Source organism: Amia ocellicauda, chromosome 11, assembly GCF_036373705.1.
Source record: "Amia ocellicauda isolate fAmiCal2 chromosome 11, fAmiCal2.hap1, whole genome shotgun sequence".
NCBI classification, from domain to species: Eukaryota; Metazoa; Chordata; class Actinopteri; order Amiiformes; family Amiidae; genus Amia; species Amia ocellicauda.
The window spans coordinates 32,850,495-33,131,765 of record NC_089860.1 but is presented as its reverse complement, the minus strand read 5'-3'; the positions used below and the strand labels follow the sequence as shown (position 1 = coordinate 33,131,765).

General features: G+C 42.6%; 2 protein-coding genes and 1 long non-coding RNA gene across 3 annotated transcripts; 1 reads left to right on the top strand and 2 right to left on the bottom strand.

The window, feature by feature from the left end:
* Nucleotides 1-6,914: 6,914 nt before the first annotated feature.
* Nucleotides 6,915-18,316, bottom strand: ifnlr1 (interferon lambda receptor 1). The gene is made up of 7 exons (XM_066717535.1): nt 18,005-18,316; nt 16,661-16,787; nt 13,455-13,615; nt 12,554-12,708; nt 12,120-12,258; nt 10,228-10,358; nt 6,915-8,408 (listed from the first exon to the last, which is right to left on the bottom strand). The coding sequence occupies exons 1-7, from the start codon at nt 18,045-18,047 to the stop codon at nt 7,566-7,568; spliced, it is 1,599 nt and encodes a 532-aa protein (XP_066573632.1). The 5' UTR covers nt 18,048-18,316; the 3' UTR covers nt 6,915-7,565.
* A 44,957-nt stretch (nt 18,317-63,273) lies between these two features.
* On the top strand, nt 63,274-91,813 carry LOC136763487 (uncharacterized). Its single transcript, XR_010820987.1, has 4 exons — nt 63,274-63,725; nt 83,521-83,591; nt 84,305-84,417; nt 90,615-91,813. It is a non-coding gene; the product is annotated as an uncharacterized LOC136763487 (long non-coding RNA).
* Nucleotides 91,814-97,601: 5,788 nt separating this feature from the next.
* On the bottom strand, nt 97,602-262,512 carry LOC136763484 (mannosyl-oligosaccharide 1,2-alpha-mannosidase IA). The gene is made up of 12 exons (XM_066717530.1): nt 260,983-262,512; nt 197,247-197,343; nt 174,196-174,311; nt 152,979-153,059; nt 120,413-120,507; nt 112,311-112,434; nt 111,107-111,200; nt 109,886-110,001; nt 106,781-107,000; nt 103,887-104,059; nt 101,315-101,430; nt 97,602-99,323 (listed from the first exon to the last, which is right to left on the bottom strand). The coding sequence occupies exons 1-12, from the start codon at nt 261,562-261,564 to the stop codon at nt 99,176-99,178; spliced, it is 1,962 nt and encodes a 653-aa protein (XP_066573627.1). The 5' UTR covers nt 261,565-262,512; the 3' UTR covers nt 97,602-99,175.
* Nucleotides 262,513-281,271: the final 18,759 nt, after the last annotated feature.

Genomic DNA, 281,271 nt, shown 5'->3' with positions numbered 1-281,271 from the left:
AGTATGACTGAAATGACTCTACCTGTTGTGTAGGTAGTTAGAAGCCATCAGCCTCCAGTGCAGTTCATACCATATCTTGTGCAGACAGTTAAATAAATGAAGAAATATTACAATACATGGCACAATCTGTTGACAAAATAATTATAATTCTTCTTACACATTCTCCCCACTTTAGGATCTCGTGTGACTGATTTTTAAGCAGACAAACTATTTACTTATATCGAATATCTGCCGTGCAACTACTGTGTGTGTATATATAAAGAAAAAAATACAGAGAACAGAGACAAATGTATAAAATATAGGACTAGGCCTCGTGTTTCTTTGTCCCCTTTGGTCGTAATGGCTCCTCAGTGTTTCAGATGAGACAATGCAGAAGCGCTGTCCGTTGTGTTTTAGAAGCAGCAGCTGTGAGGAGTTTATTTATAAATGTTTACGGCACCCACCTGCCAGGCGACGACAGGGCCGGCGGCGCTCCGGGGCGTCTCGTATATCAACTGACGCTATGAATAAAGACTCGAGGAATGGCCGGGCCGTGCCTCTCTGCGGGAGGCCGTGCGTGTTCCCTTGCGCCCCTCCCAACGGCATGACACTAATCAGAGCTGATGTGCCTCTCCTAGGTCTGTGACACTTTTGTTGTTGTTCTTGTTGTACACTGAATCTCTCCTGCCTTCCTTGGCGTCCCTTGCATTGAGATGTGGGAGTGACTGATTTCTAACACATTTGTATTGCTTCCTTTGATGAGCACCGTCCTGTGACTTGGAGGCATGATCGTCTTCACACTGAGGACGGGAGGTCGAGAAGCTAGTTCAGCGCTCTGCTGTATCCGGCTTTATTAACACCAACGCAGCAGATGGCATTATTTTCTAAATAAGAATAACCAGCCAGGAAGGGAATTGTTCGCTCGTGTCAGACTGCCCCATTAAGAGTGCCACCATGTGCTTTTACTGACTGTGGGAGATAATTAGTCACCGGTGGAACAAAACATCTAACAATCACTTTCCTTCTCAAAATAACTGCACTATACACACATTTGTACAAGTAAATTGACTGTTAGAGGGGACTGGGACGAAACATTCTGGTTCTTGCCTGGACCCCCGAGTCTCACTCTGAGACACCCATAAGCACGTGCAGGTATTTGTGTAGTTGATGAAGCCCCACCCTTTGTTGACAATATCAATTTACTTTGTTCTGGGCCTCTTTTATAGTAGACGGCCGACTCCTTCAAGTCTTGCCCCCATCTGTGGAGAGAGGGAGAGACGGCACAAAGGACCGAGCAGTCCGTGCTTAGGAGCAAAACACCCTCCAGAGTTTACGACGCCATAGCCTTCGTGTGCCACAGAGGTCCTGACAGACTGGACCCTTGACAAGGGGAGAAACGCCTCATCTGAGATGGAGTATCTTGGAAACGTCCATCGATTATGTTCCTGAGAGTGTCTAGACAGGCAGGGAAACAGCACTCTGTCAGCCACAGCGCTGAAGCGTCAATATGAGAGATGAACGGTGTTGTCCAAACTGGGTAAAAAAGTACGAAAAGAAACCGGGCACTGTAGATGTGAAATGAATACTTGGATACATGGATACAACAATGTGAAGTAACACCTAGCACAAACCACAACGAACTTCAATGTGATTTACTGCACATATGGCACAGACGTGTGTATGTACTGTATGTATGTGTGTGTGTGTGTCTGACATGTACGACAATAACGCCACAGTTGTACGTATGGTTTACAGCGCCCTCAGATATATCCCTTTAACTGTCAAAGGCGGACACGTAATTGTTTTATGTGTACTAGCAGCCAGCATTGCGTTTTCAGAAGGAGAATTATTGCTCTACAATTGTGTGGCAGCCATAATCTCTCACATCAAAGAAACAAGACTGAGCAATTAGGACTCGGTATCAGAAGACAGCTTCGTTAAAAGAACAGTGTAAATAAATTTTAATGGAAAGATGTAGGATTTCAATCCTCCCCTGAAAAGGAAAAATAAATGATATAATTGGGTCTCCATCTGTGAGGGGAAAATATATTGTGCAAGACAAATCAACAGAAGAGACGGGAAAATGAACAACATCTGAATCCAGCGCTTGTGTATTTAAGGGACTTGTTGTTATTGCAGACGGATAAGGGGAGAGAATGTCTATCCATCAATCTATCAAACTTTATTTACTTTACACTTTACTTTACTTTATGTCACCGAGCACGTTCACGGATTTTAAACATGGTGGGTGAAATGTATTCAAGGCAGTATTTACAAATCATGCGGAATAACAACGTATTGAGCATCTAAGCAACAGTTGAGCTTCGAGAAGAAGAAGAGAAAGACAACAGATCGGACATCGCTTGGAGTATCTGAGACTTGTGTTATTCTGTATAATGAATGCACACATATTCCCTTATTTCTCCTCCACACTTTGTCCTCAGATTGGCGTTTTAAATAAGATTTGGTTACTGTCCAGCTCTCTTTCCCCAGTGTTTTTACAAATGTCCACGGGCTGCAGCCTCGCTTGATTAAAATTCAACACGCGGCCGTTTGCGCTTCATAAACAAGCTTTCCTCTCTTCGCCGTGAATTACTGGCTCTCCTCATCCATATATCTCCTGCAAAACCCCCCGAAGGAGCATTATACGCCTCATATTTCCAACGGGGCGCAGATCTGTTTATCCTGCAACTCGTCAGTGTGTGTCAAAGGGGATTTCCTGACTGAGGTGTGTTTTATACGCCTCTTTACAAGCCGAGATGCGGTTTTATCGGCCTGGTGTTGTGGATCTCTGCCGCATGACTGATGTGTGTGGAGTCTAACCTTCGGAGACGGAGAGCGGGCCCTTTCTCCAGGCGTTATTCAGATAAATTAAAAGGGTTTTCATGTACCGGTTTCCTGCTCCCCCTTGGCTTAGAACAATATGGGAAAGTGAGTTTGAAAATGTTTAAAAAATATTCTGGGGAATTGTAGATTTTGAAATAGATAGTGAAAGCTTAAAATGCGGCCCACAGGTGAACGATAATGTGTCTGGCAGCGTTTCTGTGTCATTTGATCCTTGAGGGAGATTAGGGCTCTTAAAGGGGTAATTACTTGTTTATTTACTGATACAGGCATGACATCCTCTCGTTATTTTTCAGTCTGAAGATTTGTGCTAATTGATGTGCAGAAAAACAACATACCGCTCAGTGTGAACGGTCCATCTCTGATTGTGAAACGCAGTGTTTAGCAAAACATGTGTTATTATGCATCAACAAGGGGATCTGTGTGTGTCTTCGGAGGGTCTTAAAGAAGAAACTGACCTGAGGAGTTGCACAGAATAGACAGATAATTACCAACATCTCACGAGGAATCAATGTGCCTCACTGATCCACTGGGGCTGCAAGAATTTCTCTTATCTTTGTTTATCTTCATTTTCCGCAAAACCCGATTATTGAAGAGCAAGACGGGGGCCCACAAGGAGAACTGGGTCCCCAAGAAGAAGCAGACATCAATCTCTCTCTATCGATCTACCAATCTCAGTCTCTCGATCCCTCTCTCTATCTTTCCCAGTGAGGCATTTGCACTTTTCTCTGAGGGTGGGTCATATAATTCACAGAGCTGGAGATGAAGGGGGAATGAATAGGGCCATACGTATTCCAGTGCATTTACATAAGAACATAAGACAGTTTCCAATCGAGAGGAGGCCATTCGACCCATCATGCTCTTTTCCAAATTGTCTCTTCAGACACATCGCTGGGGAGTTTGTTCAGATTGTGACGCCTCTCTGTGTGAAGAAGTGTCTCCTGTCTTGAATGCCTTGAAGCCCAATTTCCATTTGTGTCCCCGGGTGCGTGTGTCCCTGCTGATCTGGAAAAGCTCCTCTGGTTTGATGTGGTCGATGCCTTTCATGATTTTGAAGACTGGGATCAAGTCCCCACGTAGTCTCCTCTGTTCCAGGGTGAAAAGGTTCAGTTCCTCAGTCTCTCAGTAGGACATTCCCTTCAGACCTGGAATAAGTCTGGTTGCTCTCCTCTGAACTGCCTCTAGAGCAGCGATATCTTTCTTGAAGTGTGGAGCCCAGAACTGCACACAGTATCCAGATGAGCTCTAACTAGTGCATTGTACAGTATGAACATCACTGCCCTTGTTCTCAATTCTACACTTTTGACAATATACCCTAACATTGTGTTTGCCTTTTTTATTGCTTCCCCACATTGTTTGGATGGGGAAAGTGAGGAGTCCACGTAGACTCCTTTCTCATGCGTTACTTCTTCCATTTTTACTGTGTTGTCTTTCTGTTTTCCTGGTGAACTTTCTGTCAGATATAAACAGGGGTATCTCGCTTCTCAGCAGCAGCCAGGGCGTGTCTGTGATGACCAATGTACAGATCATACATTTCAGATGTGTTTCCAGGAATATGCCACAATCAACATTCCTTACACGTGTTTTGTTGCTGTTTAATGACTCAACAGGGCTGGATCTGAAACTCGGTAGGAATGAAGTATGACAAAGGTTTCATGGGCACAGTTTCCTGAGTGCTTGGATGTTTGTTTGTGTCTCTGATACGGCCGGGCTCCGCAGTTGGGCTTTCAGTCCTTTCATCTCAATGGGTTCCCTTAGCTGCTTTATAATACTACAAAACAAGAGGCTAGTCACCGAAATCATGCCAACTATTTGTTGTCCGTTTGATCAGCCGACAAATGAACTGGTTCTGACAGTTTGTTGTTCTCATTCTTGGTCCATTTATTGTGGGAATCGTGGGCTACTTGTTCTTGGCGTCACTGCCGCCCTCTCGGACCACATTGTAAACAAGTGGCACTTTTGTCTCTTGTGGAGTTAATTAACTCTAAGAATGTATTATTAACATTATAAAGTGCAGTACATACAATGTAGTGCAGAATACATTAATCAGACATCCACATACAAATGAACTAACGAGTGTGGACATCGTCGAGTTCTGTATGTGCTCAGGAAAATTATAAAAGGGCTAAAAATACACAAGTAATCAGGAGGATGAGGCGGCGTCATTTAATAAGAAAGTGCAGAGGAGCCAGAGAACTGAGCTGCCCAGGAGATTAAAGGTGTTACAGGTGCAGTCTGAACAGGCGTGTCTTGAGCAGAGGCTGGAAGTGAGTCCATCCTGACCTCGGTGGGAAGATCGTTCCACCACTTAGGGGCGAGGGACGAAAAGGAGTGAGTCTCCTGGCTCTGGAGGACCGGAGGGTCTGGAGAGAGTGCAAGCAGAGATGACAGTGTGGAAGTAGATAGATGCCGTCTGGTAGAGACAAGGGTAGGCAAGAACCAAGTATGTTGTAGTGAGATACCTTATTTTGTGTAGTTTATTCATGATTATTATTTATTTCTTAGCAGATGCAATTTACACAAGTTGGTATGAGATACACAGTAAACAATATATGAGGTCTTACATCCTAGATTGTAAAAGCTGATGAGTGCAGACAAGGTGTTAGGTCACAGTCAAGGCCAAGGGAAGGGAGCATAGGGGAAATCAAAATAAACAATACGAGTAGAGTCTGAAAAGATGTGTCTTGAGTAATCGCCAGAAGGAGGTCAGGGACTCTGCTGTTTTGACTTCAATGGGAAGGTCGTTCCACCACTTAGGGGCAAGGGATTAGAAGGGTTGATTCATGGGGGTTGATATCTCTATTTGTTCCTTCACAGTCAGAAATACTTAAGAGCATTAGAAGTTTTGGAACGCATCCCACTTGGAATTAGGACAATTCTTTAAAAATTCATAATAAAGAAACAGAATACAAGCTGCAAATGTGGTCTGAACCACTGAACAAAGGGACAACCACTTAACTTTCAAATGAGCTCCTAATGTGGGACCCAGCGAAGAAGCGTCTTTACTGAACTGCTGGGTATTAAAACAATCTGAGAAAGAGGATCTTACCCAAAGAGGGCAGGACTATGTCCTTACCGTGGAATCTGTGAACGGCACTTGTCTGACAGCTGCCTATAGGGTGCTGTACACTGTCACTCGAGCAGCCCACGGACGATAAAGAAACTGATTGGGTTTAATTAAAGTTATCTGATTTAGGCTTTCTTTTACAGGAAACCACATGTTCAGTTTCAGGGCATTTATACCGGGATGTCTCTCCAGTCACTCCTGTCCTTGATCTGAAGTCTAGGCTTCTCACTGTGAGCCCAAGAACTTTTTACAATCACTAAAACAAACCTAAATAAAGACCAAACTCAAGAGCCACAGCACAGAACGGAAGCTCGGTGTTCACTTAGCAACCTGCTATTTCTCAGGTGCGTGTACTTTGCCACTTTTATCTGCGCCATAATCCCCACCCTCTTGTTCCTCAGCTATAAACCACTTTCCAAGATAAATCTCTGAAGGGTGGCACCTGCTTACTCATGCTTCCAGCACAGACGAGTTTCTGAAGGGTTTCTCCAATTCAACTATTATAAAAACAATGATTATGCATGTATTTGCCTTTGTCCAAGAACATTCACATTCAGCAAGGTACTACAGACAGAAATACTAACATAGTATATAAAAATATAGAATACAGTATTACATTCAATGTGTAATAAAGAGAAAGTCAGTACAGTTCAAGATACAGCAGTTTAGCATGACTGAATCGCAATTCTGTACTTTTTAAAAGGTAATTGTGATTTTATGTAGGGTTATGTAAGATCCATGTGATGTGACATACTATCTTAGTTTCGCTGCTCTGTATAAACAAATGTATTTCAAATAAAGGTAACATGATATAAACTATCCAGATCCCTGTATTAGCTTACAATGGAGCCAGCCGTCTGTGGTAGCTGAGGTAGATCAAATTTCTATTTAAACTATGGAAGTATCGTCTGTTGGCCAGGGGAAGTCCCATCTAATACTTTTCTGGAGCACTTCCTGGTGATGCATTTTGAGTCTTTGATACAATAGTTGCTCCAACGTGAATGAACTAGTGCGAGATTGCAGATATAAGTCACTTTTTTAATAGTGTCAATTGTTTTTTTGGTACATATATCATACTCTTGTCACTATATATATTTCTCTGCATTTAATATTATACATTCATGGTGTGTATAGACTTCAGCACTTCTTGAGTTTATATTTTATGTTCCTTCATCTTGGCACACACACTGACAGGTATGTAAACAGCCACTCTCTCTCACTTACAGCATACAATATCACTTCTTATTGAACAGTGCAGCCAGCGCACGGCAATCACAAAACAATTCAAGCTTATGTACAAAAATGTGTTGTATCACAAACATCATTTTTACTTCATATTGGCACGCACAGTGTTCTGCCATTTTTACAATGACCATCCTCCAAAGACAGTGTCATTAACACCGTGGTGTAAATACCAGCTCTCTGCACACCGAGTCCTGCATGACACGGCACCTTTTGTGCTTGGTGTTTTATCCCCGCCTTTTCGTTCTCTCTCAGGACTGCCCACGTTGTGCCATGGCAGTGTGCTGCTGCTGTTGCATTTTTCACAGCTCTCATAAGCCCTATTTGGAAATGCAGCCAGGGAATTACAGAGGTTTGGCATACTCTCTCTATGTTGCAACTTCAGCATACGTGTAAAAAAGGCTTAGGCTGGAACGCCAAAGCAGAACTAGAATCATTCAATGATTTCTGGAATTTGTAGGCCCCAGTCCTTCAGGAAGCCAGAGTTATCTGCTTGCAGTCTTTCCAGTGAGGTGAGCAGCTGGTTGGGCCTGTAACTCCCGCTGGGAACAAACACAACGTCCTGCGTCGGTGACCCTGTGCTTGGAATTTGGAAACAAGGTCGGTAACCAGATGGTCTCTGGAAATAAACGGGGGGACAAGGGAACTGGCTGGGCAGGTATTTTGTCCTGGGCTGCTCTCCAGTGTCTGACTTCGCCTCGCCCTCAATTGTGATGTCCAACAGCAGAGGTGTTTCCTCCCCACAGTCCGGGCTGTCTGGCTGGGGCTGAAGGAAAGGAAGTAGGCTGTGGATTTCCAGTTGGCTGTCTATCTGAATCATCTGGAGGCTGAGCTGAACCGCGCAGCCGTCAGCGGGAGGTGGAGGCTCGTGCCGGGGGTCGTAGGTAAACGGCTGTCCCACCACGTCGGCCCTCGTCTCCTCGTCTGTGTCGTTGCAGCGTTTCTGCTCTGGCCCCCCAGGAGGATCGATGCACCGCAGCACGTCCAGCCGGTAGCCTCTCTCCTCGGTGTCAGCGTTTGTCGGCAAGTCCAACACCAGGCCGTAAACGGTGCTGGAGGTGCAGGTGCTGTCGGGGGCTGTTGACGCCGGGTGGGCCTGACAAGTGTACGGTGTCGATGAGTCGGGCAGGGTGGAACCGGAGCGGGCATGAGGTTTCATTTCCACATTGGAGATGGTGAAGAGACAGGGCTTGGTTTGATGGACTTCCAGTTTGTGGACACAGACGCACTCCTGGGGGGATTTCTGGGAGCTGATTGGTGCTGCTGAACGGATGTTCTGTGGGAAACGAAGGCAGACAGATGTGAAACACAAAAACTGCAAAGTATTTCTGGACCAAAATGAAGAGACATTGTACGACCATGTTGCACCTAAAGACTTACTATATTACAATTACAAACTGCTTTTCTTGAGAATAGTTTTAGTGTATTTTGATTAGCGTACCTTACATTCGAGAGCGTGACGTATTACAAATGTTCCTATAAAAAAAACAACAACTAAAAGTGGGAGATAAGCGGTACAGTTCACACAGCTGTTTGTCTGCAAAGCAGCGTGTTATCAACGCCGGCACTTAAAGCAAAGTGAATTAAATATGCGAAAGACAATTCCTGAAAAGATTCTGTAACACCAGCCGGGTAATTATCCTTTTAAATCACAGTAATTTAATTTAAATGCACTCAAAACACAGACAATGCCTTTGCAGTGCTGTTAAAAGAAGAACTCATAACAAAGAGAGAGAGAGCGCTCCTGTATTTTAGATCCGTCTCCGAAATTAGAAAACATACTTCCCAGCGGTTGGGGACGATGAGTAAAAGACTGAATCGGGGTGGAGGGGTTGAAAAACAGATGGGGGGTTTGTCCGTAGCTGTACTCCTTTTTAAGAAAGAATAAACGTGTTCTCATATTCCAGGATTTAAACCGCCCCTGGGATTGCCAAAACGACTGCCCCGCTGTGATCTGGGGGCAGCCCCTGTGGGTAAATCTCAGCCCTGCTCCTGACGTGGGCCAGCCCTGGTTCTGTGAGGCGCAGCGGTAGCTCGTAGGACCCGTCCCTCCATCATTTCTTTCTTTTGTTTACAACTTAAATACCTCTTCCTCAGCACAGTGTGAACAAAGCCTGTCAGGTCGAGGGGCATATTGGATTTTAAAATAACAGGATGAGAAAGAAAAGGAACACTTGTGAAGCAGACACGGACTGTCGTTCTTACTCAACGTGACCTTAAAAGGACACAAATAAACCTGAAGAATGTTTACGCTTTATTGAAAACTGGGAAATGATATTATGTGGCTGTTTTTTTTTTTTTGCATCTTCAAGACCTCCTGCTCTGAATTAGCCCACAGGTCCTTTCTCTTGCCTCCACTCCTGATCTCGCCTCGACATTTACCCAGGTGGGCTGCAGTGCAAGGCCAGAGATGCATATTCATTAACCTCCCGCGCTGCCCAGTTTATCTCAGAACCACGTCTGACACCACATCGCCTTGATTTATTCTCCTCTCCTTCTGCTTTGATGAGCTAAAGGTCTCTGAACCTGCAGGCGGCTACAGACAAAAGCTCATCGCTGTGGGGGGGGCTCAACACAAACGGTGTGGAAGAGCCAAACATGTCACCCAAGGCTGAGGTCGTTACAATTTTCATACACTGTTCCCACGCAGTTATGTCCCTCGGGCTGGGGGTGGAGGATGTTACATGTCAGTAATCATCCTCTTAGTATTTTATTTGGAAACGAGAGGTGGGGGGGGATTTACATGAATGACAAAGAGCACAAACACAGAACGCATGGATCAATACCAAAATAAGCAAAACCCTTACACAAGTGATGTAGGCATATTGATGGGGATCATGCATTTCTCTTAAACAACTATGGAGGCTTTTTCACCACCAGCACCAAGTAATTGATGGATAGCATCCCCATGATTTTGCATGATTTAACAACAATTGGGAAGCTGGTATTTCTGCATCGCTTCTTATACTCATATGCCTAGCCTTGACGTTGAATTGGTACCAAGCTCATTGGAGAGTCACTGGAAGTTTTGGTACAGGTGTGGAGTCCTGTACCTGTTTTTCTGCAATTCATGAGAGTGACTCATCCAGTCTTACCAAGGAATTTGGCAACAGCGTCTTCCTCTTGGTGTAGCACGAGTAAAAGATGAAAAGAAAAGTGATAATCATAGAGATGCAGATGGCAGCCGCGACCAGAATGATGATGTCATCAACAGGCGCAGGCGACTCTGTGTCGAGAGAGAGAGAGAGAGAGAGAGAATACAGTTTAGTCCTGCCTCTTCACTCCAGCTGCGTGGAAGCAGGAGTCAAGTAGTGGATGTGAGAGAGGATTAAAATGACACACACTGCTCTCAGATGAGTTTAAGGACTTTTCTGTTCTCTGTTTGATGAAAGCCGCTTCCAACTGTGTCATGTAAACATGGCTTTTAGGTAAACGCTTCCAAATATCCAGATTGTTTTCGCCAAAGACACTTTTTTTTGAGAAGCCATTCAGTGCCGACATAAATTGTCAATTCTGCTTAGTGCGCTACAGCGTCTGCGCCCTACTTTTACCAAAACATAATAGATCTGTCTTTGCAGCAGAGTGGCATCTTGCCAAGTCAATACCATAAACAGTCCTTTCAGAAAATCCGCTTTTTCCCATTCAGTTTTTCAGATCTTGTATTGAAAGCTACAGCACGTCACCCTCATTGCAATCAGTTCAGCACAGACGAGGCTACAGCTATTTTCTGAAATGTTGTACCTTAGGTTAAATAATCCCCCGAAACAACATTTAATCAGTCTTAATCACTAACCATATTTATCTCAGCAACCAGGGATGATTTTGCGATGGCTACGAGCCATCGGAACTGAGGTGTGTGTTTAAGAAACCCAGAATAGTGCAAGAGGCTGACATAAAGGAAGATCAATTTCAAATAAACACTCCAAGGGAGACAACGCCGTGAATTCCCCCGCAAGACGAATGAGCTTGATGTCAGGAATGTTTTCAGCATTCCACACTTTATAGATTGTGAACTTCTGTTTAAGGATTTCCCTTTGCGACAGATAAGGAAACATTGTTCTTACAAGATCGCATCAAACTCCAGTCTAGGATTCAGTTTGAATTCAAATATGTAAAGATTTTATGCTCAAGGCTGAATTCCATACAACATATTCTTTTCAAAGTTCCTAGATATATCTCTAGGTGGGCTCCACTCATGTTGTCTTTGGAGAAATACTGAGGAGTTGTTTTGGGAGAGTGTAATACCCCCATCATTTCAGATCAAGGCTCTCTTTTCCAATTTCCATAACGTTAAATTTAATTAAAAACACGAACCAGGTGTGTTTTGTGAAGCGTTTTCAAATGTCAAAGGTTTACATATTGGATTTTAGGTATATCTTATATATTGTGATGCCGCGGATGCCCCTCTCTGGACCCCAGATTAATGGGGGGAAACACCTGACCTGCCACTTCCCCCACCTCGATAAAAACAGGAAGAGACCTGCTTGCTGACGTGGGTTGCAGAGGCCAGGGGCTGGAGTGACAGTGTGAAAGAGAGGAACGAAGGAGAGAGACCCTGCCTATATAACGAGCCCAGCATCGCGCTCATCCCCACACGGTGCCACAATATATACATTGGGAAGGATATTGATGATTGTTCATTACAAACGTGCAACGCTTTTGTGTTTACGGAAGCCTTCATTCTGAATGGGCAGGCGTCTCAGCACGATTGTGTACTTCAAGCTGATTCAAGCATATCCCTTACTTCCATTAAACTGGCCTTGCTTACAAGCCGATGGCCTTTGTGTAAAATGCTTTGGTCAATTAACAATGGTTTATTATATTTTTTGTTTTAGTTCTTTAGCTGCTGCTTGTTTCTGCTTTTATGCTCTGGGAGGAACACTAGTCCACACTCTTAACCTACGCTCTCAGAGGTTTCACTGCTTGCTGCACAGTGATGCACATGAACCACAAATCGATAACTTGCCCCGTGTTATACGTTTCTTACCTTTCTGGGTCTTGATGCAGAATGCGGAAGGGTCGCTTGTGTGTTGGTAGCTTTCCCGCATGTACACCACTGATCCGCAGTACTTCATGTCAGGCTTGAGTGAAACAATCTCAATCGATTTAAAGTTGTCCTTCAGTCTCTGGAAAACAAAAGACACAATCACAGTTTTACATTCAGAAAAGTTATTTCAGTCCGTGACATCACACATCCCCTATCAGCTGTCAAACTTCTGCATTCGGGACAATGTAGATGTTGTCTATAATATCTAATTGCATTTATATATAACTTAAGACTACCACTCCTCCACCTCCCTGTAATGTCAAATTGGATTCCCAGCCCTGGAAATACATTGCACAGTAATCAAACTCATAAAACACATGAGCTAAATATCTCCCTCTGTCTCCGTCTTTAAGTCACTGAAGAGAATAACTTACTGGCACTTTGGTGTCGTTGATTTTGACTTCATATTTAAGGTTTCCGTAAATGTCTTCCAGGGAGGTCTTATTGTCTGGGCCAGTTGGGGTAATCACGGTGATATTTATTGAGTTGACCGTGGCAGACACTTGCAGGGCCGGTGCTCCCAGGACAGCTAGCAGGGGGGAAGAGATTTGGGGTTAAAAACATCACTTTCAAGATGGGGAAAGACAGCAGCTCTCAGTATGAGGAGAAGACACACACGTTTATTTACAGTATTTTATTTCCTGTGCCATCTAATCTGTATAAGGATACTGATGTATAAGAGTAGTTGACTTCCTGTCAGGATGTGGACAGACTGGTGCTGTGCGCTGCCAATATAATAATGCCCTTTAACATATTAGCTGGAATCAGGTATAACCCTAGAAAGCAACCTATTAAAGACGCCCTTCAATTTCAACCTCCGCAGCTTTACCAGTACACAATCGGGAAAAACGAGAAAGACTTTTCTGAGAGTCTCGGTTGCACAGATGCTTTCCGTTTTATGCTTGGCATTTCTCTGCATGGCTGTGGTAAATAGGCATGGACGAGACGTGGCATTTGATGTAATCTCTGTTGTGTTGTAAGCCTTGACATTAAGCACAATAGTGAGCTAGTTTGTGTGTTGGAGCAATGAGACAAAATGTTGTTGACGTCAAACTGTTCTCCTAACACATCCGTGGATTTTACAGTTACTGTTCGTAAACCTTGAATGGTGTGGAAAAACTTTGGAATATCAGTACTAAGTGATCCAGTTGACCTCCATTACAATTTATTTTGAAATGTATGCATTCCCGTGTCGATATATGTGCAACAGAAGAAACAGACACAGAAAGAAGTAGATCTGATGGAGATATTGTTTTCCAAAAGGGCTTCACTTACTCTCTAGGAACGGATTGAACCTCGAGGACGTATTCAGCTCCTTTCCCCCAGCAGTCACTTTGGCATAGTAGTATTCGTTGTCATTCATTTCCTTCGTGAGGTCACAAAACAAGACGGTGATGTTCTGGCATTCTGTATGGTCATGCATAGGAGATCCATATCTACAAAGACAAGCAGGGGAAATCCTAATTTGTATCAGTGGGGGAAACAAAATCTGGGGAGCAACATAAATGAATGACTGAAACAGGGAAGGGAAGGTGTAGCATTTGATTATGTAGCCATTGAGCACCCAGTCTTAAAACCAAAATACACAAATATAGGAACAACTTTTGGAGGTTAAACATCCCAGTCGGAGGGAAGAGAGCTAAATTAAATTACTAAGCTAAGTTACTAAGATACTAAATAGGTTTGTGCCATTGTCTCCCCCGCGTCCTCGCTGTTTAACGCAGGTATTAAACTATGGCGGCTGGCAGGACTCTATATCTGACTATTATTATGATTTATACTCACAATTGACATTTACCAAGGAGAGTAACAATAAGCAATTAGAAAACTGGCATTTGAGTTCAATTAAACCTTCTGGACAATAAACTAAGCCAGAAAGCGATGGCCTGTCGATTGCTTAGCCACACTGATTTAGAGAACCTAATGCCCCCATTATCCTTCACCAATTAAGAGTGGCGCTTTAGCAAAATAAAATAAGTGGATACAGACATGTAGGACAGCTGAGCATAGGTTTTGTTTTGCTCTGAAGCTAAATAATCTAGATATTTTCTCTTCTAATGTTTGCCAGGGTGAAGGTGTGTCTTACTTTGGCATTGATGCTGTGAAATGAAAGAAAACAGCTCAGGGCTGATCTCTCCTACAAAAGCATTTACACCTTTCATTTGCAGTCTTTGTACTGGCTAATTAATTTAGTTTGGTATGTGTGGTTGTGTGTGTGTGTATTAATCTGTACTTACTTAGCAATGACATATCTTTTAAGTTTTTTCAACTCGCAACCTATACCGATTGCAGGGAATGTGTGTCAGTTCAGGCAGGGGATGCCAATAATTATGTCTGTTAGACAAAAGTTAGACATTTTGGCACCTCACCTGACTGGCATTCGGTCTGCTAAATTCCTGAACACCCACTGCCTACAGTTAATCAGTTTTCAGTAAACCTAAAAATGATCCTATTGATGAACAAGAACAGTTTATGAAGTAATTCACTCGATGTATTTGGGGAAAAATAGTATTTAAAATTGAAAGTTTCGTGCATCAGTGATGTTACTCAATTCATACACTAATAAAGATAAGGAAAATGTATTGTTTCGGTTTCCAGTCATTTATGATCAACTGCCATTGTTGGGCATGACATAATAGTCTCTGGGAGGCTATTATTGCTGTAAATGTCCAACTTCTATTGTCATAGGAAGCAACTACATTTCAAGATACCTTTCTGTTTAATTGACAGGTTCAATGCTTACGAAATTAATTAAAAACTGACGCACCGCTTACCTGTTAACCTTCCACACCTGTAAAGCGTGATCACTTTATAGCCGGAGACTCAATCTCGAGTGTGTGACTTATTTTCTCACAGAACTGCCTTCACAACGCCGTGTGAGTTACAAGCTGACACAGGCGAGGCAGATGGTCATAAAGATACCGACCGGAGAGACTCGATTCTAACCGTTAACATGCAGGCCTTCTCTTTCAGACAGGCACATTTGTCGGGGAGAGAGCGCTAACGCGATTAGGAAGACGGGCCAGCAGCTGTTCAGTATTAGCACCGCGCTATAATATGACACCCTTTGCAGAAATGTTTTTGCCTTGAACCAGATATCCTGGAGAGGGTGTGTAGTGGGAAGAGTCTGGAGAACTCAATCATAGGAATTGGGGCTTGAGATTCTTTTGAACAGTAAGCATCATAGTGAGCAGTTTTGCTACTTTCTTTTATAGGTTTATGTGTTTGGAATCCAATTTGAAGGTAATCAAATGACGTTTTAAAGTGCACGTGTTAATATGTCATCCTGGCATTACTGTTAGATTATCAATTATTTTTTATTCTTTCTTTAAACTTTTTGATGACCACGAAGGCACTATATGCAATCCTATTCTATGCTTCTGGGAGGTCCGAATACTTTTGCTATCTTCAAGTCTGCACTCTGCCCTTGGATCTCCTCAGATAAGACTCTCTACACCTGAACAAAGGTCATGTGATCAGGCAGTTTGCAACAATAAAATGACGATTATGCCTTGCCAAAAGAACAATGTGTGCAACATGAAAAGGGAAGTCTTGTTATATAAGGCACAGTTCCTTACGCAATCCACAATCGTGACATACCCGTTCAGATTCACATGCCCGCGTCTCTTTTTGATACAATACCAGCTTCTGGATATTTAAACCTACTGTGGTACCATGGGGTCTCTGTGACCCCACCCCAAATAGTACTGTCAACATACATTTTTTCATGGTTCCAGAGCAGGGTTAAAGGCTGAGAGTCAGTAATGAATGGCGAGCACGACGTAAGCCATAGCTCACACTACAAGGGTAATGATGGATGACAGGGCAGTCATTTCTCACTGCATACCCAGTGATTTCTCTTGTGAAGAGAGTGGTTGTGTTGGGGATGTGTGGCATCTTGCCTGTGGCTCTTCGCAGGGAGGAATGGGGGGGTGAAGTTAGACGAATGGCATCAGAAAAAAACGGTTCTGCAGGAGAGTTCTGTCGGGAAACGCACGGCCGTTCCCGATGCGAACAATATCTAAAGACTCACTTCTTGGCCAAGCTGACGGGTGATTAATCTGATTTGACGGCGCAGCTTGCATCCATCTGACTCAAGATCAAGCCCTGATCAACAGGAACATGAGATCAAATGCATCAAAGCCGCCGGCTCCCTGCACCTCACAACGGGCGACGACAAACGGTTTTGTTCTAGGGAACGTGGCGGATAAAAGACATGATCAAACGCCTGGCTAGGAAGCCCTGACAGGCTGTCATTTATTAGCACTGTTCATTAACCGTCCGAATATAAAATAAAACAATTATATCTTTAAATGTATGTATTTGTGGCTCATGAGTGAAAAACACAGTCCTCGATATAAAGCACTGCGCCAGTGAAACCGTGCTTCCACTGAAATGGGACAGAAAGTAACAATCTGGACCCTGTTGTATTCTGTATACTCCATTCTTGTGAATTTGGACCATGTCGCTCGTGGACTTACACATTGTACTGCACACTGTATAAGACTTTCCCTGCGCCGTCCGCTCTGTCCCAGTGAAGAACGCTCCTGAGGTTTTTGGATTTGAAGTACACGAGTTTCCCAGGGGAGCCCTCAGTTGAAGGAAGACCTGCAGAGAGGAGACGCAAAAGCACTGGGAGTTACACACTCTGCGTTCTTGTCCTGTTCGCTACACGTGTCACGGCAGATATAACCTAGCTCCAGCTTGTTGGTCAACAGAGGTTTTGTGTCTATACGTTAATCTCCGGTGTCGCTGAGAGACAAGTGGGAAAGAGACACACTTGCTAGTCCAAGAATTTGCCTGGGAGATTTGTGACCGTGGAAATCTCTTGAGTTTGGGGACCATCACTTGTGAATATATGTCTCTGAGCAGTATTTTAAATATATCCATTAAAAAGCTCTTATTAATAAACCCAAATAGTCTCCTCTCATTCATTTTAATGTTAAAATAATCTCCCTCTTTACAGCCAGAGGAAATTTATTATATAGGCCTATACACTGTAAACTCTACACTATAAACTGTACACTGTATACTATACACACTATATACACTATGCACCGACTAGGAAACAAACAGGAAACACTTTTTGGAAAAAATTTTAAGTATGTGTATATACATATGTGTGTGTCTGTATATACAGAACATAATACAGATATTTTCTAAGGTCACGGAGTATCTCTGTACGCTGCTGAAAGGAATGTAAAACAGTTAATTATTTATATAAAGATTACTTAACATGACACCACCATGAATAAGGGTTGTTTCTGACAAACCATCAAACAGTGTCTGTCTGTGAAATAAATGTTTAAATTAATCTGTCTCTGGGGACATAAGCAATAACCAAGACTAAGACTGTTCTGACATCATCAGGGCTCTTAAAACTGTATTGCCATCGAAAAAAGGTAAAGCCTTGTATTTTTTCAGATTCCTAATCAGACTTATTTATATGCTTTCAGATTCCTAGTAAGACTTATTAATCTGCTTAATGGGAAACCCTCATTGTAAACATTTCCTATAGCTTACGAATATAGACAGAAACATAGATGAATCTGAGCAAAAGAGATTTGTCATGTGCTAGAAATGTATATAATCATTCTCCATATAACAGCCAAACATACTGACTCTAATGTTGTCCCTCCAATTTATATGCATTAAAAACAGACTAAATATATATAATAATAATAATTAAAAAACAGATTAAGACCACTCTAACACTCAAGGGCTCACTTCATATTTAGTGCTTCAATGAACCCTCAACATCAAGAGCAGCACTGTATATACAATTATTCCCCCGATCAGAAGAAAGTAGAAAACGCACAACTTACCAAGCAAACACAGAACCAGAGCAACCCCCTTTAAATGCCACATAGCCACGAGCCAGGTACGGTCCAGAGGGCCCACGGAGGAGACTGGGAAAAGACTGGCACTGCAGTGGAAAGCCCTCAAGCCACAGAAAACAATCAAACACAATAATACAAAAAAGAAAAAGATGTATTCCTGTCAGAAGAATTACGATTGTATCGCTCCGAGCGTTCCCTCCTGACTTTCCCTGTAAAAGATTTCATTTGCGCAGCTCAGCCCTGCACACCTGGGACATGTCTTGGCCGTACTGAATGCATTGTGGCAGCTATTGTGGCTGAACTTTGGCACACTTACCGTTTAATGGCAAGTTCCTGTTTTCCTGTCGCACCTGTGTCCGCCCAGCTGATGGCTTGAGTTTCCCTGTGAGGCGAGTCGCCAGACAGGTACAATCAGATTCCTGTGATTTCCAGTCACTCGAAGGAGGATTCTTGAGAATCTCGGAGATTAAAACGAAACGGTTAAAAAAGAAAGAGAGAGGGGATTGTCAGGGCTACAATTGAACATGCCAATTATAGAGAACTAGCAAATGTCCCTAAAATGATTGGTACTGCATTAGTGTGGGTGTATAAGAGTGATTTTTCTGTTCCATTCTATCATTTTAGTAACTGTCACAATTAAAAATGTAACCTTCCTCACAATCATGGCTGCTGTAAATACCCCAAAGGTGACTTTTCAACACCTATGGGACAGCAGGAAAGACTACAGAAAAGCTTCACAGATAGCTGAGCAATGCTATGGATATGATTAGTATAGACTTTGCCTTTATCCATGTATGTATGTATGTAGCAGACACCCAGGGTGAAAAGACAACAAATGCAAAATTCAACGTACAGTCTGGGTCCCAGTTAATGTGAAGTAAAACAATTACAAACTAAAGTGCAGTCACTTCCCTAATACGTACAGTGGCTAGATTGGGCATCATTATCAATATAACATTTAGCTTTCAGTATAATCATTTATTAATCATTAACAGTGACCTTATCATCAATCCAATAAAGATTAATAGAATGTGTAACAAGCTTTTATTTGATGTATTAATTGCAGTTCAACAGTGTAAATACTGACCCTTTTAAATGTTAGCCTTTCTATTTTCAGGCTCCTTTACATAAGGACATAAAGTGTCCAATGGAGAGGAGGCCATTTGCCCCATCGTGCTCGTTGGTGTCCATTAATAACTAAGTGATCAAAGATCCTATCCAGTCTGTTTTTGAATGTTCCCAAATTGTCTCTTCAGCCACATCGCTGGGGAGTTTGTTCAGATTGTGACGCCTCTCTGTGTGAAGAAGTGTCTCCTGTTTTCTGTCTTGAATGCCTTGAAGCCCAATTTCCATTTGTGTCCCGGGTGCGTGTGTCCCTGCTGATCTGGAAAAGCTGCTCTGGTTTGATGTGCTCGATGCCTTTCATGATTTTGAAGACTTGGATCAAGTCCCCAATGTAGTCTCCTCTGTTCCAGGGTGAAAAGGTTCAGTTCCTCAGTCTCTCAGTAGGACATTCCCTTCAGACCTGGAATAAGTCTGGTTGCTCTCCTCTGAACTGCCTCTAGAGCAGCGATATCTTTCTTGAGCAATATCTTTTACAATCTTTTACGTCTCACTGTGTCCCAGTGAACTCGGTGTCACACGGCTGCTGGACTAGTTCTGACCTGAGCGGCTGTGGGGAAGACCGATGCCGGGCTACTGTAGATGTGGTCTTTCCTGCTCTCTGGTGAGTGTTGGAGCACAGAAGAGCTCTCCTCTAGAGCAGCCATGATTGTGAGGAAGGACACACTTTGAGCTTTTAAAAGATACTAAAATGTTGGAATGGGACAGTACTTACTGTGCACAGAACATTGGCAATCACCGTGTTAATGTCTGAACTAGTTTCTCCAGATCTTCCCATGCCTAGTAAAGCTATTATCTGGACCTCAAGAGGTGTCCCTTTAAACATGTCTCTGCCCGGCCCTGGAACAGAACTGAGCCTCAGTTTGTGGATTAAACATGTCGGAACCGTGTCCAGGCGAGATTCTAAAGAGGGTTCTGTGTAAGTGTTCTATTTTAGTAAAACAAGTACAAACTAAAGTGAAAGTGCAGTCACTTCCCTGATGCATACAGTGGCTAGATTGGGCATCATTATCAATAATAACATTTAGCTTTCAGTATAATCATTTATTAATCATTAACAGTGACCTTATAATCAATCAAATAAAGATTAATAGAATGTGTAACAAGCTTTCATTTGATGTATTAATTGCAGTGCAACAGTGTAAATACTGACCCTTTTAAATGTTTTAAATGTTAATGTCAGATAGTACTTTAAATTTGATTTCTTTATATTTTATTTACTTTATGGCTGCCCGAGTCCAGGGCCACTCAACTTGTATAGCGAACACTGATGGACCCAAGGAACTTTGTACCAGAGAATCGGCCTTGTTAATAACTTATCTTCCATTCCTTCATTTTCAATCTACACTGTTTTCAGCACATTTGCAATTACTGACGGATTGTAATCAGGGCTTTTCATAGACCAATAAATGGAGGATCTAAATGTTCCCTTATATCATGTTTATTTACTCCACCCTCATCTCCCATCACACCGAAACCTCCCACCGATCAAGCTTCCTTCTCTTCATTCTCACCTCTCTCAAATGCTGATGTTTCTGCTCTCCTCCTACGTCACAAACCTACAACGTGTGCCCTGGACCCTCTCCCTTCTCGCCTCTTCCAAGTGACCACTCCTGATCTTCTCCCCTTCATCTCCTCCCTCCTCAACTCCTCACTCCTCTCTGGCTGTTTCCCCTCTGCATTTAGACAAGCTGCTGTCATCCCACTGCTCAAGAACACTCACTCCTTGATCCTCTGCAATCCGGCTTCCGCACAGCTCACTCCACTGAGACGGCTCTCCTGGCTGTCACTGACTCCCTCAGCTGTGCTCAGGCGGTCTCCCTCTCCTCAGTCCTCATCCTCCTTGACCTCTCCGCAGCATTTGACACCGTTGATCACTCCATCCTCCTCTCCTGCCTCGCTGACCTTGGAATCTCTTTGGGACTGCTCTCACCTGGTTCTCCTCCTACCTCAGTGACCGGTCCCACCAAGTGACATGGCGAGGCTCCTCATCCACCCCCCAACCTCTCCTCACAGGCGTTCCCCAAGGCTCCGTCCTGGGCCCCCTCGCTCGCTCCCTGGGACCCCTCATCGCATCCCATTGTTTCTCCTACCACTTCTACGGTGATGATGCCCAGATCTTCCTGTCTTTTCCCTCTTCTGACCCTCTCATATCCTCTCGCATCTCTTCCTGCTTGTCCGCTATTTCCGCCTGGATGCACTCGCACCACCTCAAACTCAACCTCTCCAAATCAGATCTCCTGTTTTTCCCCCACTCTTCCTCACCTTCTGCTGACCTCCCCATCTCGATCCCCTTGGAATCCACCACACTCTCTCCTTCTTCTTCCGCTAAAAATCTAGGAGTGACCCTCGATCCTGCGCTCTCCTACACCCAGCACATCACCACACTGACGCGCACCTGCAGATTCTTCCTGAGCAACATACACCGAATCTGTCCCTTCCTCACCGACTACTCGACTCAGCTGCTCGTCCAGTCACTGGTCCTCTCCCGCCTGGACTACTGCAACTCCCTCCTGGCCGGCCAGCCTGCATCCACTACCCGCCACTCCAGCTCATCCAGAACTCTGCGGCTCGTCTGATATTCTCTCTGCCCTGATTTGCACACGCTACTCCACTGCTCCGCTCCCTCCACTGGCTCCCGATACCGGCACGCATTCAGTTCAAGACACTGACCCTCACCTACCGCTGTCTCGACCACACTGCACCAAGATACCTTCAGACCCTCGTCTCTCCATACATCCCCTCCAGATCACTGCGCTCCTCCAGTGCCAGAAGACTAACTCTGCCTCCTCTCCACTCTCCTTCCTCCAGAGCCGCTCCTTCTCATCCCTGGCCCCTAAATGGTGGAACGACCTGCCCACCAAAGTCAAAACAGCAGAGTCCTTGACCTCATTCCGGCGCTTACTCAAGACTCATCTTTTCCGACAGTACTTGTAATATTAGTCCTTTTATCCCTGCTAAATAGCACTTCACAGTTTTATTATGCTCCTCGTGCTTTTGATTGTTTTCCTCCTTGCTCCCTTTCCCGTTGCCCTTGACTGTGACCCTACATCTTGACAGCACTTAGCTTTCACCTTCCAGGATGTAGGAAGTCAATTACTGTACTTGCATGTGTAAATTGTAAATTGGAATTTGTAAATTGTATTTTGTATTACTATGTTTTAGTTAACTTGAATTTGTAATGATTGATGCCTTGTACTTAACTGTATTTTTGCACTTTGTTTTGCACTTATGTTGTAAGTCGCCCTGGATAAGGGCGTCTGCCAAGAAATAAAAATAATAATAATAATAATAATTTAGTGTATGTTGTTCTTGACATGTATCCTTCTTTTGCAAATGGTTCTCTCATTAAAGCAACAATGTTTTCTGTGTATCGAGGGGTGCTGTCAGTTGAGGGAGAGAAACAAAGACGACTACATCACTGAAGCAGGCGAATTGCCATAGTGCAATATGTGTCCCTGTTTGATGTGTGAATATGCTGATTTGTGAAGGTATTGTAATGGACCACTACACAACTGTCCTATGAAAAGAGACAGTTTGAACTCTTGCAAGTGAAACTGCATCTACACAACTGTGCTCCAACATGTTTGCTTATTTTTTTTTAAAGCAGAACCTCTTCTTGTGCCAGGGTCAGTTTAAAGTTACACAAATGATCTTCAGCATCAATCCCTTAGAGGCGCTTGTCTGGCTTTTTTCCACTGCCTTTTATTGACTTATTTGAATACCTTTGACCTGTTTTTTGGCATTGTGTAGGAGCCAAGAACTATATTTGACAATGCGAGAAGGGTGTGAGTGTCATTGTGTAACCGAAGATGGCAAAGGGCTGAAAGCCGGAGCAGGGCGGGGGGGTGGTTGAATGACACCAGGGGTCCAAACATAGAACCCAGCTGGGGATGTGAATCACGACTCTCTGCCCCTGGGGTGAAATAGTTTTACACCCTCTTGGTGTTTTGCCAACCGGGCTTAAAATAACAAGCACTGTTCTTCCAGAGTGTCTTACTTTGGTTTATTTCACCAAGGGCAGGATTTGTCTGAGGCTCCAGTGAGTGAATCGTCTGCGTAGGAGTCCTGAGCTCTGAGCTGCGCAGGCTCGACCGCGAGGAACATCTTTATGCACAGGAAGGCAACACTTCAAGTATTTGTGCTTACAGTGACTTTTATCCCACTCCAATTATAAATCAAATGCTGTTCTTTTTACTTCCCTACATTTCCCACAGACCCCATTATTATAATTGGAGGGAGGAATCACATAGACCTGCATGGAATTAACATGTGTCATCATTTTGGCCAGTCAGGCTGTAGCAGAAACAGTTTGCCCGTATACGCGGCAAGAATCCACTCCCTCTCGCATTCATTAAGCTCTTTCATCCCATCTTTCTTCCTCTTCCACAAAGATGGACACGAACCCTTGGTCACACTTGATACTGTGTGTTGAGCAAAACAAGTTTTAAAGGCAGGCAGGTTCTTCATTTTCTATTGGTCCCAGAAGGACTTAGTTTTTGATCGTTCTGATAATCAAATGCATTCGTCAACGAAAGCTGTTTTTGAGCATTCAGAGGCTGTTTTGGGGGTTTTGATTACTGCTGATTTGGTTCATGTCTCTGACCTTAGCGGTTTGTTGTGCCGTTAGCACAGCAGAAAACGGGACGAGACTTGCTGTTTGCAGTAGAAGGCTGATTCCTTATTATTTTCTATCATTGATTTTCAGAAATTATCAGAGTGATCAGTTTTCAAAGAATGTACAGATTTCGGGTCTGCAAGAGGTTTGTTCAACGTTTTGTCTCAGTGAAAATCTCTGCTAAAACACTGTTACCTAGTTCTGCAGCATCAATGATCAAGTTCGCTTATTAGCTAGTAAGTAAAAACCAGCAAATGGGATTCGGCAACTGTAGATTGGTCTAGACAGACTTATTTAAACCTGCGAAGTGTGTAATAAACATCAGTCGGGACATGATGTCATTGTAAAAAAATGGGATCTGGAAAAGCAGGTCTCAAAATAATTAATTGAGGCTAATGAACAGGTAGATTTTGACTTAATGTGAGAAATGAGATTCCATTGGCAGTTCCAAATCTCTCTGCATGCAGGCAGGACCCAGCAAACCGTAACAAACACAAGCTTCAAAAGACATTTCTGATCACTGAGAGGACCGACGTTTAGAGCCGAAGAACACGTTTACTGGAACTCTGCACTCTCCCTCTCTTCTCCATCCCTCCGCTGCCCATCTGTTTGCATCTTGACTGAGAAACAATGGAGGCCTTTTACTTTGCGTCAACAGCTTCTTCCCTCAGAAAATTATCTTATTGAGGTAATAATAGGAGTTTCTGCTATAGAGATTGGCTGGAAATCACACACACACAAAGATGCATGTATAGATCATATTGTAGTTTTTCATAGCTTTTTTTATTGGCAATATCTTTCCCCCTGCGTTCCAGATGACAGTTCACATCCAGCCTGAGAGCGATGGACTCTTTCACAAGGATTGGCAGCGTTGGGGGGTGAGTCTCCAGCCCCTTCCTGTTCCCACAGAACCCCCTTCCACAGGGCTCCAGGGTAAACGGCCGACTGCCTGAGGCTCCAGGTCTGCGACTCTCAAAACTCCCTCAAGTGGTCATAGAAGAAGTTAAGGTAGAAGTTAGGGACATATTTGGAGACGAGGTTAATGAATTATGTTAAATTAGGTTACATCCAGCTGCTTATGAATCAGTGATACAAGCGTGGCCTCTAACCCCGCTGGATAGGGGCTCTCAGGACCAGGACACCCTGCACTACAGCCTCCGAGGATCCACCTGCACCTGCCTGCAGGTCTGAAAAAGCAACAGAGGGAATTCGTGTTGAAGGAGGAGAAGGAAAGGCTAGAGGCTGTGTGACACCATTATACTGGACTCGATACAGTTACTAAAACATATAACCATGTTCGCACATGCATATATATTTCATACAATCAGCTGATTCATGTATTCTGGGGAGTTTTTCATGTCCAGCTCGTTCTATGAATCAGAGTTCAGAGACCGAGAAATCGTCCGTGACGTCACGGGTGTGAACTCTGGAGCTGCCAAGAGTCAATGAGAAATCACAAAAGTCACGGCAGTCATTAGAAACTAACATTTCCTGCACGTCTGATCACCCTGTTTTTCCACAGAACCATCGGTTTGTAGTCATAAAAAGTTTAATTCACCACCCAGAACTGTCGTGATTATTTTACATGGCTATTTTACTCGAGGGACTGCCATGTTGGAGTGCGGCGTGCGAAGTCCACACGCGTGTTCTCCACAGGGGAATCTGGGCCCTCTGTTCCGATCCAGCCGCTGGCAGAAGCGAGAAGACTGAAGAAGAGTAACTACAGTTTTTGAAGCTATGGCTTCAAGAGAAAGCTGGTGTTCAGTCAAATCCATTACTGTTCTTCAGTCGTGTAGTTGCATTGTAGTTGCTTCTGTTATCTGAATAAATTCAATGTTCACAAAAGTTTAGCAAAAGGTTATTCACTAACGTTAAGAAGTAACGTTCTAATAACGAATAGAGAACTTTCCATATTAACCATCTCGTGTTACTTGGTAACGATTCGGTAAGTTACAAGTAACATTCAGATAACATTAAATTGTTTGTTGGGATGCAACACATTACAGCGCATGTGATGCGTGATTACTATTACGTGTTATGTTGTTATGTGATTATATATATATATATACACACATACTCACCTAAAGGATTATTAGGAACACCATACTAATACTGTGTTTGACCCCCTTTCGCCTTCAGAACTGCCTTAATTCTACGTGGCATTGATTCAACAAGGTGCTGAAAGCATTCTTTAGAAATGTTGGCCCATATTGATAGGATAACATCTTGCAGTTGATGGAGATTTGTGGGATGCACATCCAGGGCACGAAGCTCCCGTTCCACCACATCCCAAAGATGCTCTATTGGGTTGAGATCTGGTGACTGGGGGCCAGTTTAGTACAGTGAACTCATTGTCATGTTCAAGGAACCAATTTGAAATGATTCGACCTTTGTGACATGGTGCATTATCCTGCTGGAAGTAGCCATCAGAGGATGGGTACATGGTGGTCATAAAGGGATGGACATGGTCAGAAACAATGCTCAGGTAGGCCGTGGCATTTAAACGATGCCCAATTGGCACTAAGGGGCCTAAAGTGTGCCAAGAAAACATCCCCCACACCATTACACCACCACCAGCAGCCTGCACACTGGTAACAAGGCATGATGGATCCATGTTCTCATTCTGTTTACGCCAAATTCTGACTCTACCATCTGAATGTCTCAACAGAAATCGAGACTCATCAGACCAGGCAACATTTTTCCAGTCTTCAACTGTCCCATTTTGGTGAGCTTGTGCAAATTGTAGCCTCTTTTTCCTATTTGTAGTGGAGATGAGTGGTACCCGGTGGGGTCTTCTGCTGTTGTAGTCCATCCGCCTCAAGGTTGTACGTGTTGTGGCTTCACAAATGCTTTACTGCATACCTCGGTTGTAACGAGTGGTTATTTCAGTCAAAGTTGCTCTTCTATCAGCTTGAATCAGTCGGCCCATTCTCCTCTGACCTCTAGCATCAACAAGGCATTTTCGCCCACAGGACTGCCGCATACTGGATGTTTTTCCCTTTTCACACCATTCTTTGTAAACCCTAGAAATGGTTGTGTGTGAAAATCCCGTGTATATATATATACACTCACCTAAAGGATTATTAGGAACACCTGTTCAATTTCTCATTAATGCAATTATCTAACCAACCAATCACATGGCAGTTGCTTCAATGCATTTAGGGGTGTGGTCCTGGTCAAGACAATCTCCTGAACTCCAAACTGAATGTCTGAATGGGAAAGAAAGGTCATTTAAGCAATTTGAGCGTGGCATGGTTGTTGGTGCCAGACGGGCCGGTCTGAGTATTTCACAATCTGCTCAGTTACTGGGATTTTCACGCACAACCATTTCTAGGGTTTACAAAGAATGGTGTGAAAAGGGAAAAACATCCAGTATGCGGCAGTCCTGTGGGCGAAAATGCCTTGTTGATGCTAGAGGTCAGAGGAGAATGGGCCGACTGATTCAAGCTGATAGAAGAGCAACTTTGACTGAAATAACCACTCATTACAACCAAGGTATGCAGCAAAGCATTTGTGAAGCCACAACACGTACAACCTTGAGGCGGATGGGCTACAACAGCAGAAGACCCCACCGGGTACCACTCATCTCCACTACAAATAGGAAAAAGAGGCTACAATTTGCACAAGCTCACCAAAATTGGACAGTTGAAGACTGGAAAAATGTTGCTTGGTCTGATGAGTCTCGATTTCTGTTGAGACATTCAGATGGTAGAGTCAGAATTTGGCATAAACAGAATGAGAACATGGATCCATCATGCCTTGTTACCACTGTGCAGGATGGTGGTGGTGGTGTAATGGTGTGGGGGATGTTTTCTTGGCACACTTTAGGCCCCTTAGTGCCAACTGAGCATCGTTTAAATGCCACGGCCTACCTGAGCATTGTTTCTGACCATGTCCATCCCTTTATGGCCACCATGTACCCATCCTCTGATGGCTACTTCCAGCAGGATAATGCACCATGTCACAAAGGTCGAATCATTTCAAATTGGTTTCTTGAACATGACAATGAGTTCACTGTACTAAACTGGCCCCCACAGTCACCAGATCTCAACCCAATAGAGCATCTTTGGGATGTGGTGGAACGGGAGCTTCGTGCCCTGGATGTGCATCCCACAAATCTCCATCAACTGCAAGATGCTATCCTATCAATATGGGCCAACATTTCTAAAGAATGCTTTCAGCACCTTGTTGAATCAATGCCACGTAGAATTAAGGCAGTTCTGAAGGCGAAAGGGGGTCAAACACAGTATTAGTATGGTGTTCCTAATAATCCTTTAGGTGAGTGTATATATATATATATATATATATATATATATATATATATATATATATATATATATATATATACACACATATACACAGTATGATTTTCTGTCACATAACAACAATAACACAAGTAATAGTAATCACGCAACACATGCGCTGTAAAAAGGTACAAATTCAGGTAGATTTAGCACAGCCGGGTTTATAGTGGCGCATTAACATCTGCTAGACAGACGTTTCTCCTCTGACTGTCGCGTCTCGAATCTACTACCGGTACAGCACGTTAATACAAAATAGTTATAATAATAATAATAATAATAATAATAATAATAATAATAATACTGTTGTACCACTACACCATCTTAATAAGAAGAAAATCTTTTTTTTGCATGTTTGCTTTCCAGTTTATTAAAATGCAAACAAACTTTATTATGTTTTAATTTTGTACAAATTATATCGGTCTAAATTAGCGGGGGTGGGCAGCTCGAGTTCAGCCCGGCGACGGGAGCGGGGCGCAGCGTGTGCGCCTGCGCATTAAAGTGTCTCTTGGCTGTGTTGGTTACTGTGGCTGCGTCCCAAATCGCACTTGTTCCCTCATTTCCTTCCCTTGCGGGGCGGCGGTGCTCCGGTGTCCATCTTAAGCGCTGTCCCAAACCCTCAGGGGCGAGTGAAGGAGCCGAATCGAGCAGTTTGTGCTTCGATGCTCCCTTTGACGAAGTGTACAAAAGAGCGCACTGATGCGGAAGTGTTTAGCGCTGAAGTCCCAGAAGTCTTTGCGTTAAAGGCGGACACACGTCACCTGGGAAAATAGAGCAGCGGCGGGTGAATACATGTCATGTTAGCGAGACAGTTGTAGAAATTGTTAAATTATGTATCAAGGAAATAATACATAGATAAAATAAAATAATTATATAATAATGATTTAAATATACAATTAGAAAGTTAAACCAAAAAATGTTTTGGAAACCTTTAATGAATTGCTGAATTAGTATCCTATAATACTAGGAGGTGATATTAACGAACAGTGTATTTCAAAATTATTATTATTACTACTATTTTAATTAAATACAAAAACAAGAAAAGACTGCGTAGGTACTTTTGCAGACAGGCAAAGGCGCTGATGCTGGCGCTGCAGTGAGTCCCATTGAGCGCTTCTACCTGCACCCTCCGCACTGCAGCGCACTCTGTGACGTCAGCACTACGTCACGCGAAGTGTACACTTTTTCGATGGGTGCAGGAGCGAGGGGGCGTCCAAATGACCAAAAATACTGCCGTAAAGAGTGGGATTTGCGACACAAATGACATAAACAATAGCGCATCATTTGAAACGATAGACATTTTTCTATCGTCCCACAATATATATCGTCATATCGCACAGTCCTACGATGCGCCCAAGCACACAAGCACACAAACCCTCACTTCACACACAAGCAGCTCATCCATTCATCGCACACAGCGATTTTTTCGTACAGTCCTGACTAATTAATAATAATAATAATAATAATAATAATAATAATAATAATATGTGAGAATATAAGAAAGCATGCAATAATGTTTTAAAAATAAAGTAAATATAATCCAAGTATAATGTATGGCATTATTTCGCCATGTAAGCATTCGTTTAATATATACTATATATACTATATTATAGCAGTTTCCTTGCACTATTGCAAAACATCCTCGTTGTTTTGCTGGGAAATGAAGTTTGCTCATGAGTTTTCGTGTTTCAAAATGCGCATGCGCAGCATTGCAAGAGACGGAACTGGTGGGGGTGGGATTGTGTGGCCGAACTGTTGTGTCCAGCTAGCGACGGCACTCCCAAACGGCTCTTTAATACAAATATGTTTTTATTTTTTCAAGTCAAACAGTTTGCGATAGTTTGACTATGATTGGTGTTAAAACAATTCTAATTAAATTATTAAATGAAATCATACTCTACCTTAACCACCATGTATTTAAAAATGCATTGGTTTATTATGGAAAATAATGCTATTAAACATTATATTTAAAGTATAACTTTTTAATGTATATAAACAAAGTGCATATAAATCTAACCATTCAAAACGAATACAATCTGAACAGCATAATAGAATATTGCACCATATCAAAGAAAATTAAATAACAATTTGCAAAACTGCAGCATCCCACAAACTGAAATAAATGTAAAAAAGAGGGATGCTATTACACATGTGCATTTAAAGTATAACTTTTTTAATGTATATAAACAAAGTGCATATAAATGTAACAATTCAAAACGAATACAATCTGAACAACATAATAGCCTCCCTCTCGCATCTTTTCATTGGCTGACACTGCATGTTTGATTGACAGGAACGACAGGCGAGGCTGTTAGTCTGAGCAGACAGAACAGATGTGCGCGCTTGAGCATTTAGGCCTATATTATGATTATTATTATTATTATTATTATTTCGTTCTTTGAATTAGTTAATTATATTAATTTAAATCTTGATTATTCCTATATCTTAATTTTTGTATAGTTTTCTGAATAGATTTGGCTCTTCTGATATGTGAGCCGGCTCCCAACGTTCGCCTACAAGAGCCTCTCTTAGAGCCACTCGTTCGTGAACGACCCATCACTACACCGACTGAGATGACATCCCTCTCAGTCATCCGTCTCAGGCCTCTGCCGATCACTTGCCTCTTTCTGAAAGAAGGTACCCGTCTCCTTCCCAGAAGGCTACGGCTTTAAATGTAGAGAAGAGCCGGTATCGACAAGCATTTTGCAAGAGCTAGTAACAAATTGTGAAAAGGTTGTCTTTCACCAAGTTTAATACTATTTTCCCATGATTAGTTGTTACTGGTGAAGAGAAGAAATAAATCAGACTGCTTGATTTGTTGAGCCTGTAGCGTTACAAGTTCTACAAATGGCAGTATGTGTTCCTGGACAGTCTGGACTGGACTGAAGACAAGGACAACAAACAGGAATGAAGGCAAATAACCCAGGATGATCGTGTTTTTCAGGTAAAACAAACAGAGACACGCATTTTCAGTTCAAATAGTACAGTATTCATGTATAGATAAGAACATAAGAACATAAGAGTGTCCAATCGAGAGGAGGCCATTCGCCCCATCGTGCTCGTAATAACTAAGTGATCAAGGATCCTATCCAGTCTGTTTTTGAATGTTCCCAAATGGTCTCTTCAGCCACATCGCTGGGGAGTTTGTTCAGATTGTGACGCCTCTCTGTGTGAAGAAGTGTCTCCCGTTTTCTGTCTTGAATGCCTTGAAGCCCAATTTCCATTTGGGAGAGAGTCCAATTGGGCTGACTTGTATTTTCTATTCAGACACCATCAGAAGTTCCTCTTGACATGACATCGGCATCACCCTCAAGACAAGATGAGCCCATCAGAGGAGCGATTGTCTTTAAAATTGCCCTGCTTAGTGGGTCTCTGAAGCAAATTGACAAGCCCTTCAAATCTGTCCAATTGAAGCGAAAGAACAGCAAAGCAATCGATTATAACCACACCGGGCTTATTCTCTAGTGATCCTTCAAAGGATGAGTTTGAAACGAGGTGGGGAGCTCAATTAAACCACTGGGAGACTCTGCTAATGATTGGTTAACTCGTAAATAATCAGCATATCAAGTGGTTTAGCCGTGTTGTTCAAGGTTGAGTTTTGCACAGCGGGCAGCTAATGTGATTGCAGATTTATTTATTTTCCTGCTTTCTCTCTCTCTCTCTCTTTCTTCTTCACTATTCTAAAAATATGCTCTCTCAATAAAAGCCAGCCGACCCAGAGAGCGACAGACTGACACACAGCGAGAGTCAATTACTATCATTTTCCCTACGAGGATTAATAGATTGTGTTCCAAAGTTTTTTGGTGGCAGTAGGCGGGGGGGAGAAAGTAGTGTAAGTGGCAGCACAAAACGGCATTATTTATACCGTCTGCATCGCAAGGTTTATTTGTAACCTGGCTGAAAGGAAAGGTGAGCTTTTTTGGCTATTTTGTGTTGAGCGAAATGTTTTGTGCGTCTTTGTTCATCGTTGACGCCATTGGGCTAATTCTAAATTTCAATTTTTTGCGAATTGGCTCAAAACAGATTGATTCTTATCTCCATTGGAAAATATGAAACCCAGCGTGCTTCCACAGACGCACAATAAGTGATTACATTCTCTCTTTCTTTTTCTTTTTCAAATTTTGTTTTAGTTATTGGCGTCTCACTCCGCTGTATGACAAACTAATTTGTCTCTCATTAATTAAGTAGTTTGTCTTCCATCTCCCGTCTGCCTTTGAAATGCAAATCAGCTAGCCAAACGTAGATGATTAAGAGAAATGAAACATTAAATAAAATAAATGGAGGAGTAAAATGTCAAGCAGCCCCCCCCCCCCAGCCTCATACAGAAGCCAGATGGTGCGCCGTAAAGGGAAAAGTTGGAGTAAAATTAATTACTGTAATAAGACAAAAGGCAGAGCTGCGCCATACTTCACTCACACCACCCTACTGTCTCAAGGAATTTGGGACATTCTTCATTGGAAGGGAGAGCATCCATTCTCTTAAAACCAGCTGACATTTTTGCTAATGTGTGGAATCCATCACAATGGATTAGACTTTTGGGGAAAAAAATAAGAATGGAGATTAGAGTCCCTCCTAGGGTGAGAACACGCTGTTACTCAAACACGGGTGTTTCGGATCTCGTCTCCTTGAACTTACAGACGATTAGATCTCTTTTTGTCTTAGTTCCCTCTTTTATTCACATGTAGACAGATGTGTCTGTATGTGTTGCTCCTGCCTTTTCTCAATCTAAGGAGCACAAAGAGTTGTGTGTTGGATACAGACAGGGCCGCCATCAGGATTTATGGACAGGGGGACAACATTTTCCAAATTGGGCCCCCTCATCCATGGAGGGTTGGGGAGGGGGTGTGACAGACTTTGACTATGCGGAGTGCTTGTATGCCGTCCGTGGTGCTCATTTCCAACCTGGATATGAAAATCCAATATTCTAATAAAGAACATTGTCATACTCTTAATGATTTTTATTTTATTTATTTATATTTGGCAAAAAAAAAACAGCAACCCCTACTTCCCGCAGCACTGAGTGGACCTGCTCTGCATGGTGGGGATGCTCATCTCTCCCTCAGTTTCTGATAGAGGGTGATGTCATAGGAAGAGTCTGATTATTTTCTTGCTGACTTTAGGCCTAACAGTTCACTAATTGCAAGCTTTAGTAATACCAGCAGGTTGCAATATAATTGCCTTATAAGTAGGGATGGGTATCGTTAGGATTTTATCAATACTATTACTCTTATTAATACTCCTTATCGGTTCATTTTTTTTATCAATTACTAAATAATTTCTTTTAAAAATATATATTATTTTTTAAAAGAATGTTGTTTCTAGAGCAGCAACAGTAATGTTTACAACAGCAAAGTCACAATATAAAATCTCACTGGCAACAAATCTAAAATGTCAATAAAATAATTTTATCCAATGGCTGTGAAGAAAGCAGGGAAGGCTGCCATCACGGGGTTGTGTTTGATGTCAATCAAGTGCAGATGGACCTGTCATATCAAATTTTACACTACTTCTCAGCACCGGGAACGTGTCCCACATTGTCCCACACAAACATACTCTTTGTCCCACATTTGGTTTGTTGGGATCTGGTCACCCTAGTGTGTGTGGAGCTCAGCCCCGACAGAGCAGAGTGGCTGCGCAATTATAAATTACACCAAAACGTTAAAAAGAACCGTAATGTCGGACCTTATCAATACTACAATCTTTAATACTTTAGCACCGGGGCCCATTTAATACCAGGTTTTAGTACTTTTAAGGGCAGTGAAGCAGTGTTTTATTCTTATCTAGTTAAGTGAACATGCTTACATTACTTAAGGTTAAGCTAGCTAGCTTAAGTATTATTTCCTAGTCTACCTAGCTCCTCACTTTTGCCACATTCAGCTTCGCCTGTCATACCTGGTGCTTCATGCTTGGCAAGAAATTTGGCCATTGCCTCTCTGCTTCTTTCGTTTACTTTTCTTCTCTGTCCCCTGGCTTTTCTTTTCTGAGCCCCTGATGTTTGCCTTTGCTGAGGCATTTTGACTCGCTGGTCAGTCCCGCTTCACAGGAGCTGCTCGATGCACAGCGTGTTCCGCACATCTGACTGGACAAGTGCTGCGACCGCACCATTTTCACAATAACAGCGGGGGTGGGGTATCACATGACAAGTTGAAATGTGTTTTAATAATAACAATACATTTATTTATCATGTAAATACACATACAATCTATTTTCAGTGATATAAGTCAATAAGTAAATTGTTGTACTTCATCCCATTTAAGGGTCAACCACAGACTTTTGCATGGGCCCCCTGGGCCTTGGAGCAAACTTGAACTACTGAGACTTTCTGAGCAGAGGCTCAAGGAATTGGCTTCAAAAGACTCTTAAACCACAGAGCATAAAATATATATACAGCTATGAGTATATCCCTTTATTCTGCCATCCCCGTCTTTCTTTATTTTTGCCTTTTGCTTTCATCTGTTGTGTAGAGACTTGTAAACGGACTGTCATGGAGATAGGCTTCCAGGGCTTTCTGGAGACCAGGGTGATGTGTCTTGGCTGTAGGCTGGGTCTTGCAGTTGCGTATCCGTGCCATTTTCAAACCACCTGATCACTTGATCTTCCCCACCCGGTTATGCAGCCAATTTTGCTATTCGACTCTGTTGGAAAGCATTTAAGATTGAAAGAGAGACTGTGGTGTTGGAGGTATTCAAGGGGACTCCACATTAAAGGCATGGAGGACCTCAAAGATAGAAGCAATATCTAGAAGAAAGAGGCAGAGACCAAGGGATCAGAAGGCCATAGCAGATTGGCTTCTTTATGTCCCTGAGAAGATTGAAACTCTAGGGCAGAGGTGTGAAACCTGCTAGCTGAGTTCAACACCACGATATACATACACACTGCCTGTAGAAAATCTACACCCCCTTTCAAAATGTTCACCTTTTCTTGCCTTATATTACACATCCTGCCCCACAACTTCCATGTGAAACAAATATTCTAGAAATTTGTAGAAGAATTAATTAAAAATAAAAACTGAAATAGCTTGGTTGGATAAGTGTCCACCCCCCACCTTTTAAAAGCCATCTTAAATTAGGTCAGGTGTAGCAGTCTGATTAAAGTAAGATGGCACCTTTTGGTCTAAATGCAAAGCGATATGTTCGGTGTGTAGATAGGTGGAAAAAAATCCCCATTTAAATGCATTACACTCTGAGGCACTGACACAACAAAAAAATATAATAATAATAATATGCGTTGAAACCTGATCAAACCTGCCGACACAATTGTTTCAAACCACACAGCACGCAGCAGGTACGCGACTCTGATAATTACTGACACCGAGAATGGATGGATTTAGGATCGAGGCTGGATTTATACGCATCTTCAGGGCTTTTAAAGCATATTTCAATTGGAGGGCATTGATAAAGTTAAGAGGAGCCAAATCCAACCAAGTGGGACATTAGACGGGGAGCTCGGTCTGAGTGATTTTCAGAAACACTTTAATGACAACATTACTGGTTTGATGAAATGTGTTAATTTAAGTGACTGCTGTCCATAAGCCTCTGCAGACAGCTAGCACTGAAATGTATGCCGTGCTTACATTATTGTCATGTAGATGTGCCGACTGTAATCTAAATGTTAATTGAAAACGGTGACAACGGCAACCTCATCCACCCACGAAGGGTCGCAGAATTCTGTGGGGGAGGTTGTCATCACATATAAGCATTACAGTACTATGGTTACCACACAGATGCAGAGAGGAATAAATGGTGGGACGGAATATAAATGTTAAAGAACATGCATAGAATACATAATTCCATATTACAATAAAACATGCTTACATCATATGGACATAAGAAAAATTAAAAATGAGAGGAGGCCATTCACCCCATCGTGCTCGTTTGGTGTCCATTAATAACTAAGTGATCAAGGATCCTATCCAGTGTTTTTGAATGTTCACAAATTGTCTCTTCAGCCACATCGCTGGGGAGTTTGTTCAGATTGTGACGCCTCTCTGTGTGAAGAAGTGTCTCCTGCTTTCTGTCTTGAATGCCTTGAAGCCCAATTTTCATTTGTGTCCCCGGTGCGTGTGTCCCTGCTGATCTGGAAAAGCTCCTTTATGAGATTAGTGAGCTCAACTCAAAGGTTGTTGCCCTATTCTTTTGTCATTCAGAAAAGCTTGTATGCTTTATTTCCTGTTTACAAGGGGTGACTTCTGCAGGAGACAGGGCCCTCGTAAACAAGTTGTGTGACATGTTTGTGGACGTGTCAGACACCTTCATCCTTCCAAAGGCACAATCTCCCAGGTCTTCACTGCGGTCTTTCTCGTGGAAGTCGAGCTAATTGATGGATCTGCAGGGGAATCTGAAGAATGGAGCTCCCAACCAGCCTGTCAGTAAGGCATTACAAACTCCCAATGATCCGCCTAATTACCTCAGGGGGTTATTCACTTTAAGGCCCCTAGCTCAGCAGGGTATTAAAGCTGGCTCAAACGGCTTATTGACGGGCGCTAATTCAAAGCAGGGATGTATGTTTAGATGCACTAATTAATTCAACATGTAGCCCAGCTCTTGTGAGGAGAGGTCTTTCCCCAGGGGGTCAGGTGGTCTGCGAGAGTGCTGTGCCGCCGTCTCCGTTGGTTTCTATTCCCGCTGTTTCTCCTGGTGGCTAAATGGAACCAATTATTGTCTGAATCGGAACAGACCGGGCATGTTTTCCAGGTCTGTGCCAGTCGCCGGGCCTCCCTGTCGCTGCTAAATCTAGTTCACAGAGCGGAGTGAGTCGTGGGTTCCTCCAGCTGAGCACCAGGCGCACTCAAAAAAGCGTGATTATAATCTCAGAGCAGTCAGACACCCTGGTCGACAACAAGAGAGAGAGAATGCTTCTGATTGTCCAACTTCCTGTAGACGTTGATGATTTTTGTGGCATTTAAAATACATTTCTCCCAGAATCCCTTGCTCTCTAATGAAACTTCACTGCCTCGCATTCACAGGTCTAAAGGGAGCTCAAGTGCCACTCACATTACCAAGGGGCAGAGTACAGGCACATAACTAATTAGATTATTATCTCTAATAATATAACCTCCAACAAAGGCGTAAGCTGCCGGAGAATTAAGACCAACGGCAGGCCGGTCAGCTTTGATAAGGCCAAAAACACGTTTCCGTTCGTCTTGTGATCTGTATGCCAGAGCCACGCCTGCTAACATGTTGCAAGCCTCGACAACACAGCTTGATCACACCAAATTAACACGTTTGTCATTCAGCCGTGGAGCAGAGACTTCATGAGCGGAGATGCAATGCAACCCAGGCATTAATCTGCGGCCAAATAGGTGTGGGATTGGATTCTCTCAGACGGGCTATTGATAATAAAAAAATACATGGAATTCAGTTTTAAGAGACTACAGTTTAGTAAATCAGTTGATCGATAAATAAATGTCTAACAGAATGGGTCCCAAAACATTTATCGGAACAATACTTTAGAATGGATTTTCAGACTCCCTTATGGTCAATTTGCAAAATATGAAGAATAAATAAATAACAAAATGATCTTCTGTGTTTGACTAGTCTGTGGTGGATCAGTATGGTTTCCTCCTTCAGCAGGCTCAGAAAACATACAAACAACCCCATGCCAATGCAATCGAAACACGGATTACGGTGCCATTTTACACATGCACATATGACATTTGTATGTATGTAGTTCGCCCAGCTCTACTATTTATCATTCTTGTTTTGTGTTCTCCGTCAGCGCTGTACCTTCCTGTCCCCGGCATGTTTTCCACAATTGCGAACGCAGGGACACCAGCTGCTGTTTACCTCATTAGACAGACATCCGCGGCAGAAGCTTCGCCTCCACAGTGGGTCGATTAGTGCGGTGTTTTAGCGGGCGGGTGAGTAAAATCATCCTTTTTATAATGTTACGGTTTTAAATGATTGTTTTATGGTGGGTGCACGTCGAGTTGAATACAAAATCAGCTTGTTCTTCGACGTGAGAGTCTGATAGTTGGCACTAGATTAGGGCGAGATAGACGAGGTCTTGGGTAGTGTCGAGCAAACTTTCCTGACTGAATTACGAGTTTACTCTGGAGACTTCACGGCCAGATCCGCTATATCTGACTGGATTGAGCTGGACACAGAACAAGCCTGGATGCTGTAGTTTCGCTCCCTGTTGTGTTGTACTGCCCTGTGTCATTCCAGACCTTTGTGTCTCACTGGGACACACAAACTGTCTTTTTCCACAACTGCGCAGCTCTCTGATTTAGCCCCTCGGGTGAACAGGTGCAAATCAAATCAAATCACCCCTGAGCTGCGTCGTGGTCAGTTCTTTTTTGTGTCTTATTTATATATATTTTTTACAATAACGATAAAAAAACTACTTACATCAAACCTCCTTATAAGGTTACAAAAATCAGGAGACTTTTCAGCCCATCTTTGTTGGTAGCATAAGACTCTAATCAGAATTTCTTGAAGGATCCCATGGAAGCAGTTTGTCGCAGACCCCCACAACTCTCGGTGTAAAGACGTGTCTCCTCTGTCCTGAATAGTCCTAAACAAAATATACTTCACCTGGGTCCTTGTATCATAATTGATTGTGCCGATCTCTCTTGATGGACTATAATACCATTCCACGTTTTGAAGACATTAACGAAATCCCGATTGTAGTCGTCTCAGTCACAGGCCATAGAGATTCAGTTCTGTTTCTAGTCTAGTGGCCGAGGGGGATCTGCACAAAAGAAAATCCTGGGTGCACAAATCATCGGCTCGGTGGAAGTCTGGCAGTTAACAAGCGCCTGAAAGAGCCTCGACGTTCGAGTTAATCCACATGTGATGGTTAATTTCACCGGGAGACGGGGACGATCTGACACTGTTTTAGAAAAATGCTCCAGTGCCTGTAGAGGAAATAAAAAAGGCGCGTGGCTCACAAGGTCCTCTAATAAACCGGGTTTAGAGATCGTAATGAAAGGAGACAAATAACAGCTAATGGAAGTCATCCCCATGGAAGCTGCATAAATTGTCAGTGTGTGCGTTTAATTAGGGCCTCATTTACACTAATACTTCCCCAGTTAAAATGAAATATCCTCCTTTAAAATATTGTATCTTGTCACTTCTTTCCACCGATATCATATGTATGCGTCGGGGCTGATGAATTATGTATAGGTGAGGTTATGAGGAAGGCTGGCGACTGCAGCCCACAAAGGCTCCATTAAGCCGAGCGAAATTAACACGAGCTTGGCGACTGGCTGATTTAACAGGAAAATGTGTAGAATGAATGGGATCTGGATAACTCTGTGTCCCAGCAGGGAAACAGGTTCCCGAATCATTACAAATACATGCCAAAGGCTGGGGTTACATATAATGCTCTTTTGTTGACAGCTTGATTTAATTTTACTTCCGAATTGTGCATCTATATGTAGATCTAACATGTAATAAGTAATAAATATGTATATGTATGTATATGGAATACAGGCAATACAACTTCGACTCTTACTCGACTTGTGAGACTAACAAAGGCAGACAGAAGCAACTGTTGGTTTTGTATAAAAACATGTTGCTCTCAAACTTCTTCAAATGCAACAATGTCATGTTTCTGCTGATATTTGGCTGCTTAGTTTTAAATCAAAATACCACACTAACATTTCAGTGGGGTGAAGGTCAGGCAACTGGGGAGAGACACATATCGATTTAAAAAGCCTTTCGTTCTCTCGTTCGTTCTTCTGATTTACGTGTCGTCTGGCGGTACTTTGAGAGTCACTATCATGCTGTAGCAAACCACAAAACACAACAAAACTCAGTCGGCTTAATCTTAGGATTCATAGTAGGTTGTGGGATGAATTAGCGATGGATGTTTAGCGACTTAATAATTAAGCAGAACTAAGCACTGTTTTTTGGCGTTGTGGGGGAACTAAAGGAGCCAATTCACCTCATGCTCTTTAAAAAGGATCCTAGTCCCTTGCCTGGCACTACTTCATTATAAAATCGCCTTCAAGCAGTGACATTATCCAAACCCCAAATGCCTAGTCCCTTACTTTAAAATTTAATAAAGAACGAAACGAGTTTGCTGTATAAATTCTGCGAGGCCAGAGTGAGTTCTTTAGCCTTATTGGAGCGGACAAGTGCATATCACCATCTCATTTGTCGTAATGGCTGCCGGGGGAGCGCGCTGTCTCTGCTATACATCACCTCCATAAATCCTGGTGGCTGTGCCGACACATCCCCACTTGGACACTCCAGTATTGAAGGTTAGGGGCCTAGAGGGAGTTGCCTCATTAATGTACCTGAGACGTGTCAATGTGGCCCCTACCGATCGTTGAGGGTGGAAAATTAAATGCCACCGTGCACCAGACCTCTGTGACACTAAAGAAATGGCCTCACATGAACTACAGAGCTGGTGTGTTGATAGTAAATGCGGAGAAGGCAATTTCACACAATGGCAGCATGTCATTACATTCCTTCACACGTGGGGGAGGATGTTCAACTTCCTGTTTCCTCTCTTAACCCTACAAGGCTGGTCTCTCTCTTAGCTTAGAGACCAGATCCTCTGGGACGAATAATCCCATTTACATTTCACTTAAATGGGTGTATCATGAAATGGTGAAGTCTTCGGCCCTAGAACCCGACCCCGACCGTCACACCTAATTCTAACCCTACTTTATGTACCTGAGTGCTGATCTGGCTGCACTTCATGTCCAATACAAACTCTCTAAAGACGTGCATTGGGAAACTCCACTCCCCGTTGCACTGCCATTGTAAGAGCCTTGCAGGTTGTGTAGAAAAAGCGGTCTCTGTGTTTCTGGACCGGCAGAATTGTACAGTGCATTCGAATACAAAAGGCCGCCTCTTGTACAGGTTAAGGTAGAGGAAGAGGAACCCGGGTCGCCAAATAACAATAGTATCATAAGATGTGGTTGCAAACACAAATCTGAGGATAACAAAACCAAACAAGACACCCGTGATTTTTTTCTTTGCAGTTTGTATGTTATTTAGGAATGAAACGATCAGAACTGGTATATTTTGATTACACGGTATATTGTTCCCAATTCTGTAAAAAATAGTGGAACTGTACTTGTGTTGTTTATGTGGAACTCAAATTTCAGAACTGGACCAATTAAGTGTGAGTGCATTCTGTGACAACTTCAGATTAGGACACTCGGCAGTATTCACATCGTGCTGCTTCTCTCCTGGAAGGGTTAAGGCCTGATGTTGACCTGATCTGACGTACGTTTTAAATTCAAAGAGAACCTTGCAAAGCGTTAAAGCCAAAGAGACCCGGGAGAGGAAAGTTTCCAAGGTGGCGTAATCATGGCTGGGATCACTGTCATCTCATGCCGTCACTGAATTAGCCTAATAATACAGTTTCTCATAATGAAAAAGCCACCTGGGCCCATCACCGCCGATCTGATGACAGCGGTGACTTCTCCCACTCAGGATACAGAGACGGGTAAAAACCACTTACTCTAATGAGCTGCCATAACCGTTCTCTCTCACACAGTTCACACGAGGACCCGGGAGCTGCGATCGCTGGGTCTGACCTCCGATCTGCTGTTCAGGTACAGATTCAAAGCTCTGCAGGTAAAGTTTCATGGCCTTTTCAGATCCAGGTCAAGGATTTGGAAGATGTATTCGTCCTTTTTCATCACAGAACCAAAATAATCCCACGAAAAGGTGGCCCTTTCAATCCCATACTGTTTCGATACTGACACCCTCCTCCTGCCGCCGGGGACAAAGTGATCGACTTTTCAGTTTAAACACAAATTATCTGAACAGCAGTACTTGTTTTAAAGGCCTTTTTATTTTTAAACACTTTCAGCCTCACAGAGGGACTGCAGCTTGTCCACAAGTGTACCATCTGTCAGAATATGACCGACAACTGTATTCACTGGATGAACCTAATTGAACTAATTGAATTGGGGATTTAATTCAAGAGGAGCTTTTCCAGATCAGCAGGGACACACGCACCCGGGGACACAAATGGAAATTGGGCTTCAAGGCATTCAAGACAGAAAACAGGAGACACTTCTTCACACAGAGAGGCGTCACAATCTGAACAAACTCCCCAGCGATGTGGCCGAAGAGACAATTTGGGAACATTCAAAAACAGACTGGATAGGATCCTTGATCACTTAGTTATTAATGGACACCAAACGAGCACGATGGGGTGAATGGCCTCCTCTCGACTGTAAACTTTATGTTCTTAACCTCAAGCATCACTGTGTCTGAACTCAAAACTGATCACATGACCAGTATAGTCACTGGAAATGGGTAAAATATGTAAAACTCCTTCTTATGGTTTATTTAATTACCTGTCAGACAAGTCAGGCTAGTTTTGTTTTTACTTGAATTTGTATTTTGGAATAAGCAGGTGGAGGACGTTGACAAAATATGACAAAACGAAACAAGACACCCAGCTCATGTGTGCGACCGAGTGATTGCTCTGTCTTTAAAAAGTGGTTTGAACTATAATATTTTCTTCCCCTTTTCCACCGAAGAGACATCCATCTCTGCTCAATCCTCGGCCGCTGTAGTGCGGTGACTGGGAACACGGCGCCTATTAAACCTCATGTTAAATCCCCCCCCCGTGTGCGACAGTGTGGCGCGCCAGCATCTGCCGCGGCTTCCAGAGGGGAGATCCATCACCGAGGCACCTACTGTTTTGCTCCGTACCCTTTTAAAATGTTTTGACCGCCCTCGTTTCATCATACCGCAGAGCGCGTGTTTGTTTTATGCAGATGAGCCGTTCACAGAGCAGAGCTTGGCAGGGAAAACGGGGTTTGTTCGTCTTAGTGCCTAACTGAGGAAACTTGAATACACACCTTGAAGACGAGAACATGCTTAGCTTGAGCATCTCATCATCTGTCCTTTCTCCTTCCTTCGAAGGATCTGGACAGTCTGATCTTGACATTCCCAGACTGCTCCCCTACGTTTTGTTGACCTCCCTCGATCTCTGAGAAGATGCCGAGCAGTTAGATGTAATGATTCAGTTTTAGCCCCGCTGTTGGCCATCCCCCAGGGGCCCCGGTTCACAACAGTGCTATGTTTCAGTGTTTTCACAATGAACAGGGGACCGTGTTGAAATGCCAGGAAGCGGGGGTGATTCAATGCCTACAACATAGATGCTGACATGATCGCTGTGTCTCCGTGGCCTACAGTGACAAAATATCATCGAGCTCTGGGGCTGTGGGACAATCATTGAACAATACATCTAACAAAAATATCTCAAGATTTAATAATAATGAAACAAATATTCAAGGCTTTTAGCGGGAAATGGTGTTTTCATTCTTGGTTCTGAATGGTGTGAAAATATTTTGGATAATGAGTTTGTTTTGAGCTGAACTCGGCACTGTTTGTTCCCCAGTCTTATTAAGTTCCAGTGATCTGAATTTGATCTCTTTCATTTGATTTGATTTCATTAAGACCCTCCTTAATCCTGGTGTATTTCCGAGCAGCACTTTGGGACGTGCTTAGGGACTGCCTCTTGTTGTTAAAATCCGGTTCGTTATCGTCAATAATCACCAGCTATCATAAGGGAAATCATGTATTTCTTCATCAGGTGAAACTAATATTGATGGACACCGAGGTGACATATTTACATTGGCACTGACGGTCAATATTGATGATGATATTCTCCAGATGGCCTGTGTCAACACAATGCAATCCCTTTATTTCAACCAGGTGTCACCTGTCGTTCATTAAAGGGCAGCAGTTGTTAATATCCATCAACACACCTGCGCAAAAACAGGCACCTTGAAGATTGGGTCTCTTTGACATCACACTAAGAAGTTCTTTCATTCAGGTTTATTTTGCTGCCTTCTGTGAGAGAAACACCTAATCATTTATATGAATCACCTCAAACAAAACCTGTATCTTTGGTCTGCGTGATCTGGCAAATGCCTTCGATAAACACTGAAACACATTTTCCTATCTGAGTATATGATCTCAATGAAAGCCTCATTTCCCTAGAAATCATTGCTAATCACCTTGGTATTGGAAGACTAACCCTTTAATTGCTCACATTTTATTTAAATTATGCCCTGAGGTGTACATATACAGGTGCACTGCACTTACAACACATTGAAAACTAAATGTGTTGTAACCATTATAATAACGAAAATGGCTGCCGGCGTCATTACTTAGAATGTAATAGAACCAGGAAGTATCCAAACAACCTGAGTTTATGATATGGTCTGCATGCTGTTATTTTCGATCGATTCATCATGTATTAGTGTAACACCATCAATAACAAAGGAAAGCTATACAGGTATAAATCATGTTATATAGACTATATAATATATCTGTATTATATTATACTCTTGAAATAGGATACGAGGATCGATGTTAGATTCCAGGTTATTAAACTGAGAAACTTCTTGGTAACCACAGCAAGGCAGCCACTGATCAGGTCAAAGTTCAGTCTCCCATCAGCCTGAACACACACACTTAATTCAATGTATGTTTTAGTTTATTATCAGTAATTTATGTGTCTGAAGCTGTTATCTGAGGCCATTCATCAAGGAGACACTTTAAATTGTCCCAAAGTGCCTCAGTTATACAGAAGGGTAAATACAGTCCAGTGTATGGTAGATACAGCAGGTGAGAGGAGGCTGAATGGAGGCAAATTCTTGTGGCCGATTGTCTGTAGTGAGCAGTGCTGGTGATACTGTTCACATACGAGAGGAAAGGTTTTCCCTCATCAGGAAAAATGAAGTGACCGGAAATTGAAAGCCATAAAAATTAAAGCCGAGGCCTTCGATGTTTGCTCACGATCGCCGCTGATGGGAAGCGACAGACTGCTGATAGTCGTGCAGGTGTTGTTATTCCACTGTTGATACTGAGAACAGCTACAGTCTCCGCATGATCGATTTTCATTTTCTGTAAACGGTGGCGGCGGGGGGTAATGGATTGTTTTGAAAGTTTAGAAAGTTGTGGGATTTGGCTCTAATAGTTTTGTGTTCATTAAGCACAGTGCCAGCACATCAATAACCCTGAACAAACTAAATTAATAAGCTAAAACTATAAGCGCAATAGCTTGATGCTGTATATGTCTGGGGAAAATGTTACGTTGCCGTTTTGTCAACACCGCTGGTACAGGCTGTCCGTTTGTGTTGTATTTGAATAAAGGGAAGTCCTATTTCACATTAGTTCCTCAAATATGTGCTGAAATCGCTTGCAGAAATTCTACATAACAATGCTGTTTATTAAAGTGTAAGATTTCAAAGTCAGCAACTGATATAACGTGGCCTTTCAGTACGAGCCATTGTGTTCCCATTAACTGACAGTTGGCCGCAGTTGGCCGGGGTGAGGGACGTGCAGACACTCCACAGGTCGCTGAGGCTGCTTGAGGCCTCGGCAGGTAATGTATTCCTTTATAAAACCTAATTTTGGGCATAGGTAGTGCATGTGCTTGAACCATGTGTGTGTGCAACCCAACAGCAAGACCTTCACACACTCGTTTGCAAACGCAGATGGACGCCTCGCTTTCCCGTCCTGAGAATTCAGAGCTAATGCTCTCACATAGAGTCCCCAACCTGTCAGTTCACTCACACCAACATCATTCTTCTGCCTCACTGTCCTGTGTGCTTCGCAATGCTACCTTTCCAGTTACAGATGTGTTTGTGCCTGCTCTCTTTTTATACTTTTAATACACTTGCCAATTGCTAATCCACCAGGCTTACTGCTAAGACCCTTGTACTGTTAAAGAAAAGATAAAAACTGTATGCTCAGACTTCTGTAAGAAGAACTGTAGGAATAATGTGCTTTTTACACAGTGCCAAATAGCAGAGCCACGGCAATGTAGGGAGGGTTAATACAAAACTCCCTGATAACCCAACAGGATAACGCATTAGCAAAGCTGAGGAAAACCAAGTTTTTTACTGCCCTTCTAGCTGCAGAGTGTGACTGTCCGTAGACTGCATTTTGTGGAATACCCCGCATTCAAAAGGCCAAACCAAAATAGCACAAAGGTGCAGCTCAGCAGAACTGAAATCACAACAGACAAAGAGAACCGCATGCTTGATTGCACTTCTATTCGGGGTGGTTCTGCTCTGTGCTGGAATGTCAATAACTTATTTTTATTGTTTTTGGAGTCCGAACAAGTGTGCTGCTGCCTTCTGTTTGTCACTCTGAACTCTAGACCAGATTAAATCATGATAGTCGACTACAACGCGCTCCCACTCTTTGTGTGTGCGAGAACAAACACCATAGACATGCCACTCGCCCTGTTCACGCTGGGATTATTTCAATCGCTTGTTTACACACACAGCACCTTCACAGAGAAGCCCTAGATGGCCCAGCAATGCAAGAGCAATTACCCGGCAGTTCATCGCGTCTCATTCCTGCAATGATTCTGGCTACGGGGCCTGTTGTGTGTTTGCAAGGCATGACAAGAACATGCCTGTGCTGCAGTCAAACCACGTTCCCCGTCCACTTATCTGTCCCTGACAAACTAAATTCTCCAGTTCTACTCCTTTAAACAAAGGTATCCGATGTGAAATGAACAGAGGAAGTCTTTGGACAAAAGAAACCAGTTGATTGATAGGTTTCAAATTAAAAACAAGCCATGCAGCCACGCACGCACGCACGCACACACACACACACACACATGGAAGACAAATTGAAAATTGTCAGCTTTCAAACTGTGACTATCAAATATTTAATGTCCCCTTTTAAAGACCCCAGGGCCTCTAAAGCCAGTGCACTCAACATAATGATGCAAAAGTGAAATATTCCCAGTTATATATGCACGTTTGTCCGAGTCGGAAAAGTCTCCTATGAAACCACAGCCGTTGCCTTGAAGGGCTTTTCATTACAAGTATAAACAACATAAATCTCAGCCAGCGCACATATTTCTGAACAACGTGTGCTATTGTGTATTGTCTTTTACTCTGCATTGTCATATGGTCAATATAACTTTACAACTGTGCAGTATTATTGTGCCTTTGTGCTGCAGATGTGCGAACAGTGGCACTGGCACACCAGTGATCAATAATAACAATGATCATAATGTATGAAATGATTTACTCAGCTGAACATCAGCTGAAATTAAGTGCACCAATACTTTCTGTTATTACTGTGTGCGTGTTTGTAGATAAACACATATATTTATAATCATATGACAGGCTCTTGCATGGGTGAAGAAAGTCTAAATCATGAAAATGGAATTCAGTGGCTTCCAAGTTGATCCTTTAACTGCACACAGATCACACACACAAAGAGCCACAAAGCGATTCGCATTGTCCCGAGGAGACGGTGGCGTCAGATCCATTGCTGTTCCTGCTGCTTCTCTCTTCTGTGCGCAATCTGTCATCAGTCAGACTGGCGCGTTTATGAAGCGCACAGACAGCGATGTGACAAATTGGAGAAGCGGCAGCAGACGACGTTGGCAGGTTTGTAAAGTCACGAAAGCGAGGCGCGGCGCACGGCCTGCCCAGCACGCCTGCCAGAAGCGGGATGGAAGTGCTGTTCTAAAGTTAGGTGGTATCAAGTGAACTGTAGATTAAACGGGATATGTGAACACAAAAACAAGCCACGGCCATCTGCTCTGCACAAATGTAATTTGAAGGGGCTTAAAGAAAGCTGATGAATGTGTGCATTTGTCAAGGGAAAGCTGTGCCCAGAAACAAACTGACAGCCTCCTGGTTCGGCGAAGATGTTTGTTTTTTGAAATGTAGGAATGAAAATCATCGAAGTCTCGGCTGTACCAGGAGAAGATTAATTTTAAAGCCCATATTCATATAACTGTAATGCTGTTTCATTTGCCATCCCACTCTAAAATAACAAACACAATAAAGAAAAAAATAAGGCACTTAATGTTCACTTTAATTAGTGCTCTTAAAGTTTGATCTGCCACTTCCCACATCTTTGTCTTTTTCTTCCTCATCGGGAGAAACAGCTGTTAACTAAAAGGTTTATAAACATGACCCTTCAGATCCAAGATATAGCTCAGTGGTTGTGCTGCACAAAAGCAACTTTTAATAGAAACTGTGTTCTGATGATTTATATATTTATGGCAGAATCCCAAGGGTATGTGTATCTGAATTTTGATACCTCACTTACTAATGAAAAATGCTCTCTTCTGACAGGTGAATGTATCAGAGCCCTAATTTGATCAGAGATGCCAAGCTCTTTATTTATTTATTTGTTGGTTTGTTTACGGTGAGGTATGTGCACAGTATCTATGCAAGGAAAGTACTTTATTTCTCAAATGAAGTTTAAATGACTTGGCTTCCTTTAAAAATCATTTTTTCTTATTCTCTGGGTGCGTATTACTTGTTCAGAGTGAGGAGGATTAAATTGAATTTTTAACTAAGTTGCAAAGTTGACAACAGTCTCATAGTTAATGTTGTTTTGTGTCTGTTTTCTTATAAAAGTTAACAAACGCAGTGTCAGTACCCTTTTGATTGAATCCCTGGCGTTATTCGACTTAGAATTGTGAATTGCGGGGAATAGAAAGCTGTTTGAGGTGAAGATGTTTATGTAGTGAAGGATTGTGTGAGACATTAGTGATGCTTGGGATCAAGTCTGAAGAGTTTGTTTTCCAACCATCAAAAAAGTAGACCCACATACAGTTCTATTAATCTTTTATTTCTGCCTTTAATACATAAATAAATACATTTTTAGCCAGATTTTGTAATGATACTGACAGAGCTGTCCCCAAAATCTCTGTAGTCTTATATAATAGTTAATTTGGGGACTTTAGATTAACTGGATTAAAACATGAATGCTAAAACTGAAGTCTTTTAATGGTAAGACAAGTATATTAATATAGGTTGATTGCATAAGTATTCAGACCCTTCAAGTCGATATTTGTTGGAAGAAACTTGGCATTTAGACCAAAAAGATCCAATTTGGTCTCATCTGACCACAACATCTTTTGCCACATTTTTGCAAGGTGCTTTGAGATGCTTATTCTTATTTATGGCTTCTTTATTGCCACACTGCCATACAGGTCAGTTTTGTGAAGGGTTCTGGATATTGTTGACTGATGCACATGTTCTCCACCATTGAACTTTGTAGATCGTTCAAAGTTGGCCTCACAGTGGCATCCCTCGCCAGTTTCCTCCTTGCCCGGCTGTTCAGTTTGGAGGGACAGTCTGATCTGGGCACTGTCTGGGTGGTTCAATGCAACTTCCTTTTCTTGATGATTGAGCAGCCTGAGCTCACAGAGACTGATTTGTTTTGTTCTCTTCTCCTGACCGGTGCTTTTCAATGGCTCTGTCCCTGACTTGCTCCTTGGTCTTCATGGTCGAGTCTTTGCTTGAAATCCACCACCTGACCAATGAACCTCACAGAGACGGTGTTTTTATTCTGAAATCATGAACCACCATTATTGCACACAGAGAGAAGCCATGCAACTAATTGTGTGGCTCGTTAAGGTCATTGTGTGCATCTCAATGAATTTAGGTTATTCTGAATTCTGAATTAGGAATTCTGAAAACTTCTGCAATCATGATTTTTTTTATTTCATATTAACTCTCTATTTACTTTCTTCTTTTTGCTTTGAATGTGTGGAGTTGCTTGTGTATACAGTATAACACATTCATTCCTACTTCAAAGTGTCATGACTGCAAGCTTTGAAACAACCAGCTGAAAACTGTGAGAGGGTCTGAATTCTTTTTCATGGCACTATACATAAACATGTGAACTCTGCAGTGTTGAATTAACTCTAAAAAAGTGTTTATATAATCCACACTCACCATAGTAAAATTAACACTTTCAACCGAGTTGGCATTGTTACACTGCCTCAGAGTTCAAAGTTCTGCTCTCAGGGAGTTAAATAAGCAACTCTTATAAGTGTTTATTTTATTTAACACTGCACTACTCTCACCAGTGTTAGCTCTGTTAGTCCATTAAATTGTTAAACCCCTGTTTCCTCTGCTTTTATCAATCAAATGATAACTAGCAATACAATAAGATTTGCTTCTATACACTCTGGATGATCAGAAAAGTGTGCATGTGTATAATTGATACTGTGTATTAAAATCTAGCAGTCCTTTGTTAGAGAGAGAAAGAGAGAGAGCGAGAGAGAGAGAGAGAGAGAATATATATTTTGATTTATAATTTACTTTTCAGTAAATAAACACCCAGACCCAATCAAATATGCAAACTGGTCAGGCATATTCATATAATGCTTACAAGCACCACCACAAACCGACTGTTTGTCTGGTTTGGGGTTGACTCAAAGACATGAGTTCTGAGTAAGGGTAGAAAAATCTGACAACACAAATATAAATACATTGGTGGGTACATACTTAAATACTCCCTCTATCAGGAGGAGCAAGAAAAGATCAAGGTCCTTTCCAGGGTCCGCATCATGGAGGACGACGAGAAGTGCAGCCGCTTCTTCTTCAAGAAAACGAAGGAGAGGTGGCCTGCAATGTCCTCCATGATCGACTCCTTGGGGCAGGAGGTGGAGGGCAGAGAGGCTGTTGAGACAGTGGTGCGGGACTTCTACAGGGAGTTGTACGATCAGAAGGTGGTGGATCAAAATCTGATCCATCACTTTCTGTCCCTGTTGGAGTCCCGCAACAAGGGGGACGAGGAGGCGGAGGAGGATCCAGAGATCACCACCACTGAGCTCTCCCAGGTGATAAAGAGTCTTAACTCTGGAAGGACACCGGGTCCCGATGGGATCCCTGCTGAATTCTATAAGATCTTTTGGGAGGTGCTTAAGGAAGATCTGGCTCAGGTCTTGGGGTCGATGTACAGAGAGAGTAGACTGGCCCCTTCTATGAAGAGGAGTATCCTCTCTCTTCTTCATAAGAAGGGAGATCCAAAGGATCTGAGGAACTGGCAGCCGGTCAGCCTCCTGTGCACCGACTACAAGATACTGGCCAAAACACTGACGCTCCAGCTGCAGCGGCCACTCCCTCAAGTCGTGGGTCCCGACCTGGTCTGCGGTGCCCGGGGGAGATTGGCGGCCGACAACGCCATGCTGCTCAGGGATGTCGTGGCCTACTCGAACGAGAGAGGGCTTCCCCTGGTCCTAATCAGTCTGGACCAGGAGAAAGCCTTCGACAGAGTGGGCCACGAATACCTGCAGCTCGTCATGGAGAGGATGGGTCTCGCTCTTGGCCTGAGGAAGTGGGTGAAGATCATCTACAGCTGCCTAAGCAGCAGGGTCCTTGTGAACCGCCACCTGACCGAACCATTTCCGGTCAGGTCGGGGGTCCGACAGGGTTGTCCCCTGTCGGTCCTGCTGTACATCCTCTGTCTGGAGCTGTTCATGCAGGCGATCCGCCGGGACGTCCGGGTGACAGGTTTCCATCTCCCGGGTTCCGGCGGAGAGCAACTGAAAGCCCTGGCCTATATGGATGATGTGGCTGTGGTTTGCACGGACGCGCCGTCCGTGGCCAGGGTTGAGGAACTGCTGGACAGCTTCTGCAGGGCGACGGGGGCCGCTGTCAATAAGGCCAAGAGCGAGGTCTACCTCTCCAGGGCATGGCCTGTCGGCCGGGGCCCGCCGACTGTGTTCCCTGTGAAGCCGTCCATCAAGGTTCTGGGGATCACGATCGACGGGACCAACACGGGCACCCGGAGCTGGGAGGAAGCCTTATCCAAGGTCCAAAAGAAGATTCACGGCTGGAGCACAAGGACCTTGACGATGGCTGGTAAGGTGCTGGTCGTAAAGGCCATCCTCTTCCCGATACTTCTCTAAGTAGGAATGATCTTCCCCCCAGACAAGGTCATCGCAAAACTAGTGACCAGAATTATATTTCGGTTTGTCTGGGGGAGCAAAATGGAGAGGCTGAAAAGAGTGCAGATGGTGAAGGGTACCCTGGATGGAGGCAGGGGGGTTCTGGACGTTGTGCGGCTTATAAAGGCGCAGGGGCTGGCATATGTGGTCAAGAACATCCATTCGGCCTCTGCGCCATGGATAACACCAGGCCGCACTCGTGGGATCCCCCGCCGTTCTACAGGGTGCTCCGAGCCTTTGTACTCGAAGTAGGCCTCCATAAAGTCGTGCTGGCCTCCTGGGATTATAAGACCATCTGTAGCCAGATGAGATCTACCCAGGAGACCAGCCGGATAGAATATTTCCCTCCCGAAACCTGCCGGTTTATCTGGGCTAACACTACGCACGTTTGCCTGACAAACACGCAGAAAGATGTCTCCTGGATGGCTGTGAGTCGGTGTCTCCCCACCCGAGTGTTCATGCACAGAAGGGGCCTAGCCCCTTATGACATCTGCCCCTATAAGGGTAGCCTGGGGAAGGAGATGGAGGCTCATATCTTTAGAGATTGCCCCTCCGCCTGCAGGGTCTGGCTCCTGTTTTCTCCGTTCCTCCACAGGTTTGCTGTTCCTGTGTGGGCGACCGCCCAGCAGATCCTTTATGGTCCAGCCAGGGGACTTACCCTGAGGTGCTGGTGGCCTGTCGTCTGTGCAGTGAAACAGGCCCTGTGGGAGGGACAGAACATCTGTTTATTCAACAAGCAGGAGCTGGACCCAATCATCATCGCGCGGAGGGGCATGGTACTAGTCAGGGACTACGTCAATCTGGAGGTCCATCAGAGGGGCAAGGAGGAAGCCTTCAAGAACTGGCAAATACAAGATCTGGGGGAGCTCAGGATCCCATGATGGGACCCACCTCCAGGGACGGCCATCTCCCCCTGCTGGAGCCCGAGTCCAAGATCTTTTAACTACTATTAATGAAAAGATTGTTTTTAAAAATGATTTAAAGAATGAATTTTAATTGTTTTTAAAGAATTAGTTGATTTTAAATGTACTTGTTTTGTTTGGGTATTTGGTTGGTTTTGTTCTGTTTTTTTCTTTTGTCAAATACATTGGCCATTTGGTTATAATTTTAAATGCATCAGATTGTTTTGTTTTTGTTTTTATTTTATGGTTTTATTTGTTTTATGATTTATCTGATGCATTTTCAGTTAATTTCAATGTATTTGACCATATTGTTTAGTTGTTTAATGGATTTATTTGGCAGTATTGCCCTAATCACAAGTTTATTTGCTTTATTGCACATGTTTATTTGAGTTCATGTATTTTGTTGAAGTTAATCACTGTTAGATTTTTAAAAAAAAAAGTGATTTTAAGAATTGATTAAAAAAAAAAATGTTTTAATCATAAGTATTAAAATTTCGAATGTTTTTATTGTACCCTCTAACAATAATTAATGTACAATAATTAACATTTATACAATTATTAAGAAAAAAATAAAACCATAAAAACAACAATTATTCAGGAAACTACCACAATGCATTGTGTGTATGGTAAATTCTTTGGTTTTACACCAGTACAGTGTAAAATCAACACTCTTTCATTTGACACCCAGTATTAACACTGACTCTCAAGATGGTTTAACTCTTAAAGTGTCAACTGAATCTTTTTAGTGTTGAAACAACACTGATTTTAACACTATATTATTAACACTGGGATTTCAACACTATAGAGTTTGCTGTGTGTATTGCAGTTCCTTTGATTTGTAACATGTCGTCCTCTCACTGTCTTTGTGTTGCTCTTCTGTGCTGTGGTTGCAGTGTGAGAGAGCGACAGTTTGATGTTGGGAGAGTTGAGCACAATCGAAATATGACTTGTATGGAAATCTGTCTGTCAAATAGTGACCTATGCAATTACTGAACTTAATCTAGGAGATTAACCAGAGACAAGAGTGAATTGCCTCCTTACACTTAAGCGATGATAAAACGATCCACAGAGCCCTGACATATTAAAATGAGCCTAAATCTTCAGAATTAAATATATAGTTGTGTTTATGCCTTTGTGACTTATGATAATATCACACGGCCTGCGATGGGGGCGATTTTAATAAAAACTGACATTAGCAAATAATGCGTCCAGCCCAAACGACAGCTGCTGTCCCTCGGGTGCCATCGCTACTGCAGTACAGTCTTTACACAGCGATGCCCAGATGGACTGGACTCGCACAGCCGCCCCGGCGTCGCATGGTTCTCCGTGGGTCATCCCTTCCAGGACGAGAGGACCTGCATGTTTTGCTGTGCAGGTGTGGCGGTGCTTGATCTGTAGACTGAAGTTTGGGAGGGGAGAGAGGGAGAGAGGGAGGCAATGGACACTTACAAACCTATCGGCAGGAAATGGCTGACCTGCAGCTGTAAGATGTCCTTATGATTATTATTTGGCAGCGTTATTCAGGTCTCATGCATCGATGGGTCGTTCGATTCGCACTGAATAACGAATGAAGTATTTTAGGGCTCTTGAGGAAAGTGTTGGCTACAATACATGTCCATAAAGCTCTCTTTACACGATATCTATTGTTTGCGGCATTTACTGTCTCTGAATTCTCTCCCTTGTAAAGTAAATGTTTTTATTTATTTATGTATTTATTGTATCCAAACTGACAACGCTTATGAATTTGGCAAGGATTTCCCTTCCCTTCAGAAACCAAGACTTAATTCAAAAGCTCAGTGCTAAAGTGACCTATTGTAGGAGGGTATATCAGGCACATACATGCATACATGCAGTGGTAGTTGAAGCTAGTCTGTTTATCCAGTATAGATTATAATCAATGTATAATCTGTACTGTACTGAAAACAAATATAGAAAAACTAGTAACTAATCTATACCGGCCCATAGTTCTTATCACAGCAGCTGTGGTAGAAACAAGGGGGGGGATCTCGTAAACACGGATGGAGATGCATTAAAATCATTCAGACCCCAGTTTTCAAAGTATCAAATTCATATGGTAAGTCACGATTGTGTTGATTGCTCGGCACGATAAATGGCAGTGAATCCACCGGAGACTGGATTGGGACCGATTCTGGCTCTGTGAGCTGGGCTGGCTGTGTGGTCCTTCAAGCTTTTCATACTAATTGCTACCCATGAGGAAAAGCCTCAGAGCCAGGGGAGGGGACTGGGCTCGGCATCTCTCTCCAAGGGACATGTTTAATTCCTGGTCGATGAGAGAGACGAAAATCACCCAAGAAGCCAAGTCAAGCGGGGTTCAAGATAATCCTCGGCCACTGGAGAGAGCCAGTCCATCCCAAACGGGGTGCGCAGGCATCCACCGGGCCTGTCACACGGGCAGCGGTGATCCAGGAAGCCCTGCAGAGATCTACCTGGATGAAGGACAAGCCTCCCCCCCACCACCTGGAACGATTCATTACGTCACACAGCAACTACACAAAGGGATGGTTCGACCAGGAAGAGGCAAGACTGTGTGTTTGCCGGTTGTGTTCATCCCTCCCGTTCTGTTTCGTGGATTAACAGACATCCATTTCACGATGATGATGAGGATGGGTAAGGTTATATATTCAGTAGGCTGACACCTTCATCCAAGGCAACTTGCATGGGTTACAAGAGTGTCTAAATCCACAGCTGCTATCTCCCAAGTGTATATTGTGCAGATATCTGTCTCACCACTGTGTCGGCTGATATTAAACATATTTGGAGAGTGTAAGTATATTAGTGTAATATACCGGAGATAATGGTCTTATCTTGTTTGAATTTAAGGAGCGTGGAATTGCTCTCAATATATCCCTGAGTCCTGACAAAACATTATAAATAGATTCCCGATTTTGATTTGTATTTTTCGTAACATGCATTTAGGGGTACGGCAGGATTTAATTAGGTTTTTTTTCATCGCCGGCTCATCCTTCTGAAGTAATCCAATACAGCTACAGTCTTGGAAAATGCCAGCATAAATATTTAATAATTGTCATTGGCACTTGTTTACCTTTTTTTTTTTTTTTTTTTTTGTGTTGGCGCTCATTTGCAATTCTCTATAGCTCCGGTTTGGCTGACTTGCATAAATCAATTTAAAAGTCATTTAAGTACTTTTTATACACCCATCAGAATGTAGGCCTAATCCAATTTCACAGCTTGGTAATACAGGCTCTGAATTGTTTGTTGGACTTTGATCAATGGGCACACAGCTGGAGGGGATATAAACCTCTCTTATTGCGGTTGTGTGTCTGGAGAGATAGTGTGAGGCTCGGGGTGGCAGCTGACAACACAATCCAGTTAAAGTTTTAGCATCGTGTTGACCATTGTCCTAGGAGTTTAAGCATATAGCCAATTAGAAAGATATACAGCCAGTGCTTTTTATACATAAAGCAGTTTAAAGCAAGACTTAATAAGAAGACCACCGTTTTGTATTCAGACAGCTAAAAGCTACAGAGCTGGGACCTGTCAACACAAATTCCGCGCTAATATGATTTCCAACTAAATTATTTATGCTGTTGTTTTGAAGTTCCCCATTTGGTTTTCAGAAGCAACAAACTACTGTTTTTTGTGTTTGTTTATGTTTTCCGAAAGCCAAAAAACACAGAGGGATATGCACCCGCCCCCCCTTCCCCTCATCCCTCTCCACAGACTGAGACGATCGGGATATTAATATTAATTAAAAAATCCTCTAAAGACTAACCTTTAGGATTGTGTTTTCATTTGCCATTTCGTTGAGTGCACTTTGCTGCTTTCCTTTCTTGTCTCCACAGTAACATTAGCCAGGTAATGTGCCTCGATGAATCATCACGAGGGGTCAATTCACACGGAGTTATGAATAAAGTATTTTAGGGCTCTTGAGGAAAGTGTCGGCTACAGTGTGTGTCCATAAAGCACTCTTTGCATGATCATATCTTCTGGGTATATTATGTGCAGCATTTACTGTCGCCGAATTCTCTCCCTAGTAAAAAGAAATGTATTTTTTTCACTCTCTCCTTTTTCCACTCTGACAACTCATGAACTTTAGTTAGATGAAGATCTTCTTCCCTTCGTAAACCAAGACCCGAGCTGCCATTTTTTTCCTCTCTTCAAATTCCCTCTTAAGTGAAGAAAGTGGCGCTGGGATTACATAAGGCCATATCGTTTCTCAGGGGGCTTTATTAAGGCTGACAAGAATGATTACTTTTTTATAACTTATCCTCTAAAGTAATTATATTTAAGATTTCCTCCTTTTTTTCCCCTTTCCTAGAGATAAAAAAACGAAGCATTGAATTTTGGGCTTTCAATGGACAGCGGAAAGCCTATTAAACTTCAAATTGCCCTCTCTTGTCAGCCTCTCGCAGCATAAAAGCTTGAAATAATTTCATAATACACGTGTGTGGAGTGACTAGGTGTTCACCGGTGATTGATTTAACAGGACTTATTAACTTGCTGCTTCTAAAACAAATAGATTCCAGGTGGAGGAGACGGTTCGGAGCATCGTCAGAGGGGAGATTTGTTAAGCTTTGCCCGCAGCAGCTGTCTTGAAGTGTCTCACACCGTACCTGAAAGGTCGGGGGAGGAAATTTGATATTTCCAGTCGTCTTATAGCGGTCTGCTTCCCACTGAACTCGCTCCACAGGCCTATTGGTATGTCACAGCTCACCACGGCCTGCTCGACCACAAGCTACCTCGAAACTCCCCATCCCCATCCAAACATTGTGGGGAAGCAATAAAAAAGCAAACAAAACACTAGGGTATCTTGCAGTGCAGAATTGAGAACAAGGGCAGTGATGTTCAGACTGTACAATGCACTAGTTAGAGCTCATCTGGATACTGTGGACAGTTCTGGGCTCCACACTTCAAGAAAGATATCGCTGCTCTAGAGGCAGTTCAGAGGAGAGCAACCAGACTTATTCCAGGTCTGAAGGGAAAGTCCTACTGAGAGACTGAGGACCTGAACCTTTTCACCCTGGAACAGAGGAGACTACGTGGGGATTTGATCCAAGTCTTCAAAATCATGAAAGGCATCGAACACATCAAACCAGAGGAGCTTTTCCAGATCAGCAGGGACACACGCACCCGGGGACACAAATGGAAATTGGGCTTCAAGGCATTCAAGACAGAAAACAGGAGACACTTCTTCACACAGAGAGGCGTCACAATCTGAACAAACTCCCCAGCGATGTGGCTGAAGAGACAATTTGGGAACATTCAAAAACAGACTGGATAGGATCCTTGATCCTTGAATGGCCTCCTCTCGATTGTCAACTGTCTTATGTTCGTATTAAACTGATTTTTCTTTCTCCAAACTGCATGAGCAAACTTTTCTTCCTCGAGGTAGGTTGCTTTGGCATTACCATAGTACAAATTGTAACCCACCTGGAAGAGTGTGGATTTTGTACTACTTCTGTCATGATGTATAGTTTTACATGAATACTCGGTGTACTTTACTCTACTAGTGTTTGTGTATTGTGCCCTGTATGGTAACCAGACTTTAGGACATTGAGATATTGATTACCCTGAAGGGCACTATATAAAATAAGTCTTATGCCAATGAGTGACAGATACACTTTCCTGAAGCAAACGTATAGAATCCATCTTCAAACGATATTGCCGTCATATTGCACATCTGTTCATTGAATGTTTTAAGCCTTGGATACATCCTTCGAAGACAGTCTAATAATTGTGTATGTGTGACTCGTAAAAGCAATACACACATAAAAAGCACTGATACAGAAACATTTGCCAGTTGTAGAATGGGATGAAGGACACAGCAACATGTGTTTCTGTATAGCCAAGTCTAGAGATAAAGTTTATGACAACTTACTTCTGTAGTTTCTCTGTTTAGATTTAGTAAACATCCCAGTTTTACATCTATTTTGCATATATCTCACATTATTTCATTCGCAAGTAGAAGGTTTTTAATTTGGGGTTAGTTTCTCCTGCCTATAAAAGTTGTGTTACATTGACAGGCCTGATTCCAAATGTTTCATAACTAGCTTATCTGTTTACAAACCTGTTTTCGTATCTATGAACTCAACTCTTGCCAACAGTGCATTGGATTTCTCAGTGCTGAGTGTGTCCATCATGTAAAATAATACTTTCCTGAGTAGTCCCAGAAAATGTGTTTTCGAAAAATGACATAACATGTACCTGCATGAGGCTGAGCTACTAGATCAGCCTGTATTTGCACCTTCTTCATTTTATGCCTGGTGTTTTGTCACACCTGTATTTTTTTCTACTGCAAGGTGGCTAATTCTAAAACGAAGCAATTTAGGTGGAAATAAGTTAATTCACCTCAATCTACCCTGAACGCTCTCCACGAGAATGAAAAGGAGAAACAATCTCTTGCGCGAATTTGCACACAGAAGCGGAACAGAAAGATGAGTTCACCTATCTCGTCTATTAATTCTCAACATGCCGTATTGATAAGCTTTCATGTCGGTAAAGATATTCCCACCGAACAGCAACTCCAATTCAATCTATCTGTTAAACTAGCAAGGAAGAAATGCTTTACAGACATTGTGATTACGGGATGCGCGTAACTGCCGTGGAGCGTCGCCAGCAGATATTGGATTTGTGTGCATTTACATCGGTGGTTTTGCATGCAAAGTGCTCTGAGAGGCCGTGGCGGTCCAACAGTGGCTGTAAATGTGATTTCGGGAGCTGGGGTAAAATTAGGACAGTGTATGTGATGAGATGCATGACCACTGTAAATACAGCTGGTTTAAATTGCCCCTCCGCATCTACGGTTGTGTTTGAGCAATTTCAAAGAGGAGAACATTGTGTAACGGCCTCTGGTACTATTTGAACATGGTCAGTTGCAGAAAAAAGTGCCTTCTCCTGTTTCTTTTTTAGTTGTTTTATGTTTGTCTTCAGTTTTTAAACCTATGTTTCATGGAATATTTTCATTTTGGCATAGGCCTGTTTGGTGGTTTTACATGCCATGGGCTCTTATAGATAGATTAAAAATGAACAGCAATGCTGTAGTTATCTGTTTTCAAAGGGAACATTGCTTTCAACTCTTGATGTGTATGATCTTCAAATTTCAAAATAAACTACAGGCTTGCATTTGAACGTACAGCGGGAAGTGTGGGTACATTCATGGACCTGTTTTATTATTTTTAATTTCTAGTTTGTGTATACATTTCACCCAAGATTCATGTGGTCAAGTCTTGTCTGCTGTCCACGCTATGTATTCCTCTTCCTTTGCCTGTGCAGGTCTGCAAGCGAGGAAAATAACTGAAGGGATAATGCGTGACATTTAACGTGGACGAACACAGCGGACTACTCACAGGCAGCAAGATCGTACATTAAACATCAAATGGGTGGCAGTTTTTTGATTAAGCAGCCAGCAAAGAAGGTTTTCAGACGGTGATTTGTCATTTTCTTTTCTGAGTCATTTTGCCGAAGTGATAAGAAAACTTGGGTTTACCGAATATATAAAATGTAGGATTTTAATGGAGGTAATGTTCAAATGACACAATGCACTAGTGAGATCTCCCTTCAAATAGCGTGTGCCACCAAACACCAAACATGCCTGGTCTCAACGTATTGTCTTACACAAACAGATTAAAGGAAATTAAATTCTTAATCTTGAACAGAGACGATTACAATAGGGATCTGATAGGGGGAACAGAACACACTACTTCTATACTGTATATTTGAAACTGCGCCAAGAAAATACTGGAGACTTGCCCTCACACCGACAGTGACATGGTGTTTTGAGACTAAATAGGTCTATTTCATTTTTTCTTAAACCATTTTAAGGGCATGAGGAGAAACACATTTTTCAGTTGGCAAATTGTGCATCATGCAGTGAAACTCGGCCTATCAATCTTTGCTGTGGTAGTGCATTGCCCCCAGCTAGGGCTGCAACTCCAGCTCAGACCCCAACTGCTTTGGAGACTTGAACTGTATAGCCATACTCTGTGTGTCAAAGGGAAATTCGTCATTAGAGGGTTTTGTACTCAAGGTCCTTATGTGTGGAACATGTGTGCCTATCCAGCCAGCAGATATCAGCGAGTTTCCTACACTTGAACAGATCGGCTGCAGAGTCGGAAGCTCTTGACAACATGTAGCAAGAGGACCAGTCTGAATCTGAGCCAGTGACCTCGGCGCTGTGTTACTTATAACATATAGAAAAGGAATCACTGGCCAAATACAAACTATTCATCTTTTTTTATAATTGCATGGAGATACACTTGAAGAAAACGTTACATCTGTAGAGAATCTGCTGAAACGTTCTCGGCAATTAAACTCAGGCCCCAGTGAGGTTCTGAACCGTCGGATCAAAGACGGATGCTGCTTGTCTCCTCATGTGTTTTCTCGAGAAGGCTGGCAGGAGAGTGGTTTTTATCTATATTTAAAATGAAGAAGTGCATCAATAAAATAGAAAGACTTCTTCTGAATGTCCCTCCCGCACTTTAGAAGCATTAAATGGAGCAAATTGCTTTGACATGACCCCTCGCACTGGACTCCTGAGAATCGAACTCGCTGCCGCCACTGTGCGCAGTCAGGTTGATAACTGGAGGTCGAAAAACCTTGATTGTGTGTGTAAGGGTTTGCCCGTTGAGTTGTGTGACCGGACTGCCTCGCTGGGCAATGACAACCATCGTACCCAGACGCTCGGTCAGACCACACAGACACTGTAAGAGAATTGCCAAGGGGCAACTTCCCTCGAAAACCGCTTGCTGGCTGGGAAAGAAACATCTGGATAACTGTTGTGCTGGCTTATTCCCAGACACGTGTAGCTTCACCAGAACGAGATAAACGGCACACGAACGGAGCAAACAATGCAAGAGAACAGACCGGACAGCCGCTGATGTGAATCAGAGCTGGAACAGTGATCCTTCGGGGGTGGAAGGAGCCACAACAGAAAAAAAAAAACGATTTGCTCAGTCATTAGCGTCTGCTGGGCGAACGATCATCATGCACTCCTCATGTGAGAGAGCTGCCTTCGATTTGGACACAGACTAATAATAATAATTAGGCATAATTAGGCATAAAGTCGAAGCCTTGATCTTTATAGGTGCTTAAAGAGAAATGGGAGGGATTATGAGACGCAACTGCAGACTCACTGACAACAGGATTTGCAAAGGATGGAGCTGGAGGACGTTGGGTAATTTGAGTAACATCCATTCGGAGAGAAGAGGCTACAAAAAAAACAAGCCCCCTCCAAAATGCAACTGCTTTTCTTTATGCACCTGTTTTTCAAGTATGTTTGTGTGTTGATATAGCCCTAATAAAACAGATCCTCCTCCCACGATGCTCTACTAGTAATACGGACTTTCACAACCTCCATCAAATGGCAATATGCAGAGAAAGAGACAGATGTCCTCCGCCATTATTCTCCCCTCATATGCAACCCTTCACACTGGAAAATGCATTTTAGAGGTTTTATGAAGTGGGAAAGGTGAGCCCTGGGTGGCTGGCCGTGTTCGGTGTACGGACCAAATTATTTCTACGACAAATCCACTTTCACAGTGACTCCCCTAATGACTTTCTAATAGTTTGAGAAGCCAGAGATGGTCCTCTGTGGACCTGGTAGTTTCATCCTAAGCTGGATTCTTTCTTTTCATTTTTTTTTACCAGTTCTCTGTTGCTGGGATCTCGGCAGAAGAGACGGCTGCTAATATTTCATAGAGCGCGAGATATATAGCTCCGAGGGGGCTCCGTTTCAGTTAAAATAAACAGATGGAGCGCCGCATGAAGAATTCTAATGTGGGCTAATTAATGCAAGAGGAATTTTGCAAAAACAGCCAGCGCTCGGGCCGTATGGCGCGGCGGCTCGCTGTCACTGCGGGCTGACGTTCTGCAGATCCACTAGAGGGAGTTAACGTTAACCTGCACGGCAACAAATCGACGATAATTACACCGAGGCTTGCCAGGGCGAGGACTGGGGGGAGACTGAGAACAGAAGTACCGATTCACTGGGTGCTTGCAAAGACTGCCAGGTTATTTTATAATGTACAGCTCAGGTTTATTGCAGCGAGACTTATTTGGTGTTATTTGTTGTGTTTATTGAAGGCTAGCGTGGCAGTCATTCCCCGAGGGACCTGCACATTAAGTGGAACAAAAACACATAAACATTACAGTCTGAGAGAGAGGAAGTGTGGCTCATTATTTTACTCTGCACATTTAGCTTTCTTGTTAATCATCTGCAGACGCACACAAGGTAATTGTTCGTGTGTTGTTTCTTTCTTTGCAGTTCTGTTATATTAAGAAGAGCAAACACAGTGGAATGGCGCAGATTTCCCGCCAGCGTTTACCTGCCTCTGGTTTGAGTTTCCTCCCGTCATCGGTCTTTGCTCTATCATGCGTGTCACACAAGCCCAAGCTGCCAGGCACTGTCTTGTTTGTGTCGGCTCCATTCTTATGCTTCGTGTTGTGTCACCTCCGTATCATCTTCATGCCACGGCAGGCCATTTTGCTGTGGCAGGTCTCTGTAATATTTCTCTCCACTGAATGTACAGGGGGGCAAATTAATTAGACAGCTGATGGATGGGCTTTTGTGTCAGATCTAAATTCAGACCTGAAGTCATGCGTACAATCATGCGAGCCAAACTGCCTTCGATTCACACGTCTGCTCGGTTCAAAGCCAGTATGAGCTCAGAGAGACCTGCCGAGTCCCAGCGCATGAACAGACTTCAGCTCAGATGAGCGGGCGTCTTGGATTGACCCCATCCAGCGTGCGGGAGGCTGACGAGCCCAGGCATGTTTTCCAGATGATTCCCACTCAAGTCACTCAGAGACCACAGCTTTACGCGAGACAATCCACAGGCTTCTGGCTGCCTTACTGCTGGACAGCTGTTTTTATCCCAATCTTCCGAGTAACCGCTATGACCTCGAGTCAAAGAAGACACTGAACATTGACTGAAAAGCTTAGGCTAGAGAGCGGGGTCAAGGGTGACTCCTAGATGTTTAGCAGAAGAAGAAGGGGAGAGTAGATGCCAGTGGAATTGAAATGGAGAGATCAGTAGAGGGAGAAGAGGAGGACGGAAAGAAGATGACATCCAGAGTCCAGGAAGAGAGAGCAGAGAGACAGGAAGAGTTAAGCGAGTCAGTGACCGGTAGGAGAGCAATTTCAGAGTGAAGTGGATTGTATCTGTGCACAGCTTAGCAAAAATAAGTCAATATCAGTATAATTATATCTAACCATCTATTCATTTATCCATCTATCTATAATTCCTTTCATTGCTCCTCATTTAATCCCACTGAAGACATCGATTGACTACAAATGATGTGTCAAGACAATAACAATTAAAAAATGCCTTTTGCTTCTTGCATAGTCCCTAAAGTATAGGTGCTGGAAACAGTGAGGATATTTCTAGCAAGCCGTGGCATTTGCTTATTAATAAAACACTTTGACATGGGGTTAAGAGGTGCTGGTGTGGGAATAACTTTCACATATGCTTTGCTGACACCTGCTGGCTAATTAAGAACACAAATAAGAGCAGTACACAACTGAGGTGGACCTAAACAATGCCTACCTCTCAAATATCTTCCAGTTAGTTGTGTGTGTTTTTACAGCTGTTGGGGATTAGGTCCACAATGAGCTTTAATGCAAATATCACAGGAATTCCATACGGACTGAAATATGGATCGAAATTGACGGTGTAATAATCGTTACTAATTTCGGCTGCTGCTCATTCAAAGACATAAGATGGAGGCTTTTATCATTTAAAAACTCGGGTAGAAACACCAGCTTTACACCATTGAAAAGGTAGAGATGTTGGAAGCTAGGTTTACCTGCACGCACATTAAGTCTCATTTTAATCTTAAGTCTCGTACTAACACAAGCTGAGGTGCTTCAAGACCCGAGTCCTTTAAAGACTCGCACTACCTGGGCCTTGAAGAACTAAGCCATGTTAATCACAGTCCATTAACGAGGACCTTGTGTAATCGCTACGTAATGAGCCAGTTAACTACAGACCAGGCAGTCGCTTATCTCTGCTGTCTGAAAGGTTATGGAAATCTTTCAGTTCAGTGGGAAGCGTCCCTACGTGGCAGCCACTTTCTTTGAAGGTGCAACTGCAGCCGGGGATGGCAGTGAAGAATATGACGTGATGTACTAGGATTATCTATGTGCAACACAAACGGGGTGAGTGGCAGCAAAGAAAACACATGAACAAATGACAGAGAACCACGGGCGGATAGCAGGGATGTCAATTAACAAAGATGCTTGGAAAAGTGAGAGTTTTATCTTTTCAACCCTCATGATGTATTTATTGTGGCCCTGTGACTTACAAAATGTTCTGAGAATATATAAAAACAGTTCGCAAAGTGTGAAACATCAATTGGCCCAGAACTGCTAGACTTTCCGGGCTTTGAGGATGTGTCTCGGGTGGGTTATATGAGTAAAGGAAGCAGCATGGATCAAATGAACTGCAGCAGCAACTGTCTGCAGCAGCAGACATGATTTACACCGGTCAATTCACGCTGTAAAAGGGGTTCGAGAGTCGGCGTTTCAGGCTCAGTGGATTGCAGATTGAGGATTGGAGGGTTCGATGTCTCTGTGAAACCTGGGCTCATCTATAATTTCAGGCACCCAGTAGAGTTTGAAGCCTTTCAGAAAAGGAGACACAAGTGAGGAGAGAGAGAGAGAAAAGAGACGCCAATCAACCACAAACAAACATACATAAAACAAACATATATAGTATTTCTTTACTAGATTCTGTCAAGTCCAGTGTGCTTATATGGTAACCAATGGCAGTTATGGAGTAGTCATTAATTATAAGCTCTCATGTGATCTGACATGATTACATTAAAACCCTAATTAGTTTTTCTAACTCATACAAGACTGTTGGTTAAGAGTGCTTTGATTCTCTCTCTCTCTCTGTCTGTCTCTCTCACATTACTTCTAATTTTCTCTCTCTTCCTCTGTCTAGCTGGCTTTCTGTCACAAGTAGCTTGTGGGGGAAAATAGCTTTAATTGCATTGAAAAGAAATACGTAAAATAAGCCTTTTATATAAATTGCAATACATAGGTCTGACAAATGTGCTGAAACGAGAATAGACAGGTGAGGTGTCGCTACAGGGATTTTAAAAGTAATTGCTCGTTAATTTGAATGCTATTTGCTTGGTTTAAATATTAATATCTTTTCTGGGAAGACTTGTTGGATTTGTGTTGACCTTGCTCTGCCCAACTTAAATGTTTCTTTTATTTATTGATGTTATTTATGTATTTGAATCCTTTCGGGGATTGCAGCATTTTTGATATCTATATCTCATGGGCCGTGTCAGGAAATAAACAAGCGCTAGCCTGATGATTCGCCAATCATTGAGAAATGTTATTCTGGCTCTAATTATGGTTTACAGACGGGTTACATTGGTTTAAATGAGATCAGAGCTCAGATCTAGTCAACACTCGGACCCGCCTGCTAGTTGCACATTCCTAACTTTACACAAAGTTTCAGATTATGTAAATGAAAAAAGCATGTGACAAAATGAAAAATGACTATTAAATTACACATTTTTTAGGTTCCTGTTAGTTCCTGGGTTGAAGTTCTGATTTAATCTGGTCTACCTGGTTCTGGCTGCCTGGGAAACAATGTTCAAATTGTGCGATGCCCTGGCTGGCCCACATTAACAATACTGTGTGCAGATTGGGTTGCACTGTACTTAAGGGAATGGAAAAAGTCCACTTCAAGGACGACTTCAACATAATGAGAGAAGGACCTGAGGTCACGTGTGAACGATAAGATGCATTTGAGGCTGGAGACAGGAAGGAGTTGTTTACACTGAGCTTTATGGGGGTGTGGCACACACTGCTCAGTCACGTAGTTAAAATCAAGTGTATGAATTTCCCCAAGGAATGGCTGGATGAAATTTTGGGGTCGATCATCAACCATAACTCAAACAGGTTATCCAACAGACTATCCAACTCTCCCTTACAGATTAAAAGTAAATCACTGCAAAATTACTACAGAAAACAATCTTAAAACTGCATCGAAGGACACAAATCTGTGCCAATAAATAACTACTATGAAATTAATCTCTCCAGTAGTCCCATAAAAACGTGTCCCTTGGACTTGCGGTACTGAGTAATGCGGAGGGGAAACTGCTCTCCTAGATAATTATTAAAAACATATTACAGCTACCTAATACACAGTATTTTGTGTTGGCAGGCACAAAGGATTCCCAAGTAGGGTACAAATTAATTTTGGCTCTGTAATTAGTTTTGATTCATGCCTAGTGGCTCTTCTCAAAGCCTGGCTCTAATTACAAAGTAAATAATGTTTAATTCCTGTTTACGAATGGATTCTTCAGATATGTGTTGCTGAGGGAAAAAAAAAAAAACAGACTTCAAACTTATTTCAGATGTTACTTCTGAACTGAAGTAAATGCTGTCTTGGGGGGATGCAAAAACTGCCAAAGTTTGGCCAATTAAAAGCAAAATCCATTAGTGAAGGTGGGGAATACAGAAGCAATTCTGGAATCCAGTTTGGTACAGAAAGCCGCCATTGTTAAGGGGACTGAGGTTCACTTATCTGTCTTGAGTTTTATTTGTGTTTGAGTGATCTAAAGAGTGCAGAGGTATGCAGGCAAGGAAAGCATTTTATAATTGCAGTGAGAAGCTAGACATGTATTTCCAGACGAATGACACAGTTAGATTGACAGTAAGAGCTGTTTAGGAAAATCTAAATCTAATTGCATTAAACAAACACTAAAGGAAGATCTATAACTTCTATTTATGGCCAAATCTTTCCCAACTTAGTCAGTAGCATCAGTTTAATTGTTAGTGGAACATGACTCTTTGGAAAATAGTGGTGAGCCGTGTTTCTGAATGTGTCCTAGTGATTGTTTATTGCATATAATGCAAATAGAGGAAAATGCATTCACATCACATGAGGTTATATCAAGTTTAGTTGATCTATTATGACAAAAATGTCTATACATTATAAATTCCCTCATGGCTGTGTTTTACAACAGTTTTTTGTTTTCTACAAACAGCAGAGGAGGGCCTTATGTGTCATATGAAGATATAATGTCGAAATAGAAACTCCAGCACCAGACAGACCAGACACACTTAGAAAGAAACAAGATCAGAATAGCGGGGTTATTAGTTTTGGAATTGCTGAGAACAAAGAAGCTTTTGAGAACAAAGAAAACTGAAAAGGATAGAAATCTCCCAAGGAAACCATGTTATTCCGATTCGAATATCAAGCTGTCAGGTTGTGAGAAGTCAGACGCCATGGCAAGTGGGAATCATTTTCTTTTTGCTATAAAAGAAAAGTGAAATACTTTTGTTAAGAAGCAACTACAAAATCTATATTTTTTAAATATATTTAACCCCCCTGCAGTACACTGGGAGATTGTGTGAAAAGTTAAAGTCTGACAAACTTTAAAGACAGAAGATGTTTATGTGCAAATTCCCCATGATTGACGAGTCTGGGAATAACATGATTGAGGTTTGACATAATCAGTGTTTGGACACGGGGTAAAGGATCTCTCTGTGTGTATATACTGCTGTTGTTAAAGTAGCTGTTTTTAGCTAGTCGCTGTGAGATATAGCCTTAGGAAACAAACACTTTACTTTTTGACTGTATTGTTTGTTTTTAGGACACAGATTTGTATACTTGTTGTGGTGGAGGGGTTGTATTTGAAATGATAAACACAGTCCCAAAGTCTCGCGGTCGGCACAGAATGCGATTTGACACAACGGGCAGCAGGCCAATCCAATATCACAGTGATCGCACATTCAAGGCCCGATTCAATAAAACCGCCTTCGCTTGGAGGTAATGCTTAAGGTCTAGGTAGAAAGGAAAGGCTTTCTCGTGCAAAGAAACAGGGCCGTGGCACACAAGCCCTCTGATCACCTTGGCATTTGAAGTAAAGAAATGTTAGAGAAGTTCACCATTATCCCCCCCATCTGCCTAAGAGTCTCATCCCCGGCCCCCGGTGAACAGAGAGCGCCGCACCGGGAGAGATCAGACAGCGACACCGACAGCCCGGTGACAGCGGTGAACGCCTTTTCATCATTGTAACAGCATGTGGCGCTCAGCAGGTGTCTGACAGTCCCCGAGTGTCGAGAGTGCGATTAAGCAGAAGCGCAGGCAGAGGGGGAAGCATGCCACGTAGGATGAGGAGAAAAAGTTTGGCATTGCAGAAGTTGCCAGCCTTATGCCTTCATGACCAAACTCTTGTGTGCGGGTGAAATGAAGGACTGTAAATCAAAGCCTGGAAATATCACTTGTGCTTTATGGTGGATTTTACCCACTCACCCTTGCCCTGTCCGTTGTTTGCTCTTCAGCCAGCTAAACAAAGAGTTTGACACCCATAACACTGCTTACACACTGTATAAGATGTCCAAGTATCGCCTGTCAAACACAGTGAGATGCCATGTAGATCAAGCTTGGAACTACTGTTTGCAACTCTATTTTTTTAAACTTGAGCCCTTGCAAATATACAATGGCAACCGATTATTTATTTATTGTATTTGTCATGTGCTTCTCCATTTGTGGTGTAAATGGTCCGACGCTCACAAAACAACAACAGCCATAATGACACCAACTCTCTAAAAAGTGTATTCACACAGTGAGGGATGCACATTGTCTTTTACTGTTTTTGTCCTTGTTTCTTCTGACCCAAACTTTAGAACTACCTACACAAGAAACAGACTTTAACAATGTTCATGCATCCGTTCCTCTTTGTGCCTGCTGTTTTGTCACCGCTGTATTATTATTTATTCCTAAGCAGATGCCTTCATCCAGAGCAATTTACAGTTTACACAAGAAACATTTTAAAGCATTACAAAAGTGCAGTAATACAATCAGTCCAGTAAGCACACATCCCAGTACAATGAGCTAACAACTGCAGACATAATACAGTTGAGTCTGAGGTGTGTGCTAAAAGGAGAGGAAGGCGTAGAAGTCACAAAACTTCTGTCAAGGCTACTCATTTTAACGCAGCTTTGTGTTTCAAAGGCAGTGCAGGCATGTTGAACCCATAACCATGTGAATAGTTCAGTCGCCCGATGGTAAATTTAATACCCAAGGGGAAGCATCTTTCACGTTGGCTGGCCGCTTCTATAAATTATTTTCTGCAGCTGTGATTTACACGGGCTGTCCTTCTGCCTATTTTAAAGCAGGGCTGTTGACTCATCTGTTTGGGAACAGTCCGATCGCTGGGATTGATTACCGATCCATCTCCATCCGTCGGCCTCCACACGACAGACTCCTTGGCAGACATGAACTAAAACTCATAATTAAAACTGAATAAGACCTAATGAATACATTATGATTTCGTCAATGTGGGTGGCATGTCGTCTGCAGATGGATGGGTCTGTATTGTCAAAGTATATATATTTTTTAAGATACATAGAGGGGAAAATTCATTATCACAAGCCCATCCAAGTCCATTTTCTGTTTGTTTTAGTTTTTTGTCGAATTTATTTTCAAATTGGAGATAATCGCTTGAACTCTCCGGCAATGTCACGGCCGTCCAGGAACACATTGCAAGATAATCTCAGCCTCTGTGTTTCAGCACCGCATCCCATTACTGCTCTTGTAGTTATTTTCTCCCTATTTCACCCACAGAATTCGGGCTGTTCCTAATAACTGTGAGAGCTGCTTAAGGACCGGGCGATTCCTCCGGCAGCCGGTGTAATTATTGTTAACACTAGCAAATGCCCTTGAGATTTTATGGCACCAAAAAAAGAAAAAAAAGAGCCAGGGGGAATGAGTATATTATTCCAAATCACTGCGTGAGCAAGGAAACTGTCTCACCCATCCTTTTATTAAAAATGAATAATGCAGCAAAGGCAACTGTCTGTCATTATTTACTTTCCTGGTAGGGATTTAGGTCTGTTATACAGTTTAGAGAAGTGCAGATCATACTGATTTATTATTAAGAAGAAGAAGAAGAAAAATAAGAATTTGTGGGGGAACCTGATTGACTTTCTGTGCCAGCTTCTTTACATCCTCTGCTCAACCGACCGTTATCTTAATTAGCAGCTAATTACCTTTAATTATCAGCTTACCAGCTTTAAGTGAAAATATCCAGTATGGATGTCGAGACAAATTTCACTTCTCCAGTGGTCAAGTCCGAACTGCTGATGTTGTGCTTTTTCCACGGTGGCTGATAAATTCCCAGGACTGCAGATGTGCTCCTCAAATCCCACCTTTTTGAACAGCTTTTAAAAGAGCAAATGTATTCTTTGACATGGAAATCTGATCTCGATCCAGGCAGCTGCAGGCCAAAGCCACCTGGGACACCAGCTGATGCCTTCAAAACTAGAAAGAGGGTGTATCCTTCATCGTGTGTAAGACCCTGCCTTGAGTATTGCCCCAGCTGTGCCAATGTGAAGCCTGGCATCGTATGATATCAGGACTTGACCACAGCTGGGGGTATTTAGAAACCCCTTGGTGCAGGTTCGAAGGAAGGCCCAGCTGGTGTAAGAGTGTAGTAGCTGTAAGCGTGTAAGTAGTGTAGTAACTGTTGGCTCCCTCTGGATAAGAACATCTCAAACCAGTACTGCACCACCGTCACCCTAACAAGTTGAGCTTACTTAAAAAGAAAAAGAAACTCTTTGCCTCAAAACAATTGAGTAATGGTACTCAGCATTTTTTCTTTAAACCATCAGTAATGGTAGCTGCTTTGGCTTTCCACATCTGCTACTGGGAAGTGAATGTTAAAAGGAAAACGTAGCTTCTGTCTCTGTGGCTTTCAACCTGAGGCCAAAGTAAACACAGTCTGCTTTCTTTCTGATAAAGATGTGTGTTCAGGAGGCAAGGCCAGAGAAGCAGGTAGAGGAAAGATCCGTGGAATTTGATTTGAGAAGAGAGAGCTACGTGCCATTAATCGCGTCTCGAAGGTTGGAAAAGCCAAATAAAGCCTTTAATCTGCCACGACCCACCACAGACAACGCTCGGCTCATTTTGTTGTTTTCTTTTTGTTTCCAGAAGCTCGGTGGGAGGACAGGGGGAACACAACTCTTCTGTTTCCACTTGATCCCCCTGTCATTCCCCAAATCTGACTACCAGCCCGACAAGCACCAGACGCTCCTCAGATTAACCCGCTCTCTTTCAAGCGCCTGTAACAATCTAGGAAGTGTTAAAGGGTGGCGATTAAGCACGCATGCTAATTAGAATTCACGAGTAGACCGTTGCATGTTAATTGGGAAGATTGCAAACTATTTGGGGACAAAAAAACAAATAATTAAGTGTGTAGCTGTACTCTGTGTCCTTTTCTGCAAACCTCCTTTCTTCTTCACAGATTCAGTTTGTTTTATGTCTGCCTGTTGTTGAGATATATTGTTATATATTAACGTTTGCTGATTTGTTGTGGGGTTTGTAATTAAGCTGAACCTTTGCACAGACCCACTGAATTGAAACTTCATTAATATGAGGGAACTCGATACATGATGCTGAAGGGAGGGGAAGGAAGTGTTAATTTCTCTGGAAAGCAAGGGGTGACACTACACCTACAAAACCAATCATAAGTAAGACATGCACTTATTAATGAACAGGAAGCTGTAGGAGTTATAAATGAGGAAACCAGAATTCTCCATTTCTCTTAAGAAAATACGACAGTGTCCAATCGAGAGGAGGCCATTCACCCCATCGTGCTCCTTTGGTGTCCATTAATAACTAAGTCCTAACTAATCCTATCCAGTCTGTTTTTGAATGTTCCCAAATTGTCTCTTCAGCCACATCGCTGGGGAGTTTGTTCAGATTGTGACGCCTCTCTGTGTGAAGAAGTGTCTCCTGTTTTCCGTCTTGAATGCCTTGAAGCCCAATTTCCATTTGTGTCCCGGGTGCGTGTGTCCCTGCTGATCTGGAAAAGCTCCTCTGGTTTGATGTGGTCGATGCCCTTCATGATATTGAAGACTTGGATCAAGTCCCCACGTAGTCTCCTCTGTTCCAGGGTGAAAAGGTTCAGGTCCTCAGTCTCTCAGTAGGACTTTCCCTTCAGACCTGGAATAAGTCTGGTTGCTCTCCTCTGAACTGCCTCTAGAGCAGCGATATCTTTCTTGAAGTGTGGAGCCCAGAACTGTCCACAGTATCCAGATGAGCTCTAACTAGTGCATTGTACATCAGAACATCACTGCCCTTGTGCTCAATTCTACACTTTTGACAATATACCCTAACATGCTGTTTGCCTTTTTATTCCATCCCACATTGTTAGGATGGAGAAAGAGAGGAAACCATGTAGACTCCATCTAAGCAAACAAAACACACCGCTTTAATTGAAATTAAAAGCTTCCAGTTATCAGCAGTTCAGAGCTGCCAGCGTGAAAGTGAGCAACACGTCAAAGAACGCAATCTAGAGCATAAAGTCTTGACATGGAGATGTTTCTTGACAACAGTGCAACAAATTACCCTAAAGCGCAGGAGCTCCCTATCACTGCTGCGAACACATCATCACAATAGGCAAAACATGGCGTACGGTTCAGTGAGATGATTAAGTGACTCAGTGGTCTGCTCAAAGCTCCGCCGCTGCCATTGTGGTGGTAAACAGAGTTCAGCGCACCATGAGGCCGGTACGTCTGCACCGTATAATGTTTTTATTCTCAGGCCTGCACGTGTTGTTCAGTTTCCATCAGATCAGAGACCCCGTTATGGGAACGAGTAAACATGCAATTAATGCTTTTAACGAGGATGCAGAAGGCACAGGTACCTCCAATAAAAGAGAAGCCAGATGTCATCTGGGCTCATTATTGAGTGAACTCTATCCAGTCATTATTTCTAAGCATAGGGATGTAAATTAATAGATCTGTTAAATGAGTTGCCAACAAAATCTACCTATTATCTTCCAGGAAATCCAGTGTCTGAGTCTTTCTGAGGCTCCACAATACAGCGCAGTCATGTCTTGTAGTCTTGTAGGCGTTCTTGGCCGTCGTATGGCGCTTTACGAATCCATAGACAAAGCATTGTGAAGTAGTAAACGATTGGCTTCAACTCATTCCAAGCTTTTGACCTATAGCGTGTTTAAATATGTGTGTATCTATAAATATGTAGACATACACACTTCACCAGCACGCATCCAGCTTTCTCCTGCTAACCTATTTAAATGTAAATTGATATTGTGCTCTTTATCTGTATTGTTCGCAGTATTAGGCATAAAGAACAAGGTCAGGGGGTTTGTATTGTAAATTAAATTTGAATTCCAATGCCTGTCGTTAGCAATCCACCCTCCTGCTCTTAATAGATGGGAAGATAGAGCGCAGTGAACAGTTGTGTAGTGCGGTTGTGTCGCAGGATTGAAACTGACATCGGAAAGAATGGCGGCTCTGTTTGGCTTTTCCCAGCCCTTTACCAATAATTTTTAGCAGGATTAAAAGTGGATATAGGCATCTTCCAATTGAATTAATAACAGACATAGGCCGTGTGCAGAAACATTCATGAAAAGGTGGATCAGAATATTCTAAACGCAATCATTAGCGAATTATTTCAAACAAAACTGTTTTGTTATGGCAACTTGATTTCTCCCATTTAATAGCAGACTTGGTAATGAGAGAGAAATACCACCAGCATCTCAGACCTCTGAACACAAGCCCCCCCCGCCCCGTCCCCTTGCTCCCTCTTAGAAGATTAGTCTCATTTGCCTAATTTAAATTGATGCGGAGATTTCAATCAACTGTGCTCAGGTTGAAAGAGCAGAGCCTTCAATCAGATCCAGCCATTTGATCACTGTAATTACCTTCTGTCTTGACATGTGAGCTTTCTTTGCTTTATTTCATTATTTTTTTAATTGCCCGTATAACCAGTACATGTGCGTATAGCGCCCTGTTTAGTATGGGAGACTTAACACTGGAGTAATTAAGCCAGCAATGTCAAACTCGCTTGCACTCTCTGAACATCACTGGTTTGTTTTTTCTTTCTCAAGGAAGACTTGTTTTGGTGTCTTAATTTTCCCCAATCGTGTCTGTTGGGACCAGTGGAAGCTGCCCTATCTCTACGTTATTATTTTACGTATATTTCCCCTGTTTATCTTCCCCCTGCTTCCTCATTTTTAATACCTCAATATACAGAGAAAGAAAAGGACTGCGTTTCAGAAAACAGGAGCCGAATGTCATCCACTCTGTGTCAAGGGTTTCATAAAGGGTGTCTGCATACCTGAGGCCAGGATAATAAAATACAACAAGAACCACTTGAGTGAGATCTATGGAGAAACGAGGTGTACCTGCGAATGTCCTTGAGCGAGAATTTGGCAGATAAGCAAACCGGCTAGGGGACGCACGATCCTGTGGGTATACAGGGATCTGTGTGACACTTTGCGAGTCAGCTCCAGTGAACTCCCGGGCGTTTTTCAGATTTTAATGAGTTATTCTCTCCTCATACCCTGTATATCGCTCTGAATGAGCTCTTTCCCTCACACAGCCAGAAGAACTTGAGTATAATATGTTGCACTAGAGTAAAAACACGTCGACCTTCTTGATGTATGCTTAAACAACTAAAAAGTCTGTTCCCTGTGTTTGTTCTTGATAAGTATTTGTGCGTTTTTGAAGAGAACCACTCATAGCTACTGGTTTCAACCCTTTAGAGGCCCCATCCAGGCACATCATGTTGAATTAAAAGAGACGTGAGGGGTGACATCATCAGTGCAACAGCAGTGTAATTTGGTGGAGGTCAGTGAGAGTTTGCAGGTAGACTCTCAGTGGGGGGGTGCTGATCCTTACAGCTGGAGAGGTGTGTTTGAAAGCTGCTCTGCTTTGAGATGAGTGGAGAGAGACAGATGGCTTTCTGCAGCCCAGACAGCGAGCCAGAGAGAGATTGCCGTTTTTTAAACCCGGGGGAAAGCACGCCCGAAAGCTCATCTCTCGCCGTCGAAGGCAAACTAAAACCCACACTGAGAGAAATCGATGTCTGTGTCCCCGAGTAGCAGGGCCTTCCCTGCAGCGAGGCGAAGACACGGATCACGGCAAAGGCAGGTTCAGTGAGTTCAATTTGTCAGGCGGTCGGGGGGAAGCGTGATCTCAGTGACGATCGCTGGGACTGTTTTTCCTTTTCCTAATTGTTCATTAGTCTCCTGCTTTGTGAGAGATGTTTCCCTCATGTTTGGCAGCCAAGCTCTCACGGGGAACTCTTGCCAAGACGCAAGAGATGGTTGTGCTCGGTTACATTTAACCAAAAACTGAAAGAGAAAGCCCCTAAAAAATGAAATGTATTTTAACATATATAATATTGTTTTTAAATGTGTACAGCACATACGTTAGTGTGAAAGGCGCTATACTTCTTCTTCTTCACCTTATTATTTATTGGTTCTGTTGTAGATCTACATGCATTCTATTCAAGTGTCTCTCATTTCCTATAAAAGCTGATTTGTTGCCCTGTACTAAACAAGTTATTATATTCTGTGTTTAAATAGTCTACGATATGTAACAATGGGAACTAACCTGTTATAGTTCCTATTTTGACTGAGACAAGTTGCAAACGTGACACATTTCGTTAGTGTCTCAGTTGGATGTTTGGCCTTGGTCCCGTGACCCCACCGAGACATTCCTCACAACCATATATACTCCAAATAAATAATGAATCAATGCATCTTCCACGATAGAGCCACAGAAGAAAGCTTTTGTGTTGAATGCCTGTCTTTCCCCTCCCATCCGTCAGTGTCAATCCTCCACTGGTAGTTAAACGGTACACTGTCTCGATGAGCGCCGTGAATGACGGGCGCAGTATCGCGGACAACCGGTGAAAGATCTTCAAGGTCTACTAAATATACACCAATTAACCTTCTGTCTATCTCCGAGATCTGATGAAGTTGTTCAGTAAGCGTTCTGTCACCGTTGACGCTGGACAATTGATTGAGTCAGGGCTGCCGAAAGTGCGCCGCAGACCGAGGAGGCCGTCAGTCATTCGGGAAACCTTTCGATTCCCTGATCTCAAGAGGCCCATTTTTAATAACATAAATAACCAAACTCCGTGCTTATAGATCCAAAATGACGCTTGTTTTCTGCTTGTAAACACAATCACACTCAACGTCTTACAAAACTGGTTATTCATGTTGGTGTTTATGATATAGAATAGAAAACAGTGAGAGGAAATCTTTCTTTAACCAGTTATAAGACTTCAGAGATGGATGTTGCAGATTACAGGAATGAACTAGCAATTTGTAATAATGTAATTCCTATGAATAACAATGAAACAACCATTTTGGATCTATGCTCTGTTATTTATGTATACAATACAATTAAAATGATATATTAGGTCTGAAATGCATTATACGTAGTGATTTTATACTAATTTCTAACGCCAGTCCTTAGATGGGCTTTATAACAAATTTCTGTGCAATATTTACAATAAACTGCTGTTCACAATCAATCATATTAATTAGAACATAGAACATCAATTGGTTCTAAATCTATAATTGTGGTAAATAAAAGGTAACACAAGATTTTAAATTGAAATATTATGCATAACTACTAATGGGTTTGTTTCCTGATTTGAAAATATATCCCAAATAGCTACACAGGCCTTATATATAAATTAATGTAAAGCCACTGGGGATTTATTAACTCTGGGTATGAATTTGTCTTCAATTTGAAAGGTGGCCATCTTGGCAGAATTAAGGTTAAACAAGCAAGATCATAGTGTGTCTCCGTTGCTTTCCTTGGGGGCTGTAACGTCAGGATGCCTATTCAACGTTTTAATTAGGTGATTTATTAAAAATGTCACTTACCTGAACCAGTTTCATCATTCTTAACAGTCTGAAGTTATGGTAAAATAAAGAGAGCTTTAAAACCCACTGGGCCGTGGCTGTTGATAAAGAACACATTGCAGAAATATCATCTAGGTATAGATTTATGATAAATACATCCACATCAAATATAATCAAGAAAATATCACAGCTCTCTCTGGTGGAAGATGTTGGTCATAACCTTTCAGCTCTGAACTCACGTAAGTAATATAGTTATTCATGGTGGAGTGTGTGAAGGTATTGATTACTTGGGAATACGTTTCTTACTTGACTGATCTTGACATGAAGGTGCAGGCTATCTAGTCCTAGTTTCTGACTTCAAAAGACACTAAACCGAGACTCACCAGAAGTTAGGGAGGCTTGATCATCAAAGCGGGAGTTTGATCTTCAACCCTCTCCAACACCTTCCCGATTTCGACACTGCAGAGCTGGATCGGTGGCTGATTTGAAAGATTCCCCGGTGGATCTGATACTGACCTACGATGCTCTTTCACCCCGGGGGTGTTTTTATCCTGAGGTCTCATAATATGGATTTTCTGATTGACTCGAGTGATATTGCCTTGAGTGAACCGGAGAGAAGACGCATGACTATTTCTGTTCACTAAATAAATTCCCCATTAAATATGATGCATTTAGCTCCTGAGCCAATGGAAATAAAAAGATGGTTCCTTATAAATTTGTATTGGCCATCTGATTGACAAGGTACAGTGAGGGAAAAAAGTATTTGATCCCCTGCTGATTTTGTACGTTTGCCCACTGACAAACAAATTATCAGTTTATAATTTTAATGCTAGGTGTATTTTAACAGTGAGAGACAGAATAACAACAAAACAATCCAGAAAAACGCATTTCAAAAAAGTTATAAATTGATTTGCATGTTAATGAGGGAAATAAGTATTTGATCCCCTATCAATAAGCAAGATTTCTGGCTCCCAGGTGCCTTTTATACAGGTAACGAGCTGAGACTCTCTTAAAGGGAGTGCTCCTAATCTCAGCTCGTTACCTGTATAAAAGACACCTGTCCACAGAAGCAATCAATCAATCAGATTCCAAACTCTCCACCATGGCCAAGACCAAAGAGCTGCCCAAGGATGTCAGGGACAAGATTGTAGACCTATACAAGGCTGGAATGGGCTACAAAACCATCGCCAAGCAGCTTGGTGAGAAGGTGACAAATGTTGGTGCGATTATTCGCAAATGGAAGAAACACAAAATAACTGTCAGTCTCCCTCGGTCTGGGGCTCCATGCAAGATCTCACCTCGTGGAGTTTCAATGATCATGAGAATCCTGATGAGGAATCAGCCCAGAACTACACGGGAGGATCTTGTTAATGATCTCAAGGCAGCTGGGACCATAGTCACCAAGAAAACAATTGGTAACACACTACGCCGTGAAGGACTGAAATCCTGCAGCACCCGCAAGGTCCCCCTGCTCAAGAAAGCACATGTACAGGCCCGTCTGAAGTTTGCCAATGAACATCTGAATGATTCAGAGGAGAACTGGGTGAAAGTGTTGTGGTCAGATGAGACCAAAATTGAGCTCTTTGGCATCAACTCAACTCGCCGTGTTTGGAGGAGGAGGAATGACCCCAAGAACACCATCCCCACCGTCAAACATGGAGGTGGAAACATTATGCTTTGGAGGGTGTTTTTCTGCTAAGGGGACAGGACAACTGCACCACGTCAAAGGGACGATGGACGGGGCCATGTACCGTCAAATCTTGGGTGAGAACCTCCTTCCCTCAGCCAGGGCATTGAAAATGGGTCATGGATGGGTATTCCAGCATGACAATGACCCAAAACACACAGCCAAGGCAACAAAGGAGTGGCTCAAGAAGAAGCACATTAAGGTCCTGGAGTGGCCTAGCCAGTCTCCAGACCTTAATCCCATAGAAAATCTGTGGAGGGAGCTGAAGGTTCGAGTTGCCAAACGTCAGCCTCGAAACCTTAATGACTTGGAGAGGATCTGCAAAGAGGAGTGGGACAAAATCCCTCCTGAGATGTGTGCAAACCTGGTGGCCAACTACAAGAAACGTCTGACCTCTGTGATTGCCAACAAGGGTTTTGCCACCAAGTACTAAGTCGAAGGGGTCAAATACTTATTTCCCTCATTAACATGCAAATCAATTTATAACTTTTTTTAAATGCGTTTTTCTGGATTTTTGTTGTTGTTATTCTGTCTCTCACTGTTAAAATACACCTACCATTAAAATTATAGACTGATCATTTCTTTGTCAGTGGGCAAACGTACAAAATCAGCAGGGGATCAAATACTTTTTTCCCTCACTGTAGCCAGACAGTGACATCGCTTGGAACCACAGCCAACAAAGCGGACAGACTCTTAATGCTCTACAACATCTGTTGGCCCCCAACCAAATCTTAGCACTACCAAAAAGGGCCAGTTCAAGGTGGGTAAGATGTTTGTAAAAGTCACTTCTCTGTTGGGCAGGCAGATACTTCCACAGGCACTCAGTCAGTCAGGGGCTCTGCAGGTGGTCCGAAGAACACAACTGCTCTGTCTCACTCAACGTCCTTGAGCTGAACACTAGAGCAAATGCTCAGAGGTGTCAACAATGCAGAGATCAATGTTTTAATGCCGACACAAAGCCGAATTCTACATTCAAAACATAAAAGTTGTGTTTGTAATGTTATCACTACTGTATTTCCTTCTATTTTAGTATAAACATTTTTCTAGTTTGGTTGTAACTTTAGATTTTCCAGTTAAGGGGAATACTGGTTTAACGTTTTCAGGTTTGAAGTGACGAGCAGCATCATAAAATTGAAAGTAATTTTATTAACACTGATTGGTACTACAATAGAAATTAGTAGTAGTAGTAAAAGCAGAAGATTAATATACTTATGTGACAAAATATTAGGGTGGCATGGTGGTTTAGATTTAATGCTGCTCCCTCACAGTTCCTGGAACCCAGGTTTCGATCCTGGCTTTGGACACCTGTCTGTAGAGTTTGCTTGTTCTGTTACCCTGTGGGGTTTTGCTGGGTGCTCTGGTTTCATCCCACTTTGCTCTTTTCCAAAAATAATAAATTCAGGCAAAAACTGCATTTTCGAAATGCAAAATGGTAATTATTTATCAATGATAAATTATGAATAATTATGAATTTACAATAAATACATTGTCAGTGCTAATTTGTATACGATTGAGCCACCAGAGCGAATGAAAGTGCAATTTTTTCTCCATTTTAACTTCACATAAATTATCATATATACTGGCCATTGTGTGGCTACATCCAGCACATTTTGCGTAAAATATCTTGAATTGTAGTTCTGTTATAAATATCTAAATATTACAAGTTGGCATGCAAGAATAAGCTCTGTTATACTGCTGGTAATTAAATCATGACAGTTCCACAGATATTGCAATGTTTCTTTTACAACAAATTAAGAAAGATTTAAACAACCAAACCTGTAACAGCTGCAATGTTTACTAGATTGCGTTTATAGGCTATGTTGTAATACTTTAGGTGTTTTCGGACCACGGCGGCACTCGAACCCAGAGCCCCCACCCCGCACTGCAGCCACTTTACTGCATCAGAGGTCAGTGCTGCCTTAGCGAGGCTTTAGAATGGTTACAATATTATTTTATTTACTATTTAAATAAAAAAGCGATGCTGAACCGCCTGAAAATGGCGATCCCCCAAAATTGACGACGCAGTAGAGAACTGACCACCACTGAAACTCACCCCATGGGAAGCGACAGCAGGACTCAGTCTGGATTTTCATGGAGAGGCCTAGGGCCACAGGGACTACAGGGCCTCTAACTGGGAGCCCTTATGATTGGAAAGCTACGCTGAGCCCTCTGAGCCACCACGGGTCCTAGTTTTTGTATTTTCAGCTACGCATTGTTTTACCCAGCAGCCTGCACTTCTTGTGCACTTGGCTTTGAGCAACAGAGAAGGCAGGTGACTCTGAGTGGAGAGACGGTCACGGCAGTCGCCATGTTTCCAGCCTGTTTCCCCTCAGCCCCACGCACAGTCAGTCTCGGGCTCCCCGCGGCGGGACGCAAAGGTGTTTTAAACAAAAGACAGACTGTTCATGTTTAAAAGTATAAAAGTTGGATAGCTATTCCACGGTTGTCTCTATGTCTACTGGATGCGAGTGTTTACTAATGTTTCCTACTGAAAAGTTATCTGTTAAACTTCCATCGTATCTAAACGTAAATTCGTGCCAAGTACTTGGCCGTTCTTTTTTAATCCATCTGACAATCAGATTCTTCTACATAAATGTGTTGTGTGTTTAGTTGAGTTTTATGCAGATTACTTTTAATTTATACAATTTAGGGCAAAGTCCATACGAATGGTCAGTTTGCTGTTAGTGTTGCTAGATACTATTTAATACATTTTTGGAAAAATGATAGACAGTGTTGTAAACCAGCTTTAATACTTTGTTAATATATGCATTTATTTTACTGTCGGGCCAACATGAACACCATGTGCCCTGGCAGTGTGGACCCAGGCAGCAGTGCTGGCTGACATGACTCTTCCACCCTTCACAATAATGAAGTCTCAAGTGGCTTTCAGATCCTGTAATCTTATAACTCTTTTTATGAAGCGTTATTAAAGATTTATATTAAAGCAGGAGAGTCTGTGAGATACTGAACACATTGACAACATCACTGCGGTAGTGCCCTTGTAGGGGGCCATTGGGAATCTTGTCACTGTAGCCATTTCCTGTCCAGCCCTCAAGACATGTTACTTTAAAAGTATATAGAAGATGCTTTACGACACACATCTAATTGCTTTCCCTGTATAATACAAAGTCATCGATTCAGCTGCCTGAACATTACAGACACACATGAATTCAAGTGCACAGTGTCTTTGTCATATATTGGCATTGTTGTGTTTGTATTTCAGTGAAGATACCATTCTTTTTAGGCACTGCCTTTCAGGAAATTGTTGATGCTTGTAACATCCACATCCAGAATTTGACTTAGTTAATTAAAGTATCTGTTAAGATACCAGTACTACCATTTGTAAATAAGGTATTCAAGCCTCTTTTGTCCCAGCTCTGAACATCTAGGTATGTTGCATGCGTGTATGTACATGCAGGCATCTTGTGGACAAGTCACATGTACAGTATGTAGAAAGTGTTGCAAGTGCATCGTGTGGTAACTGCTGATGTGTCGCAGTCATGTTGTACTATGGACCAGTCATGCATTGCAATGTAGATCTTCTGTCTGATTAAAAAATATGTCAATCTTTGATGCTGGCAAAGGTTCATGAATAAAAGTAGATTCAGCTATTACAAATACATTCTGCTGGTCCTGGTTAGTCTGAGAAGTTTATTTACCAAACTGTGGAGACAAGGCAACTCAAATTAAAATTGGTGACTGCATACATTTAGAAAGAAGAAAAGCAGTCCCCAATGCTCGAGTGATGTAAGGACTTGCTGAACTATGGAGTGTGAGGTGGGTCTGGTCTCGTCCACACCATTGATCACTTGCACTCATAGTTAATATGTCTGGCTACACTAATTATATTGTCATTATTGCACATATTGATGTATGTGAGGGCTAGTCTTGGACTGAATGTTACATTTATGAATAGATTAAATTATAATCTAGATAAAACAGAACCTTTGGATTTGATTAAACCCCATTTATTTATTTGTATATTAACGTGAAAAATGATTAATTATACATCAGTATATTATGTTTTGAATGCCACTTTCTTTGTATATACATTTAATTTGAACTATCCTATTATTAAACTACTACTATCCATACTCGTACTATCCTTAATTAAAGTGCAGAGCCCACTGTCCTCCTTTTTGGTCTCTGTAATTTCTCAGTTTCAGATATTTCTCTGTTCTGCCGCTCATATCATTTCTGATATTAACTCTAACTCTGCCTAATAACCGTATTTACAGCTGTCCATTTGTGCACAAGTGAAAGAATGTCAGATTGTTACGTTTGTAACTTAGATCAGTTCCACTAAGCCCGGGTAGCGGAGGCAGCCATCTGACCCTCAGCAGCATTAGACGCCTCACAGCTGGGGAAGGAGACATGTCCTCATGGGCTGCAGGCTGCCTGGAGCCCTGTGGTGAGGGGGGACATGTTAGACTTCACTGCCCACTACACAAGACTCAACACACCAAATAAATCGCCGCACAAGCCACATATACAATAGTTTATTGAGCAGGCATGGAAAACAGAGATAATAGGACTACAATGTTCCCTTTCTTGTTTTTGTCTTTGTCTTCTAGGCTGGCATGAAGATTTGACCAAGAATGAAGACCCTGGACTTTGTGTGGGAAAGCGTGACAATGTCCCGATGGTAATTTTCTGCAGTTTCTTGTGTTTTACATCACTCACTCACTCTCTCTCTCTCTCGATAACCTTGATTTTTCTGAATTGGCGTAGAGATGGATGGAACCCTTTTGTAAAGTAGACAACGCAGAATGTTTTAGTTGACTGTGTTAAATCTCCCATTAGCAAAACATTTTTCATCAGACCGTTTATTTTGACGTTTAAATTGAAGCAAAACCTCAAACCTGAAAAGCCTTTTAAAGTGACTGACTCAAGGCTTTCTGAGTACATTTTCAAGGTTAATAAGATCGTTAACATGAAAATTGTAAATGTCTGGAGAAAACCAATAGGCATTTCACTAATCACTGCCTGACTGCAAACAAAAACAAAGAACAATTTATGTTCACCTCCACGTTCCTTTTTTAAAGGAGTGTTTTCTCCATCTGATTCACTTGCTCTCCGGTGCCTTTTGAGCGTGTGTTTGATGTGTGGCATTTGTGTAGAGTTAGGGTTGGGATAGCAATATACTGAGATGTCATTTGTGTCACCAAATCACCAAATATACACTATATATAAGTATAAAGTAATAGTATATACACTACACTAATATGTATAGTGTGCTATTACTACTGCTACTACAAATTTTAGTATAATAATATTACTACATACATATTTTAATACATTACTCATAATCCTACTACTATAATTTCTATTTCTGTTTCTATTATATAATCGGAGCAGTGGTCAGGCTCTGGACTTGTCAGCAGAGGGCCGTGGGTTCAATCCCAGGTGTTGGACGCTGCTGTTGTATCCTTGAACAAGGGACTGTATCTGCATCGCTCCAGTATAAATGGGTAAAACTCCATTTTAAGGCACCCTGGATATGTGTGTCAACTAAGAAGTGTAACTATATACACACACACAGTACGAGTGATGTATTATACATTATAGTAGGCCATTTCTCTTATTATGTCTAGTAGTCATGTACATAATTTAACACCTACATAATATAATTATATCTAAAATGTTCATATGCATTTTTAGATTACTGTAACAACTTATATATGAACTATTTTGTGTGTATATGTATATTATACAGTATTAACTGTCTATATATTATACAGTATTACGATAAATATATACACAATCCACAAAAGGCAGATCTGTGCTCCTGCCATCTCCGCTGCCTCGAGGGGGAGCACTGTGTGCTGAGCACAACCCACGAGCTTCCCAGCGCTCGGCCAGACAATACAGCCGCGACCCTCTCCTCCCCTCCAGTGCGCTTCTGTTCCTGGAGGCCCAAGGCCAATGTCCTTGCTCGCTCGCCAACATATTGATTTGACATACAATGGTATATACTTCAATGCAGAGATGAATGTTTTATCATCAGACAGCACTTTTATCCAAAGGGTCTCACATTCATAAAGTTGAGTTGAAACAAGTCTAGAATACAATACAACATCACGCATGCAACACAACACACATGTGAACAATGAGCACCTATGAGCAAGACAGGCTGGGCTGTGGTTTGGTGAGAAGTGACAGGATCAAGTGTTCAGGCTGGAAGAACAGATGTAAAACATATAGAAGACAGCGGAAGTTAAGACAATTACGTTGCCCTGCTGTAGCCAGTGTACTTGTATACTGTTTATTATTTGCACTCTAATAAATTGCTTTTCAATGGAGTTGTCCCAGTACCTTTCAATTTCAGGGTTTGATTCTCACGGACATCATGACTTTATAGACTGACGATACTGCAGTCAATGCTGCGAGAGTGAAAACGTGTTATTCACTGACATAACTCATGCTCTGACACTGGGACTAAGTTAATATACAACATGCAAGTATTTAAAGCAATCCTAAATGTTATTACATCATGTAGAAAAGAGAACTGGTTAATAATATGACAAAGTCCGGCATTTCTTAGGGAATTGTTTAAATTACAAACATACTGTATACAACTGAAGTCACTAACATTTCTGTAATGTTTCTACAAAATTGTATACCTCTAATAACATTAAATATATGTATACACATCCAGTTCTGAGAACTATCTTTAGAAACACACACGTTTAGTATTGGGCAGAAATAAGGAATATCTACCAAATATACAACATGTCCATAAGAGAAAATCTGCACTGCTTTTACAATAGTGACTATGTGCTTAATGCCAAGATTGTTTTTTTATATATATACCTTTTCATTTCAACTTTAACAATACAATTAACCATTATTTATGAATAACAGTAGCATCAAGTTATTTATCAAACATCTGAATCCAAGCTAATTTATATGGTTAATACAGAACTGAATTAAAATGGAGTACACAGATTATGGCACTATAAATCTTGAATTTTCCATTAAAAGGTCAATTCAGAAGTCTAGGATTGTTTTAGGCATTCCATTTAGATTTTAAAGACAAAGTAAAAACTTTTGTGTAATATGTGATTGTGTGTCATTGTGACAAATAAATAATACACATTTTTGACAGGTTCAAGCTTGAAATGCAAAATATATTCATATTTGACCTGTCCTGCAGGTAAGCTGCCCTTTCCTGAGGGCATAACATAGTAATTAGTAGTGGTTACCAAGGCAGTGGTTATGATTGATAATTTTCTGTCTCTGAATCCAATTAGTACTGGTTGACCAAGTTTTTAAAATTGCCTTAATATTAGCAGATGCAGTGCTGGAACTATAACACATAAATGTTCCATAACACTTACATAAACGGACATCAAATAAAACACATGACCAATGAGATTCACTAATGTTACTGTCTGTGTATCAGGTATTAATACAAATAAAGCGAATTGAATACCAGTGCCACACGCTATCTGGGCTCCAATTCCAACCAGCATAGCATCCCACACGGTACACTGAATTATAGGTAGTCAGTGTGTCGTGATACAGAGGATGTTAACAAGTATGTTGCCCTATATACACATAATGACATAATGACAAAGATTAGACATCAAAAATTAGCTTACTACTGGGACACACAATTCAACTGTTCCGATTCTGACCCCCATTCGGCTCCTGTATCTATCATATCAGCCTCACCAGCATGTTATTAGCATGTAACATACGTGCATTGAACGCAATGACATGGATTTACTTTCAAAGTCCAGAAACGTGGCCCAAAGCACATGAGCCTATCAAACTATATATATATATATATATATATATATATATATATATTGAGAACTGGTTTATAAGCTTTGACTAACCTTAACAAACTCATGGCTGTGGTTTTGTCGTCCTCCTCCACTGAACAGGACTGGCACATTGCTCTCCATCCCCGCAGGCGCTGTGTGTTGACCATGCGCTTCCTCTAGAACACACACCTGAGCATCTCTGACACGGAAGACACGCAGCTTCCTGTCAGCTGCAACACGGTCACCTCCTCCAGCACACCTAGTCCACATGCAGGCTCAGCGGCGCCGCTCAGCTTCAATACTGAGGGCTCCCAGTCAGAGGCCCTGTAGTCCCTGTGGTCCCAGGCCTCTCCATGAGACTCCAGACCCAGTCCCACTGTTGCTTTCCAGGGGCTGAGTTTCAGTGCTGACCGGTTCTCTACCGCGCCAGCAATTTTGGGGGACGGCCTTTTCCCCCAAAAGCCGGGTTCAAATGGGGTTTTAAATGTGGGTTCAACAAAATCGGATTGTAGTACCCCCTGGTGGTTTTATTATGATTTGGTGTGTATTGTGTGACTGTATTGTGTGTGTGACTTGTATTGAGTGAGGGTCAGACTGACCTTGCTGTTTTCCCCAAAACCCAGGTATCCCTTTCTATTTTTATATGGTGTACAAATACATTTCTCTATTTTATAAACTGTTCTTTGGCATTCTGTACTTGAATTTATATAGTACAATTGGTCTCCTTCTGTCTTGTTTTAATCCTGTAGCCCGGACCTTAGCAGGTATAAAAAGGTGCTGGCAGTGAACCCAATACTTAAACACCCACTGGGGGGGTGATACAGTTGAATTAATTGTAAAAACGGGCGCCGGGTAGCAGATACCGGGTGTCTGCAGACAGTGAGCCTGAGAAGATGCAGTCCAGTCCTGAGTCAGGCATGATCTGTGATCACTGTGGCTCTACTAACATGCACAGTGCGTCCTGGCAATATGTGGGCTGTATGTGTCATTTCACATGCCCAGACTCGAACCCGTGTCATAAGCGTGTGCATTCCTCCGCTGTCAGCACAGGCCAGCTCCCATTTCCCTTTGCAATGCAGGGCACATTAGACTCTTCATATCATTATAATATGTGTTAGCAGACAAAAAAGTGATACAATTGCAATCGTTTTTCGATATAATTTGTTTTTCCTGGAGTGATCTAGCAGCAGTATCTTTCTCCGTCAACAGCTGTGTCGAGAGTCCTGGTGCTTCTTATAAAAGGTATAAATAACTCCAAAATATGAACCACAACAAATCTATACGATGTCTGCAGATCTGTAATTGTTCAAATCAGTTTCTTAAATAGTACTGTCAATTAGACAGGCTTGGCTCTACTTTCATGCATTCATTGTTGTACTCTAACACAAAATAAGACAGCATTTAACAGTCTGCAATATAATTAAACTCATAATGACTTTATATTCAATTTTAGAGAAATACAATATGTTTTACGTAAATGTAGGGGGTTTAAACGTTTAAATATAGATTGCAAGTTCACAACCATTAGTTTCTTAGATGTCTGCGGTGGCTCATTTGTTAAAACCATAATAAGATGCGTCAGTGATGTCCTGGGAATCGATACCATTTCATGAATCCCATTGAGGTAATGCAGCTGCGGTTCAACACTCCCCAAACAGAGACTTTTCATGTCTTAAATCATCTTAATGGCATGCAATAAAAATGCGTCTGAATAGATGAGCAGGGTTTTACTTAACATGTAATAATACCAGCAGGTATAATATGTTTGAGCTCTTGTTATACTTTTATTTTAACATATTTGAATGGGGTTATTGCGGAGAGAGATTATTTATGGGACAAAAATATACAGTTAGCAGACCATTGTGCATCCTACAGATTTGCAGAACAATAGAAAAGCACAAGAAAAATGTGTTTCTCCCAAGATGATGATGGTGTGGCTATTGCAACACTAACAGTTTAGAGTTCACAGATGCAGAGCCATTTTTCTATCTTCCCTACAAACCATTTTGGGGAGACAGATTTATCTGCCATTACTGTGATGTTACTGTAGTACCATTTGAATCCCCTTTACAGGAGAAACAGTTCAGTGCTTCAGCATCGATTTAGAGCCACGAGGTAGAAAATGGGTCATAGAAAGCTGAGAAACACCCAGCGATGAGATACTGCATTAACTGACAAGTTAGCACTTACGTTTGTGAGCCCATACGGTCAGTGGCTGGCGTTGAATTAAGTGCATATTGCTGTTGTCTGCTCTGAGAAAAAGCTGCTGTTAAGACAGGTGAGACTGAGAGCATCTCAGGCTTTTGGTGTTAATGTCAAATATTTCCAGCTACAAAATAGCTTTGCATCAACTTGAAAAAAGCAACAGAACACAGCAGTTCAATCTGAGCCTTTAGATCTGTATCTCAGCAACATGATAATGTTACTAATATTGATACCGCTGATGATGATACCAATGTAATCAGGATAGATTATATCTATGTTTCGTGGGAGTGAGCCTATAGGCCTATATGTGCCATTTGCTCGAAAATGAGAGACAACAGTCTAAGACGGTGAGGTTTCATCATTCGGAGTTTGATCTATTGACTTCCAATTCTAATCAATGCAGTTTCTCTATATCAGGTCCTGAGAGACCCTCGTCTTCCCTGCAGGCTATCTGTCCAGTCCACAGTAAACCAGTTCCACGTGTCATGTGCTCACAGATAAAACTGGGACGCCCGAGTCCACTGATTCGTGATTAACTTTTCACACACATCCTAATGGCAAAGGCTTGTGATCGTTACCTGTCTGTTTTATCTCACAGCAATATGAACTAAAATCAGACTCTCTCTCTCAAGAAACATGCTAAAATGACTGAACTTTCTTATTTGATCTTATTTTGACAGCTTGATAAGACTGCAGCAGATATCCTCAGTAGTTTCCAAAAGAGAATTAAACCTGTTAGTGTCCTATAAAATACCTTTATTTGTTCTTTCTCTGGGTGCAAATAGCTTTGTTTACCTAAAATGCTTAATGATAATTAATTAATCACTGTGTTCACCAAAATTATGGAAAATCATCAGCACAAGGTATATTTGGGGATCTGAAAGGGATGACTGTGCTAGGCAGGGTGATGAATGAGAGTTAAGTTGACTGATAATTTGCAGTCCTTACTAACTCACCCATCCTAGATGTATTTCAATGCCAATTTAAGCCACTAACGAGCCCCCGGTTTAATTAAATCCCAGTGTTTACCGAACCAGTTCTAACTGCATTCCCCAACTTTCACTGAAGCTTTTAAAATGGCTTAATTTACCCCTAACAAAAGGTTAAAAACTAAAATATTAACTACAATAATTAATTATAATTAGGAGGACTATGAAATGTAATTAGGTGTAGAAAACAAACAAAACAAAACACGTGACTAGTGCGTGGAGGAGAACACGGGCCTCGTTAATATGCAAGTGTGATTGCTTTCCGGCCTCAGAAACAAACTCCATCTACACTGAAAAGTGCTGGCAATGCAGAGCTGTGACAAGCGTGGCAGACGGACCGTGCGGAGCGGCGGCAGTGTGGGATATTAAAAACAAAATTATCAAACTCATTTACAGGTCTGGAAGCAGATGGGGGGGTTCTGCTTCCTGCATTAATATAAATGTCAACAGGAGCTTGTTCATCCCCCGGAGATGAACTCGTGTGAAAACTGGAAAAATAGCTGCACTATCTATATAGTACAGATTTTTCCAATATACACATCCGACACTGTATTTAAAGAAATTTTTTACATTCTGGAAATAACTCCAACTCCAAAATGGTCGTCCACCGTCTTATAGCAAATACTCGCAAACTCAGCTGCAGTTATTGGGAAGTAAATCTAATTATTATTTTATTTTATTTTATTTTATTATCTTATCCAGGGCGACTTACAACTAATGAAATGAAAGGCATCGACCACATCAAACCAGAGGAGCTTTTCCAGATCAGCAGGGACACACGCACCCGGGGACACAAATGGAAATTGGGCTTCAAGGCATTCAAGACAGAAAACAGGAGACACTTCTTCACACAGAGAGGCGTCACAATCTGAACAAACTCCCCAGCGATGTGGCTGAAGAGACAATTTGGGAACATTCAAAAACAGACTGGATAGGATCCTTGATCACTTAGTTATTAATGGACACCAAACGAGCACGATGGGGCGAATGGCCTCCTCTTGATTGGACACTTTCTTATGTTCTTATAGTTTGTAACTGAGCAATGGCCATAATATCACAGCGCAGTTCCTAATGCAGTAACAGAGTTGATCAACTTTGGCTGTTCCAGTTCATCCCAGGGGTGTTCTATGGGACTGAGGAACCAGGACATTGTGTAGGCTATGAAAACATCTCAGCTTGTACTGAAAGGGCATTGTAACATGGCCTTACTGTGCCGCTATGTTTACATATAGCCCTTGTCAGGAAATCTCATCAGTGTTTGGTAACACAGTCTTCAGTATGGCTTGTTGTTATGGCTGCAACTATACATGCCTAGTCAGCCCAGTCCAGAAGTCCCCCGAGTCCTGGAAACCCATTTATAACAGTGTACAACTCGACAAAGTATACCTTTTCACTGAGCATAAGCCAGTAAAGCTCATGGCTGTGTGAAGGTATGGTGATTAGGGCTTATATCCCAACAATAAAACGAGTTTCCAGGCCTCTGGTAAAGGTTTCCGGTGTGTCCGTATGATAAGACTACATAAATGTGTTTATTCAGTTAAGATTGCTTCTCCAGGCTCAATTTACCACTAATAGTATTTCAAATAGTGGAACATTAGTTCTGTACTAATCGAAATGAAAGGTTAAATTAATTCAACAGTTCTGGGATGATCTATCTCAGCTGCTCAACCTGCTAATCTGATACAGCAGCAATTCTCTCTTTAAGGTCAAGGGTTGAGAGAAGCACTCGTTCCCACAGCCGGCTAAATAAAGGATCCCTCTCCTGCACGGAGTCTCATTAGATAGGGAGTCCTGTGGGATGTGCAACGCCTCCAGAGGTGAAGTGCGTTCCTGGATTTTGTTTATCTATTTGTTTATTTTGATCCCCGCATCTGCAACTATTAAAAAAGTCAAAAGGAAAATGAACCCAGAGCCGCAAACTTTATTGTGGGATTAGAGGTTTGAAACAGATCCTCAGTTGTACCTGTTCACAGAGGAGCAAAGTAAACCGTCAAACAGGAGAAATTCAGAAACATCAGAATAAACATTGAACACGTACTGAAGCATTTTGTGCAGAAGTACCAGTGATAATATTGTCTCATTTTCCATCCATGATATCGGAGAGAATTTCCTGTTAAACACCTGACATGTTCGAGAGAAGGCACTTGTAAACCGGGCCTTTATGACTCTAAAGGAAACAATTGCAAACAAAAAACATTGTCAAACACTTACAATATATTAGGCAATATTTTTAATGACCTTTTCAAGACTTGTTATGCATTCATGTTAATATTGGTTAACAAATTAATAAATTGAACTATGAAGAATTTGCAAATGAATTAATGGACCAGGAATTACAAAAATGAAGTTTGCTAAACACTGTTAGAATATTAAACCAGAAAATAAAAGGATAAACAAACCACAAATTAAATAGTCCATAGACAGTGAAGGGTGGGGAATAAAACAACCTCCGTGATGCATAAACTAAATGGTAATGCCAGCCGGAAGGGAAGGCACTGAATTATTAACCTGTCCTTCCTATGCACTGAAACAGACACGTTTCTCTGTGTAGAACAGATCCCCCAATTACGGCTCGCTGTACCCGGAGCATCGGAGGCCTGCCAGCTCCCCAGACCCCCTCCCGATCTGGGCTCCACATGCTGCAGATCCACGGCTCACCTTTCAACCAAACTGCATCCTGATCAGCGGGGGGGCAGACTGTTTATGATGCGGCGGTGCCATCTGACCTGGAGGGGGCTGGGGGGTCAGAAACATCCTCGGCCCTGATGATTGCTGCAGTCCTTTGTATTGATACCTGGTTGAATGCTGTGCTACTCCACCCTTAGTACAACATCTAGTGCAAGTGAGCGAAGTCGTTCTGTCTTTGTCACAACATCACAAAACAAGCCGGTCTTTAAAAGAAACACACAAGCAATCAACCCAATCTGTACGCAGAACCTGATCGTTGGGCCAATCCAGTATCAATATGGAGGCGTGATCATATATTTGTGAAATATCTTGTACTTCCCTTTAATACAGCTTCCAATAAAAAGCAGAAAGTACACGACTCATGTTCCTGCGCAGTAAAGGTGTGTTCACACTTGGATGGCTGCAGATTGCCACCTTTCTTTTCCTCTACCAACATCAAACATCAAAACAAGCCGAGGAAACTCCCAGAGACGTTGTGTAACCCCGGACAAAGCGACAAAGCCACAAGTGTCTATTTACATGCTAATGTGCATTGATCCTGAAGGTAATGCAGATGTCATCGTTTGTCTCTGCACTTACCGAAATTAGAAACAGAAAAATAAGGGCAGAAAACACACAAAAAGGACATAAGCTTTCTCTGTTGTGCTCATTTAAATTGCTGCATGTTCCACACAATCACACCAAGGTTGCTGCGTGGGTTTGATGAACATCCTGCTTGTTGCTGTTCAGGGTCAAACGCAGCCGTCAGACAACATCACTTCAGCCACGACCTTCACCACAGGTAGAATAAATGACCCACGATTTGTATTATGAGAGCAAGTGTGCGGCTCTTACACAACCAGGACATTATTGTGGGAATAATAGAAAGTCTTTTGTCATTGGTGGGACAAAGCGAGGCGGCATAACAGCATTGTTGCACGTTTACTTTGTCTGAAGATGTATTTGTGGGGAGAAAGAACTTTGCCCATTTGATATCAATCTACAGTTTTCAATGCCAAGGTGAAAGGAGAAAACAAAATCATGTCATTTTATATTATTGATGTGCCGAGCAGACGGGGAAAGAAAAGACACCATGACTCTTTTTTTCCCCTGGTTGCCCTTTGCATCAAGAGAAGGTCTGTTTGCATTGCTAAATCACCGACATCGTTTTCCCGCCCGCTTTATAACCGCAACGCAACCTATCTGAAAGAAGCTGCTAGTCAATTAAATTTGTAATTAACTTCCCGTACACAAACAATAGAACAAATTTCATTACCAAGTAATTATCTTCTCCATTCTAATAGAAATCGGTGATGAGATGAAAGTTGTTGTTTTTTCCCCTCTCTCTCTGAAGGTACGGTCTAATTGGAACCACATTGAGAGTGTAGCGACTGCACCGAGGTTTATGCTACATTACCATATGAATGAACTATTAAAAAAAGCCTCATGTTTTTGCTCCCAGTGCTCTTGCAAGGTGTCCTTATTGAGGTGAAACCACCTTAAGATAAACATCGCACTTTATAGTCACGGGGCTGCCGTACACAGGTTTACACTCAACTGCAACGTCAGTTTTATGTTTAAATTAGTTTTCCGTTCAAGAAAACAGAATCAGGAAATGGATTTTCTTAACAAAACACTTTTCTGCGATTACCTGGCAGTCCCATTAAAGTGCAAATCAATTTTGTATGTATGCGTGTTATGGACAGAGGCAGTGTGAGATTGAGTAGAAATGAAGGTCAAAGTTTGGGCACTGAATTACACAATCGGAAGACGATATTCATACAAATGTGTTGTGATGTGCTAAAGTGTGGGCATTTTCGGGATATGGCGTTGATGATATTGTGGCTGTTATTTACAAGATTTTCAACATAAGAAGGTAACTGCTTTCTGACCAACTTTCTTGGCCCAGCAAAACAGTAACTGCAGGGCTGCTATGAAATCACACGCAAAGCAGTTTGTGTGCATTCAGGGTTTCTCTAATTTCCCACAAGGCACTTTACTTTGAGAAGAAAGAAAGCTGTTTAAAGAGCAGCTGGGGAAATGCAGATTGCAAAAAAACAGCAAGGATTTGTTATTAAGCTTCTAATTATTAAATGAAGACTCCTGGATGTATTTCTCTCTGAATTAAGTCCAATGTTAATTTTTTTCCCTGTTAATAAAGGTGTTAAATCTCCAGCACAAGCATGTTAATATGCCCTCTTACGGCAAATATGAATGCAGGCTGGTTATACCAAGATGCTCAGTTAAATAGGATTTGATACAGCATCAATTCACACACACACACACACACGTTTAACCAGCCATCTTGATTAGAGGTATACAGTAGCAAATAATTAATCTATAGGACAAACAAAACCCACAGAACTACAAAACAGTGACAGGACTATCTGAACCAATCTGCTGATATTAAACCAGTTTTATTAAATGTTTTTCTTACTATACCAATACTCTACTTAAAGTTGATACACTGACCTCTGCTCAGGGATGTCTGTGTGGGAAGGTGGGCCGTGGTGGGAAGGCAGGTCAGAAATCCCGAGGCATTTACTTGAACCAGAAGATCGGAGGACTCACCTGCGGACCTGACAGATGTCCTGGTCTAAGATCAGCACGATCTGATCGCTCTCACTCAAAGAGAAAAGGGACCACTGCGCTGGAATCGAAGATACATCAGTTTACACACCCAGATACTGATCTTCAGAGTGTAGTGGCTTCACCTGTTTTCTGTGGGAGCGACCCTCGTGGATTCAGAGAGTCTTGACATCATCGTGTGTGTGCGTGTGCGTGCGTGTGCGTGTGTTTAAACTGGCCCATTGCAGGAATGAACTCTGGACAGGAGCCTAATCATTCTCCAGTACAAGTGTTTCTGAAAAACCACAGCAGATGGCAGCAATGTGTGTATCACTCAAGCGTGTCACTGCAATGACATTATATTAAAAAGTTGTTGATCATCATAATAACTATCTTCATCATCATCATCATCATCATCATCAAGCAGACAGCAAGGGTATGAAGGACCAAAGAGGACACCCAAGTTCAAGTATCATGAAGCTGCTCTCTATCAACTTGGATCTGGTCCCAGCCAATGCAGAATCTGTAGACCAGTCCCATCTTTAACAGCCCCAGCAGATCTGAATTGCCCACTGCGTGTTTCCGTCCGTAAAGTAGCATTTGAGGAAGATCAGAGCTGATGACCCTCAGAGTTCTCCTTGCTCTCCATACCTGGCTCTTGACCTTTTGTTGCGCGTGTGTGATTTTGCCACTTTTGCTCGGTGCAGTGGAAGTTTGAATGTGATCGCTATCCCCCTCCGAGTCAGACTCCGGATCAGAAGCCCATTGGTGAATATCAAGCTGTATGCCTGGGGGGGCGAAGGACAAAATAAAGACCACCTATCAATATTAAAACAACAAGACATCAGTTTTGAGTTTAAGCAGTTTGTTTCCAAGATGTTCTGTCAGTTCGCATATCTTTCAGCACGGATACCGGTGTGTGCATGCTATAAATATGTATAATAACCCTTTATCTTGACATATATAACTACACACCTGTGTGGTAAGTCTGCGTAGTACTGTATTCACTGTTGGACATCCGAGATAACATTTAGATTTGATAAATGTAGGTGCAGGTGAGATTTAAAGGTGCTAGTGAAGGCAGGGATATGATAATTTTGTGTTCTGCAATGGGATCAGTGCTGTGGTTATTTCCTGGGCGTGTTCTTGGGATTGAAAAAGAGAAACCGTTTCATTTGCATTCCAGCCGATTTGAAAAGAAACACAAATGTACCTGGTTATTAGCAGAGTGCACTATACAGCTGTTCTCCAGCCTTAAATGTCTGCGCTTGCTGGTAGAAATGAGCTGAACACCAACTGGTCTATATACTTTTTGTGCCATGAGGCGGATTGAAAATCACTGTGCAATTTCCCCTGCATTGTGTACACGTTGTTTATCCCAGCTTGATTGTCCATTAGCGCAGAGGCAAATTATATTTACGAGGAAACACGGGCTTATAATTAATAGCTGACGCTGAAACAAAGTGCTCAGATGCCAATCGAACAGAGACCCGCTTTTATGAAGATAACCTCAAATGACATCCCTTCTCCTCTCTCATTTCAAAAGGATGTTTTTCAAAGCAGGCAGCCCTGACCGAGCTGAAGCACAACCTTTTCAACGCAGCACAAAAGAGACACAGAAACTGGAATTCCTGACTTCAATATTTGCAGCTAAAGTGTCACAGATCACAGTAAAAATATTCTTCATCATCATCATCATCATCATCGCAATGAGGAGTATGAATATTCAATCGTAAAACTATGTTTATCTGTGAATTGCTTATTCTCAAGATCCATTTCTGAACGATACAACCCCCTATTTTGTCAGGATGTTTCTAAGAAAAGAAACAACACAACACCAATGGAAAACAAAGCCAGTGCATTCAAGGTAAGATGCTTTCCCTGTTTCACCGCAGTCTGATCAGTCCACATAGTTGGAAGCAGGTATTTGGAGACATCAGGAAAGTTTATGTTTTTCAGTTGAAAGGTTTCCAATAGGATTACACATCCTCTTGACAATATTCCCTAAAGAGATGTCTTCTTTGTTGCTGTTGCTCAGTCGTGCTGATTTAACTCCTGACTTCTTCTATTTCCAGGTGTTAGGAGTAATTCCTGCGCCGCTACTTTGTTTTCCTTACAAGAATACATTTGGACTTGGAGTCTTATTAAGATTTAATTGCTTTTGTCGTTTTTGGGGTCGAGGGTGTTGGGAGACATGAGTGGAAGTGACATCCTACCCGTGTGAAAAGGGCCTGAAGGGAAACCGAACAGCCGTTTATGTAAGAGATGGCCGGAGAAGAAGGAAAAACGCACAAAAAGGAAAACCTACTACCAACACAAACTGGGTGTTTTGATTTTTGGGAGCTCAGGGTGGCGAGGCGTTAGAAATCCCCCCTTCCAGATAAAGGACTCAAATATATAAAACACACAAAGCAGTAATTTACCAAGACTCTTAACATCCAATAAGGCAGTGAAAACATTCGAAAGGAGGTTTATTGGATCAAAGTTGTGTGAATTTAAGTGACTCATTAACAAAAGCCAACTTCCCGAAGACATCTCAGGCGGTGAGGCACTGAACTGCCCCGAGAAGCTCGGCGAACATAGAAGGAAGACAGGAAATAAACAAACACCTCAAACTTCATAAAATGTGTAGATTATAATTAAAAAATGCAGCCTGGTAATTGATTATTAAAGATATTTCAAAACAACTGTAAATGCCCTTGTCTTCATTCCGTTAGTTCAGATGTGCACGTGACGGAGGGAATCTGCCGTGTCTTCAGGGCAGCCACAGTGATGGCGGCTGGGACAACAACCCGGCCGCGAGACGCTTCGCTTGTCTCGGGTCATATCGGTGTGGAAAAACACCCAGCAAAGAAAAGCAGAACACCAAAGAACAGAAGCGTAGAGTCGTAATTTAAATGTACAAAGTTGCACAATTTTTACCAGTATTTTAAAATATCAACAGTGAAAGATAGGTAAAATTAACAACATAAGAAAAGAACTCCAATTTAAGTTTTTTTTTTCATCTTACATAAACACCTGAGGGAAAATCAAAAATACAGAAGTTAAAAAAGAAAAGAATCCTTACAGAAGGTATGGATTTCAAATCCCTCAAATATATACAACAATCCGAAACTTACTGCCGCCACAAAACCGCCGCCTTGACACTTTGCATTTCAGATACTCCCTTGTTTGTGGGTCAGTAAGCTCACCTGTCAATGACGGCAACTGTTTATGCATCAATTTCACATTTGTGTTGTTGCGAATGTTAATCACGGATGCGACAGGACGTTTTTTTTTTTTTTAAGTCCATATGTCCACTGTGATAAAACGTCTCTAAATGCACTGCAGTAAGTGGCTGGCCAGGGTGCACCGCCGAACCCAACGAGAACAGCGTAATTAAAAGAGCGGTGGGGGGGGGCAGGGAAACAAAGCTTTAACGTTTAAAAATGGAAAATAAAGGCCCTTTTCCACTTCCGGCCTCGAAAAGAATGTTATTTATTATAAATGTTTCTGCGGAAACATTGTATAAAGGTTAAAAAAGTCATCAGCATTATATACTTTTCATAGATATCAATATATATTTCAATTATATATTTATTATACCCCACCTTTCGGATAAATGTGCTGTATCTACTCTCTAAAAGCAAAAAACTAATTTAATAAAGCGGTTAGGGAATTATGTGAAAGAAACTGAAACTGAAATTAAAATATCCTTTGGTCAGATAGTCAACACTAAGAAAAATACCAAGAGTAGATTAAGCGAGTGACAAAACGCAGCTCAGTGGTTTTCTATTTCACAATATGGCCCAAAATTCAGCAGCCCCTGTTTGGGGCCGCCTGGTTTCCTCACAGAGGAAAGAGATGAGAGAAAGAAAGTGCTCTTCACGTTGTCTGATTGTCCACAGAAACGCCTGCGCCCTTCACAGCGGGCGGCCGGCTCACAAAATACAATCACAGCATAATGACGAGATCCTTTACTGGAAAGGAAATGAAATATCAACCCGGTGGACTTGGCCACAGGCTTATCTCCTCGAGCCAAGGGTGTGCTATTGCTGCTGCCCGGGCTGCGGCTCCGCGCCCTCGCCCCCGTGCAGACACTGCTGGTGCACCACGGGCAGTGGGTGGGCCTCGGTGTTGAAGACCCAGTCCTCCAGGGGCAGGAGGTCGTCATCCGAGAACAGCAGGTACAGATATCTGGAACGAGAAGAGCACAGACGTCAAGATTTGTGACTTCTGCAGATCTTTGCCATTTGAGACCCTGGCCGTGATGGTTCTGTTGCCGTTGATCTAGGCTCTACATCAAATCATGTAATTAGTGTGGTTCGTTTTGGGGTTTTTGTTTATTGCTGTTGTAGCCGCCTTTCAAGCTGTAATCAGTCATCGTTAAGCTGCTTACACCCCCTCTCCTGCGTCGCCACGTTTACTGGAGTGAAATCTACCTGGTGGCTTTAAAAAATGACATTGTACTCGTGCGCACCAGTGTAGAAAAAGCTGGTGCAGAGATTCGAATGTGTTAATCTGATACAAAAATAAATGAAAGAAACAAACACAGACCTGGAGTCGAGTAATTGTTGTGTTTGAAAAGGAAAACAAGCGGCAGAGTTCATGTGAAAAGCACCAGTGCAGAAGGAAGACTCTTATTCAAGCTACAGATGGGAGAACACTCGACTGCAAAAAAGGCTTTCTGGGTATTTTAATTAAAAATCTGCATCAGCCTGAATTCTGTTAAAAGGCAGGTACAATTAAAAACCTCAAACAAAGAGCAAAGGGTGTCTTGCAGCAGACACTCATCTTCAGCCTGATTACAAACACCTCCACATCTGTCGCTGGTGTTACGAACCGAGAGCGAATCCTCGAGTAGGGTTGGATATTGTTCACACGAATGCACCAGCTGCGGTTGTGCAGGGAGGGAACACCAGCCCAAACCCAGGCAGAGTACTTTCTATTCATCCAAATGCTGGCCCTCCAGAAATGTTCTATCATCCCAAAAGAAGGGGTTGAAAAAACACCTCTTTTTTCTCTGCGTACAAATTCCCTCTGCTTTCTCGATACACCTTCTTCAACAAATCCCATATAATTTCCATTTGATAGTCTTTGCCATCGTATAAGTACAGCTGTCCTTCAGATATAGTCTACGTTTAGTGTCAGAAACTAGTGCTTCATCAAAACGAAGATCCCTTTTTATGACAACGAGATTATGACAAAGCACTCAACGCACAATGCTACAGATGCGCGCACACACACACAGTACTGTATTGGATATTGGCCTTTTTATTACTACTGAAATATTCAAATTCACAGTTTGGGAGAGTTCCCCTTTAAACGTGGAGGGACTCTATTAAACAAATATGATTTCTGGAACAATAAAGGCATGTCTCGAACTGGGTGACTGTCTCCTCAGCTCGTGAATGCAGGCAGAAGACCGACTTCAAACCACACAACTGTAGTTCGCTACCGTTTCAAACACAGTTTTCACCGAGATGCGATAACCGCGAATCACCGAGGCTGGGGAGAGAAACACACTCCGTGGAGGAGTTATGAAAAAGCGAGGCATGACAGCCTGCCTCCTGTCACCAGCGCCGGCCAAACTAGCCGTAACTCTACAGAAACGGATGAATGGAGGGGGCTGTGATGAGGGATTTCTGCCGGGAGGAGAGGAGCAGTGTGCGATCAAAACCCATCGCAGAGGCTTAAGAGTCCTTAAACTACCCGAGCATTGTGCCTTTTTCTCATTCCTTTCAGCTCTATTAAACCTGACACGCCATTGCGGAGTGGATGGCTCGAACCACCTGAGAATTGGGGGAGAGAGAAGAAAGCAACCTCTGTAGAAAATCTGCAGACCTAGTTACCACAATCAACCGGGAGGGGATTCTGTATCTAGATTTCCAAGCTTTATTATCTGAGGGCAGAAATTACCATAACAATACACCGGCCTTCATGAACGTAGGTGCTCCTCCTAAATTGTTCGGTTCAGCCCATTCTCGATCCAGTGCATCTGACTTGCTTAACACTTTACAATTTCTCTCTCAGTGGATCGGCTGTAAGCTCGTTTCCTTTCACAATAAGGAACCTATGTCCTGCCCTAACCCAACAGTAGATCCCTTAACATCTCTGGAAAGTGTCCTGGCGTTGAAGGAGCTGGGGGGACAGGACCCCAGCGCCCGGGCGAACCAAACGGCACTCACTTCAGCGTCTCTGCCAGGAAGAAGCTCTGCTGCATGTTGTCGTGACTGGGGGTGCTGACGTACACGTCTCGGATGCCAGAAAAGCCGCTCTCCACTCGGCAGTGCTTCTCCAGGGCCTACGGGGTGGGAGGGGAGAAGACGTTAACAGGCACATCAAGCCGCACAACAATCTTGCATTCAAAGTGTGACCCTGAAAGCTGGGGATCTGTTTGCCTTCTTGTGCTTAGCTACGGTGGCCCTGAGGTGCAAAACTGTTGTTGTGTTTTGCACCGCAGGGCCACCGTACTTACCCCATCGGAAAAGTCACAGTATTGGGCGTGGAATAGACCGACTGGTGGGGATGTGGATGTTTTAATTTACCCCAAGCCAAACCCAACCCCCCAAATCACTGCATATGCTACACAATATAAAGAGAGTGTATAAACACATTGCTGAGTGCAGGGGTAAGCAGTTCTAGTCCTCCAGGGCCAGAGGGGATCCAGGTCTTCACTCCACCTCAAGTCTTAATTACTTAATTTGGATAAGAAGTCAAATCAGCTGTTTTTTCCAAGGCTTCATCAGCTGTTAACTGAAAGGTACCCAGAAAAAAGCCTGCAGGATCCCAGCCCTCAAGGACTTAAAGAGATTAAAATATATACAAATGCATATATACTTCCATGTGTTTTGATTGTAAATAATAACAGTTTGCTTTGTGTTATAGCCTTTAAACATGAAATCTAGAGTGAGGGCTTTTATTCAAAATGTCATGTGTATATCTATACATTTTCCACACTGAAAAAGACTGAGAGCTTTGAGGTATAGAACCGCGGTTATTCAACACTAATTGATTCTTCTATTCATTTTTAATTTAATGATCTCAAAGCGTTTTATAAGAGCTGTCTTACAATAGATCCCAGTGAAAGTATAGTGGAAGAATGAGAGAAGAGAAAGCATGATGTGAGAAGGTTCAATCGAGGACTACGGTCTCAGAAATAGGTTACTCAATGGAGAGGAGACTTCATTAAAAGCATTCAAACGTCTACCATGTACACACACTGTGAGATTACAAGAGCTGGCAGATTAAAACAAAAACTCAAAGGGTTGACTAATGAATGAGAGGCGAAGATTTCATGCTCCAGTATGAAAAGCTTTTCACACAGTTACGATAAACTACGGTTAACAACATCGGGGGAATTAACGGTTTATTGTTGATGCCCACCCCCCACGGAGCGTGCTGCCACCGCGACGGGGGAAAAGCATGTGTCCACGTGTTCGCTGGTCTGTAATCTGGAATAAATGTGCAACTGCGCTATTGCAGCATGGCCCCCTGATTAAAATTCAGAGGGAATAGAATCGACTGCCACTTTATTATCCTGTTACAGCGGACGCAAGGCTTGGAGAGTGTAATTAACAGTGAGACACGTTTGTTTTGAAGAATAGGCGATGGCGAGGCCTAATATCTATATATTTTCCTCGACCAGCTACTAATAATTAATAAAGCTTGTAAAGCTCTGCATAAAATTGTGTACCTATAATCACAGAGCCATAATTCTTCCCCTGAAATTGCTTCTGTAGAAACAAGTGAATATTAAATATTTCACCCAGAGCCCAGTGTTAAGGAGTAAGTGGCTTCAAATGCCAATTTAATGTGGTTTCTGTTTCCTTTTTTCTTTTTTTTATCACGCTGCTTTCACTTCAAAAGTCAGGCTGTTTTTATCCCTTCTCTCATTGGAGTGTGACTTTGTAAACTTTATTAAGCTCGGGACCTCAGAGTGTGTCGGTGGGGTATTTGTAAGGGTGTAAACTACATGGTTAAATGGTTATAAAGTCCACTTCCATTAAACATACATCAATCTAACTTTACACTTGTTTTTTCTGGGTAACAATAAAAAAACAACAACAAAACACACACACAATCAAGTCGTATAATTGTATATAAAACTTTTAGACAGGAGTTTCTTGAGTGCTTCTGACTATTTTTTTTTTGTTCCTGTTTCTGTAAAAGGCGCAATGTTGAAACCTGGGGGGGACTGCTTTTTATTCCTTGATGAAGAGAGTGCTGCATCAATCCACCCTAGCTTTCCACCTCTCCCTAACCCCCAAAGCCACTTCTGAGTCTGTCTCTGAGTTTCGTTTGGTTAATCTAATCCCATCGCCTCTGGGCCAAATATTAGCCTAGGTTGAGGCTAAAGTAATTAACTTTACAGCTAAAACAAGCTCTCCAGAAACACCGGGCGATTACTCGCAACTTGTGCTGCTTGTCAAGATACAGTCCAAGTGGAGCATAACGAGAAATATATATTGACATAACACAATAAATGTTGCACACACAGCAGGCAAAATAAATGAAAAGCTACAGGAAGCGAATGATTCTCTGGGTGCTAAAAATATGATGTTCCAGATTTTCTCCTGGTTTTGCTTGTACAGAAAAACCTCTCCCTCTCTCTCGCTCTCATATCCCTGGCACAACGACACACTTTTCCACAATCTTTTGCCCTGTGGCCCTTGCGTAAAGCACCGGACCACGCTATCAGGAGTCTGCCTGTTGTGTTACTGCATACGCACACACCGCCCACACCCACAAGACACTCACCTCCACTGCCTCCCAGCCCCACTGCCGGTACTTGGGGTCGTGCGTCAGCCTCCACATGTACAGGTAGCTCTCCACCACCTCGGGACGCAGGATGTAGTAGCGGTCGCTGAGGCGCGTGGCCGTGGCTTCGGCGCCGGTGTCGAACCGGAATGCCTCCGGACCGAGCTTAGTGGCTGGGAGAGACACAGAGACACATATAAATAATAATAATTTATCTTAAACTTAAATGGGGGGACGTGAAACAAAATATAAACAATAGAAAGTGTTACAAGCAAAGCAAGACTGAAGGCAGTGATAGAAAGGACAAAGTACAAGTGTTTTCCACACACACTCTTGTTTAACCTACTTACCTGGCTGCCAAAGCTGTCTCCACCAAGTCTTAACTTAAGAGGTGTGGAGAAATATCCAATTATAACTTTTCAGTTTCGTTTTTTTAATATATATATATATATATATATATATATATATATATATATATATATATATATATATATATATATATATATATATATATATATATATATATATATATATATATATCTTCCCCCTTCACAGTGTAGAGACTGGTGTGCAGATAAGTGGGGGAAAAATCCTCAGTTACTGGACACATCCACACTAAACCATCATAGCCCGGGGCGTGTGGCCACAGGGCAGCCCTGCGTTGGCCGAGCGAGGGAGCATCCACACCAGCCTCACTCTGGAGTTGTGCGGCATTTTGCAACCCAGGTTAGCAATTAGAAATGCAATATCCTGAATCCAGGAGGCATCTGCAGGGCAACTGTGAAGACCTGTGTTTGTTTTCCTCAGTCCCAATATCCTGTTCCCATAACAGTGTGAATAGATGTGCTTCAGTTAGTAATAGGCTTACAATAATAATAATAATAATAATAAAGTTAAATTGGGACATAATTCCTCAGCATGAATTCAGAATTCATTCAAAATCATTATACTGCCATTTTCTTTTGCATATGGCAGGTATTTGTCCATTTATGTCAAAAAAAGAGGGCCACACTACTAGATACTGTTTTGTTGGGGCCTGCATTGTTTCATGCTTGGTGTTGTGTAGCAGTTAAAAAAAAGCTGCCAGGCCTTCACACGTCAGGAACTGATGCTTCCTTTGAAACTGATCTCAGTCTCCAACACCAGCGCCGCGTGACTGAATCTATGCCTGTCTGACCAGCAGCGTCATTATTTTAAATACCTCGACTCGACATCTATCCTTTGAGGAGATAAAAAAAAATAACACCGAACAGTAAAGCTCCAAGGACAGACGCGGCTTTTCTGTCTTCGTGACGGCGCCCATCGTTGATCTGTAGGGACGGTTTGGCTCTGGGACCACATAATTGCTTCTCCTCAGAGGGGCGGATCGATATGTTTGTTCAGAATGTCAGCGTTAATAGACCTGAGAATCAACAACCTGCCGAATCGAGAGTGGCGTCCGTCCGCACCCTCCCCCAGCGCTTCTGAGCCGAGAAACAGACTTTAGGAGTCGTTGGGGGGTACAGTTCACTGGCCCTGCTGTGTAAATACAAGTAAATAAAGACGGGAGCCAATACAGGGCTGCACGCTCCTAAGAATTTCAAGATTTTCCAAATGTGTCGTCATTGAAATGAAGTAATTCCTCCATAGGGTCTAGGTGTAGCCTTAGATTAACTTACACAAGAGCCACCAATTGAGCAGCCAAGTTTCAAACACATCAGAAGTGTAAAAAAGATGTCACATGCTTCACCGTCTAAATGATTGCTGATCAAGATTGGGTTATACTTGATACCACGCTAGAAACAAAGGATGAGAAAGAAGAAAAGAAAGGATTTTAATGCAACCATTCCTTCGCCAAAATAACAAATCCACACTCCGACAGTTTCTGTTCCTTTGGCACCCAACTGGTTCAGTGTAGTTCTTGCTGGATACCATATCTTGGCCAGTACCTGTGATTATGGCAGGAATCCGAAGGAGAAAATGGGAATTTGGAGATGCTTTATTGACAGAATAAAGACGCTGCCGAGACAATCTCTTACCCTCCGAAAGGTGTCTAATGCAACAGTCACTTAGCACCTCACGGAAGAATATTGAGTGGATTTTAATGAGACTACGGCAGAAAAATCGCGGTCGTCTGAAAGAGCCACTCCTCCCGGCTTTTTATTTACAGGCAGAAAAAATGAATGCTTCCCTCCTTCGCTTGAACAGGGAAATTGCCGTGCCGTTTATATTCCCAACTGCCAATATTGAAACAGATGTGCGTCGGAAAAGACATTAGACAAGGTTTCGCGAATCCCCTCCCTCCGTCCTGTGTAATCTTAAACCAGCCCGTGGAACGGCGCCGGACACACGTAAACCTGCTTGCTGTTTCTGATCACATCCCCTGGGTGGCTCACATCAGCTCCTTTGTTTGCAGAGCCAAGTGCCTGATCCTATATAATTTAGAAGGAAGTCACTCTCCTGCAGGTCGGGTAAATAATATAAAAAAAGCGTCTACCGAAGCCGGAGCCAGAGAGACAGAAAATCTCGCTCCAGAGGATTTAAGACACGTCTGTAGTCTTATATTCTTAATAGTATAAACTCTGTCCCCCCCACCACCTACTCTGCACCACTTTGGAGAGATCTTAATTTATTTGATTCTCGATCTTGAACATTTTGTGTCATTAACTGCAATCACTCCAATGGAGATTTATTTCACAAGAGCATTAATGTAGGTGAATGTCACTGAAAGCTGTCACAGGAACATCTGTGATGGATTCTTGAGAATTATATATATATATTATTTAATAAAATGCAAGGTGAAGTGATTTCAAAATATCAAATTAGTGAAACTATTTTTTCGTTCCAATCAACTTCCCAGCAATTGTCCGCTGAGTAGCTGTCATTTCTGTGTTTCTAATAACCGTAACCTGTACCTGATCTGGCGTACGACTCGTGGCAGGTGTGCGTGATCTCCGCGGCCAGGTCCATATAGTGCTGCCGCTTGTCCGCCTCCCCGTCGTCCGCCCCGATGGCGATCATCCCCCCGGAGAAGCAAGCCAGATGGCCCATTTTGTGGTCCAGCATCCCCCCTCTCCACTCGGCGAAATAGGTGAGACCCCCGGCCGACTTCTGCACCAGATTCTTCTCGATGGCCTGCAAAGCAAGAGTTCGAGTCTTGAGTACAGGTTTACATCACAGACTGATATTCCGGTGGGACAGAGATGCGCAAGCGGGGGATTATTCAGAGCTAGAGAAACATCACGGGCACAGACTGTGCGTTTGTTCTGTTGGCGTCGGCGCGATACGTGCTCGGATTTCCTGAAGACCCACAAACCGACGTCTGAAGACTGAAGATGCACAGAAGACAACAACTATCTCAAAGAGAGAAGCTGATGAAAGATCTCGCATTAGGATTTGGGAAGAAGAAAGCATCTGCCTTTTCTCCCCCCCCACCGCCAACAAACTAAAGCTTATTTACACAGAACATCAAAGCTTTTGGATTTTTGGTTGGGGCACATCCAGATGAAACAACAAGACAGTTGAGGAGTCGATAAACAGTAAGTCGGAAGATGTTATCTGTCTCTCTCAATGATCCGTTTCCATTCTCCTGCGTTTGTACACCAACTGCAACTGCTCCTGTAAACTTGTCTAACCTGCCACAACATCTCTCTGGTCTTTTGTCTGCCCCTCAGCTCTAATTGGGACCTTTCATTGACAGAACCTGCACTGGTCAATGCCCTTGTCGATAGCTATGAAGACTGGAGTTTTCTACACTGTGAGTCTGCTGCTATGGAGCAATGTGGGTCTCTCTTGCTTACAACACAACACAACACAACACAAGAAAGGTGATCAATGAGAAGTGGTCTTAATTTTTCTGCCCCTGAGTGAATTTCATCAAGTCCATTTATTGGAAGGAACTCAGAGAAACATCTTCAAGTCACTGACTAGGAAGCCAGTTTCATCTCTCCAGTTAAAAGTCTATGTTAGTTCCGATCTCTATCTCCTCCTCTGACGTCTGCTCCTCGTTGCATTATTGAGTCGAAAGCCATCCTTGGGCTTGACCTTGTGCATCCCTGGCAGGGTTTTTCCCCGATAACTGCATCAAATCCCTTGTTACTTCCTCTGTTCGAGACCAAAGAGGTTTTGTGTGTTACAACTGTCGACGTGTGACATTCCTTTGAGACCCGGAATAACTCGGTACAACACATCTAGTTTAACTTTGAAATGCTAATCTCCCTGCTGTGTGAGAGCGTGGCGCCGGCTCTGCTCGGCAGCCTGGCGTGCGTTCATCTCCATAAGAAGCGCTGAAGTGCGTTTCCTGCAGCCGAGGGTCTGCGGTCGCTCTCTTTTTTATTGTGTAATAAAGCTGCCCTCGTTTGGATTTTCCTTTACACTTTTACGCACAAGAGTGAGCTGGAATGAAGACTTTGTTTGAGAAATCCTGGAGGAGGTGCTCCTACGGTACAGATCTCTGCAAAGAGTTTACTGGGGGGACAAATGCAAATAACCTATAGCTTCCCACAAAGGACTGTGTAGAGATGAACCTTTCTTAAGGCCAATAGCAAACACTAATTAAAGTATGCTAATAATCATAACAGAAACTGGAGAACAAAATTATGTTTTCTGCTCTTTGGGGATTGAGGACAGTATTTCGGAACTGTGTTTTATTTGGGTTTGAAACTGATATTAGGAAAATAGTGCCGTGGTGGGGAATAATCTTCTTTTGTTGGGTTTAAACTATAAAACCACCATGACTAATAGATATTAGCATCCAAAGAGACAGGCAGTGGATTTTATATAACAATATATATATATATATATATATATATATATATATATATTCTATATTTCTATATTTTGTTGGGTTTCAGTAAAGAGTGACTGACTGACAAGTATAAGAGGCAGCAGGCGGAAGAAATAAAAATAAGCTAAAGAGGCTTGTGTCTGGTCCGTACTGGATAGGATGATGCTGCATTTCCCCCCCCAGTGTACTTTGGCTTCGCAGCTCTGGTGTGCAGAAAGATTCCCCCGCGGCCGGTGCGTCAGTGGGAGCAGCTGTGCTCCACGAAACAAACTCCACAGCGCCCCGAGTTACAACAGCCCTCAGACTCCTGCGGTGTGTGGAGCTGCGTTCATCCCATTTGTGTTTCGCTTGTTTTGTTTGGCTTCCCCCCCCCCCCCAAACAAACCCTCGTCCTCTCTTTGAAAACCCTTGTTTCCTACTTGTACATCTTTCACAATAATTAAATAATTCAATCAACCAGAGGACACTCCGTCTGATGAGCCCCGAGGAAGCGTGCTTGTCAGCCATGCTAGACGCCTTTCATCTCGGTCCAAGAGAAGCTTGACGAGACTTGAAGGGCAGTGAGTGAAGAAAGCTCAAGCCACAGGCTGGGTTGGCACAGCTGGCTCCTACTCTGCTCCAGACTTTTTTCACAGCGTACAGCCCTCACGATAACAGGATCGAACCCAGCTCGAGTCAGGAGTGGATTGAGGGCCGTGGACTCCGCTCAAACGGTTGGGCCCAGTTTCTCAGGCCCCCTTTTGATGCCGGCGTTTGTGTCAGACAAAACATTTCCCCAGCAGCCGCACTGCACTGACTTTTGCCTAGACTTTTTACAGTATACCTTCCCTTCAGTGCTACATGAACAAAACATATTCCTAAATATGTTAAATATGTCATTTAAAAACACTGGCAATTACAAAGCATCTAGGCAGCCCCCCACCCTAATTAGTTATTTTTAAAGTGTCAATTAAACTACATATACAATTAAAAATAAATATATGCATGCACACACACCTAGTTTAAAAGATACCTATATATTTCCTTCACTACACCTTAAATGGTCTTTTCTTCTTTGCTATTCTTCCTTCTGAGAAAAACATGAAAGCTGGGAGACAGGAGCACATCTGACATTTGACAGGAGGACTTCCTCGTTCCCTCTCGCTCTCTCGCTCTCTCTGCCGAATCCGGTGCCGGTGCAGTGACCTGGAAACTCAATATCAGGCCCTGTGTTTCAGAGCAGGCGCAAACGTACCTCCAGAGCATTATAATACATCTTCTTGGCTTCTTCATCTGTCTTGTCTGACATCAGAAAAGATTTGATCAAATACTCGTAGAAGCTGTCCCCCAGGCCCCCTATAGAGACATGATCTGCGGGAGAGAAAGAGAAGAATTTCAGAAAGGTCGGGGAGGCCCTTAACGAACACTTGACCGAGGGACGTATTTATTTGTTTATTTTGAATCAATATGCAGCGCTTACTGGTGCTAATGTTCATTATTACACTGGGAAGTAAATATTAAAATTCAGCCGTAACTCTCAGGTCTGACTCTCTCTCTTCACAGGCTGTGCAGGATGATTATAATTCGGAGGTGCGTCTCTCTGTATGGTGCGACGCACTGTCAACAGTGTGCTGTAAAGGTTATCTGATAAGCGCCTGTTTGTCCTTCACAGTAAGAGGTGGTGTGCGCTCAGCCTTTCTTCAGAAGCCGCGCTGATAAAATATGAACTGTCAGCCTCGCTCTCATCCTACTGCTTAATTAGTTACTCACTCGTAACGAAAAATGACACGCACCTCAGCCACACGGGTGACGCCGAGAGATCGGCACACAAGCACATCTGAAGACGGGCTAATTTCATGGGACTGATCTCACCGTCTGCATTTAAATGCGAGAGCGCATTGCACAATAGCAGTACAGACGCGGTTTTGTGTAGACGCCGATTTTACTCCCCAATGACAACAGTGCGTCGTTTAAAAGGTAACACACAAAAAGTTAAGTGTTCACGTGTATCTGTCATTATTAATTGATGTCAATTACCCAGTTTTATTCTTTGCAATCACAGCTACACACTTGTGTAATATAGTATAATGTTCTTGATCGAGTATTGTTTATTGTTTTGAAAGTGGCTGCCCAATAAATAAATGAATAAGAATAAAAGCAGTTTATTATCGCTATTTTATTAGCAGTAAAGGCGTGCCATATTAAAATAAGCATCCTGGGTGTGTAGATAATTTGCGAGAGACACAAAACCAAGCACAACACAAACCAAACAGAAACACAGCAGTATCACGGGACACTCAAAGATAAGAAACATCTATCTGTGGTAAGGTTTATTTTAATAAGGCACACATCTATAATTAGTTCTGGGGCAGAAGTCAAGCGGAAATGTGGCTGCAGCTGCACAATGTGTGTTTCTTGCCTACAAGAGGGATGAACAGGGAATGAAAAGGGCTTTTAATAGAAGAGGTATACTGACGCTGCACCCAGTTCCCGCTGACGGGGCTGAGGAAGTTGGGGTAGAGTCCGTGCGGCTTCTCGATTTTGTTCAGCAGTTTCCGTATGTTCATCACCTGCGCAGACACAGGAACAGAGGGAGGGTGAGCGAGCCAGCAGTTTGAGGATAATTCCCGAAACAGAACAACAAGAAATCTCAATCAATTAGCCGAGCAAGGGCAAACAGCAGTCCTGAGAGCGGCAGCGCGCTTGTAAACAGCGCGTTCGTCATTAAAAATTCAGCAAAGAATTTCCTCCAGATGCTATTTCTCTTTAAAAATGATCCATAAAAATAAATAAGGGATTTGTTACACGTTCCAACTGAGAAGTGATCCAGCTGTAAGCCTACTTAGGGCCTTTTTGAAGTCCTGGAAAGAAACTGCTGTGGCTTTTTGGAGGAAGAAACTCACGGCGGTTAGTAAAACCAGTGTGGGATTCCCGCCTCGCTTGTCTACAGACGGATGCTTTCCCGTTCAGAGGCAATTGTCACGTTCACTGACTGACGAGTACGGCTGCACACATACGCAGGTACTCAGTTAAATTTGTACATCAGTCAAACTTTATGGAAATAAAACACTGCGGCGTCTGTGAGGATCTTCAAAGCGTTGCCTGAGAAAGCGAATGAAAGCCGCTGCCGAGGTTTTAACTGATCCAACTGTGATTTAAGATGTCTGCTTCCATAACATTTGACCTGAAAAAACGAATCTAATGATAAAACTGGTTTAAAAAAAAAATTAATTGAAACTTCTTCCAACAGACCAAACCTTAAACAATAATTACTTTATTCTCACTTGACTAAACCACTGCAAAGTACACGGCAGTTCTAGACGGACGGATTTCTTGGAATATTCCACAGGCGAGTGAAGTCTTGGCACTCGAGACCGAATTCTTGGTGTAATTCTCCCGATAAATTATTTATCATCTCATAGCTTTCAAAGCTGAAGACTGAGCATATTTCCCCCTGGGGGCCCCTCACACACGTTCTGACAGCACCTGATTGTGTTCTTCAATATCTGCCCTGGCACAGCATGTTAGATATTATCTTGTTTCATATGCAACGTTCAGCACCGCCGATAAAAAAGTAGAAAAATAAAATATGATGACTCGCTGGGTGCGTTAGAAACACTCAGAGGCGTGAGAAACTGAAGGTGAAGTGTTGACGTAGGCGATGTCTAGTGGGGACCCACCTTCTCTGTATATATGGGGTTGCTGGTGATTTCAGTCAGGTGGACGAACTCCAGGTGTAAGGTGCCAAACTCGGCTAAAATACTACTGCCTGCTGACGCCCAGCCCCAACTCCAACTGGTCCCACTGGAAAAAAAGAAACAAAACAGTGTTATTGATGTCAGACAAGACAAGACGTGGACCAGACAAGGTCACCACAAAGTACGATTCCAGGGCAGAGGCATGGCACCAGGCAAGGCAGAGCACAGACAGCTGGAGAACAGTGGCACTGCTTTACACAGGGAGCCACTGTATCAACGTTTAGTAACAGCTTAAGCATTAAGGTCATTCAAAAAACAATTAGCCGCTGCACTGGGACTGGTGATGTGCCAGTAAAGGGATGCTCCTCCAAAAGTCCCTGCTCTCTCTCCAGTGACTGCTGTACCAATCAGACATTGCCTTTATTTCTAAGTCACGGATGCTACCTTAACGTAACATAAAATACAAGCTAGGAGGGACATTTGACACCCCATATAGATAGGAATGTGCATATATATTTCTAGACCACTGGGATGCTTTTGCAGTGTACATTTTGTTGTCTCAAATTTGCACAGCAGTTCATGCTAATCATTTTTTTTGCTTAGGAACACAAGTTGCTTGATTAGCAATTTAAATTGGTCTACCAATGATCAAAAGTGGTGTGTTTGTTGGTTTTGTTCTCATGACATATGATATGTGCATTCTTATCTACATTACTTTGCATGCATTTTAGACTGTGTAATGTATTTTACAGATATTTGCATTAATTGTTGTTGCATGTTGCAGGTGTGTGACTGTAGATAGTAGCTTATCTCATGCTCTTCCCTGTACCCAAGTCTTCCATGCTTCTCCTGTAGTACTAGTGTAGTCAAGCCTTTCCAGAATCATGCACAGTACCATCCATCTCTGCTCACAGACCCTGACTGCATTGTTTATTTATTAAGTAATGCTTGCATTCACCATTGCATAGGAGAGGAACTGGTGTGCTAATGCAAGTTTGAAACTCTATAGATGCATAACATTCAGCATCAGACTCAATGCAGATCATGATATCTGTCTTGACTAATACAGTTATGCACTTGAAGTGACTTTCAATACAACTTCTTTATTTTAACCCCCTTTTTTGCTTGATTTTACTGTCGTCATATTTTTACTTATAACTCTGTAACTACAAGGAGTAGAGGCAAGTTTCTTATATGGAAACACTCAGCACAAAATGGAGATTCAGAAAATAACAAAGAATTGTGTTTGTCCCACCAACATTAATACAGAAATCAAAAAAGTGAAGAAAAACAAACGCTTATCAGAACAAAAATAATTTATGGTCAGTATAACACCTTTTTATTGGTCCAGACAGGCTTTTCACTGAACATTGAAACTTCAAAGTCTTATGAACTTGTGTAAAAAATAAAACTCAAATCTGACCTCTAGAACAGAAATTACAGCCATTTATATTAAGTAAAGAAGAATACTAAACAGGGAAATAGAATTCCAAACATCTAGCTTTTGAATATTGTCACTTTAGGCCTTACAGAGACACAGGCTATTCTTTACAACAGCTCCTGTCTGTGTTGATGCAGTGACTCATCCCAGCCACCACGCCGCCCTGGCGTTTTATTCTTGCAAACAAACAGTCAGTGGCTTTCATAGTGCTGTAAACAGACTCGGCATCTATGATTTGTTATTGAAGGGTAAGGTGTATTATTTTTTGTGTCAGATTCAATTTTTCTACTTTGTATTTGTTTTTCTTGCTGTTTTGGGTCTTTCTGCTCTGTCTGTGAATCGCGTCTATTCTGTATGCGCCCTGTCTTCCTCATGTGCGGTCGGTGAGCTTGCATATGGACGTGTTTGGTGTAATTGGAAAGCTACAGCCCTGCCCTGTAAGAAAATGACAGACCTGCTGGCCAATGAGGGACAGGGCATGGAGTGCGGCCCCCTCTCTCTTCACATATGCGTGTCTTAAAGGGGAGGTCGCTCAGCGCTGCTTATATGGAAAAGGCGTAACTAGGCTAATTGGAAAACTAAAGACCTGCGGTTTTCGGGAGTGACAGCTTTGAGCACGTTTGGTAGACAGAGTTAGAGTATTATGACATAGAACGCTCATACCGCCCGCGGGACGATTTGCAAAGGGCGGACCCCAGAGACTGCCATAGAGGACGCGAGCGCGAAAGCAAGTCTCAAGTTGAAACAACCTGCGATCACCCCCATGCATTCTGAGACCATTCTGGTGCCCATTACATGTAAGTAGGTGGGTTGTACATGCATTTTCGATGTTTTGAAAAAAAAAAAAAGTATTTTAGATGCTCGTTTTGGGTCAGAAAAAACGTATTTAAATGCCTCGCACAATCAGCGAATCTCACAAGAAAATGCATTGCAAATGGAGGTGAACTGACTCGCTTTTTGCGATGCGAACCCTGACAAAATGTTCGCTGCTTTTGACATATTATAAAATGTCATTAATGCTAATCATGTGAGCTGTATTTGATTAATTGTTCTTGTGTATATCAAACGCCATCAAATACACACATGCATGTGCGCACACACACAACACACATCCCACAATCCTCTTTGTCAAGGGACTGCCAGACACACACGTCCACTCAGGTCTCAATTATTTGTATATGCGTTCATCTCCTCCGCTGCGGCTCAGCTGAGTTCTGACGCAGGTTGTCTAGCTGTGTGCCATTAACAGCTGTGAAGTCAAGTGCTCTGTGCTGGGAATCAATGACAGTATTAGTTTGCAGTCACACAGCTGATCAATGCCCCCGCCCCCACCCCCATTAGATGACAGCTCATAAAAGCCTGGCTCACACCTTCTGAGTGTGAAGAAGAAAAAACTGCAGACTCAGCGCTCGTTCCAGAAACACTTCCGAACGACAAAAACAATGACAACACACAACATCTCTGATATGTAAGCTGCACTTGCAGAGAGACTCGGAAAGCCACAATCTCATCACACGCACTGTCATTTATCTTGCTCATCACATCCATCTTGCGATATGAATTTCTGCTTTTTAATAAATACGGGTGGAATAAAAATCTTAAAAAGCGCTTACGTTTTATTAAAACCGAACATGCAAATCCCTGTCCCAAGGGAATGGATAGCATCTCTGTTTTTTTTTTTTAATACGTAATTTCAGCTTCCGCCGTTTAAACGTAAAGTTCTGTCCCATTCTGCGAGAAAGCAGACGCCACATTAAAGAGATACAAATCCGGGCTACAAAATCCTGATCTGTGTGTGTATTACACATTCTATCTACATCATTAGCTGCTCAAACCCAGCTTGCAAATGCATCTATAAAAGTGGAAAATCAATTCTTAATAGACTACAGCAGAGGGGGAGAGAGAGAGAGAGAGAGAGAGAGATTTTCTAGCCTCTGTCGCAAAGCTTTTTCTTGCTTAATTTGGTTTTGTTTTTCTACACAACAGTGGCCTCAGTACCCACACAATTCGAATCACTGATGAGAAATGATGTGCCTAACTAAACGTGAAGGCAATAACTTTGTGAGAGAATACAGCTTTTTTAATGACCATGTCCTGCTTAGCACTTTTAGGAGACAGTGTCAAAACCAAGGTCAGCATTTTATGATACATTTTGTTTGTCTGGCATAAAGGAAAGTGTAAAATTACTTGTTACACTATTTATGGTTTACTTACAGCCTGGTCTGATAGTTGGGGCCACTGATCCAAACCTGGGTAGATTTCGGTGTATTTAATAATTCTGATCAAGTTGTGTACCTTAAGCTTTGCTCTAAATCTAAATCCACCGAGAAACCATTGCTACTGAAATGTTAGATGGTACCGCAGTAGTTCTTGAGCTTAAAACAGCATCATGTGCTAATTAATCGTGCGTGGGAAAGATTTTAAGATCTTAGACTGGCTGTTTATGTCAGATTTGGGGTTCCCATAAAGTAATGCAAACCGTCTGGACTGAAGTTGACACTGAGGTACAATTGTCCCCGTTTCTGTACTGCAGACCTAGATTAGCCGAATTGTCATGTTTAGAGGCTTGGTATTTACCTGGTCCCGTCTGCCATGGCTGCAACGCCAACCGAGACAAACTTAATTGACATTTGGCTGCAACAAGCTGACATTCTTCGAGGACAGGGCTGTCTCTTTAATGTCTCTGTGCATGTCACAACCCTGGGAACGGGTGAACTTTGTTTTGTTGCTTTGTTTGTGTGTTTGCCGAGGTCTACCGACACCCACAGGTGCGTGGCCGTGCGCTGAGGGAGCAGCTGACGCGTCTGTGATAGAGAGAGCAATCTTGCGAAGAGCTGGATTTCGGCTGGGGGCTTCAATCTCAGGATGCGATTTGCCGAGCTCCTGTCTGCGTACCTGCGGAAATAATGTGCTGCAGTGCTACTTACCATGGGCACTGGCTGTCCGTGCCCGGGCCTCGTTGCTAATCTATCTGGAATTAGTTCTAGAATCAGTTAATTAAATGCTGCAACAGCTGTCAGAGAGATATGGTGCTCTAATTGATAGCAGGTGGGCAGTGGTTGTGCCAAAATGTTAAAATCTTTGTAGGTGCATCTTAAAATCTGTAGTTTTTCAAGGGGCTACTTAATTTTGCAGAGGAATCCATTGAAATAGGAGTACGGGCAGAGGACAGATATTGATGAAGTAAAATTATCACTTTTTAACCCCCTAATAAAGCACAGTGACTGTTTATTTCATCCCAAAGGTTCGGTATACGGCAGAAGGGTGACACAGCAGTAGCAGTTGGCAGGATCACGTACATGTGTCCCTTTTTATGTGCATTTCAGACCTCACTGTAGCTGTTACACAAGAGCCCAAGAGCATGTGTTATCCAAATGTCGGAGCCAGGGCAATAAAGCTGTGGTCTTGGCTTCTTTTGCCGTCTTTCAGTCATTTTAAAAGATGCCTCTAGTACGCAAGCTGGGGGAAAGGCACAACAATTAAAAAGTGTGCTGCACCGCCGAGCCCTGATTTGTTTTCCCTGCTGCCTCTCTAATGCGCCTGGCTCGGGGGTATAAACAGCCCAGCTGAGGGCTGATGGAATCTGACATCCTGTGAATAGATCTGAATCGTGCCAGGATCACCGGTGACTGAGAAGCACAGCACACACTGTGGGGGTGGCATCACGCAGGTCTGGGCCCAGCACTGACACAAAACAGGGTCTGGGTTTATGCATTTTGGATCAGGTAAGAAAGTCTGAGTCTGAACGAACTGCTGCTGCCGTCTGCCGTGTGATAAAAACACACCACTATGAGAGATGATGACTCCCTGAGGGAAACGCCGAAGGTTGGCTTCATTAAAAAGCGCTCTCTTTATGTTTACTTGAATATGTTAATGAGGAGCTGAATATGACTTAAACCATGGCCCTCCTCAAGGGCTGCAGGGTCCCCTGGTTCTCCTCCCAAACCTACATCTTAATAACTGAACTCAGGAGCCGGATCCACTGCCCTTGATCGGGTCTCAATCAGTGGCTGAAACGGGAAGAGTGGAGTCCAGTCCTCCAGGATTCCAGTTCGCCGCCCCTGAGTGAAATGTGTTTCGATCTGGAGGTGGTGTTTGTTTTCTTAACCTAACCATCATTGTGTGTCATGGCTCCCCTCACAGCGCATATATTGTGCAGTATATTGTTGAACAGGTGGCAGAGCGGTGCTCTTCCTTATAGCAGAGTCTCTTTAACGCAGAGCAGGGAGGGAAGAGCGGCCGCCTGCATTTCGCCGTGTGTTTTTGTGTATATAATCTTCCTTTGACTAGCAATGAGATGGTGTAGAGCTATAGTCTACAGCAGTGCAGTGTACTGTGTTAATCCCGGGTCTGGGTTTCAGTCACGGTTCCTGAAAGTCCCTGTTCTACGTGTGTTTCACCCCAGAACCAAGATGAGAGAAATGGACAAAGAAACAGGAAACTAAATCAATATGAAATGTATACATGAATGTGCCCTTAAACGTCAATTGTTTCCATCCCCAGCTATTTTAAATAATGAATGCATCAAATCTGTAAGAGCTGCCCAAGAAGCGAACTCTCTCCCTGTCAGTGCTTTAAATGAACAGACCCAGACACTGCCTCCACACACACACACGCACGCACATGCACACACGCTCACACACACACACACACACAAAATAATTAGATCATCTGAATGTGCGTGCCCTCTTGGTTCTATTGTTGCTCCCAATTGACAGAGGGCCAGATACCTTGCTTTTGTACTAACTCTGTCATGCTTGCCTCATGTCAACATGCGTATTCCCAGAGACGGTGTGCATTAAACGATACTGATCACTCTGCAGAGTACTTCTCCAACTGGACAGCAAAGGCCGTCGGTGAACTTACTCAGGGAAACACAGTTTTTGGGGAAAGATTAATGTACACTTAACACTGTCAACAGCAACGATGGCTTCAAAACATTGTATACAGTAACAGTAGAGCTACACAACTGGGAAACGGGTTCTTTCTATTGCATTTCATTTAAATGATGTACAAAAATCGACACCCTGCTAAATGCTATTTCTTCCATGGTTTTAAAGATAGTCTGAACTGAAATGATGACGGAGGTTTTTAGTTTTTTTGTGTACATGTTCTGAGAGATGTTATAGCTTTTAAATTGGATTGTGCCCTGGGTAGGCTGTAGGCACTTACTGCTAATGCTTCTAATGAGGAAAAACGCACACGCATGTTCTCACCCCCCTATCGTCCCATCTCTCGTTCCGGTTATGTAACGTTGTTTAACATCTCGTATGATCTATATCTTTTATAAAATATATGTCAGCTAATTGAGCAGTGAGTCGACAAAATGAGGAAATGGAAAAAGCAGGGGCCTCCACATTTCACAGCAGGGTCCAAACAAGTGCCAGGAGATTTATAGCTGCGTCTCCAGAGATTTGCAGAAGCTGACATTTATCAAGCGCCGTTACAATATTATAAGTTAACAGGATGTCCCTCAACATCCGTGGGTTGAGTATTGGTGTTTTATCCTTCAATTGAGATGATATATCAGCGAGAGACAAACAGCTCCGGTTGTGTACCTTGCATACGTTAACCGTGATTTATTTAGGTGATTTTGTAATTGTGGTTTCCAGCCCCTTCAGCTTTCCTCTTTGCTATTAAGAACAATGCACCCTCTTGTCTGGGCTGTAATGCGCAGTGATTTAAATTGCCAACAAGCTTTCTGATTCAATTTTTTTCCTGCTGAACCACAATATCCAAACATTTATTAGAAACAGCTGATGACAGATTTATGATACCAAAAGCCTTATTTAATTAAATCAGACAACCATATTAAGAATAAAAGAGCAGCTCTCCTTTTAAAATTCAATTCCAGCCGTTTTCAATCCCAGATGCATGTGGACCTGTTCTGGATTACCTTTCCCATGTGTTTTGTGTTGGTTTTGTGTTAGATCTACGTCTTCTCCATAGAGGCACAGGGCCATATTCCATCATTTGTTATTTTTCTCATCGCTTGTTTTAAAAGGAAATGGAGACTCTTCATGTTTCAAAACTGTACAATACATATATATATTGCCAAATCAGCATTATGATTGTGTTTGTCGTGATGCTTTTAAATAATAACATAAGAACCTCATAATTGTTTCACGTGAGAGGAATCTTTTGGATCATCTTGCATATTTCCCTTTTTGTCGCTAAATGAATTCTATAATTCATAATCCAGTCATTTCTGGAAGGAACACAGAGAGTCATATTCAACTGCATGGCAGGGAAGTCTGTTCCTGACTCTCACAACTCTTTGTGTAAAGAGCCCTAAATTCATCTAATCTTAATTTCCCTCTCATCCAAATCCATGTCAGGCTTGATGTAGATCTTTTGGTTGACAGAGTCCATGTCACTGAGACCTTTTCATTCCTGAATCAAATTCCCTTGATAATCATCTTTCTCAAGACTGAAACGTTTAATCTGCCACAACCTGTCCATTAATGACGTTCCTCTGAGACTCAACACAACCCCTGTCGCCCGTTACAGGTTCAGTGATTAGGTACTTGTTGAGTCCTAAAGCAGGTGAACAGTAACCCTGCGTTCACATCCATCACATGTCGGTTTTACGCTGCTACGGGAGGCTTGTGAGAATGTAATGTGTTCAGATTCCTGCACTCACCTGCCCAAATTGATGACGCCTCTGGGGATGCCCGTGGGAGTGTTGAACGCAGGCAAGAGCTTCTCGCCCAGCTCTGCCACCTTCTTTCTGTACACCTGAAACGGGAGGAGAGAGCTGCAGTCAGCACACACACAGACAAATCAACAATCTTGGAAACCAGTGAACTATTGGTTTTAATCCATCGCCAGTCCCTCCCTGGCTCTGCACATCTGCTGCATCTTAATCGACTGCAACTCGCATATCTAATGAACCGGAAAGCACAGCTCAGATGCCCGAGCCAAGGGGCATTAACCTCTGTCTCCATTGCTTAAGCCTCGGCACTCCGAACAGCAGGCCAAATAAGCTGGATATGGACCCGATTAGTACGTACAGACCTCCGTCAGAGCTGCGCTGTAAAGATCTGTTAACAGCAGAGCCATCACTGCACAGAAGCTGTGAACTCGTACGGGAGAATGTATAGTCTCCCTCGCCTGTGATAGTTCCAGGCACTGTAAAGCCAGACTTTCCTAATTTACACAAAAATATCCATAGCCGAGCTTTAGCCCACATAAAATATGCACTATACTACCAGAACGTAGTGTCAAAAATACAAGAGACATCAGTTCCAGCTCCAGTTCCACCCAGACATATTCTATGGGGTTGAAGTCAGGACTCAGAGCAGGTAGAGGATATTATTTTCTTCTTGAACTACTAATTCAAACTCCCAGCTTTTGGAAGATGTTAGGGCCCTCCCCATGAAAGACTAGCAAAGCAGTCACTATATTATGATCAGAATACAACAAACAACCTGCACACATCAGAGACTTGGCCCTTTACCTCTGGTAATGCTCATATAGCATCCAACATATTTACGAAGAGATAAAACTCCAGGCAACACATGCTTTATACCCCCTATCTCCATCCCCTGGCATTTCTTATCTGAAAACTGTTAATAATTTGCGAACAACTTTGATACAGTATTTCCCCCGGCTCAGTTGAAAACGAGCAGAACACGCTAGAACCGAGGTTTGTCGGTGAATTGATAGGAAGTGAAATGCCCAGCAAGAGCCTGAGGGTTTTGTAGTTATTAATTACTGCATGGGGTCGTGTTTTCATGTTTATTTAACATGGGAAGCCTTTATCTCTCAGACACAAAATTCTGCCTGTGTCAGAATATCTCGGAGACGTGCGCAATCTCAGTCGGTCTCCTGACATTGCAAATTCTCAACTTTCGGTCTCAGATATGGGGTGTACAAGGGTTTCAGTTCATATGGCTCCCTAATTCCAGCAGTTCCATGAAAGGTTTCTATTCCTTAATCCACCAAATGAAAGAATAAATAAACAGGCCGGTCATTTACAGACACAGAGACTGCAGACAAGAAAACAAACACACAGAACATTTAAATTCCAGTTTATCTGCCTTATACAATGTCTTGCTTATATAAAAGTGCATTTTGCTATCAGCAACCTTATTTATGACAGATTCTGTATAGCGTTTAGGCCTTTTGCTAAAACAAGGATGAACCGTGGGCACAGTTTAAAATCACTGCTGCTGTTTTCTCCAGGTGGGCTGTTTTTGTTTTCACCCACAAAAAAGAACATCAAAGCTAAAATATCAGCTGTTTCTTTGCTGCTTGACTGGAGGATCATGGTATGTATTATATCTGCTATACAGTGCTAAACATAAAGTAACTCCCACTGAGAATTTGCAAGCAGTAGTTAATGCTGTCTATTAGAAGATGGTCTGTATGATTTATTTTATTTGGTACAAAGTAATAATAACCCAAGACGCCACTATAACAGTAACAAATAAAAAACTGCAGAGGAGCAGGTTAAAGTACAGTTCACTGAGCAAGCACAAAGAGCGTGGCTCATTTTAATTCAACAAAATAATAGAAACGGATGTAAATGAGCTCTCGGAAGTCGAAACACATTGTCTGGGAAATGAGGAGTTTCGTTACTCAACAGGGCTCGAAATAACCAAATAGTCACATCACGCTCAAAGTCATTTATTTGGTCTTTTCCTTGTGTTGTTATTTTTCAACTAAACACTAAGGTTTAGGGACAATATAAATAAAGACATACTCTGCCCAACATCCATTAAGACTCATTATTATTATTTACTTCCATGTATTAGCAATTCAAACAGAATGTTTCCTCAACACGCCGGAATCTAATTTCATATGCAATTTACAACCCCCTTTATGCACAATTCATGTTTTTCAATGCCGGTTGAAAGGATGAGTGTTTAGTGGGCTTGATTTTCTATTACGGAGAGCCTGGTGAATATGATTTCAATTTAAAAGGAAATACTGTACACACTTTCCAGAGTGAATGTAAAGGGAGAAAAGGACCATTCCCTCCTGAAATTGCCATAATGGCTCCTGTCTGAAAAGGCTCTGTACTCAAGAATGCCGTGAAGGAATCTGAGATATGAGTAGTCCTTTTGATGTGCCCTCATAATTATTTTCACTTACTGATGCATGGCGTGGGTCTGCTAATTTCTATTTGAGCCGATAACATTTCTCCCGACACTGAGGGGACTAGAAACAACCATTCTGTGCGACAGTGCAGTCGTGGAGCATTTGAAAATGCAAAAAGCCAAAGTGGATCGAGCGGGGAACATGCTGATTTCCCACAGAAAGCCGTTCTTCTGAGAAACGCAAACGCAAACACACACGCACGCATACATACATTTTGTTTAAAGGCTGATTTATTAAGCCTGTCTTATGTCACCTTGCACCCCCTGGTACTTTCATGCTTTAAATATTTATTTGAAGGCACACGGAGTGAGAGAACGATCTTTAGAAAGAATATTCCATTGAAGCAGCAGTCTTGTCTTGGGCATGTAAATCGTACGGCTAATTTGAAGCTGTACAAACAAACAACTCAAATAACAAAGCCTTCGTCGTCATCTGAAATGTATTTGTTTGTGATTGGCATTTCTTTTTATTTACCCATGATTGTAGCTTTGCCACTCGGATTTCTAAACTGATGCTTCGCTTAAAGAAAACTGATGCTAATGTATGTTTATGCAAAGTTTGCAGCTGGAGTGTTTTTTCAGCGAGAGTATATTCATGCCAGGAAAGGATGTGTATTTTAAACCACAGTGGAGCACAAGAACAAACTGGAGAAAAAGAGAGCAACAAATGACGGTTTCCGCACTTTTCGGTCGTTGAAGTGCCCAAGGAATGCGCTCCAAAGGACGGCAAAGTGCTTTTACCGAGCTTGTTTATGCCTCTCCTTAAATGGTTGACAAACGTTCCTCCTCTGGACTCCGCGTCTATGATAGACATCATTAAAGCATTTTGTCATTTCAAAGCCAGGCAATCTAGGTTTTGCCTAACACCCCCACATTCTGCGACGCCATGGCAACAGCCCATCTGGACCACCGGTGGAATATGTTTCATTTCACTCCTCCGGCTCTCGGGCGAATTGGAATTGAAGAGGGACTGAATTCTCGGCGCGCGTTAGACCTAAACATTTGGGCTCGAAATCGGCTCACAAGCGTAATGCTCTTCGGGGAATTGGAAAAAAAGGAGATTGCCTCTTTGGTTTAAGGAAAAGCTTGTGAGCAATTTGGGGAGTCTGTTCAAATAACAGCACTGTGTGTAAGGCTTGGGAAACCGCTTTGGGAGACAATGAGAAATTAACAGTTCAGTTGTGCATAAAGCCGAAGGTGTTTAAGAGGAATCTGAGTTCGGATCCATCCTCTTTATTATATATTAAAATACAATAAGAAATAACACGATACTTTATGTTTATAGCACCATTTCCTTGTTTTTATTTTAGCATCTGGCTTTATTATATACAGACGGGTGACAAATTAAAGGAAAAACCTGAATAAATGAGTGGAGGAACATAACGAATGCAGATGCCTCCAAACAGGTGTACTGCATGATACAATTAAGCAATTAACATCCTATCATGCTCTGTGGAATGTATACAAATGCTGAGCTGACCCAGTTGAATTCAATTTTGGATTAAGATGGCAAGAGGAAAGGATCTAAGTGACTGTGAAAGAGGGGTCATTATTGGGGCATGAATGGCAGGAGCTTCAGTCACACAGACGCTCAACTGGCTCGTGTTCTGGACAAGCGGGTGAGTGCATGTGTGGGACACCAAGAGAGCGGGACAGGCCTGACTGCTGGACCCCAGTAGGGGGAATTTTCCTGGCATGGTTTGGGTCCACTTGTCCCCTTAGAGGGAAGAGTCGCTGCAAATCATGACAAAGTTACTCTGAGTGATCACCTTTATCCTGTGGTGACACATTTCTTTCCTGATGGGAGTGGTCTCTTCCAGGATGACAATCCACAGGCCACGAGGGTCACTGAATGGTGTGATGAGTATGACAGTGATGTGACTCATATGTTATGGCTTTCAGTCACCAGATCTCAACCCAATTGATCACCTATGGGAGATTGTGGACCGACGTGTTAGACAAATGAGGGAATATCTTTTGGAAGAATGGTGTCCATCTCTCCAGTAGAGTCCAGAGACTCATAGAATCTGTGCCAAGAGCATTGAAGCTGTTCTGGAGACTCGTGGTGCCTTACTGAGACACTTTATGTTGGTTTTTCCTCTAATTTGTCACCCGTCTGTACATATACATATCAAAAAGTAAGGTCTGGGAATCAATACAAGGCCTACAAATAACGTGTATATGTGAGATAAAGGGACAGAAATGTTATGGAAGGGCTGCCTTTATGTGTTTATCTGTTACCCAAATACATTGAGTGAGGCAGTGTCTTTCTTTGTGCAAGGCTGCTCGTTTTAAAATGGCATGGTCCCACACATACACAACTGCCGAGGTGTGCGCAATTTGATCTGAGCAAACAACAAAGGCGCCAGCATTAAAGGTGAGTGATAATGAGTTTATGAATATTTTGCTGTTCTGCATGACAGTCCACCTTCAAATCCACTTCACAACTTCAGAGCACAAATACACGGTGCATAATTTATGGCAGGTGCCATCTCTGTGTATACATAAATACCAAAGAAGCAGATTTAATTATTTACATATGAAGACTTCCGAGATCACAGGGTGTGAGTTGAGATCTCGTCCTCTAACTGTTTAAAAAAACAAAACAAAGCAATCTCACTGATTCGATGTGAAGTACACAATATTACACTGGAATTGAAATGCTATTCACCACAAATCTTATTTCTATTGAGTCACCTGATGCTTTTATTTTTATACCAGATATTGTGCTAGTAGTTATAAATTGCTCCACGCTTCATTGGCTTTATATAATTCAGTAGTCAGCACTGTTTTCGTTCTTTGTCATGATGCAATTACAGATGTTTGTTCGCTACATTATCTTATATAATATAATGTTGAGGTTTTTTGTTCTCCAGCTAATTATAGGAGCCAGGAACGCGTTCTTTGCAAGAGATCCTATGTTCCGGTGAAAAGTATCTGAAAGGAACTTACATTTTGAAGGTATAAACACAACAGCACCTCAAAAAGCCAGTGTGTTACGGCCACTGTCAAAAACAGAACCATTTCGATCTATTAAGCAATTCTGGGTTTGATTTCTGGTTGCTAGAGCTGGTTTTAATTCACAACTTTGACTCTTGTGGCATTAAAAACTTGCACTTCATGGTGGCTTCTTGCTAAGTAGCAGCTTTCCCTGTCTTCCCTCAATAGGAATCGGCCATCAAGTTTTAATCTGGACCTGGTTAATTGGAACAAACCCCAGGGCCATGTTCATAAAAGAAAGATATAACACTCTATTAAGTTTAGAGATGAGGAATCCTACAGTATAGAGTCACGGTTTGTATTTCATCCCTTTTTTTTTGGTCCTGAACCTGTTTGTGGATGAACCATTATCCCTGATTTTAAATGGATGAAGTGAGATTTAAGCCCATTGCTCTCCGGGGGCCTGAAGCATGAGTATTAAACGAGTGTAACAATGCGCACACTAAAGCACTAAAAGAAGACCGGGGTTAATAATTCATCCATTGGTCCATGGTGGGTCTTGGTCTCATTTGCCGCTAGTGCTTTCGAAACCAGGACTGTGGAAAGATATCCACGAGAGCAGATTCAAAACTCGGCAAACGTCGTCTCTGTTTTGAGTGCCAAGGTCATCGAGTATTGGCATTTTTCTTGGCCAGATCTTGGCACTGGGGTGAACTGAAGAGGTCCCAATATCACACAAAGAGGGGAGGCGGTGGAAAGGAGAGGACAACTTGCCCACATCATTAAAACAGCCCCCCATAACTCAGCGCATTTGCGTTGTATAAACACGACACACAAGAAGCAATATTGGATGACATTATGACTTAGCCAACAAAGACAGATGAGGTAGAGGGGCTGGGACACGCTTCCCAATACAACACTGACATGAGAAATGGGCCTCTAATTCACGACATCGATGTTGATACAACGAGGTCCTTAAAAGCAGATTAGATACTATTTCTGTATCTAATTAACTCCGCCAATTAATCAACCTAAATGAGACAAACGGCCCTTTTGTTCGCAGCCTTTGCGGAACGTGAATCCTCAACACCCCACTAACTTCAGGCCAGCTCTGTAATATCCCAGGCTGTCATTTCTGTTGTTTATAAGCAGTAATCAACAGCCATCAAAGCGTCCACTAAACTAAATCTAAGACAGCCACGAATAACAAGACAAAGTAGTCACGTGACGGAACTGACAAAAACACGTTTAAAACACGGAGGCTCGGGTAGAGATGTAAAATAAAATTCTAGCCCGTTTTAGAATGAAGGGGATCGTTTCGGTTATGAGACAAAAAATAAATTGAATTGGACTGTGATTAATAGCTCTTCACTATAAGTAAGAGACCAAAGGCTTTTTGAAAGACAAAATATAAAAAACCGGAAAAACAATCCGCCACAGTCTCCATGTTTTTTTACAGCCCTCATAAGTTGTGCAGTGATACAGTGTCATTTCCACCTTATTGCCCTTCAGCTCCAGTCAACAGGCTGCTTTATTGTGAGTGAAGCTGGCAGGTGAATCCTGAAGGCGGCCACGGAGGGGGCAGCAATCACAGTCCAATCTCCAGTCCGCTCCGTCACACCACGCCAAGCAAGAATGTGTTCGTGGAAACAACAGAAAACGAAAGGAACTGTCGGACGCCGGTGTATAATCGGGGGGTGGAAACAAACATTGAAAGCTTTGGGTTCCTCGGGACAAATTGGAAATGATCCTGCGATGAAAAAAATAAAATAAAATTCAAAGCTCTTTGAACAAGATAAGAGGAAAGCTTGTACACAATAGAACAGCTACCCTGGATGAGTTTCAGTCTGTCAGGGGGAATCAGAGACCCTCAGATCAGATTTGGGTTATCGTGTTGAGCCAGTATCTCTCGCCTGGTCTGTTGATGCAGGAGGAGCTGTGTACGGTTATCAAATAAAGCTGTGACAACAAAGGACACCTACCAAAAACCAAATCCACAAATATAGCAAATAATCCGAGGAGTATTTCACATTATATTTGTTTTGAAAGTTAGTTGGCCTATCCCAACAATTATATTGTGAACGTGTGTGCACTGCAGAGCACTGGAATCTGGCAAATACACAAATGCAATCATGGGGAACAAGCCATACAACATCACACTGCCTTCCTGAACACTGAACAGTTCGAGGCAGATGTGTACTGTGTGTTTCCATGCGTGTAACCCATCACGGACACTGAAGGTGGTCACTGTGAGTCACAGACTAGTGTACTAGTGGAATTTCTTCCCCTAACCTCCCCAAAGTTGTTTGGACAAACCTTCTAACATCATCTTTGTGTGAATGTGTATTTGTTCCAGCATGATGTGATGGTTTCTCTGAAAAAACTCCTGCCAACACACATTGTCTTTCGAATAAGCCTTTTTTTCTTTTATGTTTTTAAACCTAATCCAAGAGACCCACTGAGTCTTGACATAATGGTTACTTTGGTCTTAAGAATGGAAGAAAGTAAATATTGATTTAGTATTTAAAACAACAACACATAGATACATACCCTCGGTACTGACAAGAATTTGTTCTCAGGGCATGTTTGTGACAATTAGGACAAGAGGGATATCGTTACAGATTGTGTTGCACGCTTGTGTTGCATCAATGGAAATGAAGTCGGGTCAACAACGGCTCGAGCTACAAACTGCTTTTACTTAAGCGTTAATGATGCCAACACACTCCTTCCTGTTGGAAAGCATCACTTGAAATTGAGGTCAAAACTGCGACGTGAAAGACAGTCACACAATTCAATGTCGCTGCCACAACCTACCACAGGCTGTTTGTCTACAAGCTGCCCAATTACACACAGAGAAATTAACAGTCTCCATGTCCAGGACTAACACCCTGCCTGTCCCAACGTCAATTCAGGCGACATGGCGTCCAGAGGTGAGCAGATGGGGAACATAAACCTCTGGAGCACAGATTACTTTTCGTACGTCTAAAACACACACCAGCCAGCTGGGGCGCATGGTGGAAATCAGCATTTGTTTTGTGAGAAAGTTACATCTCCTCCACATCACTGGATTTCCTGCTTTCTGCTCATCACTCTTTTAATTTAAACTGATTGATTTTTGCAGCTAGGTGACGGCGTGGCAGGCTTAAATCAGCGCCAGTGAGCATTATGGGAACATCCTGCTTTTTCCTCTGCCGCGACACCTTAAATCCCGACCTCAGCGACCCTGCTGTTATTAAGCCCTGGGCCGGTTCCAAGTCACGCCGCCAAATTGTGCCAAACTGTGCGTTTTCTTTGAACTAGCATCCTCTGTGGGGCAAGGCTGACAAAACTAGACTTAATCCGTATGTGACCAAACTGGGAATCAATACAGGGCTTGTGAATCACCCTCCCAGCACAATATCCCACCTCTCACCCTGCAGGTAATATCCTAAATGCATTATTCCGAGAGCAGAGTCAGAATTTTCCACACAGAAACCATCATTGATAGTCGATAACTGAAGGCTGCTTATAGTGGTGGAACTGGGATATTCCACCCAGAAAGCACTGTATTTGACAGATAAAACCAAGTCGGCAACACTGTACACTTCCTTCAAATATGCTGAGCTTTAAGGCTGTTTTGCAGATATTGTAAATGACCAAAAAGTAATGTATTTTACAGAGATGCAGCTAAACAATAATACTGATGAATAAATCGTCTCGCTGTGTCGTTAAAAACATGTTGCGTTAATCTTGCCTTGTGGACAAGAGAAGGTGGCGCCACAGAAAAGTATTTAAACCTCTCTATCGTGCATCGCTTTATTATCATATCTCCTCTTAGGTAGCAAAATGTACACTTTGCAAACTGTAATGATGGAAATGCAAATTCCTCTCCTTCTGCATGCTCCCTGTCTCGGTGCATCTGCCCCGCTTGTTTCGCCAGGTGACCCGCGATGTGAAAGCAGGAAGGAGGCTCCCATGGAGGCGAGAGTCTCTCGGCGTTCCCGCTCCGGCACTGAGAGAGGGATGGCAGCTTTCCTCTAGTCATCTATCAGGAGGATTGGGATTGTCATTAAGGCCAAAGGTGGGCCTACACTCTATTAAATACATCGTGGGCATATGCTGTCACACTACTGCGGGTAATTTAATGTGTGTCTGCCTCTTGTTTAATGTGCACGACCAGAAACGTGACGCTGGAGGCCACGTTTGTGCGGAAGAAGTGTCTTCCGTTTTGTTCCCTTGGAGGGAAGCTCAGCTGTTTAATGTCACAGCAGCATGTCTTTAAATCCTAGTTATGCAGTATGCCAGGATCCCCCGACTTTTCACTTTCAGCTGTGTGTAGCTCTCGGAAAGAAAAGAAAGGCAAACAAACAACAAATAGATGCAGCAGGGTTTCATTCGCTCAGTGCCAAGCTGAATAAATCTGTCTCGAAATCATACGTTCTCTCTGGAGAAAAAAAGTAAGTTTCTGATCTCCACACTGACCCCAACGTGTACATTATTCAAATACATTTTGCAGATGTCTCGAGTAAGCCATTAAACAGTCCATTAATGGCAGTAGATCAATATGAGCATTGTGCCATATGTTCGATGTATAATATTGACTTCCTGTTATAACGAACCATGTCATGGCACCACTGTTGTGTCAAACGAATGCAATATCCAGCCAGTGTCGAGCGAACACTATATATATGACACAATAAGGCATCTCCCCCTGGAATCTCCATAAACACGGCCTGTTATCTTCCACATCTGTTCCACCGGAGATGGTCTGAGTACAGGCAGGATGTGTTTCCAGCAGGGAATCTGCTCGGATTTGACTTGCTCATCAGCTTGACATGAATCTTCCACAGCCGGCAGCGTGGCGCTGATACGGCCACATTAGCTGCGTCTTCGCCTCTGATACGTCAAGATTAAAGCTGTGGCCACCGGTGCCGTGTACAAGCCCTGACCCTCACCGGCGTTATTTACAGAGCGTCGCCACTTCCCCCTGTGAGGACGCCCTTCTGTGCGGTGAGGAATATTAATTCAAGCTCCCGGTGCGCTGGAATTTCTCTCCGACACCCAGGGCATTCTCTACTCGGCTTCAATTATTGTCAGGTAGCAGCGTCAGGAAGAAGATGTTTTATATTTAATGACTGTCAGGCCTTTGCCAGCTTTTACGGCATTAGCAACATTCCTCCAAAACAGAGACAGCAAGGCGAACCAGAAATCACAGGCTGTGGGGAGCAGTGGACGTAAAGAGAAAGCAATAGATTTTTTTCTCTCCTTTCTTTCTTTCTCTACAGCGCAGCTTTTATAAAGTACTGCTAATGCCTTCTGGGCTGATCGGCTGTATGACTAACATATGGTTATCGGTGATGACTAATTCTTTTTGTACAAGAGATACTTAACTTTGCAGCAGCGGAAGGCCCCGAGACCCAGCAAATGTCAGGGCCTATGGATATCACATGAAGGTCTTTGATGTTTATTAAATGTTACTGTGCAGACCGTAGCGCTGCGTTTTGGGGGAAATACGCTGCGTCTGTGCGGCTGACATCATCGCCGAGACGCCACCACTGGGGTGCACAGAAGAGCCTTATTGTGCGATTTTCACTACGTGTACAATTACAGAACTGGGACGAATAGGCCAGACAGCGACGGGCAGCAAGAGCTATTCTGGTCCAATATAGGACATATTTAATAAAGGCCAGTAATTATCCACTAGAATACAAGCTCTTGTATAACTATCATTTATATTTAGAGTCCCCCACTGTTCATTTTGTATTTTATTTTTCTATTAGAGACCAGCTGCATAACTTAACTTAAACTAAATACAAAGCTGCAAGTTGGAGACAGTTATCCTGGCTCTGTTCTGTATTATAAGTACTTGCTGATGACGCCCATAAAGTTGGCATTGTATATTTTAAACAACATCACTAGCTCACTAGCTTGTCACTCCAGCTAAAATGATGAAGTAAGAATACTTTTTAAACTATACAGCCACAATGTGACCACTCCTTTCGCTTTAAGTAGACCTCAGTACATCACTTATATAAATGGAATGGAAGAAAAGGCTACAATAATAATCCTGTGTCTGGTGTTTTGATCCAAAACAATTTGTATAAAAAATTAAAACAAATGAATAATACACTTTAACAAACAATGTCTTAGAACATCATGTGATCAGTTCGAAAGTGAAGCAAAATGTGAGACAGGATACAGAAACTGCAGCAAAATGATGTTTCGGGTGACAATAAACTACGGTTTCCAACAGCAATTAAACACAAAGTGCCGGTGATCTAATGCTGGACAACAGTCACTCTATAAAATCAGTATCAGTCCACACACATCTGTGGATCAGAGTTTTACACCAAGGGAACATCTGGGTGTATCGAAGAAGTATCCCGTCATCATAACAAGATGTTTACTTTCCATTCAACGATTGCCTTTTCGGTGCCATTCGGACACAAAGGAAAATAAACCCCCACAAAGCCGGAGATGAACTTTTGCGTCCCGCACTTTTCACCCACTCACCGATACGCATCGTGTTCTCTACCCCGCGATTATCGACGGCGATCAGGAGCAGATCTTTGGCTCTCGGTCTCGCTAATGCAACTGCAGCAGGAGTGCCAAGAATCTGAGCTCCGGGGCCGAATGATTAATGTTGTCCCTTCACTACAATTTATTATGATGATGATCATGGACTTAAAACACAAGAATGTGGAAACGTGCCTCAACACAAGTTTGCCACGTTTTCTCTGTATATAAAAAAAGAAGAAATAAAAACATGACATCGGCAGATATAGTCAATAAGAATGACCTTAAGGCAGCAGGGATCACTGGAGATAAAGCAAGAACATGTTTGGTTATTGCACTGGCAGCAGCAGAGGCCTAGGAGACAGTTATCAGTTTAATCACAAGTTTGAAAATCAATATATAACCGACTAGTTTAACGGCCAGCTGTCATAGTGTGTGCCGGCGCTCTGCTGGGCTCAGAGACGGCGGCTGCCGGAGCCTTATTTATAAATGTCTGTTGTGCAGCGAGATTAAAATCGTGTCGGCGAGCCAAGCAGAGCAATTTTAATAATTTTATTTTATTTCGTTTTTTCTTTATAAAAATTCTGTGCAGGGAGATTTAATAAATGAAGCCAGGACATTAAAATAACACAGCTGGGAGTAAGATGCCAAACTGAGCAGGCACAAACGCACACAAACACACACTTGAGTTTTCAGATCCCCGGAGCGGGGCTACACTGGGAATACTGGATATGTTATTATTCTGGGGAGGTCTCTGTCAAGGTATAAACATGGCCAGTGGTCGGAGGCAGTGGCACACTGAGATAGATAGGTCTTGCCGCTATAAAGGTGTAATCTGATATGAATTAGGTCTTCGATTTATTTTTCCATTCCCTGGATGTCTAATGCTGAAGCACGACTCCCACCGAGTGACTTTCCGTGAAGTCTGGGCCGGAGCTCCGTTCAAATCAGCTCCACGACAAGCTCTGATTAATCCCCCTGCAAAGCATCGCACTTACTGTCAGAACCTGTTGAGCCACGTTTGCATTTCATTGGGTCTCCGAGATAAATTAAATATTATTAACACCCTTGGCTTTGTCTGGGCACTTTCTTCACCCACACTCGTCCGCAAGACTTTTTCTTCCCGTCTTTCACAAGTACTTCAGCCCTGACAGTTCTTTCCCACTCGTTTGTTGTGTTGTGCTGTTTTTCTGTAATCAAGCTCTCTTGAGATACGCCATGCTAGCTGTGTAGTTTGACAAAACACAGTCAATGCATAGACAAGCGTGGCGAAGCAAGGGAAAGATATCGCACAGGGCGGCACATAAAAAAAAAGACTTGGCATCCCAGCAAAGAAAAAGGAAAAGAACACAGCAACTGACTTCTTTACTTTGTGAAAGGTCTCAATCACCGAGCTGTAATTGGAAAATGGATATACAGAAGGGGAGCATTAACTAAACAAATGTGTTACTCTGGTGCACATCTTCTCAACACAGAGGACTCCGTGTGGAAACTGGTTGCCCTTCAGTAGAAACACGTAGCGAAGGTTGCGTCCGTCTGCAAAAACTCACTCACTTGGTGTTTGGGTTCAGTCAACTACATGCTTTAATTTCAGTTCACGTGGGTGTGCGTGGGCTGAGTAATTAATTACCATCAGGATTCCATAAAATTGGTTGTTGAAATGCATATTAATTAAGAAATATATCTGTATTGGAAAAACCACAATGCTCTTCAACAGTGTAGCCGTACATTTAACTGGGGTCCTTGGGTGAGGTTTTCCTGATGGACAGCTTAAGAGCTTCTAAGTAAACAGGTATGCAGTGTTTCATTATTTTTTTAATAGAGTTTATAAACAACAGTTTCGGAGAGAAGGCGTCCCCAGTGACCTCCTGTCCTGCCAAGGTATAAACTGCATATATTGTAGTATTGGTCGTCTGGAGGAAAAACATGTTCATTTCCGAAGCAAGCCGCGATGTTATTCAGATGGGATTAAAGCACAGACTATGTGACACTTTCTACTGGCCCATTTCCTGCTGGTTCTCTTCTAAGCGAGCATAAAGCCTAGCCACATGACTTCCTGTGCTAGAAAGCCTTTATAATCCTTGAGGGCTGCATCCTGGGATCCCAAAATAAACATCTCTTCACCACCATTTATTAGAAATATGTATTTTGGAAAACCGCTATATAGTAAAACTAGCCACACCTATTGAGTGTCTCTGATCAATCTCTTCCAATCAGATCCAGAGCTGTCAGTCTCTGTCAAGGGCCACATCTGGGACCCTAGCGGACCCACGTTTTGAGTACTCTGTGCTTTCGGGGATTTACAGCGCACTCTGTACCTGTGCCTACATTCATTCGACGAAGGGAAAAATGCTTGCCAAGGCAGAACAATAAAGCCGCAGCGGGTGTGGCAGCAGCTGCCACAATCCTGGCCGCAATAAGGACATCTGCTTCACAAAGAAGTGGTGACTCGGCGAGACGCGGCTCTATTTACGAGCGTCTCCTGGCACCTGCAGGCCGCCAACAAGGACGGGAATTTACGACGTCTTCTTTTCAGAGATTCTACGCCACGCTTCGGTTGCGAGACGAGGCTGGCAGCTCCTTCCGGGGGCAGTGAAGTAAATTAGCAGCGGAAACTATGCTAATTGCGGACACAGCCGGGAACAGCCTGCCGCGGTGCCACCCGTATACCACGGCCATTTGATCTGCTGCGAGTCGGCACACGTATGAGGAGTCTTAACACGACGGGGTCTCGCGCAGAAGGGCTCCTCGAGACGCAGGGCTCTGTCAGGCCAGACGAAAAGGTTATTAACAATGTGAGGCGTCCTTAGATGGCCTTTGCTGCTCGGCACGGCTGTAATTACAAAGGTAGGCCTGTGCATCGCTAGGTCACGCAGCCTCAATTATTCATGCTCGGTGCAATCTACAAGCTTGTCATCTGACTGCATGTGTTTCTACCTGGTTTAAAAATTCAACATCTACCATTTTTTCTTCCTTTCCAACGCTTTCTCAAAGTCCAATAGCCTTTTGAAAATGAAAATGAATGTGTTTTTTGTTTTCTTTAGTGCCTTATTTTACTCAGTCCTTGCTTTACTAAACATAAAACACACATGATCTCATCTCTGGGCTGTTAGTTATGTGTTTTATCCTTGCCCAGGTGACTTCTCCTGGCTGGTGCAAAGCTTTGGGAGAATATAAGGGCTCTCTGGTGAATATAAAGTGCTCAATGTAATGGACAAAAGTGATGGAGAGATTCAATGCTGTTTACCGTCAACAGTTTAGAATTCTTGGCTTTCTATTTAATTTTTTAAGCCACCTAGATCACACGCAATGGCGTTCTGGTGTGTGACCTCATTACCGGGCTGTCACTCTGAAGCCTCACATTGTCTATCAAAACTCGCCAGTGAAACACATCAAGAGAACAGTTACACAACTGACACGTCAGCTACTAGCCAAACAGAAGACATGTCCTTGACAGCCGAGCTTTGTTTGTCCACCGGAAACTGTCCTCTCTCTCATAGTCACAGTTGTTTTTTATTCCAATTTTATCAATTAAATAAAGGAAACACTTCAATCCGATTCTAAATTCTCAGAGTTCTAAATTCTAGATGTTTAGCGCTGTATAATTCAAACAATCAACTGTTTTAAACATGATTTTAGGGATTCGTGGATCTGACAGCTGTAAATTTATGGTATCAGACTTGACACAGCAGCTAAACTACAGAAGAAAAAGACTTTCCTGCTCAACGGTCGCAAAGGACCAATTTAAAGACTCTTCCGGTGAATGGAGTCGGCCATCTTGCAACAGAAGGCACTGGATTTTATATCTGCTAAATAAAATATTTTACATTTTTCAGGACATTAAGAATAGATGAATAAAATAACAGCCACAGCACGGCGATATATATTTTGGAACAGAGTTAAATCACTCACTAAATGGTTAAAGACACAAAGAAACAAGGAAAATGGAACAACCCTACCATTACTGCCCCGGAATGAACACAGTTGTGTACGTTTTCTGGTTGGGCATGCGATTCGGATTTTACACCCACTCTGCTGGGAATCTGAAGGATCAGCGCAGCCACATTCGCGGGGAAAAAAACACACAAACAAACGACGGACACAAAGCGACGACGACGACAGAACACAGATAAAAAGAACCGTCGCGCTCTGGTTCTGGAACTCGGCTCTCTTTCCGGTGAGGGAAGGCAAACAGATTTGCGTCGTTTCATCCGGCTCAGTCTTCCGGGTTGCCATGGTTACAGCAAGGGCCATCTCCACTCCACACAAAGTGAAGAAACAACCCGGGCGAGATAAGGACCGCGTCAGAGAGTACGGGGTGCTAGCAGCTACAGGAGAGAGAGGAAAGGAGAAAAGGACGAGCCTGTCACAGCCCAGTGATGGACGTATCTGTTAATGGCACTAGAGTGTGTCTGTAGGAATGTGTTTATATCAAGACAACTCCTGAAACCAGCAGCACAACTAGCATTGCTCTGATCGGTTGTCATTCAACACACATGGGAAATAAACACACACACGCACACATGCATGCACGCACAAGGTGGCAAGTCTTGAATTGAATTTTGTATTGATTTATATGACCGCACTTTTGTAATGCTTGTGTAAACTGTGCATCTCCCAGGATAAGGGTGTCTACCAAGAAATACATAATAATAAACACACATGGATTTTCTGCAAGTCACTTATTCAGAATGAGGTTTAGAGCACAGTTCTGTTAGTTAAAGAGATACAAATCACCACAAAAGTCTTAATCGGGACACAGTGATTCAGAATATCTTCCTTTAAAGGGATGGAGAGTCTAGACGTCAAGGACGAATTGGAGGACCCACGATCCACGACAACATCGGACAGCTCTGTGTCCTGCAGGGCCGATGCAGACTCTCAACCATAGAAGTGCGGGAGACTTATCCGTTGTTGTTTTTGTACAGCCAGCTGCCACCCAACATCCAGCTCCCTCAAAAAAACCCGCTGTAGTAAATGAAACACTGCGCTGTTGTTAGGACTCAACTGTATATAAGACCATCCATCACGCGCTAATGGATTAGGCCATGATAGCAGTGCATCAGCCTGGGCAGACCAATAAGGGGACTTCTGTCTCTCCGGTAATTGAGTGATAGATGTGTCCCTGAGCTCTGGATATCACATACCAGAGTGAAAGCACACGTCTGAGAAAAACTCCCACGTGACCACTTGAAGTCTGAGAAGCGCCTGACGGTATGGTGTTCTCACGAACGCAGCACATGAGCCCCAGTCATCTCTCGTTCGGCCTTTCATCACTCTGCCGTGATTGTGCCCGTGTTGTTCGGTGTTCTGCTCTTCCACCAAGACCAGAAAAACAACACCCTGGTGCGATGCGTCCTTAGCCCCTACACCAGGAAAGCCCACGGTCGAAAGCTGCTTTGCCACGCCTGCGACAGACAACTAAGAGGAAATTCAGAATTCTCTGTATCAAACTGCTCTTTCAAGACTTGCAAAAAGTACATGGGAAAGACTCTGTCTGGGCCGACCCCACCTCATCAAGGGATTTATTGTTTCTAATTAAGAACATAAGAACATAAGAAAGTGTCCAATCGAGAGTAGGCCATTCGCCCCATCGTGCTCGTTTGGTGTCCATTAATAACTGAGTGATCAAGGATCCTATCCAGTCTGTTTTTGAATGTTCCCAAATTGTCTCTTCAGCCACATCGCTGGGGAGTTTGTTCAGATCGTGTCGCCTCTCTGTGTGAAGAAGTGTCTCCTGTTTTCTGTCTTGAATGCCTTGAAGCCCAATTTCCATTTGTGTCCCCGGGTGCGTGTGTCCCTGCTGATCTGGAAAAGCTCCTCTGGTTTGATGTGTTCGATGCCTTTCATGATTTTGAAGACTTGGATCAAGTCCCCACGTAGTCTCCTCTGTTCCAGGGTGAAAAGGTTCAGGTCTTCAGTCTCTCAGTAGGACATTCCCTTCAGACCTGGAATAAGTCTGGTTGCTCTCCTCTGAACTGCCTCTAGAGCAGCGATATCTTTCTTGAAGTGTGGAGCCCAGAACTGTCCACAGTATCCAGATGAGCTCTAACTAGTGCATTGTACAGTCTGAACATCACTGCCCTTGTGCTCAATTCTACACTTTTGACAATATACCCCAGCATCCTGTTTGTCTTTTTTATTGCTTCTCCACATTGTTTGGATGGAGAAAGTGAGGAGTCCACATAGACTCCTAGGTCTTTCTCATGCATTACTTCATCTACTTCTATTCTTCCCATAGTGTAATTATAGTGGACATTTGTGTTACCTGCATGTAATAACTTGCACTCGTCCACATTGAATTTCATCTGCCAGGTGTCGGCCCACAACTGAATATTATCTAAGTCCCTTTGAATAACCTGTGCTGCAGAGATTGTATCTGCAATTAAACTCACAGCAATCAATTCAACGGCAATGATGAGCCAGCGGGGAGAGAGAGCTGGGCACCTAAAACTAAAAGCATATTCCTTTATTATTCCTTTTTAACATTGTGCTATCTGTTGCTAAGGAGCATGAGGACTCAATTTTAGAGACAACTGCTGCCTGAACAAGCAATATTAAAACTGTATATAAACACAGCATTGCAACAGTCCCGACAATAACACCTGAGCAGGGAGCAGGAAGTACCTTTAACAATATTTTCTCACAATCAAATATTTTCAGCTGCTTTCAATCTCAACATTTGGGGGAAATAATGAATAATAAAATAAATAATCACAATAGAAGCTTTCCCTGAATCATGTACACAATAGGCAGCACAACACACAAGGCAAAGGGCAGACATCGATGAAGGGCTTATCTTTATTACAATAAAACAAACGCAGAAGGAGAACCGCCGTCTTTCAGCGAGGAATGAGAATCCAGACTCGCTGTGTCAAAGAGATTTTTGCCCGCTTCCCCAGAGGATGTCCAATACAGACGCACATCAGTCTGGAAACAGTTTTGTTTTCACCTGGCTGCGTTTCACCCGGCCTGTCATTATATCAAAACGATATATGGTACACTATAAATTTTTAATACCTCTCTGATGCTAAGCTAAGGGTTGCTCTGTTATCCTCAGTATTTTCTCAGCGTTTGCTCATAAAGGGACTTCATCAAAACACTGTACGAACATATATATAAAAAAAAAAACAACTGAGAGTTTACAACAACGAGCAGCTGTATTGTGGTTTGACATCTGTCTGAAGGGGATTGTGTTTCGTCACAAATGTTCACAACCTTAACAACCAAGATGATTTGGAATTCATGTTGTTTTAAAACAGCCTTTTATCAGTCTCAAAACCAAATAAAGACCATGGGCTGTATGCATAAAGGGGTCAACATTAATTCCCCCCACTTTTTCAAGTTGTAACAATGTCAGATATCATTCTTGTGAGCATCATTCAAGGTTACCGGTTAATATAAAGACGCCGTGCTCGAATGAGTAATTTCTTCCTTCGTTTGACAGTTTATGTGAACCTTTATTCAGGTTAGAAACATTGTAGACAAACTGTGTTAAACCCCATTAATACAGAGAGGAAAAAGACACACATTTTGAAAAGCCTGGTTATCTCTTCATGAATTCATTAATACAATAAACAGACCACCAGCTGTACAAACTGATTTCTCAATGCAAACCTCTTCACCTGCTGCACAATTAACTTGTTTAGTGCGTTTTTTAATTGATAGCTGGTGCCGTTTCTCTCAACCACTACCATTTACCAATTTAATTGAAGACGAGGACGTGTCTGGCTTCCTCTAGACCCCGAGTACAGAAGGGTTTAAAAAGCAGAGAGAGTGAGATCAATATATGGGGAGTGTTGAAGGAAAATACCTAAAGATTGGATAAGCACAGTGCAAACATTGATCTGTTATAATACAGCCAAGCAGACGCTACACAAACACATTGCAGCGGCTTTCGAATACAATATTTTATTTTAAAATACAAAATGGAAATATGTTGGGGGAGAAAAACTGATTCACATTAACTGTATTATTATTGTTCAGGGGGTATTTGTTGTGTTTCCATTGTGGACTGGACAAATGGAACATAGTTGGTAAAATGGTTACTTCCCAACGTAAAATCTTCAGCTAGACGGGAAGGTTTTGGAGATACCAGGGGATGCCTCTGATTACGGCAACTCTTTATCTGTACAGCTGATGTTCAAATTCAAAGGCTCTGGCTGCCCAACTCCCAGATCGCTCCCTCATTAACGCCCTCCCCACCAGACCACTCCAGTCCTCAGGTCCCTCAGGTTATCAGTAGGATGGAAGATGAGCTTTATTTTTTTAATTGCTAGAATAAAGCCAGATTCGTCACGGATTAGGGTCTTATACACCAGAGCTGCTAATCTCATCCGTCCCAAAATGCAGAACTACTTGCCATTCTTAAATCTTAAATAAGTTCAGTTGGACCCATCAGAAATGTATCGGACGGCACTGAACCAGACGTTGAGATGGTTTTAAAGCCCCAGCGAGCAGTAATTTGTGAAAGTAGTAATAATTATCAACAAGAAACATAATTTCCTCATTATATTAGTGTGGAGATAATGCCCTGTTGGCTTTTATCACATTACTTTTAACATAACAGTGTCACTCTCTCTATGTTGTTACATAACATTAAATATGTGCTTTTATTGTACTGTATGGCACTATATTGCCCTTTTAATCAGTACAGAAATTGTATTTATTTCAAAGGATGAGCAAAGGCCGGTTGATCTGATTTCAGAGAACAGTCATTCATAAACCTCTGATAAGATACTAACGGCGGATTTCCAATTCATGTCCAAAGATACCTGCTCAATTATTGTGCTTTTACAGAGTTGGTTTCCCCTCGTTAAATAACTCTTGTAAGACATTTGACCAGTAGAGATCGGACATAAACACGAGCTCAAAAGATACAGACAACTGTTTATTATAAAACAAACTATGCTAAATTACAAAAATAATACATTATTTAAAACAATAATAGGGGGATAAAAGATACTTTCGCTAATGATTATAACAGTGACAACATCCTACGTCAGATGTAACTTAACTACAGGTTACTCTTAAAATGCAATATTGTTACGCTAGCCCCAACTTTATGTGTCAATAATGGTAAGTTGCTTGAAAAAAAAAAAAAAAGTGTTATCAGCCTCAAAACACCAGTTCGGGAGAGATGCTCATATGTTGCCTGAATTTATGATTGGGTTCAGCTGTGTCAGATATAGACTAGATATCAAACTGCTATTTTACTAGCTAATATTGAGTTTGGTCTCAAAAAGCTAATGGCAGCAAACACACACATACAATACACACACATGTCGAACACTGAAAAAGATAAATGAGGAGCACACGGATTTCAGCTCCTCAGAATCCTGAACAGCAGAGAAAGACCCAACAGGGTCAAAGAATCACCACTTCTATATATTCTTATTCATTAACCCAACACAATATGCCGGTCGCCACACGGATAATAATAATAATAATAATAATAATAATAATAATAATAATAATAATAATAGATTTGAGGTCAGTGCTATCTTTACAGAGATGTTCTACTGTTGCATCATCAGGTATGAACTTGTCCATGAGACCAGACCAGGTGTAATTGTTCTGTGCCACCTGCTGTGATCATATCGGCCGCTCGGACTCAGAAGTTACTTGACATTTCCTGCCTATTCTGATTCAGTGTTTTAAGCGATGGGTGTGCAGCACTCAGTCCTTCCCTGTTGAATTGGGCAGCTTGGCAGCAGATCAATGAATTAAGCAGAGAAAGGAACAGCAACAGAGGACGCCTATTGATCCTCGGCCCTCCCGGCTTCGGTGCAGGTTTAAAAGTTAATATTTAAGAAATAAACCCAGATAAGCACCAAGGTTCGATTTACAAACCATTCATATCAGTGACGGAAATACACAATCCATGGCGTTCATTTTAAGTACCTTTGGGTTTCTCGTTTTAAAGGGGGCGGTGAAAAAATTAAACATGGAAGACAAATACCGAGCAGAGTCCAATCAAAGGAAAGTGACAGGCAGAATATATTTGCTCGCAGCTCTAATACGGGAGTCCAAACAGCCCCTTTGAACTGCGTGATTGCAAAGACGCTTTTTAGACAAACCCAGCAAGTACATAAAGGGTAATTAACTAATTAATCTACTTGCTCACAGGCTGTGCGTTTTCAAGGCAACTCTGTGGTGTATGCAAAACAGGTGAGTTCTATTTTTTTTCTTTCTAACATGTCTCTGAATATTTCATTAGCAACGAAGACCTTGGTTGGGGATCGTTTTATTTAAATGACACAAAATCTAAAATAAATCACGTGCAAAAGAGGCTGTCTATCGGGTTTGAAGGCATAGACTGGGGGAAATGAAACAAGTTGTCATAAGCCATACATATTTTATAGTCTTAGTGTTCAGATTTGGGAATTATCTTTAAAAATAAACAAATAAATAAATAAATAAATAACAATTCAACATGCTCATCTCCTCAAGACTCAGTTTATACAAAGTACCAATGCAATCCAACTGGAAGAGAAAAGTAAAACCACAATCTGCTTATTATTATCAATCTCTGTTGGATCTGCACAGCTTTGGTGACAGTCGGTTTTGGATGTATTTTTAACGCAAACCATGTTAAGACATGTTTCAGCCAGACTTATTCCAGGTCTGAAGGGAATGTCCTACTGAGAGACTGAGGAACTGAACCTTTTCACCCTGGAACAGAGGAGACTACATGGGGACTTGATTCAAGTCTTCAAGATCATGAAAGGCATCGACCACATCAAACCAGAGGAGCTTTTCCAGATCAGCAGGGACACGCGCACCCGGGGACACAAATGGAAATTGGGCCTCAAGGCATTCAAGACAGAAAACAGGAGACACTTCTTCACACAGAGAGGCAATTTGGGAACATTCAAAAACAGACTGGATAGGATCCTTGATAACTTAGTTATTAATGGACACCAAACAAGCACGATGTTTCTAAGACAATTTACTTGCTTTGGATTTACTTAGATTTTGAAATAGGTTTAGTTTTATCCTCATGCAAACTGAAGTTTTGCACCTAATGTTTGTAAAAGATGGAGACCAAGAAGTGGTAAATAGGAAAAAACAAAAAACAGAAACAATGACAGAAAACAGAAAAGCCTCACCACTCGGCACAATGTCGATCCTGTCTGTGCCACCATGCACGTTCGCGCCGAGCTTTTCTTGCCTTCCCAATTATCCGTTTGACTTTTATCTGCAGAGAACACTAACACAGCAAATCAGTGTTTAAGACGCTCAGGGATTATGCACCAAGTCCAATTATGTCACTGAACGGCTGGCTGGCTTAGGTGCGCAACATCCTGTTTACAGGCCCCGGCAGTTTTGCTTACCCACGCTTCCGATAATAGCGCACCGGCATGCCTGCCATTCAGATGCAAAACAGCGGTTCTAAATGAGACCCGATGAGCATCAGGGATAACGTGTATTGAAAGGAGGAGACCAGGTTTAATTTCAACAGGCAGTGTTCCCAAACCCGTCATATATGGCACGTCCTTTCTATTTATTTTTTTCCCAGAACCAACTCTGTCAAAAGGCTAAGAAGAGACGGAGCCACTGATACTGAAAATGCGAAGACCGGCAGGTGGAACAGTCCCACATGCCAAGTCTATTTTTGGTCCGATTTTTTTCGTTTTTCTCCGCGAGCTGCCAGCTGCATTACCTGTCCATTTGTGCATACAAATCTCTCGCACATCCCAAGAAGAGAAGGAAGATTACAGAGCAGAACGAATTACATGTATAATAGAAGCTTGAATTAAATATTTATCGAGAATTAGGGTAGATGAATCCTGCCAAATCCCCACTGTCCCAGTCACTTACAGCCCCTCGCAAATTCACCACTTTCTTCCCGTCGTCGACAAGATTAATCCGACACAGAATCTGAGAAAAACGGAAACTCAAGTAGAGTTGCTTGACCTGTTTGGCCGAATTATTAGCGTATCTTTGTAATCACATTTATATTACAAAGAAGTGTATTTATTGTCCAAGCCAGTAAGGTAGTCTGTCGAGCTACTGGTCTGGGAACTACAGCAGCACAGGGAGACAGGGGCAGCGACAGACTCTTTGCCACATCTTCCTCCATTGCTTCTGCTCCTTAAAGTGGATGAGTTTGTCGTCCTGGTTGGCAGGGATGGCGCGAAGTGGCCATGCAGTGCTCTTGTCTCAGATTACTGTCAAACTCTCTCCCCGTGAACCCGTCTGCGTGGCTGGGCTGAAATGTACTTAGGGTCAACAATCAGTGGCCATGTTTACACAGATCCAAATAATATGTTAATAATCTGAATAATATAGCTCAATCGGAATATGATCCCCTCATAGAAACACCTGAATCGGAACAGACTAATCGTAGCCCTGTAAACGCTTTAATCCGACTACTGCGTTCGTTCGGCGTATGTTCATACATTTGCATCACGCAGTTAAATCCAAAACGACGGAAATTACGTTTATGTTCAAAATTTTTAAAGACTTGAAAATTATCGAAATATTGATGGGCGAAAGGCATCATTTGAATCATATTGGCATTGCGGTGCACTAATTCTTGTTCTTGCCTTCTATTGTTCAACAAGTGAAGGAGTATATTTTGTGGAGTCTGTCAAAAATATTACAAATACAAGTACTGTGTACAGCCACACAAAGTGCTCTCAACACCAGTGAAGGATGTTGGGATGGGGGGCTTGTTCCAACACAAAACAACCAAATAAAACACGGGTTAGGATCATAAAAAAATGAAGGAAATAATGAATGAAAAAGAAAGAAAGACCGATCTTGAAAAGTACTTGTACAGGCAGAGTGTTAATGACACAGTGCGGCACAGAGCCAAGCGGCACCAGGGGGAGCATCCTCCGAAGGTCTCAGCGTGCATTTCTCCATCTTCCCCTCACACTCCCCGCCATTTAGCCCTGGGCTCCAGCCAGACAGGCGTTCACTCTCGCCGAACTGCGGGGCGGTGTGTGTACGCCGATTCTGCCAGGCAGAGGAGTGCAGGCCAGACCATGTTCTTGTTTGAATGTGTCTTTAGGGGTCAGGAGCTGGAAAAATGTACAGTTCCTCATTGAAATGCAGGCCTTGAATGCCGTGCTTGTGTGTTAGTGCTTACGCAAGCTCCCACTTCCACCTTCATCTTTTAAGATTCGGGACTCAGCATGAATACCAACTCACACACATCTGCCGAGTTTCAGACTAAAAACCCACAGTCTGTTTTTACGATCCCTATCCTGGACTCTAACTACACGAAACGCCAGCTTGAACAACTGTAAGGAAACGCATTCAAAGGATACACTCTTACTGAGATGGTTAACTAATATAATTAAAGTTTCAGACACAAAAAAATTGATTACATTAAAAAAAATCATGATTAATGTACATATTTTAATACAGCCTTTTCCTCCACAAAATATATCAATATATGAACTACCAAGACCTAATTATTTTTTTAATACTCTGCGCTAGAAAAAGTGACTTGGCTTCACTCTGTTATTTCTTTTTAAATCATGCCCACAGCTATTACAACAGCAGTAAGTATACCGTAATAAATGAACATTAGGCTGTGGGTGATTAATTAGAACTCTGATTTAATCTGATACAAGAAGAGGTTTAAGTTTTCCGAGCAGAGAAAGAGCTGAACGTTTCTTGCTCTTAAAGCCTCGATAAAACTATGAGATATGAATTATAGGGCCACGTCGCAATCGATGCGAAATATCCATATTGTAATACTGGTGTATTGGCAGCCAAGAGGATCTCAAAGGAGTGAGTTTTTCAATATAATAAAAGATGGAATCAATACCAAAATATATAGTGAGAGATTCAAGAGTTTACAAAACACTTCTTTAAGTTATACTGGCTGCGGGACTGAAAATTGATCAAAACGGTCTGTTTTTGCAGCCATTAGCAGCATTGTAAAACATATACCTGTTTCGAATTGAAATCAGGGGTATTTTATAAAACAAAATGTATACGGCAATATAGAAATTGTCCGTGATCGTTTTATTGTCATCTCAAGGAGGATTTGTCTCACAGGCATGTATTCTGGAGACTCACCTTCTCTTAAACGTTGAAAGGACACACACGGGATGATTCATTTACTATTTGCCTTCCAAAAAGGAACCCATTTAAACTGTATTCGGGTGATATAGGGCGATGAAACGGTTTGATCAATGAACTACTCAGCCAGTGTACCATCTTTGTACTCACTGAAGTCAAATCTCACATTTCTTTTCAATACGGTTAAGGGTTAGTTGCTGTACAACAATCATTTTGAGATTTCCCTTTAAAGTCCTACTAGGGGGACAAATTGGATCTATTAAATGGTTTATGAGGATGTATTACTGCCTCCCACAATCAAACTTTAATGCTGAATTTTGATTGCTGCAATCATAAAATTTTATATCACCAGATATTTCCCTCATGCCCGGAGTGAGACTGGGAGAATAAAAGTGCTATAAAATCCCTGTGTTGCTGCATTAAGCAACTTTTGGGACTGGCCGATTTGATTTAGAATGGAGTCCTAGTGAATCACGCCCGACGTTTGCGCAGCAGCCCACCTGAACACCAGCGATCGGTCGTAACTTCAGGAAGAAATTAAAATTAGAAAGCAGATAAAAATAGGAAGATCAATAAAATGAAACAGCAAGAAGGGCAAGAAACTGGATAATTTTTTAAGAATGGATTCCTCCTCGTATACAATGCAAGAATGGGTTTAATTGCGTTCGAACGGCTGCCACAAGAAAACATCTCTTAATCGTATTCTCTGCCGGATGCTAATTGCATGTACGACGACATCAAATATTTATACATCGTCTTGTTGTGCACAGATCAGTGTGAAATATACATCAATTGGGTTATGGCACTAAGTCCTATAAGATACACACTCAGGACAGTTTGTCTGCTGGAGTGCATGGTGCTGGGAAACACAACACCTGGAGTCGGTCTCCGCGTCTCCAGTACAATCACGAACTTTGCTGTTGTCTGGGAGGAGGGAGGATCAGCAATCAGAGATTCACTCAATACCCCGATGTCACAACACAGTAATTAATTTAGTTGCTTCAGCTCTTCCCAGACAAGTGTGCCTACGTTTCCGACCAATCCACCGGGACACAGAGGAGGGAAGCAGACTGATATATTTCTTACACACAGAGAGAGCAAGAAAAGAGAGACAAAGGGGGAAAAACAAACATTGAAACAACAATTCATTCAGGAATTCACTTGGTACTCCCACGTCAACCCCGTATATGCATATGTTGGGTAGGGTAGTGCGCATTAAGAGCTATATTTGGAGGCAGAAGTAGGTCATCCAAATAAGAAAAACCTCCACAGAGATCCATCAACTAAAACAATTAATCTGCATGTATAATTACGCCTGGTTTAAAGCGCTTTGTCACACACGCATTCTTGAGATGATGTGGCCAGACTGAGTGAGAAAACCACAGAGTCACCATGTGACTGGGCTGTGGAGAATAAAAGCACGGCCCATTTATAGAGAGTGCAGCCTTTTAAACTGGCTTTGAGAGTCAATAACAGTCAACTTAACAGTCAAATAACAGTTAAACCCTCCAACACCGGTTGGCGAGATTGAGTGGTCAGAGAAAACTCTGGCTTTCATGAAAGATAGATGGGAAGCAAAATCCTCTCAGAAAAAATAATTCCTGCTCACAATTCAAATCATTTTAGCCTTTTGCATCTGGATCAGAATTATGGACAACATGAGAGATAGGTTAAACATGTATTACAGCTGTTTAGCTCTGCTCGAACGCAAAGCAGCCTCGTTTCACTTTACTACGTGGGGAAGCAATAAAAAAGGCAAACAAAACACTAGGGTATATTGTCAAAAGTGTAGAATTGAGCACAAAGGCAGTGATGTTCAGACTGTACAATGCACTAGTTAGAGCTCATCTGGATACTGTGTGCAGTTTTGGGCTCCACACTTCAAGAAAGATATCGCTGCTCTAGAGGCAGTTCAGAGGAGAGCAACCAGACTTATTCCAGGTCTGAAGGGAATGTCCTACTGAGAGACTGAGGACCTGAACCTTTTCACCCTGGAACAGAGGAGACTATGTGGGGACTTGATCCAAGTCTTCAAAATCATGAAAGGCATCGACCACATCAAACCAGAGGAGCTTTTCCAGATCAGCAGGGACACACGCACCCGAGGACACAAATGGAAATTGGGCTTCAAGGCATTCAAGACAGAAAACAGGAGACACTTCTTCACACAGAGAGGCGTCACAATCTGAACAAACTCCCCAGCGATGTGGCTGAAGAGACCATTTGGGAACATTCAAAAACAGACTGGATAGGATCCTTGATCACTCAGTTATTAATGGACACCAAACGAGCACGATGGGGCGAATGGCCTCCTCTCGATTGAACACTTTCTTATGTTCTTACTAGTGTCCGATTTGCTAGTTATTCCAATAATAGTTTGTAAGGAAGACACAATAAAGAATAGACACAATTATACAGAGAGAGGCAAAGAAGAGAGGTTCTGTCATGATGATAGACAGATTTATTGTTAAATAAACCATGGATATAGGAAGAATTTCCCATACTTTAAACACAAGACAGTTTTCATACTGCAAGTGATCTTTTTGCAGAGAGCACAGATGATCCCACAAAGAGGTAAATGTCGGCGTGGAAAATTTATCTGACTGTGAAATGAAAGATTTCAGCGGCTAAGGCAGAAATGGAAAAGTCACTTATCTTTTTTCTTTCTTTTGATCGGAAAACCTTGGAAATTAACCGTGCTGACGGATATACAGACACATATACGCACATATTTGACTCCCCCCCAGCCCTGCTCTAGAAAACGGGGTTCTGCCGCCCACAGTTTCAAAGGAAGTGCCTGATTGAATTTTTCTAACTGGATTTCCCACCTTTTTCTGACTCAGTGCACAGTGATCTGAGACTCTCTCTTTCATATCACCGGCACTTCAGCAGTGCATTATGCTGGGGTTGGGAAATAAAAGGTAGGATCGTGGCTTGAGACCCGAGATACAAGGAGCAGTGATGCTCTTAATGGAAAAAGCGTGGGATGATAAAGTCTAGCAGAGCAGGGAGGAAATCGCAACCCACTATAGCCTTGACATTACAGCGATTTCTAATTGTCTTTAGGCTTCGTGACCTTTAGACTGACATGCACAGTTTGAGACAATGCTGCTGAGACAGATATACTTCTTAAACTATGCATGTGACACAAAAACAACACTTATTTTAGTCTTATTTGTTAACTGGCCTTTAGTCTATCACTGTTGGCTATTACTATTACTACTAGTAAGTACTGTATTATTATTTGGCCGTTGCTACTGTCCAAGATAACTTAAATCCTGCAGGAAACTACTAGAAGTTTAAATATTCTAGAACACCAGAAGACAAAATGTAGAATACAATAAAAAAAGTAAAGGGTTACACAAAACATATACATTATACATCTGCTTTATTATCTAAAAATAATCCAAAGGTAGCTGAGGTCTGGTCTTTGGGAGTTGGCTGTTTGGCGTTTGGGGAGGATGTAGGGATGCGAAGCAAGGCATGCTGGGAACATTTGAGCACCGCTTGTTATTATGCGCGGTGTGGGCGGGATTCGAGTCAGACCCCTCTGCCCAAAAGCTCGTTTACAACTCCAATTAAAGCACATTCTCAAGCAGAAGCGAGATAATTAGCAAGCCGAATCTCTTCTCACTTCACACCCCGTCACAGATTTGTAACTTGCTCGCAACCCCCCCCCCACACCAACACATAAATATTCATAACGAATGCAGCAGCACATCGAGGGAAGGAGGAACGCTTCTCACCCCGAAAACGTTCCTCCCACCTCATCTGCTCCGACTCCTTTCTTTTCTCCTGCCGCCGGTGGGAGGGTGTGGATGTCTTGCGTCAGTGGGCCGAGCGGAGAAGCCCCTCTCTCTCTCTGAACATCTACTAGGTTCAGTAGCCATTGCCAGCACTGTCAAACTCCCTCAAGTGTCTCTCCTCGCGCGTGTTTACTCACCCTCACAGAAAATAATGAGCCTGTTCGGTGTGCCTCCTTCCCCACAAAGGTCTAATCTTGCCCTGGTGTGAAGCTATTGACTGTCTATCGCCCTCCTCTTTCACACTCTCTCTCTCGCACTCTCTCTCTCCTTCAAGACCTCCTCTCTTTCACAGAACTCACGGTGTAGAAACATCATTCTGACAACTGCTCTGAACTTTCTAATACACAAATCGTGGTTAGTTCTGCGATGGATGGCACCAGACAGTGTTTTCAATAAAGTGTAGCTATCTCACACTGAACCATCGCAACACTGCGGGTTAACTACAGACCTAACCTCAGGACTAACAAACCATCAAAGCCTGTGGTGTTAGGGGAGGCTCTGTTTGGTGCTTGGTGTTGGCTTCTGGGATAATTTTACGTACTTTCTCACATGAGAGCGTAGAGTATAACGATTTGTAGTACTGCAATTGTAAAGACTGATTAACTGAACCTAGTGTCGAAATGTGCCCATGGTGTTAATATCAGTATTCACTACAAGCATCTGCATGATGAAAAACACTAAACTGCTAGAAACTGGTGTTCTGCTATAAACATCTTATCTCTGTGTGAAGTCTGCTCATGTTAATAGGGCCGCGTTCTGCACAACTTATTCATTACTGGACTTGACAAGTATACCCTATAGGATTTTTGTTCAGCTAATATATGTTCTAATCTTCCTCTCAGGGCCTCCGACCTTCCTCGAGAATTGTTCAGAAAAAAGAGGACAGCGCTCCCTCTATACGGAGGACAAGAACGTCTTTGTAAAACTAATTTTAGCCACCGATTCAAAGTTGTCAATTTTTTTCTCTCTCTCCCTGAAATGTATGCTGTTGCTAAGCGTTCTGGAGGAGTTCCCGTCAGAACATGATAAAATATCAGCCGAACCCAGGAAACGTATTTTTGTCTCCATTTCCCGACAGTTATTAAACTTTCCTCCACCTCCTTTTAAATGATTTATCGCTATTTTATTTTACATATTTTAAAAAAGTCTATTTTTAATCTACTTAACGTCATGTTTTAGTTTTGTACTGCATTGACTTTTTACAAATTCAATAACGAAGACATCTCTTTATTGTTTGGTCCAGACTACTTAAAAAAAAAAAGTGTATGACCCTCATTCGATAACTATGGATTGTGTTAGCTACACACTTTAAGGATTAAAAAGTGTAAGTATATATTTTTAAACGCAAGGTATATTTTCCGAAGGCTTTAATGCTATAGATTCTGTTCTTATTTAAACATAAATATCTGTAATCCTTCCTAATACCACTTTAAATCACACAACACTGACATCATTTGGAAAGACAGCAGTTGATTTCCTATTAACGCTGTTGAGTTTTTACAGGAAAGCTGGGCCGTACCTCCGAGGATAACAGCGACAGTGTATCAGTGGAAGGATAGAGGTTTTCCTGGAATCGGAATTGTGAAATCAGAAGTATGCCATTCAGATCAAATTACAGGTCAACAAGCATTAATACATTTCCAAATAAAAAGGACAGATAGAGACGTCTTTTAGTTTGTACTGAAAATGTATAAATACATGTGATACATTTCCACATTTGCAGGGGCAGTGCCTTCATATGATGTGTGTGCAGGAAACACCATTTTAAAGAAGAAAACAAATCTTCCACTGGTTTAATTGCCTTTTTGTTTGCCCACTGCCATCTTCAATTCCAAACTTTCACAAGGACCAGGTAGCAAAGTTATCTGAAGCTCCCCATCTCTGGCAGCCCCACTCTCCACGCCCCGGAGGATTTACCGTTCCCTCTCGCCCGGAGATGTTTAGGTGAGATTCTGCGGACTCCGGTTATCATCCGGCCCCATGCGCGCGATATATCGGAGTGGCGAAGACCCATAAATCTTGTGCTGCGTGCCGCAGGTACGCCGCGCTGGCGTGATGAATCGGCGCTCGGTAAACTGTATTGATATCTCCATCAGCGAGGGGAGACAGCGCGCTCCGTCTCCACAATAATTGTGTCAGCGCAGCGGTGCAATAGTGTAGAGAGACGCCGAACACCACGAGGAGATGATCAGCCTTACAAGAAGTGACGGGATGAATCAGGGCAATTCCCGTTGTCTGTTTTCCGAGCCAGTACTCCCTGCAGAACCAATGATCACTCCAGCTTAGATCTGATTTGGAGGGAAAATAATCACGTGCATATATATTTTTTTCGGCATACATACGGTGGTGTCATATGGATCCACCGCGAACTGCACCGTACCTCGCTTGACCCCGGGGGAGAGGAATTATGTTCGTGGCGGATCTGTATGGCGCCACCCAGTGCGGCTGAAATCAATCACACATACGTATCGTATTGTTCAAATATTTATATGAGAGTTTTGGTTTCTCACATCATACCGGCAAAATCTGTCTCCCTCTGATACACTGTGTTTCCGGATCGATTCCCAATAATCAGAAACCTGCGTTCAAATGTCGATGACTTAATCCCGTTCACGTATCCTCTGCCACAGTGAATTATCACAGGCAAGTCTTAACAACGCAGATGCAGATTTGTAATGAATGTTCAACAAGTCACAGCTCAGATAGGAGAAGGGGAGGTTGGAAGGGGATCTTGCCCTATTCATCATAAATCCAGCTTTACCCTGGGGGTGGGGGGGAGAGGTCTGAATCAGAAAGGATAATGGCTGCCGATAAATCTTACCTCTTCGCCTGTCAGGTAATACGCTGAGAGCAGCCCACCGACGTAACGGATGTTCACTTCAAACAGAGACGCTTCTCCGTTCTGTCAAGGAGGGAAAAAGAAGAGATCAACATCTATTAGAAAATAATCACTTTCGGTGACTTACGCACCAACATCCCACAGCTGCTGTCACCTTAGAAATTAAACAATTAAATGTCAACACACTTTTGTGCATCATACAGGTATCGCAGCCCTTGTCTCCTTCATTTGTATTTACTGTAGAAGCCACGTTTAGTCTGATGGAGTACAGCTGTAAAAAGCTTACAGGTTTTTGTCAGGTTATGAAAATCCCAATAAAGGTCCGGGACGTTTCGTGTCAGTGTGTCAAGAGGTTGCCCGGCACTTTTGAAGAGAAGGTTTTTTGCTGCTCCCCGGAGACTTCAAAATTGGCCCAAGGAGTTAAAAGCCAGAGCACTTATTGATCCGCAGTCCATGTAACCAAGCCATAGCACTTTTCTCCTCCCCCCACCTTCTCTCTTTTTCTCTCCCTCTGTCTCTCTGTCTCTGTCTCTCTCTCTTTTTTTAAGCGTACAGTTTATTTCACATTAGGTTTTGGAGGTGTTTCACAAACAGAGTAACATTTGGCTGGCAATTTGGAGCCCTGATGCAGTGCTGCACTGAACTGAAGTGGGATATTAATAGTATCTAAGAACACAGAGCACTTTCTGTCCTGCAAGTGATAGTAAAAAGAATAATAATTACATGTTTTTGGTTAATAATAAGCAGGAGAACAGACGAGTAGAGACTCAGCAAACAATACTCCATTAGATGACGGTAGAGATCGTATGAAGTGGCACTTAAAAAAATAGGCAATATTTGTTTTGAGTTATTAAACTCTTGATCAGGAGACAAGAGATAAAGCCTTGAAATGACTGGGGTTGTGGGTGTGTGTTTAATGCACACAGCGCATGGGAATTGATACAGAGAGGGGAAACAATATTGGTGTACACAGTTCCTTTATTTATCCATAATAATTAGCAGTGGGCCGGTTTCGTCAGCAAATCCCCTTCTTTCAATAGCAAACTGATATATCTAGAAGCCAGGCATGTTATGCACCCTCTTTTTTGACTTGGCAACTAAGAAAAACAACTCTCATTATGATAAAAAGCAACTTTTGTTAAAATAAATGAACAAAAATAAAATAAAATAATGCAACACTATGGTCACTACTTACGAGTTTTCAATTTATTAATAGTGAGTTCAGATTAAAGTCTGACATCTGCGCTGCAATGATGATTTGTAAAGCGTTTAGATAGCAACATTTACAAGTACATGTGAATTCTTTCAATTATCGTTTAAAACATATTGGTACCTATTAAAGCAATTCATACTTTGTCAACAAAAGTGCTGATTTTTCTGTTAACTGGACTATGAATAATACAAATTAAAACAGGAAATTAACAACCTGAAGGGATCTGAGAGAGTTACAAATATGTCAGAATAATTGCTGCCTATAAAACACAGTGGGTTGAGGCCGTTCGTATTTATCGCCCCTGGAGTGGAGATGCAGTATTAAAAGCTCGAGGGGCCAGAGAGCCGGGCTGGCATTGCACTGAAGTGTGCTGTTAACTACCCGCCGTGTTATTTAACAAATGGAAAGTTAAACTCATTAGCACTCCAGGGTAATTTTCGACTTCACAGTGTTTGGATCAGCCTAGCAATTAATAGATTAATCTAATGTATGGATGAATGTTGACTATTTTATTGTCTTAGCACTTTAAGGTCTAGAATAATTGATTTCCAGCTCTGAGTATAGATAGTCATGCTTTCATTGCTTGGTACAGCAGAATGTTGTTGAAAAAAACCAACAACACACAAAGAAAAAAATGTATAAAATATAGGTTACATGACAAATAAGGTACTTTAAAACAAAAATAAAAACATGCAGCGAATCATTTTGTCAGGTCAAATTTGCAAAAAGAATTCTGCACAACAGACAAAATTGCAAACCCGTGGCTATGAAGAGAAAAGAATAAAGACAATACGCATTGACAAGAAACCAGACCACTGCCGACAGAGTGTGCCCAACATGTAAAAGTTGTTATAGATTGTGTTATAAATAATACAAAGATTAGGCACCAAATCAGTTAAAACAAAATCTCAAAATGGCGGCCATTTGTTTGTTTACACTTCAAATTGGCACAAAATCTAGTCCGGTCTTGGTCATACCATAATACATCTTAGCTTTGCCCTGAGACGCACTCATAATTGTGAGCCCATACCAAAAAAGGTTACCTGACATTTACAATAATTGTGCTATATAAAAAATGATCTTTTCATAGTTTATGAGTAAATAGCAATAAACAGTTGTGCCGCGGCCACAACGATGAATAGACCATAAAACTATACACCCCCCCCACTCAGACACCACAGCTGGGGGATAAATATCAAGTTGTGTGATTGCAATGCAATGCTATTTTCAAGCAGACTGAGTCTGGATTTTCATGAGACAAAGTAACATCAAATTGCAGTGTAGGTGGCGGCTAATGGTGCATTTGGACACATTCATCTACAGTACCTGGAGCACTTTCTATATATTGCCATAAAGAAAGGGAACATAATTACGGCCCAGCAGGTATTATGACAAGAGATGCAAAGGTAGGAGAGAATTATTCGAGGGAATGCTGTATTATATTTAGAGTGAGGATATTAAAAACCCACTCCTGCAGGATAAATATTGACCTTTTTGGGTCTTTTTTAATCCCGATATTAGACTTTGGGAAAATAAATATACTGCGAGCATCAATTGTTCCACAGAAACGCACAGCTGCCAACCGAAACTGTTGATCGCATATTGCGGCACCCAAAGAACGCACGAGATATATAATTAAGCTTTATTCATCCAGATCTGGCAGATTAAACTAATTCCTGCTCTTCCCCGTGACTTTGATCTCTTGCGCACAGCAAATTGTGCCATTGGCATGTTTTTAATAAGATTCAAATTTTGAGAAAGCGTGTCTCGGTCCCCGTAATGAATATCTACATTTTGAAAAAACGCTTCTTTTTTTCCAAAGCTAGAAACAGATGCTATGTTCTCACCCGTTACAGAATACAGCTGATGTCACCTAATTGAAATTGCGGCGTGTTCACAGAGATGTTCACACCAAATAATACATTGCATGCAATTTACAGACACGTCCTTTAAGTAAGTTATTTAAATACGTTCCGGCAAGAGCTTTGCTACATCTTGTCAACATGCATGTCGATACCAGTATTCATCGTCCCAAACTGTGCCGCAATTCCGAGCACAGAATTGCGGCACAGATTGGGATGATGAATACTGGACTGTCTTTTCCATGGTGGGTGAAATCCCCAGCTAATTAATTCTCCACACCTTTGCAGAATGCACAAGTCAGACAAGAGTTCCATTTCACAACGCCGCCGCAATTAGATCTCTCCGCATTACCTTAATCGTGACTGATCGTGCCACTGAGCGAGGAGAGCCATAAAGCAGGGGTAATTTTGACAGGTCGGCACCTTGCGAGTCCATTTCTTACGCGGCTGTCATCTACACAATAGCCATTTCATCAGGATGAAGGATGAAGTCTTTAAAATGACAGCAGGGGGCAGATATAAAACACTACTGGAGAGGAAGCCTCGTGGCCTAAAGCAGCTTGTCCTCCCGTTCGACACGTGGCCGCGGAAATTGCCACGAAGATGGGGTGAGGATGCAGACTTTCCTTTTGCGACTTGAACGATAACACAGCGGGGTGACTCGATCCGACTGCTCCCCTGTGTGGGGCCTGCCTCTCTTGTCTGATTGAGGACCCTGGTCGGTTTTTCGAATCCGGCACTTTCATTTCTTGGCTGCCTACAACGTTGCCCAGATGGGACCAATTCCGCAGTGTGGAAAAACGCCCACAGAGAGTATTTATGGCAAGACACATGAAACCTCTTGACCAGAGAAACTCCAGGAATGACAGGATGGAAAAACCCAAACAGCTAACCCGTGCGTTACCCAGTACTGCGGAGAAACTTTTTATACTAAACTTTCCTTAAATGTGGTGTGGAAAGAAAGGAGGTGTTTAAAAGCCTTTTCTGCTAACAAAGGCAGGAACTCAGTTATGGAGATTGATAACTGCCTTCACAACACAATGGTAAAGGTGCTATTAAAACCCACCTCTGGGAAATTAGCTCCAATCTGCTCCTAGGCTTTCAGCAGGAGCAGCCCACAGCACAGTTGTGTTACAAGTTACGAGTGTTCGTGTGTCTCTAACAAGTCTCCTTTCTCTGCCGGAGTAAATAACAACACCCGACTTGGGAAAACGTGAAGCTTCTCTGGAAACAAACAAACACAATCAGACGAAGGCAGACCATCAATTAAGTGTATAAACTACAGAAATGTACAAGCGAAAAGAAATGGCTTTTCCCTTCAGGCTCTACACACACACGCTTAAAAATGTCTTAATTACTTCACTTTCAATATGGTTGGGAAGAACACAGTCAAAGAGATGTTCTTGCTCTTGCTGTCGTCGCCGTTTCTAAGCTGCTAGTCTAATTACTGTAAATCCAGGACTCTGTCTTTAAAAACATGTTATCTTATATTGGTTTTTGCTGCACTCTTAACAAAATTAAACTTTGCCTGAATGGTGCTTTCTTTATGAAATTAACTGCAAACAAATAAAGACCTCCTACACAGGAACTCTGTAATTCAGCCGGAGAGAAACCAATGTTTTTAAGCACTAGGATGATATTTTATTTTCTTTGCAAAATCCCTACTGTTTCAAAGTCCCTACTCTTTTTTGTTTTTAATAAACCATTTATATCTGTACAGAAGCTATGAAACAAATCCTCTAAATGCAGACGGGACCATTTTGAAGAAGAAACGTTGTGTGAAACGGGACCATCAAAATGAATGACAACTGTGATAATGAGACAACTGTTAATTAAAAGGGAACGGATACTTCTGAATGGCTACTGAACTAACAATCGCCCAAATTAAATAACTGCAGAGAAAATATTCATGAAAGTTATCATTATGTGGCCACCCTATTGCTTTGATCATTTTAATTTACTGTGCAAGTGAACTGAAAAAAAAAACGAATTGAAGGACATTGTAGATTCGAATGTGCCACAGATGTGATTCATTTCAAATGGTATAGAAAAGACACACAAGCATACCTGGTGAAACGTGAGTCTTTTCAAAGCCAAAGATCTGCTACCGAACGCTTCAAGATGAAGAGACTCGCATTCCACCGCAGATATCCAGACAGACTGTTAACAATGTGCCAACTGTTCCCCATGCAAAGGACAGCCACACTAAGCACTGGCTATAAATGGACACTTTGAAATGAGATTTAACAAGTTGCGTGCATGTGGAGCACAAGCTGGGCCCTACAATCCAGCGATCGTGCCGTTATTAAGAGGTTGCTGAAATTCAGAGAGAAGTGCTCAATTTGTTGAGTGGGTTTTAAGTCTGCAGTGTTTTCCTCTGCAGTTGTGGGCCTGTATCGCATGAGATGGCAGGGCGGCCGTTTGTGCTGCTGGTCTCAGAGTGTGAGTTGAAGCAGATCGTCCTAACAGAGCAAGGTTAAGTGTTGTCTTCAGCTCCTAACGTTGCTTGACGTTTCTGTAAATGTATTGAACCAGACGACCACCTAGACCAAATCCAAACTCCGACCACACCGATTTGTTTAATGATTGTCAGAAGACACGCTCTACTATTAATCAATAAAAATGTGACAGGGTGTGTGTTAAAACTGTATGCATGGGGGAGAGGGACTGAAATGGTGTCTAGTTGAATTATATGTGTTTTAAAAAGTTTATTCCTACTACAGCAAAATCTGCTTCCAGTGTTTTGGCTGAAAACAAGATTAATGCATTCAAATCCTAGTTGGCTGAATAAATATTCATAAATATTGATTCAGAGCAAAAAAAACTTTGATAGTGTCCCTGTCAGTATATATTACCTGAAGATAAAATATAATCTTCAGACATTCACTTACTTTTGGTTTTGTTTAAAGTTTTCTTTCATTTTATGCTGAGGTGACATAAATTACTGGGAATGACTGGGTACTACTACTCCAAAGGAAATACAATGCCAAGATTTGATTACACCTGTGTATCAATCAGGATACAATAACAATAAAACCCAGTATCTCTGTACCAATGAGAGCCAAAATCATTAATACATACGGGGTCTGCATGAAACAGACTGATTATTATACTTACTCAAAATCCAATTTGCAATCTGCACAGGGTGGAGTACCAAATCAATACCTCCGCTCTTGAGCAAGAGTCCTTTGTTCCACAATTACTACCTAAACCTTTATCATTTTAATGCACCGTAATTATCAAAGTTTGATCGGCTTCCAAGTTCAGAGAAATGGTCCCAGTCATCGTTAATTAATTGTTGCCTTTCCTGCACGCTGAACAGCCAACTTGGAGGAACTGTTTCGCCACAACGTTTCCCCGCCTAGAAAAGGCTGAATCAGGAGTATCTGTTAAGCACAGCGCTCTCTGTGAACCAGAGATGCAGCGATATTACCTTGGCAATAAAGGGGCCTGCATGCTGCACTTCAAAGAGATTTTTATTTTCTATTGTGTAAATTTAGCAAATTCCCTCAGCCTCCCTCCCTCCTTCGTATCTAGTTCAGCATCATTGCCCTCGTTGCTCCCTCTTGCTTTTCCTCTGGTCTCTTCCCTCCACCTGTCCCTTCTCATCCTGCCCTGCACTTTTTGGCTATTCATAGTGCTATACGATATGATCCTGTGCCTTAGCATATAATAATATAGTATAATAGAACTGAATGTGTTGTACTTTGCTAAACACAACGATTGGGAGCAGTCTTGGATAAACGCAACTTCCGAATGAATAAATACTTACTACAAATCAAAATCTTTATATTCGGCGACCTTGTTCCATTCGAGACGAGAAGCACTATAAACAGGTTTACAGCACAGTGACTCAATACTGTGAATCTCCCGGGAAGCGGTAAGTTGCTATTTCTGCTCCCTGTCAGATCAAAGGCGTCGTTAATGAAGAACAAAAAGGATCAGAAAAACACTTAAAATCAATAAAGCAAAACTGGCATTAAAAACAACAGCAAATGTAAACAGATGTTACTCACTGCGCCGTTTCTTTCAAGAGACAAGAAGAAAGCATTAAGACCTACAGAGAGATACTTTGGATTCAATTAATTAAATGCAAATTCTTCTTTATATTGTTAACACCCTGACAAGTTTTTTGTTGTTGTCTTTTTCATATTATTGTAGTATGTGTATCGTGCTTATTTTTCACAATATATTTTCTCGGCCCTCTCTGGTGTGACTCCCTTCGGAAGAGAGATGGAAAATAATTAAATAAAACAAATAACACACAAAGTGAAGATGTCAGGATGTTAATTATGCAAAGACACATTGCAGGCGAGGGGACCATAAAAGCTTCATTAGCAACAGTGCCGAAAGTCGTGCTTTTATAAAATGTGAAAGGACTCTGTGAAAATCGCCTCCTCGGTGGAGGATAATGCTGCCGCCACTTCAGCAGCAGTTCTTAAAACAAACCCTCTTTAGCAAGATTTATGAAAAACACGCCGGGGTCTACATTATTGTGTGTGCAATCCTGCCGCTGCCACTGAAATTGACTGCTTCTATTAAAAGCTCAGTGAAAGGTGCAGGTAGCTTGATTTGAAGCATGGCAAAGCTATCAGTCCTCCTTGTTTTTCAGGAGGAATTTATCCACATTTTTGCATTTTATGTTAAACAGGCAGACTGTTTTCCCATTACCCCGCGCGCCTCAAAGAAATTCGTCCGTACATTCCTCAGAAAGATGTCAAACAAGCAGAACGTTATACATATCGACAATGGCTTCATTATCGGAAGTATTAAACCATATTAAATGGAAATCGTTTGGCTGGGTTTTAGCAGTCTCTTCTATAAAATAAATGCTAAGACAGAAAGACACTGTATCAAGTGCCTGACAACAGGGAATGAGCAGATCTCCCATACAGTCAGGAACAGGTTCTTCGTTTGAAGGCACCGTCCCATGGGTGTTTACATCTCAAATACATAAATAAATGCATTGTTCTGTGTGATTGGAAAATCACATCGCAATAAAGCGATTTTCCCCCCGAGGACATTGTCAGTTTACCCCGAGACTTTAATGTTTGGATGACACGAGCACATCTCTCTATTTATTTAGCAGCTTGATTCATATGCTTGTTGCTGAAAGCCTGAAAGTGAATTTACATTTGAACATCTCCAAAGCTCCTACTTCAGGAACAATATATGGCCCATCTCTACTAATGTGTCGAGCTGGAATTGAACTGAGGGCGAGGATACGTCTGCATGGTGTGGTACGTGTGAATGGAGATGTAACATTATGCAGTTGAGATAGGAAGGTCAGCACTTGTGTAATCTCCCTTCAGATGCGTTGAATAGTTTCGGTTATAAGTCTGAATGATGGCTCTGAATGAGACACAGCAGGGAATGATACATTAACACATTACTCCCTGTCAGGAACAAGTTGTGCAGTTTGTCATGAGGGAGCGCAGATCAGAGTTGCCGGGATCCCAGCCGAGCCGGTGGGGTAGTGGACCCCACACACGGGCAACGCCGGTGCCGGCACGACTCCGATGTGTTCAGATGCGTGTTAGTGCTCTCGCTGTGAGCACTTCACTTAAACACATTACACGAAATTAAAAGGCAGGATAAATAATGAAGCGAGAGCAAACCAAAATCATTACCTTTAATTACAGCCCACTCTCTCTTGGAGATAAAGGACCCGTGTCAACACATCAGTCGCATTTCCACAACAACAACACTGGCGGCCCGACGTGCAAGTCGAGAAGTGGGATTTAATTTGATTCTTTTGGGCTTCTAAACGTTGAAGTGAAGAGGACACACACACACACAAAAGCTGCGTCTTTAAAAATCTCCACAAGAAATTAAATCGGGTGCGTGCAATTTGGCAGTGAGTGCCCTTATTATTATAATTATTATGAATAATATTACTGTTATTAGTTAGCAGACGCCTTTATCCGAGGCAACATACATGTTTTACTTGACTAAAACACAATTTACAACACAAACACCAAATTGCAAAGGGTTGCAGTGGCTCTAAAAAACCCATTTAGCATCAGCTTAGCGAGAACATTAGGTTACACAGAGCGGCTTTCTATGACAGGAACATACTTGGTGTGTGATTTAGAAAACAGCAGAAAACTTGGGAGGCAGAATGAGAGAAACGCATTTACGTGCACTGGGTTGGAAGAGGAAAGCAGGAAGCTCAAACGTAGAGGAGGAGTAGTGACTACATTGCTTTTAAATCGCCATTTCATAGAGTCTGAGGTTAACAGCTCAGGAAAATAACCTACGCAAGTCGAAGCATTTGTAGAAAAATAATTTCTTGCAAATGCCTTCTGACCATGTATACCTGTGAGTGTGTATGGCCCATTCATAGCTAATAAAGTCAACGTAGGACGGTATAATATGTAAGCAACACTCAAAACAGCCCAATTAAAAGTAAGCACACATAGGAAAAGATCCAGGACTGTCGGCCAGCAGGCTCTCATATTCCTCGGGGGTTCGAGTGCCGAGCGCACGCCGCTATAAGGGCTACTGATCAGCATGTTTACACATCGCACCACAGTGTCGGTTACTAATGAAAACGGCTGGCCGTAATCCAGATCTGGAGTCTCCTGACTGAATTCCAAGTACTCCCCGGGGACCTTTTTCTCTCATTAAGAAACTTGACACTGAACATTAAGCATCGATGCCGTTTAAAGAAGGAACGGCACCTTCAGCTTCAGACACGCTCTCTCTCTCTCTCTCTCTCTCTGTCTGTCAGCCTCACATCCAAATCCATCTGATTGAACCGTAACGCTCAGCCCCTGTCGAAACATGAAATAAGGTTATGAGAGCAGGTGTTGGCTGCATCTATCCAGCGGGGAGAGGGAGGTAAAAGATGAAAGCTATGCAAGGCATGGGAGTGAAGCCAAGAATCCTGGCCCAATTACTGTTCTTTCATATCAAATCACCATCATGTGATCAGTGTTGGTAAATAGCTGTTTAAGTATTCAAATATTATATTTGTATGTGTCTGAATCTATATCTGTCCATATATCTATATATAAATCTCTCTCTCTCTCTCTCTCTCTCTCTCTCTCTCTCTCTACACACTCATATTTCATTGTTCAGCCTCCTGCCCGGGTGAACACCTCTGGAATAACCTGGAATAGCTAATACAAAGAGGCCACAGAGTTCAGCGTCACATGCATTAGATATTGCGCTGCAGGAAACAAATGATACACAATCCTCCGGTCGTCCAGCAAAGGGATTTCAGTCAACTCTCAGTTCAAGGGTGTCCGGACACACTTTTAAATAGGGTAAGAACCAATCTTTTTGTATTGGCATGCATATATTATACTACAGATGATTTTCCAGCAGTGAAAAGTCAATCTGAGTAGCCATCAAATTATAGCAGGGGTCATATCCCTCCATCTTCAGGGGCAGACAGAGGACAACTGACATTATACAGAGTTTGACTTTAAAAAATCTGGTTTTCTATTCTTTGAAACTGGTCTGCAACCTACTGGCATTCCAGAGTCTTGTCTAGGTATTTCACATGCTACATTGATCTTATTTAAGACCTTGAGTGCAGCGATCATGTATGTGATGTCAGCTTCTTTCCCAATTAGAAGAAATCTGATAAAGAACAAGTATGGCTGCCTCACACCAGGGAGCGTACGGGTCAGGCCGCATCCCGCAGCGGAGAGCATCTGAGGAAACCCAGAGAGGCCAAGTGCTTAGTTCTCGAGATGTTTTATTCACCAGACTGAGGGGTGGATCTGAGGTAAGACACTACAACATCTCCATACCTGATTTAACGACGAGAAAAATACAAAAATAAACTGTATAATAAAAGAGGTTTTGAGAAAGAAAAAAACAAACCGCAGGGAAAGTAATCTGTGAAATAGAGTCTGCAACACGCTGTGATATTTCTTAAACAGCCCTCCTTCCACCAGCCCGCTCTCAATGTTATTACAATCCCCGGCACTCGGTTTGCTCCAGGGTTCATTTTAATAAAACAAAAACACTTGAAAATCTCATCTTCGTCTCGATGGTCAGCCTGTGCCGGGCAAGGAATATTATCGCGGTGCCAGAAGTAAGAGGTTAACCGTCCGTGACTTGAGACGCTCCACGTTATTTAAATAAAAATGTTCCGTTGCAAAGATTTGCCGCGAACGGGGAGATTACTCAGTGTAACGATAGATTTGTTTGTACGGCTGAAAAATATGCAAACGCAGAACGCTCTTTTTTCGCGGCCCATGTTCCCATTATTCCACACAGACAATATGTGGCATGATGTATTTTTTCTCCATCAGGATTAAGCAGAAAATATCAACGTAAATGTCTGATGTCTGCCTTAGAAAACATATTTTTGTGTGCAATGTGACGCAGACATTTTTATACAGTATTTGATCTTTCTTCTTCTGCTTCTTATACTTTTTTTTACTTTAGGTCGAGGGAAGCCTACCACGCTATGTTCGTCAACCGTTTCGATTTTGCTGTATTTTTGTACATGTCCTTAGAAAGATATCGCTGCTCTAGAGGCAGTTCAGAGGAGAGCAACCAGACTTATTCCAGGTCTGAAGAGAATGTCCTACTGAGAGACTGAGGACCTGAACCTTTTCACCCTGGAACAGAGGAGACTACGTGGGGACTTGATCCAAGTCTTCAAAGTCATGAAAGGCATCGACCACATCAAACCAGAGGAGCTTTTCCAGATCAGCAGGGACACACGCACCCGGGGACACAAATGGAAATTGGGCTTCAAGGCATTCAAGACGGAAAACAGGAGACACTTCTTCACACAGAGAGGCGTCACAATCTGAACAAACTCCCCAGCGATGTGGCTGAAGAGACCATTTGGGAACATTCAAAAACAGACTGGATAGGATCCTTGATCACTTAGTTATTAATGGACACCAAACGAGCACGATGGGGCGAATGACCTCCTCTTGATTGGACACTTTCTTATGTTCTGATGTTCAGTCCAGTTAGAAACCACTGTATTTTGTACTGGGGACGTATGTAGATCAGTGATCATCATCTTTACACTTCCCGTAATTAAAAAAAATACACCTACCAATAAAGAGGCTTTTACAGAGGCGCTCCACACTCGCTTAACACAAAACAATATCACTACTTGCACTTTTAAAACTGTTAAAATAGCAACAGATACAATCCTCAAATCGTTTACACGTCATGTCTGCGCAAGAAGGTCTAATGGCAGGTACTTTAATTTCCCACTGTCTATAAACTTCAAGGTACACCGAGTATTGAAGTGTACTAATCTTTCAGACTCATAGTCTTACATAACACAGCACCCTGAATAATTATAATAACATTAACATACCAAATACCGCTGCAATCTCTTCTAACGAAGGTTTCTGTAGTGAATGAATACGCATTGCTGCCAGCACATATTTTATATACGGCAACACTTTCAACAGGCCTTACTTTCTTTTTGTGTTACTACTATAATACCCCGCACTCAATCGGCCACCAGCAATTTCATACTAACAAACAAAGCCATTCAGTTCAATCCCCACTTGCCCAACACTACAATCCTCCCACACACACAACCGCACACCTTCCCCTCCACTTGTACTGCAATCTACAAAAAACAACTGCCTTTCTACTTACCTTACTAAACCAAACGCAGTATAACCCGTCTCCAGCTTTATTTTCTACTCTTTACCAACTTTTCAACAACCATTCCAGGCACATACTTTGAAAATCACAATGATCAATCTTCCTCTTTTTACGTCACTTCAAACATCTACAATTTAACCTCCTCCTCTTCGAAACACAATAGACTTGACAATCATACAGAGCCATGTAACCATCGCATTCTTAATTATTGTTATTATTAATATGATTATTTATGTATTAGCTATTACTATTTAGTGAAGAAGATGATCGTAATACATTTGTTTCACCAAGAGTGTTTAGTTATTATTATGATTGGCTGCGGCTTCACGCTTATTTCTCCCGGACACAAGCGGCCTTCGAAGGTGGCCTTAGCGGTATTGACTGAGCTGGGCCTTTGAACGCCGCATACTTGAAAGCCAGGAATATCTCGCCCCGACTCGAGACGCTGTGGAACAAATCGATTCGCAGAAAATAAAAATCACTTCCTCGCAGGATTCCTCGCTTCCTCTGGGTTTAGTCTCTCGTACATTTCTGATCATTCTCAACGCTTTAAGAAACAAAAACAAAACAAACAAACAAAAAGGGGAACCCCCGAGGTCTACTACACACATGACCTTTCCTCCTGCTCTCCCGCCCACGTCGAGACTGATATTCCCAATGGCCGCGTAAGAAAGTGAAAGATTTCCTGGCTCTCGTGTAGCCGGTGAGAGTAAATATGATAAAGGGCACATTTTGAGCTCTGTTAAGTTGTAGGATGATAGTGCCGGTGAGGGAGCGAGGGACGTGACGATTCAACGCCGAGACGATTCTGTAACGCGGCAACCCTTCCGGGCTGCACTTCACTGCCTTCTTCTCTCTCCTCTGCGTGCTCTTTAAGTCTCCGATGACATTTCATTCTCCATCTCCTTGAGTCACACAAGCCTCTCCTCGTGAAAGCAAGTTCGGGTTTATTATAACTACGGTCTGACTTTAAAACTGCTGTGATAGAAACTATATTTTATATCCTTCATCCTGTTCATTATAAGAACATGAGAAAGTGTCCAATCGAGAGGAGGCCATTCGCCCCATCGTGCTCGTTTGGTGTCCATTAATAACTGAGTGATCAAGGATCCTATCCAGTCTGTTTTTGAATGTTCCCAAATTGTCTCTTCAGCCACATCGCTGGGGAGTTTGTTCAGATTGTGACGCCTCTCTGTGTGAAGAAGTGTCTCCTGTTTTCTGTCTTGAATGCCTTGAAGCCCAATTTCCATTTGTGTCCCCGGGTGCGTGTGTCCCTGCTGATCTGGAAAAGCTCCTCTGGTTTGATGTGTTCGATGCCCTTCATGATTTTGAAGACTTGGATCAAGTCCCCACGTAGTCTCCTCTGTTCCAGGGTGAAAATGTTCAGTTCTCTCAGTTTTTTTTTAATACAGCTTTTGTGTTTGTGGATGTGAGAGAATGGTTGCCCTCTTTAGTTTCTAGTCCATATGGGCTGCTTGCTGGCTTAACTGAAAGCACGAGGAGAGCGCTGGTCCAGCCATCTGGATCTACTCAACGGAAGGAAATCGCCGGTTAGTGCCATCAGCCGCGGCATAATAATTATGCTGCCCCAAATCAGGTTGAACTTCTCCACATCAGATCTGAAAACAATTACAATGTAGGTCAGCTTGAAATGAGCTTCTACACCGAACATCTGCACACATGTTGAGCGGATTTCTGCTCACGCTCACAAACGCTCCAACCAACGACGTTTTTTTTCTGAATATACACGTATACGTTCTTTAAATTACCATAATCCAAATATTGGCAAGATCCGCAGCAGACCACGCAGCTCGGCCGCAATTGTGTCCCCATTCATCTGCGAACTCCATCCCCGGAGCAATTAAAATGGGTTCCTCTAAAGCGTATTAAAACAGATCAGCCACAATTGTTGAAAATGGGGATTCTCTCCACTTGGAACAGAACAGGGCCGGCTTTAATTAAAATAAGTCAGCAAGCGTCACGACTGGAATCGTGTCATGAGCAAAGGCGGGGAGGACAGCGGTACTTTATTTGACAGATGATATGTGTGAAAGCTTTTTGTATATCGGCTTTTGTACCATTCTTTCTTTTTGAATGCCATCCACAATTTCAGACAATACATATTTACAACAGCGCTCACAGCAGGGGTAGGTGCTTAGTGAGAAGGTCTCTCGAAAGTAAAATATTCGGCTCTGCATCTCAGTCGGCTCATTTGATCTCACATCCTGTTTGCAAACAATATTGCGTTTGAGGAGCAACTGATGTTACATTGAGCAGCATCTTTATTGAATTACAACAGCAGCATTTTAAATACACAACTACTCTGGTACACTGTCTGCCATCGAGGAGAAAATGCCAGGAGACACAGTTGAGGCCGGGACACCGTAGCCCCGAGGTTGCGTACTGAAGGAGATATCTAAATGGATTAGACGTCTACTTATTATTGCATGCATTTTATCTACTTACAAAGAATGCTTTGCTATTTAAAACAAAACCTGCCAATCACAATAATTAGCCAGATCTGTCAGACAGTGGCACGTCTCCAAATTATAATCAGCGTTGTCGTTTAAAATCAAAAGAATCAAATGGATAAAAGATTAAATAAATCAAGTAGAACAGTAATGGCAGAACGGTACCTGTTAGGATAATTCCCTCAATTGCCCATTAATGGCATCCTCCAGGGGGATTTAAGCACCAAATTCCCCTTTTTCTCTGATTCTTTGAATGAGAGAAAAACAGGCCTGATAAAATTATCCAACATTGCAATTTCCTGCATATTTATTAACTTATTTATTTATTTCCATGCCTGGACGTGGCAGTGGCCCTTAAGGAAATATTTTAAGCTATTTTCTGACACTGATTTCACATGTTTCATATATGTACAGGAACATGCAACAACAAATAAAGAAATAAACACATAAGCAACAAACAAACACAATCTGGGTTAAAAATAAATAAATAATCCGCTCTAATATGGTATTACAAATGTAGTGTTCCAAGCTTCAGCTTATTACAAATTGAAAATAAAATCTCCTTAGGCTCGCTCTTTAAAAAAAATATGAATAATCCCAATACATATTTAGTAAGACATTAAGCTCATACACTCAAGCTTTTACACCAACACAATTCTGACTTTCCTTAGTGAAATCTTTCCTTTAAAATCAGGGTTTGTCCCACTACAATTGTGAGCAACATCCTCCATTGATTGTTCCTCTCTGCTTGCTGTTGATGTTTTAACGCTCTTCGAGAGACAAGTTACTGCCATTATGAACAGTTAACAGCTTTCCAGACATACACAGAGAAACGTTATTAAATATGAATTAACGGCTCAAAGTAGCTATGATGGAAGGGGGAATCGTAGACTTTGCACTAAACATCCCAAGGTTGCACTGCCAAACAAGCTCCGAAAGCAGATCAATCCAAAATTACATATATGACATCAAGCGTTCCCAAGCTAGAACGTCTGTCAGTGTGTGAAGAAACGGGGATACAAATTCAAAAGGTAGGAAATCTGCACTATGAGATATATGTAATTAATAGCGATATGTCATTCAAATACAAAGATGCTTATCGTAGGAAGCGAGCTCTCTGGTTGAATACCTCATATCTAGTTTAAAATGACGAATGCGCACCAAAGCACAGGCTTAATTGGTAATTTCATGCGCTGCCGATTGATCAATAATAAAATCCCTGAAACAACTGAAAGTCCTACTTATAAATTTAGACTAAAACGCCACTCTGACAGCAGTGCGGGATTATTGCTACCATATATTTCATGGCGGCATACATTTAATTTCACTAATCTGTCAAGAATGAGTCTGTCTTCCCATCTTTCCAAGAAACCTTCTCTTCAGCCCACTGACAGACCCTTTAACTCACATAAAGAAATAAGTATGGCCGACTCTGACTAGGTCTTTGTAGTCAAACACTTCTCCGCGTTAAGAGTTACTCTGCCCCTATTTTAATTTTGATGCACTGCTAACTATGGGTGTGTAAGTTTGGTTATGACAATCACATTAATGTCTGTCGCTGTTTAAATCACTCAAGTGGAGCCCAACAAGATTAAAAGCTTGTGAATTTATTAGCAGGATTAGCTTGTTAACACATTGCGGTTTTAAAGCCAATCTACTGTCGCACATGCTCGATGCCAGAAGTCAGACAGGCTTCTTAAGGGCACTGCGATGAATAAAACCATTCACTTCTAATGGAAGGCAGACGGCACTGAATACCTCATCCGCAGCCGCGCGTCTAAATTTGGAGAGTCTCTCACCTTGCTAGCATGCATTTCTGGAGGAAAAACTCGGGACGCTGTTCCAGAAATAGTCCGAGCCAAGGAAGATGAACTCCTGAGTGATTAACTCCATCTGCGACTGGATGTTTTTGTGTTTTCTGACATATATTAATATTGCAAGACATTTTCTGGTCTGCTGGCTTTATCCAAGTCGAATCACATCCCCTGGGACTGTTGCAATTTCAGCAGACAGCCACCTATAAACAGGTTAACTACTTAAATATTACCCAGAAATGTAGGATACAGATATATGGTGAAGCTAACATATTGCAAGAAATATCACCTACAGCCAACGAGGTGAATGACACAAAACAAAACAACGCACTGCGAGCACAGAAAAGGTGATTGTGAGGTCTCTGTTGTGTGCAGTGCTGGTGATAGCTTGTAAGGCAGGGAGTGAGACCATTGGCTTTAAAGATACACTCTTACTAGGTGAGCTTAAAGGCCGTATATCTCCGGTCTTGCCACTGGGGGGCAAGGGAGGATGCGCAGACCGTGGGAGAGCAGCGGGGAAGGGCAGCCAGGCGTTCGGCAGTAGATAAGCAGGGAGGACAGGGAGCGCGGAGTGACGGGGAGAGCATTTCACAGAACATCTGTCAAGTCATCTCACAGATTATAACCAGGCACTTGATATCTGAAGGGGTCCCATCTGTTCCAATACCAGGGATCTTTTGATCTGTGAGGTTATAAATAAAACTGAAATAAAAACACAGACTGGACTGGGCCATGAAGAGAGGTGTCACTGTATGAAGGATAAATCTGCACGGAGAGCTCGAAAAAAATCCAGCACACACCTGCCCCCGACTGCACCGCATCTATCGTGATCTCTGCAGAGCCGTGCATCCCCACCGAGAGCCAAAGGAGAGTCACGGCAAACGCATCTCAATTGAAAGCATGTTGCTGTATAGTCAGGCACTTGCAAACTGAATTTCAGCAGCGGTGTCTGAAGAAGGTCGGTTAGGGGGTGGAGGTGTCGTCGGCCCCTCGGCACAGCCTCCCACATCTGAGCTCCACAATCCCTTGATCCAACAAATACACGCCCTGCACTGGAGCCCTTCTTTCACCTTCATTGTGATAAACAAACCTGAACCTGTAACTGAACGGAAAACATGAAACGCCTCAGGCGCAGATAGCAAACTTGGTGCCTGTAGAGAAACGTTATGGTTAAGAGATAACTTTGCAATGTTTGTCTTTCGCCTGCCTTGACAGCTGCAGTCTCGTACACCTTCGGTTTAGTGTCCTTAGGCTTAGCTTCCGTGTCAACAGTACATGCACAGAATGACGTGTTCAGAATTATTCAGCATGTAAGAATATATATTCAGAAAGTTCAGTTTATCTGCACAGGTGATACATTCCTGATATTCCGTGTTCACTTCACTAGAGCAGGGACTCGCAACCTTTGCATAGTACAGAACACATTCTAGTCATAAATCTAAAACATTAATAATACAAATAAATCAATATAAATAAGCCAGGAAACCAGGACCAACAACAAGAAAATACGACAAACTAGCAAGTAACGTCAGTGAAGCATGCTGTCGCTCTTTCAGTTCAGTGCATCTTTTTCCCCATCAAGCTGCTTCATTTCCAATCCTAATCAAAACCGACATTTCATCATCCAACCAAAACCAGCTGCTCTTCTTTGAACCCGTCCTTATGACTTACGGTGCTCTGACTCTTCAAACACGTGCATTTTTGTGGCTTCAGACTCATATTTCCAATTCCTTTAGAATTCCTTTGGTATCCGAACACGGGAAGAATATCCAACCCTCGATATTCGGGGCTCGAATATTACGTTTCATACTCCGAATATGGTGTCTGTGTGGTAGAATATATATTCAGTATTCTGAATGCTATTGCAGTATCAGGGGCTGTTTCAACGCAGTGTACGTCTTCAGATTTGTAAGGCAAGGAGATTTCAAAAACTAACCCAGTACTTTTGGAGAACGTCCCAGGGAACAGGAACCTGGGACTTTGAGCACTTCATCTTAACTCTGACATTTCCAGAGGAACGCCATCGGAAACAAAGCCAGCAGTGTGACAATATCACGAGAGTCGTGCGTGGAAGACGTTAAGTAGTACAAGTTTTCAAATAAGAAACATTTAAGCTAAAAAAATATAAGCAGTTACAGCAAAACACCGTGCCAATACATACAATTTTAATATTTAACCAGACTGAGAAGCTCTTTGAAATGGACCATTTATAACAATTAAAACAAAAGCTGAGTGGTTTTGCTTGGCACCGGCAGTGGGGTTCTTTTCTCTGAGCTTAAACTGCCAGCCTCCTGTTCCAGGCACTGAGAAGTAGTCTATTATTTACTGAAGAATCTGGCCTCGCCTCATGTTCATTAATCCCCTGCCACTGGGTACCAAATAAAGGGGCTGCCTTTCAAAGAGGTGACACTGGCACAGGATTGATCGCAATCATGCTCGCAATAAGTCAGGAAATCCCATTCAGGAGTAAAAACCACTCAAAGGTGAGTCTTCCTTTTCCTGTTTAAACTGATGATGTCATTCAGGGAGTTATCAATAGAGGTACAGGGACTCGGAGAATAATCAATCTGCTATAACGTGTTTTATGTCAACAGATATTCCTTAAAGGAGAAAGAAATGTGCCTTTGATATTTGCTGGTCCTGGAAAGATGGATGCTTGGAATAACAGGAAGTGACAGAATAATAAATACATGGATTCAAGAACCAACAAAAAAGTGTGACATCACTGAAGGAGGTCAAATTGGGCGAGGCGATGCAAGAACAGGCCAAAGGTGGACAGCAAACAAAGCTATAGAAGGGATCTGTAGGATTTCTACTAATCAGGGCTAGCATTGTAGCTCTGACAACACAGAGACGGAGCAACACGCCGACAACCGGCACGATTCAAATTCCTGTACGGATTATTACGCTAAACTTGCTCCGTATAACAGCGTGGATTTGAGGATATTATAACAGCGCTGCTGCATGAATTTAATGTGGTTTATTATTAAAGTACACAGTTCACTCTGTGTTGCCCTGTGCGATTGGCTCAGCTAATACATAATAAACTCAAGCCTCAATGGGCAGAGAAATTAGCTCACGGAAATGTGCAAAGAAGTTATCTAACTCAGATAGTCTGAAGACACTTTCTCATTATCCCTGATTGTTACCAAACAGTGTCTAGACTGAAAATGAACCAAAAAGCCAAGAATGCTATAGTTAACTAGCTTTTAATAGGCTTATTTCCATATTAAGTGCTACCTGTCAATATAAAACCTGTTAAAAAGGCATAATCTGGAAAATGGCAGCTTGGTGCTTTTCTTTTCTGTTTTCTTTTCACTCTCGTAAGCAGGAGGGCAACAAACAAAAAAAATCCCAGGAATGCAAAATCTGTGTAATTTGGATATATTTATATATATATACCTCGGTATATACCTAACTTTGAATGAGGAACTATTCCTGGTCATTTAAATTCAATAAATGCACTGAATTAATGGGGATAGTTTTCATAAATGAGAAAATGAAAATGAAATTGAGTTAAACACTAATATAAATGTGCTGTTAATCTGAAAATGTGTTTGATAAATGAACAATAATACAAACAGTAAAATAAACTAACCATATTTATTGGATTATTAATTTTAAGTTCCTCGCTCGCTTCCGGCACATTTTATATATTATAATTATTTTGTGTTCCTTTTTAATGTTCTCTTTTATATTTTTCTTTAGAATAAAACTATGACTATAAACATAAACATCATAATTCATTCTATAACAAATCCATGCATAGCTTGGTAATGCAAAATGGAATATATACAGTTATATTACATCATATACATACATATATAAAACCATAACCCATATGTCTTGCTCCTGTGCCTAATTTTCCAATATTTCGGTCATGTTCTAATGGAAGTCTGGAAATAGGGCCGTTAATGTGACAATGAGATATTGTTGACACGGTGTTGTCTCAGCAGGACACTCTGTTTCTCTCAATAGCACAGCCCCCCACAGAGCGAAACCCCACTATGTCTGGGAGGGCTGGGCAGATATTCGATAGGGATGTATATATTATAGCAAGCTTTTCCAAACTGGGGGAAGACTATCTTACACCTTTTGGACTTGTGATAGCAGCCAGGAAGTGCCCTCACAAAATAAACCATGCTAGAAATATTCTGAAATACTACAGTAATCCCACAGACTACAGTAAATATACTTATACAGCAATACAGCAGACAACGCGACAGGAGAACATACCGAACTGATTTCCAGGTTCTGCAGCACCCAGTCCTTGGCCTCCTCATACTCCTCGTGCAGACCCATGATGTACAGAGTGTCCAAAGAGTCCACGATAGTCGCTCCGCGCAGCCCGCCTGCAAGAAGGAAAGACACGAGACATCAGAGGGGACGCAATCAACGAGAAGACATTACTCTGGCTCGTCTGCTAATTAGGGGTTTAATGAACCCTGTGAAAAGGGAGTGTCAGAGAAATGGTGCTCCATACACACACCACCCTTTGTGTAAAAGGAAATTTCAACCATCCAACCATCAGAAATGCTCGTTACATTTGCCCTTTCATTTTCAGAATGTGTGTTTGTTATTATTCCTTACAAAACAGGAATTGGGATGTAAGAACAGAGCAATACATTCAAGTAAATCCTTTATTACACTATGCAGTCAAAAACAACCAGAAAAAGAAAAAAAAACACGGAAAGGTAGGTACAATTAGGCATAATTAGACAATATCAGGAACCCACCAAAGCCTTCAGTAGGACAGTATAGACACAGTCCTGTTTAAAGGAGAAAGAATAGTGTTTTTCAAAGCTTCTCATTCTCCATCAACGCTGTGTTTTGCAAAAGTGTGGCCTGTTATTTTTATTCCTGCACTTTTTAAGGAGAACAGGACTGAAATGATCGGATCAGAGAGTGTATGGAGCTACAGTGAAAACGGGATTAAAAAGTTATGACAAAAAATTGCCAGGGAATGACATTAAAAGGAGAACATGTTGAAGCCTATATCAATGGATTCCAAATATATACGTAGATATGAATGTTTTGGGGGGGTTTCATAAAAGGGAAAGTCAAACCATTACGGTCAATCCAGAAACTTGTCACAAGTTGGGAAATGTAGAATTGAAAATGCAGAATTATTCATGGCTCGGTTGCAGAGAGTTATGCGTACTGTCACACTGTACTGCAGTGTGATGCGGCCAGCCCAAAACGAGAGAGACATACGGAAAGATTCCTCTGCACAGACGCAGCGCTCGGCGATGCCAATCTAGGCAGCGTCGTCTGATCTCATTGGCTGCCGGGCTGAGGCGTCTGAGCTACAGAACAGAAGGGCAATCTGTCTTGTCAATTACAGCAACATGACAGGATTACAGATCCCTGGGCTTAAGTTTTTTTTTTAGTTTTAAGTTTTTAATCAGGATTCCCTCCCAACCGCAGTGGAGTTAGTGCTTTTCAGATAATCTATGAGGAAGAAAAGCCTCTTTCCCCTGTTTCCTACAAGATGTAAGTGGTTAGGGATATTGAAAGGTGATTGTAAAAGGCAGTGGGGGGGGCTGGTGATCTAAAATTGGGTCTCGTGTGACACTGTGCCTGAGAACAGCGTCAGTGCAAAGAAAGCGTGTCATCGGTTACCGGGCCTTTCTCCCAGCGTGCATCACTTTTATTTCGGTCAACACCTCTGTCTGAAACAAGACGCACAACGACGCACGCTTATCGATCGTGAGTGCTACGATGTCACAGGTTACCCTTTTGGGACGTATTTCTGCCTTCGGCGGCTGCATTTCAGAAACCTCACAGCAGTCAGATTCATTTTCAGTCTCCTCCTGCTGACACGGCCTGGGTTTGATCTCTCGTGAGGCATTTTCTATAATAGTTATATATGCTGCTTCTCTCTCTCTCACCCATGGCATGCGTTTCATCTTCCCTTTGAAAACCAGACTTCAGAGGCCGTTACCTCGCCAGAAGGAGGTCTCCGGACTCTGAGGAATCTCCCGTTGTGCGAAGGGAAGCTTTTCCCCTCTTCCCCGAGACGTCACACTTCGCTTGTGTTGACAATGCTACAAAGATATCTGCCATTTTGTCCCCTTCCCCCACACACATTTTATTACCAAAAGTAATAGGACAATATTCCCTCTGCTGATAATGGATGCGTTGGAGAGCTTGAATTCCCTCTTTAAGGGCCCTGAATTCAACAGCAAGCGTGGTGAAATTCTAGACGAGACGGGGGTTGATGGGATTGTACAGATAGGGCCTGTTCTCCTTGTGACTCGATAAGGTGGTGTCGTAAAGCAGGGAGTGCAGTAAAAGAGACAGACCTCAAATCGCCAGGAGCACCTCTGGCTCGAACTGTAACAGCAAATCAGGCAGAGACCACAGGGACCGAATTGTCTTAAACTGCTGCACTGTGTTGGGAACGGAGCAGTAGCCATCTATGGAAAGGATTGCAGTGGGCATTAAGGCTGACAGTGGACCCACAAACCATTTGCATACACTGAGAACCAGCTGTCGTTTCCCTAACACAGTGTATTTCCGTCCAGATTGCTAATATAAACATAGCTGGCCGGATTTCAATACAATCCAGACAAGGACACACAATTTAGCAGTGAATCAACGCAAACTATCGATCAATAACTGCAATCAAGGCACAGATTACTGATTTCTCTGCATCCAGCATCTACGCACGAACCCGAAGAGGAGAGGATGCATTTTATAGGAGAAATAAAGGACGGTATTCTCATTGTGAGTATCCGGCAAAGCACCCCGAAGCTAGATTTCATTTCAGCCTTTGCATATTCCTCGGCACTGCCTGTCTTCTTCAGCTCACACTTAAGAATTAATGATCCGCCCGAGACAGAATGAAGATACATAATTAAACAGATCAGGAATCCCATGTATAGATATAGACACAACACATATAATTCATATGCACCCATTCCTTTGTGCCCCATTTTTAACACCGTTCCCAAAGCCGACAAAGCCAAGGACGATATGCAAATATTTCCCGTACCGGTAATAATTGCACATTACGAATCAGTGGCAGTGAAATGTAAAAGACACCGGATAATCTCTCTCCCCGTGCTTTTCCCGCTCATAGCAACAGAAATCTCCCCGACGTGACAATAGGGGAACAACGGGAAACCAAAGGGGTGTAACAATACGTTTCTGATCTCAGTAATACCCTCCTACATTACTGGAAAGGATTGCGTGTTTGTGGTGAAAAGGGAGAGGTGAATAATTGCTGCTGGATTCGAGTACCGCAGGAGGTGTAAAAAAAAAACCTGATAAATTACAATAAGCAAGAGATGCATCACCTTCTGTGCCAATCGTGAACTAACGGCAGCGCTGAATAAAGAGAGGTAGGGAAAAAAGGGGGTGCACGTCGAAGCTGTGAGCGATAACTTCAAAGTGGTCTCGGCTCTGTACTTCAGAAGCATTTAGAAGATCAGTGCTTCCTAAAACAGGACAGAACGGTGCTGGAAAACTGTAAAAAAAGCTTTGGTTTGCCGGGCTTATGCCGCCTCGTGTCCTTGTTTCTTCCTGAGTGGTGCATATTGTTATTTTAATGTTGAATTAATGCCGAGAAGGAATTCAAGTACAATAATAAATTAACACATTCAGACCAGGGGAGTTTCCGTACCTTTCCTGCCATTTCAATTCTAATTATTGTTGTTCGTATCATCATCATAATTATTATTATTATTATTATTATTATTATTATTATTATTATTACTGCTGCTATTACCACGGCCCGATATCATCTGAGCAGCTCTCTGCGGTGACGGCACCATCTGAACTCCTCAGCGCTCAACTGGAAAGGCACAGTCAGCCGCTGCCAGTGAATATATATCAGCCTGTCTGGAAGATATTCTTCCTTCAGTGTTCATTCATCACTGGCTGTCATTAAAATCTGCCCTGGTCAGGCTGTTTTCATTAGTGACCCCAGTGCAGTTCCCAGGGATCAATCTCCATCACAGCATCTTCTCCCCTCCGCCGCCACGCTCGGGAGATACAATAACATGCAGAACAGAGGGAAAGGAAGTGGCAACGGTGAGCGTTTTGTGTGTGTGTGCGTGTGTGTGTGATCAGCCCGTAAATTCTCAGTAATGGCATATTTGGGTCTCATTTCTCAGAAAGTCTTGGCTTTTATCATTGTTCTCCATATGGCATGCATTTGTGTCTTCTATGTTTTATGTAAGAGGAACCCTGGGTCATGATCTGAAGTCCCTGATGCATATGCATTGCTCCCACATGAGGTAATCAGCTGCTCGTTGAAGGATCATGCTGATCGGACCTCAACGCACTCGACTGGCATAAATCACAGATGCTCTTCCCCCAGTCCTGACTCCATGCCACGGGTGTCCTCTCTCAGCCTCGGTGCAGCTTGCTGTGCACTTGTTCCAGTCATTTTTAAGTCGGTAAAAGCTTCGAGCACAGACACAAAAAACATCGGTCCTGTTTGGCATGAAACGCCCTTTTCTGTAACGGTCCGCTTCTCTGTGCGGCTGTCCCGCCGTGCTCTGTGAAGATGCAGTGCCCTTGCTGCTCAACATCAGCCACAGCGAATCAATACAGTCTCCCAGATGGTCTTCGACGTGCGGAAGAGTGCTCCCTCATTTCAAATATTAACACAATTTTTCTCTCTCCCCTCTTCCGAATGCAAAAGTTTCCTTTCTGCACAGAACACACCAGAGGCTTAATTGGATGCCAGATTCCAATTAGGTTCGTGATTCGAGTCTCCAGGACAAGGTGTCAACAAAGAGAACGGATCCAATATGAGACAACTACATTTCTTTAGCTAAACATTCTACAAATCCTGGCAGGAATGCATAGGGCAGAAATGAACAACAAAGATGCTGTGATTTAGCTCAAACCGCACAGAAGGATGAGGCAGGCACTGAGAAAACCCATCTGCGTGGACACAGCTTGATCATTTGTGATCTTCTAGCACAGCAGAGAACAACCTGCAGCCTGGGGGCCTCGGGCATCCTGCTGGGGTGCAGCATGTGGCCCGTGTGTTCATCCAAGAAACGTTACATCATCTGTTTCTCAGAGTCGTGTGGCCTCCACTGATGAGCAGGAAGAACATGTAATACTGCTGTTTTACCATTTTAAAGTCATTTATATATCAAAGCTCTCAACATCGTGCCACTGTGCTCTTGTCTGCCTGTGGACAACACTAAAAAAATCACCATACTGTAGGCTCTCTTGTTCCTTGTTTATGCCAGGTGTTTTACAGTTAGATCAGAGTGGAGGTGGAGTAATACATTCAAACAAACATGGATGCTTCTCTCCCTGAAGAAACTGAAGATTGGTGTTCTGTAGCATTAAACTAATTACAACTAAAATAACTAAGAAATAATTACAGCACCATCCCCCATCCTTCTGTTTTTCTGCTTGTAATCGTATATATAAAGCACAGACGGGGATACATCCAGGGTTTTGTAATTATTTAAATAGCTTTTAAATATAGTCCTTGGGATCAGATTAAATTAAACATGTTTTTTTCCAAAGCTGCCACGACACCTTGTTTAATTACAGCTGCTCATGCAAACACAACCTCAACCAAAACAACAACCAGCAAATGCAAGTATTGATGGAATTGATAAAACGTCCTCTGTGCCTTATCAAGAGGTTTTAATCACAAGCGGAGTAACATTAATTACTTTAAGATCATAGCCCTTTTTGATTCCTATTAGCGCGGGCAATCGTGTCATCTGGTCGAATGGCACACTGAGGCAATTACAGAGGAGGTCAGAAATCACGGCGCATTTGAAACCGTGTTCCAATTGTCTTTGGAAGACTTTCTGTACATTTCTCTCTTAATTATCTTAATTTCTCGTTCATGATCTGCAGATTGCGGCACGTCTTAGATGAGCTAATGGAGCTGCGCGTTTTCTCCAGGGCAGCCTGTTATCGGCGCGAGGTTCGGCTGCCGTGTGGTTACAAGAATTTATTGCATTTATTTTTTAATAAACAATTTAACAATTACATTTTCTGATCTGTGTTCATGATCAGTAGGTCTCCAATATGATCATCAAAAGTGAATTGGTACATTGTTCAGTAGCTCAGAATCATCTTAACGCAAGCGGCGTTTGGCGTATGACTTCCTCAAAGAATTGCAATTATTAAAATATGATATACTCATCAGATTTTAGTTAGAGACATAGCCCAGCTGGGGGTTTGTGGAAGCATTGTGAATATCATCATAGTGACAAAAAGAGAACATTTCCCCAAATCTTGACTCTCTACCACAATGCATATAGTTTTGTGTCTGTGCAATGTATGACGTTGCAGTTGTTGGTCTGTCGGTCAAGCCTGCTCATTTTAATGTGGAATCACTAACCACAGCATATTGCTACAGAAACTGAAACACATCAACACTCCCAAAATGGCATCTGGTGGAACAGAACCAAAGACATACCACCTTAAAAATGTTCATATTCGCTTTTGTCTTTACTTTAATTTGTTTCTTTTTTGCCCATAGCATCCAGGACATATAGAGCTTAGTGAATAGAAACTGAATTAAGGATGAATTAAATCCCGTACAAGTCATCTCAGGAATTCCTATTCAAAGAAACGGTGAGAGATGCACATTTTTTAAGTGAGTCCGTATTGATTTTATGTTTTTAAATGCACGCTGATCCTTTCTGGTGAAATTCTTGTTTTTGCTCTGTGAGCGAAAGCTTCCAATATCGCAGATTAGAGCGATTATGCAAACTTGACAGGGGCTGGAGCTGCCAGTGGCAGAGCTGGATTACTTAGTCTTCCTCTAGGAAAACTAATGGCTTGCCTAATGGGTCGGATTTGCCATTGTGGAGTGTATTTTTAACACCATGGCCGCTCCTTTTGACTCAAAGAATGAAGTGCGATCCAGTTAGGGCCCGGTGATTGTCTAAATGATATCACTTGGTCCGACATTCACAGGCAGAAGGAAAGAAGAAAAACAACACGGAAAATAACAGCAGTGGCATTTTCTTACCACCTTTGCTTTTGTCATAATTAGCTGTGCTGGAAACAATTTGCCACTTCAGATGTGCAACGCAGCGACTTCGCCGAGCTCGAGCGGGGCTGCGCAGAGACGATTGATAGATCAAGAGATATTAGCGCACAGTCAAAATAAATTCAATCCATTAGAGAACAACAGAGTGTGGCGTGTTTAAAATGTGCATTTAAATGAGCAACAGTTAGATGACACCATTTAATCTCCTGGCATATCTTTCAGTAGGAAAGCAGTGGCTGCAGTTATCAGGATTTAAAAATAAATAAATAAAACAAACACTAAATAAAACAAACAAAAAACTATTGAAAATATAATCGCCACAGACAACAGGAGGAAATCTCACTGTCTAACTAGATCTTCTTTAAAACAGAGAACATCCATCAGCATGTGTCATTTACTCCCTGGTTTGTCACCAATGGGATTTGCACATCTTAAAGCAGGGATGTGGGAACTGTGTTTAATGCATATTGAGAGACACTATGCATAGAGCACACAGAGACTGCAGGAGCCATGTAAATAATTGTCTTAAATGTAGAAGAGCTGCAACACATTACTGGGCTATAATGGGTCCCAGGGGTTTTCAACATCACATTAATAGCAGGGATAGTGGAATTTTTTTTGCAAATTAAAAATGCTTCCGTGCTGGAGACCATACAGTAGATCCATACGTGTCCTGCTGTTTCTATAAAGAGATGAGAGTCCGCACATAAAGACACATTTCGGAAAGAATAAAAAATAAAGGAATGGCTTGTCTAAAGGTCAGCCATCACCCGTGCCAGTGTATCTCGTCCCATATATAAAGCAAAAAGAGACGAGAAGAAGAAAGAACTACAGTTACACAGTTCTAATATAACATTTTGTAAAGGTGGTTAACAACAACATCCAGTATCATATAAAACGTAACTTAGTGTGTTATAACAAAACACAGCAGCCTGTACAGCAATGTAGCAAATGAAGTCCTGGAGGAAGTGCAGTACGCTTGAATAGCAAGCATGTGTAAATATGATTTAAAAAAGTTCACATTATGCTTCTTCATTCTCCTCAGGGAAGTATTTGGGCCTGCAGAGTGATTATACAGCCTGGTGCCAGTGTTGAGAAAACCAAGAGAATGTAAGTTAGACAATGAAACGCCCCACACGACGTATGTGGGTTTGTAATCGAATCGTGGTTCATATAAAAATATCTCCAGTATCATTAGTCAGGTCCAACCATGCTTTTGCAACTCCAGTTGATTGACTGGGACTGGGAAGACCATCACCAGGTGCTACTCAGGACAACTTGGAGGGAAGAGTTTGTTGACAGAGCTAAAAGCTGTGCATGCTGTGATTGTGCTGTAGCAGCAGGCTGTGCAGTTACAGACAATTAGCTGCCGAGCAATTAGGGCAGTAAGGGATCATGAGTTATAAAAGTGCACGAAGGTCTAGAAGAAGAACCTGCTGACCTTTGAGATCCGTCTGAAGGTTCAAAACAATCCAGGGTCCAGATCTACACTACCGGTCAAAAGTTTTTGAACACCCCCATTTTTCCAGTTTTTAGTTCAATTTAAGCAGTTCAAGTCCAGTGAATAACTGCGGTAAACTGCCAGAGGTTAAAAAAAAAAGTTTAGGTTACCAAAAACTGAAAAATAATGTACATTTCAACATATACTGTTACTACACCCTCTTAAGCATTATTTGTCAGTGTTACGTGCAGCTCCTGTGCATGGAAGTTACACTGTATTCCTACAATGTGCACATCGTTTGAAAGCTTATTCTCTTGGCTACCAGCGCGTTTCATTCTCAAATACCTCCGATTTACAGTTTCCATGTTACACACCGTCATTCAGAGCCCGGGGGGTAAATGCTTGTTTTGTTCAGAACAACCTAACGATTAATCCAGTATATATTATTTGATGTTCTATCAAACACAGAGAAGTTCAGACCCAACTATGTTAAAAAAAATCTTGACATGTTGAGCTCTATGCGTGTGTGTTGCTTCTACCAAAACGTGGATCGTCTTGTTTTGATCTGGATCCAGAATATGTCATAATTGTCAATATTTTCTGAGATTTTGTATTCCTACTCAGACCATTTCAGCATGCGGAGGGGGGGCGTAAATGCAGGGGTTAAAAAAACGGACTTGTGGTTTTCCTGTTCGGTTGTTTTCCCCCCAAAGATAACCATCTTCACAGTTGGAATTGTTTTTTGTTCCAAGCAAATATGCACAACAAATATACATATTTCAAGAGATTGGGAAAATATCAAAAGTGCTTTTGAAACATTTGGGATTTCGGGGTTGTGTGTTGAAGAAGCAGGGCTGCTGGCTTCTCCTCTTGGGAAGTCACTATCCTGAAGGCTCAGAGCGAGGCATTGAGGACACAACCTACTCTAGTAACGAAGGGAGATTTCAGACGCATTATGAGTCTTCCAGGGGGAAACATCTCCATTTCCCTGGCAAAAGCAAACCTAATGGAAATTGACACCTATCATTATTATTTATTTTTCCTTCCCTCTGAGCAGGCAACCTTACCCAGGGCGACTGAGGGCTGTCACAGAATATACACGTTTCAAAAAACATGGCAGAGAAAAAATGTAATGCATGCTTCTGTACATTCTAGAATTGAAAAGGAAATAAACTTCCTGCAATTTCTATCAACACTTACGCAGGTAGTATGGCTTGTTTTTCTTTCATATCACCCAGGCAGGTACTGAGAAGGCCCAGCTTTGCATAACATCTGTTTTATAAGCCTCATAATATAGGTATGGCTGCTGTGTACATTATTGCATATTTATTATTTCTCTGTATTCATCATAAGCTGCCATTTTCTTTCCCTAGACAGGAAGACATGTACAACACTACTCCCACCCAAATGAGTAACGGAGCTCATAAAAATGTACCACACATCATGATTCATTAAGATCATGCCATTATTCCCGAGCCCAATTAAAAATGAACAAACTCCAACCTGTAGGACGGAGGCAGTAGGTCTCTGTGTGTCTGACCAATTAATCTTCAAATTGCAAAAAGGGCAAAAACGAAGCGAATGAGCTTAATTAGTGGAAGAGGACAACTATTTGCTCTCTATCGTATTCACTGCAAAAAAACAAAACAAAACAACGACAAAAGATGGATGTAATTAGGCCGTCCGCACACATGGGATAAAGCTAACAATGCCGGAGTCTGAGTGCCTAATTATGAGGTTCTTGCCATTTAGGGAGAGATGTGTATTACTGTTTGTAAAAGCAAAACAAAAAACAAGACTAATGCATCTGTTCAGTCGCTTGGAAAGACAGATCGGTTTACCTGCACATGCAGGTGAAGACATTGCTTTCCTACAATGAGAGCTAACAGCAGGAAGAAGCATGTTTTCAAACAATAGACACTATGTATTAAAAGGGGAAAAAGAAAGAAAACAAGAATCACAATCGCCCTTAGGATGTCACCCTTCCTTGAGCTTTTTAAAGAATCAATTAGCAAAACAATTGCAAAAAAAACAGACAGACATTCCAGAATCTACTCTTTAAATCCCCCCATTTTGTCCCCCTTTGCCTTCGCAGCGGCGGCCAAACACAGTCCCAGACAGGGAAGGGAGGGAATGTCTGCTGTGCTCGAAACATCCGCTAAGTCCTATGATTTTCATTTACCAGCCCAACCTTTAAGTGTTAACACCTGACACGTACTCGCTAATGCGCTGTCAGTAACTTTCTCCCCCCCCAACACTCCCGCTTCTCTCCTTGTGAAGGAGTTGAATAGCTACAGGCAGCCAGTGCAATTAGTGTTTTCCACTCCATGTCTCCAGCTCCTGTGCTAATGGAACTGTGAAATGTGCCGGACCGGGGCTTGGTTCAGCGGGAAGCTTTTTTTTTCGTCCTCTACCGAGCGGATCAACGCCACATCTGTTCCCCTCGACATAACGACACACCGCTGCCTGGAAGTTAGAATAGCGCCGGACACAAATCTGTCGTACCTTAGCTTTCCGAGGTCAATGATGCATCAGTCACGCTGCGGAGGTTTTTATTTTCTCGCATTAAAGAGATGCGATTTCTATTAAAGGATTACGCTCCTCAGGGTATCGTTACTCTAGCAGTCAAAGCGGCCGTTAGGACGGTCAGTGAAGAGAAATCGCCGCGCTGTGGAGAAATGTGTGCCTGTGAGCCGGGCACGCACCGCACGAGGGCATTAACGGCTACGGGGGCCGGATCGATACGTAAAAAGTGTGCAGGGAGAGAGATGAGATGAGATAGGCTGACACGGAGAGAAATAGAGAGGACAGAGACGGAGGAGGAGTGATTGAGAGATAGTGGAGGAACACTTTCGTAATGCAGACAGATAGACATAAAGAAGAGGCAGATGGCTCGGCAGACAAGAGTTGAAATCGCGGCCGCAGACGGGTGGCATCTTACAAAAACAAAGATTGTGCGATTGCAGATTGCAATCTTTGGAGCTTTTGCTATTTAAGTTTGCTTTTTTCTCTCTTAGTAACTTCATGCTTTTGCTGAGTAATGGTTTGTTTAAAAAGTGTTGGCCTTCACTGACACCCTCTGATGTCACCGTTCTTGTATATCGCAATCTCACTGAACAAAAAATGATGGACCTCTGAAATCTGCTTTTCAAGTAAAGTATAAATAAGAGGGATGAAGAAACCAGAACAGGGTTTCAGTTCCAACAAATGGAGAAACTAAAACAGTCATTTTGACCTGGACTTCAAGAAAACCTACTCATGATTTGCAAATACCAAACCTGTACTCTATTGTGTTTTATTTTAAGTATTAGTTATTTGCTTCTGATGGTAAAATCAACCTAATTCGATGTGAATCACCTTTGTTGTGTGTGCTGTTTCACATGCTCCACGGAGCACAGTTTTCACAATACTCATCTGAATTGGCATCCCATATTTAATTGGTTTTAAATGCTCTCACTGTATCCTGAACTATGTGCAACATGATTAGAAAACACCGGGATAAGAGTGAAGTCAACAATTTGCAGGCAAACATCAGGTGAATTAAACCCAATTTCCATTTGTGTCCCCCGGAGCTTTTCCAGATCAGCAGGGACACACGCACCCGGGGACACAAATGGAAATTGGGCTTCAAGGCATTCAAGACAGAAAACAGGAGACACTTCTTCACACAGAGAGGCTTCACGATCTGAACAAACTCCCCAGCGATGTGGCTGAAGAGACAATTTGGGAACATTCAAAAACAGACTGGATAGGATCCTTGATCACTTAGTTATTAATGGACACCAAACGAGCACGATGGGGCGAATGGCCTCCTCTTGATTGGACACTTTCTTATGTTCTTCTTATGCTCTAAACAAAAGGATTGATAACACCGATGATTAGACAGATAAGTAATGCATAAAATGACAGATAAATGTCACTAAAGGATACACATTGCAGGCCGAGACACAACGACATCATCAGATCTACTTCCTGCTGCCAAGGGTTCGGATCGCTACGGGACACATTTGGCGGTTCTCCGTGCCCTGGAAAAGCTTGGCATTGGCAAAGGAACGGAAAGGCGAAAAAAAAAAAGGGGCTTTGCAATTCAAATTAATTTCCAGCTGCATATATCGCTGCAAACCGTTAAGCACACAACATCAAGCCCGGGAAGCCAGCCGCTGCCTCTCCCCATTTTAGTGATTACAATAAAATATGACCCAATCCCCTTTAATCTTCCGCCTTTCCATACATTTGAAACCAGTTTTCATTATCTTAGCTTTAATCCCAGGCAAGTCTCAATGGTGTGTTTCATGGGTTGTGTTTTTTTATTTTTTTATTTTTTAATCCACAGTCGGATTTGACGAGGCTAGAAGCTGCTTTAGGACAAATGACATCCCTCTGCATTATGCAGGGCTTTATACTCAGCTCGAGGGGAGCCGATCAAATAAATTAACGGTCACGTCCCGCCGCGCCGGAGTCGAGCCGTTTATCCCGGATCTGCGGCTCGGAGTGAGAGCGGCGCTGGGCCACGAGCAGCCGCCGTACACCAATAGCATGCGTGTGGCCGGTTCAAGACAGAACACAAAGGGAGGCGTCACAAACACATGCAGAAGTGTCTCTCTCTAGCTTTTTGGGGCTTCACACAAGACGGTCACAAGAGTTTCCCATCATATACGCACAGAAAGAGTTATGTGGGATGTTTTTAATGCTGACTTGGTAGAAGTGAATTCTGTTTCTGTGCGGCTCCTCTTATCTCAATGGGGCTTCTCCATTAAATCAATCAATGGCTGCCCAATCCATCACAATACCTTTGGCAATTATCAGCATTACAGTGTATAGAATCTCCAGCAGATTGCATATCTCCAGTTCTATTAATAGTCTTTCCCGGTGCTCTTGTTATTGATAGCGGGTAAGTCAGTCGTTACCGCCGAGACAGAACGGCTTGCTGTCTGTGATAGCGAGAAAGGTCTGTGTCCTTCAACTACACGCTTCTCTGAGCAGTGTCTCGGTTGGGTTTGTTTCTGAGCGGCTTCCTAAATATTTTGGATTGAAACCTACTAATGCAGTAAAATGCTTTTTAGACAAGCACACATTTCCTTTAATATGCAATTCTTTACTGGTATATAAGGTTAACGAAGAACAACCTCAGATGAAGTCCCGGTGTGAAATCTCCTTGTATTTCTGTCTGCTTATGTAGGTGCACATGCTGATGAATAATGAAAGAGAATTTTCTACATTAAAATGCATCTTAATTATTATAATTTGCAGTTTTAAAACATGTTTCGAAAGGGGTTGTTTGCATGTTGATAACATTAATAATATTAATCATAATAATAATAAATATTGAATTCTCCCTGTGCACATCATTTTATAAATATCACCCTACATGAGACCTGCAGGTTCAGGACTGTTTGAGTACCTAGCTGGTGAACCAAACTGGGAACATCAGAACATAAGACAGTGTCCAATCGAGAGGAGCCCATTCGCCCCATCGTGCTTGTTTGGTGTCCATTAATAACGAAGTGATCAAGGATCCTATCCAGTCTGTTTTTGAATGTTCCCAAATTGTCTCTTCAGCCACATCGCTGGGGAGTTTGTTCAGATTGTGACGCCTCTCTGTGTGAAGAAGTGTCTCCTGTTTTCTGTCTTGAATGCCTTGAAGCCCAAAGGAACCTTCAACAACAGCCCTAAATAATAATAATAATAATAATAATAATAATAATAATAATAATAATAATAATAATAATAATAATAACTGCTCACAATCGTCGAGTAAAAGGCATTCACTTGGACTCGGGGGGCGTACAGATGCACAGATGCTCTTTGTTCCAGTAAATGACAGGATGTCTGACTTTCCAAGGCGGGCGTGGAGGTCCTGCCCCTTCCCAGCCCTCAGTGATCGCACACATGTGTTTTACTCACCAGCCTGGGCACACAGATGAAGATTACTCACACGCTCCACACACCTCTGCGGGATTGTAATGACGTGTGGACCATGAGCGCGAACGGCCGGGCTGTGACGAGTGCCAGAGGTCAGCAGTTAGGCGGATGGACCCTCCTTCCCACAGCAGCGGTTAAGGGAGAAAATCACCATCATAAGCCGGTGAAAAACACAGGGCTCTGTGTGTGGTTAAAGCTGGGCCCTCGCACAACCTCAAGAGACACACCGCCAATCTGCTGTCAAGCAAACCTCCTCTTGGCCCAAAATCAGAGAGCTGGAGACGCAGTGAGCTGAGAAAGTCAAGGTGCAATTCTTAATTTGTGTGTGTGGGTGTGTGGATGTGCTGTGGGGGTCTAGCTTAATTCCTTAAGAAAGGCATTTATTAAGATTGTCACTACTAAGAAGGGATCTAAAATATCTACATGAATATATAATTACATCAGATATAATCATAGAATACAGGTGTACTGCAGCTGCAACCAAACACTGAGCACAAAGTTAACCTGGCACAAACACCTAAGCATCTAGTAGCGAGAGCTTGTGCACTGTGCAGTTTATACACTGTGCAGATTACACAGGTTGAAGCCTTTTAATATAGAAGGGCTCTCTATTCAAAATTGTGTCAGAAAGTCATGTTGGGCTCAAACGTACTGCTGAGTTGGAAGTGTGAATATGGGGCAGCCATTTTTTTTCTCTCTTTTTAATGAACCTGAAACAGTTTCTAAACCGTTTAGGTTTGATTTCTCTCTTCCCGGAGTGGAGGCACTCCTCGTAAATAATAAATAAAGCCCACCTCGCCGTTTCGTTTATTGATCGCTCCAATTGAATTTCCAAGACCTAGTTGCGCAAGCTCCAGACACATTCAGCTCCATATGCTGTGTAGTGCATTGTTGGAAGGGCTTGTTGTTTTTTAATAAATGCTCCTATTTAACAGTCTCCCACACACCGGGGGTCACGCTGTCACACACATTAGCACAATTTGCATTTGGTGACAACTTTTGGCAAGGAACAGGCCGATGCCAATTTAATTGACTCTCCTGGGATGCTGCTAAAAAGAAAAACCAAAAAAAAAACACGATAGGACAGAATTGTGATAAGACAAAGGGCAGGGAATATTTCAAAACCGGGAGGCTGAAAAATGGAATCGCCCGGCTCTTCTAACAGGACTGTAGTGAAAAGCCCGAGCCAAGCAGTGCTGTGCGGTGCCAACACAGTGTGAACAATCCTGTTTCTGCTGATCGGAGATCTTTTATATAACTGTAGACGATATTCTTTCTATGTGGGTCCAACGGGTCTGTGATCCAGTAATACACTGCCTTCCAAATCCATTTACTATACAGTACTGGTGCCAGCGTGAAGCCAAAGGTCTCTTGCTTCAGATTATTTTAATATTATAGCTGTCCGCTTTGGAACGCACAAGAGATTGAGATCCGTCATGTCAGGGATGGGCCTGATTTGTCCTGGGAGGCAGGTGGATATTTTTCACATTAATCCTGTCCGCTGTCTGGCTTCTCTGCATTACAACACGAGGGACAATTATTAATCAATGGGGAATACACTGATAGTGGTAAAAATTAGGTGTGTCACTCTAAGTCTTCATCAGTCACTTTTTTTTTTTCCCTGTGGCATGATTGAGAGGTTGTGTCATAAGGAGGCATGGGTCTAAAAGTCACCCTTTTAGTTTCATAAGGAGCAATTGAATATTTTCTGTGCAGTAGGTTCATAATGATCTGGTGCACTCAGTCATGAAATAGTCTATAACCGCAGAATAATACAGTGAGTTCACCCCCCAGATTCCCGACCTGAAACGCTCGTATTTGCTTTCTTCAGACATGTCATTGAGGACCGCCACAAATGGTTGATTCTGGGTCTTCTGTGATGACATAACTTTGATTAAAACGACCCTTTAAATGACGTAAAAAAACTAAGCACAAACAGATGTGTAGCTGCTTTAAGTTCCACTTGTGTAGATGTGCATTCTCAGCAGGAAGACATTGCATGGTAGAGCACAGATATATAGGTTTTATTTCTCCTGAGAATAACCAAGGCCATAAAAAAAAAGAAAGTGGTCAGGTGGTCTTCTCACCCATTGAAAACAAATCCCATCATGCCCTTCTCCTGAGGCTCGGAGATCTCGAGGTTGTTTGAAAGTCGTCTGTTGTTTTTAGTTTCTTCTCTGCTTAATGGTGAGAGAAAAGGAAGCCAAGGTCTGAAAGGACACTCAGTGGGGCTGCAAGTAAGGACATGAAAAATAAACTTTTGTCCGTTCACAAAGGCGCCCACTCTGGATCGTGTCCAGCTACAGCAACGCTTTGATTCAGACATCCAATTTAACACACTCATAATGGAGTGTCAAGAGAATTTGCCCGGGTCCGTCTCAGAACCGGGCCGGAGTCCAGCGCGCGCTCGGGGCGAGAGTCGCTGTATCGCTGTGCGTCCCCCCGCAGAATGGAAAGTAAACATTCATCACCGGTTTGAAAGGAAACAGTTGGATAGCGAAATACAGAACAACTCAGCTGTGTTTTTAAAAGAACAACAACAACAGGAAAGATATTGGCAATTACATTTGAAAATGTAACATCAAAAAAATACATATTTTGGCAGAAAGACTTAATCTTCTTTATTACTTCTGTGTGTCTTGAAAGACAAACCCTGCCGTATCTGTAGGAGAGATCATGTAAACAATGAGACAATTAAACCCTGTGTACGCATGGCTGTCGATGTCAGCTGAGCCATGTCTGGTCTTGTCGACGGGTCACGGAGAACTCGGCTCAATACATTCCTGCTATTATGACTGCCAAATAAGGAGCCCAGCTCGAATTATTCTTCCTCCTCTTATTCTTTCCTGCTTCTCATTTATCCTAGTCTTCCGATGGCTTTTCGATCGTGTATCCATACTTAAAAGACAACAGTTTCATAGCAAAAGATAGATTTGCTAATGAATAAACATTTCCCCTCTGATCACTCCCCCAAAGCACAAGCGCTCTCTCTCTCTCTCTCTCTCTCTCTCTCTCTCAGACGTGTGTGTGTCTTATTCCGCGTTTACGAAGGTCTCCAGAGGGCGTGTGTCTCCGAAGTTTCTCTGACACTGAAGGCTCATCAACAAAGAGGAGGCAACACAAGCGCTGCCAACCAGGCTTCTGATTGGTTGATCTACTTGTCAGTACAGCTCAAGGAAAGATTTGATTACTTTTTTCCCTCAGTTTTTCAAATAAGTCTTATTTTTTATTTATTTTTTTAACCTTTTTGACTTGTTTGAAAAAGAGCAAAGGATCCTCCCACACAGAGGATGTAGGTGGATGAATTTTGAGTGGGAAAAAAAGTAATAAATGCTGCCTCATGACTCAGTGTTTTTTTTGCGATCACTACTCATGGCTTCTGGCTCATGACGGAGAGGGCCTGCTGCATTTCGAAACATGACGCTCTGTGTTGGTGTTAAGTTGCTGCCCAGTGCATTGTGGGGGTATTAGTAAGTGAATGCAAAACCCACTTTCTGAGATGAGTGTGAGCCTGGTGGGGTGAAAAATCGCACGGCTAATGGGCCTTTGTAATGACGGACTATATCTTCTCCTGCGCTCTGCCTGGTGTTTGAGGCTTCAGCCATCTTATAAATCAAAATAACAATAATCTGCATTGAAACACTTGATTTTCAGCCGATTCAGCAAGAAGAGAAATATGATAATTTCGTAGCTGAAAGAGCAACACAACCACAGCACAGAATAAAACAGCAAAGTCCTCCAGGGCACCAGTGCAGGAGGTTTAATTAGTCTCATTAAATCATTACCTGCTTCAGACCTGGACTAAGAGTAAAATTAATCTCATTACATTCATAATCTGTTGAATTGGTCCAGGGTTTTCCCCAGGACTTTTTTTTTATCAAACTGTGAACCTCTCTTTCAATTTCACTACATAAAATGATGTGTACTGTAGCTGTTTTAGGATCGATTTAATTTAATTAGGAAGAACACATTCTAAGGTAATTATAGATCATATTCAGAGATAAATTCCCTGTCCACGGCCACACTGAGAATGCAAAGAGGTGTCAAAGCAAACTTGAAGAGGTTAGTCCTATAAAATAATCAACTAAACATCAAAGTCTAAATAATGGTTTGCTGGTTTGAGGTAGATTTAGGTTAACAGATGTGAAAATACTCTATACAGAAATGATAAAGCAATCGAGAGTTTGTTTAGAGAGAAAAACAAAAATGGAATATATGAAAAAAGTCAAGAAAATCTCAGGGGAAATTAAAATAAATAAAGAACTAAATAAAACAGAGAAACCTGAGGCCATGAAGAACGCAGAAAGCACGAGACACTGTCACTTCTGCAACTCAGAAGAATAATGAATCGACTGAATGAATGAAGGAATAAAAAGGTTAAAATCTTGGATTATGACGAGATGTATTGACACTGCTGCCGGGGGGGATGCAGGAAAACATTCGAAAACATTAATCTCCTCCTGGAAGCGATCAGAAAGTGGGTCTGGCTAAAACAGCCTCTCATGGACCAAATCTGTCACAGCGGCCGGCCTGTTTTCGGGGGGGCGAGGGTCTCGGCTGGCGGCCCCCCCGTGGCGCAGTGCGGCTGAGAGATGGGACGATACCTCCTGTGGAATAAAGTGATTTTTGGGCGAAGCTGGAAATAAGCCCATGTCCTTCGCAGACAAGGTTAAGAATAGATAAGCTTAGTGTTTCCTTAATACCACACTTCTCAGGGTATGTTACTCACGCTTCAAGAGAGTGGTACCTTACATACTTTTTATTTCTCCGTACGGGCAAATGTGTCTTGTTCTAATACAATTTTTATCACTCCAGCCATCACTGCAATATATTTCTGTGATACAGGCCGTGTAAAGCCCTGGCATAGTACCTTCCTCTCTAATGCTGAAGCATAAACGCAGGAACGAATTTCAAAATGGCATCCTTTAGGCAAGAAATTAAAGTTTGTATGTTGAAAGGATCTGAATGTAAAACTTTGTGACGCCGAACTCTGTTTGCTGATGGATACTTTGGTTTACCTGGGACTCTATCAGGAAACAACCGAATCCCTCATGCCTCTCACAGCCATTAACTCCAGCCCCGACTCTCCAAACCGAAAGGAAACCATTTGGCCAAGCCGCTGTGAAGAAATTACTCCGGAGCTGCTGTGTGGCGTCTTCTTAATTGTGCCCGAGCTGGCAGTCCTCACCTTTTGAACCACAGACAGGAATGAGAAAAAATCCCAGAACCCCCTTGACATCAGCCGTCAAAGGCAGTTGAGAGAGTCTGCAGAATACTAAGTGCAGAGACAGGTCTGCGGAAAGAATAACTTCTTTTTTTTAGATTTGCAAGTCATCGGCGGCCGCAGCTGTGCGGAGGAGACGGATTTGTTGCTTAACGCGGTGACATGTTTCAGAAATGTTCTCGCCGAGACCTTCCCAAACCTGTGTCGTCGCCTCTGCAGCTGCGTGAAATTAAGCGAGACCGTAATCGAAGTGATGATTTCAACCTCTCGCACCGGCCGATCTGTGAACCTGTGGTGTACACCTGATCGGTACTAATGGGATTAGGAAGAGAAATGCCAAACTGCTTTAAAAACACAAACACAGCTTTATACATTCCCCCATATGCTGTCCGCTATAATTAATTTAAATTACAATGGTTCAATTGTGTTTTTTAAATGACTATGGGAGTTGTAAAGAAGGAGTTAAAATAATAATAATAAAAAGGTGGCTCCTGAGCGCACTCTCATTAGCGACGTTATGCAGTGCAGTCACATCCTCTCGATTTTAGTCGTCTTGCATTAATTCAGCCACCATTTCCTGCCGAGGATGGACGGCGATCCGTACGAGCAGAGAGTGAAAAGTTCCCCCACTACAGCATTAATTAATGGGAAGTGAATTTACAAAGAGCAGATGTTCATTCAATTCACGAGGGAGCGCTAATTCAGTGTCTTCCAAGTGACGAATGTACTGGCGACTGGGAGCATATTGACGTTTCTCTATAAGTGGGATAAATGCGGATTCCGGGACTGTACGTCCTATATGTTTACCGAGGATTAAATTAAGAACACAGGAGCCAATTTCATACCTGACTTGTTCCTGAAAGAATCCCATGTTACAACATTCACTGCTAAGCAGGCGAAGTATCTGTCCCCTCCGCGTTAATGCCCGAGCCGTAATAAGAAAAATTTGCTTATCGGATTAGCAATATCAGTTGTGCAAGCAGTTCGCTGCCACAGAACTTCTTTGGACTTGAAAGAAAAGTAATTTGGAATGGCGGTAAATAAATAAATTAATCCAGACTCTACTTGAGTGTGACAATCTGTCTGGTGTGATCTTTTCTCTTTTTTTCATTGCTGTTAATTTTAATTTAATGATAAGGCTGCAATTAAATGATAAGTTTTAATTATTTAACCGGCGTCGTCAGTCCAGATTCAAAAAGGAAGAGATTCTTCGTGAACGTTCTCCTTAAACAACAGAAGTCAGACCATATGGCCGTGTCATTGGCTGGCTTCCTTTAAACCATCCGTACAAAAAATATGGCGGTAAAAGTAGGAGGTGGACATGAAAACTGGTTATTAAAATGGAAAACACTAACGCCCCCCCACAGCCTTGCCACCAGACGAACAAGACTTCACGCAATTCATGGGCCATGACACATCTTCGAACAGGTCCCTACACACACAAACCGATCTAAAAATGGGTTCTCATTACATTTACCCCACCGTATCTCACCAATAAAGACTTCCTTCACCTTTTTTTAATGATGTATGTATTTATAGATCGACTGCATGGAGACAGGCGATCACGATCAAGCTCCTTTCCTCCCCATCTGTCTCCACTTCAAAGTTCTCTGTGAGTGGCATCAACCTCACACTCCAAGTATCACCCACCTCTGACTAATATCTCCGCTCCCGAAGTCCCGTCTACAAAGAAAATCACAAACGAGCAGAGAATCGATACTTGCAGATATTTTTCTGAATTTTCCTGCACCGCCAGAATCCACCGCACTTTTGCAACCTCGTTCGACGAGCCGGGCTGAGCGGCTGAACATCCGAGCCTCTTTACCTCCTGCTTTTATGGACTTGAATTCGAGAATCCGAGGTGAAGCCAAAACTGTACTGATGTAGTAATGAGACGCAGTCAGGACACACAACACAGTTCTGGGCCGCAGATGAACCTTCTTTCCTGCTTGCTTGTTCACGTTTGTTTCTCACTAATAGTATCTTGTGTAACATTGTTGTTTTTTCTCTCTCCTTTGTGGCTCTCCAGTGTCAGATCCTCAGCTTCCTTTTCTGGATTTATTTTGTGGTTCAAACATATTGTCTTGTAAAACTAAGTCTTAGTTGCTGTGGTTACTCATACTCTATCTCACACTGCATAAATTAAGAGGCGCGGGATGAAGCTGGACCCTGCACTACGTTAGACAATTACTGCAGTACGCCGCACTATTTCATGTGCCGTTTATGCCGTTCGAAATTGAAATTGCGGTATTAATTGCGAGTTGCTTTGGCTGTAGGAGACAGAGAAGGAATTTCTGTGTCTCTGTCTCGGATGTTTTGCATAAAATCACAAGCTAGTGGAATCTGAGAGTTGAGGAGAAACTTAAATTATCTCAGCGCTGCAGAAATGAATGAATTAACATAATTTAACTCGGGGAAAGTGATCGCAAACTCTGAAGATCTACAAAAAAAACATGCCTTACTTAGGTGTGGTTTGAGGATCTCTGTTTTCCGTGTTTATATGTCTGTGTCGAGGTGCAGGGCAGGTTGTGTTACCCTGTTACTTGTATAACACTTGTCGAGTCGTCGCCTAGTTCTACACAGAGATACGAAATCGTGCTTTCATCTGGATGGTATGGCACATCTTAAGTGACATGTGGGGTTTAAAATCTGGGGAATACTGTCATATACATGCGATTAAACTAACACACAATCACCAGGTGTGTAAGCACAATGTTTTAAAAATATCTCATGCCTCAATCATTCCACAAAAAAGGAACATTTTTATTCTTACAGCATCAGAATTAAAACATTAAGTTTCATTAAGGCTTCAGAAATCAGCAGGATACCGAGAGAGACTTGGCCTCATACATCTAGACCATGCATGAGTAAAATCGCTGTGAAATAATAGCCCCACTTCCTAGAGACACTGGGCTGCGATGTGTTGCTATGTAAACCGCTTTCTACGAAGTCAGCATGTGTTCTAGGCTGTACTTCTACCAAAAAGCAATTTTGAATTTCTCTTAAATCCTCTGGGTATAGAGCTCGCTATACATTGTCTGTATATTCTGCCCACATAAGATATCCCTTTCTCCTGTTGCTCAGCCAGCATGTGCAGATGTAGCCGAGTTTAGGCAAATGTGCTGAATTATACATGACAAAACTCCCCCAAACACGAGAGAAAACTCTTCACTCCGACTCTTCGATTAAAAAGAAAGATTTGCGAGGGATGGGGGTGCTTGTAACCTCTGTAACACGCAAACACACACAAAACATTGCAATCTCCGTCTCTTGGTCTGCAACTGGGCAGAAAACCTAGAGGTATATTCTGCTTTGATACAGAGAAGGGGGGAAAAAAGGTCAAATTCATTGTAGTTTATCAAATAAAAGGAAATCGAGCAGCCCTGCAGGTCTGATGAAAATCCACTTATCATAAAGTCATATTCCATTATATTACTTGTATTGGTAAATTCCATAAACAAAGCTTTACCGTGCAGCTTGACCGAACCCCCTGGGACCAGCCCTGCAGACTGAAGAGGAACCATCTCACCCCCAGGTGGCACGAGTGACAGCGCCTTTATTACTCCTCTGAACGCAGCCGTGAGTGCAGGCCGACGCAATGAAAAGCCATCAGTCAGAACTGTATCCTTCATCAACACTGTCTACACACAAGCAGGCCGTCCCAAAAGCACCCTGATGGAAAGCAATAGCGGCACAGGGCCAAGACTCACCAAACATATTCCCTATGTGTCCGTTCCTCGTCAGGGGCCTGAGTTCATTCTTGCCCCAGGCGTATTGCTTGTAGTTGTCCCAGGCAAACTTCATCATCTGCAAAAAACACACAAATAAGCCGCCATTAAAATCAAATTCAGCAAAACAGATCTGAAAGGTGCCCATCGTTCCAGCAGAGCAGAGATGAATCCAATCATTTTACCGCAGTTCAACTTAAAACTGTATTCCTCGTTGTCATCAACATCCCTTTCGAATGTGAGGCAATGTTACTTCAGAGGTAGAATCCCCTTTTCACCAAATTCTTTAACTCTATATTGATATTTTCTAGCCAAACTCTGGACATATCCTCACTGCTGTTTCACGTTCTTCCAAAACAAAGGCAGACGCCTTAGAAAACAAGTCTTGCTCAATCTTAAATACGTCCATTTTCACAGCGCTGTAGCAGAAAGGTAAAATATAAAACACCAGTGTACCGAGATATCAAGGGGGGTTTAATCATTCAGAAAACCATTCATCTCTACCTAAGGGAGTGCGAAGTAATAATTAACAATGAAATACAAAAGGAAAAAACGGTTAAAAGCGAACTCTTAATTCGCAATTTGCAATTTATCTTTCAATGGTTTTAATGCTAAGACACCACTGAATGAGGTGTCACCGTGAAGAGAAACCCCTTGTTCTAGCAGTTTCTTCCCTCTCAGTTTTTAACGTTTTTACATAGTCACTCTTTAAGACATTTTCCAGGAACAAGCCTGTCCCATCTGTACTGAGCGTCAGTCTCTTGTCGTTACTGCTCTCGGTGGACTAGTGCCTTGTTATAGATGGAGAAGAGTCGGCACCAGAAAGACGCCAAGCTATATATATATATCCCCTACGTCAAGGCTGTTTTACATCCAAAAACAAATTACAACCGTAACTTTGCTGTTGTCAACACACAGGTTCAATGACAAACCAACTCCGCTTTCCTCGGGGTATCCGTTTGAACAGAGACCACCGCGCACTGTTATTTTTGACACCTCATGATGCTGTTGGATTCCTGCCACGCACACCAAATCCCTACCTGCCAGCGGAAATAAGAAAACCATGAAAACAAAAACAGACTAAATTGCATATATATAAAAATAAAGCACAGCAGTCAAACTCTAAACTGGCTGTGAGGAACTGACAGATAGCTCAACAACAAGTCTCATGTACTGGGGGCTCAGATTCGTGTTCTCCCTCTGTGCCGGACGGAGAGAGCGATAGAGGTCAGTCTCATGAGATCTGCACTGACCGACTGCAACAAGTGTGGAGAGATGGAAATGATCCACAGCTGCATAGGAGGACAACCGCCCACCCTCCTCCGCCACCTCGCTGTCTCCCACACATCCCTTCACAGGCAACAAACAAAACCCACCGTTAGATTTTTTATTGCTGTATCCGTCCTCTGTTTGCTGACTGGATTGAGCAGAGACAGGTGGGAACAGCTTGGATTAATTGAGGTAATTTGCCCTTTTAATTTGTGCCAATGCAGAATCGGGGGCCAAGATTCGGTGTTCCTGTGAATTTGTTTTACCACTGTACCGCTCGGAAAAACTAAAAACAGTTCTGAGGAGAAATTAACATTTTTTGATTGCATCGACGTACAGCACTAACTACCCACAGAGATAATGCCAAGGTGTGAGGAGGAATGAACAGTTTGCGATGGAATTATTCACAACAATCGCTTCTCCGTTCACTCGCACCGAGCTTACTCAGCTTTCGAAGCAGAAATGTAGAAAATAAAGAGCTGCGCAGGAACACACTGAACGTAAGCCTCTGTAGGCGTTCGAATCTGTGTGCAACATCTTCCAGAAGGCAGGGATGTTGGTAGGCTTAAGCAAACACCTCTTGCTTTTTTAGGATTCAGTGTGAACGTATTACAAGAGGGTGTCGTTTGCAAATGCCAAACTCCCTTTTAAAACAGTGTAAATATATATATATATGTACATATACACTTGATCTATATCATGTCTTTTGCAACAGGTCCCCTGTTCCTGTGTCTGTTTCCCGACCATTGGCACCTATTTCAAGACTCCAACCCCCAACGGTGCTACTATATATAATTTAATATACGTACACACATATAAAAAGGCATTATGCATGTACACTTTTAATGTCTTGACTATTCAAGAGCAATATGTACTCCTGCATCTGAAATCAATGATAAAAGGTAAAGGCTGATGTGGCTGGAATAACAAGTATGGGCGGCTCTAATGTTTCACACTACAAGTAAAGCAAAAAATCAAAACAGACAACAGTTATGGTACGTCCTGTAATCTCTCTCCAGTCTTCCAGAACTTCCCGGCACTCGACTCCGGGTCCATCTGTGGCTGTTCTGCACCAGAAGACAGCCGCGCTTCAGTCGCTCAGGATTAAAAACATCATCCCCCAATTATCTTCACCTCTGATCAGCCAAAGCTGTAATACATGATTATCAAGCAGGCAGCCATAAGATTACAGCCTCAATGCCCTTCATAGCAGAACAGACAGAAACAAGCAGATGGGCTCGGATCAATCGCAGGTACAAAGGGCCACAGTACCACCCCGCCGGAGCGCCAGAGACGATCCGTTCTGCAGTGCCTGCTTTAGTAATACATTGCACGCCACCTGTGCTGACAACCAATCGATCGATAACGCTGCGGACACATCCGTCTCAACAATGGCAGCTATAATTATTAATAATCGATCAGGCGATCAGCACATCATTAGCGGATACCAATCACCGTGAACGGCAGCCTGACAGATCATTAAGCATCAGCAATCAAGGCATGAGGTCGGGGGCCTATCAAATTAATAAGGATGAGATTCATAATTCCTGCAAGAACCAATGAATCACTTCATCTTTAGGAGACACCATTGATAACTTTGGTGGCTTGGCATCAAACGCCGCGAATTAAAAACAAAGGAAAGCAACTGTTGATGTCAATGAGTTGTGTTTCTATTAGGGTCCAATACACAAAAAAAACAAGCCCACTGTGCATTAGATCGAGAATTAACGAACCAAACGCAAATCAGTGATCTCAGATGTATTATTCTTGTGAAAAGTGACATGAGACACACTGTTTTTCTCGCTAGCACTGAAGAAACATCAAAGGAGCATCAAAATACGTCTCCTGACTTCCACACTGCAAACACACAACAGGACTGCAACAAAGCACGGGGACCGTCTTTCACAACACGCTGCGCAGCACTCAGCCCTACAGCTAAGCACAGGAAACGTGGACTCCATTACGGATGGGTTCGCAACCCAAGCAAGCGAAATAAATAAATAACTGCGGTGGAAGTGTTTGTCACATCTAAACCACAACATGGCGAATCTCAGAGAGGAGGCGTACACACGCGAGAGAGGGGAGGTTTGGCTGACAACCGCCGTTACTTGATTAGAGACTCGCATGCCAGGGAAACGGATTGGACGGATTGGACGGATCTCTCTGCATGGGCCTGTCATTTTAAGACGCAGTGGAAGTGTCCAGATCGCCCACACTGTCCTCGGTGTAAATATCACCTGTCTGTTTGGGCTTCTCCATCACACCCAGCCAGCCTGTGTTGCTTACATACATCAATAGACAACAATGAGTTTTAAGATTAAGATTTACATATCACATTAAAAGGAGAATATATTAATGCACAGAATAATATTAAAGTTACTCATATTATGGGGTGGAACCATTTTCTGGGGAACACAATTTTGTGCGTCCCTTCACAAGCTAATTCGCAATCCTACTTACAGTTTTTCATGGCTGAATATAACACAACTTTATTACGTTTTTTTTGCCCCTTTTTACAACAGTGTTTATCAGTGTAGAAATAATTGTACGGCACTGATTGCGATTACAATAAGACGTCGCACAAAGCTGGATGGAATTAATTCTCCATGCTTGGTTAGGCCCAAAACGTCTGCGTCAATTTTATTATGCTTAATTCCGTTTTAAACAACAGCGATTATCTAAACCTGTCAGGTTCCCCTCCTTGCGATCGGAAATACTTGTTATTTCGTGTGACACAAATCCAAATAAACCGGTTGAAATCCTCACCGTACCAAAGGGGTCTTAATAGTAGGAGACAACATGGTATATATAGACATACACAACATGACATTGGGTACACACTCCAGTAGCCAAGTGAAACATCTGGGGAATAATTATTAGCTCTCGTGTTAGATTAAGCGTGTATTTGACTGACAAATTGCAATGCACCGCTGCTTTTTTCTTTACCTAATTATACAGGATCTTGATTTCCTGTGCCGTGAGATTTTGTTCTTATTTTTGTACATAATCAATAACCTCCGGGGTTTATTTTTTAATTGCGTGTACAGAAAAATAGCAATGTGGAAAGCCTGTGGGCTGCTATTACAACAGGACGCAGCTCCTGATTTGCTGTTGTCATCGTTAGTGAGACACTTTCAGGCAATTTGCATGCTAATTGAGGCAAGGAGGAAAATGGCAACTTTGAAAGAGAAACAAGGACCGGGGAAGAAGAAAATAGCAAGATGAAGGGGGTTGAGGGACAGGAAATAGCAGCACAAGGAGGTGACTGATAACAGGCCCAAGCAGCCTGACAGCCTGCAGCTGCCACAGCAAAACAAGAGGAGGAGAGAAAAAAGAAAGTGAGAAGGAGCTTTGGATAAGGGAAACAGATGCACATGCGGGAAACAGGGAGAGCAAGGGAGAAGCAACGATCAGGAGAGTTTTGTGGTGGAAAAGGAAACCACAAAACACTATTTGCTTTTAATATTTCTGTATTTAAGAGGATTAAGGGCCCTGCACTCCAAGGGCCAACGGTCAAGGAACGAACGCAAACAAGAACACTCTCACTTGAGCACAACAAGAAAACTAAAACACAGTACAGGAGCAGGGAACAATGGAGGAGAACAATTTAATAGCTTCCACCCACAACTAAGTGGCTCCGTCCTTGCTTTCACACTGTTAAAATTGTTTATTACCTCAGAGCAATGGCCCGCGCTGTCAGACACTGAACAAGCCCCATGCTGCCGCAGTTCAGAGGACAGCCTGCCCGCTGACGGCCCCCTCGGCTGCAGTCCCTCTTTAATGGCGAGACGCTTTACTGTCAGAATGACCACAGACCGAGAGGGCCACGCTCAGACGATAAAAACGGCAGACAGTGGGTTTCCAGAAGCACGTATTACCGTAAGGGAGATGGCTGCCTCGGCCTGGGGGTCCCTGAATCAAACGGGGGGCCGAAGGAGGAGAAACAGCAGACGATTCAGGCTATCGATGCCAGTTAAAGGTCTGTTAAGTGGTTTGAAAGTAAACTCTGAAAAATGGTACTGAAACCCAGAAAGAACGTGCGTAGGATTTATATACTGCCTTGCTTTCTCATAAACCTCATCTCAGCGACAGCCAAACTACTTGACACTGAACTAGAATGGTTTCTAACCCGGCACTGATACAAATGTTTTGTTGTGTGTATTTATTTATGTGTAAATCAGCTTTTCTATCCCCTCTTGGGTGTTTGCGCTACCTGATTGCCTCCAGGTCCTCAGCAGCCTGCCGGGCTTTCACAACTCTCTGTCTCTTGTCGCCGAGTCTCGATCGTGTTGGAGAGGGCGTGTAATGGAGTAGTCCACACTCCAGACAGCAGCGACAGATTTAATGTGTAGCGACAGAGAGAGAACAAAGGAATGGCTTGGGTGCTTTATTTGTTATGGTTGTTGGTTTGATCTTTTAGAGTCCTATAGTCAATAAACAGATACTTCTACGATTCAGGATTTGTTCTATTTGTTGCCTTCATTTCAAACAAATCTCACATACTCCAGAGACAGACATAACAAAGACCTCTGCATTCGAGACCTTTGGCACACAGCGAACCCCAGGTGCTGGACAGAGTGCTCTCTGCCTTGTTTTGGCTATATTTGCACAAACAGATTAGAGATCTTTCCATTGCACTTTTGCAGGGTAGGAATCTAAAGCTTGTAAAACCCGAACTGGATGAAACCGCTTTCCGATGGGAGCCAGATTCTCAGAATAAAGCAGGAAAATCAGCAAACCTCACTTTTCAATTCCCTATTAACCATTGTTTCCACCAGGTGAGTTATTGCAAGGACTATATCCTAAAAGGTAGAATCTGGAACAACCTCAAATCCGTCACTGTCCTACTTCTAAAGCCTTCACAAATTTGATACAGTGGATGTCATGGATTGTACATCAATACAGGGCAGACTTTATATCAAATTTAAATCTTCAGAAGTATTGTAACTGTGTGCAAAAGCTCTGCCACTTTGCCCCGATACAGAAGAGGAGTTGCTTTCTCCCGTTCCCTTTTTATTTGGGCTTATTATGTCCCTGCTGTGCAGATTACTTTTTAAGTAGCTTTATGAAACTTGTCGGTGATGAAAGTGTCACAGACCACTGCAAGAAGCTGTAGACACATCGCCTCGCTCCCTGTATCGGCCCACAGGATAAAACCCACTCTTCTGAGGTAGACTGCGCCCTAAGCTGCCTATTCTCCGAGTTTTTCACCCCAGATTTGGGAGTAAGCCATTGTAATGACACTGTAGTGATTACTCCGTCAGCGCCCGCCTGCCCTGGGCTCTCTAGCTATCTGAAAGCTAAATTTGCAAAGATGTATCAGCAATAGCACTACAAAGACCTTTTTTAAATGTATATACTATGAAGAAGGGAAAAAAATCAGGAGCGCAAATATGGTAGATACTTAATGGTTCCATATATACACCTCCAGGGTGTTTTGCTCTTTGATAAAGTAATAAAATGAGCCGCGTGTCATTTCCACACTGGGTTTAAAAGCAAACTTCAACACCTTGAATGAAGACTCCAATATACGCACCGCCGATAAACACACAAACTCATTACTTTTATATTTCCCCACAAAGTCGTTATCATATAATTCTTGACATTACCGCGGCCCTCGTCTCCTCTGCGCCATTGTGAAATGAAAGGTGGAGAGACCCAGCGTATCTCGATTCCTTTTATTCTCTCAGTTCTCCCTCCGATTAAGGGCCTCTCCATAAAAATCCAGAATCAAGTGTTGACACTCACCTCTTTAGGCGGCTGGAAAATGAAATCCGTCACATTACACTCGCAACCGTAAAAGAGGCTGAGAAAAGGGAATTTGTAAAGCGGTAGGGAAGGAGATTACCGGTGGCGAAGTGTCGGTATCGAGTCTGATTCCTTACACACAAAAGTTTACCGTAGTGTGTCACTAACATAGCGGCGCCTCCGTCTCGTTTAGTAAAACTTGGAACAGATTCTGTGGGTGTTTTTCTCTTGATCCTGGGTAGATAACTAGGCTGATATGTCAGAATAAACAGTACGTTGTGTTCATTCTGTTACTGTAGTATCTCAGGCGATGCTCAATGAAGAAAAGTCTAATTACACAACAGTCAATTAAACTAGAGTAGTGAGTTCTTTGTGTTTCTTCTCTGCACAGCTCTGCCTTTCTCAGCGCCACACAATGGGCCTCTGACTCACCGCTGACCTCTAACACAGCTATCAGCTCATAACTCAAATTAGCAAGATGCATTTTTATTTCTTCAAGAGTAGTTCCCAGCGGATTTACAAACCGGGCTTTCAATGCAGTACTATAGCATTAATAAACATTACATACTGAAATACAAATAGTTCATTTCTCAGATTATGCAAATGTCTATTTCGCAAAATGTAGACAAACTGTGGTACTTGGTTAAATGTGGATTTATGTTACACGTCCATATAAAAAATAAAGACCTTTTAAGTGGCAGTAATTTCTGACTGATTTAAATCATATCCAATATCATTCATAGGTTATATGGATTCTCTAAGTGCATTATTTATGAATTACAGAAGCAGCCATCAGCAATATCTGTGTATTTTTTTTTTTATTCAGGCTGTGAATTTTTTTTTTTGCCGGATGACGCCGTTTCTGACGCACTGCCGCGTCACTCGGAGCTGTGTTAGAGGCAGGAGCGCAGCCGTGTTGACCGGAGGTGGTGGGCCAAGACATCGGAGCACTGGTTTAGCCACGGGTCACATTTAAAGACACCTGGCTACACTCGGATTTGACTTTAACACCTTGCGGCAGCCCTGGCTTTGTATTAAGATCGCAGCTCGGATTCTGACACAGTGGGGCACCGGGTCGGGCAAAGTCAGTGAGCGCAGTGACAGTCACGAGCACCACTGCGCCGAGTCGAGGGAATTGCCCTGGAGACTGAGAACGAGACAGACCCTGAGATAAAGCAGTTAAAGTGTTTTATGATTCAGCCAGCTCCTAATGAGGAATACATATATATGTAGATATTGAGGAAATTTTACAGACACATTCATGGTAGATCACTTACAGGGACCAGAGAAAGAGCTTAATGCACCAAGACATATGGTTGCCACTATGGTTGCAGCCAGACAGCACTGATTTCCACAAATAGATCAAATATCAATATCAATAGACCATTTTCAACACGCACACCTCCATGTAGAAACGCCGCACTCTACCACAGAGATCTGATCCCATCCATACGTCTCCATCATAACCCTTGAGATTACATTATTAGCTAACAGATTCAAATACAAATCAAAAGAGCATCAGCATAAACAGCAATGGTTTTAATTGCATTACTCTAACAGAAAAACTATATTTACCGGTGTTGTGCTGCTGTGTTTGTCACCTGTGTTGAAAGTGACGTATGGAAATGCGAGGTGTTTTATCAGGAGTAAATATCCAGGATCTGGCTGGATAATACGGGAATGGCATTCTGTAACTGATTCAATTTTACGGGCTGGTGAGTTCAATACATATATTTTATATGTGTGTGACATTTTAACCCTCAAGTATCTGTAGAATGCAAGTTGGTCCATGAAATAAAACAACCCAAAATGTGTACGAAACAGTCTGCCTTGAAGAGATACACTCACCTAAAGGATTATTAGGAACACCTGTTCAATTTCTCATTAATGCAATTATCTAACCAACCAATCACATGGCAGTTGCTTCAATGCATTTAGGGGTGTGGTCCTGGTCAAGACAATCTCCTGAACTCCAAACTGAATGTCTGAATGGGAAAGAAAGGTGATTTAAGCAATTTTGAGCGTGGCATGGTTGTTGGTGCCAGACGGGCCGGTCTGAGTATTTCACAATCTGCTCAGTTATTGGGATTTTCACACACAACCATTTCTAGGGTTTACAAAGAATGGTGTGAAAAGGGAAAAACATCTAGTATGCGGCAGTCCTGTGGGCGAAAATGCCTTGTTGATGCTAGAGAATGGGCCGACTGATTCAAGCTGATAGAAGAGCAACTTTGACTGAAATAACCACTCGTTACAACCGAGGTATGCAGCAAAGCATTTGTGAAGCCACAACACGTACAACCTTGAGGCGGATGGGCTACAACAGCAGAAGACCCCACCGGGTACCACTCATCTCCACTACAAATAGGAAAAAGAGGCTACAATTTGCACAAGCTCACCAAAATTGGACAGTTGAAGACTGGAAAAATGTTGCCTGCTCTGATGAGTCTCGATTTCTGTTGAGACATTCAGATGGTAGAGTCAGAATTTGGCGTAAACAGAATGAGAACATGGATCCATCATGCCTTGTTACCACTGTGCAGGCTGGTGGTGGTGGTGTAATGGTGTGGGGGATGTTTTCTTGTCACACTTTAGGCCCTTTAGTGCCAATTGGGCATCGTTTAAATGCCACGGCCTACCTGAGAATTGTTTCTGACCATGTCCATCCCTTTATGACCACCATGTACCCATCCTCTGATGGCTACTTCCAGCAGGATAATGCACCATGTCACAAAGGTCGAATCATTTCAAATTGGTTTCTTGAACATGACAATGAGTTCACTGTACTAAACTGGCCCCCACAGTCACCAGATCTCAACCCAATAGAGCATCTTTGGGATGTGGTGGAACGGGAGCTTCGTGCCCTGGATGTGCATCCCACAAATCTCCATCAACTGCAAGATGCTATCCTATCAATATGGGCCAACATTTCTAAAGAATGCTTTCAGCACCTTGTTGAATCAATGCCACGTAGAATTAAGGCAGTTCTGAAGGCGAAAGGGGCTCAAACACAGTATTAGTATGGTGTTCCTAGTAATCCTTTAGGTGAGTGTATACAGGTATAGTTAAAAGTACTCAAAACCTTCCTCTGAAATATTGGGTGATTAATTTAGTTAAATAGATATTGTTTATTGAACTATACATTCTCATCAAAGTCTTCTCAGGGTTTGTTGGACAATGATTCAACACAGAAGCAAGTATTCAAAGTTCAGTGCCTGACATGAGTTCAGATTTTTGACTAACACTGCCAATTAAAAATATATTAGATATATTAGACATTGTTTTATAGGTGAACACTTCAAATACACAAACAAAACAACTCTCTATTGTTTGGTAAAAGCTGCATAGTGCATTTGTTCGGTAATTAAAATCTTTCAAGATCTACTTTGGGTAACTTTAAGACTCCCCAATTAACTCTAAAGCTCTTTCTTCTCCTTTTCACTCTGACGATGATGATGCACAGACCAAAGACCTGAAGGCTGATAATGGTCAAAGCATAATAGAGGTTTTTCTGTATTCCCTCCAAACATACTTCAGCCCTTCTGAAATGGTGATTCACTATTCATGAGGGCGCTAAGTGTGTAAAGCATTATTGATCATTTCTCATTCAATAATCAGGCAGCGTTCTGAAATCCACAGACTTAACGCTTAAAGACTTCATGAAAAATTCATGGACTGGAAACACAACCATGCTGAGACCATTAAAAAATGCTCATTTACCAGCTAGGCATTATGTTGCACAGGCGGTGGGCTGGACCTTCTGTATTTTGGGGGGTCTCTCATAGAAACAACCACTTTTAGTGACATCAGAGGAAATGGAGGGCGATGGAAGGAGAATATAGAATGGCATAGAATTTGAGATTGGTCAACGTTTTTACAGCTCTCTGGGCCTGAGAGAGATCCAGACTATTAAATATGAAAACCATCATTCCTGCCATAGTTGGGAATCAGTTCCTGTTGATCATCATCAGTCTTGTATCGGTTTATTGATTTCTATACTCAAGAAAAACCTGAAGCAACAGAAAAGCTTAGTTTAATAGCAGAGGAAAAACCCAAGCACAGCGCAAAGCACCTACACACTGGACAGACACTATTCATACAGTTCTGTCAGGGGCATTGATCAGCACACATAGCCTAGTCCTCATCCTTCATGTAGACAATTTACTCCCCAGATCTTGTGAAATGGTAATGTCAATGCATATGGATTTGTGCTTTGTATGCACTGTGATGCATTCAATTTAACTTGCTAAGTTGAGTGCAAGTCCACTAGCTTTCGTGCAAAACTATCCTATAGGAAGTAAGTCTTTGACAAACATATATTATGTAGAACCATCTCTGATGCCGAACACTCGATGGAGCGACTGGAAGAAAACAAAGAAAGTTAAAGCAGATATGACTCATCTGCATCTTCAATTAACCCAAACTCTCTCAGGTTGATCAAATACGAATTTCCTTCAAGGCGAGTTTCCACACCCACTTATTCGAAACACCCAAATCGGACATGTTTAGCAAAGGCAGGCAAAGTGACTTTCATATTAATATTTCTCACCTTATTGATTGCTCTAATGGAATGCCTGCTGGGGCGTCCCCAGGAAAACGGCAGGACAATCCAAAGAGAGCAAACACACGTGTTGTTTAATTTCACGGTTGTTTAGTTTCACGGTTCTAATTAAGCAAGATGTCCACAGACAAGCCGCTGCCGCCTCATTAATTCTGCAGATTGCACGGTGCACACGCAACGCAACTCCGAACAAGAGCAAAACAAAATAGACAACAAAACCGGTCTAGGGAACGATCAGAAAATCTAATCAGAAAACCTCATGGCACAGAACTTTCGCCGATGAAAAAACAGTAAGGAAACACAAATCTAATAAGCATCTTATTAACTGTGGATTAACCCGAAATGCATGGTTAATATATAGTAATAAATGTAATATAACAAAATGTTAATCAGCTAGTTATTAATCTTCATATAGCAAATTATTAATGAGTGATGTGCATGTCACTTATATTAATCACTAAGTTGGGGGATATTAGTGGGCCTAATTATAAAGTCTTCCACTATCTATCTTTCCTCTGACTAGGTCTATGGACTACATTTAACTTAAGACTGGATTTGTGCATCGTTGTGGCTCAAAACAAGGCATTTTCACAGATCTACCCAGCAGTTTCTGGGGGGTGTAACTAGCCTCTCATATCGGGATTATTATTTTTGTTAAAAAACGAATCCTTCAGCAAATGTTTACTCACTAATTGAACAGAACTTCCCCTGAACTCAACGCGAAACGTTTGTCCAGGATATTCGTGGATTTCATTTCATTTTCGGCGGTGCCAGTCACGGGGCGTCCAGTGTTTTTGCCAGTTTATGATGCACTGAGCTGTGGCAGCCCCCGAACGACCCCGCTTTTGAGTCCTCTCTCCATATCCGCTATTTACATCTCAGCCAACTGGCGGCGGCCGTGAAGAGCCATATGGATGGTAAGTACTCTTTCGACAGGAATTAGCTGAGCAGCAGGCTTTTCCTGGAAACCCCGATGCCGAACCCCGGGAAGTCACTCTCCATTCACACCTGCCAAAACTCGGGCCTGCCATTAGCTGTGCAAATGAACCTGGATAAGAGCCGACGCAGCTCAGAACAAGAGCAAGGGAGGGAGGCAGACTTCGCTGAGGAAGAGAGGAAAGAAGTGACTGTGTTGAGGGAGGCTTGTGATGACATTACACCTACAGAGGGGCAAATGCAGAAAAGTCATTTGTAACCGAGAGAGAACAGATTTAACCGCTAAACAAATTTTCAGGATAGAATTTCAGCTTCTGCTCTGTAATATATCTATTGACACATTTTAAGTTTTCAATATATATATATATATATATATATATATATATATATATATATATATATTTGTCCTTCAAGAGAAATTGCTGGTGAGTGAAGTTCCAACGTCCTCTCAATTAAAATAATAGGCAGAGATGGTAAAATCTCTAATTGCTTCTTTGTTAGCAGGTAAAAGGTGTGTGGGGGTTAGGATCTTAATTTACTTTCTAAATGAGGTTTTCAAGGGGCAACTGTGTCACCTACAAAGAATGGCCCCAGATGTTAAGACATTTAGTATACCAATAAAACCCAGATATGAGGCCGATCTACGAGGAAACAAAACCATGCATGTGTCGAAAAGTACTTCCATAAATCCATAAACCTTTACCATCCATAAATGGAAAATCTATATACATCTTTAATCGTGAGCAGTTGCCTACAAGGACACACAAAACGGCTGTTGAAAATCAAGCTTGTGTTGTCATAACATTTTGGAGACATTTCTAACTACTATATGCGTCGATAACAGAATATGACAGGTTACAAAACGGAGGCGCATCTTGTTAATTTGGTTACAAGTCCCCAATCAACCCCAGAATTACACCCAGCTGTGTTTTGAAGGAACCCTTCAACTACATGTGCTTGTGCTACACTTCCATCCTCTTTGTGCAGATCTGTGCGGGACGTCAGAAATGACAGCGAAGTGTGGGGGCGATTGAATTGCTCCTTTCTGGAACAGGCATTAAGGAAACGAGTCGCAGCCGTTACGATTGACATTTTCTGAGCTCTTGAGCGCGGCAGCCATCGCTTTCATAAAGAAAAGCCTTCAAATCCCATGCCCTCAGCGTAAGGACGTTGTAAATTATAATTTAATAACGGCCAATACTAGCGAGACTTGTAGAGATAAAGAAAATAGCACTCGCTAAAACAATGTTTTAATTTATTAACAATTTCACCCTGCAATAACTTTACCGCAGCAGAGGGAATATTGGAATGACTAATGAGGCGTCTTGCAAGGACTTCTCTACTTCTTTCTTCCCGTCTTCTCGCCTCACCATCAGTCAAGACACGCAGTTACCTTCAGAGAGCCATACTGCAAACCGTCTCTTTAAATTAACCTTTGCCGAATAGGTGTCATAAATTTTAATTGTAGCATGAATATATATATAACCCCACCCAATTTGAGCTTAAAGTCAGTGAAAAGGAACTGGCCTGTATGGAAACTGACTACATGAAATGGTTTGAAAGGATTAAAGCTCTAAACGAATAAGACAACCAATTTCCAAAAGGGAAAGCAATTCACAGATGTTTCTAGGGCTTTATTCAGAAAACTAATGTTACTCTTGTTATCTTAGTCTTCAAGGGAGCCATCAGAAGGACCGCGAGGAGAAATTAAGCTGCTGAACAGCGGACAAGGGCGGTACAATGCTTCACACCGACACCCGACTCAATCAGACACGACGATGGACTGAAGTGGGGTTTCTGCTCGTGTGCTGGGAGGTAGTCTTTATAAGGAGACAAAGTTTTGTGTCTCAAAAACCCTTGCACCAAATTGACAACTTTTGATAAATTTTAATAAATGTCTTTGAATGGAATTGTAATTGAGGCAAATTCGCAGTCTAACTTATCACCAGATTAGTGGGCTATATTATGTTGTGAATGGGTTATGACACAAACTCTTCATGGATTTAATCCGCTTTTGATTTGGTCTTTGATCCACCGATTCCTCTCCGACTCCAGCTGGTACAGATCAGCACCGATAAGGTGAGGCAGAGTAATGAGTTTCTGCATTGCATTACAATATGTGCTTAATCAATGTAATTGTTTGATCATTTACTAGCAATGAGGCAGACTCATCCCCAGCTTCACGCATGTTCATGTCTTTTAATCTTAATCTTAATATCAATGTATTGATGCTTCGTCCTGTTGTGGGGCAGGGATATGGCATTGAAAATGTGACACTATGCTCAACTTTACACATTTTATGCGTCAAACTGTCTTAGGCTGCACTTAATTCCTCCCAGCACTAGTCTTGTCTGCTTAATTAAACTATTTATAGATTAATAATCTCCCAATTCCTTTAATCATCTCTATTAGTCATTCTATTAACATTCATTGATGAAGCGACGGCAGCTACAGACATTTATTTAGTCATGAACCCCTAATTACAAATATGTCTTAATCAATAGTATTGAGTAGAATGCGGAAATACATATTTTAAATGTTAATAGTAGGAACTTAATGTAACAAAAAAGCAGCACTGATTCCGACACAATTTATATAAAATAATGAAATCATAACATCAGTGCTGTAACATATATATTACAAAGATAATAACATAATAATAATAATAATAATAATAATAATAATAATAATAATAATAATAATAATGTAAAGCTGTTCATAAGCAGCACATTAATTAACTTTAATGCCAAGAAAGAAAACATCCCATGCATTACATTTTGTGATTACATTTTAGTATCGTCGGTTAATTAACCCTGCCTATCATAGACTGACATTGTTCTATAAAAACTTGGCCATGAGAAGAAACGCTTCTTTCACCATCGACAGAATTGGTAACAACTGATGAATATCTTTCAGCCTTTCATGTTAAATTGGGAAATAATTAATCAGCTTTAATCCAGAATTCATTCAAAGTCATTCTACTGCCATTTTCTGTTGCAAATCACAGGTATTTGTCCATTTCTGATTTACTGTCAGCATGAAATCCTGATATATATATGGACAGAATATAAAGGGAGGAATTCCAGATCCAAATTACACACTTGTTGAGGGTTGAATATGATTTCTGCCATCAGAAAGTTATGAGTTGGATGAATAAAACGTGTTTTCCATCTTGCACTAATTGTTGCAGTAATTAGCTGTAATTTGTAGTGGTAGTAGTTATGAGTCACTTTTTCAAAATCGTCTCGGAAGGATTCTACACACGCTTTGTGTATTGCAGCGCCAGTGCTGTGTACCTCTTGTGCGATTGCTCGGTGTATATTTATTAATTCTGCAGCTTTATGATAGGTTTGATGGACTCTCAGTTCACGGCTTTCAAACCACTGAATCGAATCCAACGGTCCCTTGCCAATCGGCGAGAGATGAGATTTAAAAATGTGCACATCTTTAAGCAATACAGCGTTCGGTGAATTGTGCATTTCCTTTTCCATGAGGCCTGAGTAAAAAGGGATGTGTTTGTAGTGATATTCATCTGCAGACTACCAAGTGCTCTGTTGTGTTAACTAAAACATTTAAATTATTATTATTTACAGATAAATAATTTAGAAATAATGCAAAATAACACACATTAGTAATAAAGGGAGGCACGTAGAATGACAATTAAAAGTTGTCCTGTAAACTGGTGTTGCTTGTTGCCAAAATATTTAACATTTTCATGCTATAAATCTTTCTCCAAAGGTACCTGAAACCCCACGCAGACAAGTCAAACATTTAGTCACCATATTTGACAGTTATTCCCCATCAAGCATCTATATACCACTGCGTTTGAACTATACATGGCCTTTCTGTTACAACATAATGTAATCGTGTCCACAGTCATCTGACCTGTAAACTCCCACTGTTGAGCAGAACAATAACCGTTTTCTTGCCTCCGCAAAGCAGTTCCACATAACGATGAATGATAACACGTATTCATCCAAACTTTGATTTGTTTGTTTGTTTTTCGCTTGATGAATGTTAACAAAACTTTCAATACGTTTATTAGGAATGACAGCCTTATATTATATTCTTTATTATATTCCGACGCCGCCTTTTCTTGCCTTTCATTCTTTGTTGAAAACAGAAAAACACAATTCCAGAAAAACAAAGAGCTAGAGGCGTATCGGTCCTCTCGTCGTCTCCCCAACAATCAAGACGGGATGATTTCAGTGTCAGGCTGAATCAGCTGCTGTCAGCTCCAGACATCTGTTCGCGTCTCACTTTTCCTACGTTGTGCTTCAAAGAGCAATTTTAAATACAGCAGGCCCTGCTCGTATCGCGCCGAGGTATCGGAAACAAAGGTGTTGTCTGACAAAGCGCAAGTTAAGTGGTCTATGCTGTGCCTCTTGAAGACATTAGTCATCATCAAAACAGTGCTACATAATTTGTGAGCTTCACTTGGCAGACAGCCTCGAAAATAAATAGCACAGGGTATTAGAAAGTGGGTAAGCTTGTGGGCTTAAGAGAGAAATCTCTAAAAAACTATTCAGTGCGACTGTAACAATGTTCAGAGAAACAAAGAGAGAGAGAAAGTTCTAAAGCGAATGAATCACTAGCTTGAAAATGACTAGGCCTGGATCGAATCATTACTTCCAAGCAACCTTCTCAGAGGTCAGTTAGAAGTACTCGGTTGGTCTGGTGGAAGCAAAGACCGCGTCCAAATGAACGGCCACCATCAAGCACTAGGTTTGCACTTTACAGCTGGGGATGCAGTCGATGTTTTCATTCAAGAACCCCTGATCTGCCTTCTCTTTCATCACACCTCCTTCCCGATTGATGTAGCTACGGACCCGAGCTCTGTGGGAAACCTCTTGGGCCCTGGAGAAATCCCACGGCCTTCCCTTCATTCCCTGATCGCGATGATTAAAACTGTACTCTCTTAACGGGGCACAACATCCATCCGGGCCCTCAAAGGCAGGGGGATTCTCTCTGCCGGTGAATAGACGACAGCGCACCGAATCTCAACCGAGAGCAGGTTATTCGCCTCGACGCCCCTCATACAAGATACGATGCCTCTTCCTTAACGTTATTCAAAGGATAGTCTGTCTCTCGCATCCGTCGCTCCGTACAAAGTGGTGCCCTGAATTGAAGCCCCTGCCTTCTGCCTGCCTGCTCGTTCACCCCTAATGCATTCTGTCCTGCCTGGTTCACCGCAGCGACCGCCTCGGCGTATATCCAGTGGTGTGTCGCCACAAAGGAGCCCACAGCATCCCTTTCAAGCATTTGCTTCTTAAATATATTCCGCCCGCTGCACTATCTGCTTAACAAACAATCGCAAAACTGTCGACACCCCAACAGGAATGTAAAACCTCTAGCTTTAAGCTTTATTTAACATGACTGCTGAGATTTGTATCCGAATTTCTGTCTGCTTCCTTCAGTCTTAGTGGGACCTGCCGTCCTCAATGAAACATCTAATGCGATACGTTCTATAACAAAGAAGTGTTCGACAGATAAAGCGAGACCACTTTCATTGCACTACTGTTCGAAAATGCAAATTCGCACCCCTTCTGCACTTTCAGATCAGATCGGCTCATTTATTAAAGCCATAAAAATAACTCCTAAGTGTGGCTGACGCTTTCTTTTTTATGTTATATATAATTGTTTGTATGAGCATTGGAACTAATGGTGCTGCTGCTGTCACTGATGTGCTTTTTACAGAAAGAGGGAACTTTTAATAGATATCAGAGGCAGGTAATTAAGGCCAAAATAAATCTTCCCTATCTGAAGGTCTACTGAAGGTGTTAGTTAATTTCCAATTTGTGCTCAGCATCCGTCACCATCAATATAAATGCACAGAAATACTACAGGTCAATAGTCCCCTCAGATCTCTTTAATGAAGGTAATATCTATCATAAGAACATAAGAAAGTGTCCAGTCGAGAGGAGCCCATTCGCCCCATCGTGCTCGTTTGGTGTCCATTAATAACTAAGTGATCCAAGGATCCTATCCAGTCTGTTTTTGAATGTTCCCAAATTGTCTCTTCAGCCACATCGCTGGGGAGTTTGTTCAGATTGTGACGCCTCTCTGTGTGAAGAAGTGTCTCCTGTTTTCTGTCTTGAATGCCTTGAAGCCCAATTTCCATTTGTGTCCCCGGGTGCGTGTGTCCCTGCTGATCTGGAAAAGCTCCTCTGGTTTGATGTGTCGATGCCTTTCATGATTGCCCTCGAATCAAGTCCCCCTATCTATCAATATTTATCAATACAAACTAAAAGGGTTTTTTCTTACCTAATATGTAGCTAAATTCGCAATGGTGCCTCTTCATACAAATGTAATTGAAACACAGCTGCGGTTGCGGTGCTGAATGTGTTAACGGGGTCTCAGCGATTTCCCGGAGAGGCCCGTTGATCTTCTGATTCGGATGTACAGTAATTACTATGCAAGGGTACTGCATCCTGACTTGTCGGAAACAAAACCAAACACCTTTTCCTGTCTGTTGCTCTGTTACAACATGCACAGATATCACATCTGTTGATTGTGGCTTGATGCGCTATATAAATATCCTCCCAAGAGAGGGGCGGATAACAAAAAACTACAATAATGAAACCATCAAGGTCACTGTCTTGCTTGCGCTCGCTGCGATTTCGAGGAGGTATAATAAAACCCACAAGGGACGGTAACCGCTGGGTACGACGATGTTAAATCACTGTGGGTGCGATGGCGGTTTAACAAATAGGGTCTTTATCTGATGAGGAGAAAAATGAAAATAACAGGATTAAGTGTCAGTTCAGTCTAATCTGAGAAGTTCAGAGGAAGAGAGGAGAGGAAAGGATAGTCCATTCTGGATCTCACCACAGCAATGCTTTCGTCTTAATGTGCTTTTGACAGATACTTTAATAATCCATGAAAAGATAAAACCAAGCATCAGCCATCACTTAATCTTGCACGCACTATTTCTGCCTGCATAGGGTCTGAATTCTGGCAAACAATGCAGAGAGCCGAACCTCCTGAAGATTTTGACAGCTTTTTCAGTGAATTTAATTGCACTTTCGGGACCGTGAACCATCTCCTCTCACAGCCTCTGTGCCTTCGCTAATAACCCATCTGTTCTCAATCAGAGGTCCCGGGGACAAGCCAGCGATCGGGACTGGCGAGACTGAAGTGTGACAACCTGCGTCTGACACACAGGCGTGTTAACGGGGGGAAGAGCAGCGAGGCAGGTTTGATTGAGGCGGTGACTTTGGCTCAAACTTACTGACACTTCCCTGGACAACAGTGTTTATCGTGTCACTGTATGGACAGAAAGAGAGATTATGTACCCAGCGATGAGGAGATGACTTTCAGAAAGAGGTGAACGCAACAGGCCGATCCAAACAAAAGGAGATAGCTGTACTGTTTTCAGAAGCCATTGCCTCTACTTAAAGGCAGAGGAAAAAATCAAAAGCTGTTTCGCTCCAAAGCTACTCTTACGTTGTCACAATAGATGGGGTAGACTGACCCGAGAGAGGCAGACTGATCACAATCCCCCCACAGATGACAGATCACAGTTACCGCCATTCAATTGTCCATCCCCCCCAATCGCGGTTTTATGCAGAACGAGCCAATTTAAAACCTGTATAAAGTCTCAGTTGCAGGAGCTAGAGCCCTGCATTTCAGCCTGAGCCCAACGGGCCCCGACTTATTTACACCCCTCGGGCTGGGCTTCGGGCCAATTTTCACGTCATAGTTCACATGCGGGCCGGGCATCGGGCCTGTTTTAGGCTCCTCCTCCTTTTTATATTTTAGACATTAATTAATTAAAAGAAACTATGAGAATTTGATGATGGTAAAACAAAGGCAGAAAGACGTTTTATAACGTATCACACTGACACGCATGACAGTCTGCTCAAGCACACACACGCACACAGGTTTCCCACGGACAACATGAGAGCTACCACGCCTGCGCAGACCGGCTCGCATGGTGTTAGTGTCCCCGCCAGCGGCAGCAGCAGCAGCAGCGCGTCTAAACGCAGCTGGAAGAGTTAGAGAAGAAACATGACTGGACTGAAACCTCCACTGTGGATGCTGTGCTTGTTCTCCACGATGCTCTGTAAGAGACTGTTCTTCTGGCTGTAGCCATGTTAAGACTAGGAGGCTATCTTTTTTTGTTTGATTAGACTTTATTTTCATTAGTCTAACTGTTGGAAACTATTGGAAATCAGAATGGCCATGTTCTGCGGTGATGCCTTGATTTTTGAGGTAAGATAACCTGCGTGTTTTATTGTATTTGTTTAGATCGTACAGCCCGTTCTTTCATTTTTCCGCACGCCGTTGCGAGCAGCAGAGCAGCCTGGTCAGCTTGTCAAAAATGCCTTTTTACTGTGGTGGTGATAAACATTTAAACTAACATTGTGTGATATCTATGGATTTTATTGTAGGCAAGTCAAGTGTTGATTTGAGAGGCTAAATTGATCAAACGTGATCAACTCACTGTCGGCCGCTAGCCGCTTGGTCGTCACTTTAAAAAACAAAAACTTTAATTTAACAAACAAAAAAAAAAAACACGGGCTCCAGTCGGACTCGGGCCGAGATTGTGATGAGCTGTCGGACAAGGGCCGGGCTGGGCCTGACCGTCTCGGGCCAGGGCCGGGCTAGGGCCTAGATTTGAGGCCCGTGCTGGGCTTTAGCAGGAGCTACCGTGGAGTTGGAAAAACAGCTCACTTCTTTGTAATGCTACTATTATATAAAAGCAATTTGCTACTTCAAAGCCAGTGAGTAAAATATCTTGCTGCTGGTGCGTTTCTACTATCAGCGAGCTGCTCCTCAACACAATACTGTATTATTATTATTATTATTATTATTATTATCCATTCTTAGCAGGCGCCCTTGTCCAGGGCAACTTACAATTGTAACAATATATCACATTATTTTTACAAACAATTACTCATGGATACAGCTGTGTTTTTACTGGAGCAATCTAGGTGAAGTACATTGCTCAAGGTAGCCAGTCACAGTCACAATGTGTGGTCAGAGTGAGGCTTAAGGACAGCGTGTGGAAAAGACATCATTTGAAATCTGAAATACTCTTTTCTTAGGACGTGCCGATGACAACTGGCACATATGCATCGCTAGGGATGGAACAGGGTACAATAAGAGAACATCTTCAAAATAAGTTGCATGGCATTCCACTTTTATATTAAAAATAAAAATCTATCTCCTCAGCTGTCAACCCTTCTCCAGTGGGAGAATAGCCACAGTTTTTAACAGAGGGGTCTGTTCTTACTATGCAGTGAAAATCCATGTGAATTAATCCAGGGTATTGTTGAATCACGATGGAAGAAAGTACTTAACGCCCACAGATTTGTGTAGATTTTCTACCCAACCAACATTGTGTTAAATATCCCCCTACGTTATACATCAGACATGTTTATGGAGAGATCACAACATGCAGCCAGCTTAAGCCTGAGTTCCTAAACAATGTTTACCCTGTTTATTGTGAAAAGTGTTTCCTGTTTCATTTATTATATTTGCACAGTTTCCCAATTCGCCTCATGCACAGAGGCTGAGAGACTAAGAATAAACTCTTATTAAAATTGTATTCCTCGCTTTACTTAAAACACAAGTTCTCTCTTCGAACTGAGGGCATAGAAAACAATTGTAAATTGTAATAATCTATGAATGGGATTAATTTAATGATTCTTCTGGATTGTAATTAATTAAGAACTGCAATCATCCTTGTTCACTGTAGTCTTTATAATAGAGTGGAAGATTATTTAAATTAAGAGTTGAACATATTCCTGCGCTTTGTCACGAACTAACAGCGAGGGTTTTCGCACCGAGGTTACTGCAGTTTGTATTCTAGTACCAAAGTAAGCTTAACCCTTGGCCTTCAACACAGACGTAAATCCCAGAGAGTCATAGAGTGGTCTGATTTCAAGGGTAAGCCCGATTTACAGCACTATAACACATTCTTGTGCACAATAACTTCTGTGACACGTTTAATTTAAGAAAACCTCTTTAATTTAAGATTGTTGCACACGTGACACGACAGATATCGAACAGAGACGCACAAGAAAGACAGAGATGTTTAAGAGGACCGAATTGTGTCCATGGTTCAGACGTGCAACTCCATTTGACGGGAGACTAATTAACGACTACAAACAGCACAAGCCAGCCGCCCGCTCGTCTCCGCAGTATCAGCCCATGCCTTGTGTGAGAGTCTCAGCCTGGACCCAGATTTAGAAAAGGGAACAGGTGTTCAATGGGCTGTTCAAATGAGCAAAACTGTAGCGCTAACACTGAGCATAACTGGAGGAGATGCAGTCATCTGTTTTCACATTGGTGGCAAATTGTAATTTACAATATTGTGCATGATAAGATCAGGGAAGGGAAAGGAACAAGGGGGGGGGCAGACTAACGAAGTGATTATGTAATGATGAAAGTGTGCAGTCTGCATTGTACCAATTCACCCTAAATGCACCGACATACTGCAGGTTAACTCTGCTTTACCAGGGGTGTAAGGTCATGCAAACTAGATAGGTCTTAAATCCAGGGCGATAAAACTAAGGAAGTCTTGTTATTCTTGACTAATTAACCAGCATTGGGTTTGACTATGTAATTCAAAGCCATACAAAAACAGGAGATGCTAAAACTCTGCAGGACCAGGGCTGGGGATCTCTATATGATTACAGACATCCAGCCAGGCACAGGGGTCACTCTTGCACAAACTCTTCAAGGCACCCACAACCAAGACAACACTGGATTATCACAGGCTGTCAGAAAAGGACAACCCCGATTTAAACCAGCAATCTGTGGAATATAGGACCCAGAGAGGAGGCTTTCGCTGGCTAACTCCCCCCTGGAGTCTCCAAGCATGTTTCTGAAGAATTCGTCAAAACTAAACAAAGCAAAATGACATTGGATTCTTTCCTAACCGCCTTTTAGTCTTGAATATCTGCAACATCAAACTTTGCTGGACATCTTCAGGGGACATTGTCCAATGGGCTACAAGGATAAGGGTTTGATGTACTTTGACATAACAGGAAGTTAAAACACCGGGCAGCAACCATTCCTAACAATCCTTCATTTTTTCTCCTAATACATTATTTAATGTTACATGTATAGACACAAAGGTCACTTTCAATTATTACTTTAATTCCACGAACAGATTGGCTTTCAGACTCAACGCCTTGAGGCAAGTTAAACAAGGTCATCTCACAAAAAGTCAAACGAACTTGGCACTGTATCCTTCCTAACAAGTGCAGATCTGTACCTGTAATTGTAATAAGCTGCCCGTCCAACTGTAACCTACGGACGGATGCATTAAAACTGGACTGACTGATTATTATATGTCATCGTATGAACACAGCACTCTTTGAAAAGAAAGGTCCGGTGACTAATTTCAAAAGAAATGTAGCAAAGAGTATTTATTGTAACAGCTCAAAAGCCAACAGTCACCTCCGAAAATATTTAGAAATCATTATTTTGCCGTTTCAGATCCAGCGCCGGCGTTTCAGCTTTCTTTAGGAACAAAAATGACCTTGATCCACATAAAAAAAAAAAACACACACACGCACTTCTGTATTCACAACTCAAATAAACATCAAACCCACTTTGCTTTCTTCTCTGTATACTAGCTTTGCAAATTAAATCCCTAAGTTTCTCTGCCCTGATCCGTCCCGTTTTATCTCCTGCTTTCTTTCCCTCTCGTTCTACTTTATTTTTGTCAAAAACAAAACCAAGCTCGAGGGGGGAGGAACTTGGAAAGTCGGCTGAACAAGTTCCCCTCTCTCTTATCTTGAAATACGCTACCAGAACAGGACTAATGTGGAGCTGCAAATGAAACTCAGGGCCATATCCATAAACTATTTACCACCAGCGTATGCTTACACCCGTTTGTGGTTTTCCTAATAGGAGGACAACATAATGAAGTCATAAATCTTTCCGGATGTTTCTACAATAGTTCCTACGGGCAGTTTCAACCAGTTTCTTCTGATGTTGTAACGTCAGCAGATTTATTTTGTTCTTTTCCCTCAGAAAGGCTGGTCAACCACCCATCTTAGACCAAACAATCAATAAAGAAAGGACCATGCGACAATAGGAAGTATGGGATATGCTAGTGGAGCATCGTTGTGTACATGAGCTTGTAGTGGTTGTGTAGCCCCTTTGTGTAATCAGTAGGGTGTAAAAATCCCTCCAAAAACGTCCTCATCAAACGCTGAAATTAGCAAAATGAACATGAAAGCAGTCAAGTCCGCTGGTGGTGGATAATGGGGGATTAATCAAGAATTCTAGGAACGACCAGAGCAAAAAAGAGAGCCAAGTAAAAATACAGCCCTTTCTAATTTTTCTGTGAAATTAACTGTGAAAATTGGGTCTTTTATCTTCATTTTGGAAATTAGACTGAAGTTTACCTGGAGTTCACTGGAAGTTAGGAGGCGGGGAGTGGATTTGGCCCGATTTGGCGCCGGGCTTTAAAAAGTACTCCTTCGTGTTGTCATAAAAGAGAGATCGATAGAAACACCAAATGAAACATTACTGGAGAAGGAAGATTAATCAGGGGTAATTGTAAATCTCCAAAGTAAAAAGATGGGCTTCCAATCTTTAGATACCTGGCATGGACGGATAATAATGAAAGCTGGTGATTTATTTGATGCTTAACGGGTCGCCGTTAAACTTGTCTGGGAAGGTATATGACCAGACCTGAGCAGGTTTTTTTGGCAGGGGCTGCTCAGACAGCCTGGCTATGCGGATTCTCTCTAGTTTAGAGACCTGGTAGGAGATGTACTGTACGATGGATTGGGCCCACACAGGCCAGCCATTGTTGGAGGAGAATTAAGGTTAACTAAACAGAAGCTCAATCTAACTACATTAAAAGAAAGACTGAAGAAGTGGGGCCAAAGCATATTGTTTCACAGGTGACTAAGAAAACAAAAACAAAGAAAAACTATTAAGATCTGGAATTGACGGCATCCTCTGCAGTAGTGTGAGCGGTTCAGGTTTGTGGGCTCCTGTATATTACATATGAACAAGGTGCTGGATCTCTGCAACCTTATCTTTATACGTACAAGACAGAGGTTTAGAGTAAAATCGATTATACTGTAGGTGTTTCTTCCTGTTTTCATAAGTAGAGTTTTTATGAGGGCCTGCACCTTGTAAAATGGGAAGTGAATCACAGTGCCTGTAGGTGAGACTTTATTCTCTCCCTGGACAGTTGGACATTAAACATCTACTACATCGGGGGGGGTTGACTAAGATAGGTTGAATTCAAATAACACAGATTCATCCAGCTCCCGATCAGTCTGCGGTACCCGATGGAGCTGCTGACGAACCCACTCCGCGTCTCGCCCCACTTCATAAGGCCGGGCGACGGTCAAGCAGCGATAAATTACAGCCCTGATTAAAGGCAGTGTAGCATTTATCATCAGCAGTTAACCCACAGCACAGCGTAAACAACAGGAAAGGCACAAATACGAGACCCTGAATATGAAGGAAAGACAGAAGGTAAAAGGCACTCCTCACACGTTTCAGCCTTTGTGCTCCTTCTGTAAGAAAACATTATAGACCAAGCGTTACAAATCATGTTTATGAGCGACAGAGCCGCCCCGCTCCCTGTGAGTTACTCGCTGTGCGAACACCGGCCGTGGCAATGACTTACAGCCTCTTAAATAGGGGTCTTAGAGAAGTAAAGTCGGATAACTATCAGAGGCTCTCTCTCGCGTGTGGCCATAAGTTAAAGGAATAGGATGCGGTGTCAGCGGGACAGAGAGGAGAGGATCAAGGTTATGTGCATTTGGTGTAGAGGGGTCCAAAGGGGACCTGAAGCCGGCGCTGTCTGTGTGAGGCGTTTGGCTTGACCGCCGCTGAGCCTAGAATGATTAATTCGATCCACTTGAAACTTAATTCTAGTGCTTTCTGATTGTAATCACGGTCTTATTTCCTGTTGTTTTGTTTTTGTTTTTGTTTTTGTTTTTAAATGATTTCAAGGAAGGTGGTGATCAAGCAGAGCCACTTATTTAAAAAGTACAGAGGTTAAAGAGAGGGGATTGATTTTCCACTGAGTGATTTGCTATACTGACCACTAACACACGTTTCACGGCTGTATATTCATAGTGCCAAGAGCTTGTGTCACATGACTTGGCATAAAAAGGGAAAGCTGGACAAACGTCAATTTCAGGTGGATCTTTAAAAGCAGGGCCTGTGAGTAACAACAAACTGCTAAACCAAAACCCACTTATTGTGTGTGACTAGGGATCAAACGCTGTCCCACTTTCACGAGCAGAGAAAGTGCAACTTAGCCCGGGAAAACATGTCGTGCATTTGTTGTTCTTGTTGAGTCACCATCTCACGAATGAATCCTGTTCTTCAGTTCACGAACTGAAAAGGAAAGCAGTCAGCGATGAGGGGAGAGAGTCTACCCATCGATCTGACCTTTTTCTCCTCCCTCCGGAAAGCAGAGCGCCTTCCCAGCCCCGAGCCATAACAGCCATTAATAAAGCGCGTGGGAAGGGAAGTTCTGGCACACGTCTCATTGCATCCTCGCTGCCCCGTGTTTCCACACCTGCACCCGTATTGAGTTTCTGATGTTGTACGCGGCAGAGTGCGCACTCGGGATGTCACAGCTGGGTGACAACTGTTTACCAGTTTACTGCAAAACAAACACACATAAAAAAACTAAACTTCTGAAGAACACGGACTGCAATTCGTTCGTGTTGCAGAAAAATACAAAATATATTTACAAAAATGACATTTTAGAGACCAGAGGAAAAATGTCACGCTTGGTACTTTTGAATCTGGACTCACGGATGTCTTGGAGTAATAATATCCAGAGATACTTGTGCAGATCTTCTTCTGTGCTTCACCCCTACAAATGCTTCGCTGTGGGGTCAGATATCATTAGTATAAAAACAGACCCGGCGGATGTTCTGTTGAGTGTAATTGCGCAGTAATGAACAGGGCGCTTTTTTCCTCTCCCTCTCATTGTATTGATTTTGATCTTGAATTTGTGATTAGTCTTATGCCGGGTACCTCAAAAGCCAATTACATCCAGATGCTTTTAACCCTTCCCCCTGGACAGCTCCAATTTCAGTACTTATCCTGTCAGAAAACGTAAAAAAGCGGCTTTTAACAGAAACACTTAAAACGGCGTCTCTCCTCTCCCAACCGCGAGACGTACAGATGTGAGGAACGAGGCCTCGAACAATTACAACTCCCGTTCTCGCTGCTTAAGTCGAGTTAAAGAGACAGTTTCTAAGTTGATCGCATCTCTCCCGGTGAGTGGGGTAAGATAATTTCCCACATCCTGACAACACACATATGCCTGCGTGGAATTCACAATGGCGCAGTTTAATTAAAGTGGGTGTCATTTTCGGAGTGAGTGCCGGCTGTGTGTTGACAGGCATCGCTGAAAGTTTGCGTGCCCTTTTCAAACCGATGGCAGAGCTGAATTATTGTGACAAAATGAGAAAACACAGATGAAAAGAAATTATAATGAATTTAAATTAAACACAATTATGTCTACTTGAATATTGTGCAAACACAGGGCGCACAAATACACATTAAGCTGGAGTGCCCTTCAGATTGGGAACTATTAGTCACTTCTTTACACAAAGAGCGGTGAGTGTGTAGAACAAACCAGCCGAGCACGGTGCGCGAGCCAAGTGGCCTTGTTTGCTATTGTGCGTTCTTCACAGTCACACGATTATGCGCTTTTGAAAAGGACACAAAGCTACTTTTCATATGCTGTGTACAATAAACAAAACTCAATAAAAAGAACATCTCCCAAACTCTTACTGAAAACTAAAAACACAGAGAAACAGTATTCAATCTCTCAAATTCGACAGCTGTTAGATGCATCGGTCTGGTCCGACAATAGACAGCTGTTGTGTTTTACATCAGGTAAGATGGATGGGTCTGTTCTCCGTTTAGGCCATGAGTCGGAAACACACTTCCCGTGACTCTCACCTGTGCAGTAGCCGTGCTCACCGGTCACAACAGAACAACAGTGCACTGAACATCCATCTTCACAAAAACCACAAGTCCTGTAAAGGGCACCCTTTCAACCCTCCTACCCTCAGTCAAACCACACAGGAACGATCATGCAAAACGTGTGAGTGTGTATGTGTGTGTGTCTGAGAGCAATATACGATCACAATGACACAAGGACATCTCACTTATATAACAATTCTGCATGGTACGGTTATCTTTGAGACTCTAGCTGTGTCCCTATACCACAAGGAAACCTCCGTCAGCTTCAATAACATTGAGACAAACTCTGCCAGCCAGTTCCTGCCCAGAGAAAATGCTCATTATCTGTATAATGTGCCTAGCTTTCCTATGAGGAGAAAGCACTACTAGCATGCTTAGTAATGCGTTACACAAATGCCTTTAGCCCAAAGCAACATCTGACCTTCACATGTGGCTCTGGGATAAACAGAGATTTGTGCAGTAAGTGTTCTTGTAAATGCTTGTTCTATCAGGATTTCACATTGTATTTTGCACCTCAGAAAATGAATTCAAGTCAATTTGTTTTGTAATTCTTCTGTGATTATTTTAATTGTCGTATACAGATTCCAGCTATCTAAATGGGATGTTTTGGTATTACCTGGGGCACCATCTGTTGGTGGAGGAAAGTTACTTCTGGAAAAAATCTGTTGCACGAAACACTGTAACCAATATATGCAGGGTTAGTCTTTGTAGTCATGCAAGCTGCTCTGCCCCTGAAATTTTGCTGTTCAAGGCTAAATTAATTAGAGCTGCTAATCTGTTTTCCATCACCAATCACATCGGGGCTGTGAATATTTGTCAGGCTTTAATCACAACCATTTTAATTCCACAATAGTTCTTCTGAAATTCAATGAATGTCAGCTTCAATAAGTTGCACTGCACCAGTGCATGCGATGCTGACGTGCGTCGTAACACAAAGGCAAAGTAGCACAACCGAGGACTTGCCCCACACGCCAAACACTATCCAAACAGAGACTCCGCTCCGACGAGCAGCACAATCACACAAGCACCGCGGTTTAACCAAAAACAATTACCGAAGAATATCAAAATAAGACGTTTCAATTACCCGGCGGTAAAATAAAAACATTTAATCACACCGAGCTACGGACAGGCAGTGGTAATTTACAGGATTCGACAAGGGGCAGGAGGATTTTAATTTCATTTTTCGAGGCAGGGAAAAGAAGTTGTCAGAAAGTCAAGCAGCTGTTGTTTCTGGGCCTTCTGGATATCTGCCACTCCATAGATGCGATGTGACACGCACATCAGCCCATATCTCCTACACGATTACGCTGTGCTTATCACTAACTTCCTTAAGTTCTCAAATATGTCTGTCTGTAATGGGATTTGACAGCAGTGATAAAATAATGCAAAGACTTTCAGCAACAACAACGACAAAAAAACTTCACATTAACACACACACCCCCCAAAAAATTACTAAAACACAACCAGAAATATCTAAACAAAGGGAAAGGGGCTGCATGGCCTAGTTTCCTTCTCGCAAACTCAGTACTGGGTCAAGTGCATTGATTGCGAAGGCACTACAATGCAGCATTGTGAGCTCAGTGCATAACGGATTGATAAAGGGACGAGACCTGCAGACTGACAGTGTTCGTGTTGAAAATGACCCCCCACCCACCCCGGATAAGACAGAAAAGGAAAATTAGTGACACCCCACTGCTCTACACACCACGCTGTGTGTGGCAGGGCGGGGGCGGGAGTGGGAGTTTGGGGGGGGGGCTCCCATCTGGATGCAGACAGCGGAGACGTCCTCAACATGCACTGTCACTGCCACTTCCATTCATCTCCACATGAAAGCCAGTGAAGCTCAAACAAGAGAAGGGGACATTGTCAGCAAATGCTGCACCCTTTTCTTTTTTTCCTCAACAGTGCAGCATCTCAGGTTTGCTGTCCACAATGATCAAACCGTCTCCCGTCTCCGGCCCGCAGACGGCTGATGCTAAAGCCCCTCGCACTGGGCTTTTAAAAGGACCTGGTCTCGAACCTGGGCTCCCGCAAAGCAGAGCAGCACCAAATCATTACGAGGGTCTTTAACATCCTGTCAGCTCCTGTTCTATATCCCATCAAATGGCTGCTTTATGACACCAATTTGAAACATCGCTTATATCAATACACTAACCTCGATCCATAAAGCACGGGCCTTCTCTCCTCCCTTCCTGAATTCCCTCTTCCACTTTTACTGCCAGTGTAAAAACATGCAGACAGATCTACACATACAACCTTAACCAGTTTTGTTTTCTTCCCCAATTCCCCTGCAACTCCCTCCCTTCCCTCAATATCCATTCAGTGAACGCACGTTTTCAGAGTGAACGCACAGACGATTCCCAATTTCAATTTTCTTCAGGTTTTTTTTATTGGGACTGTTTACAATTCATTTATTTCACCAATAAATGTCGTTCCCAGAGCGCCGCGCCCTGCTCAGTCACAACTCCTGGTGAGGGACAGCTAACGGGAGGATTGCTGCTTTTTGGCGTTACGTTCTGTTTTGTCTTGTTTTTTTTTATATCCTGGTTTGAACCGCTGAGGGCTGTAGATTAGTGAAGCTCAGCTGCATAAGCCTTGCTTTTTGAAAACATGGAGATGGCATTCGCTGGGAAACGAAACACAAAAGACAATTTTGTCTTTATTTATTTAAGGGAAATAAATGTTTGTGTTGATTTTTATCCTCTTTATTTTGATTTAGAGAAATCTGTCAGCCCCTAGTCCTCCATCTCACTCTTGACAAAACCGTCTCCCAAAAATAACCTGCACGTCTCCGATGAATGTTGAGAGCTGCGTTCAGAAATAAAAACTGTCATCAACTTTTGCTTGAGTGCAAAAAGCTTTTGAAAATTACCCTGAAGACAGGTCCATGTTTCAACTCCCCGCAACTGTTATGTTGCACTCCAGCAATTGCACAAGACAAATAAAATCATTACTTGTACTTATGGTCGATTTTCCAACACGCTGCAATTAATTTGTTTTTATTTTTGCTTGTGGCCCAGTGTTTGTTCCTATTATGTGGTAGTCAGTTGTGATTAGGGGGTAGCTAGCAGGGACTGCCAAGGTGCTCACAATCAAAGTTATTATAAAAAGCCTTCTACTTGTCACAGATAGCCATTATCGAAAACTTCCCCAAGTGGACCAAAAACCTGTCGCAATGCCATTTAACTTTCTAACTCTCAGATCACGTCTCTTGTTAAATCATTTAAACCCTCAAGCAATATGTTTTTGATAGGAAAGACAAACAAAGAAATGACTATATATATTTATTTATTTTTCTTTCTTCTTTGTATTGGCCTATTCTCATTTGGCTCTGTTCCCTTGTGCAAATGCCATAAGAAAACCTCACGGGGGTTTGAATTACAATACAATGCTTTTGCAAATCCATTTAAACTTAGGGGTTATTAGTCAAACATCATATTAACTTATTGACTTCATTTTTTGTATACCTTTTATGACTGTGTGAACTTCTACATTATTTATTGACTTACTTCCTTTTTTCCCCCATTCTATTGTGAGGAAATTGCCGGAAGCTTTCATACGTTTCTGATGTTTTAGTTTGTGTTTCTAATCAAGGATTTCATGCAGAACCTTTACGTTTTTTAATAAAAACAGCAACTGGTTAAATCTAATAAGTGCATCACCTGTTTTGGGAATGAATGCCATTGATTTTTTAGCTCTCGCTGCTTCGGGGGTCATTCGGGGGTCATTCTGGGGTGTTATTAAAGGTGGAAACACCAAAAGTGGCCCTCGGTTGTGTGGGGCTCATACACGAACCACCGCAAGGAAATACACAACTCACAAGCGCTGTGATGTCACTCTTGAGTTCAGTAACACGGCACAACTCTGTGTAATGGCTTTCGGTCTTACTTATACAGCGATATCAAAAGGAGAGAGAGACACTAATGCTTCTCGAAATACAGTAAAGACACCACAAGCGCATAGTGGGTCACAGTTAACCTCAAATTCAGTGCCTGAACTAAAGCAGGACATGAAAGCAGAGGACGCAGAGAGGGAAACCGACACCCTAAAGCAGACCATACTGCCAAAACGAGGAGTGTGGCGAATGGGATATATAATGCACTCTGACATCAAAAGGCTGGAGCTCATGGCGCCCTGAACTTCTGAACTATTGATTTGGCGTTTTCTTCCCTTTTCCCTTTTCTAAAAGGGAACGGACAGAAGTGGAGCACATTTTGATCTGCAGTGGGAAACTCTAAGAATACCTGTGCCTGGATTCTTCAATTGTTGGTATCGTGTGATAAAATAGCAAGCTGCCTGCTTTTTCCCACTTGGGGTCAAAGCTCTGGATTTCCTCCAGCTGAAGGTCTCTTCTGAGAATACACTCTCTCCCCGATGACATAACTCAAAAGGTGCCGGTAATCAGATCTCATCGCTCTCACCGAGACTCGGGAACGGTGTGTTCAGAGGTCGTGTCACGAGGCACCTGCAGGCTCAGAGTTGAGTTTGGGAGGTGTGAGGAAAATGTAACGAGTCATCATGTGTCTGATCTGTTCCTTCAGGAATTAAAGATAATCAGCTTTAATAAAATCCAACCCTAAGAAATAAAGAAATATAATTCAATCACTGGAGCTTGGTTGTTCAAGATGGCAGCCAGAGATTGAGCTTCAAATAGACAGTTGTGGTCACGGGTTTTAAATGACGAACAAGCAAATAATGGCAGACCATCTTTTATTACAAGAATCGTAATAAATCGAGAATCGAATCGAGAATCGATGATACCCTGGGACTGACATCGAGAGGGGAAAGAAAATGCCTCAAACGTCCCGACACAGACGAATTGCACGATCCTGTGTGTTTGTGCTACAGTCCTTCATCAAGTGACCTCGGACTTAATTCCGGAATGTATAAAAGTATCAAAAAGGCTAAATAATAGAACGGCATATAATAGGATTGTCATTCTGGAATTTACAAAGACGTTACTCAGGACACCAAACAAAAAAACAACAAACTTGCAACTGCCATAAAAACAAATGAGTGGAAATCTGTTTTTAATGAATGCAAGGGATTTTTTACATGTAGTTTTATTATTAATAACAGCAAATGGATACATTTCTTTTTTTCTAAATTGGATTTCAAATAAATATTAATTAAAGGGAAGAGAAAAAAGACCCAAACAAACGGACTGCGCAGTTATCAATGATGCCCTCCTTTCCCTGGTAGAAAGACTGTGAAATCTGTATTCACTTTCCCTCCCGATGTTAAATAGAGCCAATCAGTTCTTACACCGCCAAATGCCAGCCACTTTTGGTCCCCGAATGCATAAATAAGTGATAATGCGAAACGGGGCGAGGGGAAGCCATCTATTTGGTGGAGACAAAGGAGAGTCAATCACGCTAAATGATAGATTCAAAATATCTGAGCATTAGCCAAACGAGGCTCCGCAGCAAGGAACACGGCCGCGAATGCACCTTGAATAATTAACGGCCACTCGGTGAGTCAGTGTCTGCCTTTCTTTATCTGCCCTGGCATAATTAAGGCCCTTGAGGTTTAAGGTCACAATCTAACATGGCTTTCAGGAGGTACGATGCGACCAGGGGCCAGTTTCTCTGCCTGGGGCCCATCCCTGCCTCACCGCCCCTAAATTCCTCTACTCCCTTTACAATGTTGTTCTTATTTGGCTTTTTTATATACTGTAAACTACTCTGTACCGCTTAAAATGAAGCTTCCTTGCCCAGTGATGTACTTTTACAGATGGTGGTAAACTGAGGCGGACCTGACAGCATTGCGTTGGCATCGTGGCCACGGTCTCCAGGCACTCAGTACATTAGCTGACACCTCTCCTGTAACAGTCAAAAAAAATTAAAAATGATATCAACAACAGGAATCCACCGAACAGAAGCATGACCTCTTAGTTTGACTCCCCGAGGTGACTTATTTTTTGTTTGCTTTTGTTATGAAAAAGCTGCCTGTCTGAATGTATTCCTGATGTGTTCAGCCCCCCTGATATTATCTTTATTTTCTCTCATAATTGTCCCTGTATATATATATATATATATATATATATATATATACACACACATATACTGTATACAAATATGTGAACAAATGAAACAAACAAACCTGATGCTTTGTGTTGGTGCTGAAGATTGCTATATGCTCTATTTATCTAGACAGACGGAGAAGTAACGGCGTCTGAAATGAGGAGCTCGGTTAAACACGAAGTCCTCCGGTTCTGGACCTTTAACCTCGAGAGAAAAACCGCCATTTGAGAAACCTAACATTAGGCAGTCTATTATAAGAGCACTCGTATGAATGCATGAAAAAACTGGCACTCCGTTAATCACAGGTTACCCACCTTGCTTTACACATGCTTTACAACGTGATTGTAATTAATTAGTTGTCAGTCTGGGTTATTGCACCTTTAATTGACCATTTCCCCATTTCATCTGCAGATCCTGCCGCTGAGCTCATGGGATCTCTTGAACAGCTTGAACTTCTAACTCCCTTCGGCGCGGTTTCGGCATGATACGGTTACGCTACTTTTCGGATACAGAAAATCGGCGGATGACCGTTAAACCATGTATGTTATCCACGTGATTAATAAACTCCTTTCAGCATTATGTTGTGTTGTTTATATACTTATATTGTGCAATTTCTGATGAAAGTTTTATGTTATCAAGCATTTTTTCTTTCACCCTTCTTTCTTTCATGTGTCATCTCAGAAAAAATCGTGTCAAGATGTTCCATCTCAGATCTCTTGTATCTGGAAAAAAACAGCTTCAGGGAAGGCATCGGCCTTGTGACATCAAACCTGCCCTCAGCACAGCTTGCCTTTTCTAAAGAAACTAGGTCTTTCAAAATACTGCCATTGTGGATTTGGGGTCTGCTCCTTTCTGTGCTTGGTAATGTGTAATAGTTTGCTGCTGCTGAAAGGGCACTGTATCAGCGGGGTTGGTTTCTGCCCTTATTCCCAGTAATGCAATCAGACTGTCTGTGTCTGGAGCAGGACACCTTGATGCTTTGATTAAAGTGGATTTCTGAAGCTTGCCGAAGCAAAATGCCCCCTTTCCCCCCCCAGTGTCCCCCGACACGGCGTTATTACCCAATAAGATTTACAGCACCTGTCAAATTCCATAAAGGTTCCTACTAATAAGTCTCATTTTGGTAAATTAACTTTCGCCCCATGGGGGTCCTTATGTTGGAATGGTTATTATCTGGTACCAATAAATCGCTTGCTTGCCTTAGGTCCTGACTGCTATAAATCCCTTGCAAGACTTTCCTGTGCTCAGAACCAAGCTGTGCATATGTTAGCGCAATTATTCAACATTGGGAGTGGAGCAACGCATACTTTTTCCTTCCTCATACTAAAGAGACAGGGACACACACGATGGATCGAGTTAACGAGTTTAAATCGTAGCAGCAGACACACACACACAATCACATACACACGTACGCAAAGCAGAGAGGTCAAACCTGAACAATTAGCTCATAACAAACCAGCCCTGAAAGCTACATCTTAGAAGTAGCAACAATACATTAGCAGAAGAAATCTCCCCCACACTGGGCGCTGTATATTAAAGCAGTGATCAGACGGAAGTAATCACTCTACATAGGCCGGGCCGGGACACAATATTTCAGCGTGCTTTGATGGCAGGAATTATTTTAATTGCAGAGGGGGATCAAAACCCCTGTCAAACAGCATCAGTTAACTTTCGACATTTCTCCTGTTCCATTCGATAATAAATTTACTCATAGAGGTCATTCATTTTGTTAAATTTATATAACACACAAACACACACACTCGCCGGTTCCTTCTATCCTTGTCATGAAGGTTTATTTAGCGTGCTGCGGGTCTCTGGAGTGAGAGCTTAATAAATATCTGTCTCAAATCTCAAGATGTGGCATAAACAGCATATAGATGGCCCATATTAACGAGATGATCCTTCATCCTGTCAGGCCAATACGCTTCCCACTTCCTGAAGCTCATACTGGAGAGCGGAGATATTTTTAGTGTTGCTCGAGGTCAATGTGCAACAGTAATCACCATCAGCAACAAAAAAAGCCTACATTATATATATATATCAATTTGTTTTTCATTTGACGGTGTTGGGAGAAACAGAAAAGACATATCTGCTGCAGAACAGGTTTGCATCTCACATCCTCAGAGGTAATCTAGTGGAAAAGAGGGCACTTAGCGGAAGAGTTTACAGTATCTACACAAGAGCCTGTCGGGTCAGAGCGAGACTCCAGGCAAGAACCTCGGAATCTGATTCAATCCGTCTCGGCTCTGGTGCGGAAACGGCTTCTGTCACCCCAGAAGTCCATGAAAGAGACAGACCGTATTAATCCGCGGACCCCCCGAACACCCTCTGATGCTACCGTTTCCCCCCGCAGCGCACGATCAGAGCACATGAATCTTCCTTCACATACCCTGTCACACAGACGGCTTCAGAGATCAATTCTGTCACCCCAGCCTTCCTAAGCACATCAAAGAACGATGCATTTGTATGTATTTATGCATGTTTGTGCACACGTGCACACTCCCGATATTGTTTCTGTTTCGGTTTCGAGCACATTGAATTTGAAGTAGGCTTCTCCATATAAAACACATACGTAAAAAATGAATTCATCAACAGCACGACATTGCCTCTGTGAAAGTGTATTACATTGCAGAGCTCTGGTCCTTGTTTAAAGGGCAAAGTTTGGACAGTTCATTTGTTCTATGTACATTTTGTGACATTTAGTTCTGTTTTGAGGCAGAAATCCTGTTGGACAAACACCTGGACTAGGTGAGGATTAATTGCTTTCGCTCACTGTCCTGCAAGAGAACATGTTTTCTGAGATGAACTACACAAGTTGTTCCTGCACACGAACTGGAGAAATGTTGGGTCGTTCCCCAGAACAGCTATGCGGACATTTATTCAGATATGAAGTCACGTATATAGAACACTGTCCTTTTTGCATAAAATAAAAACAATAAAAGTTCTCCAGTTTATAAAATGTTGCTGGTAATTAACCAACAATATCACTCTAGTACTGCCAAGAGAAGCTTTACATCTCTTTACATTGTCAACACCTGCAAGGTTGTATCAGAGGCATTGCCATAATAACTGCCTCATTTAGACGTGTCTCCACAAAATAAACAAAATGGTGTCTGTAGTACACATCTTTAGCCTGGTGTGCACAGGGACACAAATGGGCAATGACATGCACCGTATGTTCCCATCAAAGGGCATTTACTCTTTTATTGACAAGCACAGCCTCTTTTCTTTCTCTTTGTGCAATTAGCCGCGTCTGTCCCGACACTATCACCACAGCTGCTCGAGTTCAGAAGACAGGATGGAGTCGATTCGTGAGTGGGAGCTGAACCGACCCCCCCCCTTTCTAACCAGGTGAATCCCAGAGAGATGACGCAGAGACGAGGGGGCCGGTGAAATGAAATCCTTCTCCGTGCAAAAAGTCACGTCGGGGGGAAAGAAAGAGTGGAAATTCAGCGAAGGCAGGACCAATTAATCTTCATTGACAGCTATCCCAGAGTAGCGCCAGCCCACACAACGATAAGCCAAAGCAAGTCCTCTCCTGAGCCGGGCATCTCCAGGTGCTGGTTTGCAACAATAAAAGTGGAATTGAGAGGAAGGCACATTCGATTAAGATCAGCCCTCCCACTATGGTAAACATACACAGTGTGCTTCCCCCGAAATCATATGAATGTCAACATTAATAAGAATCACAATTTCCTTTGTAGCATTCAGAGTTTGTGCTGTTTGGTTTGCTTTCTCGTCCGCCAAGCTTTTTACCCCATTTTGAATAGATCTGTACAGTAAGCATTGTCAACATTGAATATGTGACTTTACTCTGTCTTCAGCACTCATTGTACAATCCCTGCAGCCAGCCAGACACACCTGAAAGAATCTGGGCATGCTTGCCTTGCCTTATTCTTTATGCTCCGACTCCAAAACCCAGCAAAGTTAAGTATGAATGAAGACAAACGATCCTGGTCTCACAGTATAAACTCAGCTGTGAGAATCACGGTTCTCCATATCCCAGCGACCGCAACTGTGTGTACAGCTAATCGGGGACAGTGGAGCTTGAAATGGGAAAGTTTTAAATGAAAATTCATCCCTCGCTCCCGGGCCTCAGCCGCAGTGAAGCCTGCAGGAATCTACAGGTGCCCGTGGAGTATGTTGATTAGTGAGGAACCGAGGTGCGAAGAGTACTGAGCGGGTTTGACAGCCCAAGACACACAAACACACACTCTACTTCAAAGACTCCAGAAGATGAAATAGATCATTTGTCAGGGACCAGAGATCCCTCTCGCCTGTGAACTACCCACCTCTGATCTCAGCAGCTTCAAACTCATCTCTCCATCACTCTAGTCCTCCAAGCTCCAACTCCTCATCTCTTGGCTGTACATGCCACTCAGTCTCCTACCTCAAACACACAGTAACGGAACTCCCTTGCCCCTCAGCGGTGGACGTCTCGTATTTCCTCACAACCCAGCACCCATAAACCACACCACCACAGTGTGTCGCTGTGTACTAAGGAAGATCGGATCACCAACACCTTGTGTTCGACGAGACACTCCCCAGATTAGCTTCTTGTATCTGAACACGCATTTGCAGAAGTCACCGCCTTGAATTTCGATTAATCTTGAACCCGTGCTGAGCAGCTGGATCAGGTCTGTCTCTCAATGTAAAGAGTGACTCAAACTGCTGCGCCCGGGGAGTCTGATTTTCCATTCCTGACGACGTAAAGCATGACAATCAAACCGGCACACTGCGCAGAGTCACGGACAGCATGTGGGAGAGAGAGACAGATGTCAAGTGTGATTGGAGCTGAGCACAACTGCAAAGATCAATAGAGAGAGTCAAGAGGTTGGGGGGGGAAACTACAGAAGCACACAGTCCCCTCATTACTGTGCTCAGTGTGGTGTGGTGTACCTGAAGGTGAAACTCAGGCCTCCCCCAGCTGTGTCTTATTTACCCATCTGCAGCCTAACGAGGTCATGGCGGCGATGAGGAATACGAATGAGACTCTTAAAGCCCGTGCTCATCCCTCGTTAAAGAATAACAGAAATCCCCAGAACCTGCCTTGGAATTCTCCTGTAGGTCTTGGCAAGAAACACAAACCCCTCAGTCGTCTATTTTTTTTCTCTGCCGAATTTGCAACTCATTACTGGGTTCTTTCCCGACACAATCTCTACTTAAACCGTTCTGCAAACTTAAACACATCACAGGCGCTGTGTACCATGCATTCAAGATCGGGAAATGATGCGAAGCAGCCAGTGGCATGGCACAATGTGGCCCTTGTGTGCACACGGCTCGGGAAAAGGTTACAAGCAGAACTTTGGTAATCCAGTATGGAAAGCTTGTGAAGGGGAAGGGTTTCGTGTTTCTCTCTCATTATTAAAGACCTGTCCACCGCAAAAAGGCAGGGCTGGCACTGAGAAACAGAACTAGTGTCCAGTTTCACCACCGGAAAGGGCATCTCCATTAGGGTGTGAGGGAAAAGACTGAGACGGACAAAAGCCATCAGTGCCTTTGAGGGGTTTCTCACCTGCTGGATTGAGGCCTCTATGTTTATGGGAGAAGTTTACAACACAGTCAAATTTCTCCTGTCTGTGGAAATGGCAGCACGGATAACATATTCCCCTCATCCCCTGACTAAAATGTAGTGATCCCGAGTTACAGAGAGAAAGCGTACTGCAATGGTAGCCCAACCCCGCAAAAACAGCTTCCAACAGAGAAGAAATGCTGCCAAGATCTATCCAAGACTGTGTGTCAATGTGGATTCAGTCTAATTGTATTATGTGCAAGACCAGACAACTAATAAATGCACCCGAGCTCCCGGAGAATAGCTGTGCAAGTCATCCTTGTTGCGGGAACGTTGCTTTAAAGAAAACACATTGTTTGGGCTGGTGGACTAATTTTTATATTAATGTGTGTGTCTGACAATTACAGCAGAACAGAGCCAGACATTGTGGCACCATCCAGCCAACAGGGTTATCATGGAGCAGCAGAGCAGCCTGTCCACACCCACGCATCCCCTGGCCTTGTCTGGAGGCAGCCCAGCGAGCAAGCCTGGCCAACAGGCACAGGCCCCCGCTGCCTTCCTGGGCGCCCACCAAATCAGCCGGGGCTCTCAGACAGGCGGCCGGCCCCCAAGGGAAACATCTGCTCCCTCATTAGTGAGGTGAGAGAGAGCGCGGGGGGTTACAGAGACAGAAAACAGTGTGAGTAGTCACATGACCTGTTCATATCACGAATGACAGATGAAGCTTTTAACAATCATGCTATCTTCAATAAACGCCAGGCACCGATTGTCTGGACTCCCCTGGCATTAGTCACTGTTCCTCTTACTCTTTTAATCAAGCCCAGTGTTTTTGTGTTGCCTTTATTCTGCTCGCAAGTAGTGCCAGGGTTTGGGTGCCAACATCAGGGCATCTTTGGCAACAGGATAGGTTTACTCGGAGCAAGAAACAAAAATAATTATCAGTATCTGAATATATGAATTAACAAAAACAACACAGAACTTTCTTCCGCTCTACAATGAAATAAACATGAAGAGAAGCAAGATGATAAGGCAGCAAAGGGAGCGAGGCTGGGCTTTCCAGGACCAAAATGCCATTAGCGTGGCGCAGATGTCTCCGTTTACACTTGTACTCTGAAGATCGTCACCTGGCCTCTGCCCTGTGTCGTAACCCGCTCTGCTCCGGCCATCTGATCAGCAAACCATCGCTGGGACTTCCCTTCAGATACAGAGTCTGTTGTGCGGCAGAAAGGACCATTTACAGACAGCGCGAGGAGAAAATAATTGAGGCTGATCAGAGGCAACATGTTCCTGGTATGAGACGTCAATCAGATGTGAGAACCTACACCAAAGAACAGAAATGTCGAGGGGCGAATAATCAACTGACTTGGCAATATATATATATATATATATATATATATATATATATATATATATATATATATATATATATATATATATATATATATTTAGCAATAAATATATATATATGCACAGCACAAGCTCACAACCAATCACACAATGTCTCACAGTTGGTGAGAGCAAGACTGCCTTTAGGTCTTTTACAATACAAACCCTTCTCAGGATGGAGAAATTAATTACGTAAACTGCAGGAGCGACACACGGAGAAATATACAAATATGTTATAATCTGACTCCCTCTGCTTGTCCCTTAAAGGTACAGTTTTCAGGTCAAACAGAAGAAAAAAAACAGGGAAAATATGTTTGCCCTTTCCACACAATCTACTGCTCCTGGGAGTCACGGTTATGGGCGTCCTCCTTAAGGAATTCAATCCACAGGGCAGCAAGAAAGACTTGAGCTGCATTACTGCATTCATTTCAGATTAAATAAGCACTAATGAGCTCTAATAGGGAAAAAAAGACTGCCTGCCCTCTTTTCAGTCCACACTGAACATTACTCAACCAAAGCTCAGCATTGTCTTTTTTCTGCCACCGCTTACACTTCATTGTAAATCGGGAATTAATACGAAGTTGAGAATTAAAAAGGAAGGCTTTGCACAGAGGCTTACTACATAAAATATAATTTCAAACCGTCGGGCACAAAAGCAGTTATTTAGCCTAAAAGGTCCCAGGATTGTAAACCGTGCATCAGAATGGAAATCGTTTGAGGCAGTGAGGCAATCGATGTTTTTTCTTAGGCAGTGTCTCCACTTAGCGTTTCTCATTTGGAGACGTCGGTTTGGTCTCAAAGCCAGGGCTTGGCAGAAGAGGAGGCCGAGTGTGCTTTACAAACCGGCATCGCTTCAGCGGCGGTTTCCTCGCTCAACGTGAATTGTTGTGAAATTGATGTTGGTCTCCACACCGGGTGAATATACACTCACCTAAAGGATTATTAGGAACACCTGTTCAATTTCTCATTAATGCAATTATCTAACCAACCAATCACATGGCAGTTGCTTCAATGCATTTAGGGGTGTGGTCCTGGTCAAGACAATCTCCTGAACTCCAAACTGAATGTCTGAATGGGAAAGAAAGGTGATTTAAGCAATTTTGAGCGTGGCATGGTTGTTGGTGCCAGACGGGCCGGTCTGAGTATTTCACAATCTGCTCAGTTACTGGGATTTTCACGCACAACCACTTCTAGGGTTTACAAAGAATGGTGTGAAAAGGGAAAAACATCTAGTATGCGGCAGTCCTGTGGGTGAAAATGCCTTGTTGATGCTAGAGGTCAGAGGAGAATGGGCCGACTGATTCAAGCTGATAGAAGAGCAACTTTGACTGAAATAACCACTTGTTACAACCGAGGTATGCAGCAAAGCATTTGTGAAGCCACAACACGTACAACCTTGAGGCGGATGGGCTACAACAGCAGAAGACCCCACCGGGTACCACTCATCTCCACTACAAATAGGAAAAAGAGGCTACAATTTGCACAAGCTCACCAAAATTGGACAGTTGAAGACTGGAAAAATGTTGCCTGGTCTGATGAGTCTCGATTTCTGTTGAGACATTCAGATGGTAGAGTCAGAATTTGGCGTAAACAGAATGAGAACATGGATCCATCATGCCTTGTTACCACTGTGCAGGCTGGTGGTGGTGGTGTAATGGCGTGGGGGATGTTTTCTTGGCACACTTTAGGCCCCTTAGTGCCAATTGGGCATCGTTTAAATGCCACGGCCTACCTGAGCATTGTTTCTGACCATGTCCATCTCTTTATGACCACCATGTACCCATCCTCTGATGGCTACTTCCAGTAGGATAATGCACCATGTCACAAAGGTCGAATCATTTCAAATTGGTTTCTTGAACATGACAATGAGTTCACTGTACTAAACTGGCCCCCACAGTCACCAGATCTCAACCCAATAGAGCATCTTTGGGATGTGGTGGAACGGGAGCTTCGTGCCCTGGATGTGCATCCCACAAATCTCCATCAACTGCAAGATGCTATCCTATCAATATGGGCCAACATTTCTAAAGAATGCTTTCAGCACCTTGTTGAATCAATGCCACGTAGAATTAAGGCAGTTCTGAAGGCGAAAGGGGCTCAAACACAGTATTAGTATGGTGTTCCTAATAATCCTTTAGGTGAGTGTATACTGCAGCTAAGAGGCCCTTTAGTCTCAACTCCCACGGGATGGCAAAATGGGATGTGTGTGTTTTTGCTTGGACTACCACGGCAAAACTCATAGCAAGGTCAGATGCCAAAGGCTTTTCATTTTCTCAATAGAAAGTGTCCTTATCAATTATTACTGTTAACACACAGAGCTGGTTTGACTTCCCAGAACTGATGTGTATGCCACTTATAAACATTGTTATTGTCTGAACCTCAACAAACACACAAACAAGAACATGTTCATTGAACTTTGCTGATTTTAGAGACTGTATAACACTTTCACAGTCTTCACAATGTGCTCAGTAACAGTAGCAATCTGTCTTTCAAAAGCTTAGTTTAAATCTATATAAATGCATACAAATATTAGTACTATTTACACAGAACAAAAAAAACCCTGTAAAACCATGCATTCATGTCTAAAGCCTGCATCTTTCCACACACTTAGCGTCTGCAGATATGAGAAATCAAAATCGAAGGACATCGCAGAGAGGCAGTGAAAGTGAGACAAAGGAAATCAAATCAAGAACGAAGACGGCAGCCCTGTTTGTCTGAGGGTTACACCTGCTTGTTGGAATGTAGATGAGAAGAACAATCAACTCTGATATTGTTCCGTCTGGGTTCCTGTGTACGGACTACGGTGGAGGCAGGGAAAGGATGTTTAATTTAAATTGTTTAGTTGCAGACTGTCAAGAACCACAGCAGCTTTTCGCAAACATGAGTAACTCTGTAGATTGTCAGTTCAGCGAGATGGCCCAGATTGGGAGTCAATTACTCAAGCTGGCTTGAGTCGAGATGACAGAGACTTCAGAATCATTAGAATCATTTGAATCTTTGTCACATAGGAACACTTCTGTTATACATACACCGATCAGCCATAACATTATGACCACCTGCCTAATATTGTGTAGGTCCCCCTTTTGCCACGAAAACAGCCCTGACCCGTCGAGGCATGGACTCCACTAGACCTCTGAAGGTGTGCTGTGGTATCTGGCACCAAGACGTTAGCAGCAGATCCTTTAAGTTTAAGTTGTGAGGTGGGGCCTCCATGGATCGGACTTGTTTGTCCAGCACATCCCACAGATGCTCGATTGGATTGAGATCTGGGGAATTTGGAGGCCAAGTCAACACCTTGAACTCGTGATTCATCAGACCAGGCCACCTTCTTCCATTGCTCTGTGGTACAGTTCTGATGCTCACGTGCCCATTGTAGGCGCTTTCGGCAGTGGACAGGGGTCAGCATGGGCACCCTGACTGGTCTGTGGCTACGCAGCCCCAGACGCAACAAACTGCGATGCACTGTGTGTTCTGACACCTTTCTATCAGAACCAGCATTAACTTTTTCAGCAATTTGAGCTACAGTAGCTCATCTGTTGGATTGGACCACACGGGCCAGCCTTCGCTCCCCACGTGCATCAGTGAGCCTTGGCCGCCCATGACCCTGTCGCCGGTTCACCGCTTTTCCTTCCTTGGACCACTTTTGATAGGTACTGACCACTGCAGACCGGGAACACCCCACGAGAGCTGCAGTTTTGGAGATGCTCGGACCCAGTCGTCTACCCATCACAATTTGGCCCTTGTCAAAGTCGCTCAGATCCTAACGCTTGCCCATTTATCCTGCTTCTAACACATCAACTTTGAGGACAAAATGTTCACTTGCTGCTGTGATGCTCCCTTTCGTGCTTGGTGTTGTCCCATACACACATTATCTGCTAGTTTTAATACGACTGCATAAATCAACACCTCTCCCATTTGGTACCCCCCTGATGTAGAACAGCCAACTTGTTATTCCACCTGACTGCACAGTGCAGCCCCATGGAGGACCGCTGGGAGAGATAAGAACAGCACACATGTGTCCTTCAGTGGACCACCATTGACAAGCCAGCCTGCTTTATTTACAGTGCGCCAAATTGGATGACGAACACAGCGCTTTACTGATAACTCTCTCCACAGACAGCCTGCCAAGGACGCGGGCTTCCCCAGCCAACATGGCCCACCCCACGCTGGCACCACCCAGCCTATTATGCCTCACCACAGGGAGCTTCGCCGCTGGAGGGTGGTACAGCCTGGACCGGCACCAGGAACCTCCAGGTTGTAGGACAGTGCTAATCATAAACCAAGCTTTCCCAGCAAATCAACTGGAATTCTCCCACACACAAGATGTTGAATTGTAAAGCCGAGTTAATCTAATCCAGCGTGTCTTCCTTTCAAATCGCAGGTTGTTTCTCCGCTGTGATCTAGAGCCGAAGACCGGGGGGAAGAATTAAACTGGTCCAAGTATGTCTTCATTGATCGCTATTAACAAGTTAAAGAGACCAAGCAAACTTGCGTAAACTGTCCAAAAACCCGGCACCAGAAGGATTGGAAGATCTTCTGCCCTGCCAAGACTGTCTCCATCACCTGGTCCGACACCACCACGCGGTGCGCATCTCCACTGTTCAACCAAAACAATAGCCCCGTTGAAGCCAAGTGTCCATCTTATTTGCTGAAGAACAAACACTGTTCTCCCTCACATTTTGTTCCCTTCTTGGAGCGCTCGTTTGTGTGTGAGCGTCCCCCTCTCCAATAATTAGCCTGTCACTCATGTGTCTGGTCATTGTGCTTACTTGAAAACCCTGAGCAGTTGGGAGGCAACACCATTCTGTCCCTGGCACGGAGACGCAGACAATGGGTTTCTCTCAACCTGAGCGCGACGTGACAGGCGAGATTTCTGTCATCAGGCGGTTGGAACAAAAATCTCTTTCATTTCTACCACCAACCATGTCTGAGGGAGAAAACAAAACGCATTATTTTTCTCATCAGCAGTGTCTATTGTTTTGATTTTCCCTAATGTTATTTAAACACCCCCACACACACACACACACACAAACTAAAGACCAGAGTTTCATCAGAGAAGGAGCCCCCAGTAATGGATCTCAAAATTAGATACAGCATTTCTAACGTTACATGCAATAACTACATTAGCATATAATGACACAATAAATCAACTTTCGAAACAAATACCACAATCAAATGTTTCAAATTAGGGATCCATTATCTCTAAAGGGAAATATACAGTGCGCCGCCAGAGCCTCGCAGAGCATGCACTCTCTCTTGGGCTCGGCGGAAACATATGCTCTTTAAATTCATATTAATTTTCTGCTCTTCCATCGTATCAAACTTCATAAGCATCAAAAACGAGTGCCATTCCCTCCTCGCCTCAACAATCAAATAGGCCATCTTCTAATGCTCACGCAGACGGCCGGCGTACTTTCAATTTTCCTTTATTGTGCCATGAGTTAAATAAATCAGACGCACAAATGACTCTTAGTCCCTTTGCTTGTAAGTGTCCCTCTTAGACAACAGATTTTGGTCGGTCGGTTCCAAAGCCTCTGGACCACGTTTGAAAGGAGACTGTTGAGCTACTCTTCCATATTTTGGACCGAGTCTGTGTTGTTTTGCGACCATCCGGACACAGTAATCCAGCCCTGCGTGTCACACCCAAGATTTAAATACAAAGTGACAAGAAAAGCACTACATGCCGAAGCATTTCTAGGGAAGAGAAGCACAGACTTTGGAGGAGGAAACCCGACCCTGTCATTAAATAGCTTTATTTCATTGTGGACAGTAAACAGTCTGAAAGGCTGCTTTTATCCTCCGCCACATATAGGGAGTTAAAGATGGCCTCTGGGCTGGGCAACCTCCTGCTTTCACAACAGTGAGAGTTTTTTGTTTCTGCAGCTCATGAAAATGTTAATATATAAATAGTTGTAAGTAGTAGTAGTAAGATTATTATTATTATTATAATGATGGTTTTTGTAGCTGGTGTTTATAAGAGTTCTATTGCACTTCTTGAGAGCACAACTTCACATATTGAGCCAGAAAATGTAAGCTGTAGGAGGCTGAATATAATATGTGAAAACAGACAATCGAAAGATGTCCATTTAATTTGTGTAAGCATCTGTGGTAATGAATACGGGAGAGGCATGAACTGCGTACAAAGGTCTGGATGTGGATTGGGTTTCAGACATTATTATTAATTTCTTAGCAGACGCCCTGACCCAGGTCAACGTATCGTTCTCTTCTCTTCTCATGAATGAAACCCTAGCCCATGTGACCTCGTTTATTTTCACCCCTGTAGCGACAAAACATGGCCAGGGAGGAGCAGGGCACAAAGACCACAGATAACATTGATGTCATGCAGAACAAAAACATAAAAAAGTATGACTGTGACACCAGGGAACTATACTCTTGAGTCCTTCCTGACTTTGGTCACCTGAGCTTTTAAAACAACTCTTTAGTCTGGAATAGAGAAACTGCATCCATAAAGATAACAACTGAACAACTGCAAGGAAACAAGTGCAACGTGTGTGTGACATGGCAAAATAGGAGCTGTGGCTTTACACACAGTGCTGTTGGTGCGTGGAACAAACTACCTGCTCACGTTGTGCATATTGGATGTTGCAAACCGCAGCTTTCTAAGGCCAACGGTGCCATAAACCAGTCTACCTCATGTGTGAGATGAGAAGAATCACTTCCCCTCATTGATACCCTCCCAATGTGGGATTTTGGATTAATAGGGACAGGGGTGAGAAACAGTGCCCAGACTGTGTGTTTTGTTAATATGATTTCAGAAAAAGCCAAACGCAAAAAGGGGGGAAAAAAAGGTGACAGCCCATCAAGCTGGCGTCTGCGTGCTACCCAGTTTAAAAACGGCAAGGGGAGCTCTGAGATTAAATGAGAGCCGAGAGAGCCATCCAGAAAGTACCTGATGGTTGCCTTTGTCTCCCATTCTGGACTAAATAACCTCAATAGCTCCCAATGTCACTCGTCAGCCTCAAACAAAATTGCTTTATTGATCAAGACTTCAGTCGGTTTGTCCACTGAACGAATGTTATTTCAACAGAGAGGCTGCAACACCTTGAACGTCACTGGGAGACCGGCGGGTACTGCGAACGGAGCGGAAAATCATCCAGAGGGAGAGCCAAGAAAACAAGCAAACGAACCCAAAAAACAGAGACCTTTACGGGGTGAGAGTGAAGGGGAAGGAAGAGTCGGAGGTGAGGGGGATGTACAGTAAAAGTAATGTTCCCAACACTGCCGGAAACACTGACTCACTAAAAGCATAATTCATAGTGAGCTTGAAAAGATGCTATTCCTGCACAGGCCGGGTTTGTTTTGTTTCTTTTTTGTGGTTTTAGGTATCACAGCATAAGTGGAAAGCAGACCCACACTGAAAGCGCTTTATGCACCATTAAACACCATAATGCCAACCAAAGACGCTATTTCAAAGATCTTTCCAAAGGAGTAACAAAGGGCTCAGATCGTCCTTTCAGCTCAAGTCTTGCTGTACTGTGGACTATTATCTAGTTACATGAATACTGCTCTTATGCCTTTTTTGATATATTTCTTTTCAGTGAAACACACAAGAAAACAACAGCCCTCTACTTATATTTACAACCCCGGAGCTGAATCACAGCTTAATTGACAGCTTTCACACTCGAAAAACCAACACGAACCATTAAAGTGTATTAAAGATTATATTTTTTTTAAAAGCTGAGAAATAAAAACAAACCTAAATCAAAGTGTTTAGAGAACAGGTCTTGTGTGATGTAACCAGTTGCCTTAATTACCATTTGGAAACAATGTAAATATCATGCAAAATAAATGTATCTGTGTTGATGCCACATTGTTTGTTAGTAATACGAACGAATGGAAATCATGAGGAATGGCGCTCTAGTTTATCAGCAGAAGTAGCCGAAGAATAATTGCTCCAGTTTGCTGAGCAGCACTGTTTTTCTACATGAGAGGAGAGAATTGAACCAGGGGACCGGGTTTAAAGCACTGATACATTCAGCTTAACTCTCCTCCCTTACCTTTGTGTGTTTTGTTTATGCGTTTGCTCTTGTTTATTGCCGAATTGCCTCGGGGGCATTTCCCATCCTAAAACACGGCATAACAAATGCAGAATTTACTGTCACACTTGTTGAGTTACCTCCGGGGCACACTTACCAGCTCTGCAGGATATTTCAAAATTATACCATTCTTTCATATCCCTGACACCTTGCTTTTTTTCCCCTCCCTCTCTCTTTCTTGTCTCTTTATGTTTTTGAACGCTGACTTCCCTCTTCCCGCTGTTCATTCGAGGTGATGGGACGACACCGAATGCCCGTTCCATCAAAGGCGGTGCATTGTTGGATAACCCACACGAAAGCCGCCGGAAACACAAATTGACAGCGATAAACACCGTATAAATTGACAACAAGTAAGGGGGAAAGAAACAACCTCATCGGCCTGACATGTTGTGAAGATGTGCACCTTTCAAGCTAGATCGAGGTCAAGAGAACGAAAATTAAATCACTCGTGCCTTTGACAACTATAACCCACCCCCCCATTTCTTGTAATCTTATTTTTTTAGGTTTTCTTCCACGAGCAACGTTGTATTGTATTCTGTGTTGCTGTTTTACACATTACAATGTATCATTCTCTATGCAAAATTAGAAACACCTCCCCTTTTTTAAACAGTCCCTAGCTTCAGGTTATATTTCTGTCCACAGTCAACTTATCTTGGCAGAGAATTAACTTCTGGGAAAAAATAAATATTCTGAGCATAGGTCTTACTTTGAAAGTCACTCTTTTTGCTCAACTTGGCTTCAGGGTACGAATATTAAATATATAGGAGAGAGAAAGAGAGAGAAACTTTTCAGCGTAGGCGCTTTGGGATAAAAAACAAAACAGGAAGGCCAGTCAGCAAAGAAGAATGAGCCGAGTCTTGAACTCAATTCAGGCTGGAATTTCAGAATGTGCAGCGCAAGTCATAAATCTACAACATCTCAAATGATCTGTGTTTCCCGCCCCCCGCTCTTCAGCAGAAGGAAATCCAAAAAAGCCCAAAACAGAAGGTGATAGCTGCCGACACTGCATGTCAGTTCAGACAATATCTCTATGAACAGAGTCAGAGACAATGGAAACCCACAGTGGCATGCGAGCTCCTTCCTCCGCTCAGGTTTCCTGCTCTCACAGGGAACAATCGCACACCAGCAGATACACAGAGATCCACCCAGAGGGCATCTTAACTCGAATTCACCTCGGATCTGTGGCCGATGGTGACGTAGGCAGGCCTGTCGCCGGTCGTTTCATCAATACACCACCAGCGATTCACTGAAACATTTAAACAAAACATATGCCGTTACACTAATGCTCGAGATAGAAGAACGCTGATAAATCTGTAGCTGTGTTATCATGTTCTGTGTTCATGTTAACCGAAAAATATCAGATTACAGTGTTTTAGAAATCCAAAACAGAAACTACTTTCTTGCAAAACAAATAAACTCTGCTCTGCTGTCAGTACAAGTCAATAGTACGTCTGTTTTAATTCAGATTTTTAGTAATGAACTACCAACTCCTTAAGAACTTAAACACCTCTTGCTTGCCTGGCGTACCATGTGAAAAGTGTTTGTGCAAACTTCCAAGACCTCAAAGAACAAGGCATAGAAATTATGGTCCATTACTTCTTGGCAGTATAAAGAGGTTTGCACACAGAACTTTAAAAAGTCGGCCCATATTTTCCTCTTTGGAAGTCACTGTCAACAACAGGGAGAAATTAATCCAATATAGATGCATCTTGACATCCTTCCTCCCCTTAACCTTTGAACTTTTCACAGAAACTCCCTGAAAAAACAGATTGTGTGGAACACAATCACATGACTTCCTCTTTCCTTTTTCTCTGGAGTCAACAGATACAATTCTGAGCAAAACCTCGAAATTAGAGTTGGGCAGCCCGTTTCCACTTTAAACACGTTATCTATGTCCTACAGTTAAAAAAAAAAACTACAACAGAGAGTCAATCCCTGTTCATAGCCCGGCAACTGCCTTCCCAAAACAGCAATCTGATGTAATTTAGAAATCCATAAGATTACATCTTTCTTAAAGACACAGGACAGCATCACCTATTGTCCATTAACACCAGTCTGCGTGGATCTCAATAGTTTACTTATGCGTCAGTAACGGGGCAATGACATCTGTGAAAGCATAGGGAGCCCAAGAAAACAAAACACACATGAGTTCAAGCCCAAATTCTTTGTTAAATATATATTACATTCGTACGCCTGAAGGCAAGTAAAATAGTTCTATATGTTTAATACAAATTAATTCTTGGACTTCTCAAAAGATAGTCTTTAGTAATGTATTCCTTGGAAGGGAGGAATGGGCCGGGATATTTTAAACTGATGTTTCATAAAATTCAGCATAATTCTGGAGGGATTCATTATTTCATACAATTAGAGGCCAGTGTTCATGCAAATACGGGTCAGTGTACCCAGGTTCCTTCAGTGTACAGGTAGATAGGTGGGAACACAAAGAAGTTATACATTTATTTAATGGAAATGACACAGGAAGACATATGTTTCATTTTAATGGGGAAACGATGTCACAGAACTCTGGAAATGGAAAGAAAAAAAAACTAAAAACGTCTGGGGTCTACGACAGGGTTTTTCGGGTGGAAGAAGCAATGGAGACGGCACCTTTGGGACCCAGTGCCCACTCCTGTTAGAGCACAGCAAACGCACGTGTGTGTCAATGAACTGGAGCTCAGGGCCGTACTGCTCCTGCTGCCAATCTCACAAAGCCACAGCAAACACAAACCTTGCATGACCCGAAGGGAGATTAAAGACAGAACCAGTGTGACCTGATCAAACCTGGTCAGTGTCCATATGGTCTCCCTAATTATTAACTGGCTCAGATAACACAAGGGTGGGCTAAAACACTAATGGGAGGCTGGCAAACATCCCCATCCCCAGAAAGTTGGAGTCTCCAAATCCGTAGAAAAGTGCCCAAAAACAGGTCAGTGCCGTTCATTTATTCTCCTGGAGATTCACGTGCTGCCAAGTGAGACTGACCCGACTGTCCACCACCCAACTGAGCACATTCGCGGTGGACATGGACGTTCATAAGCAAGGGCACTGATGCCATGATGTTCATGCAACCAGGTCAAGGCAGGGCACGGCTCTTCCCGGCACAACGAGGGGGCGGTTCTCACAGTGACGAGGTTTACCGAGCTGTAACCTTTCCCTGCGGAGGAGAGCGCTCCAAGTCATGAGGGAAAGTGTGTCAAAAGCAATGTATCAAACTACACCTCCCCCCAAACACACTCCCACCAAAAAATGCATGTTTCTTGCACAGGATATAAACCCAAATCCTGTAGGATGTTGTGGGGTTGGTTGGGGGCAAGCATCCTTTCGAGGTCCTGTACGCATCCTGTAAGAGACTTGCCTTTCTGTCCTCGGTGAGAGGCACCCTGTGGGAGCCAGAAAGCCGTGTCCTCAAAATACTGCGCAGTATGTTTACATTGGGGTGGAGAAGCATTTGCCTTTGAGGGAAGAGTACAAGAGCACTCCCTCAAGGAGCACTCCCGACTTGAGGAACTAGGAGCTGGAAAGAAAGCCGAGATAAAATAAAATTCACAGCGGTAGCTAGAGGACGAGACCGAATGCGTTCTCCTCCTCAGACGGAATGAAGTGTTAATGAACCTGAAGCAAATTTAATTCCTACGTGCGGGAAAGATGACACAGCCAAATACCCTTCTGAGAGGAGACAAAAGATCGACAGCAAAACATACAGGGAGACATTCAGGGACATCTCTCATATCTGTAGAGCTTTTAGACCCCTGCCTAGCTTTTAAAGAGAGAAGTGTGCCCTCAAAATCAGAAACAGATCATGTTTATTATGATTATCATTATGAAATCTTATTGCAGGCTTTCACACAACCGAGTCTGCAGCATGAACGGCCAGGAGACGTCCTACGAGATGAATGATACGCGGAGCCACAATGCACAGCAAACAACATTAAAAGATTCAGGCACCTCTGTAGGTGGCAGGGATGTTCACATGACCCTCCCCGCCTTCTGGGACAGTCATGTCAAGCTAAATAAAGGCCCACATTCACGAGAGCAAACCAAAATCAGAATCAAAAAATAATAAAATAAAGAATGCACTACTTAATAGTTTTCATACCAGCAGCAGGGATTACTACAGAATAATTTAGGATCAAATCCCTGGGGGCGAATCTGTTTCTTTGTGCAACGACTTGTTCTGCTTTCCATCTGAAAACACGACAAAGAAAGAATGTGACATCTATTCTTTTTTATCTCCAAAGTTGTAATTCCGAGTTGTTTTTCTCCCCCCCTGTTTATTGAAGAAGTCATTTCCCCCCGAAGCGCTGATGGGTGACCTTTAATCTCATCTTGGCACGCGCCCAGAGAATCAAATATCATCATTAGGAACACAAAAGCACCGGGGTCATTAAAAGGCTATGGAGTGTTTGCAAAATCCCCTCCAGGGCTTGGTAAATACCAGGCGTTGCGCAAATACGTTTACATTGCAGAGTCCAGAGCAATCTTTTAATGCTGATTAACGGACATAATTTGAAGCAGCCTATTAAGAGTGTGCATTTAAAAGCCAATGCATTATAATCACACAGGCTTCCAGAAACAGAGCCCAGTGAAAACACAGGCCCCAAGTAAATGAAAACAAGAAATGCATCTGAAAGGTACTGTGCCCTGCTTTGGGATGAGTCGGGGGGCAGATGGGGAGGATTATTCAAACATGCATATTAACAGTTAACGGCACAAACCTCAAGAGTGGCATTAGGAAGGATCAAGGTTTGTGAAAATGTGCTGAAACAAGCACTAAAAAGCAGGGGGGAAATTGCGAAAGAGCCGGAGATACTGGCAGATCACCAAATTATCTTTTCTCCTAAAAAACGTGCACACTCCCTGTTTGCCGCAGTTCTCCATATCAGCACACATGCCGATCTCCAGCCAAACAAACCTCAGAGAAAAATAAATGAAAGTGACCGTAATGAATGTGTGACACCGGCCCATCCCCGAGGAGAATGGTTTCCAAGCCGGCCAGGAGTTATCAAAGCTCAATTTCGGCGCTGTGAAGTTTTTCCCTGTCCGACACTCTCCTCATTAAGGCCGCAATTCAATCACGTCCATTTGCCGTGGAAAGCCGGCTCTCGGCTAATTAGAAACCCGGAGTTCAGACAAAAGATAATGTATGAAGCACCCGACAGCTGAGAAGCCAAAAATAACACGGACCCTATCTGTGACGGATGAGGGGGCCGCGTGGGTTCCCTCACCTGCAGCCACAACAGAGCCAAGAGCGACCGTTTCCGAATTAACTTCCACAATCAGACCTGTTCCGTTACGGCCATGCTGCCAGTTACGGCGACTTTTTAGCCCCATAACTTAATCACCGGCGCTGGGAACGGCACCTTGTTTCTCTGAAACAGAAACAGAGCACTGTTTGAAATGGATGCATGAATAAGTGAGAGCTGAGTTAGGTGACGGTGGCAATACAAGACAGGGTGATAACTCTTCTGTTGTGGTTCTCCGGTATCGGCACAGATGACGTCATTAGCTCTTTTTATGTCACCCACCGGATGCCGGGCCAAGACCTCACCAAGCTGAATACGGAGTATCAGAAGCTTTAAAATGAATGAATAAAATCAGGCACAAAACATGGAATCACTCTTGAATCTGGCAGAGAGTAGTGCTAGATCTGAAATCCATGCACACACAATGCATTCCTCTGGTAATCGTACAACAAAGTCAAGGTCTGACCCAGACTCTGCCAAAAACATACAAAATCACAGGTGTTCTCTGTGACCGCATAGCAGCCTGCGGTTCCAACACGGTGCACCGTCACGCTGAGAGAGGAAGGTTAAAAAAAACAGCTGAAGACAGAGATAGCACCGCCCACTCCTCCTTCAACTAAACTAAAATGTGTTGCATGTTGCAAGTCTCAGGGGGAAAAACAAGTACACAGCAGTGGAGGGGAAAGGCAGGGTGAATTGAACTGGATTTATACAACACACACAATGCAGTTCATCTCTCTCTCTCTCTCTCTGTGCATCTCAGTGCTCTGACTTGTTTTTGCGGTTGAAAACAGGATGCCAAACGGCTCCCCACCCTGTCATTGCCTCAAGAAACTAAGAAACTGTCACTATGGCCCAGCGTCGCAGTGATAACCACTCAGATAACCATCTGAAACGCCACGCAGGAGGACATGGGGGTCTGCATCTCCTGCTGTCACCACCCGCTCCACCATACCGACACGCATGCTGTAGCCATGTCCCTTATAAAGCAGTCAACGTGCTTGGCAGAGGAGACCACAGTGTGTTGTGTGGCTTCATGTGTGTGTGTGTGTGTGTGTGTGTGTGTTGTGGTTTTGCAGTTTTACTCAGGTGCTAAGTTTCATTTTGATGAATCAGATTCTAACTCGGAGCAGGAGAGAGAGATGAGGCTTTTTGGACACGTCAGTTTCAACTGATCGTATTAATCGTATGGTGGGGGGTAGTTGTGTCCACAAGATGTGTGATGAACGGTGATCACAACAGTCACATCGCTGTGGCCCTCGATTCTACGTAAATAGAGGAATAAGTAACGCTTCAACAAGGATGCTGTGAACATATTTTTTGTACGTTTCTGTAGCAGTTTTGCACTTCACACTCCTCCTATGCAACCACAGATTCTCAGCTCAGAGGAAAGGGTGGAGCAATTTTAGAAACTGCAACAAGATGATGTAAATGAATTATCAATTTTTCTTGCATGAATTTTGCATCTGGCTATTCCAAGCACACCATTCAAAAAGTAATAAAACCATCCTCAGCACTCTACAGTACTTTGATTGAGTCGGTGCAGACCACCATTGTCAGATACCTGCCTTAGAAGCACACAACCGATATGTTTGTTTCCTTTTCAGCCAAACTAAATGAGCAAGAGAAATCCACTAGTTCTGCCCTGGGCTAAACTAAGGCCTTCACTTCACACTATGGTATGTTCTCTCTTTGATATAACATGCAATTAATTGACACTTTCTCCTGAGGAAAAGTGAGAGAAGAAGGCTTTAACTCAATACTTTACAGAAATACCTTTTTATTTGCTGTTCCTGTGCACCATTCATTCTGTAGTCTCTTTCAGAGCACGACCGATTCAATAAAATTCAACATGCTCCGATTTCATTTAAATAAAACCACGGCACATCTTTGGGGCTCTAATGAGCTCGCAGAGCCATTACTGGGATTTGATTAGCCTCTTAATTGTGATATTAACAAACAAATATATTCTCCCCAAGGTAGAAACGAGGCCCAGAGCCCTTTAAGCCCCAAGTTAATTACTGATTATTCGGGAGATGCTGACCTAAGTGAAACTGCAAACAAATGAGAGGAGAGAGGAGGACTGGGCCTGTGAAGACTGACTGTTTTTTCTCTTGTTAAAATAATGAGCTCATTTGTCATCCCCGTTTCCTAAAAGCAAGGAAAATAAAAGCAAAGATTTACAGCCCAACAGGACCCACTTTCCCTCGCGTTTCTACCCCCCCACCCTGAGTACAGCACACTCTGCAGGTATAAAGTGCTTCCAGAACGTTCTGAGCAAAGCGAGAAGCCCGTCAGAACTTCGACAAATCGTAAAAGAGAGGGATGTCCACGCCCCGCTTGGCATCGCCGCCCCTGCCGGAGTTGTTTTGCTCTTCCCCGAGATTTACTCTGCACATTGTTTCTAACCAATTAGCCAGGAATAAAGGCAGAGTATGGGCTTCGGTTCAGCTGCAGGGTAGAAGTAGGACATTTTTTTTATTCTTCCGTGCTTTCAAACATCGAGTATTGAGACACCAGCGAGACACGTCTCACCAGCAGCTCAACTACAGAGACGATGTGCGTCCGGCGCTCGGCAGCTGACAGACGGGAAGCTGTGCGTATGCTGATGCATGATACATACATGTAAAAGACATGCGTGAACACCCACTGCATAATCCTTCATCCTCACTCTGCCTTACACTTCCACCAAAAATAAAATCTCTGATCAGAGTGTGTATCTTTCATTACACTGAAATGAAATGTAAAACAATAATAGTTGTATTATAACCATTGTTTACTTTGCCTCTCAGGTCCCCTGCTTTGTTTTTTGGACACGTCGGCTTCATCTGAATATGAAATAACTTCCCTTCAGTGTTTAGAGCAGCAGCCGTCTTAAAGATAATTATACAGGGAACAAAATGCTGAACGGTGGCTAATTTAATGGATATGTCAGAGTTACCTCCATTACTTATCAGAGAATCTGCGAACCAGTTAGCGACAGATTGGGCAAATAAATGATGCTTAATATTGTCTACCTGCTTGGAAGAATAATAGACACAACAGAAAGAAAGTAACAACTTTAGAAATAACAGCGAAGACAAAGTGAACTCCCCCCTCAATGTAAATTAACAACTGAAAACATGTTGAGTCTGCAGTCTAGTTCTGAGGGAAAGGGGAATGATTTCGCCCCGACTCCTGGATTAACCTGTGCCCCCCGGCCCATCTGTTTGTTTTCACTCCCTCAAACTCTTCCCTGAATCTGTGCTGTTTTCCATCCCTTCCCCCCACCACCCCGAAACAATGACTGACACACATTCCACCATGAGGGCTGTGTTTATCTGAGGCAATGGGACGGGAGTGGAATTATGTTCCTATCTACCAAACGGCTCGGCCACAGCGAGCGGTGTTAAAAGCTCAGAGTGAGAGACTCTCCTCCTGCCTGTTTTAGTCTCTCCTTGCCTGGGACACGAGGTCAACGTTTTTAAGGTCACTTTATTAGTGTGGATCATGATTACTTTGGAACACATTAGTGCACAATTGAGGCATTCTGGGAAAATTCAGCATGGGGGAGGACGAAAACGGGAAATAAAATGTTCTTTTCTGCGTCGACTGCCTATGGGAGATGGTGCAAACCTGTGGGTTAATAAACTTTGGGGAATCTGGTTAAAACGCAACTCCTACACTAGGAAATGTCCTCAGTACAAACACACACACACACACACAAGGGAAGAAAAATCAACAGACGTGCTGAAACGACGTCTCCGGCACAAGGCTGGGAACCCCACAACAACGCCACCAACCCTCAGTACTGTGTCTTATCCAAACAAGACTAATTTCACTTTAACAACTTTGTTTTCATAAGGAACCTCAAAGGTTGTGGGAACTTTCCAAGCAGATGTTCTGATCATTTTAGTCATTTGTCAGGATTTAGTGGCATAACTTGTATGGGAAGCAGTAAAGAACATTCAATGAAACTGCTTAATAAATAAACAGTGCTCAATACTGTGTTGTTGTGCTTCCACTGCCATTTGAAAACAGCTACCAGAGTGTGGTCCATTTTGTAAATGGACAGGGTCAGCAAAATCTTATCTTGCCTTTAAATCTAAAACAAAACAATACCATTTCACAAAGCATGAGCCACAGAACCAGCCAAGCATATCCCATTAAAGCATCTTGTAACCAAACCTCTTAAATGTAATCAGATTCAATCCATCAAAACCTTCACTTTGCATATCTGCCACTGACTCAGCCTGAAGATTCACACTCAGATACAAAATATACCCAGATTTAAAACCACTGTTATAGTCTCAGTGTGTAAATGAACAAGAATTAGATATACAGCTGCTTTGCTAGCTATTACATAACAAGAAATGGATTTCCAATTACCATGTGAAAGAGACAGAAAAAGGACTGGAAATATTCCATATCAGGTCTGAATCCAGCTGTGTTCTGTGTAGTGATAACAGATGTCTTAGTCCTGTAATTATTTTAATCAGCCGATCAGTTTGCATCTGGTACTGGGCTGTCACAAAAGAGGGGATCCAGACAGAAAACAACTTTGTTAACTGGACTCGTAGATGTGTGTGTACATCTACAGGACTACTGATTTAAAAGTCCTGGTGTAAACAATCGCGTCGAACGTGGTGTTTCTGTGCAGTGGGGAGAACATATGAACACACTGTACAGGGATGCCTAAAAACAAAAGCCAGGCTTCCCCACAGACACATGTGAATGATTCTGTGAAGATTGAAGGGTGGGGGATCAATAAGGAGTAATAAAAAATATTCTCCAAGTTTGCGAAATTCAATAGTTTCTTCTCTCAGCGCTGCAGAAATCACTGTTGCACAGCAATTGTATCTGTGAAAGTGCTGCTTGGTTCCAAGGCCGCTATGTAAAACACAGACGACTGCAATATCTTATTTTCCCAAGTTTCCGACACATTCCTTGAGCTGAATCAACTTTTACACTATTCCCCACCCAGTGATTACAGTGAGTCACCATAACATTACAGTGATGTTCATTGCTGAAGCAGGGGGAAGAAAAGAAAGTATAGCATCCACCGCATTGCACAACCAGCTCTGAGCCCTGACTTCAGTCCTATAGAACATCTCTGGGATGAGCCAGAATGGCAAATAAGTAAGAGACAACAGAGACCGATGTGTCTAGCAGTACTACAATAGAAACTGCCACACAGGGAGCATGGCACAGTATTCTTCCGACCACCGATCAAAAGGACAGCAGCCGACAATAAAACCGAGGACTTGTTCCATATGAACTGCGCTGCTGTAATCTTTGTTTTGACGCATGTCTGTTGCCCCAGAACACCGGGCGAGAAAACGCACTTCATGTTGCTATGCATTTGTGCACTATTTTTACCGAAAGCACACAGCAAGGGGGGAAATGTATAGGACGCCTTGCTAAGAAGCCCTTTGAAACACACAGTGTGATGTTCAAAGACGCAGGGAGGGAGGTGATGTGTTCTACTTAAGAAGAGAATGAAAAAAGGTGACACTTCAGGATCGCTCAACTATCATTCCCGTTGCCGTATGAATATTCTCCTTGTAACCGTTATAATGCATCAAGGCCTTTAGATACAGTAAGAAGAGAATATCGCTGCTCGTTGCCTAGTGTCTGCTTAGGAACGAGGAGAACACACACATCACATGCGATAGGTCAGAAGACTGCTTTTTACATGGGCACTTACAGTGGCTAGTCCTCACCCTCCCCTGTGATATACAGAAGAGAGCCTTCACTATAAAAGCAAATCAGTCTCTCTGGACTGGCACCATCGCAGAGCTGGTCCCAGCATGGCACCAGAATAACTAAGCAATAAATTAATGAACCATGCCCTAAGAGTAATAAAGAAAGGAAACTGGTCACAGGCAGAGAAAGAACGCCTCTCAAAAGGAAATGTCATGGGGGTATGGATGCTGGCCATACATCATTAACAAACGGGGGGAAATCAGAGCCAAGGCAGAACAGAGGTAACGGCTCCTCACTGCACAGCTTTGAAGAGAGTCTGAATCTGCCATTTTCACAGGAGGATTTTTACCAGGGTTCTGCCCAATTTGCCACATCTAGTTTTCACTGCACAACACTCACTGGGTCCTACAACTTCCCTCACAATGATCAAGCCGATGTACAATTCGGTCTAATGCAGATTTCACATCATTTCAGGCTAAACGGAGAAATGGCCTGTGATTGCGGCATTACGATCATTTATTGTTCATTCTTCCCTCTTTTTTTGTGTCCTAACCGCAGCAAACGACTCTGACACATCATTGTACGGCACTAAATGAGAAGTGCAGTTAAAATCATCCTTCCTCATCCCAGCTCAATATCGTTAAAACATCCTCCAAGTTAAATTGCTGCTGTTTGCTCTCGGCATACGCCGCCTGTGAAAGCTGCAATTTGGAGGATCTAACTTTATAAAAACCACAGACCGTGATCCATCATCTTTACACAACCCTGCCAATCCACATGTTTAAATAGTCTTTAATTACGGAGTACTCTCCGCCAGAGAAGATTTTAGTTTACAGTTACAGATTAGAGTTTACAACTTTCATTTAAAACGTTGTTACTCTTAATTCAATAAATAGTGTTCGTTAAACAATACTTATGTATCAATTATATATTTTCAAAGTTTGGTGAACAGGGAATCAGTCTAGAGAATCAAAAGGTCTAGGATAGGCGATCAAAAGTTTACAAAACCCTGTTTTCTTCTCTAGAGCGTAAACCAAGTGAAATCCATATTACACAAGCTTTGTCACGTGCTTATTTGGTGTTTTCTTAGAATTACAATGTTTCTTGCTCTGGCTACTTTCTGGGCGGTACTTCCTGCAAATGAAGAAGTGTGACAGCTAATACTTAGAACAATCGTAGCAAAGTGTAAATCAGGAAGCAGTGTGTGACAATAATGCCTCATTGCTCAGCCACTATAGCCGGGGAAAAGAAAGTCCATAGAAAGTCGCTTTGAAAACAGAAGGCTTCAGTTCCTGATTAATTAGGTCTCTTCTTCTTACCACTATAGATGAGTTCTTGTGCAAAAACCTTGAAGTCTCAGAGAGAGTTCACTTGCGTGTGTTTAATGCGTCGGGAAGGACAGCTCCCGAGCCTTCCACACACGGGTAAAGGAAGAGGACAGTAAGTGTTGCTGGCCGTGAGACTGATACGACACAGAGGAGGTGGACTTGCGTTCAGAGTCCTACAGAGAGGGGGATAATTGATACTGACAGGAGGAAACCAGTTTTCTACACCCTTTACCTCGCCAACGGTGGAAGGGAAATCGTTTGTGACAATGGAGGACACAGTGCCTGCATATTCCTTAATAAAGGCGTACGTGTCACCAATAAACGACACGGTCACACAACCCCGCCCCGGCTGCCCTCAGCTGCTCCTCATATTTGACTAAAGAAACGGGTGATTTCAGAACATTCAGAAAAGGGGTTTAATTATGTTTCTTGTTTTATTGAAGGAGTCCAGTTGCAATGTTATCTTCTGTTTGTATGACTATTTTAGTCACTTTACCAGCTCTGACTTCAATTCCATGTTACACTTCTGTGTGGATGCTATGTTTCCACTTATTAAATAGCATTTTATCAACTCCCAAAATGTGTTGGCTGTATATTTAGTTTTTATCTCCCAAGAAACAGAAAGCCTTCAGCGAACGAAACTGGGTATAAAAAAGTGACCAGGTGTCATCCGCGTGAGAATGCTGTATAATCTTTGGTGCGGTTTTCTCTTTATAGGCTAAAGTGGAAAAAGTATTTCAAGGCATTCGTTTCCCTTCGGCTGTGTGTTCCTTCTTAAGGGTTCAGTAACATTTACAAAATGCTCTCTCTGTTGTTGATGTTGGTTCAGTGGATACTGGCTAGTGTAAGTGGGATAATGCATTCTCTTTAATGTATGACAGCAACTAAAGTTTACACCGAGAATACTGTAAAGTTGTATTTTCTCTCTCTGTGTGCAATCTCGTTATTAGTAAAACTGTATTCATAATGTTATGTTCTCAGCGTTAAGCAACATATGGTAAAGGAAAGATGTGTTCTGATGTAAGGTAACAAAAAACTGCCTATAGTCGGTGACTTAAGTCTGGAAGAGGTGCACGACCTTGTGCTATATATATATATTTGTAAAATAAAACTGTTTCCGTTCTCACCCTGATAACTTACACTACAGGACGAGATCAGTGTCCTCAGTGTAACCACAGTGACTTACAGACACCTGGCTCTAACAATGATGTTTTCCTGATGTTTCTGAAATGTGTTTGAGAGAAAAGCTGAAAGCCAACTAAGACATAAAATACATGTACTGTTTGCAGCATCACTCACACAGCAGGCTTCATAGACTGCATTTACATAATCAATTACCACCTCAGACGCTCATATTGAGCCGTTTTTAGATGTTCATCCAGAAGTCTGTTGTCTGTATGTGTTCAAATTCATGTTGATAGAAAAAATACTTAAACTTTTCCCCATCAATAACTCCAGACATCAGATGTAGCCTACTGTAAAGGACCAATAATTTGAATTTAGATACCTAATTCAGACATTTTAAAGCAGCTATAAATATATTTAAAGATAACATAATACGTGTGGAGGCTAATGCATGTGATCAGCATCAGAACTCAGTGGAAGTTCATGGTGCATTCATAAGAACATAAGAACATAACAATGTGTCCAGTCGAGAGGAGGCCATTCAGCCCATCGTGCTCGTTTGGTGTCCATTAATAACTAAGTGATCCAAGGATCCTATCCAGTCTGTTTTTGAATGTTGCCAAATGTTCATCATCTACCACATTGTTGGGGAACTCTGTGTGAAGTAGTCTTCATGTCTTATTCCTGTGGGATTCATACCGTAATGAATCAATTAATCAATTAAGAATGTGTGTCCACTGTTGTAAAGTTATGTAACATTATAATTTAGTTGAGCTCATCTCTCTTCCTCATGGTGTACATGGGGTTATACAGAAGAGTGCAGGATAGTGTCCTGACTGTTTTGGGTGTCTGATTTAAACATCATCCCGCTGTATCTCAGGTAAATGGGTGTCATAACGTTACCTCTCTGACTTTGTCCCTCTGCTGCTGTGTCTGGACATCGCTCGGCTTGCCTCTATCCGTCCCCAGGGGCGGTTTCAGGAGACATCCCTTAAACTTCTCGTAATCAAAGGGGGAAGCGGGCTGGCTGCCCTTGGAGGACACGGTCCCCTTCTCCTGGCCGCGCCGCTGCGCTCTGGTGGTCGCCAGCCCGGGCTTGACCGCCGATGCCTTGGGCTGCGCCTGGTTCCAGTCCTCCGGCTTCTCCGCAGCTTTCGCATCCTTGGTGGCATAGGATTTGCGGCCAGGCGCTTTCATTTTGGCGGTCGTCTCCCCCTTGGCTGGGGTGATTCCCCGCACATGGTCGTGGTCCTTGTCGCCCTTGTTGCCCGGCTCCCCCTCATCATTCTCCGGCTCCACGGTCAGCGGCTGGCTCTCCGACCGGGGGAGGAAGATCCGCTTCAAGCGCACCGAGTCCGGCAGGAAGAACAGGGCCCCGAAGCACAGAGTTACCAGCCCGGATAAAAAGAGCAAAAACACGAATTTCTGAGAGAGTCTGAGTCCCATCCCAGAGGCTGACACCCCGGGTAACTTTCGGAAAAACATGTTTGGATGCTGTTGCTTTTCGTGCGGTGTGTGTTGATCTCACCCCCTTTGCCTTGATCTCTGCCTTGTTGCGTTTAGTAAAAGTTAATGGCAGGCATGCAAATCACGGTGATATAACACAAACTGTGTATTGATGTGTGTATACACCAGTGCTTCTCGTTACTTTGCTTTCAAATCCAACCCACTGGATGGCAATAGTTGCTTTACAGATGCTGCAACGCTAATTCTGTCATAATCTCACACAACTTTCCATCGACGTTGTGTTTGCTGTGAAGATAACCCACTTATTCAAAGCGTGAGGGTATGCTACCTATAGAGATGGCAAAAGTCATGCATGTTGCCTTCAAACCACTGCCGAGTGATGCCTGAATGAACCCGTCATGCAGTGTGAGTTCAGGCTGGTAATAAGTTGGCTGTCCAACGTTACAAGAAACCGAAATGCAATCACTTTGGTTTCTGTTTCTGCCTCTCTCGCAGCGGACTGCATGAACTTTCCTCGGCTACTTATTATTACGAGGTGTGAATATAGGATTATTAGAAGCATAAAATCATGCAATCAAAAAAAGCATCTTCTGCTGTGTTCGCTCAGGTCCCCGGCTCTGATCTGACGGTACAGGGATGCAGAACTTGTCCTCTCTGTCCAGACCATGCTATGTAGTATCCAAGAAGCGCAGCAGCCGGTTACAAAATCTGTCTGCATGTATCCAAGTTGTGCAGTGTGGGAGCGAGCCGCCGTCCAGGGCTTCCCCGTCCTCAGAGCCCAACTCCGGCTGCTGTGGCAAGAAGCACCGCCGCACGGCAGAGCACCGTCAAACAGCGAGGCGGCACGGATCCGTCATGCCCGCATTGCAAACCTATCAAAAGACACTGTTTCTTTTCCCTCTGTATGCTCGCTCATCAAGGCTGCGAGAAAAAAAAAAATGGGTGCAACGTACGCTGGTGTCGCCCTCGGTGGGCTGGACTGCGGGCTGACGGATCTGTGCGAGAGCTAATCACAGCCTGCCGAGACAACCTCCTGGGCGGCCGAGTCGGAGGCAGAAAGACAGAGAGGGATACAGGTCTCTCGCCCAGCAAACAGCGCCAGATGTGCATGCATGTGTACCGGTGCATGCGTGGCGCTGCACATGGTATTATGCATGTAAAACCCGTGCATTCGTCGCCTTGCATGTATGATGGAGGATGCTTTGGTGCTAACTCGACAGGTCGCATGACGATTTGGAGGGAAACACTTGCCGCATAGAGTCCAGGGCATGATCGCTCCAGCTGCCTGCCTTCCACTGAACGGAGTCGCGAAGATGTGTTTTCATAGGAGATAACGACATCGTTTTAAGAAAATAGATCTAATGAGTTTGTGCAAGAGAGTGCCTTGCTTTAGCCAGGTATAAAATATAAATGTGTGCATCTGGGTTGGCAACTGCAACACGGGCAGGGAGACAAGTTTGATCCAGATGTTGATTTATATATGTTGTGTCGAAACCAGCTGGAGCCATTGCTTCATTATTTATCGTTACATCAGTACTTCAGCCACCATGTTTTACTGGGAATTTAAGTTTTCTATCATTACTAATATGAGACAAAGGGTCTTTGTTTTATTTTTAGGAAATTAGCTACTTTTCACAACTCACTTTGGTTGTAGGTTGAAGTCCTTTTAAACTTTCCATAAAGTGGATTTTTGTGTCTTAAAATCAGCAATATGGTTAGAATAGTAGAGAATAATAACTTACAGTTATACACAACAATAAAAACCATTAAGAAGGATAATAATAACAAGTTACAATGAAAACAATAAAGAATAAAACAAATTAAAACCATTGTTAAATAATACATGATAACAGCCTGCTATCCAAATGTTTCCCCTGATCCTACTCCTCTGGTAGTGTCAGTAGTATAAAACGATTCATATGATTGCATTTCCGTGTGTCAGCGCCACATAAATAATTCAAGGTCATTAATTAGTTAAAATGACTTACATTTTTTATGAAAATACAACATATGGTCAAAGCTCAAAGTGCCTTTTCGAGTTTTCTCCTGTCCAATTGACTGGCTACTTCACCGTGATGTCAATATTAATAATCCTCTTGCTCATGAAATCACACATGGAGTTCATTCAGTCACTTTACAGACAAACTGAGGGTTGTGTGTTGGATTTATGAAGCTCAGGCAAGTCGCACATTATGCAAAAACATGGTTTCCCTTTTCGTTGCTGTGAAACCCCTGTGGCACAGGACTTTTTCAACGGTTAGTGGTTTGCACAATGACATAAGCACCCTAAAACATGTGTTCTGTGGCTGTCACTTCACAAGTGCAGCGAGACATTTGAGGAGGTGGGCGGTTATGAAGGACATCTGTGGCAACGGGGTATTGCCAGTGTTGACGAGATATTCCGGTCAGGGCCCACATATCAAGCAACATGATAAAGCTGGGAGTGTCAGTAACAAAATGGTGGCTTTAGAAGAACGGTGGGGAGAACATTTCACGGCCTGTCGTACGATCCTGATCTCTATACCAATATGACAGAGATGGTGAGATGCTCGAAAGGTAAGTAAGAAGAGACCACACAAAAAAACACATCTCACTGCCACCGAAACTGTGCTGCAGGAAAAACAAAACCGTATTTCTTGAGCAACTATCAAAAGGCAGTGAAAGGCATTACTACTATGACTGCAGCATTCAATGTGGCCAAGAGTGGGTCTACATCCTATTACACACACTAACAGCAGATCTTTTGGCCCCGTACTTATTTTAGCCATAGCCAAGGGGCGTGTAAAGAGTTTTGTCCGTAAGCTCCTGTCCTCGGCTGACTATTTGAGGACTCCAATGATTGGGCCACAAAATAAATGAATGAATAACTCAGTCTCATAATTAGAGAGCAATCTATTTAACCCAATCAATAATTATATGATTTCAAGCTTCAATATATTTAATTATCAGATGTAAACCTAAAATGTCTTAAAGAGACTATCAATTGCAAGTCTTGTTTTTGCTAGTGAGTTTTTCCATTTATACACATATATTTAACGTTGCAGGAGAACAGATTCTTCATGCATTCCCTGGCTGCAGATTTGCCAAAGCCATCCCACTCTGTGGTGACTCGGGTGTGCTGGCGCCGCTCCGTTGCAGAGGAGCATCATTCTCACACGGCTTATCCGACATAGCAGCAATCACAACAACAGTAAGCACAGGAAATGGGGTAGCGATGCAATGTGACAAGTGTTTCACTAAAGTGCTACGATTACCATGCAGATATGTCCACACGTATGCTTGTGTCCTGTGCCTTTGAATCAACAGCAATGTAGTTTCCCCCTAAACCCCATCTTCCGTGTCACCCTTTTTAAGCTGGCTGGTGTGGCAGCAGTGCAGAGCCGTGTTTAGCCTCCTCTCCCATTAATGGGGGTTTGTATGCATCACTTGAGTGAGTCGGCCTTTGAACCCCAGAGATTACCGCCAGAAGGAGAGGCTTTGTTTATAGTGATTGTGTACGGACCTGTGAAAGGGCTCTCGGTGGATCCTCTCCCTGTGGAGCTGCCCATAGGGGCCAGAGGAGACAGAGGTACACTGCAGACAGAGTCAACCCAGCATTTACAAGACTGGTTCACGAAGCTTTGAGCCTATAATAAGAGTATTACTGCTGGAGCTCTACACCATATACTTATAGTCCATGCTGAGTTTCCACACACAGCCAAGCCACAATATTCTATTTTGCTTTGTTCCTTATTATGCCTCAAAAACCTCAAACATCTGTAAACAAGCGAGGCTGAGGAACACTGAACTACGAAGAAGTTTAGGAGCAACGTGTTGGAAGAGTCCTTTACAATGAGCAGAGATCAATTAACAGGCATTTTGATTATGGGTCAAAGAGTGTCGGACTACAAGATGATTTCGGCCTCTTAGTGTTCAGCTACTGCGTCACCTTTGTAACGTCTGCGAAAAGAGAGAATAAATCACCCTGCACTCGTGAAAGGTGTCTCGCTGCACTGTTCATCTCGCTATCTCTTAATCTGATCATTTGGAAATGGCCATTCCATGCACAATCCCTTTACACCCTCTGGAGGAAGAAATAAATATTATTTTAAGACATTAGGAAAACAGTTCACGGCAAGAAACAGAATCAAAAATATGCTGCAGTGAAACTAACTTCCCATCTTCACTTTCTATTTTAGACATTAACCCCTTAAATTAGTGCATCCGATAATCTGACCAAAGCACTGCAAGATCTCTTTATGGATCAGCTATAGAAATAAACTGCATATGTTGTATAAAGTATCTGGTGCAGGAATAAGGGATCACCCTTGTGCCTTGAAATATAATTTGTGTGTGGAACATCACTGCATGAAATGTGTTTTCAACATACAAAGTTTACACATATTACCATTTCACTAATGGTTTATTTTAGTGCTTAAGGTCTACATTTATTTTTATTTTTGTTAACCTACCTGCAAAATGTTAGTTTTTAATGTGTAACCATTGTGAAGTGCGCATATTGTATGTGTTCTGCAACAATTGCACGAACTGCAGCAGAATGAGAGTGTGCGTCTCTTTATATTATTTATATTATATTATTTATATTATGGATACACCATGCTCTCTTAATCTATTGCAGTTTACATCTATGTTTATAACTGGTGTAAACTGTGTTACCATCAGTTCAATGTGGTTTACTGTATGTTCACATATGTTATAAACACAACCTTTCATGCAGTTAATCAACATCTGGATTGACCGTACGTACCGGCTCTCTGTAAAAATCTGAAAATGACAAAGACAACAGATTCCATTCCCTGCAAAGTATCAGACTGAAACAAACATGGTGCCATGCCGAGACGCAGAAGTGTGTCAGGAAGATGGACTGTCAGCGTGTTAAAAGTTCATTCAGTTGCGTTTCTAAGGAAAATACTAAGCTAATACGATAATGTCATTGCTCAGTCTGACCTCATTACTATATTGTACTGTATTACTAGTGGTGAGTGCTGAGCATCACTCAGATCGTCAAAATGCAAAGGTCATAAAGCCAACTGACCAAATTCATAACGGAGGAAAAAGTGCAATATCTTCAAAACACAAAGGAGAAAAGAAAATGGTGTTGTGTAGCAGAGGCTGCACAACTGTCACAATAGACGTGTTTAATGGGGGAACTAAGTGGGCCCAGCAGGGCGATTCTCTCTCCGGTGTCGCGCTGGAACTTTTCAAAGCCGAGAGAGAGCAGGAGCTCAGGGTGTTGTGGAGGGAGAAGGAGATGGATGGTCTCAATTAATACTGCAGTGGAAATTAGCCAACAGCACGAGTCCTCTCCGGAAAGCCGGGGCAGAATCGAGCAGGCGGAGGAGAGGGGCCGGGAGACGCCAACATTTTCTCTCACCGACGAGCCAGCTGTCCCTCCAGGAACGATTCTGGACATTTTAGTGGGACAGGGTGAGCGATGCGCACATTTTGTCTGACTGCAGGTGCTGTCCTACACTTCCATTAACATCTGGGGGAGGATTACATTGTCCGCAGCGCTAAGTGTGTTATAATTCAGCATCGGCACACACCGCCCCAGGATCCGGAGTGTATTGCTCGTCCGGATTGAATCGGCTGTATCCCTGTATTTGAACGACTATTAAATCACCAACAGCACCAATAAAGGGGTTTAGAGTATTGGATCGCTATAATGAAATACAAAATAACGGTTTGCACTTGTTAATGGGAACTACTTTGTCACCGTAACCCCCAACCACATGACACCAGAGCCAGGAGGCGGTGTTTAACCAAACTACACTGTTCTGTGACTTTATCTACTGTGACTAGTTCAGATTAAACAATGAGCCTCTAGTTGGATACACTGAGGTAAAGGAATATTTACAGTTATGAGCATTAAAGCTGATCTGTTAAACCGACTCTGATGTTCAACTACTGATAGACGAGAATCAAAAATCAACCTTAAATCAGACCGACACCCAATGAGTGACAACCGATATTCAGACAATCTTCTCCTCAGTGTCCCACAGCCAGAGCTTGTCGGATTTCACTGGCAGCTTCGTCTTTCAGCGCATTATCAATTGGCCACAGTAGTTTCTGAAGCTGTCGTGCCTTCCTACACATAAAGTTTCTGGTCTATGTTTATACTTCAAAGCCAATTTTGCTGTAACATTTTTCAAGCGGCGAATGCTTTCCTTCTGAGCCTTGTTCTGCTTGAAAGTGTGAAGAAATCTGTGCCTACGTCAACTTTGAGGTTCGAACTGCTTAAGTCTGAAAGATGTTCCTCAGGAAAAGTGCTGTTCTGTCAGTTCATCAGAAGGTTTGTCAGCTGACCCGACTGGCATTGAGCAGGGAGAGTCTCCCGAGAGTTACGTTTCCACAGGACGACTCCTCCCCCGGAGAGGTTTGAAGACATGTTAAATACCCCGACGTCTCCAACTCCCCGAGAGGTGGGGATCTCAGAGCAGCCTGCATAATCATCGCTATTTTTGCTTCTTTTCAAAAGCAGCAGGTATGTATTATTTTTGGCAAGCATGGAAAAAGTTGTTTGTCATTTTTGTCATCCCTCAGGTACTGTTCATTAGGTCCGTGAGTTCAGGAATATAATTGCACTAGTCCGAGATGGAAATTGAAAAGAAAATAATAAAGTGTGTGTGGGGGGGTGGGTGGATGGGGTAGGAGATCTTAGATTTTTGCATTTTGCATCGCTTTCACCTGCATTGGAAGTGGTGTAGTTAGACTAGGTACATCTCCCACATCTGCACTGAAATAGGTACATTAACATTTAAATAAAGTGTCGGGTCATCAGATTAATTTATGATAGCAATTTGAAGTGCTGGGGATGAGTGGCTAGACTACGCCTGATACAGTACTTGCTGATGACTGTCGAAAAGCCCTGATTGTGCCCGGTAACTGGGGCAGATTGCTCAAGGGTGAATTCACCTCTGAAGATTAATGTTCACACGACACACTCAAAGTTTTGCCCTGGTTGGGTGATAATATGGAACTCAAGAAACGACAAGAGACCAAACACTGAGGCCGTTAGGGAGCTTTGTTATATTTCTAATACTTTTAAATACCTTTAAAAATTAAAGCACCACCACAACGTTTCTCTCTGTCCAAAACAGCCCACAGATATCTGCGCTCGAACCACTTATGTGCAGACGTTGAGCTCCGAACCAATTACGAGAAAATATGCTTTTTGTTTGTTTATTTCAAGCACTCAACGTGTTACTCACTCAGCCTAGTCATGCTGAAATAATAAGTAAGGCTGATTGGCCAAACTCACGGTACAATTTCGTTTTCTGTCACAAATGTCTTTCTTTTCATTCCAAATGCCAGAGTTCCCCTGGGTGTCTTACTTGATCTCCATAATCCATTAATTGCTTTGGTTTAACACCCTCCTAAGGGGTTGCTGGTCCCCTTCCTTCATTATTGTCTTTTCTATTTAAAACACAGTATTATACAAATTAATATTGCTATCTAAATTCAGCATGCCATAAGGAAACAACGCTAAACAGGATCAACTCTGGAGAAGTGAATACAATCCACTACCTTGAAGTAACATTTATGTAACAGTCTTGTTCTTGCCTAAAGTGCCTATTAATTCCCCATTAGCAACAAAATTACTCTGGGCACAACTAAGATAAGACGAACCCGAGGCGGCCAACACTTTGCAAACCTGAAACCCACAGTCCAGCAGTTTCCAGAATTTTCTTGTCTTTTTCTTGATCCAGGAGGCAGAAAAACGGTGTGGATGAGCTTATTTTACAAGATATTTAGATAAGCAAGTTTGTGCAACTGATCCTAGACTGTTGCGTTTCTTCCACACGAGTGGATCATGTCAGGCTGTACGTATCGCTCAGCTGCGCAGTTCAAACACTAAGTGGACAGTCTGGGACATCTCTGAATCATTAGTCACTTTAGTCCCTGTAAAAGCATTAAACTAAACAAATAATTAGTTTAGCCAAGTAATTAAAAACACTTGCAGTATCCCCCAGCCAGACAATCATTGTAATTGTCAGACATAATTTGTTAGTTCTGTTGTAATAAACATCACGGTGCATAAATGTGAACACAATATGCCGGGGTACAACAGGGGGAAGGAGTGCCAAAGATGATTGTTTTTAAAGCAGCGTTCGATGTCTTTAGAAAAAATGAACACCGTTGTACAATGGAAAATGTGAGTGTATCTGCTGGGAGGTTTTAATTAGCATCCTGGACCATAGCTTATAGCCTTACAACTTCTCTGTGTTGTTTTCTTCTTCAGGGAAAAGAAAACAGAAAAAACACGATGGAAAATATGTTGTGCCATGTATTCAGGAAATGAACAAGGACTTTCACGGTGGCTGGTGGTGGCCGTTGCTGTTCTGGCCTCTGAAATGTCAACAGCAAGTTTCCTATGGATTAGGTTGACACGGGTGCAGCAAACTCTATTAGGGGCTTAACCTGTGAGGAAAGCAGAAACAGTGCACTGAAGTGAAGAGTACAAATTCACCTTTAATCTTCACCAGGACGGGCAACATAAACACTGCTGCGCTGGGCTGCTGTGTCACAGAAGTTCCCTGCAAGTTTTGCTACTTTGTTCCTTTTTTTGTGCTCCAAAAATCCAGGCGAAGCATCTTTCTGTCACCAGTTCAGGACGGTTCATATTGATGAGGCCTGCTTGATCGCATTGCGGTCACCGGTACACGTTTATGTGCATTCATGCAAGTCTACGAGAATAACAAGTGAATTTCGACGGCTCTTTAGTTTGACTTTATCGCTGCCACTGGTTCTGTAAAGGGCGTTATAACACTTGTTTCTCTACCCTGGTCTTCCTTGACACACATCTCTTATCTATTCCTTCCAATGTTTCTTAATATGTAATGTTTCTTCTTCCCCATTATGCAGCACTACAGTGTCACAGCATTGCAACACCCCAGCAAAGCTGAATGTGCAATCCCACGTTTTAAAGATATATTAACACTATATCATGTTGTCGTTATCGTAGTCATGCAAAAGGACAGCAACACTGTGCATTGATTAGCAAAACTACAAAGGTACATGTTCACCAAGAGATGACTGTAACAGTCCAATAACAATCATAATCAAGCTTCATCCACAGAGCAGCTTGTAAGAATTAATGTCACAATCATAGGTTGCTGCACAAACGACTTTCTTCAGAGCTGCCGAGACTTTCTTGGAAAATATTATCTGTTGTCGAGAAGTCTGTTTGATGTGCTTGTGTTTCAAGCTGCAGAAACCTCAGGCCGCCACCAGTGGATGTAGAAGCCACAGAGTTCAACCCTTTCATTCAGCTTTTGCAGACATGTTGGTGGCTTGCAAACAAACCCTACATTTTTAAAACAAGTGTGATATTTCATACAGCAGCTTTACCTTTTGCCTCCATCCGCATTAAGGAAGACAAGAAAATAGTATCGCTCTGCCTGAGAGATTACTGTAAGGCTGCCATATGCGCCGGAAGAAAACATGTTACGGCTTTCATTTTAAATTCTTTATGGTAGAAAAACAGCAATTAGTGTGCCAGGAGAACGAGTGAGGTTTGTCAACATATATATATATATATATATATATATATATAGTACGTACATATGCTCCAAGTAATTGCTCGGTGGTTTTGTGCGTGACTTTAATGTTTTACAAAGAGAAATTCTGAGGCACTGTAACAAGGAGTGTGGGAGTGAGGGCCTCAATAAACCACACTGGAGTGCGATATCATGCTGGAAACAGTGGCAGAGCGAGCAAACAATAAAACGAGATTCCCTCCTTGCATCTCCAATAAAGCATTCTCCCAACACTCACGATAATGATGCGCACAGCCTCGTTTCCCGGCCTGTCAACCAATCGCCCGTTGCAATGCTGCTACGTTACCCTGTTGTTTCACGAGACCTTTCTTTTTTAATTGCCTCCCCCCCCCCGCCTCCTTCTCTGCGACAAGCCTTGACACCTCTCGCAGGGACAGAAAATGAGTGACTTCATGTTAACTCAACTCAAAGTGACTCAGAAAGATACACTATTTTGTCTGCCGGGCACAAGATACTGGACAGCATAAAATATGTTTTTTTCTCCATTACTTGAAAACCATTCTTTCAATAAAGAAAAATTAAATAAAAAAAAAAGTTATTGTAATGTCCCAGACAGTTAAATACTTAAACACACACACCTGGAATACCGATACATCCTTTTGCTGGCAGACCTTGCCCCCCAAACTTCAGAAATAAAACTCAAATGAAAAGACTTTAACCTAAAAAGAGTTACTTCTTCCTGTTATTTTCTTTTATTTCCGCCACTGCTGCCTGCTGATCCCCCAGCCCTCAACTGCCAGATAAGAGAGAGAGGTAATCGGGGGAATATTTGTCCTTCAGCTAGATAAGGCACCCGGGCCATAGCTGCTTTATTTTTCATCATAACACAGAGTGTGTGAGATGCTCGGATAAAAACAGCTCGACAATAAAACTTCATTGCACCAGACCAAAGACTGTCGCACAGTATAGGTCAGGGACGCCGACGAACTCCTGGCCCGAGTGTTTTGTTCCTGGCCTAATTAAACAATTAATGGATTAACTGAATTTAAAATAACTGATGATTGACGGAGTCTCTCTCCAGATGTTTTGTGGGTACCATATCTTGAGCAATGAACATATGTTATCAAATGTAAAAGCGAATAAAAAGGAAGGGAAACTTGCGTGGGTTTTAATATCAGTGCCAAAAGTCTGGCGTTAGAATCTGGTCATCACAGACAGTCCAGAGACAGAAGACTGACTGTGCGGACAGAGTGAACAGGGACAAGTATACGACTATAGTCTCAGATTCCCTCACACTGCTAAAATAATCCAGCAGCCAAAGAAACACACTTTAAACATCCCCAGCCCTGACACCTGACAGAAATCAGCAATGCACAAAGCCCTCAGTCCTGTGCAGGGGAGAGGGAGAGACAGCAGACCTGGTTGCAGAACACATAACCACCTAGAGGAACTATCCAAACACTCCACAGCGAGTCCGTCCTCCTACGTAAATATGTGTACTCCTCATATTAGTGTGAGCTACTGTCACACATTTCTGCAGATATTCAGTATAGGCTTTTAAATGCTATTTAATTGTATGCGTTTCTGTTTGTTTTATGGCTTGCAGTGTTATGATTGCACTGGCGTTTTCTTTCCTGTAAATGCTTTGCATAACCAAAGTAACCTTTTTAATGCAAATAAAACAACTTGAATTTGAATTTGTACTCTATTCACCATTTGTTTAAGGGGAGTTGAATTCGTATTGTGGTCGCTTCTTATCTCAGTGGCCTGAGAAAGCATGAGTAAAAGGGCCAGAGGGGATCTTAAAGATTATACTAAACAGGATAGAAGTACAGGACGTTAAATAAGCTCAGGTAGAGTTGCCTTATGGGAACAGGTTTGTTCCAGTTTTGTAAGCATTGTTAGATGTTGTGCTAAGTCTTGTAAAAAAAGGAGACAGGCTTGGAAACAATGGTAATGGGCATTTAAAATCATAGTCTGGTGGATTGTCTCATATCTTAAAACTAAATTTGTGTCAGATCTTGGTTGACTTTGAAGGTTTGAACTGCATTTCATTGGCAGTGATACTTAGGCCACATCACCAGATGTAAGAAAAGCAATTCCTAGTGATTGTTTTCCTCTCTTTTCTTTGCGTTTTCGGATCCTTCAGCCGCGCTCACCACCCAAAAAAGCCATCATTCACAGAAAGCACGGCAGACCAAAGCTAAAGATAATTTTCATTGCACCGTTAATCAATAAAATGGCGATCAGCACCTACATTGCAACGTAATGGATAGTGCAATTATCAAGCTACACCTTGCCTGAAACAAATATGAAGTGTCCTGAAAGCCCAAATCCACCCCAGCCGCACATAAATACACCTCAAAGAGCGCCTGCAGTCTGTTCGGAAAGTCTGAGTGCCAAATTGTTTCGCACTTTATTGTTTGAGGGTTTTTTCTGGGATTATTATTTGCCCTGATTACTGAGTACTCTGAAAAATGTCTCTCCTGGAGAACTGCTTTTGGGGGGTGGGGGAGGATAGTGGATACAAATAGAAACAAATTAGCAGAGCATAAATCTGGGGGGAAAGATTAAAGAAAAACAACTTTTTTAAGTTTCTTTTCTTCCACCGATTTGATGTGTCCTGCAACAGTAAGTTAAATATAAACGCATAATATTGAAGGGGAACACATCAGTACAGGACTATGCCAAGAAGAAAATAAAATAGTGATGGATTAGTGATGCTAACATTGTCAGGCTGGGATTATAGTTTCTGTATGGAGACTATTTATGTTCCAGATATTAAAGTATATCAAAAGGAGTAAACGAAAAATCCTAAATGAGATTTTAGCAATATATCTCCTTTATGTCCTTAAAATGTTTCCTTTCATGGCACAGAATATATGTGTCTGACTGGGAGACCTTCAGCATCGCAGCCCACAAGCTGTCCTTTATTTCAAGGGCCCGCACAATATCTTGTGGTTTCTCATTCTGGCATTGTTTGACAGTCGAGGGGAAATTGTTTAATCACAAATTGAATATTGCCGTGTCACAGAGTATGAAGAATGGAAAACGTCTGCATTATTGTTATTATATTAAAATAGAACAAGAGACAATAAAAAGGAATGTGTTATTCTTTTCCATTCCAGAAGACAAACCACAAGCAATCTGCAACAGTAATTGCCCACAGGTTAAAACATGAACATTGTAAAAGGTAATAGTAAGCATAACATCAGTTTAAGTTTACTGTATGTGTATATATTGTGTGTGTGAGTGTGTATATATGATATATGCATACACCCACACACAAACTTTTTAAATAGAATAATAGTTGCCTGTACGTGAGGGATTAGGTTGATGCTTAGTATAATTTCCATTACAGCACTATCAGGTTTGCTTAATCCTGGGAATTGATGTTAATACCCTAAATTCATCCTGGGTTCTTCTTTTATAATTCTGTCAAATGGAGTGTGAAGACCCATCAATAAAAATAATAATAAAATCTCCACGATAAGGCATGCCCTACTGGGGCCGAATCCTAGAAGACTTCACAATATGCTAGACAATTACTTATATAATTATAGTTTATGAATATTCCTCCTCGGCGCGCTGTGCTGCGAGTGTCCCGGCTACAAAAACACCATTGAGCCGTATTAATTAAAGCTCTTTGTAGAGGCATGAGAGTGAAAATTGTACATTGTCTGCCTCGGAAAAGGAACTTGTCGGTTTTCTTGTTTTGTTTCTCAATTCTCAGTATGCAAATCCCTTTTCATGCGAGCCAAAAGGAAACAGATGGTAAAACCTGATGCCATTAAAAAGACAATTATAAATATAACATTCATGGAATATTTAATCATTTGATCACTGCTTCCAGACTTTCATATTCGAAAACACGCACCTCTCGAGGCGGGGCAGGGGATTGGTGGAGGTTTTGTGACATCATTCATCTCAGACATTCAAGTTCTCCTTAACTGGATCATCCTGTGAACTGAAGTGAATCCCCTTCTTTGGGCAGCTTCTCCTTAGTTTTTTCCATCGATGAGGCACTGAGCTCAGTCACCCCACTGGCTGGATCAATACTTTGCTAGACTGACCCTTTACATTTGCTTCCACACTTTACCACACCTTTACTGGAAGATTTCTCCCCTGAAAGCTCTCTCTCCCTCTGCTTGAAGGTGCTCACCCAGGCTTTTTCTTTAGATGCGATTGTCATGCCTTCTCCTATATTACTGTTAGGTCCCACCTACAGATTGGGGACATTCTTAGCTTGGTAGCAACACCTGCTGGGGACAAGGAGAAGCGACACCATCACCAGCTCCAGTGCTTGATAGAAAGCGTCCACCAGCCAACGGTCTCAATACCTGCAGCCACTTCCTGTGTGGCTTTTCCCCAGAGGACAGCATCTGCTCAGAGATCAAAATCAGTTTCTAGCATCACCCTGTTTTCGTTGAACACGTTAGCAGACAGTATTCGGAGATGTGCACGGCTCAGCAAAATCGCATTGGGTTAATGTCCTATGATTGTGTACATTTGTGTGGTTTGTTTTGTTTATTTGTGTTTTTTAAGAGACCATCAAGTACCTTTTTTTGTTAAAGACATCAACACTGCCAGTACAAATGATTCAGTCCACACAGAGACCCCACACTGCTATTTCCTCTGTACCATTTAGATATCCGACTCCACAGTCGTTGTCAGCGACTGCGGCTTCCCAATCAGATGACAGAGCGTGGAAACCTCCCCACCGAGCCGGCGACGGGAAATCAGAGATCAACATAGAAAAGCACAGACAATCAACCGATCCCCCCTGGAGAAACTCCCTCTGCAGTTCAGGCACAGTTCTCTCATTCCTCCCCGTCGGCACAATCGTCTGCAACTCCAGTCCCCTGATTGAGCTCATCCAGCGATCCCTCTCGGGGGGGAAAGACAGACAATTGCTGGCTGCCGGGACACAGAGTTGGGAAACACAGCCCTATGTCTGTAAAACTGACACCGCAGAGATGTCAGGACAGAATCTAATGGCCATTTCAGAGAGTTTTTATTTCAAACTGTGTGGAGGACTGTCAGTAGTGTAGATGCGACTGAGTCTGGTACCGTTCGTGTCGAGAGGCATCAGACAAAACACCCCGTTAAAACTCAACCATGTGATCAGTCTCCCTTCAGACAGGAGTCCTGCTGGGGTACATACTGGGAACGCTAGATTTCTGAAACCTGCATGTGTGGGGTTTAATTCCACAGCTACCTCTGATGGATGACCCTGGTCTGCAAGGACAAAGAAGATCCACTGTTCACCTAAAGAACCTAAATAGCTAACTGTTGTGTGGGTATCGATCGCTGGGTCAGCATTGTTTCAGCAACATTTTTAGGTCATAAAACACTCTCAGCCGGGCTAAAGCAGCGGAAAACCCAATGTATGTACAAGTAACTTATAAGAGCTTTATAAGAGAAGAGCTTTCGAGTGGTACCATATCGCGTTGTGGCCCCACTTCCACTTTCAAACCACCACCACCCCACTATTTCAGACAGCTATCACGGTAGAAGATTGCTCAATATGGTCTTGCGTAACAACAGAAGGTGATATTTTCTATCTGACCCTCTTTTTGATTTCTAAGGCCGCAGCCAGTTTGGCCCCCGTCCAGGTTTTAAAAAGCTTTTCGCTCTTGCCGCGGCAGGCACTGATTTCTCTGCACAGAGAGGAGACCTGCCCTGCACGGCCTGAGTGGATATTGACCCACAGCAATCTAGCTCCCACCACGGAAAGGACATTCGGGAGCGAAGCACATGCATTAGCTGTCATTTTCGAAAGCGGCATCCGTCTGCAGTGGCACGATTACCAGGACATCATTTCCCCCACCGCTGCACTGCGGTTCAGTGGTTTGAAAAGACCTCACACTTGATGCGTTCTGGCTCCCAAAATGTCAAAAGGCATCGGAGGAGATCGGCCTCGACTGCAGCGAATCAAACCCACGCCTTCACCTTCCACTGAGATCAGCCTTGCATTCACACAGCCTCCGATACACGACACGCTTAACGGCTTTTCACTCTGGGATCTTGAATCTACTTAGAAGCCGAATTCAATTAGAAAATGACTGTTGTTTTTAAAACCAAGGAAAGGTGGAAATAGTCCTGGTATGTCTGAGGAGACTAAAGAAGTGAGGGGGCATGAAGAACAATGACTAGACACCAGCAGAAGCCCGCATTGGCTTTAGTTTAAGATGGTAAAACTTTCCTTCGTGTTTTTGGAAGCCGGCGAAAGATCAGAGTGACAGAGAGAGGAGTGTAAATCGATAGGGCATCTCGCAAGACGGCAGCGGAGCGGCACTGCAGAGGAGAGAAAGATGCTGACCAAGTTTGAAAGTGGAGCAGATTCACGTTGGAGGTCAAAGGAGGCCGCCCTGCCCGGGGACTTGAACTCCTAGCCTTCTGCCCCCAGATCAATGGATCGAATTAAAGGTTATAGGTCCTGCCCTCCTGCCATGGCCTTGTTTCTCCAGGATGGATGCTGGTGATTTAAATCAATGGCAGGTTCGTCATCTGACATGAATAATGCCAATGTTTCAACACACACACATATTTACCACCACACTGGCTTTTGTGATGGATTTAGCTAAAATGCTTTATGGTTATGGATATATTGAATTATTTGAAGTAGACAGACCTCAATCTGAGAACCTCTATCACACAGGTCTACTACTTTATCTCTATGACACAGAAACCTGAGCTATCATATGCTGCTGTGTTGGTTTATGCTCAGTTTTATGCTTCGGGGTGTGTCACGCGTTTATTACCTGTAGATTGAGGCAGCTGGTGAATGTGGTGAGGCTCTGTGGTGAGCAGGCAAGTCTGAATTGGGCAAAACAAACACGTCTTCTGCAAGACACTTCTAGATGGAAGAGGGATGCCAGATGCAATTAAAGTAAATAACTAAATACATAATACATGCATATCTATAGCAGAAGCAAGGAGAAAGAGTGCAAAACACATACCACAGATCAGAGCTACAAACAAGCAAGGAACGGTAATACAAACTATTTTGCAAACCATGAGCATGCATTTCCAGAATTGTGTTAATGTTCACAAATATAGCAAATGTAAACAAACAAACACCGAGTTAAAGTAATTAACGGGGAACAATTAAAGTAGGACACAAGAACGTGTGCGGTCTTCAGGGCATCACGGTTCCCTCCACTTATACAACACTGCCCTCTGCTGGCTCAAACTGAAATACCATGACACGTCTGTTGAGCGGCTGTCGGCTGTGAATCCCACTGACTGCAGCGACGGGAAAATCTCCAATCCCAGCCGTGGGGTTAATTAACTAAAACGGAACCATATAATTATGTTACATTAGTAATACGGGGGTTTGCAAGTGATGTTTCCCCGTTAACGTGGATGTTGACTCAACGGTCTGCAGCGACAAGTTCCAATTAAAAGCAATTACATGTTTGTTTGTTTTTTTAAAGCCAATTATCTAATTACAGGCGTTAACGCGTTTGTTTACTTTCTTGTACGATTTTACACGACCGATTTGAGCACATGGCATTAGGTAACTGGCACTCAAACAATTCATTAAGGCAAGGAATCTGAAAACAAAAATGGACTTAAGGTCAGATCCCAACGTTTCTGGTCCTCCCATTCAGTCAAGGGTCTGATTTGAGTGGCTAAATTCAGTTTGTGAGCCTGCGGATGTATTAAATGCTTGCAGTGGGAACACATGTATTTAAAATGATAAGCAGGTCCTATAAAACAGGCAAAATAAAGATAAATATCAATGGAAGAGAGAACATGCCCATCCATTCATCACTGAACTGCACGCTGCAGATGCCAGGCTGATACAGACAGGGTCCTGAATCGATTATAAAACAATAATTTAGAGTAAAATCAGGTTTAAAATGAACTCAAGCAACCTATTGTGTGTGATCACTGTGAAAAGTCTGTCTAGAGCAAAATCTGTGTGTCAGCAAAGATGGGCAAAGCAGAAACTACAAAACTGTCCCCAAGAATGATAATGAAATGATTATAATGAAAGATCACAAGGTTGTGTGGGTTTCCTCTGCCACAACAGGACAGAAACGTCCTCCTCTCTAACTGGACAGCATGGAGGTCAAAGCATGCACGGTCTGATAAACACGGCATGATGGCAGACCTCAACACCTCCTTTTCCGCTCAGATACACAACGCTTTGACACAGTCACACACACACGCACGCACACACACACACCCTTAAGCCATGCAGGCCTTGTACTAGCAGAGGAAAATGGGTTTAGATTACAAATAATGTCGTGGTTCTTGTCATAATGATCACAAACCTAGTCAAGGGTGCCTATAACCCCTCCTGTCCACTGCCACAGCTGGGTAAATCCGACAGCCGTGAAACTAAACCTAACAAACTCTTCAAGCCCATAAAGGAAACGCACACGCCTGAAAAACTTTGAATGAAGAAAAACGTTTTCCAGGAAAGTTATGCATATTTGTATATGGTCTGCCAAAGAAAGAATTAATCAAAATAACATTGATTGTAACATCAACTGTAGACTTTTGTGAGGACCCTGCGTCAGGCTCTGTAATACATACACACGTTACATGTATGGGATTGGGACATGTGTTCATTGAATTGCATGTAGTATTGGAGATCAGCGTTTGCTTTTAATGTCCAGATGTGTTTGTCTGTAGCTGTGGGTTATCAGAATGACTTATTTACAGTTGCTCTACACTGAATATGTCATTCATATCTTACCAGAAGAGGAGGGTTATCTTGAGAGGCAAGAAGAGCCAGAGATATTGGATACTTATCAATAATTGTGATATTTATCTCATCTTTTGTTGCAACACCTCAGGATTCCTGGCTGATGATGGGCAAATGGCAGAGTGACACAAATCTCTAGCAAGGATGACATATTTCCATGTGCTTTTAATGTAACATCACTCACATGTTAAAAATCGAGTAATAGATTGACTGAACAATTTTGGGCGCAAATGGCTCAACGCAATCCAAACTGTGACCACCTGTGAAACCCAATTGCGTTTTAATTTATTAATAATGTATAGTGGCTTTTAATAAAAAAAAACTATGACAGGGTACAGATGTGCACTTTAAGATTAGGTGGAATTTGTGGTATACAGTGAGGGGAAAAAGTATTTGATCCCCTGCTGATTTTGTACGTTTGCCCACTGACAAAGAAATGATCAGTCTATAATTTTAATGGTAGGTGTATTTTAACAGTGAGAGACAGAATAACAACAACAAAATCCAGAAAAACGCATTTCAAAAAAGTTATAAATTGATTTGCATGTTAATGAGGGAAATAAGTATTTGATCCCCTATCAATCAGCAAGATTTCTGGCTCCCAGGTGCCTTTTATACAGGTAACGAGCTGAGACTCTCTTAAAGGGAGTGCTCCTAATCTCAGCTCGTTACCTGTATAAAAGACACCTGTCCACAGAAGCAATCAATCAATCAGATTCCAAACTCTCCACCACGGCCAAGACCAAAGAGCTGTCCAAGGATGTCAGGGACAAGATTGTAGACCTACACAAGGCTGGAATGGGCTACAAGACCATCGCCAAGCAGCTTGGTGAGAAGGTGACAACAGTTGGTGCGATTATTCGCAAATGGAAGAAACACAAAATAACTGTCAGTCTCCCTCGGTCTGGGACTCCATGCAAGATCTCACCTCGTGGAGTTTCAATGATCATGAGAACGGTGAGGAATCAGCCCAGAACTACACGGGAGGATCTTGTTAATGATCTCAAGGCAGCTGGGACCATAGTCACCAAGAAAACAATTGGTAACACACTACGCCGTGAAGGACTGAAATCCTGCAGCGCCCGCAAGGTCCCCCTGCTCAAGAAAGCACATGTACAGGCCCGTCTGAAGTTTGCCAATGAACATCTGAATGATTCAGAGGAGAACTGGGTGAAAGTGTTGTGGTCAGATGAGACCAAAATCGAGCTCTTTGGCATCAACTCAACTCGCCGTGTTTGGAGGAGGAGGAATGACCCCAAGAACACCATCCCCACCGTCAAACATGGAGGTGGAAACATTATGCTTTGGGGGTGTTTTTCTGCTAAGGGGACAGGACAACTGCACCGCATCAAAGGGACGATGGACGGGGCCAGGTACCATCAAATCTTGGGTGAGAACCTCCTTCCCTCAGCCAGGGCATTGAAAATGGGTCGTGGATGGGTATTCCAGCATGACAATGACCCAAAACACACAGCCAAGGCAACAAAGGAGTGGCTCAAGAAG

Excerpts from the sequence above, each read along its gene's own strand:
- ifnlr1 (XM_066717535.1), bottom strand. The coding sequence starts at position 18,047 with ATGTGGCATTTAAAGGGGGTTGCTCTGGTTCTGTGTTTGCTTG. Across the intron at positions 12,709-13,454 it reads GTTCAATCCGTTCCTAGAGA|CTGTCCTGGGAGCACCGGCC; the intron begins GTAAGTGAAGCC and ends CCCCCCTGCTAG. Across the intron at positions 12,259-12,553 it reads TCAACGACACCAAAGTGCCA|AGACTGAAGGACAACTTTAA; the intron begins GTAAGTTATTCT and ends TTTGTTTTCCAG.
- LOC136763484 (XM_066717530.1), bottom strand. The coding sequence starts at position 261,564 with ATGTTTTTCCGAAAGTTACCCGGGGTGTCAGCCTCTGGGATGGGACTC. Across the intron at positions 153,060-174,195 it reads AGAACCTGGAAATCAGTTCG|AACGGAGAAGCGTCTCTGTT; the intron begins GTATGTTCTCCT and ends CCTCCTTGACAG. Across the intron at positions 111,201-112,310 it reads ACCCCATATATACAGAGAAG|GTGATGAACATACGGAAACT; the intron begins GTGGGTCCCCAC and ends GTGTCTGCGCAG.